This window comes from Zalophus californianus, chromosome 2, assembly GCF_009762305.2.
Source record: "Zalophus californianus isolate mZalCal1 chromosome 2, mZalCal1.pri.v2, whole genome shotgun sequence".
Taxonomy (NCBI): domain Eukaryota; kingdom Metazoa; phylum Chordata; class Mammalia; order Carnivora; family Otariidae; genus Zalophus; species Zalophus californianus.
The window spans coordinates 66,546,664-66,759,498 of NC_045596.1; the positions used below are offsets into that span (position 1 = coordinate 66,546,664).

General features: G+C 44.5%; 1 protein-coding gene and 1 pseudogene across 1 annotated transcript; one reads left to right on the top strand and one right to left on the bottom strand.

The window, feature by feature from the left end:
- The first annotated feature begins 48,280 nt into the window (after nucleotides 1-48,280).
- LOC113925296 lies at nucleotides 48,281-48,958 on the top strand (annotated as a pseudogene).
- A 5,687-nt stretch (nucleotides 48,959-54,645) lies between these two features.
- Nucleotides 54,646-208,918, bottom strand: SCD5 (stearoyl-CoA desaturase 5). Its single transcript, XM_027599982.2, has 5 exons — nucleotides 207,651-208,918; nucleotides 118,717-118,847; nucleotides 92,782-92,987; nucleotides 58,689-58,921; nucleotides 54,646-56,127 (listed from the first exon to the last, which is right to left on the bottom strand). Exons 1-5 carry the CDS (start codon nucleotides 207,880-207,882, stop codon nucleotides 55,937-55,939), a joined length of 993 nt encoding a protein of 330 aa, XP_027455783.1. The 5' UTR covers nucleotides 207,883-208,918; the 3' UTR covers nucleotides 54,646-55,936.
- Between the last annotated feature and the right edge of the window lie 3,917 nt (nucleotides 208,919-212,835).

The window sequence follows — 212,835 nt, forward strand, 5'->3', positions numbered from 1 at the left end:
CGACCGACCGCAGTTCCTTTGGGGGGCCTCCGTACCACGCCCATCTCTTTTCATCCGTTGCAACATTCCAGAATGCTCCCTTCCCCCACAACTCTTGCAATCCTGCTTACCTATGTGTATATTGATTTATTGTTACTGTTTTCTCTTGGCTACTAGACGGTGAGCTTCTTGAGACCAGGGACCTTACCTGAACGAATGCGAGCGTCATCTATCTAGTTAAAACAACAAAAACTTAATTGTAATCTAGAATCTCTTCAGAGTATGTGCTAAATGTTCTGGGGTTAGCCGGTGGTGTATGTTTCTGAAGAGAGTAACTTTATCTTTCATCACACTCTCAAAGTGATCTGTGAGTCCCTCAAGGTTAAGACTTGCTTGAGTCCCATCCATGAATGAACCCCAGCTCCGATGTGAGGACCTCCTCACTCTACCCCCCTCTATGCCATACATTTCTCTCTGCAATACCTGAAGGAACCCTCTAGCTAGACCTTCTTCCAGTCCATTCTTTTAAAAGTTCTGGATCCATCCAAACAGTCTGTGATCCCTCTGACACTGTCTGCACACCAGAATCACCAGTGAAGGCTTTAAGAAAAAGACAAATGCCTGGTTCCCCCTCAGATCCCTGAGTCAGAACCCCGGGGCCGGGGGGGGGGGGGGGGGGGGGGCGCTGGAAGAGGAGAGGTGGCATTCTGACTTGCCCATGACTAAGTTACTGCCTTTCTTGGAAAAAGGGTCCCCAATTTATAGAATGTCCTTACTTGTCCTTTTCTCCATGGAAAGATTGAGAACCCCTGTACTATGTTTAATTTATGTGAACATTTTCATTTTCACTTAGAGCCAGGCCCACTTTTGCTTAAGAAACCAACTTGAATTTGTAAGGCTAGCAGGCTCAGCGCCATTTATCAGCAGCATTAAATCACTGCCACTTCATCTCCAAAATGTCCATCCAAATAAACCCAAAGTGTGAAATAAATTGTATTCCTGACAGTGATATTGACAGCTAAAATATTATGTTAAAATAGGGCCATGAAGGAGAGCTGGTTGCTGTAAGCAGATCCGTTAGATCTGTTAATGTCATGAGAGTTCTAGTGAAGCTTCAAGAGAACTGATGACAAACAAAACAAGTTTATATTCAGTCGGTTGAGCATCTGCCTTCGGCTTAGGTCATGATCCCAGAGTCCTGGGATCGAGACCCACGTGAGGCTCCCTGCTCGGTGGAGAGCCTGCTTCTCCCTCTCCCTCTGCCTGCCGCTCTGCCTACTTGTGCTCTCTCTCTCTCTGTCAAATAAATAAATAAAATCTTAAAAAAACAAAAAACAAAAAAAAAACACACATAAGTTTATCTATGCTTTTATCTTTCTTTTATTGCTCTTGGAATCACACCCATTAGAATGTGTTCACTGTGTACTCAACACGACCTTGGATATTTTAAATCATATATGGGTGTAAGATCGAAATACTTTCCTAGAACTGGTTGTCTTTTTAAAAAATGTACATAAAGAGTCGTCCTGTAGTCTTAAATGATGTGTTGACAGTGTTCCAAAAACGCTTCAGGCTTTGAGGAAAAGGCTAAGTACAGAAAGAACAGGGTTTAAGGCCTGGCAATAGATGCCAACCGCAGACGTCATGGGGCAGGATGGAGATCAATACTCAGAGACGTAATCACGCCCCAGGACCACGATGAGGCACCATGATTTGGACACCGTGCTGCTCTACCAAATCTGCTGACCAATGTCCAGTGAAGAGCACAGGTGTCCATCTATGAGTAGGGGCCATGGTTCTTCTGATGAGACCTTGTTATCTAATGGAAACCACAACAAAACATATAGAATTATAAAGAAAGTCTATATTTTGCTCGTTTCCTTTCTCTTAGGCAGCCAATTTGTTGTTGTTTATGATTCAGATTATTTCCCTTGTTCAGCTGGAAAAATAGATGGGAAGCACAACTTATAAATAACACTCCCAGGATTCTGGGATCCTTGCTGTGGGTTGAGCTGCAATATATCTTGTTGTAATAAAAATCTCTGTATCACAGAGTTATTGCCAACCCTTCTCCAACCACCGATAATTCAAATAATCTCTGATAAACAGCACAACTATGCAAAATTTGTTGAAACGGCATTTGATCTTTTCCAACATCTACCTATTTAGGAATCTTTATAGGGGCAATTGGAAAGAGAAAGAGAATATATTTGGTAACAGGTTGTTAAAATGGGAGCTATTATTTTATTTCCACTTTGACAGAGGACCCAGATACTAGTCGTCAGCCCCTCTCACCTTCCAAGCAAGACACAGGACCGTGATGTGGGACTTGCACAGGGGTGCCCCCTTAACGTCTCACTTACCTGGAAGATGTGCAAAGGTGGAGGTGGAGGCTGGTGAGGCCGCTTGGATCAGAGAAGGGTTTCTGTAGAGGAACTGAAGGTGTTCTAAGAGGTCCCTCCTATGCACCCCCAGGGGCAGGTCAGAGGGGGATTTTCTCTCACCTTAGGTCCAGTCGAGAGCTTGGGATGCGTCCCCTGCCGTTTGGGGAATGCCATGGGCTGGTGTCTGCCTCATGTTTGAGAAATCTAAAGGGCCAGAGTTGGCAAAAGTGGTCTGAACATGGGGTAGAGACCACGGTAGGGGAAGTAATTTACTCCCACGAAAGACGAGTCTAAAGAGAGTGAGACAGACAGTGTGGGCTTGACTTTGATCCTACCCAAGAGGCTTGCCTGGAAAGGCAGATACCTTGGCAGAAAGAAGCCAGAGGCTTGCCTCCAGATGGCTCGGGGCCCAGAGGAAAACTCTGAGGCAACCAGTCAGAGGCAAAATGACCTTGCTCGTGCTGGGGAAATGCGTGGCGAGAGATTCCTCAGCAGGGTGGTAGGGGTGAGGGGTGACTTTGGCAAACCTATAAAACTGCCCATGAGAGAAAGTGTCAGTTGGAAACATCTACTAGGGCCAGAGAAGCTGTGGCTGCTAGAGCCCCCCAAAGCCTTTCTGCCTCCTTGGCTCTCTCTCTTCCCCACGTCAACCCTAGAGGATTGGGCAGCCTCATGAGTGAGAAGGAGGGGAGAACCTGCAGGCTGCGAGAAACACAGAAGAAACCAACTATTACTCCCCTTTGCCACGGAAGTATGGAGTTTTTTTTATAATGACACATTCATTACTGATCTAAGACTGTATTTTTGACTAAAAGTAACCAGAGACCCTTTTGGTTATTTGAGAGTGACCCCCAAGAGTCATAAGGCCCACACATTAATTCCTCTGAGGGGCAGGAAACAAAGTAGCCCCACAGAGCAGGTTCACACAGGCACGATGGAGGAGACTAAGGCTGTTTTCTTTTGTTTGTTTGTGGTTGTGTTTTTGTTTTGTTTTCTGACTATAGCATGGGTCCTGCTGCGTCAACATAGCAATGATACATTCAGAAATAATGCATTCCACCCTACACCTTATACCTCAAAACTTCTGAGGATGTCTCATTTTGGCATCTTACTTGAATCACAAATAAGTGATATGTGTCCAGAAATCCCTTCACATGCATATACATTATAACTGAAGCTTACCAACCAGAAAGTTAGAAGTGAAGATCCTGGAGTAAAACATCCAAGTGGATCTAAATGTTGGTTTAACCTTCTATTAAAGAGCAGGTTGCCACATTTTCCTCATCTCTAAATGGTTAGGATTAGATAAAAGGTATCTCTCAGTCAGAAAATGCTATGTTTTGAAAGGCTACAACCACATACAGCATGTCCTAGATCAAGGACATATTAATTTTTCAGAGTCTGCTTCACCAGACCAGCAGCTCTGCAGTGCTTTGGAGTGGTAAAGGAGAAGGATTTCCAACACGTCGACAAACACAGGGGTGCCTTCCTGTAGAGGCTGACATGTGACTGAGGTTGATATGATCACCTTGGTGACGGTTGCCATATTATGTACTTGGCAACTGGGATGCGGGAATCCCCAAGCACTTGTCTGTATTCTCTTGAGTGCTAGGTGGCATCATCTCGTTCTCTTCCTCCAGTGGGAGAGCAGGGTTGCAAAGAGGTCTATGACTGGTGCTCAGAGGGGAAACCTTGAACATACACCATTATTCTGTATTTTGAAATTCACTGTGACCCCATTTCCCCTATTTGAACTAAGAGACTGTTGTTTGCTGTGAGACCATAAGCCAGAAAGCGTGACCAGTTTTGATTTCAATCAATCCCTTCTTTTTTAGACCTTTTGCCAACATGCACTGAGTTTATGGAAGCCATCCATTATTTATCTGATAAAAAAATTCTACATCAGAGAGCTAAAGATTCATCATTTTATAGCATGATATTCTTTTGTTACAAATGACTGTTTTTGAGGAATTTAGATCATTCTTTTTTTTAAAGATTTATTTATTCATTTTAGAAAGAGAGAGCACGAGTGAGCGCAAGCATGGGGAAGGGGAGAGGGAGAGAATCTTAAGCAGACTCCCCACGGAGCATGGAGCCTGACTTGGGGCTCGATCCCACGACCCTGAGATTATGACCTGTGGCCAAATCAGGAGTCAGATGCCCAACCAACTGAGCCACCTAGGTGCCCTGGAATTTAGATCATTCTCATTCAGTCTTCTAAAGTTCTAGCCAAGAGATGTTGCTTCAAGCCCTATAGTTTTGTTGCCCCACTCTGCTGCCTGCCCCTCGGCTGCCCCAGCCTCTACCCCAGACCTCGCCAGGACCAGCAACTAGAGTTAACATGGAAGAGAGTTGGGGGCCACTGGTTCGTCCTCAGCGCAACACTCTGCACTGGTTGTTAACTATTTTAATTATCACCCCTGCATGGGGGCTCAATTTCTCTTCACCAAAACAGAACAAAACAAAACAAAAAAATAAAAACAAAAACAAAAAATCACCAAACCAAAAACAAAAAAAAAACCACCACCTTTTTATTTTTAATAAATCTCTCTCACTCTCTCCCCACTCTTAGAATATGAAAGTCCTTGTTCTATTTCCAAGCTTAACGCGGTATACCAGTTGTTATTCTTATTTCTGTCCTCTCCCAAGACTCTCTTAAAGGTGTCTAAACCTTCCCTCTCAAATGCCTATAAACATGGGCGTATTTCCTCTATCCTAAAAATGCCTTCCATACAAACTGCTTTCTCAGTCAAATTCCTATTTCATTACTTCCCTTCCCCTCGATAAGAAGTTTTTCAAAAGCAGAGTGTTCTCCTGCTATTTCCTCTTTAGTCTGGTCTTTGATTAACTCTCAGCCCCCCAAAATCTGGATTCCACACCCACTCTGTTGAAAATGCTCCCTTATAGATGCACGAGGAATGACCTTCCAGGCACTCAGTTCCACTGACTGCTTTGTGGTCTCCTGCTTCACCAACCTATCTTCTTTGAAACTGGCCGCTCCTTCCCTTCCTGGCATATCATCACAATGCCCTGGATGGCCCCCCCTTTTTCCTCTGACTACTTACATATTCCTTCACAGGAATTCCAGCATGGGAATGTGGTCTTCAATACCCTGCCCTTGGTCTTCTCTCTTCTAACACTTTGGTCTCTCCCTCTGTATAATGTTATCTCTTTCCAGATGACTCCCCAAAGCACTCATCTATCATGGGTCTCTGTCTGATGAGCCAACCAACACCTCCAGCTCAAAGCCAAATTCTAGGACCATCTCCTTATTTGTAGACCAGCCTGGAATCTTGAAGTAGCAACAACTCCTTTTCTCTTTGAGTGACCTCATCTTCACCTGCTAACAAAGTCCTATTTCTTGCTCTACTTACACAAAGTCTTAGGACTCTGTCTCCTTTTAATTTGTATTGCTTTTGGGAAAGCCCTCATCACCTCCAGCAAGCCCGATTGCCTTATTTCCTCTTTCTGCCTCCACTCTCTCCCCTCCTCCAATTCCCTTTCTTGCTGTTCCCCAAGATCTTTTAAAATAATTTTTATTTTCTTCCTTTATTTCACTTTTTTTGGATACATAGTCCTATATGCCCATTTAAAAAAATGAAAACAATCCACTTTTGTGTAAAGTAAAAATTAATAGTCTCCCATTGTCTTCACACCCTTCCTTCCTACCTCACAATGTTAACAGCCCAGTGTATATCCTTTGGCAATTTTTTCATGCTCATACAAACATATATTCGTATTTTTAACAGAAAAGTGGAATCATAGTATATATTACTTCAGAACTCTCTTCTCACTTAAAAGTGTACCATGGTCATCTCTCCAAGTCTATAGATATAAAGCTAACTCACTTTTAAAAAAAAAAATCACAACTTTATTGTGATGTCATTCACAATACCATACAATTCATCCATTTAAAGTGTACAATTCAATGATTTTTAGTATATTCACGGAGTTATACAACCATTACCATAATCAACTGTAGAACATTTCATCACTTCAAAGAGAAACCTCATACCCATTATCAGTCATTCCTTACTTTCCCCCACACCTCTGCCAGCCCCTTACCACTACTAATCTACTTTCTGTTTCCATGGATTTGTCCATTCTGGATATTTCGTATAAATGGAATTATATAAAATGTGGTGTTTGGTGTCTGAATTCTTTCACTGAGCATGGTTTCAAAGGTCATCCAAGTAACATCTATCAGTACTTAGTTCCCGTTTTTAGTCAAATAATATTCCACTGAATGGATATACCATATTTTATTTATTCATTCATCTGTGGATAGACATTTTGGATTGTTTCTACCTTTTGACTGTTATGAATGAATAATGCTGCTATGAACATTCGTGTATAAGTTTTTAAAATGTAGATATATTTTTAAATTTCTCTTGAGATACAGCTATGAACATTCATGTATAAGTTTTTAAAATGTAGATATATTTTTAAATTTCTCTTGGGGATACACTTAGGAGTGAAATTTTGGGTCATGGTGACTATATTTAACCTTTTGAGGGACTGCCAGACTGTTTTTTTTAAAGTGACTGTACCATTTTACATTACTACCAGTGATTTGAGAGGGTCCCCATTTCTTCACATTTCCTCCAATGATTATTATTGTTTTATTTTAGAAATTGGTTTTAAGGGGTGCCTGGGTGGCTCAGTCGTTAAGCGTCTGCCTTCGGCTCAGGTCATGATCCCAGGATCCTGGGATCAATCCCCGCATCGGGCTCCCTGCTCAGTGGGGAGCCTGCTTCTCCCTCTCCCTCTGCTGCTCTCCCTGCTTGTGCTCTCTCTCTCTGTGTCAAATAAATAAATAAAATCTTAACAAAAAAGAAATTGGTTTTAAAATTATAGCCACCCTAATGTCTAATTGCCTTGATTGGACCTACAGTGGAAACTGAATAGAAGTGGCAAGAGCAGACATCCTCATTGTGCTCTGATCTTAGGGAGAGAGCATTCAGTCTTTTACCATTGAACATGATGTTGGCTGTGAGTTTTGTAGATAGCTGCTATCAGGTTGAGAATGTTGCCTTCTATTCCTAGTTTGTTGAGTGCTTTTGTCATGAAGCGGTGCTGGATTTAGTTCAATTTTCTCTATTGAGGTAATCATATAATTTTTGTCCCTTATTCTATTAATATGATATATTATATTAATTGAGTTCTTGGGTGTTAAACCTTGCATTGTTGACAGAAATCCCACTTGGTCATGATGCATAATCCTTTGAATATGTTACTGGATTCAGTTTGCTAGAATGTTGTCAAAGATTTTGGTATATATTCATAACAGATATTCGTTTGTAGTTATCTTTTTTTGTGATGTCTTCTCTTGTTACGTCTGGTTTTGGTATCAAGGTAATACTGGCCTCAAACACTGAGTTATTTTTTAACAGTTTATGAAATATTAGTAAGTATTTCATAATTTGGATGTATCACAATTTAATACATATGAAGCCCTATTTATAAATATTTAGTTTCTTTCCATTTTTTTGCCACTATTAACAATGTGTTGGGTGTCTGGCTGACTCAGTCTGAAGTGCATGTGACTCTTGATCTCAGGGTTGTGAGTTCAAGCCCCACATTGGGTATAGAGATTATGTAAATAAATAAAAAAAAACCCAAATAATGTGTTAGATATATATGCTTATGTTTTTGGAAAATATTCATATATATGGATATATATGCTTTTATTTCTGAAAGAAAATCCTAAATGTGAGATTTCTGATTCAAAATGTATATATATTTTAGTTTTTATAGATATTTCCAGGTATCTTGCCAAAAAGATTGTAACAATTTAGAGCATTGCCATCAATGTATGAGAATATCAGCTTCTCTACACTCCACCAATACTGAATGTTATCACTGTTTTTAAATATTTTTTTAAAGATTTTATTTGTTTATTTGACAGAGAGAGAGCACGCAAACAGAGGGAGCAGCAGAAGGAGAAACAGAAGCAGGCTCACCGCTGAGCAGAGAGCCCAACATGGGGCTCCATCCCAGGGCCCTGGGATCATGACCTGAGCCGTGAGCCGAAGGCAGATGCTTAACTGACTGAGCCACACAGATGCCCCTTAAATATTTTTTTAAAGATTTATTCTTTCATTTTAGAGAGAGAGAGTATGAGCGGGAGGGATAGAGGAAGAGTGAGAGAGAACACCAAGCAGACTCCATTCTGAGCATGGAGCCTGACACAGGGCTCCATCCCACGACTCCGAGATCTTGACCTGAGCCAAAACCAAGAGTTGGACACTCGACTGCTCCACCTAGGCGCCCCTGTTTTTAAATATTTTAAAGTTGCCAATTTGATGCTTTCTTTTCATTTTCCTCACTTCTATTTTTCATCACATAATTTTTTTTTAAGATTTATTTATTTGAGAGAGAGAGAGAAAGAGAGAGGGAGAATGTTGGGGGAGAAGCAGCAGGAGAGGGAGAGGGACAAACACATTCCGGGCTGAGTGCAGAGCCTTACACAAGACCCATGAGATCATGACCTGAGCTGAAACCAAGAGTCAGGAGCTCAACTGACTGAGCCACCCTGGCACCCCAGTCTATTACATAATTTTTAAGAAGTCTTCATATATTAGAGATAATAATTCTTTTTCTGTTATATATCTAACATTTTTTTTCTGTTTATCACTTTTTTGACTTTGGTTTTGGTGTTTTTGACATAAAAATATTTTTAATTAGCTTATTTATTTATTTTTTTAAAGATTTTTATTTATGTGTTTGACAGAACGAGAGAGGGAACACAAGCAGGGGGAGTGGGAGAGGGAGAAGCAGGCTTCCCCAGGAGCAGGGAGCCTGATGTGGGACTCGATCCCACGACCCTGGGATCATGATCTGAGCCGAAGGCAGACGCTTAACGACTGAGCCACCCAGGTGCCCTAATTTTTTTAAAGTCAAATATTTCTCTTCTTTCCTTCCTAAGGTCGAAGAAAAATATTCGACCCTAAAAAAAAAAATTCCTTCCTTTCCTTCCTTCCTTCTTTCTTTTTCTTATAGCTTCTTATAGTTTATAGGTTTCCAGTCTTACTGGGGAAGGTCTCTTCCAATCCAAGTTTATGCAGACATTTTCCCAGTTTTCTTTTAATGTTTTTACTGTTTTGTTGTCTTTTAGTTTTAATTCTCTGATACATTTGAAATTTTTTATTTATGTGGCAAGGTAGGGATCAAACTTGGTCTCCTTTCAGTTTGATTGATAATTATGACTGTATTTTAATTAAATAAACCATCATCAAATTACCACCTTTGTCATGGACTAATTTTAATGTCAACTTAGATTTATTTCTGGGTTCTTCAGGCCAACACCATTCCATTTTGGTAATTTTAATAAAGTAAGGCAAATTGTCCCTTGCTGTTCTTTTTCACAAATTTCTTCCCTATCCTTACACATCTATTTTGTTATTTTGCTGTGAACGTTATTTGTTGCCTTCTCAGCTTTCCAAATAGCCCTTTCCTACCAGGCAGTCACCGTGCAGTTTGGGTGGACTGATCCACTCTTGGCCATGGGGGTGGCCTCCATTGGCCTAAGCCAATCAGTTTAATCCTATTTCTCTGGCTCTGGCTCAAGAATTTGTTCATGGGGGGGAGGGGCGGCGCCTGGGTGGCTCAGTTGGTTAAGTGGCTGCCTTCGGCTCAGGTCATGATCCCAGGGTCCTGGGATCAAGCTCCACATCAGGCTCCTTGCTCAGTGGGGAGTCTGCTTCTCCCTCTCCCTCTGCCTGCCAATGCCCCTGCTTGTGTTCTCTCTCTCTGTCAAATAAATAAATATAATCTTAAAAAAAAAAGAATTTGTTCATGGGGGGTGAGACCTAAATTGGTCTAATCAGAATGAAACTTTGGATTTTTCTTTAAAGGTTGAGAGAAATAGCAAATAGCCCAGGTGGCAGCAATCTTGCAACCAGGAGAGAAGCCAGTCTGAGGATGATGACAACACACCCACCAAATTCCCTTTTTTAAGTTCATTGGAATCAGGTTTACTGTTACTTGCAATGGAAAGCCCCTTAACTGATACACATGTGGGCTTTTCAAAACTTTTCCTTCTAAAAACTAACATGAAAATGATCTTTCATTGTCCCCAGACCCTTCCATTTCTCCACTGGATACAAAACTAGATTATAGCCATTTAGCATGGCCTTTTGGGGCTTGTTACTGTCTGACTATTCCACTCCCCAGCCTTATTTCCCATTACATTGTCCCTCCCCACAACGTACCACCAAAGTCCACCTCAAATGCATCTCCCCATCCCCATGCTTCTACTAGATTCTTGCATGTTCAGCCTTATATTAAAGTTGTGTACAGATTTTGACATACGATTCCCCAAACATGTATCGGATGCCTATTCTTATGCGAATGGCCTGTGCAAAGTGCTGGGGACACAAGCATGAGTGAGAGACAAATGCTGCCTTAAAGGACCAACCGTGCGGTGGGGGAGTTGACTCATAACGAGAGGGCTTCAACGTGATGTGATGAATGTTCTCATGGTCAGCTGTACGATGCCTTGTAGATGGTGATGATGAATCAGTATTTGTTAAGGAAAATGGGGTTTAAGGCCACATTAACACAAACATGGATTCTAGATCCTTATAGTTGCATATATGCAAAGATAAATTAGTGCGTTTGAAGGAACAGAACTATCGTGCAGGAAAATAAACATATGAAATGAGTAAGAACTTTTAGCAAAGTATCGTCATTTACAACTCTTTCCTTGTGATGTCTTTGGTTTTGGTATCAAGGTAATACTGGCCTGAAAAAAGATGAGTTGAGCTAAATTATTACTTTTTAAAATACCCATCTTCCCCCCCCCCCTTAATAAGCTGGGACTACCCCATTGCTAACAAAGCCCTATCTTATCTCCAGGCTATTTATTACCTTCTCCCACATCTCTTCCTGACCTTTTTTTCCTTAAAGGCTGCCTCCACCTTCATTTGAACCACAGTGACCTGTGAAAGAAGGTGAGCGGGTCCTATTAGCACAGCGTCTGATCCACCCTGGAATTCCAAACTCTCCTGGGGCCTGTCTCCACAAAGTTAATAACAAATCTTGGACTGTTTATTTTTGAATAGGTCCCTGAGAACCAGGCCCTGAGTCTCAGACCACAGCTTGCACTGCGTGAGTCTGTCCAATCTTTATATGCGGCTCGGCACTGCATAGACACACTTAATTATCTTCCTCACCTTTTGCTCCTTCAAATCCATTAATTGAAAGTTAGGCATCCAAACTACAGCCTGGCAATCTCAGGCCCTGGCCTCTGCAGATCCTATCTCTCCCCAGTGCCAGTTGCCCGGTCCCCCGTCAGGCAGCACTTTCAAACCCACAGACCTCTGAGCCTCCAAGAGGCAGGCTGGCCAGATCCTCCCCCGCCCCCCCCGCCCTCCTGGGGTGCTGGCCGGACCTCTCCTTGGCTGCCCTTTGTTAACAGTTTCTGTCACTCCAGATACAGTATTTGAAAGTAACAGAACTCTCCTTGCTTTATATCATCTTCAATGTTGCCCTGGCTCAGTTGGCTCTCCCCCTAATTGTGAGTTAGTGAGACCAAGTTTAAGTTCAGGATTCACAAGCACAACTTTGCAAGAGGCCATCTTGCATTATAAATAGGCATGATAGGCCCCCAAGTGCTGGGTGAGAAGGAAGCCCCTGAGGGAGTCAAGTCGAGTCACTTCAGTTAAACTCCACCCAGCAACCTCCTGTCAGGGAACATACAAATCAGGGAACAGTACAAGTCGGTTCTTATGCCATCAGCTGGTCGTGTCACCTTGGGCTAGCCAAATTCCCTGGGTCTTGGCTGTAAATTAAAGTCTTGGACCTTAGATGATCTAGTTCTCACAGATTATGACTTTAGATGTAGGGTCACACATGCAGTATGGAGCTGAGGTAAGGCACTGTGGGACCCCCTGTCCTTCCCCATTAATAGATTTACACAGATGAAACCTGGTTACAAAATCACATCAAGAGCAGTCTTGGTTGATTAATTAAAGCTTCTAACACCAAAAGGGGAGGAAGCATCACACGTTGCCAAACAACTATCAACTGTCCTTGTTGGCAGAAGGGTGGGTCTGGCTTGGCCTTGGTTTAGCTGCAAGGGGTCGGGCCGCTCTGGCCTTTTTCCCAACCAACCATTGCCATCCCGTGGAGCTACATCCAAACCATCCTCACGGGAGTTTAGGGAGACTCCTGCCCCCTCCCCATTCTCAAAGTTTACAGATTGGAGCAATGGAACCAGTTTCTCATTCTATAAGGGCAGCTCTACCTATCTTTCTGTTGTACATATACGTGTCTGCTTAATACTTGAAGGAAAATATTAATTAATGCAATCTCCCCCCTTATCAAATGGAATTCTTCCTCATTTGCTCCATTTAAGACAGTTGCTCCTTCTGTGCTCTATCTCATCACCTGGTTTCTTTCCTTCACAGCACTTACCACAATCTGTAATGCTTATTTATTTATTAACTTATTAAATTAACTTATTTATTGTTGGTTTTTCCCATCCGAATCTAAGCAAGGTCATGAAACAGTCTATCTTGTTCATAGTTTTATGCAAGTGTCTAGCTTATTGCCTGGCACATATTAATTATTCAACAAATATTTGTGGAATATGAGACATGCCAAGATAACACATTTTCATATAACCACACACATACATAAGAAAATCACTCATTAGTGCTTACTACATGCCAGGCATTGTTCTAGGCACTTTACATGGGTTAACTCATTTAGTTCTCTCATGAGAACTGTGTGAAGTGGGTGTCATCATCATCCCCAGTGTACAGGGAAGTAAACAGAGGCACAAAGTGGATAATGAACTCACCTAAGGTCACACAGTGAGCTGGGTGGGGCTGGAATTGAATGCCAGCAATCTCTCTCCAGAGTCTGTGCTCTTAACCATTATGCTATAAAAACTCTGAACAAATAATAATGTATTTAGCACATTTTGAGTCTCCTGGTGTGGGAGATGCTCTTGGCCACTCACCCGATATCTATCTCTGCCTTCCCCACCTTCTTGGGGACCTTCTTCTTGCCAACAGAACCTCTCTGGCTCAGAAAGGCCATGTGGCCCAACCCACCACTAGGCCAATCTTGATAACTCCATGCTCCGTTGCTATTTACTCACATCTTCAGCCTTTTTTTGCATATAGGGGGCATGTGCCCTGGTTCTGGTCAATGAGAAACCAGAAGTCCCTTGACGAACCTCCTCTTCAAAGGAGATCCGCAGGAGCTAAGAACTCACTGATGCCATTTTTCTTCTTGCTGTGTATGTGGAGTTGCAAAGGCTGTCTTGGGATCATGAAAGGATGAACACGAGCACAAAATGCCAACACACTTAGGATGGTAAACTAAAAACACAAGCCTGATGACATTGTGGAGCTGCTGAACCAAGCTGGGAATCACCTTCTTTCCGACTTCTTATTATAAGAGGTAATTAAATATCTGTATGTAACTTTTTTTTTAAAGAGCTTTATGGAGGTACAATTTAATTTAGGCACCATAAAATGCTCCCGTGTTAAGCATACACTTTTAGTAAATTTACAGAGTTGTGCAATCACCAGTACAATCCAGTTTTAGAACATTTCCAACTTGTGCCACTTTGCAGCTGGTCCCCATTCTTACGACTCTAAGTAACCACTAATTTGCTTTCTGTCTCTATAGGTTTGCCTTTTCTGGACATTTCATAAACAAGTTTTTTTTTTTTTAGTTGAAAGTATTCCTTTTAAAAAATTTTTTATTTATTTATTTGACAGAGAGTACAAGCAGGGGGAGCGGCGGGGAGAGGGAAAAGCAGGCTCCCGCTGAGCAGAGAGCCCAATGTAGGGCTCGATCCCAGCACCCCGGTATCATGACCTGAGCCGAAGGCAGATGCTTAACCAACTGAGCCACCCAAGCACCCCACTAAAAGTATTCCTGATTGCTATTCATAGTACATGGCTATGCAACTGGTAATGGAACCCACACTCAGGTGACAACAAAATGAAGGAAACAGGATGGCCAATAATATGGTGTCAGGGAAAGAGCCCTCAAGACCAGGAGACTACATTCTGGAACTAGCTCTTTTCCTAACCAGCTGTATACCTTCGATAAGCTTTTAAACTTCTCTGAGTTGATTTTTCTCAATCATGAAATGGGAAAATTGAAGTGAATGGCTTTTAAGTTCCCTTCTGGATCTCAAATTCTAAACTATTTTCTTAAGAAATAAAGGCAGTGTTTGAATTATTTCATAAAAAAAACCTTTGTTTCATTCAACAAAAAGGGATTAAGACAATCCCATTCTTCTATACATCTAAACAGTCATGTTAAGGTAGATAATTCTACTAAATGGGAGAACTGAGGATGTTATGAAATATCTTTCAAAGAAAGGGATCTGTATTGGGCGGGAAGGTTGTATACAAAAGAAAATGAATGAGTTGTTGCAAAAGAGTCATGTTTGTTTGGACCTCTTGTCAGAAACAAGGGTGAAGGATGCTTAGAACATGTTCTATGTATGGCACATATGAGTGCCTAGACATGAACATTTCTTTTGTGAAAGGGACGCTATGAATTAGAGTGTGTTATCTCATGATTATAGAGAAATAAGATCATATTTATCCTTAAAAGTGTATATGTTATTGTTATTTTTTTTTTTAAGAAGCTCTACACCCAGCGTGGGGCTTGAACTGACAAGAGGTCCAAACAAACATGATTCTTTTGTCAAGATCAAGAGTCACACGCTTTACCGACTGAGCCAGCCGGGTGCCTCTGTTATTGTCAATTTTTTTAAAGGTGTGATAATGTTATTGTGGTTGCAGATTTTTTTAAAAGATTTTATTTATGTATTTGAGAGAGAGAGAACGAGAGATAGAGAGCACGAGAGGGAAGAGGGTCAGAGGGAGAAGCAGACTCCCCGCTGAGCAGGGAGCCTGATGTGGGACTCGATCCCAGGACTCCAGGATCATGACCTGAGCCGAAGGCAGTCGCTTAACCAACTGAGCCACCCAGGTGCCCGCAGATTTTTTTTTAAAAGAGTCCTCTAGGGGTGATGGGACTATTCTGTATCCTGACTGTAATGATGGTTATATGAATCTATCCGTGTGTTAAAATTTATGGAACTATCCACACCGCAAAGGGGAAGTTTTACTGTATGTAAATTCAAAAATTAAAGTTAAAAAAGAGTCCTTGGCTTTTAGAGATACATGTTGAAATATTCATGGGTGAAATGATACAAAGTCTAGTATTTGCTTCAAATGATATGGGAGGGAGGGAAATGGTGGGGTGTAGATGAAGCAAGATTGGTCATGAGTTGATAATTGTTGAAACTGGGTTCATTATACTCTCCAGGGGTTCATTACGCTCTCTTCTTTCTTTCTGTTTATGTTCAAAGACTTTCATTGTAAAAAGTGAAAAATAAAAAGCATTGGTTGGCAAGAATAAAGTTCTTCCTTCTTGCATGCTTAAAAGAAGCTTATTTTTGATTTCCAGACTGATGGCTCTCTCACTACACAAGTGAAGTGACAGGAAAAATATATCATTTTTCTATATAATTTATGCACATTTCATGATATGAGAAAAGATTTTTTCATGTATATGACCCAGCTGAGTTGACTACATTTTAAAAGTTATCTTTATATCAAATCAGAAACTAATAGCTACCATATCGAGCACCTGCCTATGGTGGTCGTCAGCAAAATAATCCTTCAAATAAAATATCTTAAACCTTTACACCTCCCCCAGAAGATATTATTCCCATTTTACAAAGGAGGAAACCAAGGCTTAGTGAGGATAGGCTATATATCTAGCATAGTGCAATTAGAATGCAAATCCAGCTCTAATTCCAGAGACTGCCTCTTACCCACTGGACAGTAGGACTTCTTCTGAGTGGGATGGCTTTTTTGGGTTCCGTGCCACTTCTGCCTGCTTCTCTTCTAGCATCTAGTACCTGTAACCTTCTTCAGAGGACTCCCGAGGGCTACTGGGTCAGCTTTGCCTCAGCCCAGAAAGCCAAAAGTGCACAGAGCTTACATCCCCACAAAAGGGTGCAAAGTCAGTGATTCACTGCTCAGGGGTACCGAAGTCAAAGTCCCTTGCTCTGAGGGAGACAAATTCTGAGGTGTAACGAACACTCCAGAGACCCCCTGGGGATCAGGTAGAAGCAGAACCCGCACCTGAAATTGCATCCTCGCTCAACGCCTCCTACTTCCCTATCGTGCTTCCCCCAGTCCCTCACTGGCTTCCTCCTGGGAATATTTGGTTAATATATCACTTGCTCATGAACCCCTGTCTCAAGGACAGCTTCTTGGGAGTCCAACCAAAGACAACTGCTTTCACCTATTTAGATGCAGTTTCATTGCAAATAATTCCTTACCTAGGAAGTATTTATAAGAATGTTGATGTGTTTGTACATAGGTAAAGTCATAGATACTTAAATATTTGTGTATGCAATTACAGCAGTAACTGGAAACAGAGATGTCAAAGAAGCAGGGACAGGTATTACTTCTATAAAGATCACACTGACACACTGACCTGTAATAAGAAGCTAAGGAATGGGCTCTCCTCTGTCACAGTGCCCACACAAGGACTCTAGTAACAGAGCTGTATGAGAACGGGCTTCCAAATGATGAGCCAAATACCATCTGATGAACCAACACTGCTTTAACCCATAAAGGCGGAGATGAGTGTTGGGAAGAGAGTCTGATGGTGTCGGTTGAAGAGGAAAGAGAAGATGCTTTGAAAAGACTTAAAACTGGGTCCTAACACCAGACTTTCCTGTAAGCCCCTTGCTGGAGAGCAGGCATCGCATTTATAGGGAAGAGAGCCTAACTGTGTTGCATCCCCGGAGAGAAGAGGCTTTCAGTTTGGAAAGGATTCTCCTAGCCACAGCATTGCGTTATCCACAGGAGATGTGTTTCCATATCTAAACTGGAGGAATTAGTAGTCTGGCTCCATGACTTTCCAGTTGTGTGAGGCTGGCAAGTTACTTCACATCTTGGAACTTCTATTTCCTATTCTGTAAAATGGGACAATAACAACCAGCCCATATTGTTCTCGTGGGAATTGTATTAGATCCATGAACCACTGGAACATGATACGAATTCAATAAATGATCATTATTACAATTAGGAGAGCTGCAAATATTTTCCTTGGAATGTTTTTAGTAATGACATGGGGCTGGAGAGATTGCAAAGTGTGCTCATGCACTGCTAGGGGCACTGCTAGGGGCACCTTCTTTAGAAAGAAATATGGCAGGGCGCCTGGGTGGCTCAGTCGTTATGTGTCTGCCTTTGGCTGGGGTCATGATCCCAGGGTCCTGGGATTGAGCCCAGCGTGGGGGTCCCTGCTCAGCAGGAAGCCTGATTCTCCCTCTCCCACTGACCCTGCTTGTATTCTCTCTCTCATTGTCTCTCTCTGCCAAATAAATAAAGTCTTTTTTAAAAAAAGAAGAAAGAAAGAAGAAAGAAAGAGAGAAAGAAGAAAGAAAGAAAGAAAGAAAGAAAGAAAGAAAAAAAGAAAGGAAAGAAAGAAAGAAAGAAAGAAAGAAAGAAAGAAAGAAAGAAAGAAAGAAAGAAAGAAAGAAAGAAAGAAAGAAAGAAAGAAAGAAATATGGCAAGGGGTGCCTGGGTGGCTCAGTTAAGCGTCTGCCTTTGGCTCAGGTCATGATCTTGGGGTTATGGTGAATTGTTAAGTGAAAAAGAAAAAAAAATTCACTTAAATGATCACTATAACCCTGTAAAAGTTATATAGATGCATACAAACAAGCACTAGAAGGGGATTTGGACATATGAAAACAGCTTATTTTATTGCAGTGATGACCTTGTGGATAATTAAAAAAAATTTTAGCTTTCCATTAGTATTGCTACAATATTGTGTGTGCATGTGAAGTTAAACAATATTTTTTAAAAAAAGAGAGTGGTGGATCCTCCACTGTGGAACTATCTCAGATTTTCATGGAATGATGGCCTTTCAAGGTTCCCACTGGCCAGGAGTCTGGTATTTTCCAGCTGAGACTCCCAGAACAGCTCAGAAGCAATTGCTTGTGTATAACGTCTATGCTGTCAAAACCCAGTAGAAAAATGGTTACAATAAGGTAGAGTCAACACAAGTTGTGAAAGGGTTGACCCCTAACTCTAAAAGTACTCTTTATTTTTTAAAAGATTTTATTTATTTATTTGTCAGAGAGAGAGAGAGAGAGCACAAGCAGGGGCAGAGGGAGAGGGAGAAGCAGGCTCCCCGCTGAGCAGGGAGCCCGATGCAGGGCTCGATCCCAGGGCCCTAAGATCATGACCTGAGCTGAAGGCAGATGCTTAACCGACTGAGCCACTCAGGTGTCCCTAAAAGTGCTCTTTAAACATTCACTGAGTATCTGCTATGCTCCCGTGACTCTCCTAAGTGCTGGGGATACAGAAGATGAACAGGAGAACGTTCTTGTCCTCAAGGGAGTTCAAAGACCAACGGGGAGGGGAAATAGCAAATAAAGAACTACACTATAATATGGTAAATACCAAGATAGAGCATGGGATGGGTGCTGTGGATGGTTAATTAGGGCATGTTTGGGGCAAAGAATAGGAATGACTTCAAAGTGGCTGCAATCAAGAAGAGCTCATTATAAGGATGCAGGGAAGTATCAGAGAAGACAAGGAGGAGGTGCATCCTGGCCCCTCAAGATGCAAGAATTGCAGTTCCTTGTTCCTACCTTAGGAAGTAGGGGTGCCTGGCTGGCTCAGTCAGTGGAGTATGCGACTCTTGATCTCAGAGTTGTGAGTTCTAGCCTCATGTTGGGTGTAAAGATTGCTTAAAATTAAAATCTTAAAAAAAAAAAAAACCCTTAGGAACCAGAGTAGCTAATCGTCTCTCATCTCTCTCTCTCCCTCTCTATCTCTGTATCTCTCATCTTTTCCAGGGTAGGGGGATCTCTCATCTCCACTTCCCTTGGCACATCTATTCCTCTCCCTCTCCCAGTAGACTAATCCTGTTGCTCTGTCTTCACATGGTTCACTGTGGCTTCCCTCAGATGGTACCAAGCCCCAGACTCTGCATGACCTTCAGATCCAACACTTAACAGTTAATTTGAGTCACTGGGTCCTAATTCCAAATTCCCAAGAAAGAGAATATGTTAGGTGAGTCTTGAGTCAGGTCCATATGTCGTTGGGGGCAGAGTCATGAAGCTCATTGTCTGCTTACTCAGAAGGGGCACTGGGGACAGACTTGTTGGCAAGGGGGCATTATGAAAGCAGACAAGTTGGCTGACACTTCCCCTTTGTCAGACCTAACGGCAGACCTAACCCTGACTAGGACACCACGATCAGGAAGGTGGTTTTGAGTTTAGTTTGGGGGTAACAGTGAAGGATTAGACTAGAGTAAGGTAAGGATTCCAAGTATAATTAATTAGGAGGTAGAATCAATAAGCTTTATTGGATAATAGAAGGAAGGTTGTAAATTGAATCTCAGTCTATCACATAATTGCCTTAACTCATTGTATTTGTTAAGAAACCTTTTCGGGCACCTGGGTGGCTCAGTTGGTTAAGGGTCCGACTTTTGATTTCTGCTTGGTTCATCATATTGGGGTCTTGGGATTGAGCCCGGCATCGGGCTCTGTGTTCAGTGTGGAGTCTGCTTGAGATTCTCTCCCTCGCCCTCTGCCCCTTCCCCACTTGCATGCGCTCTCTCTTGCGCTCTCTCTCTCTCTCAAATAAATAAATGCATAAATAAATAAATAAATAAATACCTTCTAAACTTCACTGTCCTTGGAATGATCAGAGTTTTTTTCCATATGCAAACCCAGGGAAGTCCCACCTACTTCAGCAACAGTCCCTTTTGTTTGTTCATCATTAATCCCAAATGCAGTAAGAGTGGAGTTATGGAAAACAGTGTGATTCTTCAGAGGAATTTGAGAATTCCACGTATAGTCCAAATTTTTTGCAGCATACTGTATTCCAAGTACACACACACACGCACACCTGCACGCATGCACGCATGCACACACACAGACGCAGCCCGAGCACTCCCATGGAATGATAGAGAGCATTTTTGCCTGGCTATATTTATTTTATTTGTTTTGCATAATGTGTGGAATAAATTCACTGCTCTGTTAGTTGGAGAGAATTACAGCCAGCATATGTGGTGTGTTATACTCTGTATATATGTAAATAAAGCCCATTTAGAAATACGGTGATTGTGTGCATATGTGTGTTTAAAGCTAGCTTTTAAAATTTTTTTTAAACAGAGGAGCTGTGGGTTTACAAATCCTTATTTATGTTTTGGGCTTTGTCCTTTCCATTCCCACTGCCATCAGCCTAATTCAGGACATTAGCAACTCATCCCAGCTTATTCTGGCAGCTTCCTAACTGTCCGTTCCATCCACAGCCACCAAATTTAGCATCTTAAAGTGCCACTTGCATGTGACACTCCCTGTTCACAAACCTTCCATGCTTCCCTATTACTGACCAAATAAAGTCCAAAGTCTATGTTCTAGCATGAAACCTCAGTAGAATTTAGTATCTACCAGCCTTACAGGCCGTTTTGCTTCTCCTCTATGCTGCCGCTAAATTTAACTGCTTGACTACTAGATTCCTAAATATACATGGGTATTTTCAATGAGTACATGTACTTTTCCTTCTGCCTGGAATAACTACTCTTTTCTTTCCTCTTCTCTCATGATCAAGCTCATTCCATTTCATCCATCTTTGCTAATAAACCCATCAGGAAATGATTCCTTTGCACCCCCAGAATATGCGGCATGTACTCCCCCCACCATATATATACTTGAGTACATGTGCTCGTTCCTTCTAGATGGCCCCGCATGCACTCCTTCAGGCTTCTCTGTGTTTGCAGATACTATGACTCTCTCACCAACCCTCCTCCCCTGCCTGGCTAACTCTTGTGTCATTCAGTCGCTTCAAACAACGCAACCCAAGCTTGGCTCTTTGTAAGGAATTTGGAAGGGTTGGAAGGCTTGGAAGGGTTCTGGGGACTCACAGAATAATAGGAGGCCAGGGAACCAAGATTAGAATACAGATAGGAACAAGGGACCAAGGAGGCGCAAGAGATACAGCTCTTATCTAACAGGATTCTGCCACTGCTGCCGTTTGCCACCACGGTCCCCACCATCACACCCTCTCACATCGGCTATAGATGCTTTCTGCCCATCCCGTCTTCATTCCTCCAGCGCCAGATTCAATATACTGGGCAAGGAGTCTGACAGGCGAAACCCAGGTTTTGCACTCATGCCTTGGTTTCTAGGAAAGAAAGAAGTGTAAACGGAGCCTCTTACCTCTCTGACTTCCCTTGAGGGGACAAAGCTCTACGGACCCAACAGGACCACACACAATAAAGAACTACCCCCAGATAAGAGGGTTAGGCAAGATGACCCTCCCCGAAGGATAAATAATAGCCACAACTTCTATTTACCCCTCAAGCCATGACTTTGATGTTACCTCTCTAAGAGGGTGATGTGAACTTCTCTCTTCTCTTTCCAAGAGGAAGTAGGGACTCCATCTCAGTTCCCAGCACATGATGGACGTTTCTCTATAAAAACACTACATTGTGCTTAAAAATAAGATGTATCATTTTTCTTTCTTACAGGTAATGTTAATTTTTGAAAACAAAGTATAAAGAAGAAAACAAAAGTCCACCTGTAATCCCATAATTAACATTTTGGATTGCGTATTTTCATTTTTTCTTCTATTATACGCATGTATTATTTATCCTTTACAGAGCTTGGGTCAGACTTGTTACATGACATTGTAATATTATGTTCATATCTCTTTCTCCTACTATACTCTGAACTCTGTGAAGACAGAGGCAGTGATGTTTTCTATCTATGCATCTACTAGGGGGTAGCTCTTCCCACAGTGCTAGGCATGTGCTTGACCAATGCTTGCTAAATCAACCGAAAGCTCCTTGAAGACAGAGATCATGTTTTATAAACCTTTATAATTAATATAAGATGTATTATACTGTCTTGCATATGGTAAATATTTTAACTTAAGAATTTGGAATTAAATAATTTAAGACCCACATCAATCCTAAATTTTGAAGCTTTCTGCTATAGATATGTATGCTTTCTTTCCCTGGCTGCATAAATTTAGGAGTGAGACCAGGAGCGTGAATTACGGTAGCCGTGATGATAAAAATCGCCTCTGTAACTTCTTCCCTAGCAAATCACCAGCAATATTGAATTTCCCAAATTTGTTTTTCCTTCCTCCGGACACTTTCTCACTGACAGCCTTCAAGTTCTACTTCGAGAACCATTTGTTCTGACATTTTTTTTTTAAAGACTTATTTATTTATTTTTTATTTATTTATTTAACAGAGAGAGAGACAGCAAAGAGAGGGAACACAAGCAGGGGGGGGAGGGAAAGGGAGAAGCAGGCTTCGTGCTGAGCAGGGAGCCCAATGCGGGGCTCGATCCCAGGACCCTGGGATCATGACCTGAGCCGAAGGCAGCCACTAAACTGACTGAGCCACCCAGGTGCCCTGTTCTGACATTTTAAAGCTAACCTTTTCCAAGGCTCGTGGAGTTTATTAAAGATGGCGGCAAGTCTTTGTCACTTTCGTCACTGAGAGGTGGAATCTATTTCTCCACTCCTCTGCATATGGGCTGGGCCCGTGACTGCTTTGATCAACAAAACACAGAGAAAGTGATGCTGTCCCAGTTCTGAGATTTGCCTTTAATAAGATTGTGAGCTTCACTCTATGACCCAGCAATTGCACTACTGGGTATTTACCCCAAAGATACAAATGTAGTGATCCGAAGGGGCACATGCACCCCAATGTTTATAGCAGCAATGTCCACAATAGCCAAACTATGGAAAGAGCCAACCAAGATGTCCATCAACAGATGAATGGATAAAGAAGATGTGTTACATATATAACGGAATATTATGCAGCCATCAAAAAAGAAATCTTGCCATTTGCAATGACGTGGATGGAATTAGAGGGTATTATGCTAAGCGAAATAAATCAATCAGAGAAAGACATGTATCATATGATCTCACTGATATGAGGAATTTGAGAAACAAGACAGAGGATCATAGGTGAGGGGAGGGAAAAATGAAACAAGATGAAACCAGAGAGGGAGACAAACCGTAAGAGACTCTTAATCTCAGGAAACAAACTGAGGGTTGCTGGAGTGGAGGGGGGTGGGACGGATGGGGTGGCTGGGTGATGAACACTGTGGAGGGTAGGTATGTGCTATGGTGAGTGCTGTGAATTGTGTAAGACTGACAACTCACAGACCTGTACCCCTGAAACAAATAATACATTATATGTTAATAAAAAAAATAAAAATAAATAAGACTCTGAGCTTCTTTTGTCTCTCTTGGAACCTAGCCTTCATGCTGTGAGGATGCCTCAGGAACCACTTGGAGCCATGGGTTCATGTGGAAGAGAATCAAGGCCCCTGGCTTCCAGGCCCAGCTGAGTTCTCAGCTGACAGCCAGTCCCAACCTGCCAGCTCTGGGAGTGGGCCAACTTGAAAGTAGATCCTCAGTTGGTCAAGTTGTCCCAGCTGATGCTACATGGTACAAAGATGAAGTGTCCCAGGCTAATCTTGACCTAATAAATAATAAAATTGTGAATAAATGGTTCTTGTTTTAAGCCCTTATGTTTTGAGATAGTCTGTTACACTGCAGTGTATAGCTTGAAACAATCCCCAAAGTTGACCTTGCTTCTCTCCTAGAGGTAGAGGAGAGATCTCTTGCCTCTGGGGCAACAGCAAGAAAATTGCTCTTCCAGTTTCTAATTCCTTCTTGACTCATGTCAAAGAACCCAGAAGTTTAAGTGGCACCTTTAACTTTCTCATTCTAAAGAATTTCCTTTCCTCAACAAGTGGCCAGTGTTTTTAGAGTCTTCAGGCCCTTCAGCTTTGCCCTCCCACAAAGCAATCTAGATCTCTCTCAACATCTAAGGCATTGCCAGAGAGAATGAGGGTAGCCCTGATGGCCCCTTCCTGTTTACAAGTCTTCATTATAACTTCCTGGAGCAATCCTCTAAATCCTCTTTGTTTTCCCCCCAAAGATTTGACAGATCTCTGTGAAATTGGGACTCCATTTGGCTGCCCTGGTAGACAAGGCCGCCCCCCTCTGATGCCCGCATCTAAGCTATTTGCATGATTTCCAAAGTGCCTTGTTAATCCCAGGCAAGGTTTAAAACCTTCATTAGGTCACAGTAAAGCAACTCAGTATCATTCCCTTGGTTTTGCTTTCCCTACCTGTCAATTTCTTTTGCTCCATGCTTCAGCTTTCTGCTTTGAATATCACTCCAGCATCTTAAATCAAGAGATCTCTTCTGCTTCAGCAGCTCCCACTGTGTAATTTCCTCTTCCAATTCTGAAGGGCTACAGCAGGATGTGCATTATCAGAGTATCCTGGGGTTGGGGGGAAGCTAGGAAAATCATTTCGATCATTCCCCTGCCTTCAGATGGGACTACATGCACACCAGCGTGGTAACAAATAATTTAGCACATAAACATAATCAGGAAATACTTAACTTTCTACAAGACTTCTGAGATTCTCATGCAACCCCCAATCTTCCATCTGAAATTGAAAGCCTCCAGGGCTGGGACTGAAGCACTTATTAAAAACTCCAGCAAGCCAACTGAGTCCTCAGCAAAACTGGGCCTCCTATCAACGTTGGGAGAGGCATGCATTTATCCAAAATAGGCGAGAGGCAGTGTTAAGAGTCTTGATTAAACTAACTGCACTAACAGTCCTTTTAGGTAAGGCGACCAATCATCCAAAATGGGACACTTTTCAGGGTAAGGGGGCTTGCAGTTGAGAATTATGTCATGGCAACAGTTATAAACTAGGATTATCCCAGGTCTCCCTATATTTGGGAGATGCTCAGAACATGGTGGGAGAGGTAGGGGTGAGGCAGGACCACGGTAAGAAGGAAAATGTGTCTTAAAATATATCTTCTTTGTCCTTTGGAGCTTTTAGACCAATGGTGGTCACATTAAAATTGCTTGGGAAACTTTTAAAAAATATCAAATTGCAGACCTTGGCCTAGATGAATTGCATCAGAACCTCTGCAGGTGAAGGCCAGGCATGAACATGTCTTGAATCTCGCCAGGTGATTTTAATGCACAGGCAAGGTTTCTTGAGACCTTAGGTGAGTACCTAAATTCATATGGGTGCAGACTGAGTAGTCCCTTTGGAGCCAAAATACTCAAACATACCACGTATAACATGAAAGCCTAAGGTAGGGTGGATCTAGGCTTACCTAATTCTGTGGTTTCATCATCAGTCTTATCTTCTTCTGTCTGTTCCCTCTATTATCCTAACTTGCTGGAGTTCTTCTGGGCTAGTTCCCTACATAGTCACAAGATGGCTTCCACAGTTCTAAGCCTCAACCTCAGGCTTGAGGTCTGGAAGAACTGTCTCGTCCCCATGTCTTTCTAAGATCTAGAAGACTTTCCCAGAAGCCTCCCAGCAGACCCGGTGTTCTGTTTCATTAGCTAGAACTGGGTCATTTGCCACCCCAAGAACATCGTTGGCAAAGAGAATAAAGTCATGATTGAGTTGGGTTGTGGGTTTACCACTGAGCTGGGTGAGGGTCTTCTTCCTCCAGGGAGGGACACCTGGAAATTCAGAGTTGGCAAGGAAGGAAAAGTGTACAGGAATCAGTAGTGTCTGCAGGCCCTCACAGTGCCCCAAATCAGGAACATTTGCAGCAAACCTGGTCTAACTGGTTTGTAGATAGAAATACCCACCCTAATTGGGTTGTTTTAAGATCAAATGAGATAGTGCATGCATAAATGCTATATGTGAAGTACTATTTTTAAGTGATATACTTCTTAGAATTTCATTTTACAGAAGAAAAAAAACCAAGGCACAGGAAAATGAAATGCCATTAGCAAGTTTACCCAAGCAGTCCTGGTCAGAAGCCATCGGAAGTGTTGGCCTGTGTTCTCCGCAGATGACCAGTTCTACTTAAAATACCCCGCAAGCACTTCCCACCATCTGGCTTCCTGCAGTTCAGCCATGGGGTCTTCCAGAGGGACATGAGAATGAGGTACAATGTAAATATAAAATAGAAGGTGAGTTGATGTTGTGGAGAAATACCATTTATGGTATGTGGGAAGAGAAGGGAGGATGGGATCATGTACAGTATTTGCTATGGCCAGGAGAAGAAGAAACACTTAAAAATTTTATTCATTCGTTTGAGAAAGAGAGAGAGAGAGTTGGGGGGGGTGGAGGAGAGGGAGAGGGACAAGCAGACTCCGTGCTGAGCATAGAGCCTGAGACAGAGCTCAATCCAACAACCCTGAGATCAAGACTTGAGCTGAAATCAAGAGCCGGCTGCTAAACCCACTGAGCCACCAGACGCCCCAGGAAGAAACACTTAAATAGGGGTTAAGTGAAAACCAAAAGGAGACTCGGAGAATAATGCAGATGTTAAAACAAAACACAATTGAAAACAGAAACTCTGACAGGAGAAGTTTGGGAAGCAGGACGCACTACTGCTTAATATCTGTCAGGCTCACAAAGGGTTCAGTGCGCATGGTGTTACATGATGTTTCTCTCCTGATTCCTAGAAACTGATCTGTCAAAATACAGATGTTGCATTAGGTTGCTTTGCCATTCACGGGGCAGCTTGGCATCTTCTGTTAAAGACTTGAGCCTCTCAGGGAGTCTTTGCAGAAGGAAGATGGGGAACTAAGATGTGCTTGAAGCTGAGATTCTGTTCCGTTGAATCATGTGGGAAATGATTAACTTAGTTCTTTGCCAATGCATGTATTGCTTTTCTTCCCTTCACTGTGTCCTTTTAAAAAAAAAAATCTTCCCTCCAGTCTAAGTTGTTTCTTCATGTTCTTGGAGTGGGCATAATGGTATGCTTGAGAATTTTGAAATCCAGACCATGAAACAAGATATTCTATGGTTAAACCACAGTGCCAGGGGGCTATTGTCATTGAGGATGCCACCAGCCAAACACCACATATACCAGTAATTACTCTCTGATTGTACCTTGTTCACCAGCTTTATATTCCAATTTACAGCTGGAATAGTAAACAAAAACAAACAATACAGAGGAAAGATCCAGAGTGAAGCAACTGATGCATTCTTGGTAAACATGTCCAAATAAGCAGGGCTGCTCTTGGGTAAGATTACAGAAAGGACAATGTCCCTTTTGGGGCCCGGCAGACTTTGCTTCTGTGTGTCTCTATTCCTTGCTTCTTTCTCTTCAAGTGATGAAGAGTTCTCCACCTCTGGAATTCTAGAGTCTTTCTTCCTGCTGCCCCCTTCCCACTCATCTGCCCCCACCCCATTCCAAAATTACCGTGAGCATCCCGCCTCACCCCCCGACCCCTCCACGCCAGCCCTTAGTACATGGCTGATCCACACTGGCTGTTAGGACAAGGTAACTGAGTAAATCAATTTACTTTAAGGCATGAATGACTGAAGATATTTACCTTTTAAATGAGATGCTTTTAACCCAAATGAATCTGTAATTGGTGGAATTTTAGGCAGTGACAAAGAGAAGTAAAAGTGAAGACTTCCATACAGTGACTAAGAGAAGAGAGGTGAAGGAAATCTGGGGATGTCTTTGATATCACCCACTTAGGCCACAACAAAGTCAACCTACTTAAGATCAGCTCTAGAATCTCCTCCTCATCTGCGACAGAGTAGAGAAAAAAGTAGGGAGAAGCTGACCTTCTAAAACCATGAGATACCTGCCTTCTGCCTTGGATTTCCTTCCTACCTCCCTCTTTTTGTGTCAGCTGTCATGGATGTCTTTGGGCTACATCCTTAGTCAATCCAGCATAGGTTTATGATTGCCCAGACTGTGATAAAGGAAACACGTATTCCAGGATATATTTTTCTAGAATCAGTTCTTCTAATATATCAGACTTTGGACAATATGTTCACAAGGATCTAGTTGTATAAGCAGAGTTTTAAAATAAGCAAACCCAAGACAAGATTAGTAAAAAGTGACAGTGATAATGATACATCCATGGGGCTCTAATTCCCTGGTCCCTTGGGGCTCCCAGATGAGAAGACTCCATAAGAAGGTATAGGTTCTTTCTTTCTTTCTTTCTGTTTTTTTTTTAAGATTTTATTTATTTATTTGAGAGAGAGAGAAAGAGCACGAGAGGGAGCACGGGTGGTGGGGGAGGGGCAGATGGAGAGGGAGAAGCAGACTCCCCGCTGAGCAGGGATCCCTGATGTGGGGCTCAATCCTGGAAGCCCAAGATCATGACCTGAGCCAAAGGCAGACACTTAACTGACTGAGCCACCCAGGTGCCCTAAAAACGTATAGGTTCTTTTAGTTAAGCTTGACGAACTTTGTCTTGTGTTAAATATCAAAAATGGGTAAGGAATGACAGCACTGAACAAAACAGGGACTTAAGAGGTTCTCCTATTTACTGTTCCTCTCATAATAACACACATAGGCACTCTGTATCTTTGTTTTTCCACAAAAATAAAATTCTGGGCTTGATTGTCTATAATAGCAAAAGATTGGGAAACAAATCTAATGTGCATCAATAGAGAACTTGTTAAATAAACAATGGTACATCTACACAATAAGGTACCAGGCAACTGTCAAAAAGGACAAGGAAGCTATGTATTTGCTGACAAAGGAATACCTTCCATAGAGATTAAACATATAAAGAAGGGGGAATTATTCTCATTATTTATTTATTTGCATAAATAAATAATAACTGGATGGTTCCTTGTCCAGAAAAAAATGGGTAGGAAAGTAAGAAAAATGGGAATAAGAGTGGGAACCAGAGTCTTCACCATTTTATATTGTTTGGATTTTTGAGCCATGAAAATGGATTATCTATTCAAGAGCCTTTGTGATTAGAATTTGAAATGTTTTCAAAGTGGTTTGTTGAGCATTTAATAAATTATTCTCCAGTGAAACAGATTGAACTTGGACAACTAACTCCAATGGGACAGAGGAGAAAATGGAGCCTCAAGATGATTTGAGTAAGATCCCACCTCTGTTATTCTTTGATCCTGAGCAAGTTGCTGACCTTTTCTAAGCCTCTCGGTAAAATGGGAATAACAACAGAATAGAAACAATGCGTGTGGAGCGGCAAGTGAGGACTCAGTAAAAACTAGCTATTATCACATAGCTGGTCAGTGGCTGAGACGCTAACCCAGGTCTTCTGGCTCCTACTTCACTTTGTGTCTCACCAGAAGCTACATGGGAAAGTGGCCGTTCTTTGCTGTTCACATACGTAGGAGTTTCTGGGAAGGAAGGTATCTTAAGCTTCTAAGAGGTAAGAACAACTTGGTATTAACATAAGAAAAGTCTCCAAAATGAGATTTTCCCTCTAAAAGTTGTTATGTCCTCTGTTCATATCACTTTAAAACATAGCATTAACGGGGGCACATGGGTGGCTCATTCAGTTAAGTCTTGAATATCAAATACTTAATCAGTTACTCTTGATCTCAGGTCAGGTCTTGATCTCAGGGTCTTGAGTTCAAACCCGGTGTTGAGCTCCATGCTGTGTGTGGAGCCTACTTAAAAAGCAAACAAACAAAACTTAGCATTAATGGATGAATTGATATAATGTCTGAGGTTTGATTTAAAATAATATGGGGATAGAAGAAGTGGGAGGGGGGTATGGATGAAACAAAACAGCCGTGAATTGAAAACTGTTGAAGGTGCATGACAGATCCATGGAGGTTTATAAACTAGTTTGTCTACTTTTACATATGTTTAACATTTTCCATAAGAAAAGCTAAATACATATATTGTAGCAGATTGAAGATAGCTACAGCATCTCTGATACTCCCCTGACTTTAGTGGTGGGTTCTATATCACCTCCTCTTAAAGGCTCTGTGAACTCTGTGACTGTTGATTAATAGAATACACTGGAAGTGATCCGGTGCTAGTTTGTTGGTTTTGGCCTTAACAAGCTTGACAGCTTCTAGCCCCTGTCTCTTGAGACACACGCCTGGCATTCTGAGCTGCTATGTAGGAAGTCTGGCTGCCCTTCTGGAAATACTCTGAGGAGGGAGTAAGCATAGTGAAATGGGTCACCAAGTTATGGGGTTGTTACGTGGTTATTGGTTTCACCAAGTTTTGGGGTTATTTATGTCACCAAGTTTGGGGGTTATGTGTTACACGGCACTGGACTATAACCAGAGTGCACGTGCCTCCCCCCCACACAAACAACTTAAAAATTAAGTGCAGGACATTTAAACATCTGGTTACCTAAAATGTTGCAGCATGATAAAACTAAGGTATAAGAGCTTGGTTCTCAGTGTGACAAAAATATTTAAGTATTTGATATTCAAGACAGCATTGTAAAGGGTCTTTTTAGTAAGTAAGTTGTAATGATAGGTTGTGAAAGATTCACTTTTGGAGTCTGCATCATTCTGCTAGTGTTCATTTGGTACCACTTTTGTTGACAAACTATTGAAGGGCAAAAGACTGTCAAATCTCTTCAGAAAAAAGAATATGCTACAAATAGATCTGGTCGTATCAAAACTGAACGCCGACTGGCGGCCGTTTTTCATGGTTTTCCATGTCCTCCTTTCATTTGGTGACTCACCATAATTCATGGAGGAGACATAATATCAATTGTAGTTTTATAAGCAACCGTTGATTTTTTTTAATCCAGTTTATTCATCATGTGCTGGTGTAAATTGCCTGTGAGTGGTGATTTCACTTAATGGAGAGATGTCCATTTTATTTATATTCATATGTGATGTAGTTAACAAACAAACAACAGAAACAAAAAAGACAGAACTTCACGTGAGTGTTCCTGTGCTTTATGAAGAACCTCTCCAGTTCGCCAAATTGGGCAGGTCTATCAAACACCAGCTTTGTCATTAGGCCCCTCCCACTTCTCCCATCTGGTACAGCAACCCCCATAATTCTCTCACCTTGCTCCACCTTACTTTTCTTCATTGTAATTATGAAGGCATACATTTTACACTTATTGTTTGTTGTCTTCCTTCTCTGTCACAAAAATGTAAGCTCCCCAGAAACAAGAACTTTATTTTATTTTATTTAAAGATTTTATTTATTTGAGAGTGTGAGAGCGAGAGAGAGCGAGAGAGAGGGCAGGCATGCTAGCATGAGCAGGGGGGAAGGGTAGAGGGAGAGGAAGAAGCAGACTCCCCACTGAGCAAGGAGGAGCCCGATGTGGGACTCGATCCCAGGACTCTGGGATCATGATCTGAGCCGAAGGCAGATGCTTAGCCAACTGAGCCACCCACGTGCCCCAGAAACAAGAACTTTAGACTCTTTGGGCCTAAAACATTGACTGGGACCTGGCAAATGCATAATAAATATTCATTAAGTGAATGAGGATTTTTATCCCAGTTAACTAATGATGGGAAATCACCTTAAATGTATCAAATTATGGGAACAGTTAAATAAGTTACAGTACATCCATGGGATAGGATAGTATGCAAATTAGGATGGGATGCTGTTTCCCAAGCGGCCCATGGGTGATGCTGGGAGGACTTTGAAGTGATGCCAGATATCTCTAGGTCTATAGGAGACCACCAACCGCCCAACACACACTTTTCTTTTTATGGGGAGGATTATTTAGTAGTCGTTCACTTGTTCTGAATTTAAGAAGGCAGTCAGGCACCCGTTGCCTGAGGATAGGACAGTACATTTTCTCTGACTGAGCCCAGGTATCATTCCTAGTGCCTCCTAGTGCAAATCGTTCCAGGAAGGAGGTGCTCTCATTTGCGTTCGGAGCCCAGGGGCCATCTGAAGGGGAAGTGACAAGACTCCAATAACTTCTACCTGAAGCTCAACATTAGACAAATCTTTTGTGGTAGATTGGGCCCTAACTATGGCTTATGATCAGGTTAAGGCAAAGGGTCTTTCAAAATAAAATTACCTTGAGGTCGGAAAGAGATAGGACTAGTAGCCTGTTGTATCCTGAGCCAACCAGTGTCAGTGATCATTCTAGGCCCATGAGCATGAAGACATGAGTCTATGCTAAGGCAGGGCTTAGGAGGCAAGTATGTGCTCAGGAAGTAGCTGTGTAAATGCTGACCTGACAAAATGGTGCATCGGGTGGCTAACTCTTAGGTCAAACTTCACCCTGTGAAGGGGCTAAATGCAAGCTATAGTCCCCATCATTCTAGGGAGATTGGATTCTTCTCCCTGGGTCCTGGATGACGTCAGAAACACCCCCACCCTGCCCCAGAAAGAAAGCAGACATTCCTGGGGGGAAGTGTGGAAGGAACTACATTGGACTCAGTAAGAGGAGATTCAAATATTACATTTGGGGTCCCGCAGGTTGAGGAAGCCTACCACATCTTACACAGCATAGCCAGATAGCTTCAGCACGTGCTGTACTGGGTTGAATGGTGTCCCCCAACTATTCAAGTCCACCTGAAACCTCAGAATATGACTTTGTTTGCAAATAGGGTATTTGCATTAGTTAAGAAGAGGTCCTACTGGATGAAGCTGGACCCTAAATCCAGTGAGGGATATCGTTACACGATGTCATTAGTTAAGAAGAGGTCCTACTGGATGAAGCTGGATCCTAAACCCATGAAGGCCATGCGGGCACACAGAGACACAGACACACGGGGAGGGAAGGCCATGTGAAGAGAGAGGCAGAGATCAGAGGGAGAAGGCCAAGGATGGCTGGCAACCCCAGGAGCTGGAAGAGGCAAGAAAGAATCCTTTCCCAGAATCTCAAAGGGAGCATGGCCCTGCCAATATTTTGATTTCAGGCTTCTAGGCTCCAGAACTGAGAGAATAAATTTCTATTTTTTTAAAGATTTTATTTATTTGAGAGAGAGAGAATGAGAGACAGCCTGAGAGGGAGGAGGGTCAGAGGGAGAAGCAGACTCCCTGCTGAGCAGGGAGCCCGATGAGGGACTCGATCCAGGACTCCAGGATCATGACCTGAGCCGAAGGCAGTCGCTTAACCAACTGAGCCACCCAGGCGCCCCTAAATTTCTAATTTTTAAAGACACCCAATTTGTAGTACTTTGTTATGGTAGGTCTGGGAAACTAATACACATGCATTTATAGAATGACCTTACTTTTGAAAAGATAGATAGATGATAGATAGATAGATAGATAGACAGATGATAGACAGATGATAGATCTATCCACATACATGTGTATGCATAAGAGAGAGCATACGGAAAAGTGGCGTATTGCACATGAGAGCAGGTAGCCAACGTTCCTGGTGGTTATTTTTAGTGGTAGGAGAATGAATGACTTTCATTTCCTTCTTTTTTTCATTTTCAAATTTTCTATAACCAGCAGTTATTACTTTCATAATCAGAACTAAATGAAGTGCTCCCCTAATTGATGCTTCTGACAGGCTAACACCCACATCTGTAAGTCAGATCATTTTAAATCCATCTTAAAATGTACTTAGACTAGCATTTAACCAATATTGCCCACCAAAAGTGTGTGTCTCTCTGAGCACAACTGTGGTTTGCTTTTATTTAGATTTTTAAAAAATTTTCTTTGCTTAGTTTTCTGTGAAAAGATAATCCTCTTCAAGTTACAGTACTTTTGAGTCTGACACAGTCTCATGGAGTTTTAAATATTTCTTGGTTCTCCCTTCCAACCATGTTGATGTTTAAAATCAGTTGGTGGTTCTAGTCTTCTCAGGAATCAATGAAAGCATCTCAGGAATGACAACACCAGCCTTACTATGTGTGGGACACCACTCTAAGTGCTCCACACACATCGGCCCATGCTGGCCCCCCCTTCTGTCTCTTAAATGTCCAGTCTGGATGATTAATTATGTGGTCCCCCTGCCTATGAGTTCCTATTATTATCTCCTGCTTCACAAATGAGGAAAGCAAGGCACAGGGAAATTAAGTGACCTGCTCAGATTCACACAAGCAGGTAAATGACAGAGCTGGGATTTGAACCCCAGCTCTAGAATCCATTCTCTTCTAAGTGCTCTCTGCCTCGCATTGCATCTGGTAGGAGAATAGGAAAGGTACAGGTACTACAGGTGAAATTTAAATTTTTTCCCTAAGGACTTAGCAATTAGGTTCTTTAGGTGTTATTGAAAATCTATTTTATATCCTACAAATAAGCACGACAGAGAGTAAAATGGATTTAACGTGTTTCACTAAAGTCCTGGAAAATGAGTCCGGAATTGTTCTTACATAACAGCAATTAGGCAAGGACATGGTCAGAAAATCAAAAGACTGCAGAGACCAGCTGACCACAGGGCACAGAGCAAACCGATCCCTGACTTAAAACCCTCCACTGCCTTCCTTTGCCCTTAGGATCAAGTTTAATAGTCCTCGCCTGGACTCCCACCGTGTCCGTCTTTCCAGTCTTATGGGTTTTCTTTCTTTTTTTTTTTTTTAAGATTTTATTTATTTATTTATTTGAGAGAGCACAAGCGAGCACGAACAGAGGGAGGAGCAGAGGGGAGAGGGAGAAGCAGGGGAGCCCAACTCGGGGCTCGATCCCAGGACCCTGGGATCATGACCTGAGCCGAAGGCAGATGCTTAACTGACTGAGCCACGCAGGTGCCCCATCTTACGGGTTTGCTTTCCGCTTCTGGAACATATCATCCTTTTGCCACTTTAGGGTCTTTTTCTGCACATACTGTTCCCTCTGCCTGAAAAGTCCTTCCTTCTCCGTTGCATTTGCCAAGAAAATTCAAGAGTTAAACCTCACTTCTCAGAGAGGTGTTTCCTGACCCTCGACCCCACCCAAGGGACCCCTCTCTGTTACACACGCCAAGGGCTCGTTCTGCTCGCTTTCATAACACTCACGGCTCTGTGCCAACCTGTCTTATTACACTGGAAGGGTCCCTATGCAGCTCACCCAGGGCTGCGTCCCCATCATCAGTAGACAGGAAGTCATCTGGAAATATCTGTGGACTGAATTTCTGACTGTCAGATAGACTAAGGGAAAGAGAAGATTCATTCCCCTCCACACACACATATGCTTTGGGCTTGAGAAGTTTACAGTTAATGAAAGCTATAAACAAGAATACATTTGTCATAATACTGCAGAATTAACAGGGGGTTAATGCTGTGGCCGAAGCCATGCAATTTAGTTATCCAGAAAAGCAAATGGTTAAATTCATTAAACAGGATTTGAAGAAGATGACTTATTTGTATTAGTTAATTATAGTATGTTTTAATTTGCATGCATAAGAATTTACATTTCTTGGGCGCCTGGGTGGACTCAGTTGGTTAAGCGACTGCCTTCGGCTCAGGTCATGATCCTGGGGTCCTAGGATTTAGTCCCACATCAAGTTCCCTGCTCCGCAGGGAGCCTGCTTCTCCCTCTACCCCTCCCCCTCTCGTGCTCTCTCTCTCTCTCTCTCTCAAATAAATAAAATCTTTAAAAATAAAAAAAATTTACATTTCTTATAACTCACACTGTGCAGAAAGATCCAGAGCCCATCTAACACCAGGATATGATCCCCATCAGTAAGATATAAGAAGACGGTCGAACTAACAAATGATTATCTTTCATAGTGGCTAATTGTTTTTTCTCTTCTGGAGAGATTAGTCATGACATATATAAATATCAATTATAGCTATTTATAGATGGAGAGGTAACTAAAAAACAAGCAAATTGATTTTTAAATGACATGTATGAATTCTTTTATTAGTTTATATAACTCAGAGATCAGCTGCCTAGTTACTCCCTAGGTGTTCCAGAGTTATGGGGATCACTCTTTTCTATGTTATTTAAATAAAAATTGTCAGCTATACAGGGTGACAGAGGATGATAGATTGATAAATGCTGGGGAGAAAAGCTGGAAAGAGGAATCGTAAGTGAGGGAACATTGTGATGTTAGAGCAGGCAAAAAAAGCCTCGCCTCACTGAGAAGATGACTTTTGAGAAAGGATTTGAAGTTGATGAAACGAGGGGTGAAGGTAGGACAGAGAGAGCATGAGCTTTCCAGGTAAGGGAACAGCAAGTACAAAGGCCCTGGGGCAGAAGCATGTCTGGTGAGTTCAGGAACACCATGGAGGCTGATCTGGCTGAAGCGGACACAGCAAAAAGGAGAGAAGCAAAAGATGACTCTGAGAGATTGGGGGGAGGGGGAGGGAAATGGGAGGAGGGAGCCTTGTGAAACAGTGGTGAGGTCTTGGCTTTCATTCAAAAAAGTTGAGAAGTCATCAGAGGTTGTGACAAGAGGTGTGATATCATCTGACTGCTTGTTGAGTATAGACTTGAAGGGTCAAGGGTGACCAACCTGTATGCTATTTTGGAAAAACAGGCAAGAGGTGATGGTGGCCTGGACCAGGAAGGTGGCAGTGGCTGATGAGAAATGGACAGATTATAGATAGATTTTGAAGATAGAGCTGCTTCCGTGATTACAGCTGACCCTTGAACAACACGGGTTTGTACTGCACAGATCCACTTATATGCAGATTTTTTTCAATACAATACAGTACTGCAAATGTATTTTCTCTTCCTTATGATTTTCTTTTTTTAAGTATTTATTTGAGAGAGAGAGAGAAAGAGAGAGCAAGCAGGGGGAGGGGCAGAGGGTGAGAGAGCCTCAAGTAGACGCTGTGCTGAGTGTGGAGCTTGATGCGGGGCTCGATCCCACGACCCTGAGATCACGATCTGAGCTGAAAACCAAGTCGGATGTCCAACCAACTATGCCACCCAGGTGCCCCTCTTCCTTATGACTTTTTTTTTTTTAAAGATTTTATTTATTTATTTGACAGAGAGAGAGACAGCGAGAGAGGGAACACAAGCAGGGGGAATGAGAGAGGGAGAAGCAGGCTTCCCATAGAGCAGGGAGACGGATATGGGGCTCCATCCCAGGACCCTGGGATCATGACCTGAGCCAAAGGCAGACGCTTAATGACTGAGCCACACAGGCGTCCCTACTTATGACTTTCTTAATAACATTTCCTTTTCTCTAGCTTACTTTATTGGAACATACAAAATATGTGTTAATTGACCATTTATGTTTTCAGTAAGGCTTCAAGTCAATAGCAGTTAAGATTTGGAGGAGTCAAAAGTTCTATGGCCGATTTTCAACTGTGCAGGGGGTCAGCACCCCTAACCCCCACATTGTTCATGGGTCAACTGTACTTCCTTTTAAATGCTGATACACATAATGTCATTTTCTTCCAGAAAGCTTGTATCAAAGAACACTTCTCACCACCAATTTAGGCAGCAGTCATTTCTCCATACCTTCACCAACAATGAATTAACGTACTGCTTAAAATTTTAAAAACCAACGGTAACTGCAGTTAGGGAAATCAGTCATCCCCTGAAATGAATGAAGTGCCTTGGCGTTGAGAATCCCCCTTGTAACCAGCCAGGGTCATGAGCTGTCATCTGTCGCCATACACCATCCTCATTCTCAGTTGCAGAGAAGGCGCTTCGGGCCAAGGACAACAAGCCTTCAGGACAACAAGTTGTGCAAACACATCTCTGGCCTCCCCAACCATGTTAGGTAAGCGACCAGGTCCAATTACACAACTGAAGAGGTTTACCAATCTGGACATTCCACTCTCCCTTCCCACAATGAAAGGAGTATGACTTTTTGTGGATTTGCTGTTGTTGTGTTGCTGTTGAACTTGAAGAACAGTTTGTTTTACTTAAATACCTTTTTTAAAAAAAATTTAAAGCAGGTTCTGCACCAATCGTGGGGCTCGAACACACAACCCTGAGATCGAGTCGAATGCTCTACTGACTGAGCCAGTCACGCACTCCTGTTTGTTTTACTTAAGATGAAATAATTCAAAGTACTTTTCTTAGGCTCCGTGTTTCAAGGACTTGTTGAGTTTTCTGCATCACAGGTCACGCGGGCGACTATCCAGCTCGTGTCTAGCAACTGCCCTTGTGCCCCCAATTTCTGTGTCTGCCCCCGTGTGCTGTAGTGAGCGCACCCTGCAGTTTCACTTCTTACTTCGTTCTGCTGAGATAATTGCACATTTGGGGAATGGCATCTAAAATACTGCCGACAAAACACAGTAAGAGAAAGGGGACTCCTTAGAGTCCTTTTGTTAATTTAAGTCTTTATTTTGGCTTGCTTTCTCTTTGGCTTCTTATTTTATGTATTTATTCCTCAGGATTGGAGTAATTGCATTTCTGGTCTCTCTTATCTGGGTGACCACAATTGGCTTAGTAATTCTATTATAACACCTCAAAGGCTTCTTTTGTTCCCACACACTGGATTTCTTTGCGTTGTTTATCTTTGTTGTGGTTGTTGCTTCTCTGGCCCTACCCTTCTCAAATTGTCTACTGTTTGTACACAGGTTTCCTTCTGCACCTGGAATTGCTCGCTGAGACATCTGTGCTCTGCAGGCAAACGGGGAAGAGGCTGACATGGGAAACTGTCGCCTTCTCTCTTTCCAAGTGCGCCTCGCATTTTTGTGACAGTTTGGCTATGAACTGATTTCCTGGTGTTTGGCAGCACACCAGGATTGCTGAGGCACCCATCACACCCCCACACACAAGGAGATTTTTTTTGAAGAGTTGTGATTAAATCTCTCCCAGCTACCTCCTGTTTGCCTCTCATCTTTTCCTGGCTCCCCTGCTGCCTCTTGGGGGGGGGGTAGTTTTGAGTTTAAAATGAGAAAGAATTATTTTCCAGGTTAGATTTTCCAAGGTAGCCGGCTGTTCAGCGGTGCTTGTTATCCCTTTAAAAAGGGGGTTTCTTATTTTGGAACTGAGAAAGAAGGGAGAATTCCATGGGAAAAAAAACAGTAAGGTTTAAAAACACACCCACCCAAGTGTTCATTTAAATTTAGAAATATTCACACAGTATCATCCAATCACTCTTCCGTCTTAGATATTAGAAGCTGATCACCAATTAGTCTTGCTTGTTGCTTTGTCTGAACCTATCTCTGAAGGCTGGTTCTATGGGAGCGGTTGTCAAGGCAACCTGGACCACCAGGGCTGGTTTCCTGAGTTGATCCTGCCGGTCTCCAGGTCTCCAGCTCTGGGAGCATGGTTGTGTGCTGGGGGCTTGGTTCCGCAGCTTAGTATAGTTTTTACTTTGATTAAAATGAATAATCATTTGGTAATTTGGGGAAATTTTTTACATCTTGTGATGAAGCATTGAAAAAAATGAGATTGTCATTTTGTTCACCAGCAGGGTTTTAATTGATGTGTCCCCGTAACGATTCAGTAATATTGTGTCCAATGTCACCCTGAAGACTTTGATATGTGGATTTAACATGATGTCCTAATAAAAGTCCGAGTCAAGAAAAACTACCTAGATTTTCAACTCTGCAAAGATGAAAATTGTGGTCTCAATATTATTCACAGTCTCCATTTCTCTACTGATATCAATGTTAAGACTCAAGAAATAAGAAACTCCTCACCCTCTCAGTATAAATTTTTAAATATTTCAGCATAGCTTTGAGATTTTATTTTTTCTTAAGCCATTGTCGTCTAATGTAAGGGTTTTAAAACAGATAATTTCCCCATTTGTTTTGTTTAGGGACAATCCATAATACTCTATGATTTGGCTCTATTCTGAACTTAGCTATTCCCTAAAGTCATCTTTTAAATGAAACAAGGAACTTGGAAAAATAGTTTTTTCCCAATACAGTAAGAAATTAGTAGATCAACTTTCCTAGTCAGCAACTTTGTACTAGTCTTGTACTAACAAAATTATTCGGGAGCATACAGAGATGAATATGACTCAGTCCCTGCCTCAAAAGACTTGTGGTCTATGGGGTGCCTGGCTGGCTCACTCAATAGAGCAAGAGTCGGTGACTCTTGATCTTGGGGTTGTGAGTTTAAGCCCCATGTTGGGTGTAGATCTTATGTTAAAAAAAAAAGCGTATGGTCTACTGGAGGAGACAAAATCTGTATTTGTTCATTCAATAAGTATTTATTGAGCATTCATTATGTACCAGGAATGATGCCAAGGTCTTAGAGAGAGTGTTTAAAAACCAAGATATTCATGATCCCTCTTCTCATGACATTTACACGCTAGCCAGGAAGAAGTAATTATAGTACAAATTAAAATAAGGGGAAATACAAGAAAGACTTCAGAGAGAATCTGATGTGCAGGTTTTAAGGAATGAGTGGGAGTGTGCTAGGTTGCAAGGAAGGTAGATGTGCCCTAGATAGAGAGCCTAGTGGATGAAAAGAACAGAGACACGAAATGGGCAGGGTGTGATTGAGGAATTGCACTGTGTATTGCTAGATCATAGCATGCAGGCAAAGGGGGGGTGGGAGATGAGCTACAGAGCTGTTCCTGCAGCCAGAGGGTGGGAGGTCTTATATGCAATAATAAAGGGTTTGTGTTCTTCTTGCAGCCAGTGAAAGCCACTGAGCCACGTAAGTCACTGACAGCAGCGTGAAGGATGAATTGGAGAGGCAGGCGTGGAGGTTGGCAGACCAACGAGTGTGCTAGTGGTCCAGGCCAAGCCGGACTCACAGACAGGACAGTCAGGATGCCATGGAGATGTTTATCAGGTAGGACCGTGGAGATCTGACCAATTGCCCACAGGCGCAAGGAGAGGGGGCGTGCACTTCGGGTCCAAGAAGGAGAGGAGAACAGATTTAGGAGGTGGGGGGATGTGGTGGGGGGAGTGGGGGAGAGCTGCCCACCAGCCACCAGCTGAGCCACAAGCACAAGGCTCTGGGACACTCACATGCCACTGCTGTCTTGACCCTTAAGTCTCGGTCCTCATTCTCACTTTCCCTGGCCCGGGCCCGCTGCCGTGATCTGCTAACTGGTCTGGTCCCGGCTTCGGCTCCAGTCTCTCCTCTGTGAACCTCTCCCACAACTGAAATGCGAATCTGTCGGGTGCTGATTAATTCCTTCCATGACACTTGATGTTTCCTGATTAATTCCTTTCGTGGCCCACACCTAGCTGTCATGCGATAAAGGTCAAGCTTTCAGCACAGCCCAGGAGCCCTCTGTAAGTGGCCTTGCCTACGTCACAAAGCATCCCTAGCTCACATATTTTGCTCACACACCAGCCACACCAACCCCCTTGCAGCTCCCTGACCTCACTGTGCTGTTTTCTGCCCTGCTATTGCTTCTTACTTCTAGGGTTGAAGAAGTAGGAGCAAATGGGCTAACTAGTGAGGCCAGGACCTGGAGGAAAGAGAAAGCAAGCAGTCAGGGACCCAGGAAGAAAGGCGTGGAGAGAGCCTCTATTGGCGTTTTAGGAGAGGCATTTGGATTGCAGGGGACGTGGGTAAATGTGTGGGTGGTTGAACGGGCAGGGAGTTGAATGCAGAAGGAACACTGCTGGCTCAGGGCCATTTCCGCCAGACAGAAGATCCCTCTGATGGGCAATTTTGGCTCAAGGACTTTCCCATGACCTGACCCAGATTTCCTCAGAATGATGCTGCAGTCGGAGGCTCTTTCTTCTCAATCCTTCCCACTTTCCTTTCACAGGTGTTAGATCTGTGTCCTGGTTTGAAGCTTCTCCTCAATTCCTCCTGCTCCCCTCTCTTTACCTTCACAGGCATTTCTCTCAGTAAATGTCTTATCTACCTAATTCCATCTTGGTGTTTGGCTCTCTGAGGACCCAAAAGAAAATCAAGAAATAACCACATCTGGAGGTGAGGGACACTAGTGGAGGACCACTGAACTTCATTTGTCACATAAAAAGATCCAGTCACTGATATGATAGGAATGGATCTTAGCATTTTGGAAGTTTCTCAAAGAATATTTTGAAGAATATTACAGTCATACTTCGCCTTTCCATCGTTTCTTCCCCTCTCTAAAAATGCTGCATGAACAATAGGACCAAATTTCTGAATCCCACAGGAATAGATACAATCTGATCATAAGCGTGTTTTTTTGACAAAAGGCCACAATTGTTGAAATTAGAGCGGCCCTAGAAAATGTAGGCTCGATGTTCAAGTTCTCTATGACTTATGCTTTTCATGACAAAGTTGATTTTGTTTTTAGGGTTTTGTGGCACTCATCCTATCTTAAGAGAATTAGAAAAGGTGTGGAGTGTTGCACGTATCGGGGAATTTCTCACCGAGATGTCTCCCAAAAGTGTGTTGGACATCCCACGCCCCCCACCTAGGCAATTCAGGGTCATCCCGCCTACAGAGGACCCCCGATTCTTCATCTCCTCTCCTGTAGAGTGTTGATTGGCCCAGAAAGGCCAAGTAGGCCAGTTCCCAGTTAGTAACAAGTTTAGGTTCCAAGGTTTATGATTGGACTTCGGGCCTTTCTGATGCTATTTTTGCCTCACTGCTTCCGTGACTTTGGACGTTTCTTCCAAATGATGTGGATTAAATGCACTTTCCTAAGGTTCTGTTGAGAAAAGCCAGACACCCGCACTTCTTATTACTGAGGCTTCTTGTTCCCCAGGATCCCGCAGGGTCTCCCCATCTCTCCAGCTTTCCCTGTTGTCTTAGGATCCCATGCCCAGGCCTGGCTGGGGGGCGGGGGGGCATGGATATGGATGGTGAGGAAATGCAGGTGGGGAAGCTGGGAGGGAGCAGGGATGGGGGGCTCAGGTTCATTTCTCTTGGTCTGCAATCATAGGCAGGGCAGCGCCCTGGAGGGGCTCTGGGGCTTCTCCTCCCCAAGTCAGTATGTGAACTCATGTGAAAATCCACTCAATGAATATCAAGGTGTCTCAGTTAGGGGCCTGGTAGGGAAGAGGTGCTATGGTCAAATAGAGTCATTTGGGGAGGGTTTTGAAAAGGCACGTGTTAGTTGGATTGCCCAGGTAGCAGATGCTGGAGTTGGGGGTGTCATTGATTTGTGGGGGATTATGCCCGTGGAAGATAAAAGGGGGAAAGCAGGAATGAACTGGGAGAGCCTTCACTAGCAGATGAAAGAAAGGAAAGAAGCACAATTGGGCAGGGGAGCCTTTGCACACGACTCAGAGCCGGCCCAAGAGGGCCTGGGAGCCAGGACTGCCAGTTAGTGGAGTCTCTCTTACTGGGCCAAAGTGGCCAGGCCCTGGTGCCCACCATGCTCGGTCATGGGCTAGGGTTGCTCAGGAAGTGTGGCAAAACAACAAACAAACAAACAAACATGTTCTGAAGCTTGAAGGAAGTCAGTTAACCATGATTTTGTTTGGGAACAGCAAGTTCTTTCTTAAGAGAAGATCTGACAGGTGCACCTCCACGACGGTCTTACAGGCTACTCACACCAGCCCCAGGGTGAGTGTGGAGCAACCACAAGCAAGAGCATAGAGTCGGTCAAAGCACCATGACCCCCCTTAGCTCCAAGGACAGAGACAGGGGCATGACTGTCAGCTGAGGTAGTAGCCAGCCTGCAGGGAGGGAATCTGGGAATAAACACTTGGACCACCTCCTCCTCCCTCCGTGCTCTGGGTGCTCCCCATCCTCCATGCCCCGCTTGGACCACCCCCTCCTCCCTCTGTGCTCAGGGTGCTCCCCATCCTCCATGCCTTGCCTGGACCACCCTCTCTCCTCCCTCTGTGCTCAGGGTGCTCCCCATCCATGCCCCGCTTGGACCACCCTCTCTCCTCCCTCTGTGCTCAGGGTGCTCCCCATCCTCCATGCCCTGCCTGGACCACGCTCTCTCCTCCCTCTGTGCTCAGGGTGCTCCCAATCCTCCATGCCCCGCTTGGACCACCCTCTCTCCTCCCTCTGTGCTCAGGGTGCTCCCCATCCTCCATGCCCCACCTGGACCACCTCCTCCTCCCTCCATGCTAAGGGTGCTCCCCATCCTCCAGGCCCCGCCAGCTCACTGATATGATGCATGCCCGGCAGTCTCTGAGCAGAGCACAGACGGAGGGGCAAACAAAAAGCGCTCAGCATCCAAGGGCAGCCACAGAGGAGAAAGAAAGTCTTTAAGGGAGAGCAAATGGAGCCTTGGAGAAGGCAGGAGTCAGGGGAAGAGGTTGCCTTGCGGGCTTCTCCCAGCTGTCTGCCTCCCCGAGTCACTGGAGCTTCCACACGATCGCTCCCCACCCCCTCAGCAGCTCCTCTTGCAAAGCCGGGGCCTTAGGAACAAGTGATATGGAGTAATTTATTGGAGATGGAGGAAGGGAGGGCAGGAAGGGAGGAGAGAGAGAGAGAGAGAGAGAGAAGGGGAAGAGGGAAGGAGGGGGAGGGAAAAGGGAAATAGGAGAAGGAGGAAGGAGGAAGGATGAAGAGGAGGAGGAGGAAGAGAGAGGAGGGGGGAGGGGGCCAGAGCGAGGCAAGAGAGGAGAGAGAGGGATTGAGAGTACTTGCTCGCAGGCATCACACACAGGCACACGGCACACACTCTGTTCTACCTTTTTAGCTCTCACGTGGGAGCTAAGGAAGGGACCCGAATCTGAAACCAGCGAAGGTCCTGGCCTCCTTATAAACTTGCCCATGCCATCCAAACTCCCCAGTTCTGCCCCCGTCCGAGGCCGAGGCCGAGCCGTGGCGCTTTGTAGTGCCTGTGGCCCCGCAGGTCTTTCTTAGCACTTCCTGCGAGGGCTCCCTGGCACCAGCTCACTTTCCCGGGCTGCCTGCAGGCATTTATCTTGTGACGTTACTTCAGAGACACTCACGGCCACAGGAAACATTACTTCTGCTTCCAAGGAGTGGACAATGCTGGGCAAATTACTTTTGGCAGCAAGCAGTTAATTTTTTAATGAGACAGGGCCTCAGCCCGTGGTGTGTTCAAGACAGGCCCGCTGGAGCTGAACCCGGAACTGACAGATGGTTTCTGTCCTAACTTAGTTTGACTGAGTGAGACATTTGATTTGAGCTTCTATTAAAGGGAAATAATGTATTTAATTGTTTGATGACGCTTGGCCTATTTTCAGGAAAAGAACGTGACTCTTTTTGTCTATAACACTGACCACCGCCCCCTGCCGCCCCCCATGTAATATGTCCAAATTCTTAAGTGCCGACTTAGGATTTACTAAGCCACTTATTTGTCTACAACATTTAGCAAAGTAATTGTGGACAAAATGTCCAATTGACGTGATTGTACTTGGACAGTGGGGTGGGAGATGGGGAAGGTTTGATTTCTTCCCTTCCAGATGAATTTGTATCCTTCTTAAAAGTCAGGGGTAATATCCATTTATCTCCCCACAATACTCCATCCTATGCCTTCCCCATAGCGGGAGCTAAGTAAATTCCTGTTGATGGCCAAGAAGAAAAAGGGCAAAATGGTCTTTGGTGCTGTTTTCTGTCGGGAAGGTGATGTGATGTGATGTTTTGATGTGATGGTTTGAAGGCACTTGTCTCCACGGAGTCACTGACAGTGTGAAATGAAGAGAAAGACCCGGGGGAGAAGAGGCTTAACTTAATCACCCCTTTAACGAGTCTCTCTCCGTACACAGTCCCGTTCTGAGGTGTTGGGAGTCAGGACTTCAACGGGTGGATTTGAGGGGACACAATTCAGCCCCTAACACCGTCTTTGCCTGTTTCACCCCTTAGCATGATGTTGTTCTTGTGGCTTAGGGGGCGACCCCTCAGAAGGGACGTGCAGCTTTCTGACTCTGACCATCTCAGAGCGGCTCTGTGATTGGACAGTCCTCACAAATGTAGGGGTACCTCGTGCCCCCCACCACATGTGCTTCTGAAAAGTTGGGGAAGATATTTTTTTAAAGATTTTACTTATTTATTTATTTGAGAGAGAGCACAAGTGTGTTTGGGGGGGGAGGGTGGGGCAGGAGCAGAGGGAGAGAGACGACCCCAAGCCCACTCCCTGCTGAGCGTGGAGCCCAGACACGGGGCTTGATCTCAGGACCCCGAGATCACGACCTGAGCCAAAATCAAAAGTTGGACGCTTAACAGACTGAGCCACCCAGGCACTCCAAAAGTTGGGGAAGACTTTTAAAAGTTGGGGCATGTTTTCTTTTTTTAAGATTTTATTTATTTATTTATTTATTTATTTATTTGAGAGAGAGACAGAGAGCAGGAAGGGGTGAAGGGGAGGGGGAGGAAGAGAATCTCAAGCAGATTCTCCGAAAAGCACGGAGCTTGATCCTATGACCCTGAGATCATGACCTGAGCTGAAATCAAGAGTCGGATGCTTAACCAACTGAGCTTCCCACGTGCCCTAAAGGCTGAGGCATGATTTCAAAGCCTGTTTATGAAAAGAAACCTGCACCAAATACTTTTGTAAAATTAAGAATTATCTTCTAATTTTGGAAGTTTGCATTTCTGGGTCAACTGTTGCTGAAAGTAGGGTTTGCATGTATTCATAAACAATGACAGCTCAACAAACATTTTGGAGGTCCTGCTTCCAAGCTTTCTGCTGGGAGCTCATGGCACAACTGCGCCCAAGACACATATGGGCTTGCCTGCCTGGAGTGTCACATTTAACAGGGCAAACAAAGGAATGAGTTACAAAGATGAGACACAGCGATGCTAAAGAGGGTTTATTTCCGTAATGCACTACATGGTACCTATCCACCCATCCATCCATCCATCCATCCATCCATCCATCCCTCCACCCTTCCATTCATTCATTCAGTAACACTTATGGAGCACCTCTCATCTCTCAGGCCCTGTGGATTGGGAAACACTTGGTGATTAAGACCATCATGCTTTGCATGACTCTTAAATGTGAGCTGTGAATTCTTTGTGCATTGTTTTTAGAGGCAGTTGTAATAGATTTATAAAATCAAGCCAAGTATAGCCCAAACTAGGTGTAGTTGGGGAAAATACTTTTCTTTTTTTTAAGATTTTATTTATTTATTTGATAGAGAGAAAGAGACAGTGAGAGAGGGAACACAAGCAGGGGGAGTGGGAGAGGGAGAAGCAGACTTCCTGCCCAGCAGGGAGCCTGATGCGGGGCTTGATCCCAGGACCCTGGGATCATGACGGGGAGCCGAAGGCAGATGCTTAACCACTGAGCCACTCAGGCACCCCGGGAAAATACTTTTCTGATGAAGAGTTTTTTCTTTTCCTTTTTTGGGGGGTCATTCTTTTTTTCTAAAGGTGGTGTGTTGAGCAAAATTTCAGCTACTCGAGGTGTTTTTGCAGACTGGTTTGCTGAGGTCCTATGGGTATTGCTAGTGGTCTTTCAAGTCTGATGTGCTTTCATTGATTTCTTTTTTGATGCAAAAGAAATTATTAAGATGTGCTACAATGAGCGGTCTAGAAATTGCACTAAAGAATGTTCTTCTCAATTAAAATAACCCATAAGCACTATGTATACGAGCCAGGAACACTCATCTATTTAGAGTGGGAAAACCAAGTGAGATGGGGATAGCAAAAAAATAGATAAATATGCATACTTTCCAAAGAGTAATTATATTTTTACACTTCTTCAAGCTGTCCCAATTTTCTCTTTCTTCTGTGGCAGTGCTGAATTTAAAGCAAATGGAAAAACAACAGACTGAATGTAACAATAAAATACATTATATCAATCAGATGAACAAGGCAAGCTTGTTGGGAAGGTTTAAATTATCTCTGTGCACACTTCTAACACAGAGTGTGGAAATTTGGCAGCCAAATCATGATGGCATGGGATGGTTAGTGACCTTATTTTGAAGCATGTTATTGTTTCCAAGGTTTATAATGCTGGAATTTCCTGGACGCAGCAATATTCAATTTAAGGACATCTCTCAAATGGAAACTTAAAACCAAAACAATACAAGGCAAAACAAAAATAAAAAAAAACCCCTGCGATTGTTGTGAAATATTTAGCCATTGCAGTGACATTCCAGGAATATCAACCAGCCTCAGTGAATTACCCGTCATGTCATCGGCCACCCTAACACTCAGGATTCTGCTTTCCCACCTACAAATGTTGACTTTGCTTCGACAGAGGCAATTTTCTAAGTTATACTGTGGCCTGCAGTCTCTTCCTCTTTTTTTTTTTTTTTTATAAAGATACAACATTGAGATGGCTTCCAGCCACGTTTTACATGGGTAGAGCAGAATCTAGGGTTTTCTAAGCTTGCTTGCTATTGATTCCTGTGGTCTTGGATCGAAGAAGGGACCTAAGCAATCATTTGTTCCAGATGTGACATATTATAGATGAAGAAGTGGAAGTTTTGCACATTTTTCCTTAGGCTGTTGGTCTACCAACAAAGTAACAATCTAACCATTCCTGGGTTGTGTAGATGTAGGCCAAGGAGCCAAATAATGTAAACAAAACCACATCAAAATGGCCTGTCCAGAGGGCCGCCCCTGCCACCACCAAGATGGAGACTTTGTACGGGGTCCTGTTCTTAGTGCTCGAATGCCCAATCTGACCCCAAAGAAGCCTCCCTGTGGGGCACATGGCTTCTGCCATGATGGTGTATGTGCTGGTGGTGGGGTCTTAAGTCCTCATCACTGGAGGAATAACTTATGATGTTATTGTTGAACCTCCAAGTGTTGGCTTTATGACTGATGAACATGGACATCGGAGACCAGTAGCTTTCTTGGCCCACAGAGGAACTGGACAATATATTATGGAAGGATTCATGTCCAGCTTCCTACTTACAATGGGAGGTTTATGTTTCTTAATCCTGGACTAATCAAATGTACCAAACATTCCAACATTCCAAAACTCAATAGATTTCTTCTTCTATTCATTGGATTTGTCTGTGCCCTATGGAGTTTTTTCATGGCTAGAGTATTCATGAGAATGGAACTGCAGGGCTATCTGATGGGTTCAAATGCCTTTTCAGAAGAAATCAGTGGATATTGGATTTGCTCCTGTTAATGAAGTTTTAAAGGCTGCCCCAAGCCTGTGATGTGAAATATGGAAAAGAGTGAAAAGCAGCAGAAAAGAAGCATCTAGTGAAAACATAGGAGCATGTTGACACTTGAACTAGAATGTCTTCTTGGTATCAAAGAGATAAGCTTATTCACAGTATTTTTTCCTGTTGGCCTATGCTGATGTACCAATGATGTTAAGTGGCATTTTCTTCTTAGTTTTTAATGTCTTAGAGAATATATACTCTATTTCTACAACTATAATATTGAATACAGTGATTATTTTTTACAGCTCCCTTAACATTTCTTGGAGATGACATTTCTGACTTTGAAAAATTAATGTAAAATCAGGAAGCGAGATCCCATAAGCTGAAAACTCTGGACAGATGATCAGCTTTACTTATGGTGCTTTGCCTTTAAACAGAATGTGTGACAGTACATTATCTCAGACAGATATGCAAGACTCTTTCCTACACAATAAGATGTATGAAAGGAGCAGAAATAAATAAATTTTCTAATTAAAAAAAAAATAGCCTGTCCATTTCGGTGTCATGAAACTGATCCTGGCTTCAAATAGACTAAAAAGGTGGTTGGAAAGAGTCCAATATATTATTGCTTAAAAATTCCCCACATAGGTCTTCACTTTTAAAATAGTGATCTGAGGTGCGCCTGGGTGGCTCAGTTGGTTAAGCATCTGCCTTCGGCTCAGGTCATGATCTCAGGGTCCTGGGATTGAGCCCCACATTGCGGGGCTCCCTGCTCAGCGGGGAGTCTGCTTTTCCCTCTCCCTCTGCCCCTTCCCCCTGATCATGCTTTTTCTCTCTCACTCTCAAATAAATAAATAAAATCTTAAAAATACAATAAAATAGGGGCGCCTGGGTGGCTCAGTCGTTAAGCGTCTGCCTTTGGCTCAGGTCATGGTCCCAGGGTCCTGGGATCGAGCCCCACATCGAGCTCCCTGCTCCATGGGGAGCCTGCTTCTCTCCCTCTCCCACTCCCCCTGCTTGTGTTCCCTCTCTCGCTGTGTCTATCAAATAAATAAATAAAAATCTAAAAAAAAAAATTTGGTGATAAAAATACGACCGTGCCTTGCTCCAGCAGGACCTGGTTACTTTGTACATCGACAGCACAGAGTTTGGCGGCTCTGCCCAGCAGCTGGTGCTTCTATCAGAAAAGCAACTTTGGAGATTTCTCTCAGTGACAAAAGTGGCCCTGCAGAGGATCAAACAAGGAGAGGGTGGGGACATCGATTTAATCAATTCTGAGTTGCAGGGATTTGAACCGGTGGTCTGAGGCCAAGTCATCTTTTTTTGCATAGTAACTGTAGGTTTAGGAGCAGTAAGGAAGGGTAGTGTCTTGGGGCAGAGGCTCCCCGGCCATAGCTAACTGGGGCTGGTGTCTGTGGGTCTCTTCCTCTTGAATCCGTGGGAAGTCGAGGCAGCCTGAGGCTAACTGCTCGGCCAGGTGCCCAGGCAGAGGACAAAAGCAAGTGAGAAGACTGTCACAGAGCCACAGTAGCTGCTTGCTGCCTGGCGGCGGCGGGGGACGGGGAGAGGGAGGACAGAGGCAACACTTTCCTTCCTCTTGCTTCTGACTTGCAAATTTAGAAGTCAGGAACATTCCACCGGGGCAGGGGGGGCGGGATAGTTTTGAACTCTACCAATCTTGGGGAGAACAGGAGAGGAGTTTCCAGGTCATTTATAGCACTTCCTTGACGTTGAGAAAAGGGAAGGAAAGGATTTTTTTTTTTAAAGATTTTATTTATTCATTTAAGACACAGAGATACAGAGAGAGAGAGGAGAGAGAGAGAGAGAGAGAGAGAGAGAAAGCATGAGGAGGGGGAGAGGCAGAGGCAGAGGGAGAAGCAGGCTCCCTGCTGAGCCAGGAGCCCAACGGGGGGCTCGATCTCAGGACCCTGGGATCATGACCTGAGCCAAAGGCAGACACTTAACCATCTGGGCCACCCAGGCTCCCCGGAAAGAAAGAATTTTCATGAATACCCTAAACTAAAAATGGTGGGGGGGAAGGATTATAAAGGTTAGGGTACTTCTTTCCTTCTTTGTTTTTCACATGAGCAGCCACTGAGAACTCTACTGGCTTCCATTGTCTTCTGTAATTGAGGACAGGAGTGAAAGGGGTAAATGAATGTCACATAATCCCTGAAGCTCATTCTCGTCCAGTAGGTTCAGCCTCGTCCCTCTCCCAGTCTTGTCTCCCAGCTCCTAAGGAGGAGAAAAAAATGAGCTGTGGGAAGCCTGGGTGACTCTGCAAGTGGGGCTTGTCCTCTGATGGAAGCCAAGGATCAGAGGGAAGCTCAGGGCCCTGCCAGTGTGTGGGGCTCTTCCACACAGGGGAAAATGACTCCTACAGGGTTACCTGGGCAGGACGAGCCAATCCAGCCGGGTTCCTTTATGGAAGGGCTCGCTGAGGCTCCAGGAGACAGAGCCTTTGTAGGGGAGGCAGAACTTTCCCTCCAGCCTCTGAGGGTCAGGCTGGGCCTGAGAATTCAGTTGACAGATTAGTGGGAGAGACACCTACAGAGTTTATTATTTACATGTTCATGGGAGCCTTCACGGGAAAATGAAGCCCCCCAAAGTGGTTGGGCCCGAGTGTTTACATGCCAGACTGGACTAAGAGTACTAATTGTGAAAAAGTACCAAAAATATATGGGGAAGCTAAAGGGAGATAAGGGTTACTTGCAAACCCTTGTTAGCACTGATTCTATTGGTACCTTCTCTGTCTCTGGTGATAAGGATATTTCCTCCCCCTGGTACAGAGGGCAGCTCTCACATGGGAGTTGCATTTCCTGCTTTCAGGAAGAAAAAGGGAGGTCAGAGGGTCCTTCTTGCATCTGCTGTTTCCAAGTGCCTTTCTTTCTTTCTTTCTTTCTTTTTTCTTTCTTTCTTTCTTTCTTCTTCTCTCTCTCTCCCTTCTCTTCCCTCTTCTCTCCCTCCTCTTCTCTTTTTCTTTCTTTCTTTCTTTCTTTCTTTCTTTTTCTTTCTTTCTTTCTTTCTTTCTTTCTTTTCTCTTTCTTCTTTCTTTCTTTTTTCTTTTTCTTCCTTCCTTCCTTCCTTCCTTCCTTCCTTCTTTTTTCTTTCTTTCTTTTTTTTTTCTTTCTTTTTTCTTTCTTTCTTTCTTTCTTTCCTTTCTTTCTTTTTTCTTTCTTTCTTTCCTTTCTTTCTTTCTTTCTTTCTCTCTCTCTCTCTCTCCTCCCTCCCTCCCTCCTTCCTTCCTTCCTTTCTCTCTTTCTCTCTTTCTTTCACCTCTACACCCAACATGGGGCTCAAACTCACAACCCTGAGATCAAGAGTCACATGCTTTACTGACTGAGCCAGCCAGGTGCCTCTCAAGTGCCTTTAACTGGAAATAATCTTATGTCAAACTGGCATTTGGGGCATATTCTGCTACCCTTCACCATCCAGATAGTTACTAGCAAAACCAGAACTAGAAGTTGGTCCTCTTCACTTCCAGTGTGTGGCTATTTGACTGTATCTCAGTTACCATCTTGTGTCTGAGATGTGCTACTCACCCTCACTTGATGTCTTGTGGGGACCTAGGATGTGCCAGACCTGTTCTCGAGGCCTCCGGATTTATCTGAGCACATAAGCTTTACTGTTCCTACCTTGTGGGCGAAGATGTGGAGGTGCAGAGAGGATCAGTAGGTTAATAAATGGTACTTTCACATGGTTCAACCTAAAAACATGTGCTAGGTAACACAGCAAGTTAGATCACGAGTTCAAATTCAACATCTTGCCATTTGTGACAATATGGTTGGACCTAGAAGGTATTATGCTAAGTCAAGTAAGTCAGAAAGAGAATGACAAATACCATATGATCTCTCTTATATGTACAATCTTAAAAAAGCAATGAACTCACAGATACAGAGAACAGATTGGTGGGCTGTGGGGGTGGGCAAAATGGTGAAGCTGGTCAAAAGATACAGACTTCCAGTTATAAAATAAATGTCATAGGGATGTAATGCACAGCATGGTGACTATAGTTAATAATATTGTATTTCATATTTGAAAGTCGCTAAGAGAATATATCTTAAAAGCTCTCATTATAAGAAAAAAAATTTTCTCACTGCATGTGGTGACAGATGTTAACAAGACTTGTGGTGATCATTTTACAGTGTATACAGACTGAGCCAGCCAGGTGCCCCTTTTTTGCAATATATGTAAATATCAAATCATTATGTTGTACACCTGAAACTAATATAATGTATGTCAATTATACCTCAACTTGAAAAAGGGAAGAGAATTCAAACTCAGGTCTTGAACTTGAGTCCAGTGCTATTTCTACTACTCCATTAGGCCAGAGGTTTTGGAGTACTTCCTTTCATTAAATTGTTTTCCACTGATTATGTTTTTTTTATTGTTTTTATATTTTGGGAATGAATGAAACAGATGCTTTTTTTTTTTTTTTTTTACCAAGAGCATTCCTTTCAGCCTCACTCTGTGTTCTCCCACTCAGACCCAATTATTTCCCCTCAATTTTGACCTCCCAGATCCCAGAAAGGAGGGGCAAGAACTTGAGAGGTGTTTCAAACCGGAAGTCAGCCATGTCCCTATCTCTATTGCTGTTGGTGGCTATTAGGGCTCGATGGGACCTTAGCCAGAGTCTGGTTTTATCCTCTCTCTTTGCAGATAAGAAAACCAGATCCAGAAAGACTGGTTTTCTCAAGGCCACACAGCTGGCCAGCTCTATAACACACATGGGAGATGCTCTGTTGGAACCACTTCCCTTTGCTCCCTTTACCTGGATGCATGGGTGGATGTGTCTGAAATAAGCCTTGTAGGACACAGGAGATTAAGGACAGGGCATTGCCTTACTTTAAACTGATCCTCTCTCAAAAAAGAAAAAAATGTACCAACCTCCCTAGGGCCACTTTGGATAGTCTTGGGAGATACGTCCCAGGGTTACTTTCTTCCCTTAGATGGTGCTAAGACCTGCAGGTAGTGTTAACATGGAAGACTCTAGAGTGATCTAACTTCCGTCCACTCCTTCAACAAAATCATCCCAATCCTCATTCATGGCCACTGCTGCAGATAAATACGTGGCTCTCAGGTTCAAAGGAGTGAGGTTCTGTATTTATTTGGACTAGATGGGGAATATCCTCATTTTGTGAGAAGACTTCAAATAGTTTTTCCAAACATAGCCTTTCCTATTAATGGGCAAGCAATAAGATTGGTACATTTAAGGGTCAAAGATTCACAGAAATAGTCCCAATCGGAAATATTCCCAATCATTTTCGGTCATGTTGATACAAACTCATCTTGGAATACAGTTACACCCTACCAATGCTCCATCAAGGTCTCAGCAATGTGTGGCCGCAGTACGAAGCAGCTGGTAGATGCCCAGTCATGCCCAAAGGGTCCAATGGCTGGAATCCCACTCAACGGCGGCAGGCCAAGAAGTCTGTATCTGACGGCAGGGGCACAGATGTTTCAGGGCAAAAGAGTGAAGAGTTGGGAGGCAGGACTAGAGGGAAAGCTGAGCCCATCTCCTGCACCTCTGGTCACTCCTAGTGGGGCCCGCTGGGGCTTGGGGAGGAAGGTGTCCTTCATGCTCTTTTGGGTGACAGGTAGGAGTAGAGGTGCCCATTCGTCGTCTGGAAGCAGCCCAAGTGGCCATATTGGTGAGTGAGAAGTGGAGAATGATACCACTGGGGTTCTGCATTCCAAATAAAACTAGCCAGTTTAACCTCTGGCCTAGGCCTGATGGGATACAGGAGGCCTGGTCTTAGGGGCGTCGTTAGTCCAGCGCTCGAATCAAATGGAAATCATATGGTCGTCATGGAGCATCAGGTACCCTTGAGAGAACATCCTCTGAACAATATTTAAGTACCTGGTCAAAAACACCAATGAATTCATAATCATTTATTGTAAATCACTCATAGTTTATACATTATTAATGGCAAAATAACACTGTTAAACACCTGCTGGATGAAGAACTTCATTATGACAATTTCCTACTGGTATCACTTCTTTTTTCAGAAATTTTAAGTTCCTACATTTTTCTTGAAAAGATCTATCTTCGAAGTACTCCAACATCTTTCTTTTGCTCTAACAACTAAAACAAAGGGCACGCTGTCCCATTAATTCAACATGCTCTTTCAAGGCAACTTAACACATGAAAATTTTTTTAATCCAGAAGCTGCATAATGATCACTTTATATTTTGCTGCAAAATCAATGAAGGCCGCATGCAGGGGAAACATTAGTAGACACTGAGCTCTAGATAACTGTCGGTTATTAAGATCTGATGGCCTGGTGTGGAAAATTAATATGCTTACGTAGCAGGAGTAGCTAAAGTACATGCATCAGTGGCTGGGATCAATTAGAATATAAATTAGGTGTCTAAACATTTAAATGAGAGCTTAATTTGAGCTTAATTTTATGTCTGGCACATCTGAGTTGTACACCTTTAAAATGACAATAGGGAAGAGAACAAAATCAAACACCTAAATAGACACTGATTTATAGGGTCACCTGGGCGTAGTCGGGACACAAAACGAGCTGAGCAGTGGACAGATCTCTTCTGAAGCAAACACAGTGGAGCATTAATAAGCTATAAACAGGGCAAAAAAAATAAGAGAGCCATTTCCTGTATTGTCATTTTTTTAAAGTGTTCAATTCTCTTATTTAAAAAACAACAGCAACACACACACACAAGCACATTCATGCAGTAATTACAAAACAGAAACATCCTTTAGTTACTTAGACCCCTCCTTTGTCTTCTACCCTGCCTCTCTGCTCCTTCAGAAAAGGGGTTTAAAAACAGTCCTGGGTTAACTGATAGAAAAGAAAACCAGTGCTCTCCTGAATCACACCGAGAGAATATTAAGCTCCTTCATCCTGTCAGGGTCAACATCATGTACAAGCACACGACCATGTGTGTTTGATGTATTTGTAGCTACAGCGACTAAATCACGTGCTTACACTCTAATGTTAAATCATAGTTACATTGACGTTAAAAATTTTTTTTCATTGATAGTTGACAATATTTTGAGACAAACAGAAAGTTCCCAAACCACAGAGATTCTGTTCCCTCCCTACCCTCTACCCCCTCCCACATCCAATGAACAAGAGAACTACAGTAACAAGAGCCTCTGAACTAAGGTGTCAATGGCAGACACGTTGGATGGTGGTTCCATGTTCAAGTGCTGCCATCTCCAGTCTTGGCTTTCCGGGCCTCGATCATCAGCTTGGTTGCCCGTTTGCGGTCAGTGGCCAGCCCCAGCCAGCACATGAGGTCAATGAACCAAGTGGTTGGGTTGAAATTTAAGCCAAATTCACTCGCAGAGTAGTCAAAGGGAAAGGTATGGTGGTAATTGTGGAAGCCTTCACCTGGAAGACAAAGTGGGCATTGAAATAACCCATCTCCACCTCTCTGCACAGATTTATTCACCCCCCCATTTATTGAGGGTCTACCATGTGCAAGACATTATGTCAGGCTCTAAGGGGAGCAGAAGACTTGGTGTCTGTCCTTAGAAAGCACGGGCTAGACTAAATAGGAACAGGAAAAATAACAAGAAAGTTAATCAGCATAGAGTCATGAGATTAATTTCCACGTATGAATTGTAGATACGCTACCCTGATTTCCAAGCCTTATTTCGTAGACGAAATGCTAAATGGCTGATAACAGATCCTCATTTTAATGTTTGTTCATAAGAGGAAACTAGCCTCTGTGGGCTGGAGGGATTAAAGGAAGGCTCGTTAGGAGAGCCTGGAAAACCAGATGAGTACCGTTCAGATAGGTAAGCAAATGGAGAAGCTGGACGGTTACATGTCCCAGATGGGCTTATATATTATTCTCTCCCTCCTGGTGAATAGCTTTTCCTCCCTTACTTTTTTTTTTTTAACTCAAGTGTTTTGGGGAGGGATCTCAGGGCTTCTTTCATCTGACTTTTTTAAACAGCTTTATTGAGATATAATTCACCATATAATTTATCCATTTGAAGTACAATTTAATGGCTTTTAGTACTTTCACAGAGCTGTGCATCCATCACCATAATGAATTTTGTAACATTTTCATTACCTAAAGGGAAGCGCCACACTCCTGAGCCGTCATCCCCCAACCGTCCCCCCCATGCCTCCAGCCCTACTTTCTTTCTCTGTCATGGTTAATTTTACGTGTCAACCTCACTGGCCAAGGTTTGCCCAGATTAAACATTTCTGTGAGGCGTGTCTGTGCGGATGTCTCTGGATGAGATGAGCATTTGAGTCAGTGGACTCAGTAAAGCAGATAACCCTCCCCAGTGGGGGCGGCCATCACTCAATCTGTTAAGAGCCTGAACAGACAAATGGTGGAGGAAGGGGAATTTGCCCCCTTTTTTCTGACTCACTGACTGAACTGGAACATCTCTCTCATCTTCTCCTGCCCTCAGACTAGGATTTACATCATCTGTTCCCCTGGTTCTCAGGCCTTCAGACTCAGATTTAATTATACCACTGGATTTCCTGGGTATCCAGCTTGCAGAGAGCAGATTGTGGGATTTCTCAGCTCCCATAATCCTGTGAGCCAGCTCCTCCTAACAAATCTCTCCGCCCCCCCTTCCCTGACCCCTCCCCTCCCCCCTCTATACATAAAGAGTGTGTATCTACGGATATATACATATATACACACACAGAAATAGTAGGGTATCTATTTAGATCCTACAAATATATATATCTATTTATATTTATATAGATATCCTACTGTTTCTGTATATATACGGGGATTTATTATGAGGAAAAATATATATATTACAGTATATACAAAAACTGTATAGTATATGTATATAATAGTATTACATATGTATAAATAGATATATCTGTATATATATGTGTAGTGCATGTGTGTGTATACATATGTATGTATACTAGTATATGTATATATATATAATGATTGTTTCTTTAGAGAACCTTAATCAACCTTGCTAGGGTGCAGAGACCGTTGCTACTTAACAGTAGGATCTTCCCTTCCTGGTTTGGTCTCCATGCTCAAGGCCTAGGTTACCAAGAAGCCCAAGTTGCCTCCATACACAGCTAGTGTTTTTTTATTACTGTGTGCCAGCCACAGTGGTGAGGGCTTTAATGGTGTTAACACCTATAATCCCCACATCTCTGATCTAGTTGCTATGATCATCCCCATTTTAAAAACGAGGATGTAAATGTACAGAAGGGACAAGTAACTTGCTTAAGACCATAAAGCTGGTAATAAAAACAACATTACTGGGCTTATTTCGTGCTAAGCACTGCTGCAAAGACTATGCATTAACTCATCGAACCCTCCCATGACCCTAGGAGCAGGTAAATGCTACTGTTATCCTCACTTGACGAAGGAAGACACAAGGTGTGGAGGAGTCAGATAACTTGCCCGGAGAGTAAGTGGAGGAACCAAGACTCAACCAAACTCGTCAGAATCCGAAGGCCTCGCTCTTAACCATCCTGTGGCATCATGAGATGCCACACTCTTGTTTCTTCCCATCTCTCTGTTTGAAGGCCTTTTTTCCTTACAGTCAGTCATCTGACTGGACAGCGGGGGCTAGAATGGTTAGGGCAGTTTGAAAGAAAAGTCAGCGGCTATGCCTCTCAGGAACATTTCCAGGGTAAAAATAAATAGCTTAATTATTGAGCACTTACTATATGACAGACATTGACCTAAGCCGTGTACATATAGTAGCTTACTTAATCTTCATAACATCCCTATGAAGTAGGCATCACTATTCCCGTTTCACAGATGAGAAAACTCTAAATCAGGGAGATTAGGTGACTTGTCCAAGGCCCAGGATTCTAACACCAAAGCCCAAGTTCATCCCATCTGACTCCAATCCACTGCCTCTCTTCATGGATTCCAGAAAACCATTGGAAAGCCAGGAAAATCTGAGCTGTTGTATTTCCCCTTGGCTCTCACCCCCCCTACTCACCAATGGCACCCAGAGTGACGAGTGGGTTCTGCCGAGGGCTGATGTGTTTGTCGTAGGGCCGGTTTCCATACATGTGGGCAGCACTGTTGACCAGCCAGGTGATATTGAGGGAGATGGTATAGCGGAGGATGGACGCCAAGAAGTAGGAATTCCACAGACTCTCTCCCCAGAAGCACCAGGGCACCAGTGTGGGAATCACGAAGCACATGAGCACCACGGTGATCTTATAGTACCTGGAAGGCAGAATATTACACTAGCATTGGGCCCCTGTTGATGGTGGCAGGGATAGGCTGAGCAAGCTACAGGAAAAGTCAGGAAATGTGCCAGTCAGCTCCTTCTGCTCTTTCTGTATAGGGAACACCCTGTTGTGTGTCACCCTGTACAGGGGTCACAAACCCATATCCTTACAAGGGCTAGGCAGGTAATCCAAAGTGGAGTTAGGATGGGTAGAATGCTCTGGGAAGTGGTAGGCTCTGTAGCAAGCATACTTCAGAGAAATTTCAATAGCAAACAATGTAGTGCTAGTGAAACCCATGTATCTCTAGCTACATTTCTCCTACAGGTCACCAGTTTGACAGTAGGATCTTCCTTTCCTGGTTCAATTTCCATGCTCAAGGAGTAGCTCCTAGCTACTTTCTTCACCTGTCAATCAACTGGATAATCAGGTTTTCTCCAATGATTTCAAGAAACATGTATTTCTTGAATAATGTCCAGACACATGATTCCGTACTAACTTAGCTTGGTACAAAGGTAAACAATCCAATCCCCTCTCAAAAAATGTTCTCTGTTCATTGGAGATTACATTCCAAGCCAGCATAAAAAAGTAAACAATAAGGCTAAGCTTGTGCCACATAAAAAGTCATCTTTACAAAGAAACCATCAGTAGTTTGATTGCCAGACCCATGTAGCCAGCAAATATTTACTGATCACTTACTGTATGCCAGGCCATGAGTGCTGGTGATACAAAGACAAAGTCGACAGAGTCCGCGCCCTGGGCTTCAGTCAGATGGAACCACCATTTCCCATCCCCGCCCCCCGCCCTGGGCACGTGGAACCAGCTCTGTGCAGGGACAGGAAAGGGGCTGTGCTATGAGTTCATAGGTCTTTCCTCTCTGGCCTCACACTGCCTAATCAAGCTTCCAGAAGATCTCTGTTAAGATGCATATGTATGAAATGGGAGGGAGCAGTGTGAGGAAATGACATTCAAAAGGTGGAAGACTTGAACTTGAGTTTAGATCTGATTCTGGATGTCGAACCAGCCGTTTTCTTTCTTTCACTCTCCTCTTGCGCACAGTTAGCTGGTTCCCCAAAGAGCCCAGCATGAGGCAAGGGTGTGTGTGGGGGTAGTCTATTCTGGGAAGAGTGAGACAGGGAAGGAGGGAATACCAAGCCAGGGGTACCCATGCTTTGGATACCTGAACTTGGACCTAGATGGGACAGATTACACCTCAGAGTTATTCTTTCAAGGAATGAAAGAAGGGGCTATTTTCCCATTGGCTCCAACTCCCTCCTGGTCAGGGGATGTCACATGGGATATCAGCTCCCTCACACTTCCAAGTCTGCTTGGGTCAGGATGGCTGAGTGCATTTCTGGGAAGCATCTCAGGTGGAGGTGGCAATGAAACCAGGCAGGAAGTAAGAAATAAGCCGTCCAGCTGAGCAAGGTGCTCTTGGGTTACACCTGGGCCAGCAGGTGGCTGCAGCAACAGCTGGGGTGAAAAGATGGGCAGGGAGTAGAATGTGGGGCATGAGAGGGATCCAGCACAGGTAGTGATTATAATATCTCCAGGGGTTCTTGTAAGGATCTAATAAGTGATGTATACTATGTGCATATTAAGTCACGACTATTCTGAGACCTTTCTGTGTACTGGCTCATTTAATTCTAATAAAAACTCTAGGAGGAAGTCACCATTATCATCACCATTTTACAGAGCAACGGTAAGTTTACGTAGTTGGGCCAAGGTTACGAGACTAAGATGTACTAGGACCAAGATTCAGATCCAGGCAGAATCACTTTAGAGACCATCATCCACTTAAAATGCAGCTATCTTATATCCCAGTGACTTGAAAATGGGTGTTGATGGGTTCACCTGTTGCCCAACAAAAAACAAATTTTATGGGAACTGACGTTTGTGGGCAGCTAGCCATCTGAAAAACACCCTTACATACATGATTTGCACATGAAATTTAAGTGGAAAGAGGGTGCTTGGGCAGCCAGGTGAGTGGACTGCGGCTAAAGGGGCAAAGACAACAGACAATGAAGGGACTGGTGCTCTTACGCTGGGCTCCCCAGGGTCACATGCAGAAGGCTTTTGTAGAGCACTTAAAAAAAAAAGATTTTTATTTATTTATTTGAGAGACAGAGAGAGAGTATGGCGGAGAGGGGGCGGTGCAGAGGGACAAGCAGACTCCCTGCTGAGTGGGGAGCCCAATGCAGGGTTCAATCCCAAGATCCAGAGATCATGACCTGAGCTGAAGGCAGATGCTTAATGGACTGAGGCACCCAGGTGCCCCAAGAGTGCTTTTGAAGGATACTTGTAAGGAAGGGAAGAAGGCAGGTTGGGCTGAGGCAGAAGCTCACCAACAGTGAGTTTCAGCAGATCCAACGGGAACCTCTGGGGCTGGATGACCCTTCAGAGTTGTCCAAATTGAAAGGTCTCCCCGCATCATCCAGCCTTTGGCCTTGGGGCGCACCCTGGGAGGGGTGAACCCTGGGACAGGGCACTTCCATGTGGGCAAGGGCAACTCCCAGAGAGGACAGCAGCTGCAGGCTGGGAGCCTCAGCTGAAGAGGGGATCTGGGTGAAGCTAAGGCCTTGGGAATTGGCGGTGAGTGTGTGAAGGGAGGGGGGTGTTCTGAAGGGAAAATGGAAGAGGTGCCCAGAGCCATGGTCTGCTGCTTCTCTTCGTTTGCACCTCTGAGGAGGAAAGGAGGCAGCTCTACGTTGCCAACAGAAGGCATTTTGCAACTTAAGAACTTTCTTCCCTTCCTCCACTCTCTGGGTTACAGTCCAGTGCCTTTGAAAAGAGCCTGTCCTGCGGCACCTGGGTGGCTCACTCGGTTAAGCATCTGCCTTCAGCTCAGGTCATGATCTCGGGGTCCTGGAATTGAGCCCGGGTTCAGGCTCTCTGCTTTCGGGCTCCCTGCTTGGCAGGGAGTCTGTCCCCTCCCCCACTCATGGGCTCTCTCTCTCTCTCTCTCTCAAAATAAAGAAGTAAATAAAATCTTAAAAGAAAGAAAGAAAGAAAAGAGCCTCTCCTAGTCCTGATCTGAGCCATTGTCTTGGCCCCTCATTTTGCTCCTGAAAAGAAGGAGAAAGAAAACACACACACTTAGGGCTTGCTCTGTGCTGGGCACCAGGCTAAGCATCTCACAGGCCCTCTTTCACTCCTCCCAGCAGGCTTGGGATAGACACTGAGGATCCCAGACCTTAGAGAGGTGCCATGCTTTCCCCAGGAAGAGGCCAGGCCCTCGCTCTGGCTCTCGGCTCTGCCCCAACCCTACAGAATCCACAGCTCACGGGACTCAGCTTCCACTCACACCCTGCCCCTGCCTCTTCCCTCCGAACTTCTTAGGGAAGCCACCTGCTGGCCTGGGCTCTGGCTCTAACAGCCTGCTGGGGAGGGATGGAGCTTCCCAAGTGGGTGGAGAGAAAGGTCTGGGCTTCCCGTCCCGCCCCTGTCCCCCGTCTGCCCCCAGCACAACCCCTGTAGCCAAATGTCCTCTTCCTCAAAAAAGACCCTCTTTAGAAACCATTCCAAGGGACGTCAGAGTGGCTCAGTTGGTTAAATGTCTGCCTTCGGCTCAGGTTGTGATCCCAGGGTCCTGGGATGGAGCCCCGCGTTGAGCCCCACATCGGGCTTCCTGCTCCACGGGAAGCCTGCTTCTCCCTCTCCCACCCCCCCTGCTTGTGTTCCCTCTCTTGCTGTGTCTCTCTCTATCAAAAAATAAATAAAATCTTAAAAAAAAATTCCGGTATCTCAGGAAACAAACTGAGGGTTGCTGGAGAGGTGGGGGGTGGGAGGGATGGGGTGGCTGGGTGATAGACATTGGGGAGGGTATGTGCTATGGTGAGTGCTGTGAATTGTGTAAGACTGATGACTCACAAACCTGTACCCCTGAAACAAATAATACATTATATGTTAATAAAAAAATCATTCCAATAAAGCGTTATCATATTTAATTATAGGGCTATTCTCTGATTGCTCTTCCTGTATTCTGCTAGGATTCCTTGTTGTGTGTTCAATGGAATGAATGGAAGAGGAAGGGATTTTTAGGGGCCACAGAGGGCCTGGGTGTGGCTGCCAGTGGCATGGATCTTGAGGCTGATCTCTGCATCAAACATTCTCCCCAGCCATCACATGGACTCAACACCCTCCTGTGTTGCTGAGGAGGCTCCCTCTTGGGCCTATTCACTTCCAGCAGCTTTATCAGTCACTGGCCTTCTTTTGGAACACATATGGAGATGGCTCCCTGGCTTCCTTGCTTAATGACACTCAACTCTGAACCCGTAGCCGAGGGTCCTCCAGCAAGTCCATGAGGCCTCCAACTCCTAGTCCTTCCTCATCTGAGGGACTTCCTTTCTTCAACTGTGGTAGGGAGCAGGCTGCAGAAGGGCCATTGAAATTGCTCTGTGTTTTTGCTAAATGGGTTTTTTATGTTGTAAAGCATCATAGAACAGTAAACTACCCAACTCCGCTACTTCCTAGCTGTGTTATCTTGAGTAGATGGTTTAATCGCACTGAGCCCCAGGTTTCTCTTCTGTAAAATGTGGTATTAACAAATTTATTGAGCCCCTACTATGTATGTGTCAGTACTATCTTGGTACTGGAGATATAAAGTGAAAAAATCAGACAAAAATCCCTGCTCTTGGAGAGCAGGGGTATTCTGGTAGGAAGATTTGATAAACATATATATTATGTATATACTATACAAAAATTTACATATATGTATATTCTGGTAGGAAAGAAAGTTAATAAGGAATATATAGAGCATGTTAATGGCAAATATTAAGATAAGAGTAAAGCAGAGAAGGAGAATATGAAGTCAAGGGCAGGTGCTGCAATTTAAAATAGGGTGTCTAGGGAAGGACTTAGTGACATTACAGCTTTTGAGTAAAGATGTGAAAGCAGTGAGAAGTTAGCCATGTGGCTAAATGGGGGCAGAAGATTCCAGGCAGAGAAAACCACAAGCACAGAGGCCCCGCAGCAGGAGTGTTCCTGGCACATTCAGGGATGAGTAGAAGGTGGGGCTGAAGCAGGTGAATAAAGGGGAGAACGTAGGAGATAAGAGAAAAATGGTGGGCCGAGTCACAGGATGTCTTGCAGGTTATCATAAGGGTTTCAACCTTTACTCTGAGTGAGAGGGAGCCTTGGGCAGATTTGGTTCAAAGGAGTGGGGTGATCTGTCTTACATCTTAGCAGGGTCACCCCAAGTGTTGTGTGGAGAATGGACTGTGGGGGGGCAGAAACAGGGGGTGCAATTAGGACGCTGCTATACAATCTGGGCAGGAGAGGACATTGGCTTGGACCTGGACAGGGATGGTAGGTGAGAGAAATGGTCAAATTCTGAATATATTTTGAGAATAGAGTGATAGGACTTGTTATGACTGGATTGTGGAAAGGAGTCAAGGATGACATTAAGGATAGAGATGTCATTCGTTGGGGAAGGATGGAGGGGAGCTGGTTTCGAGCAGCACATGAGGAGCTCAATCTTAGACCTGTCAGGTGGGAAAGGCCCACTACACATTCAAGGGGCCATGTCAAGTAGACAGCTTGACGTGCAGGTCTGGAGATCAGAGGTGCTCTAGAGAGAGGTTTCATGGGAACAGAAATTTGGAACTCATCAGCATATTACTGTATAACACTCACATACATACATTTTTTCATCTGGGTTCCACCATAGTCCTGTGAGGTACTTATTATAACCTCACTTTGTAGGACCTTTCTGGAGCTCCAGAGAGGTCATGGGATTTCCTCAAGGCCATACTGGTTGGACAAAGCATAGGCAGGCTTAAAATACAGTGCATATAACCGCTACTTACTTGGCTTACCAAGAGCAGGTAAACTTACCCAGAAGTAAACCAGGCTGGAGTGTGTGACCTAGCCATCGCCCTAAGAATTGCACATAGCCAAATAAAAATGTCACCTCAAGGTCGGAATGCTACACTCCAGCTGAACTGAACTTCTTCCCATTCCTCAGGCACTGCCTTCTCTCTGTCTCCTGTGTCTATGTCCTCTGCCTGGCTTCCTTGATGTTTCCAAATAGTCTAAATGTCACCTCCTCTGTGGGGATTGCCTCCGTCCCCCAGGGCAGGCCCTGTCGAGTGTTCCTGCTGCATGTTGTACTTCTCAGCTCTCACACTTGTTGGCTTAGTGGGTGGCCTCACCCACGAGGTCAGTGGTCTCAACCTTGAGCGCACATTCGAATCAGCTGGGTGAACATTTAAAAATGACTGATGTGGGGAACCCACTGCAGACTGGCTCAATCGAATTGGAATTTCTGTTCCGGGCACTGATATTTTTAAAGCCTCTCCATTGCAGACATTGATGGTAGCCTCCCTAAAACCCGCCCCCATCCTTTCTTTCTTGCTGGAATCCTCTGATTTTGTTCAGATATCCAACTGCTTTCCCTGCATCCAAATCCTTCAGGGAATGTGAACTCTACCCACGATGTGAGTCCCGACTGGTTTGAAGCAATCAGTGGTGATCTCATTCACTTTCCCAATAATTAATTTAGGAACTGGTCAATAGTGGTCAATAATGGGAAAATGGGTAAAATTTTTAAAAAGGTAAATAACAAATGTTGGTAAAGATGTAGAGAAATCAGAACCTTCATGCATTGTTGGTAGAAATGTAAAATGTTGCAGCTGCTAAGGAAAACAGTTTCTCAAAAGGTTAGATATCAAATTATCATATGACCCAGCAATTCAACTCCTAAGCGTATGTTCAGAAGAATGGAAAGCAGGGATTTGAACATATACTTGTATGCCAGTGTTCATAGTAGCATTATCCACAGTAGCCAAAATGTGGAAACAACCCAAGTGCCCATTAATAGATGAATGGATAAACAAAATGGTGTGTGTGTGGATAGATAGATAGACAGATAGATAGACAGATAGACAGATAGATAGATAGATAAACATATATATAATGTATATGTGTGTATGTATATGTATAATGGAATATTATTCCACCATAAAAAGGAACAGAATTTTTACATGCTATAAGATGCATGGATGGAACTTGGAAATATGCTTAGTGAGATAAACTAGACACAGAGGACAGATATTGTTTATAATTCCACTTACACGAGGAAGCTAGAATAGGCAAATTCAGGAAGACAGAAAGTAGGATAGTTGTTCCTAGGAGCTGGAGGGAATATTTACTGGGTATAGAGTTTTTGTTGGGAATGATGAAAAAGGTTTGGGTATAGATATTGGTGATGGTTATACAACACTGTGAATGTACGTAATGCTGCAGAACTGTACACTTAGGGTTAAAATGATAAATACTATGTTGTGTATATTTTACCACAATAAAAAAGAGCTAAATGAGGGAATATTTTCTCGACCACAGAAAGTACACATGGGCAGAGGTGGTTTCTCTTTTTTCACAGTGACCCCAGGACCTGCTACAGCCATCTGTGACCGTGACAGGAAGAAGACTGAGAAACAAAGCAGACCCCTTAGGTTGACAGAGCAGAAAGATGGAAATGTCCTTGAATGAGCTACTGAACTAACCAGCCCCAGAGTGGCTTTATCCCTGATGTCTTACTCTGGGACAAGCTAGTTGAGTCAGGACCTTCTGCGGAGTAGCTGAGCGCAATCTAGTAGACTGCAGGGGACGCTGACATGCCCTCTGGATCTCCTCACAGGGGAGAGTCACTAGCAGTGCTGCTTCGCTGGAGAGGGCTGCCCTGCCCTAGGTCATGCCTTCTCTTAACAACCCCTTCTAGGGACTAGCCCTACGTAAGGGGTGTAATCCATTGTGCAGGCCTGGTCCCACTGCCTCATCTCTCAATGACTCTGAAGAGTCACCCCAACTTCAGAACCCACAATATGGTGGGCTGAGGCCTTTGATGGGACTGATGAGGACCCAGCTTCTTCCCTTGCCCAATCCTGTCTCTGACACTTCTGTTTCCGACACTTCTTCAGTAGGTGTTGACCCTAAGGAACCTCTCCAGTCCACTTCTTACAACGTAATATCCACCTCAGAGCCAGCTTCCGGGGTAACCTGTCCTGTGACGTGAATATATTGCTGGACTGGCAGAGTCCAGCAGAAGGCCACTCTCCAGAGCCTAGCACAGGGACTTGCACAGAGCAGGCACTCCTACTTATTTGTGGAACAATTAAGTGAATGGTTCTTTGGTTAATAAATTACTGAGAAGCTCTCAGCTTCTCAGGAAAATAAAAACACTACAGTGACTCGGTAGGACACAGAGCATGAGAGATAAAATGCCAAGGTTTCCAAAAAACACAAACCACATGATGAATGTGCCACCTGCTTTTGGGTTCCTCATGAGATGCTTATCTCTTGGATGGGTGCCAACACAGGATTGTGAATATGAAACCAACAACTTGATTAAAGACATTCGTGCTCATCTGGCCCCAAACCCCAGCTTCCAACAAAGGCTTGGAAGGCTGTAAGGCTTCATAGCTCCAGTTTAAAAGAATGACTTCTGAGCATGAGCTTCTAGGTCATTTTCTGAGCTGCCAAATATGGCAAAACATTGGCAATATTTAACAGCCACTCAAACAGGTTTGGTCTTGGTTTGGAATGTGAGTGGCTTCCTCTCTGTCTTTCTGTGGATACTCAGACCCTGAGATAGGAGAAGACTCCTAGAATCATCAAGGGAGAAAAAGAAAAGGGTGGGTATGAATCCAAGAATGACCCAAGGAAGAGTAGTTTTTTCCACAGATTTGAAACCAGAGATCCACAGGTTTGAGTCCAAAATACAAGAGCCAAAGCACTCAAGCTCACCCTACATGTAGCTCTGGAGCAGTTTTCTTTTTCTTTTTCTTTTTTTTTTTTTTAAAGATTATTTATTTATTTATTTATTTATTTGACAGAGAAGGAGAGAGAGAGCACACAAGCAGAGGCAGAGGGAGAGGGAGAAGCAGGCTCTCCACTGAGCAGGGAGCCCGATGCAGGACTCGATCCCAGGACCCCGGGATCATGACCTGAGCCAAAGGCAGACGCTTAAGGACTGAGCCACCCAGGCGCCCTGGAGCAGTTTTCTATCACTTTAAAGTGACAGCTTTCAGGAACAGACCCACAACAGATATTGGAAACCTTCCCCATTCCCACCACCAATTCCACAGTGGGAAGATGTTTTTCAGCATTTAGCTCAAGATAAGAGGTCCATTTACACAATCCATTGCCATCACACATCATGGTGCCCCAATCCAAGTAAGTTTCAGTGATAGGACACGAACGAAGATATGGGCCCCCATCTTGCAACATTGTCAATGCTTCGAACACTATCTTTATCCCCATAAACTGGATCACAATAAAGAGAACCGAAACAGAGGGGAAGAATGAAGGGGGGGGGGAATCAGAGGGGGAGACGAACCACGAGAGACTATGGACTCTGAAAAACAATCTGAGGGTTCTAGAGGGGAGGGGGGTGGGAGGATGGGTTAGCCTGGTGATGAGTATTAAAGAGGGCACGTTCTGCACGGAGCACTGGGTGTTATATGCAAACAATGAATCATGGAACACTACATCAAAAACTAATGGTGTGATGTATGGTGATTAACATAACATAATAAAAAATAAATAAAAAAATAAAAATAAAATAAAGAGAACCGAAACATTAAAAATAGACTTGAGACTTGGGCGCCTGGGTGGCTCAGTCAGTTGAGCGTCTGACTCTTTGTTTTAGCTCGGGTCATGATCTCTTGGGTCTCCCTCTGCCCCTCCCTTCACTCCCATGCAAGCGCGAGGGCTCTCTCTCTGAAATCAATCAATCAATCAATCAATCAATCAATCTTAAAAAAAAAAAAAAAAACAGACTTGGGGCACCTGGGTGGCTCAGTCGTTAAGCCTCTGCCTTCAGCTCAGGTCATGATCTCAGGGTCCTGGGATCAAGCCCCGATCGGGCTCCCTGCTCAGTGGGAAGCCCGCTTCTCCCTCTCCCACTCCCCCTGCTTGTGTTCCCTCTCTCGCTGTCTCTCTCTGTCAAATAAATAAATACAGTCTTTAAAAAAAAAAAAGACTTGAGGCCAAAAATTTGTTCTATGGAGAAGAAAGGATTTAGGATTTCTTCCATTTTTCCTTCCCTACCTCCCAAATCTGAGTGTGCTAAGGATCTTAAAACTCTTTTTTCTTTAGATGAAAAAGAAATTGCTGTTCTCTGCCTACAAGCATTTCCTATTGCTTGACTAACCCTAAGCCCAGCGGTCCAGAGCTGGTGGTGTGTGAGATCTCCAGAGGAAGAACCATGAGAGCGTGAAGGAAGAGGAAATAATCTGCCCACTGCTGACTTCTGAGGGGGGCTGGCCTGAGGAAATGCGAAAAGAAGTAAACACCACTGTGGGTGAGAGAGAAATTACAGCCCCACAAATGGATCCTAATGATGAGTGATGAGCTGTCCCTGGCGTCTTGATTAAACATGTTTGGTTTTGTGATTTCACTTAAAGCCTAGGCAGAAAGTCATTCTCCCTACAACTTTTGCATCTTGTAGGGAACCAGGCAAAATCATCTGGATGCTTACTAAACATTCATTTAGAGAACAGATAAATACGCCCTGGCAGTTTGTAAATGGAATGGACGGAACTCTCTCCCCGCCCCCATGTCCCCTCTGGCATCTCCCACAAGGAGGTGAACAATGTGATTTTAGAATGCAGATCTGAAGACAGAAGCCCCCTGATAGGGGAGCTCTTTGGAGGGTTTCAGAAAATCTTCCAGACTCTTCAAATTGTTTGAAAATGGGCTTTGCTGCTGTGCTCTCGATTTTTACCTCTCCGGTGTTTCAAGGGTTTTAAGTGAGAGAGCCCATGATGACTGCATTTGAAGTGTGCCCTGAAAATCTTGATCATTCCAGATTTAGCTTTGACCCTCAATTAGTCTTGACATCACTTCCCCTGTGCTACTTCATAATAAGCATTCCCGTAGAAGAAAATCTTTTAATTGGACTATCTAGTTGCATAATTGTCATCTTCCGGACGCCTCTCTTCCCGAATGGAGGGAGCAGAGATGGGGAACGACCGCTCACGAAAATATCTCCTTTGGAAATTTGTAAGGCAGTGGGGGCAAAGACATATTTTTACTCTCTGCCTTCAGCTTTATTTGCTTTTGAGGTCTGCATGTGGAGGTTAGTTGCATCCATCCACTTGAATTTAATGTGTCTTTGTACAAACAGCTTGCATTCATTCACTATGCAGCAGTTTAAAAGATAAACACAATCATTTCAGAATTTCAACACAAAGAGCATTATTTGTACCTCACCAACAATGAAGTGCTTAAAGAAAAGACCCAGGCATGCTGATTGCTAAGACCGAGTAAGGAGGGTTAAAAGGCTTTTTTGCCTTTTTCAAAGCTTTGATTCTAAGCAGATGGCAAGTTTTTTTGTGGGCAGGATTTGTCTTGATCCAAGTCACATTACCTGCAGTTCCTTGAACACAAAACACTCGTTAACACAGTAGGTGTCTCAACACACGTTTAAGTTGATTAGACTGCTGTTGCATTCTCTGGGGCTCTTTGTCTCTGCCTTTGTCTTTCTCTGTCCTTCCTCCCTCCCACCACCCCCCTCCCTTCCTGATTAGTTCTCAATTGTTCTCCATAAGTAATCAGAACACAGACTAATTCCTGACGGTATATAGAATAGGATGACTAAAATGAACAATTAAAATCACTTACAAAATAATTTTTTAAACAAAGTTGCTGCATTTCCAGTTTCTCTCACCCTTAAAGCTCCATTCCACTTTCATCTTTCCTATCTGAGATTAAGTGAGCATTGCAGGAAAAAACATAACCACTTTTCTTAATCTGGGACTTATGAAATTGTGTGCAAACTCTTTTGTGTATTTCCATTTTCTGGGGCTCAAAGTCCACAGCTTTCATCAAATTCTCAAAGAGATATTCGATTCCCAAGGCCCCAAACATTTGATATTGTTGAACTTTCATTTTCTTTGTTTACTTTAGGATCTAGCCTAGGATTTACGTAAGAAAATTTAATTCAGTGTAAGGAAGGGTCAATTTAAAGAATTTAAGGAGGCGCCTGCGTGGCTCAGTCGGCTAAGCATCTGACTTCGGCTCCGGTCACGACCTCAGGGTCCTGGGATCAGCCCCATGTCTGGTCTTGTGTCACCCCACGATGGGCCCCCACGTGGGCTCCGCACTCAGCGGGGAGTCTGCTTGTCCCTCTCCCTCTGCCCTCACCCCCCCCCTCCTGCTGGCTCTCCCTTGAATAAATAATAAAAATCTTAAAAAAAAATAAAGAAGTTAAAGAATAGTACTTTTATTTATTTTTTTAAAAGATTTTATTTATTTATTTGACACAGAGAGAGAGACAGCTAGAGAGGGAACACAAGCAGGGGGATTGGGAGAGGGAGAAGCAGCCTTCCCGCTGAGCAGGGAGCCCAATGCTGGGCTCAACCCCAGGACCGTGGGACCATGACCTGAGCCGAAGGCAGACGCTTAATGACTGAGCCACCCAGGTGCCCAAGAATAGTACTTTTAAAAATGAGATTGCCCTACCTTTTTTGGCAGTAAGATATTAAAAGGGATTACAGTGATGCTAGATAGAAGTGTGTGTGTGTGTGTGTATGTGTGTGTGTATGTGTATGTGTGTGTGTGTGTGTGCACTCCCCTGATCATTCTAGTTTATATATATGTGGACCTTGTGCTGAAAGGACAGTCACCAACTGACAAGAGTTCAACTCTCCACCCCCCCCCAGGGAGAAAGTTTAGTTCCAAACTCTAATCCACCATGAACTACTCATGGGCAGCTGGTGTCTGTGCAGGAAAGGGGTCGATGGAGTCACTTCAGCCTCCTTCATGACCAGTGTCACCTGCTGCAGCTGAATTGACTAGGTAGGCTGACCATTTTGTTGAGAATGAATGGGCTGATATAAACACAGCTTCTTCATTTCACACGTGAAAGCCGTGATCCTTGGGCACAACACATGCTTTCTAGCACATTTCCTACACTCGAGCTGCGCAGTCCTTCCAAAGCTCCTCAAAACTCAGCTCAAATTGATTTCTTCTAGAAAGCCTACCTTGATAAATCCCCTCAACTATGGTTACTGCATTATTCAACATCCCATCAGTACAACTGTGTTGTAGACTCAAGAAGACAATCATTTTAGAGAGTTGAGTTGTCTGACTAGTTGAGGGTATGCATGTTCAATTGCACCAACTTTAAAAAAAAATTGTATGTGGAAATCACTACCCATTTTTCTGCCTTCTTAATCAGTTTATGGAGCAAAATGTGACCTTCCTTGATGGTGATGAGTGTCTTATCCTGGGTTCCCCAGAAGGCAGGGCTTAAAGACAAAAGCTTATATGCTACTCTTTTATAAGAGGAGTTCAATCCAAGGGAAGCAGAATGTGGGAGGCAGGGAGGGTGGGGAAGTTGATAGGACCGTGTGTTACTGAGCCAGCCACTGCTTGATATCTCAGCCTGGTGGGACTGTCTTCCAAAAGACCATATGGATGACTGAGCCTCAGAACACTCCCTCTGGGAGGAGGATGCGGGAAGAATGTGTCTACCAGCAACCCGCTCCCATTGCTCCCACCCCCACACGAACTTCTGGATTATGAAGGTGGCTAGAATCCACATTTCAGGCGTGCTTAGTTAGCATTTGACGAACTCTAGTGAGTTCATAAAGCAGAGGTCCATTACAGGCTTCAACTATTTTTATCTCCAATCACCCCCCCCCAAAGAGTTTGTCATTAAGATAAGGGAAATGAATTTTCACTGGTAAAATCAGTGGTCGAAATGTGTGCATTGTCTAGAAATACTATACAGGTACCTCTCGGCAGCATATATTCCTCAGCGTGACATCACCGAAGGCTTTGCTCCCTCCTGTGCCCAGCCACTAACAGAATCCTGTTGCTGGATTCTGACAAGAAGGTGGTACTCCTGCATCATGCCTTGCTTGCAAGGAACTCACTGACATGGCCCAAAGGGCAGCAGGCAAGGCTTCATCAAGCTTCCGATGCGTTGCGTGGCTGTTTTTGTCCCTAACTGCTAATTGTGGTAGAATTTGGTTTGAGGCAGGATTCTGCTGTAGGGAAGAGCCGCTTCCTTCTTCCTCTTCTCACACTGGAGTTGGCCAAGGTCACTTCGCAGCAGACACGGCCACGGGCGTCTCTTGTTGCTCGATCTTTGTTCTGTAGTCCTCTTGCCATAGCTTTAAGGGTCAGAAGCAACACGAGTCCTGGATAGGAGACACCACACAAATGGGCCGTGTGCTCACGCAACTTCCCACCTCACACTGGGGGGCAGGACCCCAGGCTGCTGAGCCATACCGTGAGGAAATGGAACTACGCCACGGCTGGTGGGTGTGTCCAGGTGCCACTTACTTCAGCAACTGAGGGTGTGACAGCATCTTACACAAATCATCACCCCAGGAGCTGGCTCTCGGTTGTGGGTTGTCCAGCACGCTCCACAGACTGGGTAGTAAACACACTCCTCAGTCCGAAAAGTATCTCTGGGGGTGCTAGGTGTCTCATGAGTCTCAGTAAACAGAAAGATGAATAGGACATTGACATAGTCCTCAAGGAGTTTATGGTATAATGAGACAGAGATACAAGTGGATCAGTTTAATACACCACGATAAGCAGCAACATGAGATATGCCCAAGGTTCTACAGACCTGATAAGGGGCACTTCACTCACTCTGGGACAATGGATCTCAAACTCTTTGGTCTCGGGACCTTTTACAGTATTTTAAATATTATTATTATTATTTTTAAAGATTTTGTTTATTTATTTGACAGAGAGAGCACAAGCAGGGGGAGCGGCAGAGGGAGAAGCAGGCTCCCCGCTGGGCAAGGCAGCCACTTAACCAACTGAGCCACCCAGGCATCCCCAGTATCTTAAATATTAGAGCGCCAAAGAACTTTTGTTTATGTGGGGTACATTTATCAATATTTATTGTAGGGGAAATTGAAGCTGAGGCATGTTTCATTGATTTGTTAAAAATCAATGTTAATAATATAAAATTACATACAATATAGAATATAAAATAGTATCTATAATATACAAATGCATTTGTTAATATTATAAAAGAAATGTGGAATTGATTAAAATAATAAACCTATTACATGTTGACATAAATAACACCTTTTTGAAAAATAACTATTATTTTCTAAAACAAAAAAAAGGTTCTAGTGTGAAGAGGGCATCGATTTACATAATTGCCCATCTCTTATGATGTGCAGTTAGAAAAGGGAGGACCTCACAGAACTCCTAAAAGGGCCTTAGGGAGCCCCCACCCAGAGAGTCCTTGAACTGCTGACCCCAGGTTCCCGGATGTGAGTTTTGAAGAATGAGGAAGAACTGTCTAGGTGAAAAAGAACATTCTAGATCAGTGTTTCTCCAACAATCGCTGCGCATCTGAATCCCTTGGGGCCTGGGGTGGGGCTCGAATCCTACATTTCTGACAAGCGTCCAGGTGATAACTGACAGTGCTGGTCCCAGAACCACACTTGGAGTAGCAGGGACCTAGGCCAGAGGAATAAGAGAACAAAGGCGGTGTCACAGAAGAGCCCGAAGCGTGAGGGGAATGGCGGAGCTCCTAGAGAGCGAAGTACCAGGACAGAATGTCAGCATGCCAGGGAGATAACAGACAGTCGTCACTTTTCCCCAGGGGACGTCATGAAAAGGTTTTAAGCAGGAGGCAATTCTGGCTCACACGCAAGTAAGCATCATTTCTTATTCTGAATAACTCAGAACTGCAATAAAAACAAAACATACACACAGAGGAAGTAGGCAACAGGATGAAGTGGGGGGAAGAAGAAAGATAATATTCCCTATACGGGGCGCCTGGGTGGCTCAGTCGTTAAGCGTCTGCCTTCGGCTCAGGTCATGATCTCAGGGTCCTGGGATCGAGCCCCACAATGGGCTCCCTGCTCCGCGGGAGGCCCGCTTCCCTCTCCCAGTCCCCCTGCTTGTGTTCCCTCTCTCGCTGTGCCTCTCTCTGTCAAATGAATAAAATCTTGAAAAAAAAAAATTCCCTCTACGGCGTAGCTTCCTAGAAGAAGCATGGGCTTTGCTTGGACTTGGACAGAATTTGCTCAGATTGCAGCCTTGCCATTTACAAAATGTTCCCGAGTCAGCTTCTCAGAGGCCCAGATTCCATCATGTGTAAAGATCTGAGAGATCCGAGTTACATGGGCAGAGAACAGAGTGCTACCTAGTGAGTACCCACTGAACTGAAATTCACATGATAAAGGATGTTATAGAGGTAATAAAAAATAACAACGAGAAGCGATTGTTGTTATTCTGAGTAGATACAGGTTTGAATCAAGACACCCGAGTTTGTTAGAATTTTGTATTTTCAAGAGCAAAAAGATTCTGAGTGAGAAGCTGAGGGAAATCACCTCAACGTAAATGGTTCGCTGATTTGCACGCCAGGCAGCGTGAGCTCACAGCTATGCACAGTGACAGAGGGGGCGGGCCGGTGACTGCGGGAGAAGGACCTCAGGTCTCAAGGTTGTCATCCTTTCTGGCAAGACAACTTGGACCCAAATTTTCAATGGGAAATTTGAATGACTTAAGTCATAGTCTCCCCGCTCCCCTTTCTCCTGACCTGATAGTAGTTGGTACAGATAATAATGAGCACAAACACAGAGCACAGAGAAGAAGAGTCATGTTTGCATTTTAAATAGAGCCATCCCAGTTTCAAAAATCTCTCTTTGTGAGCAACCTCCATGAGAAGGACTTTCTTCACTTCTATTCCTCTTTTTCTCTGGAAGCCCTTGGCCTTGAAGATCCAGAAATCCCCTCATCACCCCCTGGGATTCTGAGACTCTTCATATCTCATTCTTGCCCTGAAGCATGAGTTATTATGTTCCAGATGATGCATTGCTTTCTCAATCCCCTAAAACAAATATTGGCTCTCCAATTGTAAATGAACGTTTTCATTATCCTCAAACTCCAGGTTCTTAGTTGGACAGAATTGGAAAGCCTGTTCATTTATCTTGAAATATGTCTAGATACTATGGGGTTTGTCTAAATCTCTTGATAATTAGGACATCTGAGTAATTGTTTTTCTCTATTTTAAAATGAAAAACAAGATAAGAGTAGGTTTATAAGAGAAAGCCAAATGTCAGAAGAGATAGCACACTTCAGTTGAGTCAATGAGCGTGTTTTGACAAAACACATTATCTCAGCACTAAGAGTCTTTGTATCTGTGTGACAGATTTGTTATTGTTTTATATGAAAATAGGCAGTGTGAGGAGAAATAAGTGACTTGGACAGGGAGACAGTTCAAAGCTGATTTCTGACAAGGATTTCCTCAGGCAGTGGGCTGACAGAAATTTCTTTGGTTTTTCTTTCACCGGAATTCATCCTTTCTCATCTTTCTAATTTCAGTATTTTAGACTAAGAATTTGACTCTTGGAACACCCTTTGCATCGAGGTTCGCTCCCCAGGAAGGGAGCATTTGCCTATGCCCCTGTTCCTTCCTTCATTTATTTTTTAATTTTCTGAATCTGTGGAAGCATTTCTTTGAGAAAAGCAAAGAGGGAGAAAGGTGAATTTCTAACTTCTAAGGCTGATTGGGTCAGCTATCTCGCTGGTGCTTCTCGCCTGGAGCCCTTTGCCCTTGGTGTGGCACCCAGTGGCGCTGCGAAAAGTCTGGGCACCTTGACAGTTCCTGCTGTTCACCTGGGATCGCGAGGGAGGGGAGCTGAGGGGTCTGCGTATCTACTCCCTGTCCCTCTCACTGGGATAAAAACATGGCGATTCCTGTCAACAATAACCACAAAAATTACAGAATGTCTAGGAATAAACTGAACACAAAACATCCAAGATCTGTATTTAGAAAACTATGAGCCCTGACTGAAGGTTGTAAAAGAAGTTGTAACACAGGGATAGACTCTGTCCCAGAAGAATGAGAGTGTCAGAGAAGACCATGAACCATCACTTCACGCGGACCTCAAGGACCATCTCTCCTTTACTGTGCATTCCCTCAGCTGCTTTCATATATGGACTTGGAGGCCTCTGGTTATTTTATAAGTATGTGTCTTTTCTTACCACCCCTTTTTTTAAGAGCGAGAGCACAAGCAGGGTTGGGAAAGGGGGATGGGCAGAGGTAGAGGGGGAGTGAGAATCTTTTTTTTTAAGATTCTATTTATTTATTTTAGAGAGCGAGCGTGCAAGCAGGGTGGAGGGCAGAGGGAGAGAGAGAGGGAGAAGCAGGCTCCCCGTTGAGCAGGGAGCCTGATGCAGGGCTCGATCCCAGGACCCTGAGATCATGACCTGAGCCAAAATCAAGAGTCAGACGCTTAACTGACTGAGCCACCCAGGCGTCCCTCTTTCCTCCCCAATTAAATGATACGATTAATAAAAGCCAAGACTATCCCTTTTCTTCTCTTTATATCTTCCCTTTCCCTTAATAGAGAAATGCCTCTACTTACAACTTTTCCGTTTAAGGAAGTTCGCAGTACAAACAAAGCTGGGTGGAAAAGGGCATCAACTCCGCCCACCACCAGCAGATGGTATTAGCACTCACAAGCCATCATTCCGCCACACATTGTTCCTTAGTCAGGGGGATGTCAGCTGGATTGGTGCTCAGTTCTGAGCTCTTTTATGAACATCAGTAACATCATCAGTCTGAAAAGTGTAAAAGTAGTGAGTACATTTAAAATGCTGTAAAAAAGAAACACACGATTATGTGGAAACAAAAGTAGAAATAATTTTTCAAAACTGAAAGCGGTGAGCAAATGCCTATTATTGCAGGGTGCGCCCGGCAGAGCTGGAAGAAGCCTCAAGGCCAAAGACCAAATCATGATCAAAAGGAAGGAACAGGGATTGGTTAAATGAAAAAGGCAACTTTTGGGGTTGTGGCTGCATATTAGCAGCAACGAACGATATCCCTTGGCCTAAACTTTGTTAATCCTGGTGAAGTCCAGGAGTTTATGAGTGAACTTAAGCCTCAGCATGGTGAAGAGTGTTCATGAGTCTGCTGTAAGGTAAGGATGGCTCCCCAGGGTCAAAGTTGCTGGGTTTAGGGCCCATCCAAATCAGCAAAACCTCATCTGTTGTCCAAGGAGGGTGCTGTAGCCATAGGAGATCCACATTTGGGGGAAAGTGTTGAAGAGAATGTAAGGAAGAGAAGAGTACTCCTGGTTTAAAGCTTTGAAGGGCCCAGTTATGTTCTGATTTATGTAGATGCATCTGGAAATTGGTAACTTAAACCTCTCTTAGTCACTTTGAACTTAGGAAAAAAATTGACACATGAACAGGGTTTTAGAACTCGGGTCTTCATAAATGGAATAGCTTCCATATAGAGCTTTACGTGTGGTTAATTACACAAATATTTATTGCACATCTCCTCTGTGATGGACACTTTCACACACATTAACTAATTTATTCACTCAATAATTCTGTAAAATAGATATCACCACTATCACCATTTTATGGCTGTGGAAATGAAATCCGGAGAATGCCAAAATGGTCTCTTTTGATTCCAAGGTGCTGTTTTACCTCTCCATACATAGCTGCCTGCTTGTGTCCACCAAATGAATGAATGAATAAATAACCCAATGCCAATATAGATTATAATTCTACCTACACTTTACACAGTTAAAAAAAGGCTTGATTTTTTAATGCACAACTATTACTTTATATAATATCCCAGTATATAGAGAATGTAAATAATGCCACCAGTGTTACTTGATATAATATCACCAATTCCCATTGCTGTGTGTCTCCCTTCTGACCTTCAAAATATCTCCAGGGGCATAGAAGGGGCAGGCAGCTTGGAGAGCCACTTTGAAGAGTGGTTTTAGTGAGTAATAATAAAGTCAAACAGGACCCCCCAGGAAGGGTTACTTTTCAATATGTATCTTTGATGCAGTTTACAAAACATCTTGCAGCCTCCTGGCTGAGGGCCCTTCCTTGTCTCTGGAAATCCTTTGTACTGATAGCAAGTAGAGTAGAGAAAACCACTGAGAATCCTAACCAGGGTTGTTTAGGAAGGGTGTAATTTCTCCAGTGCTCCTGTGTATATTGTGGTTATAACAAAACCTCATCTCTCTCAACCTAATTCATTCCATGACACATTCAGGAGGATATAACATGGTGAAATGAACAATGAGAAATTAGAATAAAATATGTCAAAGGAAAATCTCCCTAATAGCTCTAACATGACAACCTGTACATGAATAATCTAAATATTCATTCTGGGTAATAGAACAGCCATCAACAAATTCATTACTTAAGACAATCAAAACATCACTGAGATACCACCTCACACCAGTCAGAATGGCTAAAATTAACAAGTCAGGAAACGACAGATGTTGGCGGGGATGCGGAGAAAGGGGAACCCTCCTACACCGTTGGTGGGAATGCAAGCTGGTGCAGCCACTCTGGAAAACAGTATGGAGGTTCCTCAAAAAGTTGAAAACAGAGCTACCAGATGACCCAGCAATTGCACTATTGGGTATTTACCCCAAAGATACAAATGTAGTGATTCAGAGGGGTATGTGCACCCCAATGTTTATAGCAGCAATGTCCACAATAGCCAAACTATGGAAAGAGCCAAGATGTCCATCAATAGATGAATGGATAAAGAAGATGTGGTATATATACCATGGAATATTATGCAGCCATCAAAAAAAAAAAGAAATCTTGCCATTTGCAACGACGTGGATGGAACTAGAGGGTATTATGCTAAGCGAAATAAGTCAATCAGAGAAAGACATGTATCATATGATCTCACTGATATGAGGTATTCTTAATCTCAGGAAACAAACTGAGGGTTGCTGGAGTGGTGGGGGGTGGGAGGGATGGGGTGGCTGGGTGATAGACATTGGGGAGGGTATGTGCTACAGTGAGCACTGTGAGTTGTGTAAGACTGATGAATCACAGACCTGTACCTCTGAAACAAATAATACATTATATGTTAAAAAAAAAAAAGAAGATAGTAGGAAGGGAAAAATGAAGAGGGGGAAATCAGAGGGGGAGATGAACCATGAGAGACTATGGACTCTGAGAAACAAACTGAGGGTTCTAGAGAGGAGCGGGGTGGGGGGATGGGTTAGCCTGGTGATGGGTATTAAAGAGGGCATGTACTGAATGGAGCACTGGGTGTTATATGCAAACAATGAATCATGGAACACTACATCAAAAAAAAGATATTAAAAAAAATAAAGATTTCAGGAGAATAAATGGGAAAAAAAAGACAATATTTTCACTTCAATTGTCAACTGACAAGGGGTCCCCACAATATATTGCCATTTGCAGTTTGTATCAGTAACAAGGAAAATGTACTTGAATTTCACAAATATGCATGAATTTTAGAAAGGGACTCAGCCTCATCAAAAATGTTCACAAAATAGCTATCACAAGGACATTAACCTCATAAATCATTTCATGGCAAGAACTACAAGCTGGACAGTAATTAATGGATTTGTTTCCAGCTAACCAATTTATTTCTTACTTTAAATATAGGCATTTGTGCCTTCAGATGCCTCTTGTTTAAACAACTTCTCCTATATTACTCTCTTTCTAGCTTAGCAGTAGCTGGATTCTTTAGAAAGAGAGTCTTCCATGAAGCAAACCAGCACTAAAATGACTATTATTACTTATCGAGTAGTATATATCAGCTCAGAGCACTGGGGAGAATATGAACAAGAAATATGTAAATGCTCCATGTGTTAATTTATCTGTCTAGACACCAGATTCATTTGTGGCTGTTCTACCTTCCTGTTCCATGAGAGGCAGGAGAATTCTGGGTAGGAAAGTGGGCTTTGGCATCTCACTTTTAGATCTTTTTCTTCAACAAAAATGGAGGAAGGAGATGAAGAGATGGTATCTTTGTCCTCAGCCAGTGGGGGATTTGGACTTGTGAGGACAATAACTGTATGTCCCTTTTAAAAAGCAAATGGGGAAAAAAAAAATCACATATGAACACATATTTAGCCTCACTAGTAATCAAAGATCTACATATTCATTATGCTATGAATATCACAAGTTGAGAAATTTACATATTATTTGACTCAGCTATTCTGATTTTAGCCAAAGGAAAATATCATAGCTATGATCAAAAATTTATGTATAAAGTTATTCATCTTGGCATTGTTTTAATGATAAAAAAAGGTGAAAATCCTTCAGTATTCATCAGAAATAATGATCCATCCTCACAATGAAATATTAAGCAGGGACTAAAACTGGAAAGATTCCACAGGATTCCACTGGGCAAAAACTGCAGGTTCTAGAAAATAGAAGGCAGAGTTCTGCTTCTACTTAGGATGTAGAAAGTCACAAGAGAACATTGTTTCCATCAGAACAAAGAGAAAAGGTGGGCAATATACAAAATAATAACTTCTCCTGAGCCCACCAGAGAGATGAGGTCACAAGGCAACTAAGTGAATTGAATTCCAAAGAGTGGTAGGCCCATCCATGAACTGCTTCACTTGGCAGAGCATCAGGGAAAGATGTGGCCACTACATTAGTAGATGAGAAGAAATCAGCTAAACATTTAATGAATCCTTAAAGGCCAAGTGTGGGCTAGTGCGTCAGTTTAGAAGAGCTTAGAGCCTTAGACACAAGGGAGTTTGCATTCACCCTCCAGCTCTGTTCTATAGACCTGCACTGGGTGTTCACAAGAAAGTCAGAGGCAAAGGAGATTGGAGAGAGCCCCCTCCACCATATAGACATGCAGGAGGTGACCAGCTGCCACCGAAAGACAAGCACAAAGCCTTGGCTTCTTCCCCAGAGACTTCTCTTGCAAAGCCAAAGTCTTAAGCTGCTGGGGGAGGGCAGAAAATCTTCCACCTCTAGGACCAGGCAAAAGTCCAGCTCTTCTCTGAGAATAAGAAAAACAAAACCTGCTTGTCTCTGAGGGGGAGTAGGAAACTCTCGCCCCACTCCCAGACATAGGCAGAGCCACTGCCGCTGAGGGAGGGGTAGAAGCAAAAACCTTCTCTCCCCTGGTTTGTGTCCAGGATCCTGCACTGCTCCAAAGCAGAGACCTCCTGTTGCTAGGGGAGAGGCAGGAATGCTCAAGAAGCCTTAATCCCAAGGTTCAGGCACACAGGGCTTGCCTCAGACTGATACAGGACCAGGACAACAAAGAAATCCCAAACCTCTACAACAAGACATGCGTAGAGAAGCAATAATAGAAGTCCCCTCTACTTGAGATAGAGGCCATAGAGAGAGATGTCCTCTGTGGTGCAGGTATGCAGGGACAGCTGAAACCTGAGGGTAAGGCATTAATACTTAGAAATCCTCTCCCGTACTCAAGGGTCTACTCTTAGCATATGATAGCAGCAGCTATCTACTGAAGTCCATGGTACACTAAACCCAAATCTAACTTGACTCCTGATTGACTGACTCAACCTTCACCCTCTGCCACCCTCCCCAACCTCACTAATGGCCTGAGAGAAGAATAGGTGTGGCCATTGTCAAGCATAAATTATATTTACCTTAGTATTTCTGTTCTTTTAGACATGTCCTGCATATAATTAAAAATTACAAAGCACATAAAAATGTAAAAAAAAAAAAAGACAAAAACAAAAAATACCATTGTCAAGAGATAAAGCAATTAATAGAACCAGACTCAAAGATGATTCAGCTGTTGCAACTATTGGGAGTTTACTATAACTAACATGTTAAAGAGATCTAATGAAAAAGGTGGGCAATATGCATGAACAGATGGGAGATATCAGATAGATAGAAGGTATAAAAGTGTCAAATGCAAATGCTCTACTTAAAAAACAGTATCGGAGATACAGAATTCCTTTGATGAATTCATTGGCAGACAAAACATAAGGAAAGAATTAATGAACTTGAATGCATGTTAATGAAATTATTCAAACGGAAATATAAGTTAAAAAGGGATGAATTAAATAGAACAGCACCTCCAAGAGCTGTGGAAAAATAATCAAATGGTATAACATAGGTGTAATTAGAGTTCCTGAAAAAGAAAAGAGAGAGAAAACAAGGCCAAAAATAATGACCAAAAATTTCCCAAAATTAATGAAAGACAACAGTCTTGGTTCGAAGAAGCACAAAGAATCTCGAGCAGGATAACTGCTTCCTCACAAAACCAACAAACAAAAACAAAACAAAACAAAAATCCCTAAACACATCCAGAGTCAAACTGCTGAAAAGCAAAGATAAAGAAGAAATCTTGAAGACAGTGAGAAAAAAGAAACATTACATGCAGAGGAATAATAATAAGAATCACAGCAGACTTCTCAGAGACTATGCAAAACATAAGGCAAGGGACTGACATCTTTTAAATCTGTAAGAAAAAGACTTGCCAATCCAGAATTTTATGTCCAGTAAAAATACCTTTCAAAAATGAAGATAACACAAAGACCTTCAGACAAACAAAAGTTGAGAATTTATTGCTAAAAAGCCTGTGCTACAAGAACTGTTAAAGGCAGTTCTTCAGGCAGAAGGATGGTATCAAATGGAAATTGGGATACACACACACATAGAAAACAAAGAGTCTAGAAGTGAAATAAAGAAGGCAAATTTTAGGGCCGACTGGGTGGCTTGGTCGGTTAAGCATCTGCCTTCGGCTCTGGTTGTGATCCTGGAGTTCTGGGATCAGAGTCCCACATCCTGCTCCTTGCTCAGCAGGGAGCCTGCTTTTTTATCCTTCTGCCTGCCACTCCCCTGCTTGTGCTCTCACATGTGCTCTCTCCTTCTGTGTTAAATAAATAAATAAAATCTTAAAAAAAAAACTCTTTTAAAAAAGGCAAATATTAAATAGATTCTTCTTATTTTAATTACCTTTTGTTTTTTTTTAAAGATTTTGTTTATTTATTTGAGAGACAGTGTGAATGGGGATGAGTGGGAAGAGCAGAGGGAGAGGGACAAGCAGACTCCATGCTGAGTGTGGAGCCTGATGCAGGGATCAATCCCATGACTCTGAGATCATGACTTGAGCCAAAATCAAGAGTTGGATGCTTAACCAACTGAGTCACCCAGCCACCCCTGTTATTTTAATTACTCTTAAATAGTATGTAGGGTATGAGTAAAGTTTTGCAAAAAGAAAGCAGAGCATGATTCATTAAAAAAACTTTAGAAGAATATACAACCAAATTTTAACTGATTTTTTTCTAAGTGGATTATAGACTATTTCATCCTTTATAAAGTTTATTTGCATTTGCTAAATTTTCTGCAGTGAACTTTTACTACATTTTGCACTAAAAGTAGAATTTTATTCTTTTTTTTTTTAAAGATTTATTTATTTGACAGAGAGAGACATAGTGAGAGAGGGAACACAAGCAGGGGAAGCGGGAGAGAGGGAAACAGGCTTCCTGTGGAGCAGGGAGCCTGATGCGGGACTCGATCCCAGGACCCCGGGATCATGACCTGAGCCGAAGGCAGACACTTAATACTGAGCCACCCAGGCGCCCCAAGTAGAATTTTATTCTTATGTTCTGTCTTAAATATTTTTTAAAGATGATGTATGGATCCCAAGAGCTGTGAGGTTAGAAAAATTTTATAAGGTAATTGTTGGAAGAAATAATAACTAGAAAAAAAATCTTCTGCTATGAAAAGTTTTCTCCACCTTTTTGCCGTTCTGGTAAAAAGAGAGAAAATGAAAAGGCAAAAAGGGCTTTCTTTTCTGATGGCATAAGCCATTGGTAATACATCTAACTTTTAAGAGAATAAATAAGTATTAAATATGAGCCTCTTATAAGAGTTATTGATGCTCCCTCTACTGGATGAAGCCTTGGAGCTGAAGCCACATACATGACTGAAGGGCTGTTTATGCCAAGAAAATATCAGAAGATGATTCTCTATGTGGTCAAGAAATAGAGCCAAGAATTGATGGTATCTAAGTATTACTGAGAACTTTTACTTGTACCAAAATGTCTTTCATAAAATTTAATCTTGTTTTGACTTCTATATAATTACTTAATTTTTACATTAAAACTTAGCTGAGTTTCTTCTCAGCTGTGGTAGTAAAGTAGTATTTTACTAGAAAAGAATAATTTAGTGCAAACATCTGCTATTCTTTTTTGATGGTTAATTGAGGCCATAGGGAGCCAGAATATTTAGAATTCAAGTCCAGAATCTAGATACCATCATCTACATGATAGAGTTATTGTAAGGATCAGAGATAATGTGTGAAAAGACACGAAGTAAGTACAAAATAGGCAGCTAATAAATGGCAGCTATTATTGGCTACAGAAGTGTATTGAAGATATATGAAGAAGCCTTCACTGCCATCAACAGTGAAGCTACGATAACACTTTACAAGCAGCAGTTCCAGAATCCACTGACACCTGTTAATTAATATGTCTGACATGCTAGTCAGTGAAGTATTGAGATTCCAGACATTTGAGAAACCGTCTCCTCATCTTGCCAGGGGAATTTCACATAGACATGAAATGGTCAGTGTGGGGAAAGAAAAAGGACTGTTAATGCAGTTGATGTATTTTTATGCACCGGGAACAGGGTGGGGGTGGGGTGATGGGAGGGAGGAAGAGAGGGAGAGGGGCAAATTGGCAAATGCTCACGAAGTTCTCATAGGAAAAGTACCTCTTACAGAGGCAAACAAATAACATTTCGACTTGGAAATTTTTAAAAAGTCAAAATGAGCTGTTGAATTATATGCCACACTGGTTTCTCCCTCGCCCAAATTTTTAACCACTAAAACAGGGAAATGTTGGTGTTGATGCTGCAACCTCAATATTGAATCATCTCTTTCTTGTATCCCAGAGTACAGTTCAGCTCTCTGGCTGTAGCAATCAGTCGCTTTAGGAAAGCCATAGGTTTAAGAAGAGTAAGGGGTGTTCTACCTCTTCCATTGACATTTAATAAAAGAAATCTAATTAAACATAGTTCATGCTTCTTTAGCTGATTTCATCATATCCTTGGAACTTAGAGATTCAGAATTTTAACTTTTGATAACTAGAGCTGGATGCAGGGACAACTATTCAAAGAAAAAATGATTTCATCTTCAAAACATTTACAGCACCAGGATAAGATGCAAAGATTTGAGGTGAGGGCAGAATGGGAGAGAAGATTCCAGGACTCAGGCTGTTAACCAAAGATAGACTGCCCCTCAGAAATGGAAGACGAGATTCAAGGAGAGGGAATATTTACATACACAGGGAACATATGGAAAGACTAAATCAGAGCAAGATGATGACATGAGGAGAGAATACAAGAGGACAAAAAAATCCTCATCTCCCCCCACAAAAAGAAGAAAAAGTCTGCCTGAGCAATCGGCTAAATGGCTTTTATTCTCTAATAAAACTGTGCAAAAGGAAGAACATCCTAGCTTGGAGAACACAGTGTGACTAATGAGGGAAAATGTCTCCATGCAGAGAAGGGCACAAATGAAGGAACAAAGCCCTTTGGCAGGTGAAGAAACAAAGACTGTGGGAACAGAAAGAAGCAAATAGACAAGAAGGAGTGAACCCAAACAGATTCATGGGACAGACTGAGTAACAGGAGAGATGGAAAGGGGAGCAGAAAGTGTCTGTCTGTGGAGAGAGAGGCCCAGTCAGGCAGAGGGCAGATGCATGGTAGGGCTTCCTCTCTCATATTCCCAAACCCAAAGAGGGGGATCTCTAGAAAGAGAGAGCAAGTGTCCTCCAGAATCTGATTCTCCTGTTGACTGTCCCATCCCCAGCACCTAGAACAATTCCTGGTATATAGTGGTGCTCAAAATATAGTTGTTGGATGAAAAGTGATATATGCAGAAAAGGGAAGGAAGCTGAATCCCCTGAGAAATGCCACATGCCTCATGGCTTGCATTATTAAGGTGTGAGGTGGCAGAGTACACCAAAGAGCTGGGGTCTGCATATAGCATAAACAAGTGATGCTTACCCTGGGGCCAGTTTGGTTTTGCTGTGGCAGGACCATCAAAGACACGAGTGAAACAGGCAGTGGTCAAACCAAGGGTAATTGATGAGCAAGGAAGTAGCAGAGGGTGGCACTGCCACCCTTGTCTGTCCCCAGATCTCATTCACAAGTCTAGATGTTTGAATATCTCATCATCCAGGTTCTCTCATTTGGGGATTATTTCCGTAGAAGCAGCAGCGGGTGGCACTGCCTCCTTGTCTGTCCCCAGATCTCACTCACAAGTCTAGATGTTTGAATATCTCATCATCCAGAGTCTCTCATTTGGAAGTTATTTCCGTAGAGTTTTCCACAAAATACAACTAACCAACCAAGGCCTTGAATGTACTCAGCCACTCAAAGCCACTATTACCTAGACAAGAATTGTTCTATCAACTTAGCAACCAATAGGGTAGGTCTCCAAGGAAAATGGATTCAGAATAGAGACTCCCTGGGAGCCCCACATGGAACTCTGATCAAAGAGCAATGGATTTGGTCGGCAGAGTTGGGGTCATGTTGGTTGTAAATTCCCAGATGACTCATCCCACTCCCTAGGGGATCCCCCTCATGGAAGATGAGGGGGCAAAATGGAGAAGTGAAGATGAGTCAATTGTAGACCTGTCTGACTGCTCTGGCCTGGCTATTTGATGTCATTAACACAGAAATACATGTAGGTTTAGACATAGGATTGACATAAAGTCACAAAAAAGGAGGGTATCACTGAGAGAAGTGATGTTCATCACTGAAGGAAAAAAAAAGACTAATGATAACAGACTAGGGGAGAAACTGAAGTGAAGTAGGCCTCAAATAGATCCTAGCCATTCAAGTGTCAATCTTATTGGAATGGCAAAATTTATACATTTTCATACCTTCCCAGGGCACCAAAACAGAAGTGCTTCACTCTTCTGGATCATTCCATCCATCTTCTCTTAGCTTATCCCATCACCATGGCAATGAGGCAAGGACCTTGTTTTCATGTCTCTGGACTAGACTAGCACCCTTGTCAATTACTTTGAAAATGCAGATGACAGTGTCTGCATGCTTCTTCTAAGGAAATTTCTTATCTAATAGGGGAATCAATGGGATAAGCAAAGCATTAGGAGGAACAGCCTCTGGATTTTATCCTCATTCTGCCATCTCGGAAAAATGATGTGAGATTCCAATTTCTGCTCACAAAATGGTGGCAGAAAGGCCACTCACTTGCTTTATAATGAGAAAACATCAGACTGAGTAACTTGTGATGGCCAGTCATTTTGCTTAAGTAATTAATTAACTATGGGAGACACTGCTAATTGCTTACCCCATATCAATTCACACTTTCTTCCATAGGAAAAAAACCAGGATTTTATGCAAGGGTGTAATGCATCAACCAAGAGACTACATTTCCCAGTTTCCCTTGAATGCAGACATGGTTAATGTGAGGTGTGTGGATAGGCTCTATGTGTCTCCTGGGAAAGCTCTTTATAGGTAACTGACTCAAGTGAGCAGTGTTACCCCCCACCCTCACCCCCACCTTCCGTTTGGTTGGAGCTCTAGTGATTACCTTGGACCTTAAAATGAAAAATGAAAGTCATATGCTAAGGTTGATGGAGCAGAAGATAAAAGAATCCGGTTCTTGACTGACCTTGTGATGCTGTCATAACCTGGGCCTTCACAGTTCTTTTATATGTAAGGGAAATAAACTATTCTGCTCGGGCCAAACACAACTCCTAAATGACAGCCCCACTGCCAACTTTATGAGTGGCCCCCTTCTAGGCTCACCCCAACATTCACAGGGCTCAGACCAAGAGCAGAGGCGGAGGCTCTAGCCTGTGGTCTACCCATTTCTCTTTCCACCCCGAGCTCTGCCCTCTCTATGTGGACAGCCAAGCTCATGCTTCTAAGCTCATCCTCAGGCTAACAATGCATGTTGGCCACTCTTCAGGACTAGGGTACACACCCCTCCCACCAGGAGGACAGAGCCCTGGAGAGGCTGGTGTAGGCTCTGGAAGTAGGCTCAGAGCCATTTGGGCAGGGAATTCCAGGTTCCTCTGACCCTGAGGCATGGGAGAAGTGAAGTGAGAGAAGATTCCAGGTGGTATGTGCCTTTGCCCTGTGGTCTCCTTACCCCATGGGGAAAAGTACAGCCCTTGTAGGATAGGACCTAGGGCAGGGCTCAGTCACCAAAGTCTAACTGTGATACCATTAGCTTCTCTCCCTCTCACCTCCACCGCCTGCCTTTTTGTCATTCACAACTTGACAGGAGAGCAAAACTTGAAGTTGTCCAGTTAACTATTTGTTGTAACAGTCTTGGTAAAATTATCTTTAAGAGGAAAAGTCTAGAACTATACCTTGAATTGTGTTGTTTTCCTGTTATCTTTAATGCCACTATCTTCTCTCTTTTATTATACTGTATAATGGAAATTTGATCAAGCCTGGATCTCTGGCAAGCCTTTTTTTTTTTTTTTTTTTTTTTTAAAGTAGACTCCACACCCAGCATGGAGCCCAGCATGGGGCTCGAATTCATGGCCCTGAGATCAAGACCTGAGCTGAGATCAAGAGTCAGACCCTTAACCGACTGAGCCACCCAGGCACCCCTGGCAAGTTTTTCTTTGGTAAGTTGTCATGAGGATGGCTAAGAACAAATTTATCAACCAACTGCAATATTCATGCTGGATCAGCACTAACATTAGTGAATCGGCTGCAAACCCAGGGCACCGAAACTGGAACAGGGCCTGGTGCCCTCAGAGAACCACATAGGAGCAGGTGGAGATTCTGACTAGGGGAAGAACTCTATAAGGTATGCCACTGAAGTGACCCAGGACTGGGCCTCTGTTACTCAGGGAGTCTCCCACTCAGCTGAGGGTAGCAAGGACTGAGACCTCATGTGGCAGTGCTGCCAATGACAGGGTCCACCCCTAGCCCAACTCACACCCCAAATGCAAGGACTCAATCTTTAAGGAATCTGTGGCCTCCACATGGCCTGACTGGCAGGACCAATAAAGTTGGTTTCATGGACATGAAAATATCCAAACTGTTGCACTATGTCTTTGTATTCTGGAAGCTCTCTCCTTTAGTGATCCCTGCAGTGATTTTAAGCCTTATTTTGGATTATGGTTCTCTGTGTTCTCCAGGCTGGATAATTACCAAAGAACATGAGTACTCACCCACACTTCAGAGAACCGCTGTAACCCCTTTCAAACAGCAAGGTATAATCAAAAGAACATTGAGCAAAGAATTTGAGATGTAGGTGGTCACCACAGGGTAAATGTTTGTGTCCCCCCCAAATTCATATGTTGAAACCTAATCCCCAATGCAATGGTATTAGGAGGTGGGGCCTTTGGGAGGTGATTAGGGCATGAGGGTGGAGGCCTCACAAACAGGATTAGTGCCCTTACAAAGGAGACCCCAGAGAAGCTCCTTCCCCTTTGCTGTGTAGGAACAGCAAGAAGATGACTGTTTATGAACCAGGAAGAGAGCTCTGACCAGACACCAAATCTGTGACACCTTGATCTTGGACTTCCCAGCCTCCAAAACTGTGAGAAATAAATGTTTGTTGTCTATGCTACCTAGTCTACAGTATTTTTGTTATAGCAGCCCCAAAAGACCCAAGACAGTGCTTCTATCTCCAACTTTCTATCTACATTTTGTTTATTCATTTTCCCATAGGAAAAATGGAAGGCATGAGCTAAATGATTTATAAGGTCCCTCCCTACTCTAAAGTTCAATGGTTCTATGTAGTTCTATGTATTGACAGATATATTAAATATCCTTTCCCCCATCTTCATCTTATCATCTTTCAGGTCTTGGCTTGGAAGCTAGTTCCTTGCATAGGCCTTCCCTCACCCTCACCAGCCTGCACTGTGTCCCCAGGGTGCCCTATAGTACCCTATTATAGCACTACTCTCACTAGGGTATAATTGTTTGTAAATTTATCTGTGGGTTCCCTGCTGGTCTGCAAATTGAGGGGGTACAGACATCAGTCTTTAAGGTTGTATCTTCAGCACCAATTCTTAGCAGGAGCTCAATGACATATATGAAATGATGATGTGAATGGATGGTTTATGATAGCTACAACCCCTTTAGGTCACTGGGCTGGTGATGAAAGATGTTCTCAGATAACTATTCAGGGAACGTGTTAAAAGAGTCTTTGTTCTTCTGCCCGTATTTAGAAATAGTCTTTGGACATGTGTACCATGAGTACACACCTAAAGAATCAGATTACCACATTTTTTTTTTTAAGGAAAAAGATGGAAAAAAAAAGTCTTCCATTTTTGTGATGAGAGAAACCCAGACTATTATACTCAGCTCAGTTCTCATTAATAAAATAGAAGATCTTTTGCCTTCTCATCTGAGCTCTTCAAATTAATCTAAGGCCTGATTGTCCCAAAGCATTACTAATTATATAGCAACATCATTTATATGACAGAATTGGAAATGACATACATATTCAGTTGCAGAGTGATGGTTAAATAAACTGTGACACTAACTAGTGAACTCACACAGCCCTTCAACAATGGTGCCTCCAAGATAATCGGAAGTTAAAAGACAAGACATAAAATTACATATGCAGTATGACTGTCATCATGCAAAATATATCAAATATATGGATAAAACATGGAAAGATATATTACAGATTATTAATAGTGACTGTGTTTATGTGTTAGGACTGAATTATGTTCTTCCTACTTTTCTGAATTTTGCAGATTTTCTTTTAATGACTTAATATTTTATGCTCATGGCAAAAAATCAAAATGAACAAATCATTTTATTGTTAATTGAAAACATCGTGTTATTTTCTGCTATAAAACTACCGGCGTGTCCACCTGAAATAGCTGTGTTGAGACACTCAAAGACCCTTGGGAGAAAACAACAGAAGCAGGGGATGGAAACCCACTGAATCCTCTGGCCTGTGTAATAATAATAATCACTGATCTAAGCTCTTAACTGTGTGCCAGGCGTTTCCCATACATTTGCGTCATTATGTCCTCATAAGAACTGCAGGAGACAGTGGTCAAGAGCAGTCAGATCTTTTGCTAGCACGTGGAGGAGCCACAGAGGTTGATCCTAGGCAGTCTGTCTCCACATCCGCCATTTTGTCACCATGCGTTGCTGCCCACTCCAATGTAAGGAGAGAGGCCAAGGGGAGCGCGAGCACAATTAGAAGCCATACTTCCTTTCATGCAAGAATCATTTGTGTCAGACAAAGGTGCGGCCTCCACTTCTATTTTCAGGAGTTTCTATTCGGGTAAGTCCTCAAATGACTCCTGCTTGTCAGTGGAGATGGTCTCTGGTAACCACTTTTTCACCGTATTATCTCAAGGCTCTAACCAGAGTGCAATCCATAAATTGTCTCTCTCTTTGCACATAAATCCGTTACTTTGGGGGCAAAAAGCCCATTTATAAATGCTCTCATAGTGGCCCACTTTGCAGAGCCAGACCAACATGGATACAGTCTGTGCCAGCTTTCTGGTTAAAAGGTGAAAGATAGCCAGTCTCTGTTTGCCAGCACAATTACAGGCAATTTTCTCCATGTGCCTTTTGAAAGTAGATACACCCTGCAAATGCTGACCGGCTGAACATGCTCAGCTGACACCATTAGTGCACACCAGCACTTTGAGGCTCTCTGTTACATGGTCCCATTTTCTCTGCACAGAAACCTGCTGGTGTAACATTTCAGGAGTCAGGGGAGGGGAGCCGTCACTACAGGAGAATTCCAGGAGAAGAAAGCAGGCTACTTGGAGAGAGTCCAATGCTGTTGGAGTCAAGTTTCGCTAAAATAAAGCAAGTCCACCCGGCCCTCCCTGCCACCCCAGGGAAACACAGATGCGGGAATGGGGGACTACCAGAAACAGATTCCATAAAGTCAGTCGTGCGGATTGGTCTGAGGGAAATGACATTGGGCTTAAAGGAAATCCATTTCGATTTAAAATTAAAATTAAAAACAAATGTGTAAACAGGGAGGACTTAATGAGCACAAGGAAATGAATAAACAGAGGTAAATCCTAACAAGAAGGGTAAGTGTTATGAGGAGAACTACTTGGGGGTATTATTGCACCCCACTGTGCTCTGTCTCTTGGTCGTGTCCCCCGAGGGACAACTCTATGGTGTCTATTCACTTACCTTCTCTGGAATCGGACCACAGGATCAGCCAGCAGGTCAGTGAAGTCAAGCTTGCTCCCCTTCTCGATGACATCACGATGTTTGCGAACAAACAGCCAGCCAATGTGGGAGAAGAAGAAGCCCCGGCGGGCATTGTGAGGATCAGCATCAGTCTCTGAGTACTTGTGGTGGACTCGGTGGTCCCTGGCCCACTCGAAGATGTCATTCTGCAGAGAGAACACAGACCCTGAGTGAAGAGACAAAGCACCCTGGCGCCTTCTTGAAAGCTTCTTGAAAGCTTCTCAGCCTCCCCCTGGACACATCCCCCACCATCCTCACCACTGACCTCCACTTTGCTCCCAAATCAACCCACAATGTCTTCACCTCAAGTTCAATCCCTGCGTTGGTCTGGGATGGTCTCCTTGAAAACAAGAGGAAATCCTTCCTTAGTAGGGATCTGAGCTTGTGTTTGGGATGTGCCCCTTGCAGGAGGTTCGGGCTTGTTGAGTGAACGAGAGGGGGAACCTGAAAGTTCTGGTGGAGGCTACGGAAGTCTCCTGGGAGATGATTCATGTCAAGAAAAGGGGGATCCAGTCTCAAGATGACGTCTTGGTTTTCAGAGGAGAGGGGCAACCTTGAGTATGAAAGAAGGTTGGTGCTTGGCCTGACTCTCTCTGGCCTCTCATTCTTCAATGGCCTTCATATGCAACTTACAGAGAACAGGAAGCCCGTTAAGTAAAAACCCAAAGAGTTATTCATCAAATCTCTGCAAATACCAAGACACAAATAATACTGTTTGAGGACTGCTCTAATAGTGTGTTACAAGGAGGGAGGTCACTTTGGCTCCCTGAGGAATCTGAGGGACTTGGCCTGGCCATAGAAGCAGAAATGCCTCAGGGACAGGCCGTGCTTACTGAAATCTCAAGAGAGACTCTGGTGCCCGAGGAAGGAGAAGCATTGTCTAGCAGATTCTACCAAACCCACAGCCAGGGTGGGGCTCAGGTACACAGGGTGGACACATCCTATTGATCCTCTCATGATGGGAGACAAAGGGGGGGTATCAAATGACCGGAGGTCCTGGGTGAGCTATCAAGGTCAAGAACCAATGGCATTTAGGCTGATAGTATTAATGAAACCTTATCTATAGTCAAGGGCCAGTGAGAGCGCTAGACTTTTAGTTTAGACTCAGTTTTGTTTTTCTTTGGTAATGCTTTCAAAACTTCGAGTAGGCAAACTACACTGGGAAGTAGTGTTTTTGATAGGAAAAGTAGTCTGAAAATAGAAATAAATTTATATAGTGCATAAGCCCTTTTTTAAAAAAAAAAAGGTCATAATGTTTTATACTACACTTCTCAGGCCTTATTCATGTTTTCACTAGCAATCTGCCAGTTCACAGATACTGGCTTCATCCTGCTGATGAGAAGTTTTATTCTCAAAATTCTAACAGTTTCTTTAATCCAAAGGGGGTTCACTGAGTTTTTGGTTTCTTGGGCTCATCCAATTGCTGCTGGAAGAGCTACTCAACTCTTTATCCAATGCTGTTTATTAACAGCACCACTGAAAACTGCTCAGTTTGCTTCACCCATGGGGAATAGAACAGACAGAGGGGAGGTAGACAGACCTGAAGAGTTATATGCTCAGCTTTGAATATAAAAAAAGAAAAGAGGTTCTTAGTAGTCTGTGCGAGGCAAAAATGATAGCCTGGCTTACTGAGATAAGAGGGTCTTTAGGTTTTACCAGAGTATTTAAACATGGTGGTTGGAAAGAGCAAAAGTATTTATTATTTATAATCACAGAATCTGGAGTTAGAAAGTGGTCAAGACCACTGCAGCCCAAAGAATAATTTATTCCTTTTGCACTCGTGTATTGCAATGCCCACATGAACACAGGAAGAAAGGGGATACTCTGTCCCCAGTTCACAGAGGGCAAAATTAAGGCTCAGCAGACTTTTACTCCAGTTCGTTGGGTGGGTCACAAAGTAATGGAAAACAGACGGCCCTCCTTCAGTTCTTAGTTCACTCTCTTTCCAACAAGGTATTTCCCTCCTTCTCCAAATTTAGAGGCGGAGAGTCTTTTATAGAGAACTCTCATTTTCCTTGTTAAAAGGTTATATTGGTTCTTTATCACAATGCAGTTTTATAAAAACTCTAAGTAGAGGGTTCCCAGGGACTGGCAACATTGTTCTCACACAATTCAGCTTAATGCAACCACAACAAAAGAATGATGATGAAGACAGGATGGAACAGAGATGTTTGTTTGCTTTAATCTCTCTTACCTGGATACCTTCCCAACAGAAGCTACTCAGACTGCGACAGCAGGATGAAGCAAGGGTTTGGGCAACTTTTCAAATGGTCGAGCATGTAATCGAGCCCCCAATACTTTAAGATATATTTTTAAAAATCTTCTGTTATTTTTCTGTTTTTTTGTTTTTAATGCTAAAGCCGAGTCCAGTGAAAACGTGACTCAAAAACGAGATATAAGCCAACAGCAGGGCAGAAGAGAGCAAGATTCACATGCTCACCCAAGGGCCTTTTTCTTCCGATTTATCTGCATTTTGCATCTATCCTGGAGTGACCGTGAGTGGGAGCCAACCTGTGAACGGCATTTGTCTTTGATGAAAAGCTGTGTGTACTTAGGGTGTGTTGGGTACAGCCAATATGTGTGAAAGGATGAGTGGAGGGCTGATGAGAAGGGCGAGGTGGCTAAGCAAACCTCAGGAGGTGGGGAGTAAGAGGAAACAGCCCCAGCAATCTCCTGCTAATCTCTTTTCCCCCCAGTGTTTACAAAGTGCTGACTCCTCTTGTCTGGAACTGATTGTGCGCACCACTCCATCATCCTCGCTTCATGGGAAAGAAAAAACTGAGGCACAGAGAGATGGCGAACTTCCATCAGTGAACTGACTCTTAAATATGCGTATTCTGTCTGCTCTGTGCCCTGTGTGCACAGTTTGGAAGGGGCATGATACTAAACTCCGCAGCAATTTCTGAAGCCCAAATACTTAAATGCTCTCACAAATCTGTTGACAAATGATTCCATTTGCGACTCAGAGTTTATACCTAACAGTTCTGGGAGATCACAATCATAACATGCAACCCCATTTCCTTCAAAAGTGGACACTCACTTTTATTGAGTTTATTGATCATTCTTGGAAAAGATTTTTTTTAAAGATTTTATTTATTGATTTGAGATAGAGATAGAGCAAGCAAGAGAGCAGGAGCAGCGGGAGCAGAGGGAGAGGTAGAAGCAGACTCCCTGCTGAGCAGGGAGCCCGACATGGGGCTCAAACCTAGGACCCCAGGATTATGACCTGAACCAAAGGCAGACGCTTAACTGACTGAGCCACCCAGGCGCCCCTCTGGCAAAGAACTGGAGTGGTGAAAAGTACTATGTTAGTTAGTTCTAAGAGCCCGGGGTATAACTGAGGCACAGGGGGCTTGGGGGTGTGGCACAGGAGAGGAACAGACAGAGGAAGAGACCAAATCAGGTGTATGTAGCTCATATGGTAGGATTATCTGAGGAGCCAGACCATGTTCTACTCTGTGCTGTCCAAGAGAAATATAATGCAAGCACACTTTCCTGGTAGCCACATTAAAAGAAGTGAGAAGAAAAAAGTAAAATTAATTTTAATAATATATTTTACTTAATATATCCAAAATATCATTTCAATATATTATTAGCATACAATTATTAATGAGATATTGTATGTTATTTTTGGTACCAATTCTTTGAAATTGTGTGTGTCTTTCACACTTCTAGCAGACCTCAATTCAGACTAGCCACATCTCAAGTACTCAGTAGCCATGTGTGATTAGTGGCTACCATATTGAACAGTGCAGGTCTAGCTCATGGCTTGTCCACTCTTCTATATTGTGTTATTAAAAGTTTTTAAAACTTCAGTGTTAAAAATAATAAAAAATTTAAAAAATTCAGTGTTCCTTACTAGTGAGAGTGTGAAATTGTCACAAACCATGTGAATGGCAATGGGCCACACATATCAAAAACATTAAAATTGTGCTTTCAGTGTAGTGATCTGTTTTCTAGAATTTATTTTAAGGAAATCATCATGGTTGTGTGCAGAGATTTAACCACATAGATGCTCACTTCAGTGAAAACTGGAAAAACCCTGAATTTCCACATAACAGGATTTCATTGAGTACTTTGTGATATATTAACTGAACACTACGCGCGTATGCGCGCGCTTGTGTGTGTATGTGTGTGTCTGTGTGTGTCACAGAAAAAGTTTCTAGAGAGAATATTAAGAAAAAAGTCTTAGGGTTACCTCAGGGGTGGGAGGTAGGAGATGAGGAGAACTACTTTTACATTTTACCCTATACTCTGAAGTTTTTAACAAAAGCATCTGTTGGTTCCGAATTAAAAACGAATTAACAAAAGGATATTGTAATATAGACATGGAAAGATGAAAGGGAAAGTGCAGTCGAGTGAAAAGTAGTTTTCAAAAATACTAAGTATAATTTTAATAAAAATGTGTGCGTAAGCATAGGAAAAATAAAGGATGTAAGCCAACCTGTTTAGATTGGTTCTCTCTAGGATGTGAGATGGTGGGTGATTTTTAAAATTTTTCTTTTAGTTTGCCTGCATTTTCTAAATTTTTATAATAAACAAGTTTGTCTTTTTTCATATGGGGTAAACAGATTTTTAAAAACATTTCTTTTTTAAAAAATTTTATTTATTTATTTATTTGACAGAGAGATAGTTAGCAAGAGCAGGAACACAAGCAGGGGGAGTGGGAGAGGGAGAAGCAGGCTTCCCGCCGAGCAGGGAGCCCAATGTGGGTCTCAATCCCAGCACCCTGGGATCATGACCTGAGCCGAGGGCAGACACTTAATGGCTGAGCCACCCAGGCGCCCCTTTTTAAAACATTTCTATCCTCCTGAATCAAAACCACCCAGCTTCTGCCATCCGCCCCATGTCAGGAGAAACTCCACGAAAGAGGAAGATTCGTCTAGTACTCCGGTCAGTTCCACATCTTTCCATCGCTCTTCTTCTCTTTGTTCTTATTAGCACACATCAACCAGTCACACCACAGTGTCACCATGCCCTTGCCAAAATGCGCCCTGTGTCTTGTACCTTTAATACTTCACTCTCCATCACAGATAACGTCTCTAAACAGAGTCCCTGCTGAGACTGTGGAAATTGAAATTGATCGTGCGGTGATTTTTCTCCATAAGCACAGCCTCTGAGTATTATCTTGGACTTGAGCAAAGGTAATCAATCTCAAAAGCTCCACTGAAGCAGATTATGAAGCAACCCGCTTCATCAGAACTACTTCTCCCCAACTTCCTTTTATGTTCAAAATAAATTCTTGAATCCCATCCTCTAAGATGGCAAAAGGGGAACATGTCTTCTGAGGCCCACATCATTTCCACTGGTTAGCAAGATGAAAGCTAAATGTAAAGGGCATCTAGCTTGTCCTACTCAACAGATCTGAGGCCAGAATCACTGATGGGCTTTCCCCCAGCCTGGCTGCATGCAAACAGATGTGCGCTTCTGACCAGACACCACTGTGGTCATACTGTCCCCTAGTTCAGCTGCTTAACGTTCCAAAACGGAAATTTACCAGGTGGCCTCCAAACATAGCCAGTGGTGTTCATAATACATCTTTGTTTCCAGTCAGTGGTGAAAAACAAACTGGGACCTACATGACAGCTACAACAGGCAGGTTTTAGAGTAGAATGTGTGTGTGTGTGTGTGTGTGTGTGTGTGTGTGTGTGTGTGTGTGTGTCTTGTGAATGAACGGCATCTTGTTTGGAAAGAGTCATTCTATCAAGGGAGTCAAAGAAGAGAAGCCATTGCTGCCTCCACTCTTTAGGGACCCTAAAGCTCATTTGAAATAGACTTTATCTCAGTCTCTGGGGTCTGAATTTAATCTCCTCCAGCCCAGACGTCAACACTGTATTTTTCAAACAGTGAAGAACATTCAGTGCTTTCCCCATTGTTGATACTGGGTCAGCACTGATATCCCTCCAGATAACACAATCTGTGAGAAGAGCCCAGAAAGTCCCAAGAAGGGCCTGGCAGAAGTCTATAGCACCTGGCAAACTGTAGCTTCCAGAAAGCAAGTTCCCACCTGCTGCCTAGCCTTCCTGTGGCACTCGACCTGGGGAGGTGTTATAAATTGGGCAAGTGTTAAAAGCCAACTTCAGTGATTTGAAAAGTGTTTGCTGATAAAACTTAAAGATTGCAAAGAAGGAAAGGGGCATTTATTTTCATTTATTACTTTATTGTTTAGATCTCGTACAATGAGGAATACATTTTTAACACATATTTTAAAAATGGCTTGGGTAGTCTTCTTGGTAGGCAAGTTGGCCTCCTGTGAATCTTTTCAATTTGGCTTTTGGAGTTATTTTCGGTCAGTGATGTTCTAGTCTCCTGAGCTGTATCTCCTTCACTCAGTGAGTCAAAATTTCAGGGAAGAAAGGCCTAGAAAACAGTAACAGGCCAGCAGCAAAGGGCACACCTTGCTGTCAGATCTTGCTTTTTAAATATTACTCCCCTTTAAAAGGAGTCAGGACTCTGATGAAATGGCAGATGTCAGGACTAAGGCAGGAAAAGTACGAGAAGAATGTGGTATATTTTGTTGTGCCAGAAAGTAAAGAATGGCTCAAAAAATGATAGGGATGTGTCAAAAAGGACATGAGAGCCCATCTGTAGTGCCTCCCACTGAACACACTGGGATAATTTGATAATAATTTGGGGCATTAAGATGAATAACAGTAATGGATTAAAAACGATATAATAAGTAAGAGTCCATGAGTCCATAATAAATAAATAAATAAATAATAAATAAATAAATAGGTAGAAGAAATGATGGAGTGAGAAAATCACTGTTTTGCAGGTGCCATGGCAATAACTGATTCCAGCAAGAATCGCCCCTGTATGCTGAAACTACTGGGTAAAAGATTGATGAAAGAAAAATATTTACATAGGCTTATTATAGTATCTCAGCATAAATTATTTATTAATTACAAAAGGAAAAGTGGTCATCTTATGGGAAAACCTGGGTAAACACCACCTTAACTAAGTGATCAAAGTTCATACCACCTATAATGGCATAATGACAAAGTGATGTCACATGCCTCTTATTTGATGCTCAGGACACAAGATCATTAATGTAGCATTCCCGACAAAAATGCACAGAATATAGGTAGGAGAAAACATGAGCAAAGCAAAATGGGGGGCATTCTACAAAATAACTGGTCTGTGGATTTCAAAAATGTCAAAGTCATAAAATCAAGGGAAGACCGAGGAACTATTCCAGATGGAAGGAGACCAAAGAGGCATCACAACTCATTGTAAGGCAGGATCCTGAATTGGTTCTTGGGCTAGGATCCTGGATATAGCATTTTATCAACATTAAATCCCCTGATTTTGGTCCACGTTCTATGTTGTTACAAAAAGTCTTTGCTATTAGGAACTACGTAGTGAAGTATTTAAGGATGAAAAGGCATGATGTTTTTAACTTACTCTCAAATGACTCAGAAAAAATAACCCAGAGGAATGCATACACACATATGGAAAGAGAAAGAATAATAAAGCAAATGAGGTCATATGTCAACAATTAGTGAATCTGGGTGAAGGGTATACAGGATTCCTCATGGTATTTTTGTAAGTGTTTTGTAAGTTCAATATTATTTCACTTTTAAAAAGATTTTATTTATTTGACAGAGAGAGACACAGCCAGAGAGGGAACACAAGCAGGGGGAGTGGGAGAGGAGAAGCGGGCTTCCTGCCAAGCAGGGAGCCCGATGTGGGGCTCGATCCCAGGACCCTGGGATCATGACCTGAGCCAAAGGCAGATGTTTAATGACTGAGCCAGCCAGGCGCCCCTCAAAATTATTTCAAAATAAAGAGTTAAAACTAAAAAGAAAAATGTCAAGGGCATTTCTATTTAAAAATCTCAGATTTTCCCCTTCCACTCCATTTCTACCCCACCACTCTTGCTCAGTCTTTCAGCGGTCCACCTGACTCCTCCTGCCTCTAGTCCTTTGCCCTTGTGCAATACATTTGGTACACTGTGACCATCCTCCCCCATAATCATACTCCCCAAATACCTATCTTCTTGCTTATTATCCAATAGCCTCTCCCTTCTACTTTTCTCATCAAGTCTAAACATTTCCTCTTCTTGACAAAGAGCTTCAAGTGGTCTGATCATCCTTATCTTTCCCACTTTGTTTATTCTTTAATTTGACCAATATTTACTGACCGTTGGTATGTGCCAGGAGATAAGGAACAGGACAACCAAGGCTCGGTCCTCAAGGAGTATATATTGTATGGAGAAGACAAAGTTAGTGGAGTCAACATAAATAAAATCATTTCAGATTGAGATTAGTGCTATGAAGCAAATATACATGGGGGATAACAAGGGGATAGTGAGCAAAGACTTTCTAATCAGGTAATCTGAAGTCTGGGAAGAGCTGGGGGTGGGGGAGGACAGTCAGGAGGGAGGATGGGGGAAGGGAGCCATCTGGAGCAGAGGAAAGGACTGGGCGCCGTCCAGGAACTAGGAGACCAGTGTGTGGGGTGTGCGGAGGTAGGGCAAGAGTGAAGTCTGAGAAGTATTTTGGTGTAATAAAGAATGTATCTGGGAATACGTGGGTGGCTCAGTCGGTTAAACATCTGCCTTCGACTCATGTCATGATCCCAGGGTCCTGGGATGGAGCCCCACATCAAGCTCTTTGCTCGGTGGGGAGCCTGTTTCTCCCTCTGCCTGCCACTCCCTCTGCTTGTGTTCCCTCTCTCACTGAGTCTCTCTGTCAAATAAATAAATAAAATCTTTAAAAATATATATTAAAAAAATAAAAAATAAGAGAGAATGTATCTGGTCTTCATCCCTGGTGGTTCCTGGCAGAGAGCCTCAAAAACCCTTGGAATTTTCCGAGTGATAAAGAGTTTCTTTATTATGCTAGTGGTGTAACTGTGGTGGGCCCCCAGATAGCTTCAGGATCAGGCTGGTCACCAAAAAGATCCACCACGTGACTAGAGGGTTGGCACTTTGTGAGAGGAGGGGACCTGGAGGCTGAGTTCAGTCCTGGGGCCAGGGATTTAATCAACCACACCCGTGCAATGAAACTCCAGTACAAACTCTGGACACAGGCTTGAAGGAGCTTTTTGGCTGACCAAGGCACTGATATGCAGGGCAGGTAGCACACCTTGATTCTACTGGGAGAGGGCATAGAAGCTCTGCCTGAAGAATCCTCAGACCTCGCCCTTGGTGTCTCTCCCATTTGGTTGGTCCAGATATCCTTTATAATTAAAACTCTAATAGTAAGTACAATACTTTCTTGAGTTCTGAATTGTTCTAGTGGATTCTCGAATTGTGGGAATTTGTAGCCAATCGGTCAGAGGTACAAGGGGCCTGGAGACCCTACTCGCAGCTGGTACCTGAAGTGGAGGCAGTCAGGTGGAAGGTTGAGGTTCGACCTGTGGGATCTGATGCCAGCTCAGGTGGTTAGTGTCGCAACCGTAGTGAAGTGTGCTTGGGGTGGAAGCAGAACACGGGGATGCAAATGCCTGATCACTCAGGGCATTTGAGGCCATAAAACCAGGGCTGGATTTCATTCCAAATGCAATGTTAAGCCACTGAAAGATTCTTTTTTTCTCGCTAGAGAGTGGTTTAATTTTCAATAAGTTCTATTTGGCTGCAGTAGGGCGAGGGGTGGGTGTTGAAGGAGGAAGAGCAGTTGATGATGCAAGAAATGGCAGTGGCTTGGACCGGAGGGTGGCACAGATGAGAAGCATGCAGATGCAAGACACTATCTAGCAAGTGGAACTTGAAGAGTTTGGCTAAGAGACTGGAGTGAGGGATGATTAGGGAGATGGAGAAATACTGAATGATGCCCAGAATTCTGGCCTCATTAGGGGGAGATGGTAGAGTCACAACTTTGGTTTGGGGCACGCTGATTTCATGAGGCCTAAGAGACATCCAGTGAGAGATGTCATGCAGGTAGCTGGGTTTACAACATGCGACAGCAGTTTGCATTCAGTTTCCTTCCTCCATCAGACCGATTTTCGGCTGTGCAGGGACCCCATACAATATGCCATGATTATTCTTCTTCCTCCACCTTTGCTTATGTGTTTTCCCTACTTTCCCCCTTCTTCCTGGCCTATGCAAATCCTTCTCACCTTTCAAGGTCCGGCTCAAAACTCCCCTTCTGCACTAGGTTTTATCCTAGTACCCCAGCCCATATTCATATTTCTGCAGCCCTAAGAGTCAGTATGAAGCTTTTGAGCAATTTAACTCCCCACTGTCTTATAAGAATTCCCCTTTATTATACCGTTCCCCTTTATTAACCACTATTACTCAGTTCTATCAGATTGTAAACTCCTTATGACAAGGGCCATTTCTTATACATCTCTTGTATTCCTCAAAAGCACATAGGGGTTTATGCACCTTTAAATTAAAAAGGAATTAACTAGAGATTTACACAAAAAACCATAGAAGAGTCAACAGGAGAAGATGAAGACGATCAAATGTGTCTGGTCTTCTAACAGAGTTTTTTAAAAACAAGGCTAGAAATTTCCTCTGGCATATTAAACTATAAATTTTACTATTAATTAAAATTGTTGATTCAATGGCTCTTGTAGCCATTGTATCTTTGGAGCTTTAATAAAGCATGTAAAACAGCATTCCTGAAACACTGCTGTGACCAGAGCTCTGATTGGCACTAGTAGGAACTATGACAGGATGATTGAAAGCCTGAACTCTGATAAACAAGGACCAGAGATGAAAAACAGCTCCATATCTAATGAGAGGAAGGGGGCAGGGAAGGGAGCTAATGGAAGGCCCCAATGGATCCGTGGGACCTAGTTTTATTTAGCATCTTCCTTAATGCCTGGGAGCAAGGCGTACACATTATGTTAACAACGTTTTTTGGTTGTTACCAAATTAGGAGGTGCTGCAGACATCATTGAGGACAGAGAAATAACACAGATGGATCTAAAGAGGTTGGAAATATGAATAGAAATTATCACAATGAGATTTGATTTAGGAAAAATGCAAATGAAGGCCGCTGGGAGAGAAATCATCCAAAATGCAAAATAATCAGTGGGTTGGGAAACCTAGAAAGCAACAACGTGGAGTGTCTGGCAGGAGAGCAGTGAGAATAAAGAGTAAAGAGTGACAACTCAGTGCTAGCTCAGCCCAAATAGTCGGTGGCAGGTCCAGGAAGAAATAGCTTGTCAAGGAAGTGCATTGCAACGCAGTGTCCTTGGACACCTATACACAGTTTTGGAGACAGTGTGGGTAAATAAACAAAAATCAGCTCAGACATTTGAGCCTTAGTTTCTTCAGTTATTAGACAAAGGATTGGACTCTGCTTCCGAGGGCCCCTGGCGCCAGCCCTCTGGTGGGTTCTAAGAGAGGAAGCGAGTGATGGAGGAGAAGGGGCGTGGCTACCGAGGTGCCAGGTCTGAGTGCCCCCTGGGAGAGCTCCCCTATGAAAAGCAAGCAGAATGAAACACTTAGCTTAAAAATATATTTCAGAATAGATTCTATATTGACAGGCCTGCATGTGGAATTCATCATAAACAAGTGTTGGGGCATCTGGGTGATTTAGTCAGTTAAGTGTCTGCCTCTGGCTCAGGTCATGTTCCCAGGGGCCTGGGATCCAGTCCGACATCAGGCTCCCTGCTCAATGGGGTGGGTGGGGGGTGGTGTCTGCTTCTCCCTCTCCCTCTGCCCTTCACCCAACTTGTGTTCGCGCTCTCTCTCTCTCTCTCTCTCTCAAATGAATAAACAAAATCTTAAAAAAAAAATAAAGAAGTGTTAAGTTCTTCCAATAGAGATGTGGAGCCAAATGAACATATAAAATCTGATAGCTATACATGTACAAAATACGATGACATCAAGAAGGTGGTGAAGCAGGCATCAGAGAGCCCCCTCAAGGGCATCCTGGGGTACACTGAGGACCAGGTTGTTTCCTGCGACTTTAAAAATGACACCCACTCCTCCACCTTCGATGCCGGGACTGGCATTGCTCTCAATGACCACTTTGTCAAGCTCATTTCCTGGTATGACAATGAATTCGGCTACAGCAAATGGTGGACCTTATGGTCCACATGGCCTCCAAGGAGTAAGAGCCCCCTGGACCACCAGCCCCAGCGAGAGCAAGAGGAAGAAAGAGGCCCTCAGCTGCTGGGGAGTCCCTGCCCCAACTTATCCCCCCAAACACTGAGAATCTCCCGACCTCCACCGTTTCCATCCCAGAACCCCTGAAGAAGGGGAGGGGCTTGGGGAGCCCTACCTTGTCAAGTACCATCAATAAAGTATACTGTACCCAGCCAAAAAAAAAAAAAAACCTCTACTTTACCAAGTATTTTTTTTAATACAAACTCTCTGTGTGCCTTTAAAGTATAGATCTTTTTGTTTATAAAGACTGGATCACCTTGCAGTTCTTAGGAAGACCCCATTGTACAGAGGGTGAGATCTGCATGAAGAGTCTCTGCTCTGATTGGTGTTAGGGTAACCCCAGAGGCAGACTGGCCCCCTGGATTGTGCGCCCATCTATAGAAGGATGCCCTTTCCTCAGGCCAGCTCAGGCGAGCACATTTTATTCCCTTGAGGTACATTTCTGTGGGTGGTTTCACTAATCTCCCCAGCTTTCCCTGACCTAGATCCACAACACAGAAGGAAGTGAGGCATCTTGGCGTAGGATCCATTTTCATCTCCGCCTTACGAGATCCATTTTGACTGGTAGGAAATCCTGCCAGGTAAGGACAGGCAGAAGACCCTGAGCCTCCTGTGGCCCCTCAGGAGTTTCTTCTCTCTCTCTCTCCCCGCTTCCACGGCCGCCCCGTCAGGGGTAGGAGCACCCTGCCACTAGTGAGGAGTGACAAAGCAGCAGGTATACACCACAAAGGCTCTGATGATTCCCTAAATCACCATCATCATGAACAGAGAAGTTGCTCAAAGACCACTGAGCTGTTTGTCCTTCCCATGTGACTCCCAGACCTGCCTGTGAAGGAGATGCTGGGAAGCAGTGTGTGAGCATCTTCCAAAAACATGCCTAGAAGCCTTCTCAAGGCTCGGGGAGAGAGCTGTTCTCCAACTGCCTGTTGACACTGGAAGGAAACCAACAACAACTACCCAACTTGAAAGGAGGAAGGTGAACCTGTTTCTCACCTGCAGAAGAAAGGCTGTACATCCGAAGCTTTGGCTGGCAGCAAGGAAAGATGGCAAACACCGCTACAGGGTCTCTGCAGAGAGAGCTAGAGCTGGCACAGAGAGCCACCCTGAGGTTAAGGATGCTTGAGCCTGCAGTAAGTACTCCGAGCTTTCATTCTCCTACCCAAATGCCACCAGTACCACTGCCAACGCCCTGAGCTGTCGGCCAGATATGCGAGTCTCTCTCCTTGACATGCACACCCAAACACAGCCAGCCTTGGGGTCTGGTCTGTGATCCTGAATCTGGCACATTTCCAGGGTCTTGTGACTGTGGTGTGAGGCTGAGTTGTGTCACCGAGACACATGAGTCATATGAGGCCAGGTTGCTCCCCGCCTAAAATTCCACAGTGCCTTGCCATGGCATATAGAATGATATCCAAACTCTGTGCTATGCCTGACAGGGCCTTCCACTGATGTGGCACCTGTCCCCCCTCTAAATCTCTTCTCTAACCATCTCCCACACCCACGTGGACCAGGTGCACTGGCCACCATTCTCTTCCTTGAATGTACCATACTTGTTCCCTTGACTTCAGCTCTTCCTTCCATTTGGATTGCTCTTCACCTACCAGTTGTCTCCATCGGCTCTCTCAGCCCTAACGTCAACTCCTGGGAGAGGGCATTTCTCCCCATCCTCTCTAAAGCAGCCACCTTCCTCCACTCTGTCATATCACTGTGGTTAAATGCTTCATTCTTTTCTCTCTCTGAATAACTGCTTGTTCATTTGCTTACTTGTTGATTTGCTCTCTCTCCCGCTGAAATTATATATACTCTATGAGGACAGGGCCCCATCTGTCATGTTCCTCAGTGCCTGGAACCATGCTTAGCCCCTTTATTTGCTGAATGAAAAGATAAATAGACACTTCAATCCCAGGAGAGGCATTGGAGCATCGCAGTGAGAGAGTGACCTCTGGAGTCGAGCTGCCTGTACTTAAATTCCCCTTCTGTCACTTCTGTCTGTATGTCCTTGGCCAGGTTACATAACCTCTGTTCTTTCCATTGTCTCACCTACCCAATGAGGAAGATAACAGTCTCCACATTTTCGGGGTAGTGTCATAAGGCTATACAAAGTACTTAGGGAAGTGCTGGTATGTAGTTGGCACTAGATCATTGTTCTGTTTCATTATTGTGGTAGTTATATACTTGCCAAAGTTTATGGCCCATGACCGCGTGATTTATTTGACATATTTATATGTAAAGTTTGGTGTATTGACAAATCACAACCTAATTTCCACTTTCTGGCCTGATGCATAAAGAGCTTGAACATAGTTCATCAGTCCCATCCTTGCAACAGCAAAAGAAGCCAAATGAACTGAAAATTAACAATTCTTCTTTGATCCATCATAGAATTGAGGTCACAGGGCAAACTGCTGCCCCAAAATGAGAGAGATAAACAGGCGGTTACAGAGAAGCACTGTGGACCAAGAGCAAAAGCCCGCGCTAGTGCCAGGGTGGACAGGCATATTTTAACCTGTAATCAGTGAACTGCTGAAGTCTTAGTGTGGACAAGCTGGAGAGTTAAAAACAACAGGGGCCCAGTGCCAGGGGGCCCCAACTTTCATAAATGTTACCTCCAGGTATGAACAGCTGAGAAAAATCCTCTGTTCTCCCACAGATGGAAGAGAAATGTCATCATTCTGAAATACACAGAGCTCTCTCTTCTCTTTCCAAGACCTGTCCTCAAGAGAAACTATTTTATCAGATCCTCACCAACCAGGGTTTTACCAAAGCCTAAGGGCCCCAGGAAAGGGAAATATTCACCCCAGGCTCACAAGCTGAGACCTAATCATAAGACCATAGAGTGCCCCTCCATCTCTATGTTGATAGTGCTCTTGTCTGATGACAGAATTTCAAGGGAGAGAACTGAGAGCCTTCAACCTCATTTAGAAGAAATCTCTAGGAAAACCCAAAGACAATGGGAGAGAGAAAAAACAAAGACACTAGAGGAAATGTAAGCCCTTGACACCACAGTTACAGCACACAGTAAGCACACAGACTAATTCCTAGCCAGATAAACATAAAACCTCACACTAAAGCCCTATTGCCTTGGTTCCTTTTACCCAGTACATCACATCCAGCTCTCAACAAAAAATTACAAAGTATGCTAAAAGGTAAAAAATACCACCTAAAAAAGAAAAAGTGAGCATCAGAACTAGATGCAGATATGGCAGAGATATTGGAATTATCAGACTGAAATTCTAGAACAACTATGATTAATACACTAAGAACCTTAAAAGAAAAAGCAGATGACATGGAAGAACAGATGGATACTATAAACAGAAACAGAAACTCTAAGAAGAGATGAAAGAGAGGAGCAAGATGGTGGAGGAATAGGAGACCTAAATTTCATCTGGTCCCAGGAATTCAGCTAGATAGGTATCAAACCATTCTGAACACCTATGAACTCAACAGGAGATCAAAGAAAAGAATAGCAGCAGCTCTCTGAAGAGAAAAGCGACCACTTTCTGGAAGGTAGGATGTGTGGAGAAGCTAATCTGAGGCAATATTTGTGAAGATAGATGGCGGGGGAGGGGGCCTCCGTCAGCCGCTTCTGGCAAGTGATAGAGAGCGGAGCACAAAATCGGAACTTCTAGAAGTCTGTTCCATTGAGGGATGTCGCTCCAGTGGCTAAGTGGGGGGTGGAACCCTCGCTGCGACAGTGTGGTCTCAGGACCCTCGGGGTCACAGAAAGACTGGAGGTGCCTGAGTGTGGTAGAGATTCCAAGTATCAGAGTGGGGAAGCCGGATGCAGAGACAGAGCTGAGGCGCAGGCTCTCAGCTCAGGGTTGCCATAAACCATGATCTGCGGCACAGTCAGGCCACTGCTCTTCCAGCAGGGACCCAAAAAGCAGCAGATCCGGGGAGACTCCCCTTCCTCCCCTAAGAGGAGCGGCGAGGCAGCACACCACAGGGATCTGCTGGGTTTGGAGACTCCACACGTGGTTGTGCGCCAGAGACAGAAACACTCAGTCACAGGCCGGGTGAGCATGGAGTGTGGCTGGAGACCGGGGAGACAGGAGTGATTGACTGCTTTTCTCTGGGGGCACCCTGAGGAGTGGGACCCGGAGTTCTCAGCTCCTCCAGGGCGGAGACTGGGAGGCCGCCATTTCACTTTCATCCTCCAAAGCTGTATGGAAAGCTTGCAGGGAACAAAAACTCCCGAGAGCAAACCCAAGCATATTACTTAGCCCGGCCCCTGGCAAGGGCAGGGCAATTCCGCCTCCGGCAAAGACATCTGAGAACTACTGCGACGGCCCCTCCCCCAGAAGATCAGCAAGAACAGCCAGCCAAGACCAAGTTTACCGATCAATGAGAACAGCAGAACTCCAGCGCTAGGGGAATACTGCACATAGAATTCATGGCTTTTTTCCCCCTGATTCTTTAGTCTTTCAAAGGTAATTTTTAAAATTTTCTTTATTTTTTCTTTTTCTATTTTTTTTGAATTTTTCTTTTTCCCCTTTTCAACCAACATCTTATCAATTCCTTTTTTAAAAAATCTTTTTTATTTTTCATGTTTAGAGTCATATTCTAGCCCTTCATTGTAGTTAACCTTATTTTTGGTAAGTATATGAGTTGTTCTCTCTTTAAAATTTTGGGATACAGTTTCTTCTAACAGACCGAAATATACCCTCAATCTCTAGTGTATGGCTTTGTTCTAGTCTCCTGCCTGATCACATTCTCTCCTTTTTTTTTTTTTAATTTCTCTTCTTTCTTTTTTCAACCAACTTCTTATTCTATCAATTCCTTTTATAAAGTCTTTTATAATATTCACCTTTACAGTCATAGTCTATCCCTTCATAGTATTTATCCTTATTTTTGTACATATATAAGTTTTTCTTTCATTAAAATTTTGGGAGGCAGTTTCTTCTAACAGACCAAAATATGCCCAAAATCTAGTGTGTGGCACTGATCTATTCACCAGCCTGATCATATTTGATTATATTTTTTTCTTTTTCTTTTCTTTTTTCTTTCTTTCCCTTTCTTTCCCCCCGATTTCAGGTCTATTCTGATTTGTTTAGTGTATATTTTTCTGCGGTTGTTGTTACCCTGTTAGCATTTTGTTCTCTCACTCATCTGTTCTCCTCTGGACAAAATGACAAGATAGAAACTCACCTCAAAAAAAAGAACAAGAGGCAGTACAGACTGCCAGGGACCTAATCAATATGGACATTAGTAACATGTCGGAACTAGAGTTCAGGATGATGATTATAAAGATACTAGCTGGGCTTGAAACAAACATGGAAGATACTAGAGAAACGCTTTCTGGAGAAATAAAAGAACTAAAAATCTAACCAAGTCAAAATCAGAAAGGCTATTAATGAGGTGCAGTCAAAAATGGAGGCTCTAACTGCTAGGATAAATGAGGCAGAAGAGAGAATTAGTGATATAGAAGACCAAATGATGGAGAATAAAGAAGCTGAGTAAAAGAGAGATAAACAACTACTGGATCACGAGGGCAGAATTCGAGAGATAAGTGATACCATAAGATGAAACAATATTAGAATAAGTGGGATCCCAGAAGAAGAAGAAAGAAGAAGAGGGGGCAGAAGGTATATTGGAGCAAATTATAGCAGAGAACTTCCTTAATTTGGGGAAGGAAACAGGCATCAAAATCCAGGAGGCACAGAGAAACCCCCTCAAAATCAATAAAAATTGGTCAACACCCCGACATCTAATAGTAAAACTTAAAAGTCTCAGAGACAAAGAGAAAACCTTGAAAGAAGCTCAGGACAAGAGGTCTGTAACCTACAATGGTAGAAGCATTAGACTGACAACAGACCTAACCACAGAGACCTGGCAGTCCAGAAAGGACTGGCATGATATATTCAGAGCACTAAACGAGAAAAATATGCAGCCAAAAATACTATATCCAGCTAGGCTGTCATTGAAAATAGAAGGAGAGATAAAAACCTTCCAGGACAAACAAAAACTAAAAGCATTTGCAAACACAAAACCAGCCTTACAAGAACTATTGAAAGGGGTCCTCTAAGCAAAGAGAGAGCCTAAAAGTAACATAGACCAGGAAGGAACAGAGACAACATACAGTAACAGTCACCTTACAGGCAATACAATGGCACTAAATTCATATCTTTCAATAGTTGCCCTGAATGTAAATGGGCTAAATGTCCCAATCAAAAGACACAGGCTATCAGATTGGATAAAAACAAGACCCATCGATATGCTGTCTGCAAGAGACTCATTTTAGACCCAAAGACACCTCCAGATTGAAAGTGAGGGGGTGGAAAACCATTTACCATGCTAATGGACACCAAAAGAAAGATGGGGTGGCAATCCTTATATCAGACAAATTAGATTTTAAACCAAAGACTATAATAAGAGATGAGGAAGGACACTATATCTTACTTAAATAGTCTGTCCAACAAGAAGATCTAACGGTTGTAAATATCTATGCCCCTAACATGGGAGCAGCCGATTATATAAGCCAATTAATAACAAAAGCAAAGAAACACATCGACAACAATACAATAATAGTAGGGGACTTTAACACCCCCCTCACTGAAATGGACAGATCATCTAAGCAAGAGACCAGCAAGGAAATAAAGACTTTAAATGACACAAATGGACCAAATGGACTTCACAGATATATTCAGAACATTCCATCCCAAAGCAACAGAATACACATTCTTCTCTAGTGCCCATGGAACATTCTCCAGAATAGATCACATTCTAGGTCACAAATCAGGTCTCAACCGGTACCAAAAGATTGGGATCATTCCCTGCATATTTTTGGACCACAGTGCTTTGGAACTAGAACTCAATCATAAGATGAAAGTCAGAAAGAACTCAAATACATGGAAGCTAAAGAGCATCCTACTGAAGAATGAATGGGTCAACCAGGAAGTTAAAGAAGAATTAAAAAAAATTCATGGAAACAAATGAAAATGAAAACACAACTGTTCAAAATCTTTGGGATGCAGCAAAGGCGGTCCTAAGAGGAAAGTATATAGCAATACAAGCCTTTTTCAAGAAACAAGAAAGGTCTCAAATACACAACCTAACCCTACACCTAAAGGAGCTGGAGAAAGAACAGCAAATAAAGTCTAAACCCAGCAGGAGAAGAGAAATAATAAAGATCAGAGCAGAAATCAGCCGCAGCAACTTCTTCCTAGAAACATTGCCAAAGGCAAGGGAAGCAAGGGCAAAAATGAACTATTGGGACTTCATCAAGATAAAAAGCTTTTGCACAGCAAAGGAAACAGTCAACAAAACTAAAAGACAACAGACAGAATGGGAGAAGATATTTTCAAATGACATATCAGATAAAGGGCTAGTATCCAAAATCTATAAAGAACTTATCAAACTCAACACCCAAAGAACAAATGATCCAATCAAGAAATGGGCAGAAGACATGAACAGTCATTTTTCCAAAGAAGACATCCCAATGGCAACAGACACATGAAAAAGTGCTCAACATCACTCAGCATCAGGGAAATCCAAATCAAAACCTCAATGAGATACCACCTCACACCAGTCAGAATGGCTAAAATTAACAAGTCAGGAAATGATAGATGTTGGCGAGGATGCAGAGAAAGGGGAACCCTCCTACACTGTTGGTGGAAATGCAAGCTGGTGCAGCCACTCTGGAAAACATTATGGAAGTTCCTCAAAAAGTTGAAAATAGAGCTACCATACGATCCAGCAATTGCACTACTGGGTATTTACCCCAAAGATACAAATGTAGTGATCTGAAGGGGTACGTGCACCCCAATGTTTATAGCAGCAATGTCCACAATAGCCAAACTGTGGAAAGAGCCAAGATGTCCATCAACAGATGAATGGATAAAGAAGATGTGGTATATATACACCATGGAATATTATGCAGACATAAGAAAAAGAAAAAACAAAAAAAGAAATCTTGCCATTTGCAATGACGTGGATGGATCTAGAGGGTATTATGCTGAGCGAAATAAGTCAATCAGAGAAAAACAGGTATCCTATGATCTCACTGATATGAGGAATTCTTAATATCAGGAAACAAACTGAGGGTTGCTGGAGTGGGTGGTGGGGGTGGGAGGGATGGGGTGGCTGGGTGATAGACATTGGGGAGGGTATGTGCTATGGTGAGTGCTGTGAATTGTGTAAGACTGATGAATCACAGACCTGTACCCCTGAAACAAATAATACATTAATGTTAAAAAAAAAAAAGATAGTAGGAAGGGAAAAATGAAGAGGGGGAGATGAACCATGAGAGACGATGGACTCTGAGAAACATACTGAGGGTTCTAGAGGGGAGGAGGTGGGGGGATGGGTTAGCCTGGTGATGGGTATTAAAGAGGGCACGTATTGAATGGAACACTGGGTGTTACACGCAAACAATGAATCATGGAACACTACATCAAACACTAATGATGTAATGTATGGTGATTAACATAACATAATAGAATAAAATTTTAAAAAAAGAAAAGATGAAAGAAAAATGCTAGAAGTCAGAAAAGCTGTACCAAATGAAGAATGCTTTTGATGGGCTCACCGGTAGACTGGACACGGCTAAGGAAAGAATCAGTGATCTTGAAGATATATAAATAGCAACTTCCCAAACCAAAACACAAAAAGAAAAGATGGCACAGAATATGTAGGAATCATAGGACAGTTATAACAGGTGTAACAAATGTGTAATTGGAATACCAGAAGGAGAAGAAATAAAGAGAGAGAAAAGAAGGAACAAATAGCAGCAGAAATATTTGCTGTAATAATGGCCGAAAATTTTCCAAAATTAATGACAGACACCAAACCATAGACCCGGGAAGCTCAGAGAGCACCAAGCGAGGTAAATAGCAAAAAATCTCTACTTAGGCATATCATATTCAAACTGCAGAGAATCAAAGGTAAAGAGAAAATAATGAAAGAAGCCAGAGGGGAAAGAACACCTTCCTGATAGAGGAGCAATGGTAAGAATTACACTAGATATCTCTTAAGAAACATGCAAGTAAGAAGAAAGTGAAGTAAATTATTTAATGTGTTGAAAGAAAACCCTTGAAACCTAGAATTCCATACCCAACAAAGTTATTTACCAAACGTAAAAGACAGGGGTGCCTGGGTGGCTCAGTCGGTTAAGTGTCTGTCTTTGGCTTGGGTCATGATCCCAGGGTTCTGGGATCAAGCCCCATGTCAGGCTCCCTGCTCAGTGGGGAGTCTGCTTCTCTCTCTCCCTCTGCCCTTTCTCCCTGCTCATGCTCTCTCTCACTCAAATAAATAAATAAAATCTTAAAAAAAAAGACTTTCTCAGACAAACAAAAATTGTGGGAATTTGTCACCAGTAGACCTACCTTGCAAGAAATGATAGAAGTTTTTTAAAAAGAAGGAAAATGGGAATGGTTAGAGACCTGGATCTACATAAAGAAAGAAGAGCATTAGGGGCACCTGGGTGGCTCAGTCGTTAAGCATCTGCCTTCTGCTCAGGTCATGATCCCAGGGCTCTGGGATCGAGCCCCATATCGGGCTCCCTGCTCAGCGGGAAGCCTGCTTCTCCTTCTCCCACTCCCACTGCTTGTGTTCCCTCTCTGCTGCCTCTCTCTCTGTCAAATAAATAAATAAAATCTTAAAAAAAAAAGAAGAGCATTAGAGTATGAATAAATGAAAGTAAAATAAAATCTTCAGTTTTTCTTATTCTTTTTTTTAAAAAGATTTTATTTATTTTAGAGAGAGAGTGCATACACGTGCAGGCAGGGGGTGGGGGTGAGGGGCAGAGGCGGAGGATCTCAAGCAGACTCTGCACCGAGCACAGACCCAAGCCAGGGCTTGATTTCACGATCTGAGCTGAAACCAAGAATCGGATGCTCAACTGACCGAACCATCCAGGCGCCCCCTTCAATTTTTCTTATTCTTGATCGATCTAACAGATAGCAGTTTGTTCAGAATAATAACAGCAACAATGTATCCGGTGATTATAGCTTAATGACAGCAACGAAATAGGGGACAGGAAGGAGGAATTGGGAATCCTCCGTTATAAGGTTGCTGCACTAATGGGAAGTGCTATAATGTTATTTGAAAGTGGATTTGGATTAGTTCTAAATGTATATTGCAAACTCTAGGGAAACCACTACACAACTGTAAAAAGAAGTATAGTTGATATGCTAAAAGGGAAGAGAAAATAACATCATGTAAAATGTGCAGTTAAAACCAGGGAAGATGAAAAAATGTACAAAGAACAAGGGCAATGAATAACAAGCACAAACATGGTAGATGTTAACCCAACTATATCAGTAATCACTTTAAGTGCGAATAGTTTAAATACACCAATTAAAGGACAGGATGTCACAGTGGATTAAAAGAACAAGAGCCAGCTATAAGTTGTTCACAGATCACACTGTTGGACATCACACAAGAACATCCATGGGTGAGCCTAAAGGATCCCCAGCCTGAGGGTCAGGAGACAGGTTTCAGTCTGGTCTATCCACTGAGTAGCTGTGTGACCTTTCACAAGTCACTGACATTCTCTGGGCCTCTCTTTACCCTTCATTGCAAAATGAGAGGATTTAGACTAAATCCCTTAACCTCCAGTTCAAAATCCGAAGCCTCTGTACCAGGATCTGATGAGAAATGTGGGCAGGCAGAGGAGGCTGCAGCATCTAACAGGTGCTTTTGGACTGAGTTCATGAGACCCAGCTGCAGCCAGAAGGGATCTGTGCATGAGTGTGAGAGCACAAATCCAAAGTCCGGCTACTGCTTGTGAAAACTGAACTCTTGGAGACCACTGGATGGCAGGAATATCTCACCTGGGTCCGTATTTGACTAGGAGAAAATTATAAGGAGTTTGCAAGCCACATTTAGGTTGACTTGCATCGTGGTGATCAGGAAGGAGAATGGGCCAGAGAGGAACTCAGGGGTCTCTGCTGAATGTAAGGGACAGAGGATTATCATAGCTCCTTGTCTCGCATTCCTGGCCCATCATCATCTTTTCAGACTGAAAAGCCCCCATCTTTCCCACTATTGCCCCTGCCCCTTCCCTCTGCAGAAGAAAGAGAAGAGGGAATTTCAAATGTTTAAGCCCCAATGTTAAGAAGATTGTTCTTGAAGATCTCATTTGCATCTTCTAGCAAAAATCCTGCTCGTCTTCAAATACAGACAACCATGGCATGACTTGTCCATTTTGGCCAAAGGCATGACCATTCTGATCAAGAAAAGCACAGGAGAATCCTTGAAATGATCTTTAAAAATCCACGAGGACATCCAAGAGAAACTAAATCAATGACTCTGCATTCTCTGCATTAAATCGGGGTTGCAGGTCTGTACCCTGGATGGACAGGTCACAGCACATTTTTACTTTACTTTACAGGTTGTTCTCTCCCCAGGGTCAAGTGGTCTGAATTGACTGTATTCCTTCCCACTGACACAGTTATGCACCGTGTGGAAGTTGGCCAGATGCTGATCTTACAGATACCTCCCACCTAGGTCTACATGACATTGTTATAAACCCAGACCCATGAGGTACTGACATTTCCACTGGGAAATTGTAGGAAAGGAATTCTAATATTCCACTAGATAGAAGGCTGGATGAAGGCAAGGATCGTGACTGTGTTTGCTAATCAGTATACCCACTGTGCCTAGCTCAGTGCCTGGCATATAGTGGGTGCTCAATAAACATTTGTTAAATGAATTAAAAAAAAAAATCCACCACAAATGTGGGCCTGAAAGAAGTATGCATCGTTCAAATGTGATGATTTCTAAAAATACTTTTTAAAACCATTCATTCATTTCTCATTTCTTTAACAAGCTACAATCGAGTGCCTTCAACATGACAGGCACCAAAACACAGAAATGAATGAGACAGTATGCCGATTCTCATAAAGAAGGGGGGGGGGCAATATTCACTGAGTGCAACTATAAGCTGGGCACTTTTTATTCATTATTTCATCCTTCCAACAACCCTGTGAGGTAAATATCATTTATTTCCCCCTACCTTTGCATAGAAGGGAAGAGAGACTTGCACAAAGACCCACATCTAGCCAATGGCAGAGCCAAGAATTTATTCCAGGACCTGGGTACTTCCCTCTGCAATGTATTTTCTCCCCAAAGTAAAGTTACAATCACAGTGTGATGTTCTGTTATGTGATGTTATGCTAAGGAAACTTAGGTTATCGAAAATTGAGTTGTAAATAAATAGCTTCCTTGGGAAAACAGAAATAAGAATTTTATGTTCTCAGTTTCAAGTTATTTATGTTGGAAAAAAATTTTAATAATAGAGGTGCTTTATAACCACATCATGAGAGGGTAATTGAAGGCTAGAAATAATGAATTGATCAAACAAAACAAACGAAAATTACCAACTTAAGTCCTAAATACCATCTAAGACCCAAGTCAATGAGTTTCTAAATTATCATTATCATAACTCATTGTTATGACAAACAAAGCACAACATTGAACTAAGATGATTGAAGTCAAAGTAAAGTGTGGTTTAGATTGTATTGCCAATGGTGAAGAAAAGAACATAAAACCGAGAAGCTGCCAACTACTCTTTTGTGCACAATAGCTTTTTCCCTAGAACCTGGTACTAATTCCCAACCGTGCTTGAATTATAACCAGTAGATTCCATAATATGAGTTGTGTTCCCTGAGCAATCTATTGTATTATATCCAACGTGCCTTATGAAGGCTTGAACTGTGGGAGGGAAATGGGGAAATGAGTCCTTAGACATGAGAGCAACTTGGAGAAATGCTCAGGGTCAGGCTGTCTTGTAGGAATGGGAGGCCCACTGTGGAGGTGGCCAAGTGACTTGCACATCTGAGAGTCACAGTAAGCTCCTGGGTTGCCTATCTCCCTGGACCCTAAAGCAGTTTTGAGAATCACCATCTCTCTTCAATGGGTGAAAATGCATGGGGCCTGGAATCATCTGCATTCATATATCAGCAGAAACTTTGAAAGCACGTTGTTCCCACCCACCCCACCTGGATCAGACGAGGAACTGGGGAAACAGAAATCCATAATCAACTCAAAATCCAGCAGCTCAGGAAGTGCTCAAGCTGGTGGGGAATGTTCTACTACTAGAATAGTCCTAAAGGATACGGCCCAATCCTAGTGCAGTGATGACCCTCTGTTATATTTTTATAGTTCCCTGCAACTTTCAATGACTTCATAACAACTATGGGAGTGAAGTCATATTCTGCTTTTTACAGATGAAGAAACTGGAGATGAGTAAGTGATTCACAGCCAGCAACCATCAGAGTAAGACTCAAATCCTGTCTTCCAGCACCATCTTCAATAGGCCTCTACCGCAAACTTATAGGGTGACCTCAGGGTTATGTTTTCTAGGAGCAATGGCTTTAGAGTCAGACCTGCATTTGCTTATCCTTGATGTACCACTTTTAGCCATATAATTTGTCAAGTTCTTTAACTTCATTAAACCTTAGTTCCTCATCTGGAAAATGAGAACACATACAACACCTAGCTCATGGGGTTACTGTGAGGGTCAAATGCAATATGCAGATAGCATGTTCAGCACAGAACTTGGCCTTGGTTAGAGCTGGACAAATGTTGAGGGTTTCAGGGCATGGGCTTTGGGTGGAGGTATCTTTTTCCTCCTCTGTAGTTTAGTATTCCTAGGGGTACAAAGGTACAAAGCCCCTGGGAGACATTTTACCATATCTAAAGCTACAACGAGACAAAAAATTGGGACAGACAGGGAATGCTTGGGGACCTGAGCCCTGAGGCTGGAATGGGGGCAAAGGAATAACCACTCCACGGGGAGCAGGCCCGTGCCTTCTCCTACAGTGCCATCTGAGCTGGGTCCCAAGGCAGAGGGGACCCTCCATCCCCACCTGGAAAGCCATGGAGTTGGCAGCAGCCAGAAATATCCTCAGAGGCAGCTTGGCCTTGTAGGACCTGTGGCTCCACAAGCGATGAGCACCAGCTGTCACGCCCAGAGCAGTCAGGAGGAAGCAGAAATAGGCTGCAAGACACAAGCAGGGAGAATGTCAGCAAATGTCACCAAGCTTCTACAGGCTTTTTTCTCTTCTGCATAGAGATCCATGGGAAATGGTATTAGGAGAAGAATCTGCAGCATGAAAGAAGAATTGATAACTTGGGAAAATGCAGCCTTTTTATTGATTTGTAACTCTCCAGTACCAGGCAGACGTGGAGAGAACTTTCCTCAAGGAATGTTGACCTTTGAACATCATTTTTTCTCTATCCAACGAATCTTCTATTTGCTAATGTTCCTTGCAGTCTTGATGCAAAGTCATAATCACATTAGTGTGTATCTGTAACTCAGTCTTACATGCCCACTCTCCGTAGAGCTGAGATTGATTTCTATGTTGCCTCATAACTGGCACCCATGCCAGCAAGAGTGTTATATGAAGACCGTATTTCTAAATGGCAGTGACATTATTATGGCTGCGTAGGCACTGGTTTGAAAGAAATCAGGCCAGACCTAAAAGCAGTGAAGTCTGACTCAGGACCAGTAAGAATGAAAAGAAAACTGATGGCAAGGACAACTGAGATTTGCTTTCTGAAGATCCCCACTTACACCACTCACTAGGACCTGGGATGGCAAAGATGGCCAGGTGGGGAATTTTTTTAAAGCCAGCTTAAGTGGAGTGTATGATCTGCCACCCACTTAAATATATTATTTTTAAGCCTCACAACACATAGTATTGTCTCACTTTACAGTTGAGAAACTGGATCTCTGAGAGTTAAATCCTCCACATAAACCCAAGTTGACCTAATTCCAAAGTCTCTGCCAAGAGACCCCATACTGCCCCCATGTGGAGGTGGTGGATTGCTTTTTGTATGAAGACTGGGGAGAGGTTATAAAAGCATGGTGTAAAGGGGACACACAAGATACCCCAAAACCACGATTCCTGAGATTATTACAACTACTGTACTGCTTTTACAGCAATATGCCCACACAATGCTAAATGTTGTCCTTGGATTACCTTATTAAAAACACACCAAACAATCCTATAGGGTTTATGTTATTATTAGCCCCATTTTATAGATGAGAAAACCAAGGCTGAAAGAAGTTAACTAATTTCCCAGTGTCACAAAGCTAGGAGGTGTCTTTGCTAAGAGTCAAACCCTAGTCTGTCTGAACCAAGAACCGAGCTCCTAAGCTCTACACTCCACTACGCCTCTAGGAGACACCAGGTAAGTTTTATCTTTACTTCTCTATACCCCACCATCATCCTTAATATTGGATCCTAATCTAAACTTAAAAGTGAGCTTCTTCCTCACTTGGGGGGAGAACTCTAAACCACGCTATAAGTAGGTAGGATCAGGCAGATTATCCTGCACAATTGCTTCTAGCACTTAGCACATACAGGGCCCTCCATAAAGAGCTGGCAAAGCACAAGTGATCAGATGTGAGTACATCGCTGAACAGTTGTGAATGCTACCCGGACAGGAGGAGTTTTTAGGGAGCTCACTCTAGCCCTTCCTTGGAAGAATTACCAGGGTAACTTCAGTGTCAATATACATATTTAAAGGTAGAACCATATTACATCTCGCAAAAGTCAAGTCCAACTGATCTTGATCTCAATCCATATTTTATATGTGTCTAAAAGTGAGACTTGCCCTTGGCTCTAAGATTAATGAGTCTCTGAATACATGCAGTTTACATGAACTTGAAAAATCATTCCTTACTTGAAAGGTTAAAAACAAAAAACAATCTGCCCATAAATCACAGAAAGTAACAGTATATAAAAAGCTCTGGTCTATTTTGTTACTATAATTTAACCTTGGTCGTGAGTCTATGAAATGGACAGCTACTTTCCATGTCATCCCTGGCCTCCATGTCTCTACCTATAATTTTTTCCAACTATCAGGTAGTTAGGGAACAAGTGAAATCTGTAATGGAAAAATTCAATGTGGCCCTATTTCTCCAGTGGATTAAGATACTGAATCTTGGCTGCAAATAAAATGAATTCCAAGAATCCATGAAAAACATTGGCCAAAAAAGAATCTGTTCAATGTACAGTTCCCAGACAGGGCCTTATCACAGATGATGGCATTGTCTTGTCCTGTTTGGGATCTCCAGGATTTCAGGGATCACTTACATGGTTGGTCTGCCCTGGGCAGTAGTGGCTATTGGTTTTGCATGGTCCTTCTTCCGGCAACAGGAATGTGGCCATGTAACCCAGGCCTGGCCTAGCATAGTACCCCATCTTCCAGGCCCTGGGAGTAAACACTTGGCCCAACCCTTCTCTCCCCTCTGGTTCAAAGACTAAAAGGTCACATACCAAAGCATGATTACAATAGTAGAGAAGGAGGCCAAGAAAATGAGACAGGAAGATGGTGGAGATGCCAGCAAGAGCTAGGAAGAGAGCTGCCTGCCCTGGCCCACTGGTTGCAGCCCCCAGAGCTCTACAGTTTTTTTGATCCTGTGAGCCCCCCGGTATTTCTCCTAGTTATGTGAGCCAACAAATCCCCTTTCCTCGCCGAAGCTAGTTTGCTCTGGATTTCTGATACGAAAATTCTGCAGAACCTCTAAGGAAGAAAGCAACCTTCTGGCCATAGCCCAAATGAGGACAAACTACAAAAACCCTGGCCTGAATATGAGGCTGTTCTATTAATAAGACTCAGTTTTCCTATTTTGATAGGGCTAATTTGAGAGGTTCTTAACCTCTCTTCTATGATCTTTGAGGAGATTAATATCCAAACTAGTTTTCAGATGGATGTTGGCTAGTTAGCTCTGAGACAGTGAATTATTCAGGTACAGAATTGATAAGTAGAGGAAAGTACTCCTTTGGGGGAAAACGGAGTAACAAGCAGTGTTAATAATTTTATCAGATAGCTTATACCTTGCAGATTAAGGAGCTAGATCAATAGAAAGCAGAATCACAAAATCACAGAATAGTAAGCAACAACACATATGATGGTCTGGATGCAAACAAGAGTCACCAATTCTGGTTAGCTCAACCCAAAAAAGAAATGTATTAGAAAGGTACTAAACAGCCTACAGATCTCATGGAAGCGTTGCAGGACAGTTTTGGTGCAGAGCCTCCAAGATGGTCGTAGTGCCTCCTGCCTCCAGGTATTCATGGCCTTGTGTAATTTCTTCCCCTTTAGTAACTTGCTTCTAACCAAAGAATATAGTGATGTTGAGGGAATGTCAGTTCTATGATTAGGTTACAAAAGATTGTGATTTCTGTTTTGTTAGCAGATTCTCTCTTGTGTTGGCTTTGATGAAGTAAGCTGTTATATTGGGATGGTCCATGTAGCAAGGAAGTGAGGGTGGCCTCTAGCCAACAGCCAGTGAAGAAATGAGACTTCAGTCCAATAATCCTCAAGGAACTGAGTCTTGCCAACAACAGTGTAAGTGAGCTTGGAAGCAGATCTTTCCTCAGTTAAGCTTTCAGATAAGACAGCAGCCTAGGTCAAAACACTGCTGCCTTGTGAGAGATCCTGGAACAGAGGACCCAGCTCCAGCAGTACCTGGATTCCTGCTTTACAAAAACTGTGAGAAAATAAATGTATGTTGCCTTAAGCTGCTAAATTTTGGGTTAATTTGTTCTGCCACAATGGTTAAAAAATGCAAGACTTCAGTAGGAACTTTACCTCAAAGGAAGGAAGGTATAGTTTAAATCCTGGTTTAAGAACAATCTGTTAATCTATAGGGACAGAAAGTAGATTCATGTTGCAAGGGGCTGGGAGGGCAGGAAGGGGAGTGGAAAATCACTGCTAATGGGTACAGGGATTTGGTGTGAAGTGTGATAAAAATGTCCTAAAACTGATTTTGGTAATGGTTGCACAATTCCATGAATATACTAAAAACCAATGAATTACATACTTCAAATAGATGAATTGTATGTTATGAGTTTATAACACAATAAAGCAGTCACTAAAAAAAACTATTACTGAATTCCTATTAGACTTTGTTATTATGTACATTTTCTCAATGTAAAATAAAATAGACATGTCACAAAACAGAACAGAAAAAACAAACAAAAAGCAACCATTCGCCTAGGATACCACCACAAACATCATCACCCCTGGACTCTTGTCACCACTGGAAACTCATGTCATACTGTGGTCCCTTAAGTCTTCCACAGCTGCCAAGAAGAGCCTCTATTTGACCCTTCATCTATGCCTGAATCTATCAGGACCCAAGATTCCAAGGCAGAAGCACCTATCTGTCCATGCATGGATCACAAGGTCAGCTCTAGCTGCCAGCAACAAAAGAGGAAGAATCCACAGTCTCTTTAATTTTCATGATGGAAGGCCAAGCCTTCCATCTATCCTGGTCCTCAATTGGAGCAATGTTTAGAGAATTCCTGTAGTGACCCCCTCTGGACCACACAACCAGAGAACAGTCCTAGAGAGATGTTAAGAACCAACAATTAAAACTGCCTTAATTCTGGACCTGTCAGAGGGAGAGATGGACAGCTCCTTTTGAGACCCAACTGTGAGCACTAGACAGAAGAAGCAATTAGCAGAATTCTTTAACTGTGTGTATTATCTATTTTCCTCTTTCTCTAGAGTGAAAGCTACTAAATAATAATAATAGCTAATGTCGACCAAGAGCTATGTACTAGGCCCTGTTCTAAACAATTTATACAGGGGCGCCTGGGTGGCTCAGTCAGTTAAGCATCCGACTCATGATTTTGGCTCAGGTCATGATCTCATGGGATTGAACCCTGCATACAGTTCCACGCTCAGTGAAGAGTTGGCTTGAGATTCTCTCTCTCCCTCTGCCCCTCCCCCTGCTCAGGTTCTTTCTCTCTCTCAAATAAATAAATAAATCTTAAAAAATTTATACATAGTAGCTCTTTGAATACTCACCTCAAGTCTAGGGGTGGATAATATGATTTCCATCTTACAGACAAAGGCAATTAGACAGAAAGTGATGCAGCCTGGTGGCAATCTAAGGCAGGAAGAGCCCACATTCAACACCTCTGTGGGCTGCTTGACCCCTCGGGGTTGCCGTAATTGTAATGGGAGGAGGGGAGCCTGAGTGCATCATGTCCTTTTAGTCAGCTCAAAACATAAGCTGAAAGTCCAGACTCTTGTTTTGTGTTTTGCTTTTACCAACTGGCAAGTTCACTTCCAAGAACGCCCTCACCATCATTCTGCATCCAATTCTGCCTCAGCTTGCCTTGGGAGCACCAGACAACCCAAGGATTCATGAGACAGTTTACTGAGCACCTATTATAAACCATGCACTGAGCTAGGAACTGGGTCCACAAGGTGACCACACAAATACAGGCCTTTGTCTCTTCGAGTTGATAGGAGTTTGAAAAGTAAATTATTTACTCTATAATTATAAATTACAGCAAGTGCTGCAGAGGAGACAAACAGCATCATATACGAGAGATTAAGAGGGGGATAATTTAGGGGCATCTGGCTGGCTCCAGTTGGAAGAGCACGTGACTCTTGATCTCAGGGTCATGAGTTCAAACCCCACACTCGGTGTAGAGATTACTAAAAAATAAATAAATAAATAAATAAATAAATAAATAAATAAATAAAAGGGGGATAATTTAATTTGGGGGCCTGGAGAAGAGTTTGCAGTGGAAGCGAGAATTAAGCTAACCCCTAAAGGATGAGGAGGAGGCAAGGTTCAGACAGAGGGACCCACACGTGGGAAGACCTGGGCTAGAGAAGGGGATCTGATAAGAAGTCTGTCTCTGACCACCTCACACCCACTCAGAGGACTACTAAGAACAAAACAAAAACAAACGGAAAATAAGTGCTGGCATGGATGTGGAGAAATTGGAACCCTTGTGAATTGCTAGTGGGAATGAAAAATGATGCAGCCACCATGGCAAAGTTGGGTGGTTCCTCAAAAAGTTAAACATAGAATTATCATGTGATCCAGCAATTCCACTTCTGGGTATATAGCCCCAAAGAATTAAAAGCAAGGACTCAAACAGATACTTATTCACCCATGTTCCTAGCAGCATTATTCACAATCGCCAAAGGGTGAAAATACCCAATGTCCATGAATAGATAGATGGATAAACAAAATGTGGTGTACATACAATGGAATCTTATTTGACCATCAAGTGGAATAGAATTCTGACCCATGCTACAGAACATGGATGAACTTTGAAAACATTATACTAAGTGAAATCAACCAGACACAAAAGGACAAATATTGTGTAATACGACTTACATGAGGTACCTAGAAGAGGCAAATTCATAGAGACAGGAAGTAGAATAGGAGGATGGAGGTAAGGGGAAATGAGGAGTTGTTCAATGGGTACAGAGTTTCAGTTTGGGATGGTGAAAAAGTTCTGGAGATGGATAGTGGTGGTGGTTGCACAACACTGTGAATGTAGGTGATCCCACACAACTGCACACTTAAAAATGGTTAAAATAATAAATTTTGTTATGTATATTTTACCACAATTTTAAAAAGTGTGTGTTTGAAGCCCAGGGTGACAAGGGAAGGGGAGGTCAAAAAGAGGTTCAAGAGCCTTAAACGGAGGGCCAGTTAAACAGGTGTTGGAGGTGCACCAAGGTGACTGGATGTTGTGCTGAGGCCAAGGGGAACTATTAAAGGGCTTTAAGCATGGAAGTATTTAGAAAATGCATGGAAAGTAGAGAGGCAAAAACAGTCACCACCCCAGATCATTCCCTGTTAATATTTTGCTATATAACTCCCTCTAATACTTTTTAAAACAATCTTCCTTTGGCCACCTTCAAATATTTTGCATACATAAAATCATTACAACCCCTATTACAGCAGTGATCAGATGAAAAGATAGATATTTGGGAACAGAGTGCAAAAGGAATTTCGTTCCCTTGATTTCTTAAACCAACCCACGATAAAATTCCTCTTTAAAAAACAAAAGGGACGCCTGGGTGACTCAGTCGGTTGAGTGTTGAGTGGCTGCCTTCGGCTCAGGTCATGATCCCGGGTTCCTGGGATCGAGCCCCGCATTGGACTCCCTGCTCAGCAAGGAGCCTTCTCCCCTCCCTCTGCCGCTCCCCCTGCTTGTGCATGCTCTCTCTCTCTCTCTGTCAAATAAATAAATAAATAAATAAATAAATAAATAAATAAAATCTTTTTAAATAAATAAAATAAAAAAACAAATGCACAGCACTGCCTAACAGAGTGTCAGAAGGGGGGCTGGAGAAGGGAGTCTACTCATACTGAATGTCTGCCACGGACCATCACTACCAATATACCCAATTTTATTGTTTTACTCCTATGAGGTACATGTTATAACCCCAGTTTTACAGAGGTGCAAAACTGAGGCCCAGAGCGTTAAGTAAATGCCTTGGGATCTCAGGACAGAGCTAGCGCCCAAACACTAGATCAGTCCAGCCCCAAGCCCTTTCTCCTGATGCAGTGGTTCTCAGCCCTGGCTGCGCACTGCAGTCAGCTGGGCATTTAGATGCTGGGACCCACAGAACCGAATGAATCCCAGATGAGGGCCAGGAGAGCTGGCCTCTCCCTCCACAGGTGATTCAGATGCACAACCAGGGCTGAGAAACCCCGCCCTATGGGGCATACCCTCTCTAAGAGACCTTCTGGCCCCTCTGCACGCTCACCAACACACCCGGAGGCTGACCCTCTTCGGAGCCCTGGCTCCCGAGAGGCCTTGGGTCTCGTAAAGCTAAGCGACTTGGGATGGAGAGACCAGGCTGCCCTTTCTTGTGAACTCCGGGTCCTGCTCGCATTCCCCTCCCAGCAGCTCCATTTAATGGTTCCTGCCAGGCCCTGGACAGCGGGGACTTTGATATTTAAGCACTTGGCTGGGAAGTGCGGTGAGCAAGCAGCAGGGCTCCTGCTGCAGCAACCTGCATGGAGATGTGATAAGCACCCACAGAACTGTCTTTCACCAAGGGAGGGGAGAGGTTGCAATCAGAGCAAATAAGCAGGGTGATGGCTCCTGGGGACAGGGCAAGCTGGGGGCGGGGCGGGAGCTGCAATTTGAGAAGACACTGTGCTCATGCTCAGATAGATACCTGCCTTGCTCGCCCCGCAACTGCTCTGAAAGTCAGTTCGGGGCTCTGGCCAGTAAATGACTGTCACTCCTCTTCAGTCCTTCCTGGATGCAGAAGACAGTTAAGGAAAGGCCAACAGACCCATAGAGAGACACAGAGATACATATAGAAGATACATACACACATATTTGTATATGATTGGCAACACAGCGTAATGGTTAGAATGAACCTGGGATCAAATCCCTGGTCTATCACTTATCAGTGTGACAATCTCTAAACCTTGGTTTCTCCATCCGTAAAGTGGAGGAAATATTACCTGCTTTACAACAAGCATGTTATAAAAAGTAAAAGAGGTAAGCATGTAAAATGCAACCACGCCTGGGGAGCATTGAGCACTGGTTCATATTATTGCCCCTGCTACAAAAGCCATTCCCCTGCCTCTGAAAATGTCCCTTTCCCTGATGACCCCCTCTGAAGACACCTGCCTTTCTCATTGCGCTAAGCCCATGGTTCTTAAGGGGGTAGGTGATTTTGTCTCCTCCTCACCCCTAAGGGACACTTAGCAAAGTCTTTAGACATTATTACTTGTCACAACCCAAAACTTGAAGGGTGCCCCTGGCATCTAGGGGCTAGAGGCCAGGGATGCTGCTAAGCCTCCTAAGTGCCCAGGCTCTCCCTCCAACAAAGAATTATCGTTACCAAAATGACAAGAGTGCCAAGGTAGAGAATCTTGCTCTATTCTTAGCCAAGTTCTCGAAAGCTTTCTCGTTCATTCTCCCGATGTGACTACACCTGTCCTTGCTTCTTTACACCTCTGGTTTCATTGGGAACTGTAGGAGTAATTTATCTCTGAAATTATTTAATTAATAGGCTGAAAACAAAGGACTAGATGAAAGATCAATAGTATTTTAGGTCACTGCTTCTCCAACTTTAATGTGCTCTACCCATCCCCAGGGGATGATGTTTAAATGCAGATGCTGGGCCCTACTGCCAGAGATTCTGAGTCAGTGGGTCTGGGAAGGGTTCATGGGCAGCGCTGATGCTGTTGGTCCAGGTCTCGGCATGTTTAGCAGGCCAGCCCTGAGAGAGAGGGCCTGACACAGGGCTCCTCTCCGTGGCCACTCATCTCATGAAATGATGTTACAAAGAAGTTCAACTAGGGGCGCCTGGGTGGCTCAGTTGGTTAAGTGACCGCCTTCAGCTCAGGTCATGATCCCGGGGTCCTGGGATCGATTCCTGCATCGGGCTCCCTGCTCCGTGGGAACCCTGCTTCTCCCTCTGCCTCTGCTATTCCCCCTGCTTGTGCTCTCTCTCTCTGTCAAATAAATAAACTAAATCTTAAAAAAAAAAAATTTCAACTAGACTTTACATCTAGTAAAGTAAAACCCAAACCCAAAGGTTTGGGTTTACAAGTTTTGAGATTCTGAGGCAATTTCCTCCCAGATATGATTTCAACAACTCACTTGAAAGCAGAACATTTCACAGGGTCTTGCAGGATGAAAAGCAAAGGGTTTCTCTCTACTGTTAAAACCTGCTAACTTCTCTTAAACTTACAATAACCACCAGCCCCTCTCTGCAATCCCCCCCCCCTCCACTAAACCACCTTCTCCTGTGCTGCACATGGGCTTCGAGAAGATAAGTTCTCTACTCCCATGGCATGAATCTTTAAGCAACTGCCGGCATCCTCGAGGAAGACTTAACAGGAAAGGAATGGAATAAGAGTAAGAAAATATATTTCATGCATTTTACATGCACTGCCCATTTTCCTCAAGTGTCCTTCCTGCCTTCAGTTAGGTCACTGAAAGTACTCTACAGTTCTGAGTAAATGCTACTTGTCCTGGTTGGTTTACAGCTTATATGACAGAGCAACACAGCAGACCACTAAGAAGCAAAATTATAGCGTAACTCATTACTACTCACCCCATTATGTCTAATTTCTTAAAAAAGAAGCAAGAATTCAAGTCTTTTCTAGGACTTCATTCCATAGAGACAGGGCTCACTTCAGGTCCTCAGGCTGGGCCAGGCATCCATGTTGGATGCTCTCTTGCCCTGTGTTTTCAATATGGCAACCATCACATTGTAATAAATAAGGAATTATGGGTCTAGTGCCATCTTCCCTCCTAAAACATAATCTCCAGGAGGGTGGAGATCATGCCCATCTTTCTATGTGTTCTCTGCTGGTACCTGTGCAACTAACTTAGCCAGAGAAAAATATGCAACCATGCCGACTGGCCTCACTTTACAATTCATGACTACTGGCTTCATTTGGATGTAGTATTACCCAGCAATCATGACATTTCCCTGGTTCATATGTGCTCGCTTTCCCCTAAACATCAGTTTCATACCTGCTCCAATCCCCTCGCCCACTACACCTCCCTTCCCCCCTCCATCTGATAACTTTGCTTCTGATTCCCTTGAGAAGAGCAGAACCTCCTCAGGCTCTGCCACCTCTCCCCACCCTCCAGCATCCAAGCCTGTGTACCACAGATTTCTCCGTTACGACAGAGGGCCAGTCCGCACTCCCGTGAAGGCGGGCCCTCCGTAGGCATCTTACCCACCCATCCTACTCGATTGCTCTGCAACTCTCCCCCCTCTCTGTGTCCTCAGTACCTTTCCTCTATATTATTCCCACCAGCCCACAACCACCCTGTTCTTTCTCTCATGTTAAAAACATTAAAAAACAGGGCGCCTGGGTGGCTCAGTCAGTTAAGCGGCTGCCTTCAATTCAGGTCCTGATCCCAGGATCCTGGGATCGGGCCCCGCGTCGGGCTCCCTGCTCCGCGGGGAGCCTGCTTCTCCCTCTGCCCCCACCCCCCGCCCGTGCATGCCTGCTCTCTTTTCCTCTCCTCACAAAAATAAATAAATAAATAGGCTTAAAAAAAAAAAACAAAACATTAAGGGCGCCTGGGTGGCTCTGTTGGTTAAGCGGCTGCCTCCGGCTCAGGTCATGATTCCGGAGTCCCAGCATCGAGTCCCGCATCCGGCTCCCTGCTCGGCGGGGGTCTGCTTCTCCCTCTGACCCTCCTCCCTCTCGTGCTCTCTCTCTCTCTCTCAAATAAATAAATAAAATCTTTAAAAAAAAACATTAAAAAACTTCTTTCGATCCCACTTCCCCACCTAGATGCTGTTCCATTTCCCTGGTCCCCCTCACAGCAAAGCTCTCTGAATGGACTGTCTCCCAACGGCAGGTTATAGCTCTTCACTTCCCACTCTCTCTTAAGCCCACTGGGTTTTTGTCCTTCTTGCCCCATCCCCACCCCCAGCCCAAACCGCTCTTACCCAGGCCCAGACAAGACAGAGCGGGTTCCTTGACCTGTGGGCAGTCTCTAGCAGGTTTCCCACCAAGCAGGGAGCCCGATGTGGGGCCCGACTGCACGCACACTAAACACACCACCACGTGGGTGATGGGAGCACTGACAGAGAGGAACCAGGGCTATGGGAGCACCTGAAGGACAGGAGGCATGGTGAGAGGAGAGGCACGGGGGTGTGAAGGCTTTGTGTATTCAAGCAGTGGTGAGTGATTTGGTTTGGCTCCTGGGGGGTGGAAGCGGAGGGTAGGGGAGTGAAATGAAATGAGAAAATCAGACAGGGGCCTGACCAGAAAGGGACTTAAATATGATGCTGAGAGACAGGATATATTTAATCACGAGGACGGTAGGGGACCCAGAAAGAATTTCACGTGACCAGATTGAGAATGGCAGGCATGAAAGCGTTGTGGAAGACAGTCTAGTGGATGAAAGTGAGGAAGCTGTGCAGCGTATTCCCCCATGTGCCACGGCAGACACACCTCCCCCGTCGCGCTGCCCTGTGCCCTGGGAGGCTGGCCTCTGTACGCCCTACTGGTGGGCTTCTTCTGGGCTGGGCCAGCTGCGTCAAACGACTTGAGGAACTTGAGGGTTTTTTTTAAGATTTTATTTATTTATTTGACAGAGACGGCAAGAGAGAGCGAGTGAGCACAAACAGAGGGAGTGGAGGGAGAAGCAGGCTCCCCGCTGAGCAGGGAACCCAACATGGGGCTCGATTCCAGGACCCTGAGATCATGACCGGAGCTGAAGGCAGATGCTTAACCAGCTAAGCCACCCAGGTGCCCCTAGTTGAGGAGCTTTAAGCCCTATACATGTGTTCTAGGACCTTACACTGACAAGGCAACTCTGGGGCTCCTGGGCAATCCTATTACCCAGCCTGCTATGGGAGTGATGGACAAAGACAGTGCCCCTCAAACAAACGTGCCCACAAATCACCTGGGGATCTTGTAAAACTGCAGATACAAGTCGGTAGGTCTGGGTGAGGCTGGAGATTCTGCCTGTCCAACAAGCCCCAGGTCACACCACTGCGGCTGTCCCATGGACCACACTGAGTTTGCCAGGCCGGAGCAATCCTTGCAGAGCCTCATTTAGGACCAAGGAAACCTAGCTTCTCTCTTGGCTTAGTGTTGCTGGCAAAAGGTTTTTTGTGGGTTTTTTTGTTTTTGTTCTTTTTTTAACGACTGAGCCACCCAGGCGCCCGGTGGGCAAGTTTTTTTAGTGACGAAAGAGCAGGGTGGAAGTCTCGTCTCCCTTACCCTCTGCCCCATGCTCGTTCTTCCTTCCTTCCTTTCCTGCTTTCCTGCTTTCTTTTCTTTTTTTAAAGATTTTATTTATTTATTTGACAGGGAGAGACACAGTGAGAGAGAGAACACAAGCAGGGGGAGCGGAGAGGGAGAAGCAGGCTCCCCGCTGAGCAGGGAGCCTGATGCGGGGCTCGATCCCAGGACCCTGGGACCATGACCTGGGCTGAAGGCAGACACTTAACAACTGAGCCACCCAGGCACCCCATCCTGCTTTCTTTCTGTTTTCAGGTACAGAGAGGGAAAAAGGGTACTTAAGGCAGATTTTAAAATTTAGAAGATGAGATAAGGATTGCCTTCAAAGAATCACAAAAACAGTTCTAAAACATAAGAACTGAGCTGCTAAAAGAACCAAGGCTGAAAATCATTTGTGCCTTGCAGTCCCATCTTCATACCTCAATGTGGGAACAGGTCTCCTTAAAGCAAAAATATCCCTTCAGAGGAATAAGAATTTGTTAAACAGATGGGGCGCCTGGGAGGGTCAGTCAGTTAAGCGTCCAACTCTTGATCTCAGCTCAGGTCTTGATTTCCGGCATGAGTTCAAGCCCCACGTTGGGCTCCTTGCTGGGTGTGGAGACTACTTAAAAAAAAAAAGAATTTCTTAAACAAAATGTTAAGGGCTCTTAATCATCATAGAATGGTGCTGACAACCTTTCTCCTGAAGGAAAGTATGTAAAACAAGTTGACCAATGTGAAAGATTGGGGGAGGGGAAGGGAAGGGAAGAGTTATTTCCTTCTATTCTTAAGAAAATGTCAAAGATTAATACTCTTCTGCTTCCAGTCCACTTTTGAAAATGTTTGGCATCTAGTAGGAGTGGCTGCACAGGTGTAAGAAAAGCTATATTTGGAGTTGTCAATTGTTTAACATTTTACTAAAAATGCAACAAAAAAAACTCCAAGTTATTTTATTATCTCTCAGCATTCGTTCAGTATGACACCACAGCAAATCCTTGAGAGACCACTGTTCAAGAACACTACACAAGCTAGTTTAGACTTGGATCTTCCCGTATTCTGTGTGGCTTCCTACTTCTTTTCCATCTTCTTACACTCCGAAGTCTCTTCCTCTCTCTCACATGACACAAAGCTTTTTTCGGGGGAGGGGGAAATCATTTATGAGGCGTGGGAATCCGAGCTCACTGGAACAAGTCATGGAGGATGCAGGCTCCTTTCACAAAGTGGGGCGGGGGGAAGGTAACTGAATTGCCCAGCTGCCATTTCCTAGCTGGGGCATGGGGGGCGGGGGCAGGATACCATCTTACTCTTTCTTAGTCTCAGCTCTCTTATCTGTGAAGCGAACAAACCGACAAAGTAAAACACTATCTCGAATAGTTGTGAGATAAATGGAAATGTATCTAAAGCAGTTAGCAAATAGTAATATCTCAATAAGCATTACTGAAAACCCCATATTCTTCTCACAAGGCAACCCTTGCAAGGCTGAGGCTGGGTGACCAGGAAGCTGGGCCTTCAGGGAAAGGAGGCCCCAGGTCCCAGTAGAGATTTTCCCTACCCTGATCCTCAGCCCTCCCAGGTTCTCTGAGGTGAATTTAGGAAGAGCAAACTCACTCAGAGTTTGTGACTCAGGATAACTCCAGTCATCCCTCTCTCCGTCAACCGATCAAAATCAAATACAACTATTGAAATTACAATTAGAGATAAGTGAGCACAAAGAGGGTAATTTACTGCACTGTGGGGATACTGAATTTACTTTTTCATTAATTATTTGGTTTTGGTTTTCTCTTGGGCAGTAAGTGTGAGAGAGAGAGAGGGAGAGAGGGAGATGTGCATATGTACATTGTGCATATGTACATGCTCATTAATGTCTCTGACCATAAATGAGAAACTATAATGTCAAAAAGGTTGGTCCTTCAGGATGCCTGGGGACCTCAGCTGGTTAAGCACCCGACTCTTCATTTCAGCTCAGGTCATGATCTCAGGGTGGTGAGATCCAGCCCTAAGTTGGGCACTGTGTTGGGCGGGGAGCCCGCTTAAGATTCTGTCTCTTCTCCTGCCCCTCCCCCAGCTCGTGCGCGCTCATGCACGCGCTCTCTCTCCCTCTCTCGCTCTAAAAATAAATAAACAAATAAATCTTAAAAAAAAAATGTTGGTCCCTCGAAGGAAGACTAAGATTAAAATCATGACCCAAACTGATCAATCTGGGGAAGCGGCAAAAAAAGGATCATTTCTGCCCTCATTGTCTGAATTATCTGGGTAATTATGGGTCATCTTTTCTTTTTCTTAACAAGCAATTTCTCTAAGGAAATCAAGACAGCTAGTGGTTGGAGCCCGGGCCCTGGAAGTTTAGGCCGGAGTTAGCAGGCACCTTCTCAGCAATGAAGCAAGAAGACTGGGAGATCCTGACGGTCAGAGGGCTAAGCCCTGGAGGAGCATTTTGGGGAAAAGTTCTGGCAAGAGAAGCCCAAGGCACCACCACTGCCTTTACGTCTGAGCCAAAAAAGCTGGTAATTAGGGCGCCTGGGTGGCTCAGTCAGTTGGGTGACTGCCTTCGGCTCAGGTCATGATCCTGGGGTCCTGGGATCAAGTCCCACATCCTGCTCCCTGCTCAGCGGGGTCTGCTTCTCCCTCTGCCTGCCACTCCCCCTGCTTGTGCTCTTTCTCTCTGACAAATAATTAAATAAAATCTTAAAAAAAAAAGAGCTGACAATTAAAGTGTTAAGTCAACAGAAAGTCCCCTGGGCAGCACTGTTTTCTGACCCCATTTCTCCTCAAAGATCTCCTCATTGTCCTCACACTCTCTTCTGATCAGAGAAAGGTCCTCCCTGAGGCTTGGCATGAACACAGTGGATTCTGACCCAACTTCCCCATCTAGCAACCACAGGCCAAAGACACAGATGAAAAACGTTGGTGGTGGGGTGTACTCGGCGACCCCAAAGGGAAAAATGACAAGACCCAGTCTTTGCAAGATTCTTTTAACCACAATAATGTGTCTGCCTTAAGTAGGAAAAAAAATTTAAAAATTTAATAATACCTCATTCTATCAAGATACCAAGAAATCCCCTTTGATTATCTGGTTAGTGACTACACCATTGAGACAGCCTGACCTAGTTCACGAACTCTGGTTTCAAGGGTTTTCGTCACACATTTTTATTGCTGCCAAGTCTCTGTAAGTTGCTGTGGATAACCCAAGGCAGATTTTTTTTTTTAAAGATTTATTTAATTTGGAGAGAGAGAGAGAGAGAGAAGCAGACTCCCAGCTGAACGTGCAGGGAGCCCAATGTGGGCTTGATCATGACCTGAACTGAAGGCAGACGCTTAACCAACTGAGCCCCCCAGGCACCCCCCAAGGCAGATGTTTTTTTTCTTTGCAGCACAATCCAAGGCCTGGTTTTCTGATCTTCCCTGGTTTCGATGCATAAAATCCAACCTAATTTTAATAGGTTGCCTTAGCAAAATATAATTATCCATTCATTCATTTCTCAGCAAACATGGATAAGTACCTTCCATGTACCAGGTTTTCTGCAAAGTACTGAGTATGGTCACGGTCAGCACCTCTCCCCAGGGAGACTCATGCCTAACGACTGATAGCCCTGCAGCCACAATCAGCCCACGGATTTTTTAAAAAACTGAGCCAACAGTTAAAAATAATTTCAGGGGCACCTGGGTGGCTCAGTCGGTTAAGTGTCTGCCTTCGGCTCAGGTCACGGTCCCAGGGTCCTGGGATGGAGTCCCGCATCAGGCTCCTTGCTCAGCAGGGAGCCTGCTTATACCTCCGCCTGCTGCTCCCCTTGCTTGTGCTCTCTCTCTCTCTGACAAATAAATAAAATCGTAAAAAAAAAAAAATTTTTTAATAAAAATCTTTATTTCTGGCTGCTCTTGAAAAATGGAAAGATGTAACAACACCAGGCCACCTCACTTTCCTGCACGACCACTTTCTACTGGAGCTAAAGGCCCCTTCCCCTTAGACAGTCACCCCCACTCTCCCCATGCACGTTAATGCACTCAAAATCAACCTTCTTCATTTATTGCCTGCCTGGCCCCCGATCTGGATGGAGCATAACTCGGACTAACTTATCCATTAGGTACAGTAGACACAGTGCTGAAAGCCCACAGTACATTTCCTTCAGAAGGAAAACAAATGAATAGAATATTGTATATAAGATCATGAATGCTGCCTAGGTTATATTCATCTTTATACCAACACCATTGTAAAATGTAATTTCTAATGTTTTTATGGCAGCAGGGGCCCACATTAGCAGAAGTCATCATGCAACTCAGAGTAGAGCTGGATTATATCAACTCCTTACTTGGAAAGTTGGTGATTAAAGGGAAAAATTTAAGCATTTAAGATTTTCCCTGTCTTTTTAGAAAGAACTTTATAATTCATTTCTTTTTTTTAAGATTTTATTTTTTTATTTGACAGAAAGAGAGATATAGCTAGAGCGGGAACACAAGCAGGGGAGTGGGAGAGGGAGAAGCAGGCTTCCCGCGGAGCAGGGAGCCGGACATGGGGCTCGATCCCAGGACCCTGGGACCATGACCTGAGCCGAAGGCAGGTGCTTAACAACTGAGCCACCCGGTGCCCTTATAATTCATTTCTAGTTGATGAGGGAAAGCTCTTCTTTCTGGAAAAGTGCCAGGTAGCTTTGGGGGAAAGTCACCCTCTGCAATCCCCCATTGTCCAGATGCTGTGGTGTCTGTCTCAACCCTCCCTATAGGGCCCAGGCCCTCACTCCCCCAGCTGCTGGCACTATGGATGCCTGAAAGCTTGCAGCTGAGTCTCTCCCCAGGCACTGCCATCATGGAAGGAAGCTGCCCAGCCCAAGCTCTCACCCCTTCCCTGGTAGCAGCCTGGGTCCAACGCTTGTGCCATAAAGGGGCACCAAGGCTTGGTCCTTTGCCTCAATTTGTGATATCCTTGAGGACCCGTCCAGGTCCAGAACTGTCTGCAGTGTCGGCTGAGGCCTCTGTTGCAGCTGTGGTGCAGCTCGGTTTCTCTCTCCACCCGGTCCTGCTTCTCCTAGTCTCTCATGGATGTCACCAAGCGCAGTCCCTGATTAACCAGCGCACAAATCTGCCTCCCAGAATCCGTTTCCCCGAGAACCCAAATCAAGACGCTGATAAACAATGGGTTCCAGCACGAATCATCAATGGATGCTGCTGTGGGTTGAACTGTCCCCCCCAAATTCTTATGTTGAAGTCCTGACACCCCCCCCAGCACCCCAGAATGTGACCTTTTGAAGGTAGGGTCTTTATAGACAGAATCAAGTTAAAAGGAGTTCACTAGGGTGGGCCCTAATCCAATATGACCAGTGTCCTCATAAGAAGAGGAGATGTGCACAGGCCCAGAAAGAGGGAGGAGGCTGTGAAGTGACAAGGGAGACAGCCATCTACAAGCCAAGGAGAGGGGGCCTGGGACAGAGGCCACCCTCACAGCCCCGCCCCCACAGCGCTGCCGTCACCTGGATTTCAGGCTGCTACCATCCAGAACTGTGAGATAATACCTTCCTGTTGGGTCAGCCCCCAGTCTGTGGTACTTTGTGAGGGCAGCCCCTGCCAACTAATACAGGAGCTGGAATCATTAGGTCAAGGGATTGCCGAGAAGCAGGATATTCTCCTGGTGTCAAAGCAGCACCCTCCAGGGGCGCCTGGTGGCTCAGTCGGTTAAGCGGCTGCCTTCATCTCAGGTCATGATCCCAGGGTCCTGGGATCGAGCCCGGCATCGGGCTCCTTGCTCAGTGGGGAGCCTGCTTCTCCCTCTGCTTGCCACTTCCCCTGCTTGTGCTCTCTCTCTCTGTCAAATAAATAAATAAATAAATAAATAAATAAATAAAAAGCAGCACCCTCCAGATTGCTTACTAACTGTGAAGGGGAAAATCACATCTTACCATGGAAGAATCTGGCACTTTACCAAGAGATGAAACTTAGCGACAGTAACAGTGGAAGAACTTGGCACCAGGTGCCTTTTGATGTGATAAATATGAAGCACACATAACATCACCCTTGAGGCCTTCTCACCAAATGTGCTTAACTTTAAATATGCTCTGAGACCCAGCTCCCAGTTTACAAGAAACAGGAGAAAAAAGGGAAACAATCAGATAATCCAAAACGTGAAACATTCTACCGAAAACTGACCTGGTCTCTTCAAAAAGTCAGTGTCAAAGGTAGAGGGTCTGTTCTAAAGACAGCGAGCACAAACAACATTCAAATGCAATGCAACAAGTTTGACTGAATCCTGGTTCCCCAAAAATCTATTATAAAAGATATTTTAAGGAAAACTAGAAATGTGAATATAAAGCAGATAATGGATTATTATTAAGTTATGATCATGTCCTTATTTTTAGGGATGCATGTGGAATTATTTAGGGATAAAGGGCCATAACATCTGCAACTTATTTTTAAATGGCTGAGAAAAAAAATTACAGATAGATTAAAACAAATATGGTAAAATGTTAATAACTGTTGAATCGAGTAGTAGACATGCAGGTGTTCACTGCAGTATTCTTTAAAATCCGGGCAGCCTGGGTGACTCAGTTGGTGGGGCATCTGCCTTTGGCTCCAGTCGTGATCCTGGGGTCCTGGGATCCAGCCCCATGTCAGGATCCCTACTCCCCGGGGAGTCTGCTTCTCCCTCTCCCTCTGCCCCTTCCCCCACTTGTGCTCTCTCTCTCTCTCTCTCCTCTCAAATAAATAAAATCTTTGAAAAAATAAATAAAATAAAATCCTCTGTGTTTGAGGCACCTGGATGGCTCAGTCGGTTAAGTGCCTTCGGCTCAGGTCATGATCCTGGAGTCCCGGAATCGAGTCCTGCATGGGGCTCCCTGCTCAGCGGGGAGTCTGCTTCTCCCTCTCCCTCTGCCCTTCCCCACCCACCTCCCCCAGCTCAGGCTCTCTCTCTCTCTCAAATAAATAAATACAATCTTAAAAGAAAAAATCCTCTGTATTTGGAAATGTTCATATTAAGTGTTTGGGGAAAACAAATGTGACTAAGAGTCAAAACACAAGTGCTAAATCTCATCTTTTTGTACATCAAACATTAATACTTTGAATTAGAATTAGACCGCAGAGGGCCAGCACGAGAATACATGGGTTAAAGCTTGCTTTGTGCTGGCTTTATGATCCATTAAAGTGATTACAGTTAAATATACATGTACTTCTCCTCCTTGCCTCCAAAAGAGTAGGCCCTAAAATAAGTGGGAAAGATAAAGTCAGACCAAAAAAATAATGTAAAAAAAAATGTATGTGGCTATGCTTAGTTCTTCTCTGATCCTTTCTGCGTCTGTCCCCTCATCAGTAAAATGGAGAGAACGAAACAAATCTGGGGGGATTGTTCCTGCGGTTAAAGATGAGGAATGTCACGTGCCTGACAGACAGTACACAGGGGATCAATATCCTTCCGATGCTGCCGCTGTGACTGGGCAGTGGGAGTCCCCAGTGGCAGCAGGAAGATAAGCCAGATGTTCCGGCCCCGGAGCCTGCCTCCGGCCTGGCCTGAGCTGACGGCCTCTGAGAGAAACCATATAGGACATTTGTGTCTAGTGAGCACAATAAAGGTAACTACTTTCCCATACAAAGAAAACAGCGGACACATCTTGTTTTATATTTCAGACTATGCCTTCATATTGAGGATAATAATCAGGAAGAATTCAAGAGCCGTTTCTTGAAGGCCTAATACAACAAAAAGGAAATACCCAGTCAGAATAGCTCCACAATAAGGAGGCCAAAGTTTTCCTGTAATCTGTGTCGAGACCTTAGAATATTTTATTGCTTGAAATAAGTAACTTCCCTGAGCTTTATGAATAAACAGATGTTTCTATTTCACATGCAGGGTAGAATATGTGAGGAGGCTTTCCTCAGAGCTGAAGGAGCTCAAGGGGCAAAGGCTTTTGATGTTTAGAATAAAACCCTGTATGTGAATTCCATTCAAACCCCAAGAAAGCTGTCACTCCTGTCAGCCAGCATAAACTTTCCGAAGGTAAAATCCGAGTTTTATTTTCATTTCGCCATCAACTCCTCCCTGCACCTCAACGGCACATTTCTGTCTCTCCAAACAAACAAAAATGACAGCTTTGGGTGGTGGCATAGGCACATTTCCCCCCATTTGTTACCGTGACAGCTTTAGCTCATCCATGAAAATTCTAAGACATGACACCTAATGAAAAGAAAGCCCTGGAAAGAGGCATTTGATTTTGGCCCAAACCTAAAGGGAGTAGCAGTTCCAGTGACAAGGAGAGTCACAGAAAAGAATCGAAGAAAAGCCACCTGGATGGTCTCTAAACTTCTGAGGCCCCGGAGGCCCCGCATCAGTAAAGTGGAGACAGCCTCCTTCTGGAAGGCTCTTCACAGACAGGAGCAACTACTTTCTGCTACCAGCATGTTTGTTATGAAAAAATAAAACAAAACAAACCAACTTGGGTTTTTATCGCAAAGCTAATAGGTTTTCCCAACAGGGCAAATGAGTTACCTAGACCCCCCTAGATTGAAAGACAAGTTACTGGGGCACCTAGGTGGCTCAGTCAAGTGTCTGACTTGATTTCGGCTCAGGTCATGGTCTCAGAGTCATGAAATCAAGCCTTTCATTGGAATTCCTGCTCAGTGGGGAGTCTGCTTGAGATTCTCTCTCTCCCTCTCCCTCTTCCCCTCCCCCTAGCTTATGCACGCGCGCGCTCTCTCTCTTTCTCTCGAGTAAATAAATAAATCTTTAAAAAAGAAAAAAGAAAGAAAAGACGAGTTACTACTTGGCTTGTTAAGGAGGCAGCTGTTTGGTTTGTTTTTTGTTTTGTTTTGTTTTTTAATTTTTTTTATTATGTTATGTTAATCACCATACATTACATCATTAGTTTTTGATGTAGTGTTCCATGATTGTTTGCGTATAACACCCAGTGCTCCATGAAGTACGTGCCCTCTTTAATAGAGACTTGTAGTAAAATATCTTACACAATGCAACCTAGAAAATACACAAATGGAACGCACACAATTTTCATGAAACCATCCTTAATCCTTAGTCTGTGCAGTGCACTGATACTTTCTAATTTATTACTATTTAATGTTAGTCACTATCCAGACTAAAGTGTTTCACACCCACTAATAGGTTACAGTCCCCAGTTTGAAACAGGCTGAATGAAGCCTAGGCCTCTCAGCACATTCCCGGCACATACATAACCCTCCTGATCCCGTTTCTTTCCCCAGGAGCTGCAGCAAATCAAGCTTGACTGGCCAGGAAAAAAGGGGCAGCTTTTCTTTTCCCTCTGCATTTGCGAAGTTCTGAAGGGCACCCATCATTGCTGCCAGGCTGGTCCTACGGGGTGGAGGCTAGCCCATCTCTAATGGACTGGGGTCGATTTTTCTTCACAATCATCACAGTATAACACGGGGTGTGTTAGGGTCACCCCAGCTCACATCTTGAGGCTCTTGGGGAGAGATTTCCCTCAGGCAGACCCCTCAGATTCTGAACTCCTCATCCTTGGATGCAAGTGAAGCTCCCAGCTCTGCTCTGAGATGAGGGGATTTGGGTACAACAATGGCATGCCGTGGACAAGACCAAATGCTGCCCCACTGCCAAAGGTACAACCTGCAGTGTCTCTGGAATATTCCACAAAGGGATGCCGTCCATGTAGAGCACCGTGAGAATTGCACCCTTGGAGCTGCATACCCTGGCCCACTGGCCCAAGAATTGAATATATTTCAAATGCTCTGAGGCACTTGTCCTCACTCTCTTTGAGGGTACAGGCCTCTCCCTTGGATTATGGTTCCCCCATGTACCCCCAGCCTTTGTGAGCAGTTTTCCTTTCATCTCCCAGAGACAGGGGTTGCTCCAGGCTTTGGTTGCCTTTTGATTCTTTTGAGAAGTAATGGTTTTTCCTGTCTGCCCCTGGACATCCCCATGGATAGCCAGTCAAAACCATTCTGGTTTTACAGGTAAATCCCTTACCAACCAGGGTTTCCCTGTGTCTGGGAAGGTCCAGCTTCCCTGACTCCCCTCTTTGACCTTGAGCTTTTCAATGAGCAAAACTATCTATTTCCTTTGTCTTCTCTGCCTCTTTTCCATCTTGAGCTAGTCCAGTAGAAGAGGGCATTTAAGAACCATCATCCCAGGGGCACCTGGCTGGCTCAGTGGGTAGAGCATGGAACTCTTGATCTCTGGGTCATAAGTTCAAGCCCCACATTGGGCACAGAGATTTAAAAAAAAGAAAAAAAAGAAAAAAGAATCCTCATTCTGATTTTACTTCCACAGGTCTTGTTTTGCCTACCTGTCCTTTCTTCCCCCCGCTTAATGAACATATTTTAATTCTCACAATTCTTCCCAGGCATTGCAGGTCCCCCAGAGATACTAATTAAGGGTCTCCTCTTCCTGCAGAGAGTCATCAGGCGGCTTGGCTGGGCAGCTGTTCTCAAACTGGGTGGCACATCTGAATCACCTAGAGAGCTTTCAAAAGTCTCTGACATTGGGGAGGGTATGTGCCATGGTGAGTGCTGTGAATTGTGTAAGACTGTTGAATCACAGACGTACCTCTGAAACAAGTAATACATTATATGTTAAAAAAGAAGAAGAAGAAGAAGAAGAAGAAGAAGAAGAAGAAGAAGAAGAAGATAGCAGGAAGGGTAAAATGAAGGGGGGTAATCGGAGGGGGAGACGAACCATGAGAGACTATGGACTCTGAGAAACAAACTGAGGGTTCTAGAGGGGAGGGGGTGGGGGATGGGTTAGCCTTGTGATGGGTATTAAAGAGGGCACATACTGCATGGAGCACTGGGTGTTATACGCAAACAATGAATCATGGAACACTACATCAAAAACTAATGATGGAATGTATGGTGATTAACATAACATAATAAAATTTTAAAAAAAGTCTCTGGAGCCCAGGCTACACTCCAGACCGGTTAAATCAGGACCTAGAGGTGGGACCTAGCTGTGATATTTTTGTTTATTTATTTTTTAAATATTTATTTATTTTAGAGAGAGAGAGAGTGAGAGAGAGAGAGAGAGAGAGAGAGAGAGCATGAGTGGGGGGAGGGGCAGAGGGAGAGAATCTTCAAGCAGACTCCCCCCCTGGGCAGGGCTCCATCCCACCACCCATTAGATCATGACCTGAGCCGAGACCATCAGACACTGAACTGACTGAGCCACCCAGACGCCCCCAGCTGTGATATTTTTAAAGCTCTCCAAGTGATTACAAAGGGTAGGCAAGGTTGAGAACCACCATTTATTATTTCCACTTACAATGCGTGTTTCCATATTCAAGACACTTCTCTAACCAGTAGAACAGAAGGTCCAAATTCCAGAGTGAAGGCTATTTCCGTCCCCATTGTCCAAAAAGGTCACTTGCAAAGGTCACATCTGAAGCCAAGACATGCATCTCTGAGAAACAGTCTTTTAAATAAAAATAAAGCCAGTTATTCCCTAGCACAACACAAATGTGAGGGTGCCAAAGGGGACCTAACTTTCCCACCAGTGCTGGAAGCTCTGGGCCAGGGAAGAAGTACTGAGGGGGATTTTGTCTCTGCGAGTGAGACCCTTAAGACCCCAGAATTTTTTGTTTAAGATTTTTTTTTTAATTCATTTGAGAGAGAAAGACAGCACAAGCAGGGGCGAGGGAGAGGGAGAAGCAGGGGGCGAGGGAGAGGGAGAAGCAGACTCCCGGGCTGAGCAGGGAGCCCAAAGTGGGACTCAATCCCAGGACCCTGGGATCATGATCTGAGCCGAAGGCAGACGCTCAACCATCTGAGCCGCCCAGGCGCCCCCAGTCCCCAGGATTAAGATGGCAAACCAAAGGGAAGATGAAGAGCTGCAGGTAGGAGTGAGTCCCTCTCTCTGGAGGAGTCAGGAGGCTACAGAGAGGAAGTGGTTTCTGGCCGGGTTTTTGAGAATGAATGGGGATTTCCCAGGCAGAGGAGAGGGAGAAGGGCATAGACGTGCTTGGAGAAGGGCTAAGGGAGCCATAGCTCTGTCGTCCAGACCTCACCAGTCCGCCCCATAAATGGAAAAACCAGCTCTGGGCTTCCAAAAGCAGAAACTGCAACACTGAAATGAAAGAATCCAAGCCGCCAAGTGGTACCCAACCCAAAGGAGTGACAAGGGGCCAAGACCGTGAAGATGAGCTAGCTGCTGCTCAGAAGCCAGCAGGATCCGCCTGAAGCTGGAAGGGTGAGGCAGGGTTTCCTGGAAGAGAGGAGGAGCTGTACTTCAGGGGGTGGGGAGAACCAAGAAGGCCATTTGGGGAGCATGGAGGTTCGGCCGAGTTGGAGGCTGGGCAGGTGGCTGTTGAGCCCCAGGGTAGGATTCAAGAGGGTCCGGGTCAGGCACTTTGACTTGTATCTATGCAGCGTCTGATAAATTGCCCTGTGAGCCCCCGGGAAGAGGAGTCAGCTCTGGACGCCCCCCACCCTCCATAGCAACAGCACACAGCTGTGCAGCTGAGCGAGAAAACTTTGCCAATGGAACAGTAAACATTCCTGGAATCCGTGGAAGTGGGAATGGCAGAAGGGATACGTTTAAGAGAAAGAATTTTAAATATACCACCAGCTTCTTGTACACGAAGAGCTTACGCTCTTGAAATACTGCTTCTTCTAGGGAAGGTTCCCCAAAGCAAGTCTAACCGTCTGGCCTGGGGTGCAAGGAGGCCCCCAGACCCATCGACTACCAGCCAGGTAGATGCTCATCCTATCCGGATGGTCCACTGCTTTCCCAGCCTTTCATTTCATTTTCATTTTCAGCGCCGTGATCCAGATGCAGAGGATCCACCAAGCCTACCGTTCTTGAGCACAAAATCCAGGGCGGGTGTGGGGGGTAGAGCAGTATTCCCCTGGGTGACTTCTCTTGCTAGCCAACTGCCTGGAGCCAGCAGCAGCAAATATTTCACCGTTGTCAGGAGTCCAAGGTGCGGGACACAGCGGCTGCGCCGAGGCCTGGCAGGGGCCCAGACCGGCTAGGACAGCTCTGAAGAGCCTGCAGGGCCCGAGAGCCCAGAGCAGGTCACCTGGAGAAGGCACCAGCTCACTCCTCCTCCCGTGTCCTAATCCAGGGGTAACTTTCTCAAAGCCTTTCAGCCTCAGTGCCATGACTCGTGCTGTGAGCCACTCTAGGGCAGGGCTTGGGGCTGTGAGAGCCCAGAGCAGCTAGAGCAGCTAAAAGAACAGAACGCATCCCGGGGAGCACATGCTCCTGGACTTGGAGTCACATCCCAGCTCGGGCCTTGCAGCCAAGAAGCAGAAGTCTTATTTTCAAAGCTCATCTGCTTCCTCTGCACACCCTTCCAGGGTTTCCAGGCAGCTCAGTTCCATGAGGGTGGGTTCGAGGGTTTGGAGCCCTGGATGGGGAGTGCTCTATCCACTAAGACAGAGTGAGCTGGAGAGAAGGCAGACCTCACAGCCTCACAAATCTAAGGCCCCCAAACAAGCCAACCTACTCCTCACTCCCTTCCCTCCCTTGGTACCAAAATCACCTTCTCCTCTTGTATACCAGGCCACCCTTGACTTTGGAAGAGGCGAGCTGTCCTCACTCTGGATCAGACCAAGGCGCCTCCAGCTTTTGCTTCTTACAAACTCTACAATTCCAACCATAAATGTTGTAAATTAGGGTCTCTCTCCCTCCTCTACTCACTTACCTTCCTCATCTCCATCTTTGCTCAAAGGACCTCTTCTCGGGAGAAGATTCTTTTACTTCTCCTATTACCTCCCAAGACACCTGCCGAGTATATTCGTGGAGCCACTCACTCCATGTGGGTTTTGGTGCCTATGCGTTCAGCATTTATGGCCCAGCCTACTCGCCAGCTTGAGTCCCCAGCTGGCTGAAACTTCACGGTCAGATCCTGCTGACCGGTTCTGGGGCGGCTCTTCCACATGTTACTGCTAGCCCTGCAAGCTGGGCCTCAGGCCCTGGGTCCCCCACTCCAGGCCAAGTCAGCAAGTGCAAGGACCCCAGGGACAGAGCTCAGGGAGAGAAATGGAACTCTAGCTGCTGGGAAAGGGGGAGCTTCTGGATCTTCTTCCTCAGTGGTTCTCAGTGTGGTTCCCGGAAAAGAAGCAGGGTGGCAGCGCCTGGGACTTGTTAGAAATGCTGGCTCGGTCGGTTAAGCGTCTGCCTTCAGCTCAGGTCATGATCCCAGGGTCCTGGGATCGAGTCCTGCATTGGGCTTCTTGCTCAGTGGGGAGTCTGCTTCTCCCTCTCCCTCTGCCCTGCTGCTCTCCCTGCTTGTGCGCTCTCTCTCTCTGTGTGTCAAATAAATAAATAAAATCTTAAAAAAAAAGAAAAGAAAAGAAAAAGAAATGCTGTATTCATCACCACCGGTCTAGGAAAGAGATGAGGCGGTGGTTCCTGTACATCCACATGAACGGTGATGATGATGGTGATGAAAATGGCCAACGTTGGTTAAGCATAGTAACTCTGCACCAGCCACTGTTCTAAGGATTTTAGTACCACACTTAATCATCACAGGAATCCTCTGAGGAGTTAAGTACTATGAATGTCCTTGCAATTTTACAAATGAGAAAACTGTGAACAGAGGGTTAGGCAACTTGGTGTAATCACAGAGTAAATGACAGAATGACAGGTCAGGCTCTACACATACACACACACACACACACACACACGCACGCCCCTCCACCCTACTCCTCACTTGGCTTTGGTGTCCTCTTCCCAGAGCACGGGCAAGCTTGGCCTGGCTCCCTGTCATGAGGCAGCACAGCTCAGTGGCCAAGAGCCGGCACTTGGGCCGATCGCTGGGGTTTGAAGCTTGGTTCTACCATTCCGTGAGCTTGAACAAGTAACAGCCTTTCTGTGCCTGTTTCCTCGGCTGTAAAATGAAGATAGCTGTACCCATCTACATCACAGGGCAGTCGTAGAGACTAAGGAGGTTACTATCACATAATCGTGCCTGACCACAGCACACGCTCAATAAATGTCATCTTATTATCCTGAAGGCCTCTAATTTGTGGGGTGGGGCCGGGTGGTGGGGGGAGAAGTAAAAAAGGGGAGAAGGGAGGGGAAAAAAGAATCTGGGAACACCAGCCTGAGAACTGTGTGACAGCTTCTCAGGTAAAACCTCATCCGGGTCCCTGCCCCTTCCCCTGCAGGAAAAGCATTTTGTGCACACCCGAGGGAGGAAATGTGAGTCTCTTCATTCTGGGGCTCAGGTGCAGATTTAATCATCCCGTGAAAGCAGATGGTGTTGACCCAGGCCCATCAGCTCTGACTTTGAGAACTGCCTGGCGTAAGCAGAATTCTGTGTCAAAGTGCAGAGACTCGCGAATGTCCGGGGCGGCACAGAAGCAAGTACGGTGAGACCTGTGAGATTCAGGGCCCTGCCGACACCGGAGCAAGGACAACGAGACACATGGCCAAGAGTCAAAAGAATGACTAGTCTGTGTCTATTTAGTCTGTGTCTAAACCCTTAAGACCGTCTAGCTACCTAGAGGAAATGCATGACTCTATTTTATTAGGGTTATTGTCACTCTCAGAGGTGGATAAAATAGCAGGAATAACCACCAGAGGATGCCAAGCTTGTGGGGCAAGGTGGATGGGGCCAGAAGGAAAAGGAAGCCTACGATGCTGAAATGTATTGACTCAATTAAGGGGAGAGATTCTTCTGAGTGGGGAAGGAGCCAACACTCTGCCTCCTTCCTCTCTCCCATGCTGGCCTCTTTCTCTTCCAGAAATGCCCAAAGGATCCAAGCACCAGGTCCAAGTAGATAAAGCTCCATCATCAGATGAGCCAACCAGATAGCTAATTTGACATGATTTTCTCCCACACTCACTCAAGCCTCCTAGAGATAACACATTCCCTCTGCATAATCAGCAGGGAAGCTGTGCAGCAAGGAGATGCAGCTTCTGAGCTATTCCGGCCCAGGTTTAAGATTTGGGCAGCTGTTAGCAGCGCCTTGGTGGCTCAGTTGTTAAGCATCTACCTTTGGCTCAGGTCATGATCCCAGGGACCTGGGATCAAGCCCCGCGTCGGGCTCCCTGCTCCGCGGGGAGCCTGCTTCTCTCTCTCCCCTCCCCCCGCTGCCCCCTTGCTTGTGCTCTCTCTGACAAATAAATTAAAAAAATCTTTAAAAAAAAAAAGATCTGGGCAGCTATGAGAAACCACATGATGGAGAGCTAAGAGTTTACCATGTTTCTATCCTTGATAAGTTATATATTAAATTATATATTTATATTAAATGTAAATTATATAGAGAGCAGCCTTTAAAATTGTGTTTTGAGAAAGATAAACGCAAGTGTCAAAGCAACAGAAAAATCAAATTCACGTCATCCTGCCATGTAGCAAAAGTGAATAATCTCTTTTTAGTTTTATTGTTGCTTGGCCTTTTATTTTTGAAACACACCTGTAGTCAATATTCACATAAATTTGAGCTTAGCTATTTTTCGCTTAGCGTTATTTTATATCCCATTTCTATTTGTTTTCATAACACACATCTGTAACATTCTTTTTTTTATCCCACCATCAGCTGGCATTTAATAGCTATGATTTAAAATTCTATATTAAAATCCTCACAGAAATTATGATGGCATCATACTTGAAACAGTATTAATTTGACATTTGGTATCTTTAGAAAGTATGTAATTAACTATATTAACAATTAATATCCAGAATATTTTCCTTGATTTTATACATACATATATAGCACCACAAACAAAGTAAAACAAAATATGTCATTCAAAATCATGCATTTGGCTCATAACTGGCCTAGATTTATTACAAATTCACTTAAATGATGGCTACAGTCACAAAAAATGATTCTGGCTTCTTTTGTGTGTTTTTGTGAAAACCATTCTAAAAATAAATATAATTTTAATTGCATATATATATAATTAATTGTAACATTCTTCATAATAATACTATTTTTCCTTTTATATCATAGTATGCTCTTATTTCATCAGTTTTAGGTATTTTTTTTTCCATTTTCTTTTTCTGCTTCCTCCCCCCCAACTATTTTTCTTCTTTTGAGTTATCTATTCAGAATACAGTCCCAAGCATATGTTTACCAGGCCCAAGGATGTGATATTTCATGGCTCATTACACTTTGCCATGTTGCTTTCCAGAAATATTGTACTAATTTATGTGACTATGAGAATACAGCTTTCTCAAAAGCCTTGCCAGATTTTGATTTTGTAATTAAATTTGCTTTTACCAGTTTAACTGGCATTGCGTGACTTTGTGCTTTAAGTTCCTAAATTACTAGGGAGGCTGAATCCTTTTCCACGGGTTTGTTTTCTATTTGCATTGCCTCTTGTGTGAAGGACATGCTCAGATTTTTTTGACCGTGAATGCAGTAGAAATAGAATTGCCCTTGTGGATTTGGTTTCATTCCCTAGAGATCCTGGATGTTCATTTTTTCCATCCATTCTACTTATCACAAACAACTTCCCCCCTAAGTCACTTTGATTCAAGAAAGTTTTGCTCAGTCCACGCAGGTTCCAGTCAGGCAGAAGATCATCAATTCAGCCCAGGTTCCTGCGCCCTATTTACTGGTGGCTGCACACTGTAATCCCCTCATACATTTTCCTGAAGGCAGACTGATTTTTAAGTTCCCCAGCTCCCTAACGAACTCGGTTCCCGATTTGTCACATATATCCAGCAATTATTCATTGTTGTGTCATGTGCTACTAGAGAAAAAATCAAGGAAAGTGGGGCGCCTGGGTAGCTCAATGGGTTGAGCGTCTGCCTTCGGCCGGGGTCCTAGGATGGAGCCCTGCATGGAGCCTGGCACTGGGCTCTCTGCTCAGCATGGAGTCTGCTTCTGCCCCTCCCCTGCTTGGGCCCTCTCTCGTGCTCTATCTCTGTCTCAAATAAATAAATACATCTTTAAAAAAATCAGGGAAACCATTTTCATGTTTGCCTTTCTGGGCATCTCCGATTTATATGGTGCCTTCACGGTAGGGCATCATTTCCATATTGTGATCACACAGCATTCTATGACTAGGGATCAGAATCCGGAAAGAGAAGGAAGAACCGAAGTCAAGATGATATCTATGGCACCCTGGGGTAGGATGACAAGGGAGGAAAACCAGGTCATGGCCAAGACTAAACTAAATCAAAACAAAACTTCAGTATTTGAAATATGTTATAGAATGGACATAAGGCCAATTTAATTGGTTCAAGGGATATCTGCTATCGAGAAATATATTTACCTTTGGCAGACATCCCACAAAACTGTAAAAAAACAACAAAAATTAAGAACTGTACAAGAAATGCTAAACATCGCACAAATTATTTGATAAAAAGTGGCCAAAGATATTTATTTATCTTTTTTTTAAAAAGTTATTGTTGCCTATCCCTTGGCTTTTTTTTTGCCTATAAGAAGGATCCCAAGTTGGGAAAGAAGTCATCCCAGCATGCGTCCCCCTCACTCAGCTCTGTCTCACCACAAGCTCACCTTATGTAGCCATTCACTCACGCCTTCTGCCATTTCCTACCCACTTCCCACTCCCTCAACCTGGCTAACTCCTGGCCACACCTTTGGGTCTCTGGAGAGGTGACTGGAAGATGGTGGAGAAGCTACTCCGCAGAGCTACATAGCTAACTAGTGGGGAGAAGGTGCACTTCTCTCTTGTAGTAGACACAACTACGTTGTAGTTCCAAGTTGTAAGTGCCAAAGAGTTCCATTGTTGAGCACTTAGAATATGCCATGGCCTAAGATAAGCACCTAAATGCCTTATCTCATTCAACCTGCACCCACACTATCATCCCATTTTACAGATGAGGCAAAGTGACATTTAAAAACCTGGCCAAGATCACCCAGCTGGTGAGAACAGACAAGACTGACACTGTGACATCTCACCTCACATAGGATGGGTGACTATTTTGATGATTTGTAATAAATTGCAACTTTTGCCACAGGTGTGCTATTTTTAACTATTAAAAAAACAAAACAAAACAAAACAAAACAAACCACCACCCAGTTTAATCTTATCCCTACTAGTTAAGAGTTGACTATTCCTAGGAGGCCAAATGCAAAAAGCCCCAAACTGTGCTTTCCCAGGCAAACCGCAGCAAGCACCTTACCATCTTCTGTTCTTTTCTAATAGCCCAAGCCCTGTTCCTCTTAACACTGGTAAGATATTTGAGACCACACAAGAGCCAGAGGTGGGGATGTGCTGAGAGGAGGACTGGAGGGTAGGATCCCAGCCCGGAAGTCAAGAGGCCTGTGTTTTGGCCCAACTTCTACCACTAACTCATCTCTCTGGACCATAAGTTCCTCATGGGCAAAGGAAACGCGCAGGTAACATGGGTTCTAACGTCCCCTTCAGCTTTAAATGTCTAACAACTTAAGAAGCCTGGTGGTGTCAGCATACTTGGGGCACAGGTGTAGACACAACACCCCCTACCGGCAGCCTCTCGGCAGTGAGGCCGTGGTCACTGGCTCTGCACTCCAGCCTGGGGCGGGGGGGGGGGGGGGGGGGGGGGGGGCGGCCTCTGCAAAGGGGCCCAGCTGTGGGGACAGCGGAGGAGGGCAGCAAAGGGGGAGGTGATGCAGGCACGCTCCAAACTCACCCAGTTCTGCTCTCAAGTGTCTATGGCCACGTGTTTGCTGAAAGAAATGTGCTTCAGATTCAGAAGGGCAAAGGTTTTAAAGACGACAGGAAGATTACAGAGTAATTTAGGAGGGAGTCAGATGGTGGGGGCCGGGGCAGCTGTGAAAGCTTGAGCTTAGCCTTTTTGATAATGAAAAGCCACAATTTAAAAAGTACTTAAAAAAAAAAAGCATGGAATATTCTCCTAAAGGCAGGCATATATCTCTTCTCTGAAAGTGAAAAATAAATTCTATAGATTTTGTGTGTTCGTTGAAAATATAGGGCAGGTAAAGGTTCTGTGCTCCCCCCAAGGGTACTAATCGGAGTCAACAGTCTGCTGTGTGAGTCTGCTCACCTTTGCCGCTGAAAACAAGCCCTGAGCACTTCATTTCTCAGCGAAGTGACCTGCCCTTCCAATGTCACTAGCCCCTGCTCCCTTCCTCCTGGGCATCTGATGGGAAACACAGGCCCTTTCAGCTTAGACTCTAGATAAACACACATCACGCATCCGCATTGCAAGCCTTTAGAAATGGTTTTAAAAATGAAAATCCTGAGCTTTGAATCTGCAGCCCACAGCAGACTGATGGAGCTGACAATCGCCTGGGTCCCCCAGCTCTCTCCCACTCACCTCTTCTAGAAACTTCACCCCTGAGGATGGACTTGTCTGCCAGTACCCCGCACCTCTCCTGGGACTCACCTTCCCTGTGAGCACATCAGAGGAAAGGAAGGATGGGGGCGGGAAGTGTGTCCAGGGGGCAGGTGGGAGAAGAGGAATCCAATCTATGGTAAAGTCTCTTCACAATAAGCTCCAGAAGGTCTCACCCCCCAGTTCACACAGAGACATTGTCTGCTCCTACCTTCATGAATGAAAGAACCAGTCTGGCCTGTTCTCTACAACAAGGGCTCCTAATTCCCAGCCTGTGGTCGATCCCAACCCCCCCCCCCCCCCCCCCCCCCCCCCCCCCCCCCCCCGCCAAATGCCTCCCAAACCCTCCCTTGGTTGGCTCTGCTTTCTTCCCCTGGGTCTTACCTTCTGGATCTTTTCTCTTCCTTCCTTTCTACCCTTCCAAATATAAGCCCATCAAACCAACATGGACTCATTTTAATCCCTCCCCTAACCCTCCACTCTATATCTGCTCAAGTTAGCAGAGGCAGAAATCCCTGCAGTGAACTGGGGAGAGCTAAAGATGTAAATGTTAATGGCAGAGTTTTTTTTCCCCCACCTGTTGAGTCTCAGCTGGTCTTGTGGTTTTGCCTTGGCCAACAAAATGTAGGGTAGTGATTCTGTGTGATTTCCAGAGCCAAGGCCTCAAGAGGCCTTATAGCTCCTGCTTCGGTTTCTTGAAATGTTTCCCTGATCGCCATGGAAAGAAGCTGGGTTAGCCCACCAGACAATGAGATGCCATGAGAGCAAGGACTGAGACACCCAGCCCCCAGGCCGCACTAAGTGTCAGCCACGTGAGCGATGGCTGACCGTGCAGCTCAGTGCAGTAGCAGGAGCAGGCCCGGTGAGACCTGCAGAGGGGTGACGCAGCCGACCCCGGTGAGACCCCGGTGAGACCCGCAGAGGGGTGACGCAGCCGACCCCGGTGAGACCCCGGTGAGACCCGCAGAGGGGTGATGCAGCCGACCCCGGTGAGACCCCGGTGAGACCCGCAGAGGGGTGACGCAGCCGACCCACGATCTGTGGGACAGGACAGACCGGTGTTGTTTTAAGCCACTCGGTTTCATGGTGTTCAGCAGCACCAGATAACTGAAATGCACACTTTTACCTTTGTTGTTTACGGAATAAGATACTAGAATGGGATTCTTTCTGCTTCTATTTTGGCTGAGGCCCCAATATGATAGATATCAGATACCCATGTGAATCTGGAACAAGCCCCCTTATACAGAACTCACAAAGGAAATTTTGAGACCTGGCTCCTTCCCTCTGGGATGCCTTGTCCAGATTAAGGCTATGAAAAGGGGTCTCTGAGGGTGGTATGGTGGGGAGAGACAAGTAAAAAGCTTTTTGGGGGAAGAGCTGTTGATGAGCTGTGAATGTCCCCTGGACACCCCAAGGAAAGAGGGGCTAGAGCTGTATCTCCTTCATCTCAAGCCCAGAGAAGCAGGCTTATGTGGACCACTTGGAGTATTTTGAAAATACATTCAGGAAACAGCCCACATTATGGGTCCTAGCTTTGTACTTTTGACACCCAGAGTGGGCCGTGACAGTAGGGTGGAGGGGCACAGGAGACTGGTTTGCTTTTGTGGGGTTTCTCAGGCAAGGGGTGTCCTGTGGACTAAATATGGTCACTCAGAAGGGAGAGCTGGTGTGTGGCAGCTTGGGCATTCTCATAGGACCACCTAGAGGGGCAGAGAGACCCCAGCAGCAAGAAGCTGGAGGTGGGCATTGGATTGCTCGGGTCTCAGGAAGAAATGCAGAGGGACCTCCTCCAATAAAGATGCATCTTCATATGCCCCCGAGAAGTGCAGGAGAGGGATGGACAATAATAGGAGTTTCTGAAGAACCCACCACAACACTCAACAAGGGAAAGGGTCCACATGAAACACTAGCCATGCTCAGAAAGTGGTGAACCCACTTTGTTGACTCCCTTGTCCCTGACTCCTTACCTGCCACCCAGTCCTGGGCACTCAGAAACTAGCCAGCAAACTGAGAACTGCAGATAGGAGAAAAGCATAAGGCAGAGACTGTGGAGAGGCTGCCAGCTACCCACCAACCCTTCCCATGGCAGCCCCCCCAGCCCGAGGCAGGCTTCAGATGGGGAAAGAAGGGGGGTTGACGTTAAATCAGGTTCAAAGGTTTGGTCCTCACCTTGGGCTGGACATTATGATTTCTGACTTGAGACAGAGTTCGACTTAAACAACACGCGTACTGTCTACTTCCTAAGAATGAAAAGTCAGAAGCCTGCTGAGTTTTCACATCAACCTTGCCTTATTAAATAAAATTTAAAAGGGTAATTGAGGGGAGGGGAAAAGTAATATTCTCATCACATCACTAATTGTATTCATTGGATGTGCTAATAACATTTACTTTGTTTATTTGCCATTTCTCAGGAATACAGTCTCCAAGAGACAAAAAAAGTTCTCTTTGTGCAGTTCTCTTTGCCCCAGTTACCCATATTTCTCTTTGCTCCCATTATCCTCCTACTCATACAAACTCGGTGGGCTTATAACTTATCTCATCATGTGATTATATTTATCCAGGTCCACAAAGTCTCCAGCGGCTCCTTGGTTAGGACAGAGCAGCCATGGAGCCTATAAACCTGCAAATAGGTCTCCCCGGGGGCTTCAGGCCTTGGCAAGCCTCATCCCAGGACCATGGGAAGAGATCTGTACCGGCGTCTGTTGGCTTACAGCCAGTCTCCCTTGTCTGGAATGCAGGACTTCATCTGGCTGCTCGCCTAAAAGCTTTCAAAGACTGAAATCTGTAGTTGAGTTTTTGGACTTCATGCCGGGAAGCTGAAATCCAGTAGAGACGATGGGCTGGCAGAACCTCTGTCTGAACTTCCAACAAGTAAATTTTTATAAATAAAAGATGCAATCAATTATTTAGCATAACCAAACATGCTTGAAAAATGTAGGTATCATTTGCTAGTTCTCAAGAAATTAATGCATAATCATAGAGATGCATAAGGCATGGCCCCATTGGATACCACCTTAGGAGGGAGACCGGCTGGGTTGAGAGGGAAAGGGATCTCATTTCAATCAATTATTTGCAGAGGATGCACTGCATTTATTCATGTAGTGTAACAGAGCTCAGGTGGGAAAGTAGCATCCATTTCTTTTCTCACAAAATGTGTGTCAACGAGGACACGTCCTGCTAAAGAAAAGGGTGCTGGGCTCTCTTTCTGACCGTGGAGCAGATGGTGCTCAGTGCCACGGAAGTTCAAACCATGCTCGGTGTTGGGAATCACCACCCCTGCGAGAAATCTTGTGGGCTGTCCTACAAAAGACGTCACAGCGAGACCTTGAAGGGGCACAGCCTTCAGCCTCACTGGCACTGACTCTGATCCAGTGACCCCATTTCTCACAACCCATTTCTTGGGGGCAGATTCGCGTTATCCAGCCTCATAGCCGAAACTAGAGAGACAGTTTGCTAATTCACAAGGATCCTCAAAGTCCACATGCCCAGTGCATTCTTTCGCGGCAGGCAGACCTCTGTGGAGGGCCAAATCCTAAGCACCGGGTTGCTGAGTGAGCACAGCACCAGAACCAGCGGAGACATGAATGGAATGTTCAGGCACCTGGCTGAAGCAGCCTGCTGTGTCCATCTCACAAGAGAGGAGATCCAGCCAAGGGTTTTCAAACTTCAGGTCGCGGTACCCATTAGAATTGTGAAAGCATTTCGTGAGCCACTCCCAGACACCATTTAAAAAAATAAAATAATAAAACATAAAGTGGAATCGAAAGTATCAGGGAGTACTGCATGTAACTGAGGCAGGTAAGAGGCAGTATGGGGCGGTGGTTAAGAGGATAGACACTAAACGCAGGCTACGTAGGATCAAATGCCAGTCATATAACCCTAGGTGAGTCATTAAATCTATGCTTCAGTTTGTTTGCAAGATGGGAATGGTAACAGTACCTCCCTCCTGAGGGTATTGTGAAAATTAAATGACTTAATACCTACAGAGGGCACAGAATGATGCCTGGCTGCGAGTGCTATGTGGGTTTTCATTATTAGTAAGAATTGCCTTGTGAAACTATTGCCCACCAGCTGAGAGACCAGAATCGAGTTCCTGTGACAACTGGAGTCAGGTATGCTGAGCAGTACATGAGAGAATTGGGGGGGGAATGAGTGGCTTCCATTGTATTTGAATTAGAAAATTATGGAAGCAATACCAATGGCAGGGAAAAGAGAACCAGAGGAAATTATCCAAAAAGGATATCCCAGATGACCAGACTAGAGCTCTCTGAAGCTGAGGAGTACTTTTCAGTGAATTAAGATGAAAGTGCTTTTGTTGCATCGAGATGCTATAAATACCTCTTTCCTGGAGAGAGCTCTCATTCTCTGATGTACACTTTGCCTTTTTCCTTTCCTTTTGGCTTTCATCTGAGACCATGGTGACATATTCTGGTCCACTAGAATGGATCATCAAGTTCAAATTTAAACTTGAACTTGAATTTCCTCTCTTCAGATCAATCGGAATTCGCATCTCCGTTTTTAAGAGTATCAGCTATACCAATTGATTACCCCACTCTATACAAGTCCTTCCTTCATGTATTTTTTCATGTTCCACAGGAATCTGGACAAACAAAAAGGTGACTGATAAGGTAGAGGCAAGAGACTAAAATATATTTCAAGAAGAAAACATATCTTTGAAGAAGATGTGACACCATAAATGGGGAAGACTTAATAATACCCAAGTAGAAGTAAGAATAGTTATAATAATATTTACCACAGATTGAGTACCTACTATGTGCCAAACACCATGCTAAGCACTTCATAATCATTAATCGTATTTTCACAATGACTCTGAAAGGTCGATGATGCTATTTACAACTTCAGGGAAGGAGAAGGTCGAGGACGGCCTGGCACATTGTAGAGCAGAATTCAGACGTGGACTCCTTAACTTGGGCCTTTCACTCACCCAGCTGCTGCAAGGGTTTCAGAACTAGCCTCGCCAGGTCCGCATTTCAGCTCTACCACCTACAAGCTAGTTAAATTCTCCAAACCTCGCTTAATTTCCTCTTACATAAAATGGGGGTGATCACACTAGCTTCCTCCTAGGATTTCGTGAAAATTAAATGAGATGTTTATTCAAGTATTTAACACCGTGGCTGGCACACAGTAAATGTTCAAATAGATGCCAATTATCATTATTGTTATGCCAGCCCTTGCAAGGCCGTCTGTAACTGCAAACATTAAATATGGATGATCAGTGGACCAGGCCAGCCAACAAAGTGCCATTTGGCCAACTGCCTTTGGACCTTGCTCTCTATTAAAGGCGTTTCCCATGGCATGTCGTTGCCACCACTGGCGCTAGGAGGAAGCGAGACAGCACTGAGGGGAAACATGTGGAGCAGCAGGGGAAACCGAGGAAAGCAGCACCCATTGGAAAGGTATGGGTTCAGGCTATGGAATCAGAATGAGAGAAAGGAAGAGCTGCTGTTTGAGACCCTCGTGGAGCTAGTCTCCTTAAGGATAAATTCAATAAATTGTGGAAGGCAGGAAGATTACCGCTAGGGGAAAACAAATTACTTGGGGATTTGAGTGGGCGCTTTGGCTCATGTTACTGTGTGAAGGAGCAGTCCCACAGAAGAAGTAAAGGATTAGGGTTGGGAAGAATTTAATGAGTTTCTTGAGCCCATTTTAATCTAAAAGAGAAGGATTTAATTTCCAAAGTCTTAAATGGGAAACAGAATTTAGACAGAATCAAACTAGGGGAAGAAAAAATAAGAAAGATCCATCCACTTTCTAGAAACCAAAAGGAAAACACTCGCCCGTGGGAGAATTGCCCAGGCTCAGATTTAAAGGCTAACTCAACTCAGCAAGCACAGGGCGTGGACAGGGATGGAGGTAAGAGGCATGAAGATGAACCATCATTATTTCCACTCTGCTGGGGGGCCGGAGGGAGGGCTGGTGGAGATCAGCTAGCTGAGGACATCAGATTCAGCTGTGTTCATTTCTGCTTTGCCAGGCCAAGGAAGCCAGGATTTTAAATTTAAGTTTAAATCATCAATAGGCAACGACATTTATTTTTAACACCTGCCTGGCTGAGAATTAACACATCCACTGCCTTCCCTGGGATACATGAGCAAAAAAGTTGCAAGGCATCTTTATTCTCCCAGCAATGTGGTACTTAAAAATATGTTATTGAGGGGTGCTTGGGTGGCTCAGTTGTTAAGCGTCTGCCTTCGGCTCAGGTCATGGTCCCAGGGTGGAGCCCCACATCGGGTTCCCTGCTCAGCGGGAAGCCTGCTTCTCCCTCTCCCACTCCCCCTGCTTGTGGTTCCTGCTCTCACTGTCAAATAAATAAAATCTTTAAAAAAATGTTATTGAATCTGCAGACAGTTGGATATAATATATACTATGAACCCTCTACAGAGGGTCCCAAACAACCCTAAGACCTAAGAAGCAGTACAAGTGAATTTACAGACGTTAGCGGAGGAAGAAAAAAAAAAAACGGGAAGAAACAGAAAGAATTCCGTGTGCTAACTTTATCCTTAGGCTGCAGAAGTGGGCTGAGCAGTGGGCTGTGGGTCGGGTCTTCAGTGAACAACACTCTTCAGTGGCAGAGGGCGAAGGAAGGGACAGCAGAGACTTCTGTCGTTACCAGAACCATCATCAATAAGTATTATTCCACTACAGTGTGTGTCATTGAAGGACACTTCTCAAGAAGCTTACAGTCCATCTGAGGAAACAAAACGTGTACAGAAACAGAAAAGTAGGGGCTCCTGGGTGGCTCAGTCGGTTAAGCATCTGCCTTCGGCTCAGGTCATGACCCCAGGATCATGACCTGAGCCCTGCATCTGGTTCCCTGCTCAGCAGAGAATCTGCTTCTCCCTCTGCCTCTGCCGCTCCCCCTGCTTGTGCTCTCTTTCTCTCTCTGTCTCTTTCTCTCAAACAAATAAATAAAATATTTAAAAAAAAACCACAGAAAAGCAAATAACGATTCTTAGAAACTGCTGAGCATCTTCATATTATAAAACCAGATATCCACCTCGCTGGGCACAAGCCTCCTGGTGATGCTAGACTCTGAGGAAAAGCCCCAAATGCCAACATGATACAATGTCATTCTAAGTCATTGGACTGTGCCACAGACAAAGATGTTTGTTTACATTGCTGTGATCAGCCGAGGCGGCCAAGAGCCCGAGTTGGTGTGGGATGGCCTCTGCACCACCACGGGCTCCCACACTGATGTCTCTGGGCCCGCCTCCCCATTCTCTGTGTTTGGTTTTTTTTAGATTTTGTTTATTCATTTGTCAGAGAGAGAGCACGGGCACGCACGAGCAGGGGCAACAATAGGCAGAGGGAGAAGCAGGCTCCCTGCTGAGCAGGGAGCCCGATGCGGGGCTCCATCCCAGGACTCTCAGATCATGACCTGAGCCGAAGGCAGACACTTAACCGACTGAGCCACCCAGGCGCCCCTCCATTCTCTGTGTTTAAAGGCAGGTGCGTGCACAGTGACAGGAAGAGGCACATAACCGTCTGACAGAGTAACACACGAGGCAATATTATATCCAATATGTCTGCTTAAAAATTACTAGTTCAGGGGCGCCTGGGTGGCTCAGTCATTAAGCGTCTGCCTTCGGCTCAGGTCATGATCCCAGGGTCCTGGGATCGAGCCCAGCATCCGGCTCGCTGCTCCACGGGAAGCCTGCTTCTCCCTCTCCCACTCCCCCTGCTTGTGTTCCCTCTCTCGCTGTGTCTCTGTCAAATAAATAAATAAATAAATAAATAAATAAATAAATAAATAAATAAATAAATATCTTAAAAAAAGGTACTGGTTCATACATACAGAAAAGACATTTGAAATCGGAAGCAAACAAGCACACTTCGTGAAGATTAAGAATGTGATGGGCACAATGGGTGAGAGTGTTCATGGAGGCCAATAAAATTACTTCTAGAAAAATGCTCTTAAAGATCCAAGGAAGTCATGAAGAGCCCCCCGAGTCTCAGAGAATACAGCTTTATTTCTGCCCACTGCCAAGAGAGCTGCTTGTAGCAAAGAAGTTGTGAAATCAAAAGGCTGTTAATTAAGTCTGTTTTAAGACAAAGCATTGCAGGCAAAGAGGAGGGAGCTCTGATAACAAGGTCTGGGGGGTGGACAGGCAGGGAGGTTCTGAAGCCCACGTTCCATGCAGTGCGGATCTCAGGTTTAGGCTCAAGTGCTATTATCTGCCAGGGCTCTGTGGTAGGAGTTCCTCTAAAGCTCTGCAGCAAATACCAAAGCAGATGCATGCCCCAGAGTTCCCCAGCCGTGGTAAAACACTCCGGGACAGCAGGCCCGGGCCCAGGTCCAGGTCCCTGTCTCCGTGATGTGCTCTCAGCTCTCTGTTCCCTCCTCCCACTGCACATACTTACTCAACTCTGTCACTGACTCCTGTGCCAGTCTTCAAACTGCATGAGAACAGGGAGCAGGTCTGTTTTTGTTTTCCATTGTGTCTCAACTGCTTAGCAAAGAGCAGTATAAGCATAGCATAAAGCATACAGTAAGCCTGAAGTAAATATCTGTGGAATAAAGGCATACGCAGGTGAACAAATGTGTAAGGGAGGGCAGTTGCTTGAGGGCTCAACGCTTGCATCCGACTCCTCATGGGGACGTTTACTTTGGGCCTGATTATTGGTATTGCTTTAAATATTTCTGTTACATCTCACAACATCTTTGGGTGTCACAGGACTGAGAAAAAACAGATCTTATGAATGTCCATCAGGGAGGTAACTTCTTTCTATATGCAATTTTCAAGTTATGAATGTCTGTCTCAGAGCACAAGGGTTAACCAAGTAAACCTTTTGAATTTCCCCTTTCTGAAAGGAAACTGACTGGATAAGCCAAAAAGTCTCTTTCAAAGCCATTTAGGGGCGTCTGGGGGCTCAGTCAGTTAAGCGTCTGCCTTCAGCTTAGGTCATGATCTTGGGGTCCTGGGATCAGGCTCCGAGTCAGGCTCCCTGCTCAGCGAGGAGTCTGCTTCTCTCTCTGCTTCTCCATCTCCCTCTGCCCCCCCCCACTCCACACATGCTCTCTCTCTCGCTCGCTCTCTCTCTAGTAAATAAATAAAATCTTAAAAAGGTTTAATGGTCGAAATCTCATTTAAACAATCTCATTAGTAAATGATAACTATTTACGCTTTTTATTATACTGAGGTTTCTTATTAATGGAAAAGCCATAATAAAGCGTGTGTGTGTGTGTGTGTGTACTTGTACACACATATACAGGTATACATACACAAACACGCGTATGCATATCTCCCGTCTCCTGGGGTTAGTCAAACCCGGCCTGCCCGCCCATTCCACTATAACCGGGCCCCGTAATTCACCTGCTGGTAGCTACTTCTATTGCTTACACAGTGTTTCCCACAGGGATAGCAAATACACAGACAGTGACCCCATGCCCCTGCTGTAAGTCCATGTTAAACATGGCTAATCCATGATAGCACTTTCTCTCTGAGTCTAGACGCTGCTGCCGAATTGTTTTCAATACAGTATCCTAGCCAACCGCTACAAATCACTTAATAGTGGAATACAAGATGAAATATCTTTGTCTCCTTGGCCTACAAGTATACATTCTAAAGCACAAAAAGGCATTCACATCAAGTACACACACAAGGTTTCACTAAATAATACGAGCCCTTATTTGTGTAATGTATTCTGATTTTCTATTCTCTTCTATTTCATTTCTTAAAATGCTGTTTGCAACCTACTGATTTTGTAATCTACATAAAAACTTCGCTATAAAGGACTACCTTTGCAAATTCCAAATTCTAAGGTCACAGCCAACACCAGGAGGAGCCTGTGTTAGACTTCCCAGTTGGACAGAGCACTGGGCTAATGTAACCACACACTTGTGCCCCACTGAGCCCTGGCAGCTCTGAGGTTCTGAGCCATCAGTGAATGCCTAACTCTATAAAGTCATCTCCATGAGGGATGGGATAGGAGGCAAATCCCCTGACTCTTTCAGAAAGAATAATTTAGAATACCCATCCTGCCACAGTGGGTCAAAAAAATCACTCATACCACACGAAAGACAATACTACCTGGGAGAAATCTCATTATTGATTGTGTGGTTCCCATAAAAACTATCCAAGCTATTTTCAGTTTGCTGAAATCACATGTTCTCTTGCTACCGTGTTCCCTCCGCCTGGTTAATGCTCACTTATTTCTCTAGATTGGAAAATGTCTTCACTAGAGAACCATTCTTTTTCCATAAACCACAAGTTGGAGGAACCGCCGAAAGTAGGACCGTGACGAAATCCTGGGCTGTGGATTTTAGCCCGAAACACGGCTCTGTTACAGACCTGCTGTAAAGTAAAAGAAATCCCCATAATGACGTGGGCATCCCTACCACAGGTCTGAAGTATTTAATCTTAATTAAATGTAATTTTAAACCCAGAGAATTTGTTCATGGATGGGAATTGGTAATAAAGATTAGAAGAAACAGAAGGCAGAATTCAGGCAACACCGCTAAGGCTGACTTTGACTTTAACATATATATATGTCATTGTGCAGAAGTCAGGCAGAATCTCGGGACTCCAAGACGGTGTCTGTGGCTCACAGCAAGGCCGGAGGGGCGTGGAGGTGGAAGGGGTGGGAAGAAGAGAGCCTTTTCAAAAGCAGCCAGCCGAAATGTTCTGGCCGAGAAAGGCATGATTTTATTTCTGCTCCTAGGTTCAGATGACTTGAAGCCCTGCATAAACCAAAAACTGTCACTATAATTCAAAAATAATTGGAGCAAATGGCTGCTTAGCACAGGAAAAAGACAGGGCTGAGGCGATGGGATCTTTTGGCCTTTGAGTTGTTCTGGGAAGCAAGAGCTTCACCTTAAATCCCAGCTGAATAAAAACTGCCTCTCCTCATATCTTCACCATAACTGGACTCGGAGAAGCCTACACAGTTGTTGCCCTTTGATCTTCCCAACCCCTAAGATTCATTCAACACAGAATATTCACCCTGTGAGCACTCCTACATCTCTCTCTCTCTCTCTCTCTCTCTCACACACACACACACACACACACACACACAGCACAGAGCCACCTGTCTTTCCTTTCCTCCCTAAATACTCCTGCTCCAATGTTGAAAACGGATATGATTGAACCCTACCCCCAACTACTGAATCACATTTTCCCAAAGATGATGTCCCATTGCCCCAATGACAAAAGGGAATTCATCCCCACGACCATCGAAATGTCTCCCTTCACTTATTCCCTGCCCTCTCCCCACTGAAAAAATAAGGAACCCTATGCTATCAGAGCTGCAAAGAACTTGAAGACCACCCCAGTCTTTACGAGCCAGAGGTGGGATGGAGGATGAGTACTAGCCGCCTCACCCAGGAGCCTGCTACAGGGGCAGAACCTCTGGCCCCCTGGAAGCTGCAGAATCCGAGCGTGCATGGAACAAGATCCCACGTGACTCATGAGCACAATCCAGTGTGAGAGACGCTGGTCTAGGCAGCACTTCTCGGGCCTGGCTGCACATGAGAACCACCTGGGGAGCTTCAAAAGCTACCCAACAGGGCCTCCTCAACTGCGAGCAAATGAATGAGCAATGTCAGGAGGCTGGAGTAGTTCAAGGCTCCCAGAGGTTCTACTGGGCAGCCGGAGCTGAGTGGCACAGCTCCCTTCCAACTCTCCCATTTCACAGATGAAGACACGGAATTGCAGGGAGACCAAGGTCAAAGTAAGTTGGTGGTAGGGCTGAATTCAAATCCATGAAGCAATGCGCCCTAGGGTTCCTCAAGAGGATGGACTCCCACAGTGGGAGTGTCTGCTTCCTGCACCCTCAGGAGGCTGGCTTTTCTGGGGCTGAGTGACTGGCGGAGAAGGTTCCATTCATAGAGGGTCGGCCACTTGAGCCCTCCTCTACTCTCAAAGAAATCATTTACTCTGGCCTGGAGTATAGCTTTAGAAAACCACATAACGGTAACATTTCTGTTTGACCCACCACATGCATGCGAGAGGCATTCACTGCTGCCCACCCGCCCACCCCCCCACTCAGCTGGCTTGCTTCTTTCCCTCACTCCTTTAGAGATAAAGGAGCCTTCCTTTATCTGAGACATCTCTGAGGAAATCCGACTCAGAGGAATTAAAAGACAAGCCAGGGTATATTCCACTTCCTCCAAGCCCTGGGAAAATGCTTCTTCTGGAGCCTGCCCCCTTTGTCCAAAAGGAAAAAAAAAAAAAAAGCCAGTGTTACTAGCACCTGCAGGTGGAAGGCACAGAAGTTGGTTATGAGATTTGCTGGGGCACTGCAGAGACGGTTTATGGAGAGCCCAAACGGCAAGGTATCCTTGCTCCTTAGGATCCTCTCACAGAGAATGTGGTTCTTCGTCAAGAACAGAGGAGCCTGAAAAATGAGACCCGAGAATGGGGGCAGGCATGAGGCATCTATTCAGACTCAAGCTCTCAGAGGCCCCGGGCTTTCCACATGGAGAAAAGCTTGTCTCCTAGTTTTGCAGGATTTAGGAGGGCAAGATGGACGAAGGCACAGGGACTTACGTGGAAAAATCAGAATAGAAGGAGATAGAGGAGGAGGAAGGAGAGAATGAACAAGAGTTCAGGGGGAGAGAAATGTGCAGCTACTAAAAAATAAATCACAAGGGTCTGCTTTTTCACTTTCTGAATTTTGATGTCATAGAAAAAGGGCTCAATCTTCTGAGCTACAAATGCAAGGACTAGGAATGAGAAAGGTGAAATCGTGGGTCCTTTCAGCAAAATTTTGGGGAATTGCACTGGAATGCCTGGTGACTTGGCTGCTGCTGGAGTGGCATGCTGGGTAGTCCATGGAGGGAGAGGGGCTCCTCCTGGGCTGCACTGCAGACCCACCTGCACAGAAGATGGAACTGGAGCAGCCAGCACTCCCCCCACAACAGGGAGGAAACCTGCTCAGTGCTTCTACCTATGACTTCCATTCAGGCCAACTTCACATTTTTGGAGTGGAGTCAGCTAAGGGAGATCATTTCAGCTCCTCTTCTATTTTCAGGTTCCCTCTCACATGGAGGATAGCATCAACTAGGTTCCGAGACATAATTTAGAAGTGGGGTTGGTAGGAAGAGGGGGACCGCTTGTAAATCTACAAACCCAGAGCCTGGGGATGAAGCTTTTATTTTTAGCACTGGGCTCTGTGAACCTGACCTATATTTCATTTCTTATATTGATGGAAATGACAAGCCTCGAAGGCCAGGACACAGAACTGAGACCTCCCTTAGAAGGCTCTGCAGAGAAGAGCAGTAGGGGTAAGACCCCCAAACTCTACCATGGACAGAGACTGGGATAAAAACAGAAGGATCTGGACTGTCTGAGTAAGGGAAGCACTCAGGTAGACTGGAGAGAAAGAACCAGATCTCAGCTTTAATTTCACAGCTTGGAAATTAGTCCACAGCCAGACTGAACCACGCAGCTCACGAGAAAAATTGGGGTGGGGGAGGGGGTTGCACAGATTAAAGGCCCAAGAAAGGAGAAAACTAGTGGATGTAGAGAGAATTAGGAGAGGTGAAAGAGATATAAAGGAGTGGTCAGGGGACGGGGAGAGGGGTCATTGAATTTCCAGATTTCAGTAGAACCATTCCAACACATCAGAGTCCCTTGGTCAAACAGGCAAAAAAGGAGGCAATATTAAACAATGTGATCAAAAAGGACTGCTTAACACCATCAGATATGTTTTTTAAAAATGTGTCACCTCTACTATTATTTTATTCCATATTTTATTTCTCCTACTCATTTCTCAAAACCTAACCCTCTAAATCATATTTGTCTGGCCAGCCTTACAATGACAAGTCTTCAAATGCATAATACAATGTTAAACTTAGGGGTGCCTGGGTGGCTCAGTCGTTAAGCGTCTGCCTTCGGCTCAGGTCATGGTCCCAGGGTCCTGGGATCGAGCCCCGCATCGGGCTCCCTGCTCGGCGGGAAGCCTGCTTCTCCCTCTCCCACTCCCCTGCTTGTGTTCCTGCTCTGGCTATCTCTCTCTGTCAAATAAATAAATAAAATCTTTTTAAAAAAAAAAAATGTTAAACTTAATTTTATGCCTGAGACCCTGAAGGTTGGCACCGCTACATTATTTTTTTGTCAAATCTTCACATTTTAATCTGCCATCCAGTCAGTAGACTGGAAACCGAGAGAAATCACATTGGCTTATGAGAGATTTTAGACCCTGTTCCACCAATTTTTTCCCCCCTATTAACCTGTCATGTAAATGTAAAGCTGTATAATGATTTAAGCCCCATGGCTGCGTGAGGAGAGGCTCCAGGAGGAAGGGCCAGAGCTGGATTCCTCCACTGGGAGCTCCACAGGCACGTCACACTGAACACATGTAACATGGGAGTCCAGTGTCCTTCACTGCTCCCTTCTGGAATCCTTGGTCAATGCCACCACCATCCTTTTGGCCATCTGGCAGTGGAGGCCATGGCAGTGGTGGTGGTGGGTCATCTAGATGCCTTTCCCTGCTCCCCCGGGCTCACTCAGGAGTGGTGTAGCATGGTGATGAAGAGAGCAGGGGACAGAGCCAGAATACTGATCCAAGTCCCAGTCTGTCTCCTGCTAGACCTTGGGCCAAGTACTTAGCCTCCCTGTGTGTCACCTTCCTCATCTGTAAAACCTCTAAGGTTGTTGTGGGAGTAACTGAGTTAAAATATGTCATACACTTAGATCCATACCTTGCACATATTAAGCACTTGGTGTTGACCAAGACTTCCTGCTCCTCGAGCCCACAATGCATGACCTGTCGAGTTCAAAAGCCTCACCTCCCCATACTCTTTCCTACTTAGCCCTTACCACATCTCACTTGGACTCACACACCTTCCTCCTGGTCTCTCATCTGTACTTGTCTACTCTCTGCCCCCTCAAACTATCCTCCACTAGAACCACTGCATTAATGTTTCTACAACCTGAAACCAAACACCTCACTCTCGTTCTCAAAACCCTTCGATGGCACCTTGCCTTCCACAGGGGGTAATCCAAATTTCTTAATGTGTCATGTGAAACACCTTCCCCATTCAGCCCTTCTCCACCTTCTCTCACATCGCCTTGCCTTCCACCCCAGTTACATTGAGCTGATGCTCACCCCCAATCTTGATGTCTCAAGCTTCCATGCCTTTGTCTGTGTGATTCCTCTATGGAGAAGTCCTTTAGGTCCTAGTCATCATTTCCTTCAGACAGCCTTTCCAGAACCCAACCCTGGCAAGCTCCTCATTCTGGATTCCTAAAGTCTGGTGCATTTCTCCTGCTCCACACCCACCAAGTCATATGGCAACTCTCTGGAACGTGAGGGCAGGGACTCATCCCAAGCACCTGTATACCTCCAGCATAACCCTCCAAACCCAAACTGGTTATTATGATGTGTGGCAGTTAAGAGCAGGGACTCTGGAGCCAGAGTCCTGAGCATACATCCTGGCACCATCATGTACTGGTTAAATGACCTTGATGAAGTCACTTACTTTGTAGAGCCTCATCTGAAAAATGACAATATGTCAGTATCTCCCTCACAGACAAATTGTGAAGACTGAACACAATTAACATATAGTCCCTAGCTTGGTACCTGGCACAGCCTAAGCACACATATAAACTTTAGGGCAGCAAAATTCCGACAAATAAAAAATAGCAGTTGGATGCAAATTTTTAAAAAAACAAAGATATGGCCACCAGCCTCAAACATTTTTGCAGTGCAGAACTCATTAATGGATATGGCAAGAAAATCTTGGCTATGATGTTCATTTGGCTGCTTCTGAGACTTCAAAAAACAAGAGAACACAGTAAACAAGAGAAAATAGTTGAGTCAACAGGTGGGGGTCAATGAGTCCCATTCCCAAGAGACTGGGTTAATGACAGCAGCCCTGTGAGGAGCAAGTGAAGACATTCTGGAGGATTCTGGAAGATGACAGTGAATCCAGAGCAAGCTGCTTACCCGCTGCAGAAGCCAGAGAGGAGTGGTGATGATGTGGGGGTGGGGGTGGGGGTGATTGACAGAACCCTGGACCCTCTTGCTAGTCTCTAGAGGAGATCAGCTCCTCAGAGCTAAGCTTTGCCAAAGTTCTTTCTAACAACAGGCTATTGATCCGCACTTTACCCAAAGGATCTGCTTAACTAATATCTGTTTCCATGACTCCCTTGCTGCTCAGCCCCAGCAGAGTCAGCTGCTCCTGATGGTAATCAGAGATGATTCTCTGCCCTTCATGCCAGGAATTTAAGTGAAAACCCTCACGCCTCATTAAAATGCTAAATCCCCTTGTAAATCCTGCCAAACACCACCATGAACACATACTTTTTTTTTTTTAACTGGCCTCCTCACAAATCGAACACTTGTCCAGCAGAGCATACCCTGAGGTTCTACCACTTTCAGTATTGAGAATCCTCCAGAAAGTAAAGAGCTGGGAAAGGGGGACACACATATGTTGACCAGTTCTCTGAAGGAGCTGAGGGCCAGTCAGTCACAATTAAACTTCTGACTGAGATGCACAGTGACGGTAATGAAAATGCCGATTTCAACAACATCAGGGAGAAGACCTCACAGACAGTGATGGTGGCATAGGTCAGTGGGGGGAACAGGCCTCAGGGGCTCCTGATTTGAAAGACCTCAGAGTTACTGTCATCATTTGTGTTCATGTGCTGGGGCGGCCATACAAGTACCACAGACAGTGGGGTGCTTCACCAACAGAAACTTACTGTCTCACAGCTCTGGAGGCTAGACGCCCAAAATCAAGGCATTGGCAGGACTGGTTCTGCTGAGGATGCTGAGGGACACGGTGTTCCATGACTCTCCCCTAGCTTCTGGTGGTTTGCCAGCAATCTTTGCTGTTCGTTAGCTTATAGAAACATCCTCCTCCATCTCTGCCTTCATCCTCACATGGCATTCTCCCTGTGTGTGTGTGTGTCCAAATTTCCTCTTTTTATAAGGACACCCGTTCTCCTTGATGAGGGCCCACCATAATGACTTCATTTTAATTTGATTACCTTCTAAAGACCCCATCTCAAATACAGTCACGTTCTGAGGCACTGGGGGTCAGGACTTCAACATAGGAATCTATGGGGAAACAATACCCACTCTCTCTCCACAGACCACACTCTGTAACACCAGTAAATAAGCCTTGGATCCGTATGACAGGATTTGGGTGTTGGTGCCAGGGAGAGTTCTTGTTGGGTGGGCCCTTTTTGCTGGTTTCCATCAGCATTCAAGTAAACCAGCACTTGCCGAGCCCGGAGCCCCACTGAGAGGGAGTCCTGGTGGGCACAGAACACACAGGATAGCCCAGGCCTGGTTTCAGCTGCCCCAGCTACAAAGATGCCTCCCTGGTGAAACACAAGCACATCACCTCCTCCTCACGAGGCACACACTGATGTCTGCATTCATTCTGCAGTCTGACCTGACCCTCGCTCCCAGCTGCCATCTCCAACTGCTGTTTAATGGGACTGCCATTCACTCTCACTTGCCGACAGCACAGGCCTCTCAGCAATGGCCCCATCAGAACTCTGCTCTTTTTCTCTACACTGTCCTTTTTCTCTACACAAACCACTCACCTGTCTTTCACAGCTTAGCCTAATTCTGCTTGTTTTTTGAGTAAGTTCTTAACTAGAATGCAGCTCCGTGAGGAGAGGGAATTTAGTCCATTCTGTTCCCTCCTACATTCCTGGCACCCACAGTAGCGGCTGATTAGAAGGGGGGTCCGGACACAGGAAATCCAAATGTTGGAATGAACAGTCTTTCCCCCCCACCACTAGATGGACAGTTTCTCGAAAGCAAGGAGAGAGTCTTATTCACTGCTTTTTTCCTAGAGTTCCTGCCTCATGTGGGGGTCCCTCCATAACAATGAATCCATGAATGGATGCTTCCCACTTACAGGTTCTGCTTCCCCTCAAAATGCACAGGTTCTGCTTCCCCTCAAAATGCACTGTGAAGTCAAATACAACTTCTTCCTCAAATTCCCCTTCAACATCCAGCTCAAGACCACCTCTGGTGAAGACACCCCTCTCCTTCCTTCCTGTGAGCCCCTCGCTCTACTTTGTACATGGTTCTATCCTAGAGCCTATAATCACACTTGTCTTTTCCTACTAGGCTGTGAGCTACTTACGGGCAAGGCTTTTTCCTCCTTTTGATTAACATAGGGCTTGGTGAGCATCATTTCTTTTAAAGGTATAAACTCCTTTCCTACTGACCCAGGCTCCAGCCTTACACTTTCCTCTGCCTCCTCTGCTACATCCTGTCAGTTAGAATCTATCCCTTCTCAGGATCTCTGGGGTCCATCCATTCGATCCATGCATCTACTCATCCCTTTTTTTTTTCCATTCCCACAAGCTCCATCCTAGTCTCTGAAGCAGTTTCCTACCCAATCTTTCAGCCTCTTTCATCCCTCCTTCAAACCATCCTACACAGGGCTCCCAGATTGAGAATCCCACAGCATGACTTTGCAAACAAGAGCCCTCTTGCTCTAAAACCTTTGACAATCCTTCACTGCCTACATGAGGTCTAGACTCTACCATGCCTTTCAGAATCCTGACAGTCTGAGCCCCCAACTCTCCCTTGTCAATCTTGTTTTCCACTCTCCTCAAATAAGTCTGCTCCTCCTTTCCCTGAACAAACCACCCACCTTCACTCCTGTCTCAATACTTCTCCCGCCACTCTCCTCGCTCTTGTTTTCAAGATTCTCCCTGTGACCCCGGCCCTGGCCTGCATTCAAACCCAGTTCAAGCCCCCCCAGCCCTGAGCCCATCCCTGATCCCCCCCAGCCCTGGAAGAAAACCTGCTCTTTTGAGTTCCTACGGAGCTCATTGTCTGCACCAGTGATTTGGAGCACGTACCACCTTGCATTATTTATTCTTGTCATGCCAACGCTCATCATCCCACTCAGGCTGTAAGCCTCCCAAGGGCAGGCCCTTGGCCTGGTTTCATTCCTTTTCCTTATTTCAACACCTAACACAGTGCCCGAAGCACAGCACCCACACAACAAGAGTGTGGGTGAAAAGAAGCAACTGGCCATTTGGAGGATTAGACATATCAGGCTTTGTTTGCTGCAAATCTACCACAGGAAATGGAAGCAATCGACATCCATCATGACAGGCATGCATTTCACCAGCGTGATGGATGCTTTTGGTAGAATCCAATGCTAGGTAAATATTTATCTATAAATATTTTATCAAATGAATAAATTATAGATTGGTGAATGTCCTCTGGTTATCAAAGCCTGGAAGCGGGAAGGAAGCTGCCACTGCCATTCCAACCAAAAATACTGCTGCCCCTATCCCCATAAAGATCATGAGGGAGGTGACTGTTGACACCCTGGTGATTTGAGCCCTGACGCTCAGGAGAATCTTCCCGAGGCCCTAATAGCTAACCTAAATTTCGTGTTCTCCCTTCTAAGATGAATCTCATGTAGTCTGCCCTGGGTTCCCTCCCTCCAATTAACACCGAGATTCCATCCACAGGGGGGGAGAACACTTTATAGTAACTGACAGAGTCAGCTGAGATGTTGCCATGGAAACACAATGGTGATTTCAGGAAAACCATCTGTTTTTAAATTGTTCTATAGACTTGCTCTAACTTCTTTTACAGATCATGTAACTCGGGGTCCCTGGAGCCTTCTCTCATACAAAACCTTTCTGCCGCCTCCTTCTCTTTCCTCTCTTTCAAATTTCAAACCTCACCCAGAAACCTCGCACCTTCGGGGCTGAATTGATGAAGCAGCTCTGGTCTCCTAACATATAACAGAGTGAAGCCAGAACTAGCATCTCCACACTAGCTGAGAGTGCACGTTGTCATGGCAACAGGAGGCAGCTCGTCCCGGATGGGAGGGTTGGTGGGCTTCTGGAAGGGTCAGCATTTCCAATCGTCAGAAGGAACATTGTTTACTTGAAGTTTTCCTTTCATTAATTCGGAAGGAAAAAATATATCGTGATTTTAACAAAAAGTATGTACCTCAGAGGCATAATTTGTTGTTAGAAGGTTCAGGAGAAACAATAGAGAAAGCACAAGATTCTGGGTGGGCAGGATTCCCTTCCTTCCCATCTTACCGTCCTCCGTAACTCTGCTGAGAGGTGAACCATAGCCCTACAACCTCGGCCCCTTCTCTTTTGAGTTGATTCTTGAGTCACAGTCATCGTAAGACCAGAGGGCACTATCTTCTCTAGAAAATTATACTGCACCACGGAAGCCCAAAGACACTGTTCTTGTAAGAACAGCTATGATAAACAATGTCTTTGGCTGTTATGGGCTGAATTGTGTCCCCATCCAAAAAATGTGTATGTTGAAGCCCTAACCCCAGTACTTTAGAATATGACCGTATTTCGAGATAGGGCCTTTAAAGGTGGTGATTAAGTGAAATGAGGCTTTTATGCCAGGCCCTTGTACAACCTGACTGGTGTCCTTATAGAGGAGGAAATTTGGACACGCAGAGGGACACTAGGGATGCATGTGCATAGAAGGATGACCATGTGAAGAGGGTGGCCATCCGCAAGCCAAAGACAGAGGCCTCGGGAGAAACCAACCCCTGGCACACCTCGATCTTGGACTTCCAGCCTCCAGAACTGTGAGGAAATGAATTTCTATCATTTAAGCCACCCTGTCTGTGGTATTTTGTTGTCGAAGCTCTAGCAAAGAATGCACTGCCCTTCTTTCCTCAGCTGCCCCTACAGCAACAACAGAATACTAAGGATGGCTACATAAAACTTGTCTTCAGGGGAGTTATGTCTTCTTGACATCCACTTTGATATTAAGATATCAACCTTTATTGATTAAGGTTTGCACGATATATCTTTTTCCATCTTCCGACTTTTAATCTATTTGTCTTTATAAAGAGTTTCTTTTGCCAGCACATAGTTGGCCTTTGCTTTTTAACCAATCTGACAATCTCTGCCTCTTCACTGAGGTATTTAGAATTATGCTCTCTGATAGGCCACTAACCACATGTGGGTATTTTAATTGAAATTAATTAAATTTTAATAAAATTTAAATTCAGTTCATGAGCCATATTTCAAGTGCTCAGTAGCCACATGTGACTAAGTATTAGAGAGCACAGATAAAGAACATTCCATCATCACAAGAAGGTCTATCGGACAGCCTGCTTTAAACCATTTCCATGAGAGACGATGGACTCTGAGAAACAAACTGAGGGTTCTAGAGGGGAGGGGGGTGGGAGGATGGGTTAGCCTGGTGATGGGTATTAAGGAGGGCATGTTCTGCGTGGAGCACTGGGTGTTATACGCAAACAATGTATCATGGAACACTACATCAAAAACTAATGATGTAATGTATGGTGATTAACATAATAAAATATAATTTAAAAAATAAATAAATAAACCATTTATCTTTGGTTCTATTATTAACATGGTTGGTTAAGGGGCGCTGGGTGGCTCGGTCAATTAAGCGTTTGCCCTCAGCTCGGGTCATGATCCCAGGGTCCTGGGAACGAGCCCCATGTCAGGCTCTCTGCTCAGCAGGAGCCTGCTTCTCCCTCTCCCTGCCATTTCCCCAGCTTGTACTCTCTCTCTCTCTGTCAAATAAATAAATAAAATCTTTAAAAAAAAAAACACGGTTGGTTAAATCCGCCACTTTACTATTTATTTTCTATTTATCCAACTGCTTTTTAAAAAAAGATGTTATTTATTTATTTGAGAGATAAAGAGCACAAGCAGGAGGAGCAGAGGAAGAAGCAGGCTCCCCGATGAGCAGGGAGCCCTATGCGGGACTTGATCCCAGGGTCCTGGGATCATGACCTGAGCCGAAGGCAGACGATTAACCGACAGAGACACCCAGGCGCCCCCCGACTGCTTTTTGTTCTCTCATTAATCTTTTTCTGCCCGCTTTGAATTAGACATTTTTCCTGATTCCATTTCATCTCCTTTGTTGGCTTTTTAGTAATAACTCTTGCTTTTTTTCTTTTGGTGTTCATAGTATACAGCTTTAACGTATCCTCATCTACCTTCAAGTAATATTAACCACCTCACATATTATAGAAGAATCTTAGAACAGTCTATTGCATTACCTCTTCTTGGCCTTGGTGCAGTTACTTCTACATATATTTTAAGCCCCAGAAACACTGTGATCATTTTTTCTTTCAACAGTCATTATCTTTTAAAAACATTTTTAAAATAAGAAAAACGACCTTTGTATTTATCCATATATTTACCATATCTGATGTTGTAATCCTTTATATTGATCAAGATTTCACACTGGTGGATTGTTCATCTAACTGAAGAACTTCCACTAACATTTCTTGTAGTGCAGGTCTGCTGACAATAAATTCTCTTAGTTTTTATATGTCCATTAAAGTATTTTATTGTCATGTGTGAAAAGATATTTTTTCCAGATACAAAAAACTCAATTGATAGTTCTTTTTTTCTTTCAGCATTTTAAAGATGCTCCACTGCCTTTGGTCTTGCATTGTTTCCAACAAGGAGTTTGTTGTCCTTGTCTTTATTCCTAGGTAGGTGCTATGTTTTCACTGGATACTTTTAAGATTTTCTCATTATTATGGTTTTTTAAATTTTCACTTTGATGTTTATGCAGGGATTTTTTTTCCATATTTTTTGAGCTTCTGTTGAACTTGAATCAGTGGATTTTTCACTTTGATCAAACTTGAAAATTTTGGTTACTATTTCTACAAATAGTTTTCTTTTCCATTCCTGCTTTATGGATTCCAATTACACTTATATTAGGCCACCTGAAGTCAGCCCACACCTCACTGATGCTGTTCTTTTTTCTTTCTTTCAGTTTATTTTCTGTGTGCTTTATTTTGAATAGTTCCTGTTGCTATGTCTTCAGATTCACTAATCTTTTCTTCTGCAGTGTCTACTCTGTATAAATCCCACCTGATATATTTTTCATCTCAGATATTGTATTTTTCACCTCTAGAAATTTGAGTCTTTTAAAAATATCTTTCATGTCTCTACATTTCATGCTCAGTCTTTCCTCTACATTCTTCAACATGTGTGATATAGTTTTAGTGTTCTTGTCCACTAATTCTATCAGAAGTGTCACTCAGGGTCTGTTTCTTTTTTTTACCTTTTCTCCTCATTATAGGTTTTATTTTCCTTCTTCTTGCATGCCTTGTAATTTTTCATTGGATGTCAGACATTTCAAATATTGCCTGTGGCATGCTATATATTTTTGTGTTCCTACAAATATTCTTGAGTTATTTGGAAAGAGTTTGGTCCTTTGAGGCCTCCTTTTTCATGTGGGCTATTTTACTTTTATTTTTGTTTTTTTAAAAGATTTATTTGACACAGAGAGAGAGCACAGGTAGGCAGAGTGGCAGGCAGAGAGAGAGGGAGAAGCAGGCTCCCTGCTGAGCAGAGAGCCCGATGCAGGGCTAGGTCCCAAAACCCTGGGATCATGACCTGAGCTGAAGGCAGACGCTTAACTGAGCCACCCAGGCACCCCTGGGCTATTTTACTTTTAATTGTGCTGAAATACACATAACACAAAATTTACCATCTTAATAACCATTCAGTAGTGTTATGTACACTCACACTGTTGTGCAGCCGATCTCCAGAACTCTTTTCATTTTGCAAAACTGAACTTTTATACCTGAAGGCTTACTTTTTTTTTTTTTTTTTTTTTTAAAGCTTTGGTAGGTGGAACTAGTGTAGGCTTTATTTAGGCTAGGGCTAATTTTACCCCAGTAGTGAGGCAATATCTCTAAGCAATCTACCCAGTGACCCATGAATTATGTGGCTTCCCACTGCGGCTGGTGGGAACACAAACTATTCCCAACTCTGGGTGAGCTGTGGGGATTGTTCTACCTGCTTCTTTTGGGTCATCTTTTTCTGACCTCAGGTAGTTTCCTCACATGCCTGCACCGATCAGTACTTAGTTAGAACACTTGGAGAGGACTTCTTGACATCTCCAGAGCTCTCCTTCCCTCTGTGAAACTCTCTTCTCTGTGAACTCTGGCCACATTGGCCTCCCTGAGTTCCTAGCTTCATATCCTCAACTCAGGGAGGTTGCTAGGCTTCACCTGGGTTCCCACTCCCTGCTCTGCAGCCTGAAAATTCTCTCCAGCAGTAAGCCACAGCAAGTATAGGGCTCACCTCATTTGTGTATTTTTCTCAGGGATCTCTGCCTGGTTTTGCAGTTGTTTCAGTCAGGAGGATAAATCCAATTCCTGTTATTCTGTCTTGACTGGAAGCAGAAGTCTTACTATATTACTCTCCAGAGGATTTTCTGGGTAGAGTGTTTCTGTGTATTTTTGTTCTGTATCTGGCTTTCTCTCTTTTTTCCTTACCTCTTTCTGTTCTTGTAAAAATAGTCTTTGATATATTATCTTTTCCTCTTCATTCTTTGGTGGTTATTAAAAACTAACAACACATGGAAAGCACTATCACTCTGAAATCTCATATCGCAAGATGACAGAATTTACCAAAAGGAATGTTAGCAACAATCAGGCTGTCAACTCCACGGGCATGGCTAAGAGGACTCTCCAGTTCCATCAGGATATGCATAGCATGCTGCATAAACATTCTCCTATAGGTCCACTTTTTGAAAGGAAAAATAATTCTAGTATATTACACGATTAAGGGCAAACCTTACGACAAAAAAAAAAAAAAAAAAAAAGCCCTGTATTTTAAAGATTAGACCTTTCTCACTTATTTGGCTAACTGAGATTAACCAAAAATTGCTCCTATGTAAAAATAGTAACTAGTGAGGGGTGCCTGGGTGGCTCAGTCAGTTAAGCATCTGACTCCTGATTTCAGTTCAGGTCATGATCTCAGGGTCCTGGGATTGAGCCCCATGTCAGGCTCCGCACTCAGCATGGAGTCTGCTTGTCCCTCTGCTCTCCTACCTGTTCACACACTGTCTCTAAAATAAATAAATAAAATCTTAAAAAAAAAAAACAGTGAATACCTACCATTACATTATAGACACTCATTACATACCAGATACTCTTTTAAGTACTTTATGGATTATAATTTAATACAGCAATCCCATAAAACAAATAGTATAATTATCATTCTCATTTGCACATAAGAAAATGAAACTTACAACTGGCCAAGGGACATGTGCTAGTTTATGGTAGATCTGTGAATCTAAAATCTGTTTGACACTAAAGCCCATTCTATATGGCAATGATGTTGCAAATTGGAAACACTGTTGCCTGACAGAGGAAAATTAACTTTGGCCTAAAACAACTATTAGAATAACAATTCAAATAAGGAATGATATTCTCTATTAGATAAAAAAGAAAACTCTGACCAATAATTAGGAAGAATAAGGTAATAAAAAACAAGGTGTCATCTTTTATAAAGCTCTGCAGTGAAGGGTGAAGGTAAGACTTCCAAGGGTGGGTGGTTTTGACATTATAAATCAGAGCAGTAGTTATGTGAATTATCTGGAAGGAAGTGTATTTTTATGAAGACACTGTGATAATCTGGGGGGAATAGGATTAGTGTCTTGGCTCAAAGAAACATGTCATGGGAATCTTGGTAAGTGTAAGAATAAAGGTACAAATGGAAGAAGAATGAATGGTGGAGAGAGGGTTTTGGAAAAATGAAGTCATCCTTTGATAAGATGAATCCCTTTTTTAAATGAGTTTTGCTCTTAGCTCCTCCAGGGCAATGATTTTTCCTTTGAAAAGAAGAGGTCAAGCAAGATTAATGAGAGGAGGCTCTATGATATGGAGGTAGGGCTGAACATGTAGTGAATGGAGGTGGAAGGCTCAGGTCCTCACCCCAGCTATGAATCAACTTGCTGGCTAATAATGAGTCCATGTTTAAACTTCACTAGGCCTTTTTTTTTTCTTTTTTAATAGTAAGGCCCTTTCTTCACAGAAAATCTTATGCAGAAGCTCAATCCATGAAACAGAGGAGAAAACCAGGCTGTCTGATGGAAGCTGGAGGTTGAGGGCTGGGGTCTCTCTCTCCCTGCTCACCACATCCCCTCTGGGTCCTGCTTGGTTTCAAAGAGCACCTGGGTTCCCCTCACACACATGAGCCTGATTCTGTCTATAGTGAGCATCCCTGGGTTCCAGTCCCAATCACCACACTGAGACTCTCAAGGAAATGTCTTTCTGGTCCCAGTTTGATTAACTGTAAAGCAGAGCTAGAAGAATCTCTAAGATCCCTTCCAGCTCCAACACTGTGTCTTAATAGGAATGTGATGGTTAATAAATTAATAAAATGCCATTGCGTTGCAGCAGACTATTAAGGGAAAAGGATATTAAGCAAGTAGGCAGTGTATTCCAAGGCCCATAAATATTTCACTACTTTATAGAAGATTCGATTTTTTTTCAGAATGAAATAAAATCAATAGAATTTAGAAGTCTGTGAGCCCTAACTTGCATTTCAGTGTCCCACTGGGTAAAATCTGACATGTGCACCAATTCAACCCATTTCAGTGCACGTTTTTTTGGTAGAGGATTTCCTGTGGTAGGAAGTCACTTGAAAATACTGCAAAAGTGATTAAAAATAGTCAGAAATAATTGACTCTGGTTATATAAGAGAACATCCTTGTTCTTAGGACATACACATGGAAGTATTTAATGGTGAAGGGGCCCAATGTCTCTAACTTACTCTTCAATGGTTTAAAAAATATGTATTTATACATATGTATTATAGGGGAGGGGGGATGGAAGGGAGACAAAATGTAAACATGGCTAATCTGGGCAAAGGGCATACAAGAGTGCCTTGTACGATTCTTGCAACTTTATGTAAGTTTGAAATTATATAATAGGAATAAATAAATAAATAATAAAAGTTACAAAAACCAAAACTAAAAGCTCAAGACAATACCTCACTGAAAATGCACTTCTTCCCTTCTAATGCCCTTACTGTGAACTTCCTATCATATCCAAATATAAAGAGAATATTTGTGACATTATTTTGTGATATTTTGATGGTAAAATCAGCAGAATGTAATGACCAGAGGTGAAAGCTGAGGGAAGGGAAGGAGTCTAGGATGATTCCCAGAGTTCTGGCTTGAGTGTCCAGGTGGATGGTGGTACCGTTAATCAAGCCTGAGAACACAGGAGAAAGAACAGGTTGGAAGATGCTGAGGCCTTTTCTGTTCATGCATCACTATAGTGGACAGTGGCAGGCATGCTTTGGGTCTGCCAGGCAAGCTTTCCCACAGTGCTTCTTTGGTTACAGAGCATAGTTTCTCGGCCATAGGAGTAGGCTCTTGACCCAAGCCTGAACAAATATTGCACACCACGCCTTTGTCAATAATGCCCGAACAGGTCCGTCACCTGTCTCAGTTAGCTTTGACTGCCTAACAGACCATCCTCCCCAAAACTCAGCAGCTCAAAGCAACAACAACTTATCATTTCTCACAATTCTGGGGGTTGTCTGGATGGGTCTTCTGGTCTAGGATGGTCTAGGATGGCGTCGCTCATGCCTGGGGCCTCAGCTGGGACGGCTGGGTCTCTCTCTCCGTGTGATCTCTTATTTTCTGACAGGCTAGACCATGCTTCCTCATATGGAGGCAGAGAGGTTCCCAATGACGAAAGCCTAATTCCAATGCACTGCACTTTTCAGATCTCTACTTGTGTCATATTACCAGTTGGCCAAAGGAAGTCACACTGCCATGGCCAGATTCACGAGGTAGAGAAATAGACTCTTATCTGTCGATGGGATGAGTGCAACCTGTTGTGGCCAATTTTTTTTTTCATTCCACTGTGTGACCTTAAAAGGGCAATCAGAGCCCTTCCCGGGAATGAACCATAAATTCTGAGAGAGTGATTTCACTTTCTGCTTCGGCTGATAGGCTGAGAAGATGCAAACTGGGGCCCTCTTTCCCATCACACAGACAGTACCTATCTGCAGGATGAAATCAAGCAGAAACAACCAAAGCTGAGCCATGTTAGGGGGCTTGGTGGCCTCAAGGCTGAGTTCCAGGGTCTTAAGTCTTGGCTCCTGAAGTTTTACCATCTCTCCTGTGAAACTTTCCCAGCTACTTGAGCTAATACATGCCTTTCTACTAAACTTGATTTGTTTTAGTTTCTGTTACTTACCATGGAAACAGTCTAATTCAACTACCTTCCTTCAGTTGCTTCTGATGAAAGCAAGTGCCTTTCCCCACCCTTCTTCCCTAAGGCTGTTCTCCTGAGGCAAGCCCTCCATGACACCATCTCAGGGTTCCTGGTATTCCTCTTGGAGCACTTGTCAAATGAGGCCCAGTGAAGGCAGACAGGAGGTCTAGATGCAGACTTCATGAAAGCAATCACTTTACAGATCTTGGCTTCAGACTATAAAGTTGAATGCTCCCATAGCTCTTGGGCGGAGCAGGGCACGTGAGGGGCCAGATGGCTAATCTCTCCTCCTCCCTGATGGCAAACCCCACACCATGCAAGGTAGCTCTGCGTAGGCAAGCCACTCTGGAGTTATAATCGAAAACCAGTAGCACTGGGCAACGTGCCCTGCTCTGAGGGCAGCCCAGCGTCTGTCGTGTAGCCTTAAGGGGTTAAGGTACACTTTCTGGTTTTGGAGCAGGCAGTGAGTGGGCGATGGCAGGAGCACAAAGGCCAGCTATCCCAAATTCTCTGACCTCAGGGGATTTGCTGGGCCTCTTTGTGAGGTTTGTTCAATTTTGCCAGCAGAGTCAAAACAATTCCCTCAGGGCAGGATGTCTCAAAAGCACCTTCCACTTAGGTGGAAGATACCATCTTCACACTTCAGAACTCAGGTCTCCAGACCAAAGCTCTTCCTTCTGTATTTCTCTTCTCAGTTCATGGCATGACCATCCTCCAGCTGCCTAAACTGAGAACCTCAGACCCATCCTCTTTTCTTCTATCACTCCTGCACAGGCAGGACGAACAGGACTAAATAGTGACCAGTAGAGAGAAGAAGGGTGTTGGAGCTAATCTGTCCTGCTAAACCCTAGGCAACTTTTTCAACTTCTCCGGGTCTCAGTTTCCTTATCTGTAAAATAAGGCTGATAAATAGTAACCAACATCAAAGGCATTTTGTAAGGGTTAATGAGTTAATATGTAAAGTACTTAAAACAGTACCCAGTACATGGTAGGTGTTCAATAAAAGGAAGTTGCAATTTTGAAGTCTTTCCTCTTCTCCACTCTCATTACCATTGCAATTCCTCTGGCTCCACTGATCTCCTACTTGAATTATTGAATCAGATTTGTAGGTCAGTCAGGGTCCCAGCAGGAAACCTATGGTGCACTTAAAAGGGGTGACTAAGAAGACAAAGTTGTGGGCAGGGCCAAGAGAGCCAACAACGGTGCAGAAGCACCAAAAGCACTAGCAAGGCGGGAAGCCATTGCCGAGTAATCACGCAGGGCGTGGGCTCCATAGCCTGGGAGAGGAGCTGCCTGATGGGGGCTGTAGTCTTACCTCAGGGCCATGGCCTCAGCCATCCTGCAGTCCAGCAGACAGGGAGCCATAGGAATAAATACCCTGACCTCCCTTCCTTCCCTCTGAGTCTTTGAAATTGCATGAACATAGCCAGAAGCCCCAGGGCAAGGGAACCACTGCTTCAGGGCTTAAAGGAGGGTGGGGAAGGATGGAGAATGGCTCTAGAGGGACACAACAGAAGACAGTCAGCACAAGTCCTAGCTAGTCTTCCTTCTTCCACTTTCCATCCAGTGTAGTCCATCTCCCACGTTACCATCATACCTATCTTTGTAAATCTGATCATATGGTTCCACTGCTTAAATTTCTTCAGTGGTTCTCATATTCACGGCGTCAATGATCCCATTCGTAAGATCAGATCCAAGCTCTTTAGCATGTTGTGCTCTTCCTGCTCTCACCCCTGCCTTCTTTTCTGGTTTCACTTTACACCACACCCCTTCCCTGGAACCAGACCACTGCCTCAACACACAAAACCTTCACATCTCTGTGCCTCTCCTCACGCCATTCCTCATATCTGGAATGCTGGTCCCTCCTTCACGAACCCATCCTTCAGGTGCTCCCTGTGCCTTTCCTTCACTGTCCTGGAAACGATGTGTTGAACATGACTCTAGAGAATGCCCATGTTGGCCTTGCTCATGGACTTAGCACAGAGTCTGGCCCAAAGTAGATGCTCAATAAGCCTATTGAATGACTTCTTGGTCTACGCCATCCTTGAATATATCATTGATACCCTCCTTGGGTTTTCTACAGCACCTTAGTAGGTCACTGCACTTGCTACCTTTTATTATAGACATTTGTGTGTCTGTCTCTCTTCCCAGACAGTTGTCCTCTCATGGGCAAGGGCCTATCTTGACTGCCTCTTAGTTCCCAGGTCCCATCATGAACAAAGTTGAAGTAAGAAATGAATGGATGACAAAGCTGGGTGTTGGGTAGAAGGATTCATTCATTTAGCAAATAGTTATTGAATACCTACTGTGTGCTGGGCACTGTTCTAGAACTCCATAGTGAACAAGAGAGATAAATCCTTGCCCTCATGGAGCTTTCATTCTTAAGGGTGGAGGTAGTAAGACAAGCAATAAACAAAATAAGTATATGTTCACTGGTAGAAAGTACTAGGGAGAAAAATAAAGCAATGATGGGGGATGAGGGGCACCAGGGTGCAAACTGGGGTACAATTTTAAATACAGTGATTACAACAGTTTCCTGCTGTTGCCACAAAATAGCAGCTTAAAATAACACAAATTTATTATCTTATATTTTTGTAAGTTAGAGTCCAACGTGGTCTCACTGGGTTATAGTCAGCATGCTGGTAGGACCTTGTCCCTCCTGGAGGCTCTAGGGGAGAGTCATTCTCTTGCTTTCTCCAGCTTCTAGAGGTTGCCTATTGTCCTTCCTCCATCTTAACAGCCAGCACCAGCAGGGTGAGTCTTTCTCACATCGAATCTCTCGGTCTCTGACTCTCTTGTTTCTCTCCTTCACTTACAAGGACCTGTGTGACCACACTGGACCCACCCACACAATCCAGGATAGTCTCTCCATCTCAAGACCCTCAATTTAACCACATCTGCAAAGAGCTGTTGGCTCTGTAAGGGAACATATTCACAGGTCCTGGGGATTAGGATGTGGACATGGTGGGGGAGAGGAAGGGGCATTTTTCTGCCTACCTCTACAGTCTTCCAGAAAGATCTCACCGAGCAGGTGACAGTTGAGTCAAAACTTCAAAGTGGGAAAGAAGCAAGCCTTGTGGCAACCTGGAAGAGGAGTGTCCCAGGCAGAGGGAACAGGCTCCATGGGGGGCTGCACCTAGTGTGCCACTAAGATGGCAGCAAGGCCGGTGGGATGAGGCAGAACAGAACCCCAGGAGGCACAGGCAAGGATGGGCATCGGGTAGGACCAGCACAGGGACTGAGCGAGATGGCAGCAGTAGGAGGGTTTCCAGTGTAGAAGAGACAGGATCAGAGCTACACTGTAACAGGACCACTCTGCATGTTGTTGTCAAGAATAGACTGAAAGGCGCAAGGGCCACAGTGGAGAGATCTTGCAGGAGAAATCATCCAGGGTGACTTGGACCAGGGTAGTGGCAGTAAAGGTGTTTGCTGTATTATTCTACTCACTCGGCCAGAACATTTTGTAATTTCAAAGATTTTCCAGATAAAAGTCTATATCGCTCTGATTTTGGCAAACTCTAATTGGTCCTTCAGTTCTTGACTGAGAAAGTTTCCCTGACATCAGCCCCCGCCACCCCCTCCCACACTCCCATTAGACGGGGTGCTCCCACTCTGTGCTCCACACACCCTGTAGGTCTCTCTTCATAGCATTTATACCACTTGGTACAAACTGTTGGAGGTTCTATGCTCCAGGAGGGCAAGGACTGTGTCTATCTTATTCATTGCCTCGCATGGTACCTGCACCTAGTAAGGGCTTGGTAAATGTTTGTATTATGAATGAATGACTGTAACTCTTTCCAAAGATGAATAAATGAAGTAGCCAGTTTCAGTAAGTGTCACAGATTTACCTGAAAAAGAGATTTCACAGAGAGAGCAACATCTTGGATCTCACAGCACTATAATATCTGGTGTGGGGAGCACTGATGCTTTCCATTTCTGATGGAGTGGGCCCTGGTCAGCACCCCCGGACACAGGACTTCACACTCTCTATGCCAGCTTCAGAGGAGACAATAAAGGCTTTCTGAGCTGCTCCCTCGCTCTGCGCTCGGCAAAAGCATGTGTTCTCCCTGCCTGGGTCCTTAGTGCCCGGAACTAGCCTTCAGGTCCCTAAAGAGCTGCATACAATCCTCTTTTCATTGCAACAAGGATTGCATTGTCCAGCACTGCACCACCCCTTTCTCCATTTCTTCCCTCCCTGCTTTACACCTCCCAGGGCATCTTGCCCTTCTTTTTCTCCTGGATACAAGGACAGGCTCCCAGGGGCTCACATCAGTCACTTCCCTACTCCAAACAGCTTGAGCATTCAAGTTCTCCTCCAAGTGAAAGACAGGATGGGATTGGGTTGGCTTTGGTTAAGCGGCAGTTAAACTGAATACCTAGACCTCATTTTCCTCCGAGACTTAGATGTTCCAGCACCACAAACATTCCCAAGAATAAAAATATCTGTGTGCGCGATGGAAGATTACTCAGCCATGACATAGAAGAAAATCCTGTTGTTTGAGACAACTTGGTTGGACCTTGACGGCATGATGCTACAGAGCTCAGAAAAACAGACAGTAAAGTGGTAGTTACCAGGGGCTGGGGAGTAGTGGGGAATGGGGAGATATTGGTCAGAGGGCACAAACTTACAGTTATAACATTAGTAAGTTCTGGAAATCTAATGTATAGTATAGTGATCATAGTCAATAATACTGTATCAATATCCTTGAAGGTTGTTGAGAGTGGATCTTCAATGTTCTCCCAGAAAAAAGCAATGGCAACTAGGTAACAAGATGAAGTGTTAGCTAATGCTATGGTGATAATAGTTCTGCAATGTAAAAATGTATCAAATCAACACTTTGTATACCTTGAACTTATATAATATTATGTATCAATTCTATCTCAGTAAAGCTGGGGGGAAATATCAATGTGTCCAAAGCAGAGTTTCTCAACCTTGTGCTAAGTAACATTTTGGACTTGATAATTCTTTGATGTGGGGGACTGTCCTGTAATTGTAGTACCCTGTTTCCACCTACTAGAAGTTAGTGGCAGCCTCCCCTCTGGCTGTGAAATCCAACAATGTCTCTAGACATTGCTAAAGGCCCCCTGTGAGGGAGGGCTCACCCTGATTGAGAACCATTGGTCTACAACCTTAAAAATACACAGAGAAATGGATCCAATGGAAATCCATGTAGAATTTTATTCTGAGGAAACAACTGGGGACATACATGAAGTTGTTGATAAGAGGAACAACTTCAACAAGAGAATCACCTAAATTTCCAACAATAAGGGGGTCAAGTACATCCAAACTTCAGAACATCATATGCCATTTAAAACATTCTGGGGGACACCTGGGTGGCTCAGTCAGTTAAGTGTCTGCCTTCGGCTCAGGTCATGATCCCAAGGTCCTGGGACTGAGTTCCGCATCAGGCTCCCTGCTTAGCAGGGAGCCTGCTTCTTCCTCTGCCGCTCCCCCTGCTTGTGCTCTCTCTCTCTCTGACAAATAAATAAAACCTTTAAAAAATAATTTTAAAAATATGAGTTCTAGCAGTTTTGGGGTGGAGTCTTTTGGGTTTTCCACATAAAGTATTGTACCATCTGTAAAGAGTGAGAGTTTGACTTTGTCTTTGCCGATTCGGATGCCCTTTATTTCTTTTTGTTGTCTGATTGCTGCGGCTAGGACTTCTAGTACTATGTTGAACAGCAGTGGTGATAGTGGACATCCCTGCCGTGTTCCTGACCTTAGGGGAAAAGCTCTCAGTTTTTCCCCACTGAGAATGATATTCGCTGTGGGTTTTTCATAGATGGCTTTTATGATATCGAGGTATGTACCCTCTATCCCTACACTGTGAAGAGTTTTAATCAAGAAAGGACGCTGTACTTTGTCAAATGCTTTTTCTGCATCTATTGAGAGGATCATATGATTCTTGTTCTTTCTTTTATTAATGTATTGTATCACATTGATTGATTTGCGGATGTTGAACCAACCTTGCAGCCCAGGAAAAAATCCCACTTGGTCGTGGTAAATAATCCTTTTAATGTACTGTTGGATCCTATTGGCTAGTATTTCGGTGAGAATTTCCGCATCTATGCTCATCAGAAATATTGGTCTGTAATTCTCCTTTTTGATGGGGCCTTTTGTTTGGTTTTGGGATCAAGGTAATGGTGGCCTCATAAAATGAGTTTGGAAGTTTTTCTTCCATTTCTATTTTTTTGGAAAAGTTTCAGAAGAATAGGTATTAATTCTTCTTCAGATGGTTGGTAGAATTCCCCTGGGAGGCCATCTGGCCCTGGGCTCTTGTTTGTTAATAAAGTACCACCTCACACCAGTCAGAATGGCTAAAATTAACAAGTCAGGAAATGACAGATGTTGGCGAGGATGCAGAGAAAGGGGAACCCTCCTACACTATTGGTGGGAATGCAAGCTTGTGCAGCCACTCTGGAAAACAGTATGGAGATTCCTCAAAAAATTGAAAACAGAGCTACCCTATGACCCAGCAATTGCACTACTGGGTATTTACCCCAAAGATACAAATGTAGTGATCCAAAAGGGCACATGTACCCCAATGCTTATAGCAGCAATGTCCACAATAGCCAAACTATGGAAAGAGCCAAGATGTCCATCAACAGATGAATGGATAAAGAATGTACACACACACACACACACACACACACACACACACACACACACACACACTGGAATATTATGCAATCATCAAAAAAACCCGAAATCTTGCCATTTGCAAAGATATGGATGGAAGTAGAGGGTATTATGCTAAGCGAAATAAGTCAATCAGAGAAAGACAAGTATCATATGATCTCATTGATACATGGAATTTGAGAAACAAAACAGAGGATCATAGGGGAAGGGAGGGAAAAATGAAACAAGACGAAACCGGAGAGGGAGACAAACCATAAGAGACTCTTAATCTCAGGAAACAAACTGAGGGTGGCTGGAGGCGAGGGGTGTGGGAGGGATGGGGTGGCTGGGTGATGGACACTGGGGAGGGTATGTGCTATGGTGAGTGCTATGAATTGTGTAAGACTGATGAATCATAGACCTGTACCCCTGGGGAAAAAAAAGAAAAAAGAAAAAGAAAATACATTGCTATTTTGAATAAAACTGCCACATAGATAATTATAATAATAATAATAAAATAAAACATTCTGTGATGCACATCTAAGGACATGAAACATGTCTACAACGTGTCCACAAGTGAAAGAAGCTGGTAACAAACAGGATTATAGTGTAATTGCAGAAAGTGAGACAATTACAGCTCTGCACTGAGAAAAAAGTCTGGAAGGATACAGTCCAAAATGTTCACAGCAGGTATCTCTAAAATGAAGAGATACAGATGATTTTTTTTCTTTTGCATGCTTGTATTTTCTAGGCTGTCTAGAATGAACAAGTATTACTTAATTTATGAGATGGTAAATAAAATTCTTCAGAAAGAAGGAGAGTGGTCTGAGGCACTCCCTCTAACCCTTGCTTCTCCCAGCAGATAAAAGAAATGTATTGCCTGAGGAAACTGTTTTTTTTTTTTTAAAGATTTATTTATTATTTATTTTGAGAGAGTGAGAGAGTACATGAGAGGGGGGAGGGTCAGAGGGAGAAGCAGACTCCCTGCTGAGCAGGGAGCCTGATGCGGGACTCGATCCCGGGACTCCAGGATCATGACCTGAGCCAAAGGCTGTCGCTTAACCAACTGAGCCACCCAGGCGCCTGCCTGAGGAAACTGTTAACTAGACCCAGTCTTCTTCTCTTCTTCTTCTTCTTCCTTCTTCCTTCTTCCTTCTTCCTTCTTCTTCTTCTTCTTCTTTTCTTCTCTTCTTCCTTCTTCTTCTCTTCCTTCTTCTTCTTCTTTTTTTTTTTTTTCTTCTTTTCCTCTTCTTCTTCTTTTTCCTTCTTCTTCTTCCTTCTTCTTCTCCTTCTTCTTCTTCCTTCTTCTTCCTCCTCCTCCTCCTCCTCCTTCTCTTTTTTTTGACAGAGAGAGACAGCGAGAGAGGGAACACAAGCAGGGGGAGTGGGAGAGGGAGAAGCAGCTCCCTGCTGAGCAGGGAGCCCGATGTGGGGCTCGATCCCAGGACCCTGGATCACGACCTGAGCCAAAGGCAGACACTTAACGACTGAGCCACCCAGGCACCCCTAGACCCAGTCTTCTAACTCCACTTCTCTCCTACCCTGCCCACGTCTCTACCCACTCTGTCCTCCCAGGATTCCAATTAAAAGTGAGGACATCAGGTTTGAGAAGAAAAGAATTTGCCATTCAACCCAAGCACAGCTTTAGAGGTGGCAAGTGCAGGCGGCAGGGTCGCCAAACCTATGTCCTGACTGCCCCCGGCGCAGCCTGGCTGCCTAGGCTCCCCATGGGCCAGCTCTCTGAAGCAGCCAATATTATTCCTCTGGCACATTCCAAATTCTCTCAGCCAAAGAGTCTGGGCCCTTGGTTCCATCCTTCCCTGCTGCAGACTGCCGCTTGACTGCCAAGTAGCTCCTCAGGCTCAGCCCGGCCAGGGCGGGTGGAAGAGATGAGAGACAAAGCCATTGCTTCTGTCTCTTCCCAGCACTTGCCAGTAAACTGACTGCTGGGAAAGGGGCAGCAAGCACTGGCTGGGATGAGTCTGTGGCCATCCCCCCAAATTCACTGGACCACAGTTTTCTGGTTCTGCTCCCACCTGGCTTCACTCCCCTGTCCACACCTTGTGTCCTTTGGGCCAGGCTGGGACCTGCCTGGAGGGATGGATTCTGGGTAGGCTGGGGCTGTGGAAGCTCAGGTGTCTGGCTCAGCAGCTCTCAGGTCCTGCAGAGGAAAGCACCTCCATAGGGTGTAGGTGTGGGCATGTGTGTGCTAAGGGCACATAAAGGAAAGTAGGGGGGCAGGAACATCTAATCAACCATACTGAACTGGGCTGGTCCTCAGCAGCTGGGCCCCGGCTCTTTTGCAGATTTCATGACCATTAGTTCTGGCCAGAGACCTACTGGATGAGCAGAGGTCTGGAGGGTCCTCCTTTTAACCCCTGCATGCCAGGCACAGTTTTGGAACCCCTCTCAGAGCACCTTGACCAGTAAGCTTCCCCATGGCACTCTGGAGTCAGGAAGGTGATCACCACCGTATAGATGAAGAACTGAGATGGGGAGAATCCAAGCTGCTGGTCCTGCAGCTGGGAAGGGAAGGGTCTGAGAGAGTCCCAGGTTTCTCCTCAGCCTGCTCTCCCTTCCTGCCCCTGAAACGTGTGTTCTCCCCCAAACGGAACAAGGTACCTTTCAAAAGCATCAAATATCCCGTGCAATCAAGACAAGTTCTGTGATAAGAAAGGAGACCTCAGCTCCAAGGCCCATGGTCCTGGCAGTTGCCTGGGAAACATGCCTCGAATTCCATTCATGATATCAGAGAATGCCAAGGACATCCACGGGGTCTGTGATTTCTGGACAGAGGCATGACCAGTGCAAGGGCGCAAGGCCTTGCACTTAGACAGGTCCCATGCTGGATTAAATACTTAGCTGTCACCATCTGAAAATTCTTAATCAGTGTTGACATGGGCCCTTGTATTTTCATTTTGCACAGGGCCCTGTAAATTACGTAGCTGGTCCTGCTTCTGGAAAGCTGGTCGCCTCTCCCTACCTTCCCCTCCCCAAACTCAGTGTTTCATGCAGGCAGGACTCCACAATCACAGTGAGGGATGCTTTCCCAGCAAGTGTCTGAAACCAAACCAAACCAAAATAAACAAAAGCCCCAAACCCATGCAATTAGCCAATAACATCTCCTCACCAAGACAAAGCCCTCCCCCCTCCCCACCAAAGCTGACACTGCCCCCTTGAGACCCCTTTCCTCTCCCAAGATCTTACTATCATTTTTATGTGACTCACAAGTAAAATTACTAGGGGCTCTTTTCCCCTCCATATTTTCTCGCATAATTTTGCACCTGTTTCCGTTGCGATTGTCATTGTTGGGTGTTCTGTTTTCCCATCTCTGTCCTCTGATCCCTGCTCATACACTGCACACACAATCATAGAGAATATTTCAGGCAGGTCAACAATCTCTCTGCATCCCCATCTCCAGTTTTTTTTTTTTAATCTGATAGCTTTAAGACCCTAAACTGGCTCCAGCCAATTTTGACTAACATATGTCACCCCAGGGATGGGCCGGAGGTGGATGGTCAAATATTAGCATTGGCAGATGTGCTCTGGGAGGTCCCTAGGATGGCTGCATGCTCTGGGAGCTGTTTGGCAAGTGGGCCATAAGCTGTGAGATGGCCAAGCCATCTGCAGGAAGGAGAGGATGAGAGAACTTGCAACTTCAATGACCCTTTGAAATGCCCATCACAAGGACAAATTCTTCTCAAAGGAAGGTCAAATATAACTGAACATTTCTGTCCAGGTGGTACCTATAACCACCAGAGGAATGAATGCAGGTTAGTTTTCTTTGGTGTCCGGGTGTGGTAGGCAGAATGATGGCTTCCCGGTACCTGCGAATATGTTACATTACATAGTAACGGGGAAGTAAGGTTACAGATGGAATTAAGGTTGCTAACTGCCTTTAAAGATGATGAGACGACCCTGGATTACCCAAGTGGGTCCAATGTAATTACAAGGGTCCCCAAAAGTGGAAGAGAAGCAGGTCAGGGTGCTTCTATGTGAGAAGGACTCAAGCCTCTGGGTCAAGGATAGAGGCTGGCTTTGAAGATGGAGCAAGGGGCCATGAGCCAAAGAATGCAGGCAGCCTCTAGACGCTGGAAAAGGCAAGGAAACAGATTCTCCCCCACAGCTGTCTGGAAGGAATGCAGCCCTGTTGACACTTTGATTTTAGCCCTAGTGAGACCTGCATCAGATCTCTAATCTATAGAACTGTGAGATAATAAATTTGTGTTGCTGTAAGTCATCACCTTTGCGATAACTTGATAAAGCAGCCATAGAGAACTAATACACTGCATCCTGAGGATTCTTATCACCAGAGTGTTCTGAACAAGCAGAACTAAGCAGAAGCAGGGAGAGGCCCGTGGAAGTACCATCACTGCTCCCCTCATGATGACACCATGGCAAAATTGTGAATTAAGTAAAAAGATGAAGAACACCCTTCACTTTTTGTCCTTGGGTTGGCCCATACCCCAAGTGGATCCCTCATATGGGAGGGGCTCCATTAAGACCTACCCCATAAAGACCTACTAAACCCAGAAGCTCCCAAGCTTTCCCTTCATCCTATCAAAGCTTAATGATCTTATGTGTTAAAAAAAAAAAAAGCATGGAAGTGATTATATTGACTATAGATACACTAAGGGATAATGGATGATGATATATAAATGCTCACTTATTGTTTACCCTTTTAGGAAATGCTGGCATGTTTCATGTGGCTCATTCTAGACCAGAAGCACTTATCCTTTTTAAAGTCACAGGATCCACTGGGAATCCAATGGAAGAAAGAGATCAACGTGCACAAAATCTATTTCAGGGGCTCATGTAACCCCTGGAGCATCCAGCCCCAGCCTAGAACCCCTGCTCCAATTGCTAGGACAGCTGAGGAAGGTTATCTGAGAGCCACTTAAGGCCTGTGTCCTTAAAATCACTTCTCACCATCAGCTACCTACTTCCTCCCTACACATTAGGCAGACCCTGGCTCTGACCTACAAAACTCCAGAATCATTTATAAGTACACGTACATCTTTCCCACTGGTCTAAGAGATCTTAGGGGTTACAGACCAGAAGCCAGTGATGGGAATAAGATGAGAAGCATGAAGAATTGGGGAAAGGAACAATAAGAAATAATGAGGGGGTGGCTTTTTGACAAGCCACGGCCGCTTTTGTAGACAACAAGGCACAAAATCATCATGCCCCGTTAAATAGTACCTGACTACCACCAGAGTGGGGGTGGCTGAACACAGGCCAAGGGGAGAGATACCCATATCCCTGTCACCATCACCAAGAGGGCAGATCTCCGCCATCAGGGGTGCACCTGTGGGCAATGCTATCCTGACCCAAGCCCATTCTAGAGCTGTGCACACGTCTGATGCCCAAATCACTGCAGTGTAGGAAGTCACTTCATCTCAAGGTGGTGTCCCCTGGGGGTGCTTAGCAGGGCTTGGCTGTCACAAGGACCTCCATGCAAGCCCTGACCACCCCTTATCTGCGATCTTGGGCAGATGAGTCCTCCCCACATTCTGTGTCCTCAAATACAAAATACAGATGATACCAGGCCACGTTCACAGTCTCATCAAAACCTTAGGGTCAGATGTGCTTCAAAATTCAGAATTTTTCAGATTTTAGAAAAGGAATAGAGTACAAAGGCATATAACGGCTCTGTCATCAAACACATGAATATTCAGACTAAATAGTTTAGGTCAGATTTTGTCACCAAATGAATTCACTATGTCAAGTTTTCCCTCTAAATTAGTTGTGAAATAATGGGGTGGCTGGGTGGCTCAGTCGGTTAAGCGTCTACTTTTGGTTCAGGTCATGATCCCACAGTCCTGGGATGGAGCCCGTCTTCCTGCTGGGGGAGGAGGGCGTTTGCTTCTTCCTCTCCCTCTGTGTTCTCTCTCAAGTAAATAAACAAAATCTTTTAAAAAATAAACTAGTTATGAAATAACTTCATTTTCAAAATTTTATTGTTACTCCTCAGAACAGCAGTTAAGACATGGCACCCTCTGGCTACTTCCCAGGGTTACTGCCAAGTGAACTGAAGGAGCTACAGCACCCCTGCTACAGCCATCCCTGCACCCCAGGCCTACTTCTGTCCTGGCATTCATCGCTCTGAACTCTAACTGGCCTAGGTCTGTCTCCCTCTCTAGATCGCCAGCATCTTGTGGATAGGAAGGACTGCCTGTTCACCTGTGTACTCCTAGCACCTGGCCCACCCCAGGCACATGTCCCCACATGTGTGGAAACTGTAATTTAATTAGACATCTAAATCTCTCAGCCTGCCTGTCTCCAAGCAGGTGCAGAAAAGGGCATCCCAGATGTGCTCCCTCACGGCTCCTGAACTTGAGCACAGATGAAAACACCAGTGTACATATTCAGCATCCCCGCAAGGGTGCCTGGAGAACCTCTTTTGCATTTCAAAATACTTTTTTTTCAAAAACCCAATTAATATCCACTAGGAATGGCCCTGGCTGGGGACACTTGGGAGATCAGCCCTTTAGCTAAAATTTATTTCATTTGAGTCCAAAACCTTCCCTCCAATCTTTAGACTGAAGAAGCCCCTAGCAGCCCCAGGAGTTCTGGGAAGCCAGCTTGGGCCTCTGCTTCCCCAGCGGCGGCTGCCACAGATCAGGTGCAGTCTGGGCACAGGGCCAAGGAGAGCTTTGCTTTGAGTGTTTTGCATTTCTTCCCTGTGAAGACTCCCCTCTTTAGAAGCAGGCCTGGATGAGTCTGAAAGGCTCTCTGCCGGCCTCTTTACACTGGCATCTCTGAATGAGAGAAACACGGCGGGGGGAGGGGGGAGGGGGGCGCGGTGCATGTAAGGCTGCATGAGCCCTGAGATCTAAACAAGCACCAGCTATGGCCTGAGAAGCACTCACACTAAAAGAAAAAAGGGACTTGGAAAGTGCATCTCCTTTCCAAGAGTGGGGAAGGGGAAAATTCAACAGCAGGAGAAACTGAAATACCCACTTGGATTATTGTCCTCTCTTGTCCTCGGTGAGGGTGGTCACTGGCTCTTGTCCGCGCCCACCCCTGCCCCCTCCGGGCCACCCATGCCATGCAGCCTTGTTTATAGGATGCAGGTTAGAATTAACCCTTGAGCCCAGTGGCTTCCCACTCTCAACATTTGTTGGTGGGTCCAAAACATTTATAAAGGACCTTATATCTCAGGGGGCAGAGGAATCTCGGTCCAGGATGTCCCCTAAAATGTGTCTTTTCCCAGAACAGCTGCACTGTGTCTCCAACCCCGGGAAGCAAGAGCATGATGGACCTGAGAAGCGTGTGCTCTTTAGGAAATGAAGATGATGGTAAAGCCACTGACCCTCAGAGGTCAAAGGGGCCTTAGAGCGGGGCTCCAGTGGCCTCTGGATGTCGAATGAACAGCTGTGCTAGATCCAGACCTATCTTTACAGTGGACTTGCAGCCCCACTGTGCTTGTTGGTTCTGGGAGTGATGGTGAGCTGGTCCCTGGGGTGGAGATGGGGGTGTGGGGCACTGACACTGGGCCACTGACCTTACACCAGTGCCCACCAAAGGAGGCTTGGGGCACTCTCCCCTGCAGGTGGCAGTGTCTGCATAGGGCTGATGGAGGCTTTCTCTGGATGGTTTTTTTTTTTTCCACCTCTTCCAAATAGTTTTTCCCCCAGGCATCTAATGCAGGATCCAAGCACCTGTCCTCACTCCCACCCCCACCAGGTCTTCCAGATCTGATATCCCCCGTCCTCCTTCCTCTCCACTCTCCCCCTGCAGAGAAACCCCACTCTAGCACAGTCAGACCCGTGTTAGATGTGGGCTGAAAGCAATTCACAGGAACGTGTGGATTCCTAAGGGAGGCGCCTGCAAGCTCTTCACATTCCTAAAATGCTGCCTCTTATCAATCTAAGGAATCTTGGGCTGGTGGAATTTCAAGCAATACAAGAGAGAGCCATACGGACAAATCTGAGGCAGGGCAACGCAATGTTAAACTGCTGGGACACAGTGTCACTCCCATGCCACCTGCCCCTGGGACCGCCCCTCCAACACCCAGGGTATAAGATCCACCTGTGGTGCCTGTTAAATGCAGATCCCTGGGTCCCACTCCCAGAGGTTCTGGTTCTATAGGTCTAGGTAAAGCCCCCAAATCTGCCCATTCAGCTAGCAACTCAGATGACCCCAAAGCAGACAGTTCACCCACCACACGGAGAAGTACAGACAGGCCCATTACCTCTGCCTGCTTCTCACTTCCTACCACTTCCTGCTTTTGGAAATAGCCTCTTGGAGCACCTGGGGGCCTCAGTCTACCTTCGTGTCTGCCTTTGGCTCAGGTCATGATTCCAGGGTCCTGGGATGGAGCCCCGCATCGGGGCTCCCTGCTCAGCAGGGAGCCTGCTTCTACCTGTCTGATAGACATCTGTCTATCCACTGTGGATGAGATAGATAATGTCAAGGTTAAATTCCTGGTTTTGGTAACTCTATTGTGGTTATATTCGTATTCTTAGGAAATACAAGCTTGAAATATTTAGAGATAAAAGGGCATGATGTCTCCAAAGTATCCTCAAACAGCTTAGAAAAATAATACACATGTGGGGCGCCTGGGTGGCTCAGTCGTTAAGCGTCTGCCTTCGGCTCAGGTCATGACCCCAGGGTCCTGGGATGGAGCCCTGCAGCGGGCTCCCTGCTCGGCGGGAGGCCTGCTTCTCCCTCTCCCACTCCCCCTGCTTGTGTTCCTGCTCTCGCTATCTCTCTCTCTCTGTCAAATAAACAAATAAAAAGAATACACACGTATATATGTAGACATATGCATGCGGAATATGATAAAGCAAATGTGACAAGATATAAATTGTTGAGTCTGGGTAGAGTATACCGGAGTTTCCGGCAAAATTCTTAGAACTCTTTGATGTGTCTGAAATCACATTATCCAAAGTAAAAAGTTACAAGGAAAAAAATCCCAGGCCAGTAGGGGGTGTCAGTGAGTACAGACTCCATTTTCTTTACCTCAGTACTACTTGAAATTTTCTACCATGAAGACAGTTCCCTGTACCAGGCCCGGGTCTGGCTTGAGAAGCACCCACCCTGGATGAGCCGGGGAGCTTCGCACCATTTACAACCTCATGGGCAATGACGTGTGAGCTGGGAGTGCCGCCTGAACTTGGGGTGCCGCCCTGTGCATCCTGTCTTTCCAACCCCTAACACCGAAAGGAAAGAACTGTACAATCTGACTTTTGCAGTGTTTTGTTTTTTTTTTTCTGATGGTACAATTCATATCAGGATTTTAGAGAAATCTTACATGGAAGCAGTTATAAACCAGAAAATAAAAATCACCTTTCAGACACACATGGCCTCTATCACGAGACGAGTTTTTATTAGGATAGGTGAGTTACTTCAAACTCCAGAGTTTACATTGGGCTCTAACACTTTCCTTAAATGGTTTTGGGGATATAAATTTAAGCCAGAATGACAGATTGATTTTTTTGAATGAATGAATAAATAAAATCTATTCATTTGAGAGAGACACAGAGAGAGAGAGAGAACGAGTAGAGGGGTGCAGAGGGAGAGGGAGAAGCAGACTCCCCCCTGAGCAGGGAGCCCAACACGGGGCTCAATCCCAGGACCCTGAGATCACGACCTGAGCCGAAGGCAGATGCTTAACCTACTGAGCCACCTAGGTGCCCCCAGATTGTTTTTTTTTAAGTTCTCATTCAATTAGAATAGAATTATGAAAAAGAAGTCAGAGATTACATGGATTGTATGATATATAACAAGAGGTTGCATATGCAGAGGTAATATTAAAAATCCTTGACCAGGGCACCAACCAATCAAAACCAGTCAGGACAGACTTAGATGTAAGCCCTGCGGCTGGGCCAGGCATTGACCCTTAAGTTCCTGGATTGTTGGGACTTCCAGCAGCACCAGGGAAGGCACCAGTACTCAGTCTGGTATACACTTACTGAATACCAGCTCTGTACATGAAGGAGTATTAGCTCTAGTAACTGTGGTTTATTCCAATCCTCATGGAAGCTATGCCAAATTTAGGTTCATATCCAGTCTATACTCACAGGGTAGTGACTTTACTCTTCCCAGAGATCCAGATGGAGTTAAGACCCTGGAGTAATTTGAGTATAGCTCTAGAACGTTAATGACTCACCCACTTCTCAAGAGCTACTGAGCCAAACACAGTGGATTTGGGGGTGGAAGATAGAGAGGGGAGACATGTGTGCATTGTTCACACTTGCTAATAAATACCTCCTCTTGCTTAGAGAGACTTCGGGGCAAAACAAATGCTTTCAGGGACACGCAAGTGAGTCATAGGCTAAGAATAAAATGAGCTGCACTGTAACCATCTGCAAAAGCTGCCCAAGAACATTTTTATTAGAGGGTGGGTGACAAACTTCTCCTTGAAACACTTAAACTTTAGAAATTTATTTGTGATTTCAGCATGGAACTTTTAAAGAAGTAAGGGGTATGTTCCATTATCTTCCCATGCTGCGAGAACATTAAGTTGGTTACTGTACTGGGAAAAATCACAGCTGTTCCTTTGAGTTATAAAAGGTATGAGGGTAGAGACCTGGTCTTTGTTTTCTCTTCTTTTGTCTTGTTTTTTTACACAGTGCCTGGTTCAAGACCATAAGTAATTTTTTTTTAAGGTTTTATTTATTTGACAGCGAGAGAGACAGGAGAGAGGGAACACAAGCAGGGGGAGTGGGAGAGGGAGAAGCAGGCTTCCCGCGGAGCAGGGAGCCCGATGCGGGGCTCGATCCGAGGACCCTGGGATCATGACCCGAGCCGAAGGCAGACGCTTAACAACTGAGCCAGCCAGGCGCCCCCAAGACCATAAGTAATTAACTGCTTGCTTGATAAATGCTATTTGATGGTGAGGTATAGAGAATCCTAAGGAGATTACCTTGCCGTTTAGGTCACAGGGCACTTCTTTTTTTCTTTTTTACACTGTAGCAATTATTGTATTTAATATAAGACAGCTGTCTTTTCCTGGCAGGTGAACATGGTGGCAGACCTTGTCTGGTATTTACTTTTTTTCCTGTATGGGTGCCTGTGGCAGGGTGTTCAGCCCTTGGGGAGGTGTTACTTCCTTCCCAGTACTAGTCCTTGCAGTCACGCGTTGCATTGATAAGCCATTGTCTCTTCCAGGAGCACAAGCTAAAACCAACACAGATTGTGAGTGTATGGTGATAGGAAGAAAATAAATCCAAACCTTAGTTCCAAACTCTTGTCTCATTTCATTTCCAAGTCCATTGGTATTGGGCTTCCCCCCCACTCCGTTTTATTTTTTTTTAATTTTTTATTGTTATGTTAATCACCATATATTACATCATTAGTTTTTGATGTAGTGTTCCATGATTCATTGTTTGTGCATAACACTCAGTGCTCCACGCAGAATGTGCCCTCCTTAATACCCATCACCAGGCTAACCCATCCCCCTACCCTCCTCCCCTCTAGAAACCTCAGTTTGTTTTTCAGAGTCCATCGTCTCTCATGGTTCGTCTCCCCCTCTGACTTACTCCCCTTCATTCTTCCCCTCCTGCTATCTTCTTTTTTTCTTTTTTCTTAACATATGTTGCATTATTTGTTTCAGAAGTACAGATCTGTGATTCAACAGTCTTGCACAATTCACAGCGCTCACCATAGCACATACCCTCCCCAATGTCTATCACCAGCCCCCCATCCCTCCCACCCCCCACCACTCCAGCAACCCTCAGTTTGTTTCCTGAGATTAAGAATTCCTCATATCAGTGAGATCATATGATACATGTCTTTCTCTGATTGACTTATTTCACTCAGCATAACACCCTCCAGTTCCATCCATGTCGTTGCAAATGGCAAGATCTCATTCCTTTTGATGGCTCCATAATATTCCATTGTGTATATATATATATATATACCACTACTTCTTTATCCATTCATCTGTCGATGGACATCTTGGCTCTTTCCACAGTTTGGCTATTGTGGACATTGCTGCTATAAACATCGGGATGCATGTACCCCTTCGGATCCCTACATTTGTATCTTTGGGGTAAATACCCAGTAGTGCAATTGCTGGGTCGTAGGGTAGCTCTATTTTCAACTTTTTGAAGAACCTCCATACTGTTTTCCAGAGTGGCTGCACCAGCTTGCATTCCCACCAACAGTGTAGGAGGGTTCCCCTTTCTCCGCATCCCCGCCAACATCTGTCATTTCCTGACTTGTTAATTTTAGCCATTCTGACTGGTGTGAGGTGGTATCCCCCGCCCCATTTTAAAGGCAATCTCAGGAAACTTCCACAATCCAGAAGACCTTGCTTACCCCCTCAGTGTCAGATAGTGTATCGAGAGGAATGACCAGCCTCCAAGGCATCCAAACACCAGCAGGCCATCGATGAAACACTTACCTTAAGTAGGCACTTCACACGCAATGTTTGACTGGAAGGTTTTACACCAGCTACATGACAATCCTGCTCTAGACATTTCCCCTGTGTCTGCACTTTAAAGCACGGTTTTCTGAAATCTCTAGCCAAAAGCTATGGCTTTGTTTCCTTATCCCCTAGTTAGCAATTTCCCCTGAGTGTAAGATGGCTCTTTCTAGGTTGTTTGTGCAAATAAAAGGTACTGGCTGGGTGAGGGTAAGTGGACTTTTAAATGCTCTTTTAAGTAAAATTCGAAGCAAGAGAACAGAAATCTGGACATGACTTCATCACCAAGGTTCTGTGTCACTGGAAAGATGAAGAAAGTGACCAACCAAGAAAACTGTCTGTCTGGGCAGGTGTGTCACCGTGGAAAACCTTGGTTAAAAAATATTCTAAGTCACTCGTTTTCCATCTTCTTTTAATTCACTTCTCCACAGGGGATTTAGCAAACTTCTCCAGTCCCACCTCAGCCCATAAAAATCCAGCAGAGCAACAGAGTTCTGTAAGCTCCCCAGTAAGGTCAGGGCGACTCACTGGTTGGGCATAAGTGCAGAGGTGCGTGGAGATTTCTGGGGATTGAGAAAGGCTTCTCGCTCCACAATCCTTCCCCAAAAGTCATATGGGACGTTCTCTAACAGGGGAAAACACATTTTTAAAGTTAAAGAATAAAACTGGACACTGGTGGCTCAGTCGGTTAAGCATCTGCCTTCGGCTCGGGTCATGATCCCGGGGTCATGGGATCGAGTCCTGCTTTGGGCTCCTTGCTCAGTGGGGAGCCTGCTTCTCCCTCTGCCTGCCGCTCCCCCTGTTTGCGCTCTCTCTCTTTCTCTCCCTGACAAATACATAAAATCTTTTTAAAAAAAAGAATAAAAATTTATCTTCCCTTAGAAAGAAAGTGATTAAACTCATTCATTTATTTATTCCTTCATCTATTCACCCAACACTGGTATGTTGAGCAGAGGCTGTGTGCCAGGTCCTGGGCAGGCAGGGGCGCCACAGAAGAGCTCAGAGCCTCATGGAAAACACAAACTTTTACAACTCTAATGACAGCAGGATTTGAGAAAAGCGCGGGTGATGGAAAGTAGTGGGGGAGAGTACGCTACAATATGAAACCAGAGCCTTTTCAGGGAATGGAGGTGACACCAAAGAGGGAAAGTCATGACAGGGAGTGAAGGAAGCCCCTGGGGTAGAGGTGTTGGCTGTCCACAGCCAAGCCATCTTCTTCCTTTGAGCACAGCCAGGGTTTTGTTTGCCTCTTAACCTCCACTCCTTCCAACCCTACCACATGTGGCAGAGTGGCCAAACTTGATCAATCCTCTGCCGATGACCGGTTTAACAAGGCACTTGGGACATAATCCTGCAAGTGAGACTTGAGAAGACATAAGCTGTGAGGCGCCCAGGAAAGATTTTCTCTCTGATGAGACATCAGGAAGGGCCATCCTCCGGGTGCCTGGGTGGCTCAGTCATTAAGCGTCACGATCCCAGCATCCTGGGATCGAGCCCCGCAGCGGGCTCCCTGCTCGGCGGGAAGCCTGCTTCTCTCTCTCCCACTCCCCCTGCTTGTGTTCCCTCTCTCGCTGTGTCTCTCTCTCTCCTCTCTCTGTCAAAAAAAAAAAAAAAAGGGACATCCTCTGTGTCCTTCTGAAGGACACTGCTGTAACTCCCCTGTGTGGCCCGGCACTCTGGCAACCATCTTATAACCACGAAAAAAACCTAAATTCGACAGGGCCCCCATGACAGAAAAAAACTGCTCTCTGATGACAGGAGTGTCCTACCTCAGAAGTGCCCTACCTCGGGATTTGTTATCGGTTGAAATTAGAAAATGTCCTTATCATTTAAGCCACTTTAAGTTGAATTTTGTGCTATCTGTGGCCAAAGCATCCTAACTGATATGATTTACTTCATAATTTTGTGGAAGGCAGCCCTCCCTGAGGCCTCCTCACCTTTACCGGTTCATCTGTTAAATAGACAAGCTGAATTCCCAAGGGCCATGCACAGAGCCTTCCTGTTATTTTTCCCCAGCTCTATTCATGAAAATAAAATTAATTTTCTAGCCCATGAATTAAACATTGCTGCTGCTGGCTGAAAAGATTTTAGCAACAGCCTTTTGTTGGCAAGAGAAGCAGGATCCCGACATGTTCTAAAATAAGCTACAAGAAGGCAGAAGGGTAGGAGGGGAGGCAAAGGGGAGGAGGCCATTAAAAGGAAGAAGGAAGGATTGCCAAATTCCACTCATGTCCAGCTTCTCTGAACTGTCAGCCTGTGGCTGGACTTAAGGGAGTGCTTCTCTAACTTTACCTGCAGATGAATCACCGGAGATCTTAGGAAAAGGCGGGTCCTGATTTGATAGATCCAGGATGGGGTCTGAACATCTTTATTCCTAACAAGCTCCCAGGTGATGCTGATGCTGCTGGTCCATGGACCACAGGCTGCCGGGATCCACAGAGCCTTCTAACCCATCTTAGTAAGCTGCAGAAATGGGAAGCAGGATGTAGGAAGGAGGACTCACCATGCCTGAAATGAGGGCTAGTGAGAACCAGCTATTGAAACTGGGGTTCAAGGGAGGAAGTAAGATAAGGACAAGCCCCTACACACATGTACCTTTTAGAAACAAGGAAGAAGAGCAGAGAACAGGGGGAAAAAGCCTGAGGGAGATGCCTCTCCCATTGGCCCCTGCTCCAGGTGTGTGCCCCAGGGTCTTTCCTGGAAAACTTCAGACACACTCATCCCACTGGCAAGTGTCTGGTCTAAAAATTTCGCTCCAGACCATTCCATCATAGCAGGAATTGTTGGTGTGTGTGATAGGCTGAGAGGGGAAGGTGAGAGTCAGGTGGACGCAGAAGGGCAGCCTTTCTGCAAGCCCAGTCTCCTGGCCCTGACCACCTCCAGCCTCGCTGGACCATCAGGTCCTTGAACCACCCTGCTCTGTCTGCCTTCCCTCCCTCAGAGCTCTGCCCCCATGCTTGCCTGTGGCTACAATGCCATTTTATCCAAACCCTGCCAGGCGCTGTGCAGCTGCCTCCTCCTACAGGGAGCCCCCCTCCCCCAGGCTGGGGCACTCTAACTAAGGCTGCCTCACTCTAATCACTGGTGCGCCTGGCTGTCTCTCCAACTGGCCTCTAAGCACCATGAAGTCCAGGATCGCGCCGGCGCCTGGCAGGGAATGGGTAAGTAATAAATATTATTGGACAAGGGAATTAAATAATGGTTCTCAGCCCAGTTGTGCATCAGAAATATCTGAATGGTAAAAAACAAAACAAAACAACACAACACACAACAAAAAAAAACAAAAGAAGAAGAAGATGGGGCATCCCTCTTAGAGATTCCAATTCAGTAGGTCTAGGTGAGGGCCAAGGCTTCCAAAACTTGTAAAGGATCCCCAAATGATTCTGATGTGCAGCCAATTTTGATGACCACTGGAATGATGGTCAAAAATGAATAAATTCGTGGAGGGATGAATACGTGACCGCATGTGAAACTGTGAGGACCTCCCTCATGGCCACTGGCGCACATAATGAACAAAGGATGGGCATTCGTGAGGAGGACGGCCCGTACCTGCTGTTGGGGCCACCAGCCCATTGCCAGAGGAAAGAAAATCAGAGCCGAAGGCCTTGACCCATGACCAGCGCTCTCTGACAATGAGCGGGCAGGCTGGAACAAGGCTCAGCCTCCAAAGGGTGAGCTCAACAGAGGGAAGGAGAGGAGGGAAGCACTACAGGAAAAGTGTGCGGAGGCCCGGGGCTCACATTTCCTCTGTGATGGCTTCCAGGCCAAGTTCTTTCCTTTTCTTTTTTTTTTAAATTCCAGTATAGTTAACATACAGCGTCATATTAGTCTCAGGTGTACAGTATAGTGATTCAACACTTCCATACATCACCCTGCGCTCATTACAAGTCAGGCCAAGTTCTTTACTGCATTGTTTCATTTCACTCCAGCTGCAGCCTGATGTCCTACTGGGTACGATTAATTACCCTCATTGTGCACTTGGGGACACTAAGGTGAGCAGGGTGAGTGAGCTGCCCAAGGCTGAACTTGGGGGGCTGTGTTTTGATCCCAGACCCTCACTCCAAAGCCCATCCTCTTAACCTCAAGGCTAAGAAACAGTGTGCGTCCCAGCAGCGACAGGTAGACCACATGCCAGAAACTACACCATGTCAAAATAAACACTCAATGAGAATAATGTCACCCAAAGACGTTGTCGTGTTTTACAAAATCTTCCAAGGAACCACCACAGCTGTTCACGTTTTGTAAATCGATCAATGGCTCTTCCAGGAAATTATCATAATTGTACACCATCCACAAAACTGGATGAGGCAAGAACAAAAGTGTTACAGCAAGGTCATGGTTGAATAGTTGGATTTAAAGGCTATGCCTTATATTTGCGCCACAAGTGCTCCAAGCCCCAGACAGACGATGGAGCCCCCATTGGGGGAGGGGATGCCAGCTGATAGCACTGAGTGTCTACTCTCTGGCGGGTACTTTCACAGGTGCCCCAGTTCTTCAATCACCTTTCAGCACAGTGTTCCTGTCCCCCTTCCATGGACGAGGAAGTGGAGGCTCACAAGCTGGAGGGGACACGTATGAAGTTGAACCAGGGGGAAGTGCTGGGCTTTCCAGCCCTGGTTACTACTCTGCAGCACCACTCATTTCAAGATCACAGGATCTGCAGTGACTTTGACCAGTTTTAGAAAAAAACTGAGTTAATAATGTTAACCTCAGACCTATATTTATGCTTGTTGGGATTGTGAAGCCAGCAAAAGCGTTCTCCATTCTCCGGTTTTGCTGCAGGCCTGCCTTGAGTGAGGAGGCGCTTTGGGCCTGCCCATTTATTAAAAATGCAGGAGTTGCAACAATGGACCGGGAATTACAGGGTTTAAAAGGAAGATTCATTTTTGGTTTTTGGGTTTTTAGTAGTTTGAGCGTTAACATTTCCAAAGCCAAAGCAATCTTTTCCATGCAAGAGAGGCAACAAAGCCCAAGTTCTGTGCCAGCTCTGTAGAGTTCGTTGTGCAGCGAGAGGGCCTTTTCCCCTTCTACTGAAGAAGAGAGCCAGTATCAGGACCAATAATGATGGCAGCTAATAATTATGGAACACCAACCAAGGGCCAGGTACTGTGCTGTGATTTTACACATAATCTCAAATTTAGCTCTCACAGCTTCGTGAGCAGAGGTATAAATACACCCATTTTACAGGCAAGAAGCTGAAGGTTAAAGATGTTAATTTGTCCAAGGTCATGTAGAAGATAAGCAGGAGAGCAGGGATTCAGTTCAGATAGTCTCTCTCTGAGCCACGCTCACCCTACAAAAACCTGGAAGCAAGGCAGAAGCTCCGAGGCCAACACCTTCTTGGGGCTTCCCCAACAATTTTAGGGACTTGATAGAAAAGAAGCACAACCCACAAAGACTTCAAGACCATCCAAGTCCTGGAGGCAGGTAACTCCATGCCTGACAGAGAGCTCCTCTTCGTGCGACCTCTCAGAATTGCACAGAATTTGATGGTGGACCAGCACTCCTCCCAAACCCCAGCCTCTCTGGATGCTCCCATCCCCAGACTGTTTTGTTAATCCTTGCATCCTCTCAGCTTCCTCCCCAGAGGGTAAACCCCACTCCAGAGAGTCCAGCAAGGGCACCAGGGAATTCCTGTACAGACTCAACAATGGTCATGTCTGCCCCCAGGCAGGATGGAGGAAGGGAGCAGAGCAAATGACTGCTTTCATGCCCTCAGCCTTCCAAGGAAGTTGTCCCAAGGCGGGGGGGGGGGGGGGGGGGGGGGGGGGGGGGGGGGAGCCATGACATCACCACAGGACACATTTTGGTGGCCTCCGATGACACTAAGAAACCAGAAAAGTCCCTGACATTTCTGGAAACCAATAGCCAGAATGCCTGGAAACAGGCAAGGCCAAGCTCCCTGGAAAGGAGCCCAGGACTCTTAACACCATTACTGCTGCTACTCGCTCCTCTCTTGCACTCATCTTGGGATTCAGGGCATGGACTAACTGTGCCTTTTGGCCCCAAATTCTCAAAGCAGGCACTTCTGTGAGGTCAGGCCTTCAGGTGAAAAATTTGTCTTCCAGCTGGAGTTTGCATTCTGTCCTTGCAACTCATAAACTCATCCCTCAGGTCCTGTGGGAACTGAGAGCATTCTGTTCTGACAGGCTGCCCACTCAGAAAAGTGCAAGTGTAAGAAGGGAAAACAACTTGCTCTGGCCCAAGGAGAGTCATAAAAAGGTGGGGGACTAGGCAGTAAAGGAGGCTGGACTGAACAACTTGATGGATCTTTCATGGATGACATTTTACCACTCCACAGATTACTCTCCACATGCCGCACACCTAACACAGTCTCGGCTGGGTGCACTGCATCGACGCCTCTTGTTTCCAGGGCAACCTCACCCGGGGTGAAAGGTGGCAAAGCAAGGATGGGCTAAGCCCTATTTCCTTAACAACTTAGGTCCCTGAAGTGGATGAGCAGCCGTTAGTGCATGAACTCAGCCCTAAAGCTAGGCAGAACCAGGGGCAGAGGTGGTGAACAGGGCATCCAGTGGGGGGGATCGGCGGGTCAAGGCCCCAGGGCTTCCACTTAAAATAAACCCTACAGGATCCTAGCGCTCAGCACAACAAATCTCAGCTAGTCTCTGTCTCTTTCTTCTCTCACAAGATGCCCATCAGAGAAGATTCATTTGATTGGAATGTATCTAACTCGAAATTTTGACTTTGAAACTACACAGCCACCCCTGCTCTTTTTTTTCTTTTCTTCTCTTCTCTTTTCTTTCTTTCTTTCTTTTTTTTTCCCCCTTAGTGATGCAATGAAGCACAGGTAAGGAGAGAATCAAGATTCAGAGAACAGAGCTGATGAAAGGGAGCTGAGGCAGAAGACTATGCAGGGAGGTACAAGAATGGGGTTTGGCATCGTCACCCACAATGGAAGCCAGATTCCTCAGGATGTGGGCTTCTCCGGGGAAGGCTGAAGGCCTTAGGGGCTGAGGTAGGTGTCCTCTGGCCAAGGTCTTTCAGACACAAAGATTCTGTCTTCACCACAGATAACAGCCTGAAAGTGCAGAGGTGACTCTGCAAGCCTGGAAAGGAGGCCTCGTCCTTGTGGTTCCTGAGGGGGTGCTAGGGTCGGCAGGGTTTGGGGGCTGTAGGGAGCAGAGGCCCATGGGTCCTGTGGAGCTCCAGACAAATACAGAAATGGTTTTAAGTGCTCACTCTCCCTGAGTCTTCTGACACTGCGTTATTAAGGCTCAGCCCCAATTGGCTGGAGGCAGGTGGGCTCTGAGTCCAGTGGCATAGTTCCAGCCCTGGAAGGAGCTCCATGGAGGCTGGGGGGAAGGAGGAGGGCCATAAGGGCTTTAGCTGATAGTGTGGGGGTATGGCCATGAAGCAATGGCTGAACATCTTACAATATAGTCATTTGGAGTTAAGGAAAGAAGGAAGACAGAGAATTAACCAAGACAATCACAAAGGTGATGGTGAAAAGGACACAAAATTGAGGAGGTGCACTCAATGGGGAGGCATGAGCAGGGGGCTGCCAAGAGCTTTTAAGGGGGACTTAAAAAGACTTCAGGGGCAGGTGCCTGGCTGGCTCAGTCCAAAGAGGAGCAAATGACTCTTGATAAAGGGGTTCTGAGTTCCAGCCCCCTGGGCTGCCTGCTGAGCTTACTTGAAGGGGGGAAAAAAGGTTCCATAGAATCCCAAAGACTCCCAGCCCTCTCACAATCCATCAAGTCCCCGGTGACTCTCTCAGCCACACCCCTAAGAGTTAGGAGGCTCTGGATCCATTTGCTTCCAACAGCAGGGGCTGCAGGGTTTTGAGGGAAGGCTCGCAACTCGAGTGGCCTTTTTTTTTTTTTAAGATCTTGTTTTTATTTATTTGACAGAGAGAGGACACGGCGAGAGAGGGAACACAAGCAGGGGGAGTGGGAGAGGGAAAGGCGGGCTTCGATCCCAGGACTCCGGGACCATGACCTGAGCCGAAGGCAGACGCCTAACGACTGAGCCACCCAGGTGCCCTCGAGTGGCCTTTTATCAACCTAGGTATTTGAAGCTGGTGCTATACAAATAAGCTTTGCAGAAAGAAGTCTTCTTATTTTCTTCATTTTCCCTCTGGAAATAAAAGTAAGTTGTGTTTCTCTCTGCCCCGGTCCTTGGAGATCCCCGAACCTGGAGCTGAAAGGGCTTCTTGGATTACCTCATCAAATTCTCAGCGCAGGGTATCAATGCCTGCGCCTTCTGTCCTGGCTACCGCCCCTGAGGTGACTGAAGCCCAAACCCAGTCACTGGGACCAGGGGGACCTGCGGGGTGGTTCAGAGGCCAGCGACTTGAGACGTGTAGGGCAGGCACTGAGCCCTGGGGCGCAGGAAATGGGAAGAGGGTGGGTGCGGCGGCCCACTCCTGGGCTCCCCCCCACCACCCAGCAAGGATGGGGTGCTAGGACGGAGGGTGGTGGGAGGGTCAGAGGTGCGGCGACAGACCCCGCACTGGCCAGAGAAGGACAGGGCCTGGAGGAAGCTCTGCACGGCCACAGTTACCGCTTGTGCTGGGGGCAGAGCGATCTCGCGGAGGGCTCGGGTTGCTCGCCAAGAAACTTCTGGGACCGTGTAAGTGCAACTGGGCATAGCAGATCACGGAGGGGACAGGGGCAGGGGCCTGTGGGGGCAGGAGAGGAACTGGTTTCTTCCATCTCATGCGTGAAAATCAAGACTGTTTCTGTGCCGGGTCTCTCCACTCTCCTCCACTCCCTTTCTCCTGCTTAACTGGGCCCCAAGGTCCGTGGCCCGTGGAAGAGACTGAGAACCTGAAAGGCGGCAGATGGGAGGGCCGCCGGGACCCGCACGGGCGACACAACCAGCCAGCCTGTCTTCCCTCCGGCGAAGCCCAGTTCAGCCGGCGCCCAGTGTGTCCCCTGGCGCTCCCCTGCGCACAGCGGTGGAGCCGCAGGACTCCGGGTCTCTCCCGCTCGCCATCCAGGAGCCGGCAAATGCGCCCTACTCCGCCAGACAGCGGGGGAGCCAGAAGTTGCAAATACCTGGACAGAATACTAGCCCGTCCCCAAAGGCCCGACAGCTGCAGGTCAAGGGAGCTGGGCGCGTGGGAGAAGCGAGCGGCGAGCAGAGCGGCGGCCGAGGACCCCGCGCGCCCGGCGCGGCCTCGCCGCGGTGCCCGGGGCACAGGGGGCGCCGGCGGAACTTACCCAGAGCAGAGTGAGCGGCTTGGCTGTGGGGATAAGCGCCAGGGAGTACACGGCCCCCAAGTGGAGCAGGCTCATCAGGACGACGTTCCTCCAGACGATGTTCTGCCGCGGCTCGCGCGCGCCGGGGCCCTGCTGGCCTCCGCCGTCCTCCGAGCCTTCGACCCTCGCACGGATCTCCTCCTTGGCGTTGCGGAAGGGGACCTGCGCCCCGTCGGCCGCCGGGCCTGGCATGGCTGGGAGAGGTGGGCGCCCCGCGGCAGCAGGCAGCAGGCAGGCGCTCGGCAGGCGCGGAGCTCTCCCAGTTGGGGGCGGGGGCTTCTGCCTTTTGTTGGGCGGGTGCGGAGGGGAGGTGGTCTCTGCACTCCTGTCCCGCCTTCTCTTCCCTTCTCTGCTTCCTTCTCTCTTCTTCGGGCTGTCAGCGTGGACTAAGAATGCAAAGCTTGGCGCCCGGCATCTGTTGCTGGCGAATCACCCAAGCGGCTGCCGGGGCCGAACTCGGCTGCGAGGAAGAGGAGGCGAGCGCCGGGGGCGGGAGGGGGCGCGGAGTGGGCGGAGGGCGTGTGGAAAGGGAGCGGGAGGGAGCACCGGGAGGGAGCACCGAGAGGGAGCCGAGGAAGAAAGACCTGCATAGCTACAGCCAATCAGGATCGCCTGTGGGGCTCTTAAAGAGGAAGGCGCCCTCCTGGCCTCCGCCGCCCGGGTCTTCCCAGAGCCCGTCGCGCGAGCCCGCTGGGCGGGGCGGTTGGCCCCCTCTGCCCGCGGCGTGGTGAGATGGGGCTCCCCCGACAGGGAGCTCACAGCACTTTTGTCGTTTTTGTGTGCTTCTCCAGTGCCAAACAAATACCTTTCCCTTTTGAAATGACTTTTTCCCCCCCTTTGGAAGCCACAGTCCACTCGTGTTGGCGAATTTAAAATACCTGTCTGGAGTCGCAACACGTTAAAGGCCCTATCCGAGATGAGAACCAGAAGCCCGCGCATCTGCCGTTGGTATGGCTCCTCGGGCCGGTGGAGGGATGAAGGCAGCTGCTCAACTTTTAATTAGGCAGCTGCAGCCAGACACACAGTAGATGCTCAGTTAGTGCCTATTAGATGATACATGCACGATTTAGTAGCCAACGGTACCCTGCCCCTCGCGCAGCCCATCATCCGCGCAGCTCTGCTTATGGCCTATTCTGGGCCAACCAGCGCACTTCCGGACTATCTCCGTAGTTCTCCGTTGATGGAATACCGTAAAGTCAGCACCATTGTGAATGGGGCTTTAGAAAAAAGTCATCCAGAACATTCCAAGGAAAATTAACACCGTGAAAAAATTGTGTCATTCTTCTCTTTGTAGATAATTAGAGCTGCTTCAGGGTGAGCCCTAATTGTACAGAAATGCTGAGAGGGGTGAGCTGGTTATGTCCCAAGCAGGTGTGGCTGCACCTACGGGCTGGTGGTTGCAGAAGAAAAAGGCCTCAGAACCTGGAAGTCAGGGGCTCTGAGTTCTAGTTCTAAGACAGTGCGACCCACCTCGGCTCTCAGACACAAATTTCCTTACGGGGAACAGAACTCATTTGTACTCTTTCTCCCAACTTGCAAATTCTATGAATGTGAGTTTGAAGGAGTACCATTATGTTGACAAATAAAGCTGATTTTTGGATTACCCATTGTTAGGAATCCTTTCCAAGATTCTGGGGAAGGGCAAAAAATTACAAAGAACTGACTGCCTGAAGGGCCATATGTGAGCATCTTGTTAGCCGACCTGAACCAGTCCAATCAGCCAGACTGAAATAATGTCTGATTTAAAATGGAAGCAAGGTATGTTGCTGTGGAATTGGGGCCACTGAGGCAGTGTTATGGTGGCGATTCAGATGGGGCTGAAATTATAGAATGAAAGGAAATTTGCCTGGCAGCCAGCCAGATAAATGTTGGCACTGAATAAGGACTAGTGAGACAATAGAACATGAAACTAGAGGCTATCGATTTCGTTAACCTGCTCAACCTGGGCTTTATAATGAACCACTTTTTCTTCTCCTGAGTCCTCTCCTTCCCACTCCCACCAGACCCACATACTGCCTGCAAGTCTTTAGTTCAGACTGTCCTTTCTCTCAGGGGTGGACTAGTTACTTGGCAAAAAATCGCTGGGTTGTTGTAATGACTCCCTCCCACTCGCTCTAACCATTTGATCGTTTGTTTGGGATTTATTGGGCACCTGCTCTGTGCCAGAACTAGTTGACACTGGGGATACAAGGATGAATGAGGTGTGGTCCGTGCCCTAAAGGAACTCCTCATCTGGGCGGGAAGACAGATCAAACAAATGTAACCTCTTGGCCATGACCTTGGAAGGGCAGGAAGGTCCAGTTCATTATCAGAAAAAAATTTTTTTATTATACATCAAGCATACACACCAAGAGTCCAGGGGAGGCAGCAAAACAGTTCTTTGCTTGACCCTTGGGTACATTATCTATAGGATAAGCCACTCTGTCTTGAATCTATCTTGAATGAACATCTTCCTCTCTTCCCTCCAATAATGAGTCAGACTGGGTTGGGCCAATCATTTCAGCAGATTGGACTCAGGATGGAGTAGGGGATGTTTGTATGTGTTGCAGGTCAGGGGAAGTGCTCTTTAGGTCTTTCAGATCCTGCTTACAAAAGGATGATTGAAGAAAAATGGTTCTTCCAGATCCAATCTCAGAGTGAAGCCTCTACAGATATAAGATATACTCTTGCAGATAACAACTGTCCCCTGTAGCATATTATGCCATCAGGGCTACTGTCTCTTTTCCAATCTAAGGTCTTTTATTTTCTTAGCTTCTGGTCAAGATCTCAGAAGTGGATGAGTTCCTCTCACCTCTTAATGGGGGCAAATGGGATAGTAAACCTTATCTTGTCAAACAAATAATTATCAAAAATGTGGTAAGAGCCGTAATAGTGGTATGTACAAGATAAAATGGAGGCACAAAGGAAAGAATAGTGGGGGGGGAGGGGTAATATCCAAGTAGGATTTTTTAACTTGGTTTTTTAAAGATTTTTTTTAATTCATGGTAAAATATGCATAAATCTTAACCATTTTTGAACATTCAGTTTAGTAGTGTTAAATATATAATAAATAATAAAATAGATAAATCTTCAGACCTTTTTCAACTTGCAACACTGAAACTCTATGCACATTAAACAATAATCCCCCATTTTTCCCTCTCCCTAGCCTGGCAACCATCATTGTACTTTCTGTTTCTTTGAGTTTGACTACTCTAGATATCTTGTATAAGTGGAGTCATACACTGTCTTTGTATGACTAGCTTATTTCACTTAGCACAATGTCTTCAAGGTTCATCCATGTTGTAGCATGTATCAGAATTTCCTTCTTTTTCAAGTAACAATGTTTCAAGTATCAATGTTTCAAATAACATCCCATTGTATGTATATACCATATTTTGCTTACTCATTAATCCTACAATGGACACTTGGGTTCCTTGCACCTTTTTGCTATTGTGAATAATGCTACTATGAGTATAGGGATACATCTATCTCTCTGAAACTGCTTTCAACGCTTTTGGATCTATACCCAGAAGGAGTATTGATGAATTTTACGGTAATTTTATTTTTAATTTTTCGGGAACTCCACACCGTTTCCCATAGCAGCATAATGGTAATGCAGAGGAAGACTAAATCCAGCACCATTTACATGGCCACCAACAATGTGCAAGAGTTCCAGTTTCTCCACATCCTCACTAAGGCTTGTTATTTTTGTTGGGGATTTTTTGTTTTTTTTGTTTTTTTTGTTTTGTTTTGTTTTTTTTAGATTACAGCCATCCTAATGGATGTGAGGTGATATCTCATTGTGGTTTTGATTTATTTTTCCCTAATAGTCAGTGATGTTGAGCATCTTTTTATGGACTTGTTGGCCATTTGTATGTCATCTTTGGAGAAGCATCTATTCTAGTCCTTTGCCCATTTTTTGATTGGGTTTTTGTTGTTGTTGTTGTTGTTCAGTTATAAGAGTTCTTTACATACTCTGAATATTAACCCCTTATTAGATAAATGGTTTGGAAATATTTTCTCCCATCCCAAAGGTTGCCTTTTCACTGTAAATTTTAAATCACTTTAAATTTTGATGTAGTCCAGTTTACCCATTTTTACTTTTGTTACCCGTGCTCTTGGTATCATATCTAAGAAATCATTGTGAAATCCAATGTCATGAAGCTTTCCCCCTGTTTTCTTCGAAGGCTTTTTTAGTTTTAGTTCTTATGTTTAGGTCTTTGATCCATTTGGAGTTAATTTTTGTATCTAGTGTAAGATGAGGGTTTAACTTCATTCTTTTGCATGTAGATTTTCAGTTTTCCAAACACCATTTGTTGAAGAGACTCTCCTTTCTCTATTGAATGGTCTTGGCACCCTTATTGGAGAGCATTTGACTGTATACTTGAGGGTTTATTTCTGGATTCTCTATTCTGTTCCATTGGTCTGTATGTCTGTCTCTATGCCAGTGCCACATTGTTTTGATTACTGTAGCTTTGCAATACATTTTGAAAACAAGAAGTGTAAGACTTCCAACTTTGTACTTCTTTTTCAAGATTATTTTGGCCATTTGGGATCCACTGAGATCCCATATGAATTTAGGATAGATGTTTCTATTTCTGCAAAAAATTTCACTGGGATTTTGATAGAGATTGCATATATCTGAAGATCACTTTGGTTAGTATTGACATCTTAACTCTATTAAGTCTCCAATCCATAAACATGGGATGTCTTTGTATGTGTCTCCTTTAATTTTTCTCAGCAACATTTTGTAGTTTTCAGTGTACAAGTCTTTTGTCTCCTTGGTTAAGTTTGTCAAGTGAGAATTTTGAAGGAGTGTTATCTAATAGAAATATAATACACACACAAACTCAAGCCACATGTACATACTTAAATTTTCCAGTAGCCACATTAAAAAAGTAGAAAAAATAAATTTCAAGTTTCCTTAAACCAATCTATCCAAAATACTATCTTTTCAATGTGTAGTCAATATAAAATTAAGATTTTTACACTTTTTCCCCCCACACTGTACCTTCAAAATCCATTGTTTATAGTTATAGCAGAGCACATCTTAAAATTCAGGTTAGCCGCATATCAAGTGCTTAATAGCCACGTGTGGCTCCTGGCTACCATATTGGAAAACACAGTTTTGAATGATGAGTAGTTTATTAGACAAATAAATGGCAG

Coding starts and splice junctions, on each gene's coding strand:
- SCD5 (XM_027599982.2), bottom strand. CDS start 207,882: ATGCCAGGCCCGGCGGCCGACGGGGCGCAGGTCCCCTTCCGCAACGCC. Junction 118,848..207,650: donor GCCGCTCACTCTGCTCTGGG/TAAGTTCCGCCG, acceptor TGTGTCTTGCAG/CCTATTTCTGCTTCCTCCTG. Junction 56,128..58,688: donor CGTCACTCTGGGTGCCATTG/GTGAGTAGGGGG, acceptor TTTGTCTTCCAG/GTGAAGGCTTCCACAATTAC.